General features: G+C 33.9%; 1 protein-coding gene and 1 non-coding gene across 2 annotated transcripts; one reads left to right on the top strand and one right to left on the bottom strand.

The window, feature by feature from the left end:
• Positions 1-15,867: 15,867 nt before the first annotated feature.
• On the bottom strand, positions 15,868-241,340 carry LOC149413560 (protein Fe65 homolog). The gene is made up of 12 exons (XM_089644770.1): positions 240,921-241,340; positions 92,926-93,109; positions 28,133-28,195; positions 26,547-26,785; positions 25,587-25,785; positions 24,689-24,881; positions 24,161-24,288; positions 22,614-22,813; positions 21,202-21,404; positions 20,629-20,805; positions 18,123-18,353; positions 15,868-16,423 (listed from the first exon to the last, which is right to left on the bottom strand). Exons 1-11 carry the CDS (start codon positions 241,063-241,065, stop codon positions 18,168-18,170), a joined length of 1,917 nt encoding a protein of 638 aa, XP_089500896.1. The 5' UTR covers positions 241,066-241,340; the 3' UTR covers positions 15,868-16,423; positions 18,123-18,167.
• On the top strand, positions 75,108-75,189 carry TRNAS-GCU (transfer RNA serine (anticodon GCU)). Its single transcript has one exon. It is a non-coding gene; the product is annotated as a tRNA-Ser (tRNA).
• Positions 241,341-245,239: the final 3,899 nt, after the last annotated feature.

Raw genomic sequence — 245,239 nt, 5'->3', positions numbered from 1 at the left:
TTACTAATTTAAAATTATACGTAGTATATTTGCGGCACGTTCCAGAGTGAAAGATACTCATCAAAAGACCACCAATCAGAATTGAAACTTTGCTTCAAATGGCTTTTCTGAATAACCAGGTACTTCCCCACCTTCCTCTTTCCACTCCCCTCAACCTCACAACACACCCCAATTGGAGATGATGATGTTTTACTGGCTCCAGAGGGTCGGGAGCAGTTGGGACTCTGCGGTTTCACATTAAAAAAAGCATTGTAATTTTACTATTTTTTAAATGCACTCATTTGAATGATGACCATAGACATATGAATATTAGTAGACCTGCCCTAAGTGATTAAAAGCGTATTATCCCCACTCCCCATACCGGTTCCATTGGAGCCGACTGGGCTCGCGTATGGCCTCAAGTGAAATTTGAAAACGTGACGTCATCATTCTTGTGCGAACTATGGTCGAGGCATCATCGGTTCATTTTACGAAATAACACGGCAAAATGTTGACTTGTGATATGAAAACTTGTAAAAATAGATGTGAAAAAGAGAATAAACCCAATTGTCGTATTACATTCCATAAGTAAGCATTATTTTACTTTATTTTAAGCTTATTCACACCGTATTATATGGATCAGTTTTAGAAACATATACTATCACATCACAATGTAGCGATTCTCAAGTGTGCTCATCGTTGTTTACTGGGGTAAGTAAATTATGAAACATTTGTAAAAGTGTCTTAACTAAATACTCTGAAACTAACTACGACTCTGCAAACAGAAGAAATTTACTTTGCCGAATTTGGACTTCGCAAATTAGTTCATAACGTGGCGAGTAATTTGCGCTCCTATGTAAAAATGTCTATTCATTCAAAAGCAGATTTTACTTTTAAGAACTAAATGGTGATATTATAATGCGAGATGCCTATTTACTGTCAGATTGATTTATTGACGAATCACAGTCAGCTTAACCCCCTTCGTTCTTCAACAGTTGATTTTACCCCTCGCCATTATCTTCTCGTCTATTAATTCCTATGTCTGTGATGATGACAATGAATTTACACACACAAATTTTGCATGAAATTATCTATCTAATCGTTTTTAAATGACGGTTTATAAATTCTTCACACATATAATTATCAATCAATCAATCAATATAAATAAAAAATGTAAATGTTCGTTTGTTCAAAATCTTAAATCTCTGAAAGTTCCTTTACCGATTGCTTTGAAATTTTGACACAACTTTGCATTTAAATATGGGTGTGTTTTTATATACCTATATTATATAGATGTCACCTGAGACGGGTAAAAACATGTTTTTTTTTAAACAGCGTAAAAGCAACACGCGATATTGTTTATCTATCTGCACAGACTGGCTGCGCTACAGCAACGCGTTTCAGTGTACAGCTAGTATTTAATAATAAAAATTTACAGCAGTTAATACAGAAAATAAATGTCGGTACTATCGAATTAGAATTGGGTGGAAGAGAGTGTTACTGTAATACTGTTTGAACTCGTTGTACGTTTCAAATGAAATTCGTAAACGAAACAACACAGATTTTGTGTTGTAATATGGACACAAAGCCCTAAAGAAACTAATACTTACGGCCACTTTTATATGCTGAATAAGGGCTGAATCAGTAAAAGAATTAAAAAAATAACACAAAATGATTATTAAAGAAAGCAATCACTTTGTAACTTGACATTTTTTTTATTTGGTTTTACGCCCAGCCGGGCTTAAAATTATACAAAAAAAAATTAAAGCTGATGAATAAAAAATAATATTAGTAAAACATGACTAGAACAATACTACATATCATTAAATAATTATACCACTACCATTAAATGAAAAGTTATTTTATTTTTTAACTTTGTTAGAATGAATACATTACACTAGTTTTGGTTACGCTTAACCTTTTTCAAAATAGCATTATTGAAAACTAACCTACTTTACATTAAATATAATGTAAGATTAACACAAAGAGAGAATGTTGCGTATACACACGCGAGCCGAAATGCCTAGCTGATCCACGACTTGTGGGAAAGGAACGAAGCAACCGCAAATAACGCGAAACGTCGCAAGGGATTGCTTCGTTCCTTTCCCGAAATTCGTAGCTCGGCTCGCGTTTCGGTTCGCAAATGAATAAGCAGCAATGATGACGACAGAACTTCAGAGAGCATATTGGTGAGGGGTAAGGGAGGGTGGAGGTTACATGGTAACAATATATAGTTATTTGTTTATGCTCGTTAAATAAGCTTTTACGTATAACATGTATGTAGTTTATGCAATATATTCATAAAAATAACAAGAGAGAAAGAAATAAGAAAAAAAATCAGTCATGTAACAGACTCCATATCAGACCGGCTCAAGTATCAGAGCTCTCTATAGAAGCCCGAGTAAATCTGGCTTTCAAGAAACTGGGCGTCTTGTATTGGGCTGGCAGATTCTTCAATAGTAACCAGTTGTTAATTGTTTCATCTAAGATTACAAATCTGAAGTACGCCCAACAATTACATTTGGGAGACACCTCTGAGCTGGAACCCACAATGTTTGATAAACCTACAGGGTTTTCCAATAAGAGGTGTTATTTTGATATTCAATCGTAAAAGATCAATGGTTTCGTTGCTTGTGTGGCACGTAGCGTCGTTTTGTTGAAAGTAAACGTTGTCCAGATCAATACCATCCAATTCCGGCCATAAAAAATCATTAATCATCTCTCGATAGCGCAATCCATTCACCGTAACTGTTGCTCCAGCCTCATTTTCGAAAAAGTAAGGTCCAATGACTCCGCCGGACCATAAACCGTACCAAACAGTCACACGTTGAAGATAGAGAGGCTTTTCAACAATAACTCTTGGGTTTTCCGAGCCCCAGATGTGAAAATTTTGCTTGTTGACGAAGCCACCGAGGTGGAAATGGGCCTCATCACTCAAGATGATTTGCATTTGATTCACTCAAGTGAATTTTAATAATTTCAATGCTTTGTTGAAGCGTGTATCGTTCCATTTTTATTAATGACGTAGTTTCTACTTGTCAAATGTCAAAAAATGACAGCTTCAAAAGTAACATCTACCGAAGTAGCGGGCTATTCAAAATAACACCTCTTATTGGAAAACCCTATACTTGATTTTGTTCAAAGGACGAAGGCCCGTCTGATTGACAATCCATTGTTAACATACCGATTGCCATCTCTAATACACGGACGCAATGTGGGCATTCTGAGTCTGTTCTACAGATATTTTAATGGAGCCTGTTCTAAGGAGCTAGCAGCATTGATCCCGGTGCACCGGTGCACGTGCGTGAAACTCATCGTGCACGAGCGGAATACCCGTTCACAGTTGGCGTTGACTTTATAAGAACGGGTCGCTTCTTCGACTAGTTTTTGTGTAAGACGGCTCTTCTGTGGAACGAGTTACCGGCATCTATTTTCCTCCTTCACATAACCCGGGCCTTTTCAAGACCCGCACTAAGAAATACCTTCCTACAGTCCCTATCGTAACCCGCCTCACAACGCTGCCCAACCTAGCTCCCCTGCCTTTACAATATACAGTCAGCTGCGATCTTGTGAGGTGTCAGATGAAAAAAACGCTCTTTGACACATCCCTAGTTAATATATCATTTCTTCAGAAAGAATACGATTTTAAATGATGATACTTTTTTATTTTTAATCTTGCGTTTTGTCCCTGCAATAATTATATTTTACACTGGACTTTCTTTAATGAAACACATTTTCTTTCCAACTGTTTTCTGAGTTGTTTTTCTCTTGGTGTTAAGTAATGGTGGTATAGAAATAATTGATTCATTTAAAATATCGGTTTCCACTAATGCTGTTTTTAAATCCGAACTAGGAGTTTGAATGACAGATACACAATAAAAAGTATCAAAATAATCAATTACGGAATTCACGCACATCGGTTTTTCAATTCTGGCAGAGGAGCTGGCTTGTAGATTACAGTAGAAGTTTCAGAAGGATCGAGAACCAGTCCTGTTCAAGGAGAAACAATGACGGTATCTCTCTTCGCAGGACCTATGGCCATGGTGGACAGCGACCGTCCGAAATCAGCCTGAAAACAACGACATTATCAATTAAAACCTGATCAATCCGTAATTAACTTGCTTAATTTTTCACAAAATAATTACCGGAAAAACAGGCAAACCTTTGCAGTCTAAACGTCGGAGGTCCCTTGCAGTTAGATATGTATGTTTGGAATGAAAATGATTCGAGCACACCCGGTTTCCTGCTGATAGTACTCAGTTATTGTCACATAATTGAATCCGGATTGCTTTCAACCATTTCTCATTTTTTTCGGTTTGTGGGGAAACTAATACATCAATAATTATCACGCGTTGGTTGCGTGATGTCCGTGTGCTCACCAAGTGATAATAATTAACATGAATCACCCTATTGGTGGATTCACTTGTGGGTGTGTCATTCATGTGACGTCAGAAACTTTACTGGAAATAAATTAATCTCGTTGAATTTTTCACATTTGTTAATACGCCGCTCTCAAGCTATCTGTAAGGTATATATATTTTTTTGTATTCAGACAGCTGATTACATTTTCAAAAATAAAGTCCGCGACAGATACTCTGTAAAATATTAAGAAATGGGTTATTTTTGTGATTTAAAAAAATTAACTTGCTAAGCTTAACTGGGAGACTAATTGGCTCTACTCTAGTCCAACAAAAGGCAAAACGCAATGGATAGTGCCCTCTTCGCATTACGACACAATGCGTGCGCTTTTTCACAAATGTGCACGTGAACCAAATCAAAATTGGTACTAACTCAACAACAAATTGGTATCAACTAACTCCTCGCCCCGACCCTAACTGTCCAATTACTGAGTTTTTATGTTTTAGTTGAAAAAAAAACATAAAAAAGTCACCGGAGACAAAAATTTCGTTAACATTGTATATATATATATATATATATATCCGGGAAGGTAATTTTTAATGTTCTCAATTCTAAGGTCCAAAGTAGGTAAATCATTTGTACTTCATTAATTTTTTCGAATAACTTTTATATTTCTTACAAATTGTTATTGGATAAAGGAATAGCTACGAACCCAACCAGATACACCAAATATGTACATTCGTAAATATGGTAGTTAGATATCTTGTAAAATAAATCCTGGTAGGTAGATATCTCCCAAATTAATTATGGCCCAGTTTTTCAGTATATTATGTACTCAGGATTGATGTTAGTCAGAATGGGTTGTCAGGATTACTACCAGAGAGCAACATGAATAATTTAAAAATTTCTAAAGCTGAGCTTAAAAGATAACTGAAATACCGGCCCTATGAAATTGGTACTGATTCCTCCAAAATATTCCTTGTCTGCTGAATTATTTTGGAATTTTTTGTTCATAAGAATAGTTGAAAAGTATCATTATGAATATTTCAAAAGGGACTGGTTCCATTGTTTATTCTGTTCTAACCACAGACATATGAATATATAGACGAGAAATTAAAGGTGAGGGGTAAAATCAACTGTTGAAGAACGAAGGGGATAAAGCTGACTGTGATTCGTCAATAAATCAATCTGACAGTATATAGGCATCTCGCATTATAATATCACCATTTAGTTCTTAAAAGTAAAATCTGCTTTTGAATGAATAGACATTTTTACATGGGAGCGCAAATTACTCGCCACGTTATGAACAAATTTGCGAAGTCCAAATTCGGCAAAAAAAAATTTCTTCTATTTTCAGAGTCGAATATTTTGTTTACGTATTTAGTTAAGACACTTTTATAAGTGTTCATAATTTAGTTCCCAGTAACCAACGAAGCGTACAGATATATCTCGATGTGATAGTATATGTTTCTACAAACTGATCCATATTATACAATGTAATTACGCTTAAAATAATGCTTACATATGGAATGTAATACGATAATTGGGTTTATTCTCTTTTTCACATCTATTTTTACAAATTTTCATAGCTAAGCCACCATTTTGCCGTGTTATTTCGTAAAATGCCTCGACCATAGCTCGACGCTAGTTCGAACAAGAATGATGACGTCACATTCTCAAGATTCACGGGAAGCCATACGTAAGCCCAGCCGGCTCCAATGGAACCGGTATGGGGAGTGGGGAATAATACGCTTTTTATCACTTAGGGCAGGTCTACTAATATTCATATATCTATGGTTCTAACACATATTTTTAGTGTCTATTTATTGGAAATAAGAGTGTTTCTTGCTTGCCACATTTAATGTTCATTTTGGGAGACCATAGCAAGTCTAGATGTATTGTAACATCATTGATGTAACCGAGACAGGAATACCGACCATCTCTGTAGTAAAATGTGCATTAAGGGTTCAGGAATAGGGGGTGGGGAATAAGTAAATTAAAGACATCATGAGAAAGAATGACTATGCATTTATTCACAATAGGCAAATAATGTAATCCAAATTACCTCATTTGACAGTGCAAGCAAACAGTTTTAGGTAATGCATTATTGATATGGTAAAACGTAACATAAAAACTAGAAATGCAGTTTTCTCCATAAATATAAATATCCGTTGGGACATTATAAAAGATTTATTTCCTTAAGAACAACAATCATCTAATTAAGACACGAGGCAATACGTTTGTCAAGCGGTAAGCGAGAATTTCCATTTTGAGGGTACGAACCCACACCCACATAAACATACACAAGAATCCACACTCGTATTTATAACATACAGTCCGCTTCAGAAATACATCAAATTGTTGACCACCCAAAGGCTATTCTACAATAACACATCTAACAAATTAATTACATGGTAAAACTTATTTTTTCCCACTGGCGAGCTAATGTTGGGTTCCCTTTTTATTTCATAGAATGACAGTTGTATTGATTCAACTTTACTTTTCTATTGTGTAGAAAACCTTAGATCAGGTGGGTGCACAGCTTTACACATTCGCAAATTTGCCACAAACACAATACTATTTGTTTTATTATTTTAATTAATCTCGTACAGCAGGCCCCCCTGGCCTGAGGTTTTCCTCAGAATATGTGCCTTCTTTGATGTGATGCTGTGTGGAGAATCGTTTCAAAGAAAGTAACAAATGAACCTGGATCTTCAAAAGAATGGGTCGTAAAACCGATCTCTTCTAATGCTGCACATATATCATATCAACCATCTGTTTAAATGTCATGTCTGTTTAAATTTCGGGAGTATTTTTCCAGATGGGTAGTATGCTAAATGTTGCCAGTGGAGAAAAATAACATAATCATTGCACTAGGTGGTAATGTTTGGTGTAGTTTTGTAGAATGCCCATCACAAGAATTCAATACTGTCTCAGTTCATTTCTTGAATGTGACAATACAGCGGGTAGTAATATTTATACATCATTGCAACGATGACAAAATACGAAACTCTTTTTTTCTTTCTTCGGCGGCAGTGACATAGATTATTTTATTTACATTGTCTATAAAATGTATTTCTTACAGTGTAATGTGAGAACTGCCCAAGCAATGCTCGCCATATAGAGTAAGCACACGGACAATACACCAAACTATCGAGGAATCCAATTACTCTAATTTCTTCCATACCAATGCATTGAGGAAACTTCAACACTATATATATATATATATATTACATCACCACCGACTTCGCCATTTTCTTTTTAAACGCCATCTTGATGATTATCTTCCTATTTACTCATTCATAAAAATATCTGTACACTCGCTCTCCGATTAATTTTACTAAAAATTTATTGTTCATATTTTCATGTTTCAACGCTAAATCATAACAATTCTCAGCCCAAATGTTAAATTTAAGAAGTAATCAACTATCCAAACTGTATTCAAACAATCAATCGTTTAAAAAGATCAATCAACCAATATTTTAAAGTAATAAAACAAAAAAATATATAAAGCAAGATCAATAATGTAATGTGATTAGTATGTTTAAATTTTTATAAACTGTGAATTTATTAACTTTAAAAAAACCACTCAAAACGAAATAATGCTTTTGGTTATAACTTAGCATTTGAGAATTTATAAATACATACTTACATCATTTTAAAGAAACATAATATAAATGATTAGAAGACTTAATTAATTCAAAATTTTAACACTGATAATTTTTTTTTCATTTCCCATAGTCATGATTGTGTCGTAATTATCTATGTTACATCCATTTTATATTAATGTAAATATATTATGTTTTGCAATAACCAAAGTTCTTAGCATTAAATATTACCCAAGTTTTGTCGTTATAATCTTCTAGCTAACATCATTAAACCTAAGTATGTTTTTTTAAAGTAAAATAATATTATTGAAATATGTAATGTTACTTGGAAAAAAAATCATTAAATGCAATTTTTCATATCGAAGAGATATCCTACAAAAACTAAATTTAAATATAAGTTTAAAATTTTTAAAATGTTTTCGATTAGATTTGTAGTGTGTCTTGAAAATTGGTATGTAGATAATAAATACATACTTACAGTATTAAGCATTTAATCAGATTAATATCTAATTTACAGAATGTTTTATTTCACTTGAGTTTTTTTTTGGTTATGCAGTATTAAATAATATCTTTGTTATTGACAGAAATAAATCCAGACTCATTTTAAACATAAAATTATATTTGAAGCCTTATTAAATATTATTTCAAAACCATTTACAGTTTTCTGTATAGAAGGTAAAAGAGGCAGTGTGTTTTGTAAACACAAAGCTATATTAAAAATATTGCACAATTCTTTAAAAAAAGTTACTGGTTTTAAATGTAGAGAGTATAGTTAAACTACAACAATGCATTATGAAAATAAAACTGCGGCAACATTCTCAACTGCCATGACAGCTAGATATAATATTTAAATTAGTTTATTAAGTAGCATTAAATCAGTTTAGCACGGATAGTTAAGATAGTAGAAGAAGTCGGGGACGCCCAATGAAGCCATTGCGTGATCAAATGAACCAAATGCTTGAGTCGGGCCATGTCAAGAGTCAGAATAACAGAAGGGCATATACGAGACGGTGTGTGAATATGAATGAAGCAAGGAATGTATGTCAAGACAGTTGTTTCCTATCTTCTCTGTGATGGCTAATTAGTTAGTTAGCATGGTTGCAAAGTCACTCATTATAGTAAGAATGTTTTAATTGGGTTATGAAACCTATAAGTGGGGTTAGGTTGTGTAGGAGTGAGGACAGATTCATTGGCGAATTAATCTCACAGTCTTCAGAATTGTCTTGAACACTATGCAAAGTAAGTCTATATGAATAGAAGGAAGTAACTAAGTTTTCAAACATTCCTGGGCTATGAATAACCAGACAACAATAAATGCTGTAAAAGTTGCTTGCGTAATGACAGGACTTAACTCGTGGAGAATAGATCCCAACACTTCAGAGCACTCGGCCACAAACTGTTCTGTGTTAGATTAGGTCTACCTGAAGAAACTCTCGGTGACTGGTGAAATGTGGGATCAGATTAGGTTAGGTTGAATCTTGTCAAGGTAGATTTAGTTTTGCTGTGTCGTGTTTAAATTGATTTAGTTAATTTGGGCAATGGCGGCAACTGAGAACAAGATCACTGATTGCCATATTATAAGGTACATCTAACAAATTAATGTTGGTGATTAACTATAGTACTTAACTCTATAACTAGTTTGTAGAACGGTGCACTGAAAAGTTCATGAGTTTTCAAAGCTTGAACAATGTTATATTATAATTACATTAAACACACACATAGTCGCTTTATCATGTCACGCACGCACTTACACCTAGTATATTTCACTATGTAGAATACACAAAAATATAAAGTTTATCTTGCAACAATTTTAATGACATCTTTACCGGATGTTGACCGCATACTCAATTATCACTTTAAATCATTTATACAAATGTTTTTTCTTTCTCATAATTTACCAAATAAGCTTTATTTTATGCCAAAACAATGCAGAAATTCTACTAAATAATCGGCCACTCCACATTCAACAAAAAACCCATTTATATACCGTATATTTAAACACCAAATTATCTTTTTTTTACAATGTAGCCATAAAAATTAAAAAAAAATTAAATGTATTTGTTGGAACACTAAAATTTGAAATAATAACTCTTCTTTTCCCTTTTTGTCTAAATCGATCCCTTAAAAGAACAAGGTTCCATCTGACACATCAGTCTTATGCGATAATAAATTGTAAAGTAACTTTCTATAGAGCCTTTTATCGCATGACATTTCCTGTGCCTGATAAAACCTTGTTATTCCAAGGGGTCGTAAATATAAATTAACTGTTGTTGGGTATGTTGGAAACTGGTAACATTATGCAAATTTGCCAGTTGAAAAAAAAAGACTAGTAAGACTATTTAGTAGAATTGTTGCCATTGTCAAAAAGCGACAAAATATATACTGGAGGTTAAATTCAATATTATTCTCTCATTAAAAATATGACACAAAAGTATCAAAATAAAATTTTGCAAACACTAAAAATGCAGTTTTATAATTTTATACATAAATATATACAAAAGATCCATTGACAATAACTTTTGGAAACGGTACGACAACGAAAAAGTTTGCACATTTTAATATCTATTTCTATGTTGTAAATACTTTACGGTGGACCACACTTGACCAGTGTTAAAAAAAATACTTACAAATAAATTTACATTACAATCCAATAGTACGGATTATCCGGGTCAAATTTTATAATATATACACGTTTCATCTCCGTCTCAACCTTAGCGAAACACCAAAACACACTTCCTTAAGTTAATTTTAATATATTTTTAGTGTTGCATATTTCATTTCACACAGTACAAATTAAATCTAAAACAAATATTATATTCTTACAATTACATAAACACACATTCAGATCATGAAAATTAAAAACGTTTTTTAAGAATGCAATATTAAAGAATGATTTAATAATCTCCTACATTGTCTTTCGTAAAGAATTCAGCAAATAACTTCTAAATAAAATATCATTTAGCCTTTGAATATTATGGACTAATGCTGGCTAACGACTTGTTATTATCTGAGTTATATATCTTTTTATATTATTGTGATTAATGTATTTATTAATGAGATATACATATATCGTTAAAACCACGGAATATAGACAGAAAACTAAGCAAAATTTCTCTCATATTCGTCATTTTCGTGTTGGTTATTTAATGTATTTATTATTGAGATATATTATTGTTTTTGTTAAAACCTCGGAATATAGATAGAAAGTTAGCGAAATTTCTCTCATATTCGTGTTGGTTATTTAATGTATTTATTAATGAGATATATATTACTGTATTTGTTAAAACCACCTAATACAGAAAGCAAACTAAGTAAAATTTCTCTAATATTTGTCATTTTCGTGTTGGTTATTTAATGTATTTATTAATGATATATATAATAGAATATCGAAAGGAAATTAAGTCAAATTCCTCTCATATCACGCTTCGGCCGGGAAAGGTAGTTCTACCTTTTAGGTAGATTGATGCTTAAGGCCGGGAAAGGTAGTTCTACCCTTTCGGTAGATTGATGGTTAAGGCCGGGAAAGGTAGTTCTACCCTTTCGGTAGATTGATGCTTAAGGCCGGGAAGGGTAGTTCTACCCTTTGCACCGGCCTCATTTCAACGGCAGAAAAGACGGAATTATTTAATGTTTTTATATTAATATTATATACCAATCTCTTTATAAAGGTCCCAAATATATGTTCATAATTATCGAATCGTAATGCAAGTTCTAATAATATTTATTTTCGTGCCTTTCGTTTACGTCGTTATTTCAACAAAAGGACAGCATATTATTTGTTATTGAAATAATTCAATTCTTGGAATGAGGGTTTTTATGACCGTGAAACCCGATTCGAATCTCTATCTCTGTTCCGCACACACTCAACTCCTCATGTGCAAGCGAGCGAGAGATGTCGGGTGTATTTAAAGACAGCCGGTATGAGCAAATACCGATAGGAAGACCGTCATAAACATTTTACAAGGTTAATTGAGTTGCATTTCAAATAATATTAAATTTTAGTCTAGTACTTTTATAGCTTCGGTATGCTAAGTTACTACGTAGAAATTTTTAATAAAATATTTTAATTATTTTCGAAGATATAGCGATTTAAAACAAATTAAAGAAATTCACACAGGACCTTTATTTTCACCCGAAGTCAGGGTAGCGCTAGTGCAAAAAATACCCAGCCGAAATGTGATATTTGTCTTTTTCGTGTTCAAGGATATTTTATCAAAAGGACACTATGTATGTATATTGAACCCTTATGTTGTCCCATTTTACTAGTTCTGAGACAGAGATTTGCTCCTTTGCGGATATTTTTTAATCTATGGTTTCAACTCATAATATAATTAGCTTATTAATTCATACAAGTATTTCACACATGTGAACCATGACTCATGAGATGTAAGACACGTCTTATAATTATTACGTATGTCATAAATTATATTTGTTATGAAAATCACAATTCAAAATATTATAACAAGTCGTTTGCACTCAAAGGCTTAAATTAGACACGAAATAGAAGTGCAAAGCGTTTAATATATAATTTTCTACAAAATGGGTCCCGCGTAATAATATATAATAGTGTCTATAAAGATAATTTTGTATTGAAATCAATCCTTACGGACACTTTTTAATCCCTGCAACCAGCAATTACTTAAAAGCTACGTAAACATATCTATTGGCAATGATCCATTTATTTTTTTTTTGCTAAAATAGAGTTAAAAACGACCAAGCATGAGAAATAAAAGATAGAAATATTACATATTTCTTGTTAATTTTTGGGTTTATCTTGATTTTTTATTTTAGGCTAGTTTCAGTTATTACATATGTTATCAACTTCCCTTACAACAGTACACTTAAATTTTAAGAATCCACATTAATTTCGTCTACATGACAAGAGAACTTAATGGACCGTCACATATAGGTATAGAAGTTATTTTGTTGTTACGTGAAATGTTATTTTACAAATCAGTGGGATTAGCATCTGTGAGTTTTGGATCCAAAATCAGGTGATTACTACTGCTCTTTTGGAACCATTGTCAGGGTTGACAACATAACAATAAATGAGTCATCGACTTGCAAAACCTGCTCTGGAAGTTTCTGCTGGTTCTGTTACATTCACAAAAAGTGCTTAACCACTTACGGACTATGCCCGAGTATACTCGGGCTGCTATAAGTGCGGAAATTCCCACACCCGAGATAACTCGGCCAAAATTTGCCTGCAGAAAAGAACACTCCCGAATATACTAGGGTGAAAATAAAAACGATTTTGATATTTAGCATAAACGGTATATTCTTTTAATATTCAAAGTGCTCCAAACAGTTTTTCGTGAGACCTAAAGATTTCTGAAAAATTGCAGACCAGGTTTTGCAAGTCGACGGCATTATTTTTTCTCAAATGCAGATTCGAACAGAAGATTATATTTAAAAAAAATAAAATTATCATCATATTTGAGTATTTTGTCTTAGTTTAAAAGCACTGTACTGATCAAATTCCGAAGGCAAAAACAAGATGAAAATCAAAAGGAATAAGTTTTAAAAAAAATCATTGGATTATAGATTGGAGTATTTGTTAGCTTTTGGAATTGCGAAAAATATCAAAATGGACTAATCTATCATGTTAGCATAAATTATTGTAACACATTTATTTTTAATCGCTAAGAATAATTCATAATTATTTATTAATTTAAGACTAATTTTAATCCTTATTTGTAAATAATTAAATATTAATACGTATGGTTATAGTACAAATACTAATATCTATAAAAGTTACATAATGCTGTTAAAACACACTGGCAAACTATTTGGTATTGAGTGACTAACAATTAAAGTATGCAATTCAATGTTGAATTAAATTAATTTTGTGTATGTTCTGAGTATTATTACGTATTTTAAGGTTACAGGATGGTACGTCCAAAGAAAATGCGCCCAAAAACATTTTCCAGTGTACAAATAATAATAAAGCAGTTGGTGAAAAGTATTCATTTTGTTTGTTATAGTTCTATCTTTCTTTTATAAAAGACATACCGTAATACGGTAGTTTTCAAACTATTTTTGTCTGAATTGTGTACATAACTGTGTATTTGGAAGAAAAGACGAAAGTTCTTTAGATAAACTACCTGTTTACCTTTATATGTTGCAGTTTATTTATAAGCTTTGGAATAACATTTAAACTTCATCAAATAATCATCATTCTTATAAATCAAAGCCCCGTCATCGTGATTTTTCATCAACGAAAACGTTGCCATATAAATTATTTATGAATATTATCATCCATGTGTATATTCCCAACATTTGAATTTCCTAAATTGAAAAATACATTCTTATTTACAAGTTTTAAAGACCCTTTTCCAATTCATAGCATCCCCATGATTTTCAAATACAATTCTTTATTAATTTCTAAATTAAATTAAGCAAATGACAATATGCTGTTGATTTTGGTAAGATTTAAAAATACTTGATAATAATATTAGTACTGCAGGATACAATTTTTAAACTGTTACAATTTAATTTAAGCAAGAAAACCAACTCAATCATTCAAAATTCAATGCAAGCATTACCCGCAAGAAATCCAATCTATAATGTTTATTTCTATATTCTAACATTAGCAAATGTTGTTACTACAGGGTGAACAAACAATATTGTAAGTAACTAAAGCAATTCTATAAAAATACAACTTTACTTGAAGATGGCTTGCGGATTGGATATATGTATTCATTTTTACATACAGATAGTGCATGTATCTCCAAAAAGATGACCTTTTAAATGACATATTCTGCTAAACGGCCAAATTCCAAGATCTTTCGTGTCAATATGATGAAATGCCAATGCAACTAAATCGCCGCACGTTTGAGCATAGTTCTGAGGTGGGTTAAGGAAGGGGTTTGTAAATGCGGGCCTTGAAGAGGCTAAATGATTTTTGGTTTCAATTCATCCAACTATCTAGTAGGAAGATTTTGATGGCGTTGTGCTCAAATGTGCTACGTGCAATACAATTATTATTGCATTAATTTGTAACACAGCTGAAATAGACATTCCTGCCGTCATAAGCAAAAAGGCAGTTGGAAATTTTCAATGGTCACATTCTGATATACGAGACTTTTCATGATTATTAACCAATTATAATAAAAAGAACATCAGAATGTGACCAGCTGCCTTTTTACCTATGATGGCAGAATACATAAACATACCTTATATATTACATATTTTCTGTTGCCTTAATCCTTAACCTGTTGAAGGCCAGAGCATTGGTTCTTAAAGTTTTACCAGCCCAAAAGATTAATTTTGTTTTTCATTCATTTTTCGAAGCGTTAAGGTCAAAATCGCATCGCAAATTATTCTAACAAGGATCATATTGGAAGGCTCGCATGTTCTCAATAGACCGATTGGCGTACCACTGGTTAAGACACGCTAAACAAAACAAATTGTTCTTATCATAGAGTGTGCAACATCAATGGGTAATTGAAAAAGTCTATGGTGATTTTAGTTGATTTAAAAATTCAACAGCAAGGATTTTACAGACCACGGACTATAGTTGATTGAAACTTTCAAAAGGGAAAGAGTAACGGACAAATTTAGTAGATTAACGTGTCCAAAAGTTTGAAGTAAGTTTTTATGTTGAATTTTGATTTGCACTTAAACCATTTGCGCACTCTACCACCAATTTAGTCAATGCTATCTGCAAACAATAATCAAATGTTGTACATTTATAGAATTATCAATACAAGATATACATTATTGAATAATATTTTATAGCCTATGGATGCACAGAAGCGCCGAGTGGATAGTGGTAGGTGGATTAGTGGGGAAATAGATACAGTTTGGCCCTGTTGTATGAAATCCCGTCACATTTGATACTGTCATCTAATCGGTCATGTTGAAATTTTGACACTCAGGACATAAAAAAACATTTTTAACGGACTGTTAACTACTGCCGATCAACCGTTGATAAAATGTTATGCATAACGGTTATAAAAATTTGATGATAGAGATTTTCGAGAAGATATGGCGACACATAGTATAAGAGCGCAAGCATTTGTTGTTCAAAAAAGAAAATCGTAGTTAACAAGATATCCTCTTTTACAATATTGCATGAATTATTGTAGGTTATTTTCTTGTTTAGAAAGACAAATACTATCCCAAATGTTTGGGTTGTTTGCTTGAACCTGTCGAGCATAACTATCTTCAAAATTATATCAAAAGCTGAATCAGCGATACACGGTCCGTTACAAGATTTGAAGACAGTGTCAAATGTGGCAGGGGTAAACAGTGGGACCTCAGGTTAGGTTAGGTTAGGGTTATTTATAAAGTAATATACAGGCTAGAGATGCGAGGGGGTGTGAGGGAGGACATTGCAGTTAGGTGAGGCTGCGAGGGTGGGGTGGATGGGGTGGCAGGGGGCGGCGGGTGTCGAGGGTGGGGCTGAGCAGGGAGCGCAGCTGGTCGCTGTGGTGATGCGTCAGCGGGGACTGAAGATGGCGGTGGGGAATCACCTGAAACAAACAAATCATTAATTAATTTGACATTAGATTCAAGTCCCACCTAACATCCTCTATACTGATTTAGATGCAAATCGGTGAAGACCTCAATAATTTCTAGATGGATGCTGATATTTAGCATTTTCATTTTAGATTCAAGACATTAATAGTTCTTTTTGAAAATAATAGATGGCAGTACCTCCGTTTTTAACTAGTACGTGGAGCGATTGTGTACGACAGATGTTTACATATTAATACTGGTAACCGGAAACATAACATGATGAAATAATGGGTTAGATTATGTAAGGTAAGGTTAGTACAGGTTAGGTTAATTAAAAATAATAATCACTTTTTCAAATACAAGAAACTTATTTTGTGGCACCATTTTTATTCAAAATAAATAATGACTTAGTTTTAACTATTTTTTTATTGTTCAGGAAACCAACATGGTTCATAAGCAATGCTTACTTCATCAAGTAAGAATTGCTTACGAAGCATGTTTGGTTATTTATTTTGAACAATAATCACTTAATATAATACCGATTTTATAATTATACTGCTTTTAAAGTGGTTAAAACTAAGTGATTATCATTTTTAATTAAAATTGTGCCACAAACTAAGTTTGCTGTGTTTGCAGTAGGTTAGGTAAGGTTTTTTTTTGTTGTTTGTTTTTGGGGTGTTATGCCGTGTTGCGCTAACTCCTTCTTTAGCCGACGTTTCGGACAGCGTTGCAGTGTCCATCATCAGGGCAGATCCGGTAGATCCGAAGATGTGTCTATCATCATCTATTTATAGATGATGATAGACACATCTTAGATGACATCGTAGATCCGAAGATGTGTCTATCATCATCTTCGGATCTACCGGATCTGCCCTGATGATGGACACTGCAACGCTGTCCGAAACGTCGGCTAAAGAAGGAGTTAGCGCAACACGGCATAACACCCCAAAAACAAACAACAAAAATGCTTTTGGCCGTGAGAATCTAAAAACTTAGGTAAGGTTAGTTAAGGTGAGTTTTTTTCCTTCATTGTTATGTTTTGTCAACGAAGTCCACTACCATCGTGGGGTCTTTAGGGAACCAAGGAGGAGTGGAGAGGAGAGACGAAGGCCTCTTCCCTCGTGGGACCTTCAAGGAACCAAGGAGGAGAGGAGAAGAGCAACGAGTCCCTCTTCCCTCGTAGGGCCTTCAGGGAACCGAGGGGGAATGGACTCTTCCGCATTGGGGCCTTGAGGGAACCAAGGAGGAGTGGAGAGGAGAGACAAAGTCCTCTTCCATCGTGGGGCCTTTAGGTAACCAAGAAGGGGTGGAGGGGATACAAAGGCTTCTTCTCTGGGGATAGGGGATACAAAGGAGTGGAGAAGAGAGATGAGGCCACCTTCGTGAACCAAGCACCTCTTGTGGGGCCTTTACGGAACCAAAGGGGATTGGAGAGGAGAGATGAGACCTGGGAAGACACATTGTGGAACCAGAAGACATAGCCACATATCCAATGACAACCCTGGTGAACTTTATAAAAGGGACGGGGTGACTGTTAAAGGAATGAGGTAAAATGGGAGATAGCACAATTCGCCTATGGCCTAAGTGCTCACGGGAACTACACGTAAACCGTTTACGCTCTATAAATAATTACTATTAATAATTAGTTAATACTGTGGATTTAATGGGCAAAATCAACATTAAAACGAAAAAAAAAAAGTGTGAAACACCAACCTCCCTCTCATTGATGATGAAGGGGGCCGTGAGCGCGGCCTCGTCTCAGGACGTCCTGCGCGAGGTGAGCGAGCCCACCAGGGACTTGAGCGTGGCGCCCAGGCCGCCGGTGCCACCGCCTTGCCCCCCAGAAGCGCACGTGGCGCTGGAGCCGCGACGGGGCGCCAGAGAGGGGGGCCCGGCGCGCGAGGCGCCCCCGGGGTGGGCGTCCAGACACTTTTGGTAGCGCAGCTGGAAAATACAAACATTCACAGTTAAAATATTAATTTATCATCATGGGTTATCTTCAATTATATCAGGTTTCAGCAGAGGTAGATCAACGATGCGTTGATCTGATTAAATATCACAGACTTCTGTAGCGTCAGCGTCCGCAGCTCTACATATATCTATCTCTCGCTGGACCGCGAGGAGTGAAGTATTAAATTGTAAAATGTACTCCTTTGTAAACTGTCCCTTACAACACAGGTGAACTTTTAGCTTGGACGACATTAAAAATTCTCTGGTAACATAAAAACATGAATAAATAAAATAAAATTAAAAAAATTTACAGAAAGAATTCCAATCCTTGATTAACATTAGTCACAGTCTTACTTATAAAGATTCCCTAGTACGCCGCTGCAGCGCTGGTATAGCTATACAGTGAGAAGGGCCATATTTAACCCAGGCGTACCGTGTTCAATTCCTCGGCTGGCTAAGTCCTCCATCACAACACAAGCAACATTTTCCGCTTTCTGTGGTGGTAGTAGGAGATTTTCAAATATTGTCAGGTTATTCGTAACCCGGGAATGTTTGTCTTTCTTTTTAAAAAAAAAAAAATAAATAAATATACTGTCATATACCACGGGTTAAAATATTTACTCATAATAATATTCATACTAGATATTTTTAGACTGGCACCACTTTGTTCCAATTCTCAAAAACACAGTCATTTTTGCATTTCGCGTTCAGTTGCTAACTTCATGTTTCTTCAGATGACATTTGCGATGTCATTGACCCGGTCTGCTTTGAATTGCTGCGAAATTTGGAAAATTTGATTATGCGTTCCGTATTTGCTTTGGTAAATCGATAATTTGATTTAAAATATTCCCCTGATAGTGCTGCCAATGGGTATTACTGCTTTTTTTACATTTTCATTGGGCGATCGATCGATATTTGTCAAATCAACAAGATTTTTAACAAAGTCCACATCTCCGTCTTAATACGGTAGTAATACGTCGCTAATCCTGGGAATCGGCAGTTTAAAAATCTGTCAATCACTAATACTGCGTTATTACGGCCGGTAAATGCAATACGATTATGTGTAACACTTTCTAATAACTTGTTCTTATCCCTCCGTATTATCTATTATGAGTAAGACGGCCAGTGTATAAAGTATAATTCAACTGGAATATGAGAGATAATATTGGCATATGATAACAATTGTGAATCAAATACTTGGGTTAATTTGTTAAAATCCATTCAATTATAAGATTTTATTTTATATAATCAACTAGCCAAGGACCCTGGCTTTGCGTTGCCCGGGCTTTAAGCATTAAAATCAATAAAATCAGATGTAGACAATAATTTTCCTATTATTTTGACCGGGTGTGCAAATTTTTATTAAGAAAATATCAAAACTCTGCTTTAAGGGGAGAAAAAAGTGGATAGGGGTAGTTTTGCGATATCTCATGCAGACAGTGACCTTCCTCTTGTTTTGATATAATGAATAATATAATACAGGGTTTTCCAATAAGAGGTGTTATTTTGAATAGCCCGCTATTTCGGTAGATGTTACTTTTGAAGCTGTCATTTTTTGACATTTGACAAGAAGTAACTACGCCATTAATAAAAATGGAACGATACACGCTTCAACAACGCATTGAAGTTATTAAAATTTATTATTATTAATTATTAGAATTCCATCGAAAAATCATCTTGAGTGAAGAGGCCCATTTCCACCTAGGTGGCTTCGTCAACAAGCAAAATTGTCGCATCTGGGGCTCGGAAAACCCAAGAGTTATTGTTGAAAAGCCTCTCTATCCTCAAAGTGTGACTGTTTGGTGCGGTTTATGGTCCGGCGGAGTCATTGGACCTTACTTTTTCGAAAATGAGGCTGGAGCAACAGTTACGGTGAATGGATTGCGCTATCGAGAGATGATTAATGATTTTTTTATGGCCGGAATTGGATGGTATTGATCTGGGCAACAGCCACACAAGCAACAAAACCATTGATCTTTTACGATTGTATATCAAAATAACACCTCTTATTGGAAAACCCTGTTTTATTTTACACAGCTGAAATTATTTATAAATAAACTGTTTTTTATAAATTAAATAATAATGTTATTGAATACATATATAAAAGAAAAACTTGAGTTACGTCAGGTCAAGAATCAGAATAATATAAAAGTACGTATAAGACGATATTATATGTATATGAATGAAGCAAGACGTGTTCCGAAAGTTGTGTGGCGGTCTCTCCCTCTGCCTACCCCTGCGATGAAATTATCGTTAGTTATAACGGTACCTTGCAAGCGGCCTCTATGGTCTTGCAAAGCGCCCCGCTGGACGGCTCACACTGGAACACGTGCGCCACGTAGAGGTCCTGCGCCGTGTGCATGACGAAGGCGCATCGCCGGACATCACGCCCGATGCCCAGGAAGGACAGGTATCTCACGCGGCATTCCGCCACCACGGTGTCATCCTGCAAATTAAATAATTAACGAATTGGGTGTTAGGTTAGGTTAGTCGGTAAATATAAAGACAGCAAAACTATATCCTTTAGTGTGCCAAGAAATCCACATTTTTACTCATCGTGTGTCGGCGAATCCACAACTTGTTTTAAACCGGATTTTCACTCTGGCTGGTGTGGAGTTTCTCATAACATTGAGTTGACAGTGAACACTTTAAAAAGTTAATTTCAATATGTTCGTAAACATAACCACACTGTTTACCCACTACTTTGCCTATTTCAAATTCTATTTTTCTCCAATAATTTAAATGATTTTTTTGGAAATTTTATAAATGGAACTCAGTCATAGTAAATTTATTCCAAGAAATTTTCCACTCTCATCTAAAAAAATTGAAAAAGAATACTCACGCTCTGCTGCAGAATAGAGATCATAGATGGCGCCACTTGCACGCTGACGGGGGCCCATGCCTCCCGCGGCACCGTGGCGGACATGAGGTCGATGGCGTCGTTGAGTATCTCCATGCCGGTGGCCTGCGAGACCTCCGTGCTGCCCAAGTAGGCCGCCCGCAGCACTTTCTTGGGCTCCTCCATGGGCGTGGGGAAGGATTGTGCTAGAAAGACGAAAATATATTGTTACCAATATACAGAGTTGAGTGATTAACCTTTCTGCACCAAAGGGGGTACTACACATCCCCCAAACGTGGATAAAAAAAATTATCTTGCTACTATTTTTTAAGATATTAAATAATATATATCAAGTACTGACGAAATTACTGTCCCCCCCCCCTGGATTCGCATTAATTTAAAAATAAAATTCTTGCCGCAAACAAGCTTTGCGTTATTTAATGATTGGCTGCTTGATTGATTGGGCGAAGGTGGGCAATGTCCAGTTAAAGCGGAAGGTATAAATAGTGACTAATATTTGAGATACTGGAGAGGCCAAAAAAAAAAATTAACTCTTAGTGTGCCAAGACATCCAACGCGGATTTGCGAGTAGCTCACTGCACTTGCTTCGATTTTACGGTATTTTGAACATCAAAATTGCTCCTAGCATACTAAAATATATTTTATTCGTTTGGCAAGGAAATAATATATCTGAAATAACACATTTGCCCTGATGATGGACACTGCAATGCTGTCCGAAACGTTGGCTGAAGAAGGAGTTAGTGCAACACGGCATAACACCCCAAAAACAAATAACAAAAATACTTTTGGCCGTGAAAATCGTAAATCATAATATATCTGAATATTATTCTAGCTTGTAATTATGACATTAGAAAATATGTTCACAAAATTCCGTGTCAAATGTGATCATTGTATTTCACAGTCACAGTAATGTATTTCATTTTAAAAATCCTAATATTACAACTTATTTTTAATGTGAAGAATGCGCTTTTAGCTGGAAAATATAATCAAACTCAAGAATATTTTCCTTTGTCTTCAATACAATATATGTTTTTTAGAGATAAATAAAACATTACTCTGAATATTTTTAAAATTTTACATATATGTAAACACATTAATTTGGTAAGACATTACAATTTAAAAATTCATCATTGTGCTAGAAACAATTAAGATATTACAAAGGTCAGCTGGTGTACGGCGGGCGATTGCGGCATTCCAAGGGTAAAGAGACATGATCGCTCTGCCATATATGGGGGACCTTAGTGACCCCCCTCCGGGTGTTATGTGATTTTTACCTTTAGGTACGTAAAGGTTAAAAAATAGCTTGCAGCAAGCGCTCCATCGTGATCTTTTTACAGATGTCCCGCAGCGTGTTGGCGACAAAGTCAGGTTAGGTTGCAAGAGTTACAACTCACCAGTCATGGGCTTGGCCCTGCGCTGCTCTGTGGGCAGGTTGGTGGGACGGGCAGGCGGGCCCTGCAGCGAGCGCTCGATCATGATCCTCTTGCAGATGTCCCGCAGCGTGTTGGCTATGGTGCGCGCCGGCATATCACAGCGGAACACGTGGCACATATGGCGGCGGGTCACGCGGTCGCGCGCCACGTACGCAAAATCCCTAAACAACAGAATTAAGCATTAGGCAATTAAAAAAGATACATCTTGAAAACATTTGTAGATCTTTTGTAGTGTAGGTTAGTTAATCTAAAATATTGGAAACTTTTCATTGTTTAAAATTGAAGCATATCTTTTTTAGGCTGTACGTTAAAACTTCAGAAAGAATGCATTACAGCTTGTCAAGGTTAACTTTGCAATTTTTGGCATTATCACAGTATATATGTATTTCTATCTTTTATTTTATTAATTTAATTAAAATCAAATTTAATAATAAAATTATTAAGTTCTGCAAGTATTTTTTGGTTTTTGTTATTGTTACAGCTGTTTCGGCTTTTAAGCACACTTTCAAACTGTGGTTTTAACCACGTTTAGACGACTTATTTATGATTCTATTTTACCCCCTCTCAATTTAAAATGATTTATAACCGGTTAAACTGATATATCAATAAAATAATTGTGACAATAGATTTCATATTCTGTGGGAGTATTTTGAAGTCTGTTTTCTCCACATTAATTTTCCCCGTCTTAATTATTTAATAATGATGTACTTGCTATTAATATATTTAAATGTGTTATATTTTTAGGTTTTGTATAATTTTCCTTACTTTATTAATTAACGTAATATTAGTGTCATTGGTTCTTTTATTGATTTCTAATTGTTCAAGTAAATAAAGCCCTTTCTTTCTATATGTTAATTCGTCCTTTGATGTCCTGCAATATTGAACATACCAAGCCTTAAATTTTGCAAAGTCACAAATCCACCACGGTCGAGCCGTTGTGTAAGTAATATGTTAATTAGTAATAATGCAAAGAGGTTGTTTGTCTCCCACAACAAAATTTCACGTTATTTACAAATATATTCTGAGGAGAGAACTTATTGAATTTTTGAAAAATGCCAAATAAATAAACTGTCAAAACATATATTTGTAGCCGGCCGAAAAGCATGTGACATCTCGGTACATGCGCGGAAGTACTGCAGCACTGCCATTCACAATTGAGACACAATTGTAAGCACATTACCAATGTTCACTTTGAAAGAAAGCTCATAATTTTGTCATTTTTAGAGACATTAGAAAACTAATTTTATCATCATAATTAACTCTTTAATTATAATATGCAGAAATCTTTGACCCTAAATCTATATTCCGACGGTTGATGGAACCTTATAAAAAGCATAAAAAATAAAATATGAAACAATTAAGAACGCATACCTCTCCCTGTTGGTCGAATCAAATAGCATGGTCCAAGATAGCATTGAGAAAAGTTTAAAACATTGTTAGTACAGGTAAGATTGATTAGTCATAATTTGAAGGTTATCTTTATAACGGATGATGGCCATACTACTGACCTTCCATTGTCTCGTCCCACGCCCCAAACGCGAATAGTGTGAATCGGCTGCGTATGAAGTGTGGTTAAGTTTTCTGGGTCCATAAGTTTCAGAGCTCCTTCATCCAAGTCCATGAATAGGTCCTTACCCTGAAATAAATATTTTTATTCATTTATATTACACAAAGAACAAAACGTCTATTGACATCGTTTTGGAGGAGATGTGATATGACAACATACATAAACGTCTTTTGATACAATGTGACACAACAGACTGGGAAGTCAAGTTTTGTAATGAAGTAGTATGTATCCGGTCTATTTATGTCACAATTTGACACCACTTGTAGTTGATAGTGTCACACCGAAAGATCACCTACCACACTCGAACCTAATTGGTGCAGAACTCAGAAGTTTTTTTTCTGCTTGGATTTTCGAGGTTAAGCCAACATGGCAACATTTTCACCTTGCGTAATGGTTTATTGCTTTGTTTTTTGCGGTTTCTGCAAAAGTTCAGGCACACAATGATTCAGGATTCAAATAAAGGACTCACGTCTCCCCATCGTCCCACGACATCCAGCAGGTCATTTCTGCCCAGGCTTAGGTCCACGATGCACTTGTTGACGGCACGGCTGCTGCGCTCGGGCGTTAAGTCCTCCTCCGCTATCTCCACCCAGCCGAGGGAACGGACAAAGAAACGCACCGCACGTACGTCTGGGTCGGGTCGCGCTGGATAGCTACGACGCCTGGAAGAATTCACAAGGTTACGTAAGGAAAGTGAAAGGAGAATAAGGTTATATCCAACAGCCAAATTTCATGTAATTTATAAAAATAAATTTATAATTTATAGTGCACACTGAGGGCAAAACTTTTAGAATTTATAGAAAATATCGAACAAACTAAACTGGCATGGCGGTAAGTGGTACTGGGTACTGCCATTGGAATTGTGAATTGTCCTGAATTGTGTCTCGTGATATTAATGAAATTTAAAAAAATTTTGAATAATAGAACAAAAGTGAGATAAAATCGAGTTCTTTTGTTTTGAACAAGAAGAAATAAAAGGTTTGTTTTCGGGGTGGTGTTGTTTTTTGGTATGGAAAACATTATTTTTCATTTCGTATTCGTCGTTTCGTGATTATCGCAAGCAAGCTATGGCTTTCTGAATTATTGGACGGCTTTCGTTGAAAATTTAAACTAGCGAATGCTATTTTTTAAATATAGAAAGATACATGCACTTTAAGGTCCTGCTAAGCCAAACATAATGACTTGTCAGCAGGTGCCTATATATGATTCTCGTGGTAAGTATGTAATTGGTTTGACTTTTCCACACAATCCTTGTTTATCTTTTTAGATTCACTTTCATCCGAATCCATCATAAATCATTATCTTTAATTAGTTTATCTGAAGCTGTATAGATACTATGTATGCAGTTTTGGGTGTAAGCCACATACTTGTATGCCAGTTCCTCCCGCCGTTTCCTATCGTCACATTCTGCATCCAGGGCCGAGCTGGTGGTGCTTCGCGTGACCGAGGACGTCATGGCCCCCGGGCCCCCTTGGCCCACGCCTGCCTCGCTGGACGCACCCATCTCCGGGGCCTCACGCTGGATGGTGCCGCTTTTGATGTGCCAGTAGTACGGGCCGTCGTTGTCTGGAGGAATAGAAACATTTTTTAATAAGAAAAATAATGATAACCAACACCACTGCCATAGGTCACCCCAAGTAGTTTGCTACTTTTGGTTACCTAGCAAATGAGCCCCAGTTCACGGGATGAGGTTTGTCTGGGTCTTGGCGGCGGAAGCGTCAGTCCATCTATTACGTGACGACCGAATCGGGAGAGGCCAGTTAAGGGAGACGCCTTGGCTTCTCCAGCTAGACTCTCTAGACACAACGCCTTGCACTGTAGTGGGAGGGAGGGATGGATTCTTACGTTCATCACTCCTGGACACATTGAACTCCAGATTTCTACCCACCCCTCATACCTTTTACATCCTAGAACCTCCTCTCCTTCATTTCCTTAAAATGAGGGAAACTATTTTGTTTGTAGTATTAGGCTGGAAATGGTCCCATGATAACTATATGATAACACAATGAGAATTCAACACAGCTTTAAAAGCGATATAAAGGCATTAAAAGAGATGAATCTAACTTATTTAACCTAGTCTTGTTTCATCACTTTTCATGACTGGTTAACTGACGACGTAGTGCTGACGAGCTGGACCGATGGTCCTCTTTTGAAGCGCGTTGTGAAGCGCGTTGTGAACCACGTGACATAACAGCTATTCATTCATTCACCAACATATTACCATATGCGACCGAAGTGCATGTGACACTATTTCCAGCCTACATGGTAATTTTTTTTTAATACTAGGTTGGTACCTCTACTGCTACTTGAGTAGGTGTCAGTCCTACCTTCGTGCTTCTCCCAGCCGGGCGGTAGTGGGGGTAGCGCGCCCTGCTGCGGGGCGGGGGGCACCTGCTGCCTTCGCCGGACGGGCACGGCGTACAACTCTCCACGGGGCCCGGCGGCACGGTGACGCACGGCTGCTGCAGCGCTGCCCCCCTTCTCGCTGTCAGCGAGGTCTGCGCTGGTCTTCTCGGGCGGGGGGGAGTCGTCTGCAGCGCTGGCGTTGTAGTCTTTGTCGGATATACTGAAAATTGAATTAGGGATGGATAAATAAATGCACGCAGAGGAGAGATCAATTGTGCCAATGAGGAATACGAATGATCTTAGTAGTAATATCGTAAAAGGGGACATCTGCCCCAAATATACTTTACAACTCCTGCGGTGATCTGTCTTTTTATTACTACTATCTGGCTGTTATTTACATTACCGGTTTTGTTTTATATTAAGTACTAAATTATAATATGATCTAAACTTGTCAATTTGACTGGCCTAAAACACAGGATCCATTCCTAGTTGGCTAGTCAAAGTTTCCGCATGTTTTATTGTATGATTTTTATGTGAAATAAATTTATTATTATTATTATTAAATTGATACAGATGGCCCCTTTTGCCATATTACTAGAGATCAATTAAATTAGAATTTAATATTATACGCTTTATTGAATTGAATTCAAAATTTTGATTGAAAAATGTACCAATTCTATTACTCTTAAATTGATAGAATTTTACCAAAATTAGTTGAATTTTAACATAATTGATCCCATTTACCAAAAATTCTAATTCTACCATAATTAATTAATTGGTCACATTTTACTGTAATTGGTCCCATTTTTTTTTATTTTTTTATTTATTCTTTAATATATTTGTTAAACAATGGTATAGTATATTGTCCTCCACGCTAGGAGTTCACCTGTGTTGTGGAGGACCATGAATGGTTCAAAATTATCATAATTAGTTGCATTAAAAAAAACACCAATATAGTCCTTTAATTATTAGTCGCATTTTACCATCATTGGTCGCATTTTACCATAATTGGGTCTATTTAACCACAATCGATCCCATTTTACTAGAATTGGTCCCATAATTGACCGTAATTGGTCAATTTTATCAAAAAATCTTATTCTCCAATATAATTTTTACAATGCTGTATTATAATACCTATAACCTTAGGGATTGTTGATCAGTGCCCCTATTATACAAATAATAACGCCTTCTTCAAAACAAAACACTGTGTCTTTATTCTGATTTAAAACTACTATAATCAGAAAGTAGTTTGTAGGACGGCCTGGGGCCAAGAGGGACCTGAAGGTAATCTATATTATGCTGTCAAAATCTCTCTGCTTCTCGAAACCTCACGTCTCCACGTACCTCGGTACCCCACCTGCATATACTACCGACATCTGTTGGATAAGTCTGTAACCTCTAAGATCCATCTACACTAGAGCCATCTATGTATTGGAGTTCGAACTATCATATCATACCTATATTGGGGTGTTCATGATTAGTGTTCCAAATAGTAATGAGTTACATAAGTATATAACATGACGATAATATTATAATTAAAGTTAAAGTGTGATATAATATTACTTACATTTGTGGGTCCGACTTAGCGGACCCCAGGGGGGAGTCTGGATTGCCATTTATACTTTCTCGTCTGAAACAAAGAAATAAACAAAGCATTAGTATTTTTATATTGACATATAAACAACATGTTATGCAGATATCATCGAAAAACAGATCAAAATTTTGATCGAACAAAGGCTGTATGTACTGTAATCAGAAGTTAAACCTCAACACACAAAGCCAATTCAGTACAAATGTTCGTATTTTTAAGTCAACATTCTGTACAATCAATATATTCATCGAAATAAAATGAATTCTGTACAGAGATCAGAATTTTTATCGAAACTAAGTCGATTCAAAGTTTAGAGAGATCAATATTTTAATCGAAATTAAGTTGATTCTGTACAGAGATCGATATTTTCATCGAAACAAATCCAATTCTGTGGATAGACTATATATATACAATATTTTTATCGGAACGAAGCCAATTCTGAACTTGTTGAGAGAGATATTTCCTTTAAGCAAAGTCAATTCTGTATACATGGTGTCCGGGGTGAAAGTGCAGTAACTTAGGGAGGTAACTTATGATGGTAGAAGTAAAAAAGATAAATAACTTTTTTTAAATTTCGATTTTTAGATGTACTTTTCAGCTACAAACGAAAAATTGCGCCGGCGTGTGCGTACTGCATTATTATTGCTTTTGGATCATTTGAAATCGACCGGCCGATACTAGAACTAACACCCGCTACCCCCCTTCCCGCGCTTTACAGCTGCTAACAGAACAGCTGTGATTTATTTACTTTAAAGAAATATTATAAACAAATACCTCACACTCAGAGATGTGCTTTATTTCAAATAAATCCATTTCAAATGGAAATGCAAAATGCAAAATGGGTATTTTCCATTTTGCATTTTCAAATGGAAAAGTTTTGACCCATTTCCATTTTGCATTTCAAATGGTTTTGGGTACCCATTTTGCACATCTCTGCTCACTATACATGTGGGTACATAACTAGATAATGGGTCAGAGGGAATGAAGGCCGCCCGTTACGTAACAAGAGATTAATTCATTAATTCTTCTGAAAGATGATTAATTACTTCAATGATCGTTTGATGCCGTGAAAAAGATAAGGATTTTTAATCCACATTTACGACAACATACCTCTCAACGACGGAGACTTAAACGAATACCTACAGTTGGAAGACACCAACACACTTTACAACAACGTACGAGTTGTAATAATATCACGTTTACATACTTGCATGCAAGCTGAAGGTGGACATTTTTTAAATCTGTTAAATTAGTAAAAAAGCGATGACATTAGTTGAGTGTTTAATAAGTTATTAATATTTTTTATCGTTAAAAATGTAAATTCTTATTATTATTTTAGTGCAGTTCTCTTTTTTCCTCCTTTTTTTTTTCTTCGAAACGTTTTTGAAGAGCATTTTTGTAACTTCGAACTCTCGGTTTACGCATCACTTGCAAATAATAAACAACGTCACTAGTCTCGCGCTCGACAAGCACACAGCGAATTTATCGGGTAAGTGTGTACCTCCACTAAGAATTTTTAGTAGGTATGTCTTTTTGCAGGGAAAAAAAGTTGGAATTTCGGAATAAGTTAATAAATAATATGTGGAATCACCTCCCGAAGTTACTGCACTTTGACCCCGGTCACCCTGTATAGATTAATATTTTCTGCGAAAACCAATATGCATGGAGATCAATAGTTTTATCGAAACAAAGCGGATTCTGTGCAAAGATCAATATTTCAAGTACTTATAAAAAACGCGCTAACAGATAGTCAACTTCCGATAAGAAACACCAAAGAATGGAAGACCTAACCTCATTCCGCTAAATTCCCATGTTCCCCCTCCTTTCACTTTTACTCTCCTATTTCCGTCTCTACTGTTGCCTCCCTTGTTCTTGCAGAATGTTAAAATATTTTAATTGCAGTTAATTCGTGTAAAATAAAATTGGAAGCGCTGCAATTACGCCTCCCGTTACGGCGGGGCTAATGAAAAAACAAATTTAAGGTTTAATCAGGCCTTATTGTTATTTTACGCGCGCTAACCAATGGTGGAATAACTACGGAGGATGTGTTAAATTGCATTAGTCCTAAAATAACAAACAAGGAGGAAAATTTTCATTATTTTTTGTTGATTATTTCTTAGGGTCAGCACTCAAAAAAAGTTTATTTATAAACTACATACGGGTTTTTAGGAAATGTTTAGTATTTCCGTTGAATAAAATTCTAAACCGTAATATTTTTGATTTTACAATAATGAACATATCAACACTATATGGTCGGGCATTTTACCGCCAAATTGGGGGCGAAGCGCGGGTGTTTTTTTTAAATTTTAGCGCCAAAATTAGACTTTCCGCAAAATATTAATATCTTATGATCTATTTGATATTTTTCGATGAAACTTTCAGTGTTTTACTTTAAAAAGATGTCTCTATTTATTTACATAGCAATGTATGTGTAATTCCTTTTTTTATGAACAAAAACCTTCTACTTTCTTGGGAATCATAGAAAAAACAGTATTTCACAATCGAAATAACATATAGAAATTTATTCATACAAAATTACAAGATTATTTAGAAATTTTCAATACATATAAAAAAAAACTATAACCTAATAGTAATTCAATGTGTGATAGCGTTCGAAACACTTTCCTTTATGCAGGAGCAAATTGCAAAACTTGCACATGTACCGCGTTTCACTGCGTAGTTTGTGAGCGGAACATAAGCGACAACGATTTTATTTCATTTTGTTGTGTTTCAAGCTCATATCGATAGATCGGGTACCGCCGACAATAGAAAACACATGACCCCGCACCCATTTAGAAACCCTTTTTTACAAGTTTCCCGCTCCTTACCGCTTTGCGCAACAAAACGAGTAAACTCGTCTCCCGCGTCTTACTGTAAAAAGGCGTATGACGAGTTTTCTTGTTTCCCGCAAATAATGTGTTAAGATATGTCCCTGTGTTATTTAAAAAAACGTTTTGTCTTTCTGAGAAGCACCTTAACACACATGCGTACAAAGTGCGACGTGGAAATTATCATCTAATTTATATAAATTTTGTCTTAGCAATCCTAAAGCGTTACCATATTTTTTAACTCCTCGGGCTAATTTGTTCGGTTTTGGGAGCAAACGGCTATTACCCGGAGAATCAATTTGTTCGCTTTTCGGAACAACTCATATGGTCTCATAGAAATCGTTGTCTCCCCTGCCGTTATAGTTAGAAATATGAACTAAACGGCTCAACTAAATCCAGAGTTATCAATAGAGACCGCAATTTGTGAAAAAATTAAGTAATTTTGTGAATTTTTTACTAATTATTTTTATATGAAATGATAAAAAAGTGAGGTGGCGGTAATATATTGTAATACATTTTTCTAATAAAATTTTGTATTTTTTTGTTATCAGTAATTTTAGACGAAAAAACGTAAGGTGATCAATTTTTATACTTTTTTATGTTTGTTTAAAAAATTATATGTTTATTTCTAATAACAAAATTTTAAATTGTATTTTATCACCTTTCAAAATCAGTTTTTATTTTTTGGAAAGGTTCAGAAATATTTCAATTGGTTTGGATTTGATTGAGAAGCGGAAATACACACAAATTCACCGACTCCAAGAGATATAACTATTATATGCCAATAATATAATAATAATGATTGGATTATTTGTATAGCGCCGTTTTTGTGAGAATTTACTTCAAAGGCGCTTAACAACTTAATTTATGCATTTAATTTATTCCTATCACTAACTTATTACTTTTTGCTTATAACTAAGTTTCATAGCTAGTGACTTATAACTAGTGGCTTATAACTAAGATTAATATCGAGTGATTTACAATGAAGACTTTTAACTAATGACTTAAAACTATACATATTTTTACGACCGAGTGGGTATTTACATGACTTTAATATGACTTACAACTTCGGCTTAAATTAGAGATTTACGACTAATATACATATTTACGTTTACAAATATAGATTGTTATGATTTCTGTCCGTGGTGTCAGTGTTAAGGTATAAAATATTACAAAAATAGTTTACGCATAATAACTGGTTATTACAGTCAAGGAAAAAAATCCCCTGGACTGAGCAATGAAAAAAAAAATCTACTGATAAAAATACGGTCATTATTCTGGATATGACAAGTTGAAAATGTTATTCATTAGTTTTGATCTGAACTCAGATGATCTGTCGATCTTTTGCAAATGTGAAGGGAGTTTGTTCCAAGCTTTTGGACCTGCTACTGCAAAAGCTCGGTCTCCAAAATTGGTATTGGGATTGCGCATAGGTACTGAGAGTCTACCCATGGCTGTTGAAGATGCTGATCGAAGGGTAATATTAACATCGTTTGGAATGCACAGTTCCGACAAGTAGGGTGGCGCCATGTCATGTACCGCTTTGAAAACCATCCAGCAGAGTTTGAATTGGATTCTCTCAGGGTACTTGCCAATGAAGGTTCCGCAAAAGTTGTGAGATGTGGGAATATTTGGAAACATCGGTTATCAGCCTTGCTGCAGCATTGAACACTGACTGAAGCATAAATAAACCAATCACAGAATGACTGAAGTCTGTCAGTGTATATGTATAATCTGTCAGAATAAAAAAAAACATCCAAAAATCATCTATGGAAAACTAATGGCGCAATCACAATATAGGTAGGGTTGCCAGATGTCCGGCTTAGAAAATTTTGAAAAACCGGACAATAGAATGTCCGGTTTTTTGAAAATACGCGACATATATATCTCACTTACGAGATAATTTACAGAGCAAAAGTCATGAGCGATTCTGGCGGGTGGTAGCAAGACTTGCTCAAATCTGTTGAAAATGGTACAATATGTGTGTAGTTTTCCCGTTTCCAATGCCTTCGTAGAAAGGGTTTATAGTGTAATGGGTAATGTACGGACTGACGAAAGAAATCTCCTAGGTGTGAATACCGTAAAAAGCGAATTATATGTTTTCTTCAATTTAAATGTCAGTTGCACTGGATTTAAATATACAATATCAGTCAATAAATTAAAATCAGTAGCATCTAGTGGCAAATATGTTAAATAGGTGATTTTATGCTTACCAATAGCAATACTAAATATAACTTTTAATAGTATTTCATTGTGTTCACTATCAGAAATTTTCGGTAATTTTCTCTGTTTGTTTTGATCAAAATCAAGGGGGTTTATGATTATCAAAGGACCCTTTGATTTTCGACAAATTGTACAAAAAAAATCTAAGGGGGGACCCTTTGATAAAAAAATGTTCGTTTTTTTATCTGGACCATCTGGCAACCCTAAATATATGGCATTTAAATTAGAGAAAGCAAAAGCCCGGCAGTTTTTTCTATGGCGGCTCACCTCAAATTAGCAGCGGTCGTTAGCGGCATTGAACAATCTAATAAAACCCGCCCTACGTACGAAATCGACGGAGGCGAGTTTTAACGTGTACAGGCCCTAAATAATTACACGAAAACCCATTTTCCGTTTTAAGATTGTGAGAAAGTTTTTGCACGATGCGAGGAGAAAATGAGTATTGCTGATTTATTAAAAATGTCTTCAAATTATTGGTAATACGGTTAAAAACGGGACTGCAGGGCACTTCTTGTTAAACTTGATAGTAAATTCTTAAAAGTACCGGAACACGTGTTCATGCACCGGCGTTTGTCTTAATAATACATAATGACGAAATGCGAAAATGTTTTTTATGAAAACCTCTTCCGACATCGTGATAATATATTGATATTTTACTTATATTTCTTATTATTTTTTAAAGTTTATTAGGAAACATTTATTCATTAAGGGTCTGCAATCCCGTTTTTAACCAGTAAAGAATAGTGTATAACATAATAAGCTGAGTACGAACGATATAAGCAGGTACAATACAAGTTATCATAGAGTTCTTCTTTTTTATGTGAACATCGCATAAAGCCTTATTGCCCGGAGCTAGTGAGGGCATACTCTGGCATACCTAATTTGGGGATCAGGGAGGGGAAATAGATGGGATAGGTGAAGGTTGGGAAATAGCTGGCGTTTGGCGAGCATATACAAATGCACCAAAACACACAATCGTAAATAATCCAATAAATCTGATTCCGAGTTTGAAAATAGTCGCAGTGAATTATAAGTAGTTGATACTCTGAGTATCGCCCTGGTGAACGTTTACCATTAAAAATCATAAATGTTGTTTGAAATGGTTTGAATTGGGGATGCCATAGATCCACTGGTTCCGGACATTCGGGAGCAATTGGGTCTCTTTTGCGGTTTAATATAATGTTGCATAATCGATAGAAATCAAATCAAATTGTAATAATGTTAAATTACAATTTCCCTACACAAAACAAGCGCACCATTAGGTTCTGCGTTGGCACTGTAATCAGCGGCAATAAACCCTAGAGGTACCTGTTTAATAATGATTGTGTGTTTGAAACTTTTCCCATTCCCTAATTTCCATAATGATCCCTAAACTGTACACAGTAGTTAGGGATTTTAATATCCCTACCGCTAAGGACTATGACGAAAGAATTAGGAGGGATATGTTACAATAGCAACAACCTGTATATAATTGGAGAACATTCTTGTCACTGGGAAGCAGCATCCGCAGTCACATGCATATTTTGTCTAATCGATTGTTGAATCTTATAGTCAAACATCGGCAAATTACATAATTGGTGTATAGCTAACAACTTATTCCTCAATATTGATAAATGTAAGACTTAAACATTTTGTGGAAAAAATACCCCACTATTATTCACATACACAATAGCAAGCGAGATCTTAAAAAAAGTCAACGAAATTCGGGACCTTAGAGTTAAGTTTGACACTCAATTAAATTTTGTAAATCACAAACAACAAATAACTAACAAAGGTATGAAGACACTGGGATTTATAATCAAAACCATCAAAGACTTCGACTCGTTGGAGGTTATAAAAATCGTGTATCTGTCGCTAGTACGCAGCTTGGAATACAATTCAATAGTGTGGTCCCCATACTACCAGATACATATAAAAAAAAATATTGAACGTGTGCAGCACAAATTTTAACGATTTATTAACTTCAAATTACACATACCTATTCAACACATAAACTATACATTCTTACTAAATACACTTAAAATACATTCCCTAGAAAACAGAAGAAAAATAAATGACCTAACTTTTTTATTTAAGATTATTCACTCCAAACTTGACTGTTGTGAACTCCTGCAACTCATAGATTTCAGAGTACCTACTCGAGCAACTAGGCAACATATATTATTCTGCAACAATAACTTTAGAACCAAATATCACATACATGCACCTATTTCTCGCTTTCACACACTTGGAAAAAAATTCACCTCAAATATCGACATATTTAATATAAGTTTGCCTGTTTTCAAGAGATGCCTGAATGACATTTTTATGTAGCATATTTAAAGAACGATTGCGTATATTTGTTGTTTTCCTATAGATATGTTGTGAACTTAAAAAAATGTTATTTTTGTGTTGATGTTTTAAATATAAAAACCTTCTGTTGTCACTGCACTCACAGTCAGTCAAAACCAATTTCCTTAGACAATAGCACTACTTACCAAAGAAAAATTATCTATTCTCCGCATCTTAGTATTTAAAAAAAACCGAAACAATAAAATTCCTTAAAATAATTCAAGGTAAATCCTTTAATTTACTCTTTTTAAATCATGTTCATAACTTGGTAAAAACAAATGGCTATTGCCTCAAATAGTACCTACTCACGTCATTATAAAACAATTAAGACAAACGTCACATCGTTAAAAGGAAAAAAACAAACATTTTAACGGTAAGTGCGTCACACAATAATTGATTTAAGTATGTATGTACGTAAGTAGATATTTTTCAGGTTTTTTTTATTTTTAACTTACTTTTTATGATGATAATACTTATAAATCTAAATAAAACAAAACACACATAAAATAAAAAAGATAACGGTCACAACTAGAAATCGAACCCAGGATCTTTTTTCCAGGAACCAGGATCAGTTTGTCCTATTTATTAAACGTCATAATTTTTATATCATATTTCAAATTCAGAATTAACAACATAAAGTATTTTTTCCATATTTTTAAATGATTACAATATTTCTAATGAAATTGGTTTGTAACCTAGTTAGTATCTCGGATAAACATATATCTAATTTTATATCAAATGTATTTACTCAAAATATTAAATAAATAAAAACTAAAAAATACAACCAGAAAAATTAATTGAAAACAAAAACAATTGAAAATACTTCCGGACTAAAGTCTTAAGAAGTCCTAGGGAAGAAGAAGAAACACTTAAAAGCAAAATCCCTTACATTAAATGTGAGTAAAACTAAATATCTAACATTCTCTAAAAACAAAAGAGGTCAACCAACGAATGAGCATACACTCAAATTACATGAATGTCTAAACAAATATCCGCAATGTTCTTGCCCGCATATAGTCCAAACTAAAACAAATAAATATCTTGGGATCGTAATTGACGGCAAACTTCATTGGGATGCACACATCGAAAGAACCTCAAAAAAGCTAACAACACTCATCTATTTCTTCAAAAAATTACGAAATATCTTGTCAACTACAGATCTAAAGAGAGTATATTATGCTCTATGCCACTCTCTATTGGAATATGGAATAATAGGATGGGGCGCAGCATCTTCAAACCATCTTAAACAACTAAAGAAAACTCTAAATTGGATCATAAAGACCATATTAAAGCTCCCCGTAAGGACGCCAACTACTGATATTTTTAATCTGTTTGATGTTCCAAGTTTACAAAAAATCTATGCTAAAAATATTCTAGTTCATCACCTAAAAAATAAACCAGAGGCCCTCTCACGATCATAAAACCAGAGCCAAGCAAACAGACATACTAAATATTCCTAAATGTAATTCTAGCTTTGGACAAAGAAGCTCTGAATTTTTAGCAATACAATTATATAATAAACTCCCTCTCAACATCAAACAAAGGAAAACGAAAAATAAATACATTAAGGACATCAAATCTTGGCTTAAGGAAATATCGGAAGAAGAACTAGCTAAGATATTAAAAACATCATCTTAGTCGCTGAAAACGTATACTAACATATATAGTCCCCCTCAGCACAGGATCTCCTAGTGAGGAGGACTTCAATGATCTGTTTTAATTTTATACATTTTTTTTCATGTGCCATACAAAAATGTACATAATTATTTAAAAAAGTAACTAAATAAAAAAAAAATAAAAAAACTTAAAGACCTTGAATAGAACTTTCATGGAACTTGAATAATAACTTATGAATTTTCAAATTTTGTGAAACAATCCGTACTACGACATTGGGATATTTGCAAATCCAAATATACGCGTTTTGGTAACCGTTCATTTCATCAACATGCGCTATTCTCTGCATGTGTATAATCTCCGTTCGGGGCCCGTCGCGTCGGTTGAGCGACGCTTAAACGCGTCGTTAATATTAACGCCAACATAACGGCCATAGCAGGAGCCGTCCTAACAACGCGGGCCGCGGCCCGTTGCTTAAAGCCCACTGGACAGTGATTGACGGGGCTTTATTATCAGCTGAAGGGACCCGCGGGGCTATTATTGTGTAAATGCCAAAAACTTGGGTAGAAATTATTCAAATTGGAAAAAAATGAATCTTTTGGACTAAGTGAATGTTTCAAATAATAATCAGTGTTATTATTGATGGTCGATAAGGACAGTGTTGAGTTAATTAATAAAGGTTTGATTTTTCCAAAGGAGCAAACACATTGTGGATATATATAAGTGGGTACAGGATGTTATTTGAGTACATAAAAAATATATTTACGTTACAAAATATATTTAGGTATGTTCACAATCTCACCAATGAAGAAACTTTTTTAAAATTTATTTATCTATTCATTTTCGGAAAATTGACAGTTTAAATAAATTAAATGAAAATACTCGGTTTTAGGTCACTTTATTGATAAATTTTATTGTCAGACCTACGGTTGAATTTGCTCTATCAAATCCCTAAAATAATGTTGGAATCATAACGAAATAAGTGATGAAGTTGTGTAAAAACAAAATTCGGCTCGCGGCCCGGTGTAATGGACGGACCTACCATCGAATTTTCCCTAACAAGCCCATAAAATTGATATTTCCGTAGGGTTTATTTGAATTATTTTTGATAAACGTTTTACCAAAATTTTATATGTATCTAGATTGATATCTCGGGAAGTTACTAATTCATCGTCAAGAAATATAAAATCTGGTGCTTACCGCTAATTTTATATGTATCTAGATTGATATCTCGGGAAGTTACTAATTCATCGTCAAGAAATATAAAATCTGGTGCTTACCGCTAATTTTATATGTATCTAGATTGATATCTCGGGAAGTTACTAATTCATCGTCAAGAAATATAAAATCTGGTGCTTACCGCTAATTTTATATGTATCTAGATTGATATCTCGGGAAGTTACTAATTCATCGTCAAGAAATATAAAATCTGGTGCTTACCGCTAATTTTATATGTATCTAGATTGATATCTCGGGAAGTTACTAATTCATCGTCAAGAAATATAAAATCTGGTGCTTACCGCTAATTTTATATGTATCTAGATTGATATCTCGGGAAGTTACTAATTCATCGTCAAGAAATATAAAATCTGGTGCTTACCGCTAATTTTATATGTATCTAGATTGATATCTCGGGAAGTTACTAATTCATCGTCAAGAAATATAAAATCTGGTGCTTACCGCTAATTTTATATGTATCTAGATTGATATCTCGGGAAGTTACTAATTCATCGTCAAGAAATATAAAATCTGGTGCTTACCGCTAATTTTATATGTATCTAGATTGATATCTCGGGAAGTTACTAATTCATCGTCAAGAAATATAAAATCTGGTGCTTACCGCTAATTTTATATGTATCTAGATTGATATCTCGGGAAGTTACTAATTCATCGTCAAGAAATATAAAATCTGGTGCTTACCGCTAATTTTATATGTATCTAGATTGATATCTCGGGAAGTTACTAATTCATCGTCAAGAAATATAAAATCTGGTGCTTACCGCTAATTTTATATGTTTCTAGATTGATATCTCGGGAAGTTACTAATTCATCGTCAAGAAATATAAAATCTGGTGCTTACCGCTAATTTTATATGTATCTAGATTGATATCTCGGGAAGTTACTAATTCATCGTCAAGAAATATAAAATCTGGTGCTTACCGCTAATTTTATATGTATCTAGATTGATATCTCGGGAAGTTACTAATTCATCGTCAAGAAATATAAAATCTGTTGCTTAAAGCTAATTTTATAGTTAAAAACGTTTTATAAAATTTTCAAACCGTTTTACGTTTTGTTTTGTTAAAGAATGGAAAGAAGGTATGAATAATAATAAATTTATCTTAGCAATATTCTTGCATTTTCAAAGGGCATTTGAAACTAAAGATCGAGAATTTGATAAGAAAGCTTAAAGAAATTGGTTTCTCAACTGTAGCCACTAAATTAATAAAAAAGTATTTGAAAGACCGAATACAGGTAACAAAAATTAATAGTCAATTTTCAAACCCAAAGGAAAATAAATTAGGAGTACCACAGGGATCAGTCCTTAGACCTCTATTGTTCATACTCTATATTAATAACTTAATTTTCCACATAATACAATAAAATCATAACCGAAAATGGGTTCGTAAGTAGGAGATTTTGAACTTTAAAGCAGTTTTCATAGGCCTTATACATTATTTTAATCTGGGCTTATAAAAAGACTTATCTAAAAAATACTCGATTATTTCAAAGGCCAAGATGTATTCTACTCGCAGTATTTAATTAAAGCATCTGAAAAATTTCTAGGCGACCAAATTTTCAAACCAAAAACACCTGATTTTGCATTACTACGTATGGCATCGCCTTAAGTTATTTATATATCTACGACTGCCTACAACCATATTATACATTAATGGAGGAACGTAAAACACCGCACTAAAAGTAGGTACGTCTAGAAGCCATAAATCATTTTAGAAGAAAAGCTCTGCGTTATTTATAGCAACAGAACCTTACTTTTCCCAAGAAGCCTACAAAATTTCCTGCGCTATATCTCCGCTTACTCATACGGCTACCCGAGCGATTAAAACCAGATCAATTTTTGATTTGTGGCCAGTTTTACAAAATATTTAACGCGATAAATTTTAGCAGGATGGTGGAGTCATTTACTGCGGAATATTTGGCGTGGTGCAATAATTTTCAGGACTAAAGATATCCTGGAAAGTCAAACATTCGTAGACACTAAAATTTAATTACATATTTATTTATTACGTAGTTTCGTAAATTGTTGAGGTTAAATGGCACTGTACAAAGTAGCAAAGAAATATTATTGTTTTTAACATTTTCTATCCGGTTTAAATCGAGATTTTATTCTTTTTATAATGTACCTGTTTCTCTTCCTATCGGAGATTGTTTAGCATTAGTGTAATCTTCAGCCTGCAGTACCTACGAGTCACGTAGATTTTATAGCTATGTGAAGAGGCTTCTTCTGTCACAAAGTTTTTTTTCCTAATTGAACAATAAGGGAGGGTTTTTTTCACAGAATTTGAACAATTCATCAAGTTAATTTTCAAGTTCTGTGAAAACTCTATTCGAGTTCTAATATTATTATTTTTTGGGATGGTTGTTAATAATAAAAGAACTTGAAAATTAACAACAAAATTCATTTACCGTTGTATGGATATAATCAGGGCTACATAGCTTTGGTAGAAATTCCAAACAAAAAATAAGATCGCATTGTCTACATTTTTCTTCAGCGTTCAAAATAATAAATAGGGTGGTGTGTCTCTGTGTAACTCGGATTCAAAGAACTCTTTAACTTGTTGGTGTTTTTTTCATTCATGCTTTGGTGTTTTTTAAAATTTGTATTGATTGCAGAAAAGGTTAAAAAAATCGATTAATTAGGCATCCAAATCAATATAACTAGCATTGATGTGGATCAGCCTGTCTGTGCATATAGAGAAACAATAAAGCGTGTTGCTTTTACGTCCAACAGATGGCGCTGTTTTACCCAAAAAGCATGTTTGTCAAACGTATTTACTCTAACAGGTGACATCTATATTCGAATGTGTCAAAATTTCAAAGCAATCGTTGAAGAACTTTGGTAGATTTAAGATTTTGAACAAACGAACTTTAACATTTTATTTATATGGAAGATAGATTAATTAATAATGCCATATTTGAAATGTGCATTTTTTGTTTAAATTTAGAAAAATCTCGTAATTTTTCAAATTTACTACCGGTGTTCATATGAAAGGTAAATTTCTGGTCGTCTTTTGAAAGGCAATGATCCTGAGGCAAAAAGTTCTGTTATAAATATTTTTACTTTCATAAATCCTAAAATTATATATCCTTCAATTTTTCATAGGTTTGCGCTAGTATTTGGATAAAATACGTATGTTATTCACGACATTAAAGAGAAAGGTAGCAAAAGTTATTCGAAAAACTCTAGTCAAATGCGTAAATCTTTTTAAAATTTAGGGTCAAGTCTCTGGATGTTTACATCGGTACTAAGTCAATTCGAATTTCGCAACTTTCAAGTAAAGTTTACGACACCCGTCTCACTGGTGTAACTTAAGTACACGCGACTAGGCGAAATAATAAATAAAATAAGGCTTTTGATGTATTCTGACGTGCGTAGTTACGCAATACGTAACACGGCGTCTAGGACGTCTAGGGCGTCTAGGCGGCTACGGTCAAGGACGCATATACCTCTGGGCGTCTCGTACTAATTATTTATCTCCTTACAATTCTGTGCTCGAATTTCAAACGCAATTCTTTTGCAAAAGGAGTTTAGAAGATATAGGATAAGACGAGAGAGGAAATTTTCTTCTTTAAACATATTTAATAATAAATAACTATAAAAATTTTGAATGAAATGGAATCTCGGAAGTGGAAATTAACACACTTTCCGACATCCGATTGAGCTGAAACTCGGCAGAGAAACTCTTTGTCGTTGACAATGCATTCTATCAACATTTTATGGCAATGTACGTAATACATGTTGGTCCTACCCGATCGGCATTTGGCGAGGTTAGAAGAGTTGTCGACTGCAGTCCCTGGGAAGGAAGATACAGCCCTCAGTCAAGCTAATCTTTTGAAGTTTTAAAAGACATTTTAAAATAGATGTAAGTAAAAAAAAATTGGTTTTTAAGGGGTGATTTTTCCTGGATAATTCGTAATATTTATTTATTTAACATGCAAATACTAATTATAAGTACTCAAAAATTATTTTAATAACACTTCGTTTCAGCTAAATTGGTACAAGAAACAACTGTTTACGCCTGGGGAGATGGGAAATGATAGTTTAATGTTCTTAGTTTGTGTTATTTATATCACTTGTGCGTATTTAGATTGTTGTGGAACCTTCAGTGGCACTTACGCATACACACGCCCACATATATGCATTTCTCAAAAATTAGATGACATTTTAAAAAATTACAGCAGTTAATTTACGAAATAAATGTCAGTACCATCCAATTAGGATTTGGCTTAAGTGATAGCGCGGTTCACTAATTTTAGACAGTCCTTGGGGAAGAAGGTTCGATCCTCCGTCAAATTATTATATTTTTAATGTTTTAAAATATATTTCCCAATTCCAAAAATTCCCCAATTCCTCGTATATGTGCACAATATAATACAAAATTTTACAGCATTGACATTTTTGGTAATAACCTATATGAAATATCGATATGAAGTAATGCGTACGATCGATTATTAATATGAGAGTATGGAATATATCGGGAGCATCTCCTATCCTCTTCCTATTTTCCTCTTCCTCTCCCCTACCTTTAACACCAAATTAATTTTAAGATATTAAAACTTCATTTCCAATGAAACTTCTGTGGCTTGACTTAATAATAATAACATGGCATTTATATAGCGCAGTTTAGTGTCATTTCACTTCAAGTGCGCTTAAAAGTTGTATATCTATATCTATCTCAGTTGTATATTTATATCTATCATTGTATATTATACAAAAGCTGTTTGTTTCTTACAAAATAAATAAATAAATATTTTAAAAATTCATAGCAGTTAAGAGCCAGCCCCTGGGGAGGAAGGTGCATTCCTCAGTCAAATTTTTATATATTTTTTAATAAAAATAGATGTATTATACAGAAAATATTCCATATTCTCGTAACGATGTTATTCGTTGATAATAAATTAATTTCATCTACTACAATTATTATAAGCGGGAAATGTGCTCATTCAATGATGAAGGACACTAAACTTTTTATTACAATTCTACGTTTGTTTATTGTGAGTATCACTTATATGACCTTAGGCAAGATTTCTCAAAACAGTTGTATAGCGCTCTTCGTGGCAGCAGGACGCGTCCTAACGCGTCCTCCAAACCCTTTGTGTTTTTTTTTAGTATTTTCAAGGGAAATGAGGCAACATCCCTTTGAAATTATGTTTAAAATCAGTCAATCAACATTTTAACTTAAATAAAAATTAACTTAATAACCAGTTATTGGAACTTTATAATATGTGATTTGAGTGCAGTGTTTTAAAAGTGAATATTCGGAAATTGTGCTCAAAAATATTGGACATTCGAAACGAACGTCGATCGGTAAATGCACCCCTGATGTTTTCAACGGAATTCTCGGCAAGTTTTTTGCTAAGCCCAGGATAATTTATTATCCCGACCGTCACTTTTTATTGGGGGCAGAATGCACCACTTCAACAATCACCAGGAACAGGATTACATGGAGATGAATGACGGATTTGCCGAACGTCACAGCAGTGCTGCCGGGGTCTCTTATCTAAGTGAGGTGTCAGCGCTTTATTAGCAGCAGACACATACCTAGACGATGTTGGTGGACGCGGTGGATTCTCTCGCTGCAGCAGGTGGTCCAGTTTCTTCACCACCTAGGATTCTTGCTGCAGAGTCTCCATCTTCTATCTTCGTGTCACCTGTTCCTATACTTCAGTTTACTTAACTTAACTTTATTTTTGTAATATTTATATTTTTTGTAATACCTGCATCAACTGTAAAGCGCCCGTGAGGTGATATCTCACAAAAGCGGCGCTATAAAAATTATCCAATAAATAATAATAATAATAGCATTCAAGTTACAACAAGAGCCAACACCCTGTATCTTCATAGTTCGTTTGCTACTCTTCAAGAAGCACCGTTTCATTGTTATGTCCGAGATAAAATATGTAACAATGGCTTCCACCCCTGCTGTAATCTGCATCATTGAGTAGGGACAACTTGTGGAAATGTAGCCCAAGGAAGGGCCTAAATTCCATTCAAGTACCCGTTGTTCTTCGTACGAATAACAAAACATAACAAGTTTTTAGCGTTTATATAAACAGGGACGGTCCTGTGCAGGCTCAATTGGAGCTGTCCGAGGAAGCTAAGGCGCTGATAATACCTACACGGAGAAAACTTACTGAAATATTGTTAATTTAAGCGCTGCTTTCGGTATAATAAATGTGCGAGAACACGTGTACCAATATTATTATGAATTGTTATTGGAGAATTTAACGCGAATTTTTCACATGTTTGAGCTTTACAGGTCAACTTTGGAGAAATTTTCTACAGGCCATTAAAGAATTGAAGTAAAACGTGAAACAAGAACCTATCCAAAATAATATTTAGAAAAATGAAATATCTGATTTTTTAACCGGAATACTAATAGGTATGATTTGAGATTCCATCGTCTCTATTCATATATTTTTATGAATTTCAATTGCCTCCGTAATCAGCCGTGCTCTATATGTCAGGAGCTAAGCTCAGTAGTTCATGGTATCCGGTAATTGACGGCTACACCAGAACTAAACGCAAAAAACCACTTTTTTGTTGATGTCAGCTCTTAGTGGGTTGGAGCAGGCAACACGGTATAGCATATTCATACATAAAGACACATTTTACCACAACCTTAGATTAGACATGCTATCCGAAACGTTGGCTAAAAAAGGAATACGAATAATTTGAAGAGATTCTTTAGAAATTAGGAATACTCATTTTTCTTCGAAATTATGAGAAATTTTCAAATTTCTATGAAACAGCAAAATCTAAAACAGAGAGGCTGGTTTGGAGAGAGAGAATTAAAGGTAAAGAAACGTTTATAGACTTATTTATACCATTAAAATTAGCCATAGGAAAAAAGCAGGTGAAACATTAGTCAAATTCTCCTTCACGTGATAAAACTACGAGACCGTGTGTCAGTGACAGTGTGTATATTGTTGTCCGTGGTGGATTATTACTGAGAAACGCATTGTAAGAATGATGATAGAGGTTTCTTCTGATAATAGACATTTGAGAAACATTTCTTTAAAAAAAAACGTATTTTTTACTTGTCCGCTGTAAAGGTAATGTTAACAAAGTCCTATTACAAATCTCATTTTATTTTATTTTTAATTTAAATAAGTGCAATGCGTACGGTTGAAGTCTACCGATATGCTACTCTTTAAAGCAGTTAAACATCTGGTCAAATTATTGGTTTTGTGTTACGAAACGGACTGGACGTCTTTAACGAACGATTTGACAAATTTCATAACAAACTATCTGGTGTGTAAAAGGTGTTATGTTATGTTGTTTTAGGAGTGTAAACAATGTTTGCCGAAGGACCTTGAATGTTAGTGTAATGACCACTGCAAATGAGACAATAATATGTTGTATGGAAGGAAGGACTCACCATTAGGAATAAGGGCACTCGTTTTCTTCCAGTTTATTCTCCTCACAGCAATGGCACTGAACACATAACGGTTTTGCACGATATCGGCGCGGATGAAAATGTAAAAGGGTAAGCGAGATGAGATCTCGCGCGGATGCGGTTTTTATAGTGAGCTATGCGGGTTATTGTAACAGACTGATTGCAAAGTACACAGAAAGGTGCAGGAATAGATAGGAAGGTAGGACAAAAAGGACAACAATATTATCTCAGTACAGTGGTCGCATGTTTGTACATATGAGTATAATGCGTAATGGCGCAACCACAATCAGTAAAGCACAAATATGTTATGAGGAAGACAGAACACGTGTTAAGAGAAACATAATAATACTTTTATATCTCGTCCATTACAGCTATTCGTACAAGACCACCTGCGTGACCACGTGTTCAGATATATTGGGAATGACTAATATTCTATTAGGAAATGATCACGCACTCACATTTTTAACAGTATCTTGATGATAAAAACCGTACTCATTTTTCTCCGTGACCTTTCACTCTACGATACGATTAAACACGATGAAAATAAGCTAGCGATAAAACACGAACAAAACAAAATACACGGTTTTAAATTTCAACAAGTTGCAAAACAAAACATCAAAGCATTTTACAACTTTCAAACACCCTCTAGCAAGAGAGGAAATGAAGTCTACTTTGTAATCCGAGAATTCGGGAGCCAATATCATCATAATTTTATAAACCGTTGCTATATGGGCCCATATAGCGGGTGTTGGGAGTTGGGAGTATGCAAAGCCGGGGAGAAACGCACGGGTCGTCTCGTTTTTCCACTTGCAAGAGAGCCACTGAATATAAATGGTTTATGTTTACGAATGAGACGCGAAGAAAAATCAAAACGGAAATGTCAAATCGGTACTTATGTTTAGTAAACAGTGAATTTTATTCACGAGTTTACATTATTTAACAACATATGTGAAGTTATATCAGATACATACATAGACATTCCAATTAATGGACGAGCCAAACAGAGAAAGGGGAACAAACCAAGTTGCGAGGAGCGCGGGAAGCGGCGTGACCGTCCCACTTTCGGCGATTTGTCAATAAATGAATCTGACTGCATACAGGCAACTCGCTTTGTATTATCACCATTCGGTCCTCAAAAATAAAATCTGCTCAAGAATTACTAATCATTTTTACAATGGCGCGCAAATTGCTGGCTGCGTAAAAAACTTAACTACATATCCCAAATCAGAAAACAAAATTTCGGGCTTGTTTCCAAACAAGGGAATATGTCAACTATGATTATCTACTATGTCAACTCAATTTATTAAAATTATATGAAAGTAATAATAATGAACTAAAATGTTTATATAAAATCATAAATTCAATAATTGACAGCCCTTAACTATTACACTTGATTTCTTTACAATTATATACCCCCGTTCGTCGTATACAAAATTTGGGTAGTGACTATAAAGATATTGTTGATATATTCAACACAACATTCAACAAATATAAACAAGTCATTACCCAATTTATTTCAGAAAGAAGAATACCAAATTTAACTATAGAAACTACGTAGCTCTATTTATTTTACCAATGTTTTGTAATTTTCCTAGTATTATATTTTTCCATCTCGCTTGATGGAGTGTCTAGTTTCCACTTTATTTCGTTTTTGACATTGTTTTTGTTTTAGTGGTTGTGTTTTATTTTGTCTTCTATTTTGTTTTTGATTTTTTTTTGATTTTGTTGTGTTTATTTAGATGTTCTTTGTGAAAAAAAAAAAAAAAATAACACGTAAAAGCCCAGCCGGGCGTGAAATTATAAATAAACGTGACGTACGTTAATTTATTTATTTTATTAACTTACAATTTTTGCAAGTTATGCTTTAAAAGATTAAAACGAATTATTTGTTTGCGCCCGTACATACGCAATATGATTATGAATAAATAGTTTTTTTCCGTATACAAACTCAATTCTTTCAAAAAAGGCATGCAGATACAATATTTTATCAGTGATTCAAGCAATATTATATTTGATTTTACTCAGAAGCACTAATTATTCTGCAAATTTATTAGTCGGAACAGTCGTGCACTTGGTAGGCTTTTCTGTGTCACATAAATACGCAGAATTTTGGACAGGAAAATTAGAGACTGACAGGAGGATGTATTACAGCGGGTAACTCGAACCTTTTAGCGCCTATGGGAGTCACCTTCAATATTGTTTAGACGCGGAGCTGACTTTCCAATTAGAAGGCTTTAATATACATAATGTTTGTAGTAGCTAAGCACATGATGAAAAACATTTACCCTGTTCGAAGAAATCATTATCATTAAGGCGCACAGTGTGCGATATAGTGTGTCTTTTCAATATTGCGAATAGCATATTGGACGCAATGGCTGTAACGTATAACTCCCGGGATAATTTTTTCGGTTTTGACAACAGACAACTATTACCCGTTCTCTTTTTGGAACAGCTCATATGATCTCATAGAAATCGTTGTCTCCCTCATCATTCAATCGTAAAAGATCAATGGTTTCAGATCAATACTATCCAATTCCGGCCATAAAAAATCATTAATCATCTCTCGATAGCGATCCATTCACCGTAACTGTTGCTCCAGCCTCATTTTAGAAAAAGTAAGGTCCAATGACTCCGCCGGACCATAAACCGCACCAAACAGCCACACGTTGAGGATAAAGAGGCTTTTCAACAATAACTCTTTAGTTTTCCGAGCCCCAGATGCGACAATTTTGCTTGTTGAAGAAGCCACCGAGGTGGAAATGGGCCTCATCACTCAAGATGATTTGCATTTGATTCACTCAAGTGAATTTTAATAATTTGAATGTGTTGTTGAAGCGTGTATCGTTCCATTTTTATTAATGGCGTAGTTTCTACTTGTCAAATGTCAAAAAATGACAGCTTCAAAAGTAATATCTACCGAAATAGCGGGCTATTCAAAATAACACCTCTTATTGGAAAACCCTGTAGAATACATAAATAAAACAATTAAGGGCGTATCGTTAAAAAAAGTTGTCCTATAAAGGGAAATCTAGTTAGCTTAGATTATTTTATCGCAAATACTTCTGATTTACCCGACATTTTCGCGTATCAGGTGTAATATATCACAAAAGCCGGAGGTGAAATTATCGTCTATCTTTGGCGGGCTTAATATTATGACGATAATATCTGGCCAGTGCGTGTTCGTATGAAAAGCTATTTCATTCCTATATCTTCCGACGATGCCTAATCAAATAGGATTCTTTTAACGTCTCCCCGGGGCTGTATAATATCGAGTTGGGGTGGAGGGCAGGTTAGAGGGTAGGTATGTGAGGGTGTGAACTCACCTTTGTGCGTGCACACGTGATATAGTTAGGGTTGTCATAAATTCTCAGAGACATGTCCGGGCAATTGCTTACATTAAGGGTAATCGTAATGTACGTTAGATGGCTTTTATTGTAATTATTTTATAAAAATACACTTTTTGTAAATCATTTAAAATATAAAGACGAATTATTTGTTTTATGAATATGAATAATTGGTTTTGTCCATAAAACTCAATTCTTTCCTGAAAGGCATACAAATACAAAGTTGTAAATTATCAGTTGTATAGCCCTTATATATTAATGTCTATTCACTTTCATCTGCCTTATATAAAGGTTCCCTTGTATGTATTATTGTAATAATTATACTACGGTTTCAGGCTACAACTCTGTTTAGATTAAACACCATTGATAACTCTTATGCTACGTTAGCTGATGTTTTTAATATGCGTCTATCGAAATGTTTTTATCGAAATTTTAACGAGGTCATTCATTGTACAAGAAGTTTTTTCTATTGTATTTTTATTTCTTCTTCATTTCTTTCATTAACTTTGTACTAATATATTCTTTTGTCTTGTTTACTTAATATAATCTTATAATTTATTAACTCTTCTTTCTGTATTGTACTTTGACTGTCAATCACTATCCTGTGTGTAAATGGCACTTGTGCCGGTAATCTAATCTAATACGTATTATAAAAAGAAACCCGTGTTTCTTTATCCGCCTAATTTTCTTCACAACCAGCAATGCAACCCACCGGAGGTTATGGTGGTAGATAGCCCTTGGTGTCACATCGAAAGTAAGAAAGTTTGGTGGTGGTGGCTGAGTGGGAGTGTGTGACCAAAATGCGCTTTTTTATGGGAAAGCGGACTGTGTTGGTGAGTTTAGAAGATTCCAGAAAGTTCATAAAGGTTGTGGAATGTTCTAGAAGGTTCTGGAAGGAGAAAGTTCAAGAAGGTTCTATTAGGTTCCAAACTGAGTGGCGGAGTGTGTTTTGGTGAGTGAAGGTTTCAGAAAGTTCAAGAATGCTCTTGAAAAATTTGGAAGGAGCCACAGCAACGTGGCGGGGTACAGCTAGTTTTAAATAAATAACTACTGAGACATGGAGTTTTGAATTTCCAACGAATTCACTAGAATTGATCCAAAGGACACAAGTTCAGCCATACGTGACATCTAGATGGATCTTCACAGCTGGCCGCCTGCACGTGATGTAAAGACATGGACCACGAGGGAAAACTCGGTTCAAACTCAATGGATGGGTGAGAAAATAATATGATTCGCTAGCGTACATTGCAGGAACGAAAATAATTCAGAAAATAAGGATATAAGAAAATAGTTTCGAAAATTATTTATTTTAAATGGGAGGATGTCATTTCTAAGATGCTGAGTCAAAGATATTTGTAGTAAGGGCAATGAAGATCTATCTAGACTTTAATCTGTCCCAAAGAAAATTTACACGGATTTTGTCTTATCGATCAGGTGTCTACCATCTACTAGACGGTTACGAACGAAGACTTACACATTTCAAATTAGAGAGTCTAGTTAAAAGACAAAACATAGATGACCTCTTAATGCTTTACAAAATTGTGAAATATCAAGTAGATAGTAACTTAGTCCATCAAATCAAGTTAAACGCCAGACCCAAATGTACTAGAAACCTTAACATATATTGAACCGAAATTTTTGCCAATAACACTGGATATTCGAATCCTATGTCTCTAATGTCTCGATCATATACCGATCTAGCTAAAAAATCAACCCGTCAACACAAATCATCTATTTTTAAATGTCTTTTAAAACTAAAAAAAAATGGGTTGGCTGAGCAATGAACCTTCCTTCCCAGGGAGTCAACCTCCCTACCGGCCTTGCCAGATGCCGAGAGGGCAGGATCGACATTTATTACGTTTATTAACCGCTGTCTTGTCGTCAAGATTTCTGAGAAGTGCGTATATGTCGTGATAGATGATACACCGATTTTCAATTTCATATTTTCGTTGAGAGTCACTAATATTTTTATTTATTTTATTAATACATGATTTAGAGGGTACATGTGGTTTTTGTGATATTTCACCTTCCATGCTAGGGATGACCCTGTGTTATGGCGGGTGAATTTTACAGTTTGCAGACATAGAATCTATACCTTGCTATAATATGAAAAAAAAATGATGTAAAGCTAGTTTGGGTTGCAAGAAGAGAATGGAGAAGTTAGAGAATTATAAGAAGATGAAAAATTTGAGAAATATTAGTAAATAGATCACACTAATTAATTATGTACATACTATACCGCTAAGTTAGGGAATAAGGATATACTATGTTTTGTCTGGAAGGTGATTAAATTGATAGAGTGTAGAATGAATGGGTATTGTAGTTATAATGTATTCCGTGTGTAAGGATCCATTTCGTAATTTGTTTTTTAAAGGAATGGGGTTGACTCACGGTTCTTAGGTTTTCAGGGATAAGGTTAAAGATAATAGGAGCTAGGAAGAAAAATTGTCTTTGAGCTGACGTTGTATGTAGTGAAGGTACTTTGTAGTGACCGTTGGTTATTATTCTGGTGGTGTAGTTGTGTTGTAAGAGAGTTTTGTTTTTATATTTGAACAGGAAATGTATTAGCGAAAATTTTAGGTGGATTGTCTTCAATGATTAAATCTTAGTTCATTTCGTTTATTGTTGAAAATTGAGCAAAGTCGGACTGAAAAGTAACTACGAGTATGTTCAGGGTTGAATTATCAGTGAAAATTTTAATATTAAGTTACCTTATTCAGTCGGCTAAGACTTTCACTGGTATTTAGCGAAATTAGAAAATGGAAAGCGACATTAAAAAAGTATTAATTTATGTTAAGAATCTGCGAATTCAATTTATGACGTAAAAAAATGTGGACATTATTATGCAGAGACCAATAGTTTATCCAGCTTTTTAGAGCTGACGTTCCGGTTTACAAAATCAACTAGAATAAGCAGTGGATTAATTCCGGTTAGTTCATCGGTAGCGCCGCGACTCGACGACGGGAGATCGATAGGCGCCGAGACGGCTACCCCGCACCCTCCCTACCCTAGCCCTTCCCACCCCCGTAGCGTCGGCGTCGCGGGCGTCGGAAGCCGGCATACAATAACACATGTGGTGTGCTCAGTGCTGGCATGTTGTACTATAAAGAATATATACCTACCCGCAGAGGTCATGAATTCTGTACATTTCTACTTTGTGTGTGAGGGATTATGTGACATATATTTTTTTATGTTAATTGTGTAGACTGACAGGAGCCGGTGAAAACCATTTTTCATTTATCTTTATTTAAACACTAGCTGAAGTCTCCGGCGTCCGGGGCTTTACACAGGGTTTTTCTAAATAAAGGGTGGGAAAAGGAGATGGGATGGTTTTGGTGACATTAACCTTTCTCTTATTTTTAAGATCAAGTGTTCAAATTTCATCGATTTCTAAATAAAACTGTCGAATTGTATAAAAATCAAATCCTCGCCGTCACTACGCCATTGGGTCCTTTGGATCTAGTGTTCCAGGGGTAAGGCTAGCGAATAGCAAGCCCAAGGTCGCGGGTTCAAATCCGGCGTTTACATTAAATTTTATTTGAGTAATTTGTTCTATTCTATAATTTACTTATTTAAAATAATGTATATAGTATACTTGCGGCACGTTCCAGAGTGGAAGATAGTCTCAGTATCGCCCTGGTTTAAGATCACCATTCAGAATTGAAACGTTGCTTGAAATGGCTTTGGCCGCGTTTGGTGACCAGATCTGAATAGCCAGGTAAAAATAACCAAATTGGGGATGCCATATTTTACTGGCTCCGCACGGTGTGGAGCAGTTGGGAATCTTGTGCGGTTTCAAATTTAAGAAATTTTGGACACATTCAATTGTGAGCTGAATAAACATCAAAGGTCAATAAAATAGTGTTTATCTGACATATCATCAGTCATAAAATAGTGTTTATCTGACATGTCATGAGTCACAAAATAGTGTTTATCTGACATGTCATCAGTCATAAAATAGTGTTTATCCGACATGTCATGAAACATAAAATAGTGTTTATCTGACATGTCATGAGTCATAAAATAGTGTTCATCTGACATGTAATCAGTCATTAACTAATGTTTATCCGACATGTCATGAGTCACAAAATAGTGTTTATCTGACATGTCATCAGTCATAAAATAGTGTTTATCCGACATGTCATGAAACATAAAATAGTGTTTATCTGACATGTCATGAATCATAAAATAGTGTTTATCTGACATGTCATGAATCATAAAATAGTGTTTATCCGACATGCCATGAGTTATAAAATAGTGTTTATCTGACATGTCATGAATCATAAAATAGTGTTTTCTGACATATCATGAGTAACTTTTAGGTTTTTAATTAAATTAGTTTTACGCCATGTCTTATCGTATCTTAACATATAAAAATTCAGCTGGCGTATATTTGTGCTCACAAAACTCGAAAAGTAGTAAATTGATATCGTTTAAAATGTCAAAATTGTTCTTATTAGTGCCAGGAGTGCTTAGAGAGTGGTTAAAATTGTAAAGGAAGTGGGGACGCCCGAGGAATACTTAACGCAATAACCCTGCACCGGAATGAGATACGGAGTCGAGTTAAAGTCGATGTAATGTAGTTTTTAACAGTTAAATTGTGGTATGCAGTAGTGAATGGTGGAAGAAGTAGGAGGCGCCCGAGAAAGACATCAGGAATAGCGAATATTATAATAGTATCGTTTTTGTTGTATGCGATTCTAATTTTTCTAACCACTAGGCCATTGGTAAATTTTAAAAAAATTAGGTCCCAATGACCGATTGGTTAGAGACGTTGTCCCGGTAAGAGATCCTGAGTTCGATTCCCAGTTGACACCGTCACCGTTTCATTTTTCTATGTCTTGCTAACTTTGGATCGATTTATTAGTATTATCGTCTTCTTCAATGTAATATTCAAAAATCTGTTAATGAAAATATAAGAAAATACACAGATTTAGGAAATGAGATTGAAATAATTTGGCATTCTCAGACTATAAAAATATTACCGTTCGTTATTTCGGCTACTGGCATTATACTTAGCTCTCTCATTAAAAATTTAGGCGTATTAGATCTATCAAAAAATTTATATTTAAAGATGCAAAAGTCGGTCATTTTGAATTCATGCAGGATAACGAAAGATTTTTTTAATATTTATGTTGAGGGATAAGTAGGATTTATAGGCCCTGTTAGGAGTTCTACCGAGCCGAACCCTCTTGTAACGGACGTACTGCTCCGGGCTCGGCCACGGTCGCCAATCTGTCTAATCCTAAATTGTATAAAATGGAAGAAATGTATAAAATGTATGTCTGAACCCCTATGTAAAAATGAATATGTAAACAATAAATGAAACGTCGGAGCTTGGCTAGGAGACACGGGCAGAGAAGTATACCGAGAGAGCTGGTGGATTAATAGCATTTAATTAGCATAGCATTTAATTCGGGCACGGTTATGAGAATCGTGCTTATACGAGAGGGAACGTTCGGCCGCGACCCGAAGCAAAGGGCCGTGCGCCGTCATAGCGTGCGAGGTGGTTTGCCGCCCGAACGTTCCACAAGCGCGATTCTGAGGACCGTGCCTGAACAAAGAGAGGCCGTGGTCACGTTCGGCCACGGGCCCAAAATTACCGGCCGAGAGGCGGTAACCAGACCGGCGGCGGGGCCGCGAGCGCGTCACAAACACGGGCTTCGATTCCCAGAATCAAAGAGAAAGTTGGCCCGTGTGAGCGTCGCTCGGCCAGCGCCTGCCGCCGGTGGCCTATAAAACGGGCAACAGTCCCTTGAAAAGATAGATAACCAGAAACCACCACCAGCTCAACACCTCTCTCTCTGCTCTGCCTTCTACCTCGCTCCGACTTCTGCTTCTACTCGCCTTCTTTCACTCTGACCCCCGCTTCACCCTGGACCACGGACTTGCCTACCCCTTCGGACCAGACCCGGAATCAGCATCAAGGACGCGAAAACAGCATTCGGACCAGCTACAACGGCATCAGAGACGGCCCCGTTCTACCCCTCCACGCCACTGAAGGAAGACATCTTACGCCTCCACAGATTGGGATCACCGGCCCTATCTACAGTCTTGTGTGTCACACGATTACGTCTGATACACCTCTGATATGAAAATATCTGGAGTCGGTGATTTTTTTTTCCCATTTGTACTCTGGTGATTTGACGTGTTGTTGTTTTTGTATTGTTTTGTATTTATTTTACTTATATAATGCACTTGCATAATGTTGATTGACTAGATAATCATTTGTGGAAAAGTGTGTGGAAGGGTTTAGTTTTTCCTATGGGGAAAATTTTACCCGGACAACAAAATCGGAAGCATAAAAAAATAACCTTCAAAAGTTTTTAAAATATGTTATTACAATATAATTAATTCTTCGACTTTCTGACAACTTTTTAAAGAAAATTTAAATATGCCAGAGGTCTCAAGGGTTAAGAATTTGCAGCTACAGAAATTACAGCAGTAACAAAAGTTAATTTATTTATTTATTCAAAAAACAGTTTTTAACATAAAAAAACATACTCTGCACATCTCACTAGGGCATTCCTGTATCAAGATGTGCAGCTTTACAATTACATCATTTAAAAAAATACATATATGTAAACTTAATATAATAATAACATTAAATTTAAACCCAAAGAAGAAAAGTTAATGACACGGTTGTTTCGAGACCGGTAGACAAAAATAGGCAAAATTTTAGTAACAAATTACGAAAAATAAAACAAAAATGTCAACAAAAGAAGAATTGAGCAGTAAGTTTATAGTAAGTTGGCAACAATAATATTCTTCTGTTAACTAAAGTACAATGTACCTGTGCTGGCTTAACAGACACAAGCATAGGGTAACCATAGGTACTAACAATTACAACATGGATAGTATGAATAATAAATTATAAGAAAAAATAAAATAGGTAAATAATAACCGATAGGTAAGTAGATAATATTATTAATAATAATAAAAAATAAGTAAGTAAATAAATTTGCTAGAAAAAATTACATTAATGTAATTATATTTATAATTAGTCAACAGAATGAGGAATTTATCTAGTCGTAGTTGACATAAATTCGCGAATAAGGAGAATTGATACGTTTTCGGGAATGAGGATTTGGGTTGCATAATTTTCCAATTTCTAGGAAGCAACTGGTGAGTAAATAAAAAAAAACGAGGGCAGCAAATGGAACCTTATTTTCTGCGTTAATTTCATAAATATTCAACGAAATTAGTATACAAATTGTACGCGAAATGTGGCGACTGGAGTAATAATAAAAGTTGACTAATTTTTATAACGCAATTTTAGTGAAATATTACCTCAAGGGCGCTTTGCAAAGATATACAATAACTTCTTATAACAATGGTTAATTGATCATAAATTGTCTAAAGGTATTACAGTAACTTTATAAAATTTACGAAATTTTTAACATCAAGTGTACTAATTTCGGTTGTCTGTGATGATGTCAAATAATATTCATGCGTAAAATTATTCACGTTCAATGAACTTTTAATTTTCAAAAATGCAAATGATTGGGAGAACCAAGCGATAAATTAGGTTTCAAATTTTATTAATTTCTATATTTGAAATGTGAGTTTCTTTTGTTTAAACTTTTGACAGACCTAAATCAGAATCACTGATGATTTTTAATGTTTTTTTATGATTAATAACGATGTACGATTATTTTTTTATTTGTAATGATCGCGATGCAATTTTTTTATAAATACTGTAATTATAACATCCCGTGATTTTTCATGAGTCTGTGCTATTAAATAATAGCATATACTAACAACCTTACAATACCTTTGCATTAAAGTCTAACTTTTTTTTTTAAATAACTCAATGAGTAAAACCTCAAATTGTTATTTTAATTATTGAAGACAATTACAAACAGAATGAAAATTTACAACAGAAAAAGATACGGTCACATCTAGGACTCAAACCCATGACCCTTGCCTTGCCGGGGCACCGCTCTAGCAACTGAGCTAATGGGACCCTATCTCATTCGGTCATAAAAGATAGCTGCCAATAAAATTTGCGATGAGAAAATGAAGACAATGTTGGTAGTTCTTATTCGAAGTATGATACAGTTAAATATAATGTGAATGAGGCAAGAAGTGTGTGCCAAGACTGAGTTGTTTGGCGGTCCGTCCTCTCTGCCTACCCCTTCGGGGTTAGTTAGTTAGTTTATGTTAGTATAATATAACGGTACAAAATGTATTGAAACAGTATCAAAATAAGAGTTTTTACTAAATATGTAACCATTAGGCCTACGTTTCTCAACGGGAATGCAGAGAGGATGGACCGCCACACAACTCTGTCTCGGCACACACTCCTTGCTTCATCCACGTTCATATATCTTCTTCAGATAATCTGACTCTTGACATGACCCATTCAGTATATTCTTCAGATAATCTGACTCTTGACATGACCCATTCAAGTATATTCTTCAGATAATCTGACTCTTGACATGACCCATTCAGTATATTCTTCAGATAATCTGACTCTTGACATGACCCATTCAAGTATATTCTTCAGATAATCTGACTCTTGACATGACCCATTCAAGTATATTCTTCAGATAATCTGACTCTTGACATTACCCATTCAGTATATTCTTCAGATAATCTGACTCTTGACATGACCCATTCAAGTATATTCTTCAGATAATCTGACTCTTGACATGACCCATTCAAGTATATTCTTCAGATAATCTGACTCTTGACATGACCCATTCAAGTATATTCTTCAGATAATCTGACTCTTGACATGACCCATTCAAGTATATTCTTCAGATAATCTGACTCTTGACATGACCCATTCAAGTATATTCTTCAGATAATCTGACTCTTGACATGACCCATTCAGTATATTCTTCAGATAATCTGACTCTTGACATGACCCATTCAAGTATATTCTTCAGATAATCTGACTCTTGACATGACCCATTCAAGTATATTCTTCAGATAATCTGACTCTTGACATTACCCATTCAAGAATATTATTTAGATAATCTGACTCTTGAGATGTTCCATTCAAGTATATTCTTCAGATAATCTGACTCTTGACATGACCCATTCAAGTATATTAACTAGATCATGCTATTTCTTCCTCTATGGTTATTTTAGGAAGCCATTAACCCTTCAGGCTAATTTGATAGATAACTAAATCGTTGTTCCTCCCTTACTGTCTTTAAAAAACTACGCTTTATATTCAAATCTAGAAATTAACCACAGAATACGTAAAATGTGCACCTTTATGAAACCAAAGGTTCCGAACGCGATTTAAAAACAATTAAACTTCGCGTTAATATGAGCCATTTAATTATTTTTTATGTTCGCAATAAATATTTTAATTTTTTATTTATACTAATAAAATTTGAAAGCGTAGTTTTTCACTTTCCAAAAGCAGTTTTTGGTTTTGGCATACGTTCAGAATTATTCCATTTATTTGGATTTAATTGCAAAGCGGCAATACTTCGACCTTGTGTCTGAGGAGTTAACTACTAGATCATATATTCTGCTTATACTCTTTTCTTAGTTCAATTGGTCAAATTTGTTATTATTAATGCTGTAAGAATTCTCATTTCTGTAAATAAAAGCAGATACTGTTGATTTCCCTCTAACATATGTTACTGCACTCCCTCACGCAACCTGTTACCCAATTACCTTTCCCTGTCTGACAGTGTGTAGTACGTACATCATTACAATAGGAACACTTTATTCATACCTAATCTGTTGAGAAAACTTGTACAGTGTACACGTGTACAGGTGTTCTCTCAGTGTGTTTAATTTTAAATCTATTACGGAAGCTTGTTCTGTGATGACCAAGCTGTGTTCCTCAAATTAATAATATCGATTTAAAATACCAAGGGTGAATAAGAATCCTCTCCACTTCTAACTGTTAACCAGAGATGTGCTTTATTTCAAATAAATCCATTTCAAATGGAAATGCAATATGCAACATGGGTATTTTCCATTTTGCATTTTAAATGCTTTTCTAAAAACCATTTTGCATTTTAAATGCTTTTCTCAATGCATTTTCCATTTTAAATGCCTTTTTGCAACATTCTTCCTACTATCTCCACTCGTCTGTTTTTCATAAGCCCCAAATATCAGTCGGTCCTCAACCTCGCTATGAGAGATAATTTACATTTGTCAAGTTGCTCCCTGGTAGGAGCCCTGGCAATTGAGTGATACCATTACAAAAAATACTGATTCAAATACTGAACATGGGGCCATGACGCTGTAATATTAAATGTTAGATGGCAGTTTCTATGTTTTTACGTTGGCAACATTAGTCCCGCGCAATTTTTATTTGGTTTCATAATCTGTAGTCGTGGTGTTTTTGGATTTACCATCATGTAATATGTTTGTTCTACATTGATGTCCATTATTAAATGACAAAATTGTTTAAAAATTATATAATTATTTTAATTGTTCGACTTGAGAAACCATTTTGCATTTTCAATGCATTTTGAAAATAGGTATTTTGCATTTCAAATGCTTTTCTAAAAACCATTTTGCATTTTGCATTTTCAAATGGAAAAGTTTTGACCCATTTCCATTTTGCATTTCAAATGGTTTTGGGTACCCATTTTGCACATCTCTGCTGTTAACCACAGATGACTCAAATAGTTGTGTCAAACATTGATTACAGTCAATATTGCGACTACATAAATATTTTCTCAACTACCACACTACGCTATATATATATATTTATATATATATGAAATTCAGATTGGAAACATTATCAACAGCTATAATATACAGGGTTTTCCAATAAGAAGTGTTATTTTGAATATCCGCTACTTCGGTAGGTGTTACTTTTGAAGCTGTCATTTTTTGACATTTGACAAGTAGAAACTACGCCATTAATAAAAATGGAACGATACACGCTTCAATAACGAATTGAAATTATTAAATTCACTTGAGTGAATCAAATGCAAATCACCTTGAGTGATGAGGCCCATTTCCACCTCGGTGGCTTCGTCAACAAGCAAAATTGTCGCATCTGGGGCTCGGAAAACCCAAGAGTTATTGTTGAAAAGCCTCTCTATCCTCAACGTGTGACTGTTTGGTGTGGTTTATGGTCCGGCAGAGTCATTGGACCTTACTTTTCGAAAATGAGGCTGGAGCAACAGTTACGGTGAATGGATCGCTATCGAGAGATGATTAATGATTTTTTATGGCCGGAATTGGATGGTATTGATCTGGACCACGTTTACTTTCAACAAGACGGCACTACGTGCCACACAAGCTACAAAACCATTGATCTTTTACGATTGAATATCAAAATAACACCTCTTATTGGAAAACCCTGTATATTTATAAAAAGGTAACCCTATAAAATACGCAACACGCCAAAATGTCCAAAGCTCGGAAAGTTTTAATAGAAAAACTCAAAAATGATAGAATACGGAAACTTTTGAAACTCCTGTCTAGTTTTTCAATATAAGTAGAAATGTTTTGTATGATTGAGTTGACAGCCGAAAACATGGCGATATTTATTTATTGGGGAAACTCAGTAAACGCCAAAGATGTTTTTATCATCCAAAAGAGGTGCCTACGAAAACTTACAAACTCTGATCACCGGGATTCATGTAGACCAATTTTTAAAAATCTTAAACTTCTGACAGTGACGGACATATATATAATGGAATTATGTCTGTTAGTACGATCATCTGCAGAAAAGTTCCCACAAAAAAACTCAACACATAAACACGCTACAAGGTTCACAGAAAACTTATTAATTTTTATTAACTTATTATTACCCAAAAGCAAACAAAACTATTTTTCAAAAAGGACCACACTACATGGCCATTAAAGTATATAACAACCTTCCACATAGCATCAAACAAATAACCGACATACTTAAATTTAAATCAACACTAAAAACATTTATTTTAAACAAATGTCACTACACCTTAAATGAATACCTTACATAAATCAAATACCTCTGTTTTTTTTTATTTTTTATTTACATGCATTTGTTAACATGTAATTGTTGGGTTATGTAATATAATGTGTATTTGTTGGGTTAGCTGGAAGAAATAGGATGTAACCTATAAGCTATACCCTTTGCACTCTTTTTGTGCAATAAATATTTTTTTGAATTTTGAATTAAATAATTCTATTTGAATTTGGATTTTGCTATCATGAATGAATGAATCTTGGAAGTGGAAATTAACACACTTCCCGACATCCGATCAAGCTTACAGACAGACGATGTATTATATCAACTTATGATAGCACTCATACACTCACATGCATTTCTCTAAAATTGACAGTCGGCCCAAGAGATCAGCCGAGAAGTAAAAAATATAATTAATATAATATTTAATTCAAATCTAAATGTCAAATGTTGTTATTTTGTTTGCACTAATGTTAACTTTTCTTCCATCAACAAGTAAATGTTTCTAATTGAAAAAACCTGAATTGCATGCATTTAAAAGTTTTATCAGCATCGAAATATATTAAGGCGATGCCATGCGTAGTAATGCAAAATCATGTGTTTTTGATTTGAAAATTTGGTCGCCTAGAAATGTTTTAGATGCTTAAATGAAATACTGCGAGTAGAATACATCTTAGCCTTTGAAATAATTGAGTATTTTTTAGATAAGTCTTTTTATAAGCCCAGAAAAAAATAATGTAAAGGCCTATGAAAACTGCTTTAAATAATAATAATAATAATTGGATTACTTGTATAGCGCCGTTTTTGTGCAAAATCACCTCAAGGGCGCTGTACAAACTTATAATGCATTTCTACAGTGATCTATGCTATTACTTAACTATTTATGGAGATAATATACAGTACAATACTTACCTGGTAGGTCACTTGAGATTAACACTTAATTAACATTATCTAATTGTTTATTAGCGAAATGTAAGTTCAAAATTTCCTACTTACGAACCCATTTTCGGTTATGATTTTATTGTATAAAGTGGCAAATTAAGTTATTTATAAAATGATCGAAAAAAAAATTAATATTTTTGCCTGAACATCCACAAAATAAAATAAAAGGCACTTTTTGGCCATGTTTTTTTCTTGCATAAATCAAAACAGACGGATGGTGTTAAGTGGGAATTTAAACCTTATCGCCATCTACGTTAGGGTTGTTATTGATAGCGGCTCAATTTAAAATATTACACGACGTAGTGCATCGCCTAAACTACATGTACACCGCCACGCATTGCTGTGGCCCAGTCTCTCTGTGCAGATAGAGAAACAATAGCGCGTGTTGCTTTTACATCCAACATATAGCACTGTTTTTCAAATAAAGCATGTTTGTCCGACAGATGGCGCTGTTTTTAAAAGCATGTAATACATATGTGTGCGCATAACATAAAAACACACGAGTATTCTAATGCAACGTTGTCAACATTTCAAAGCAACAACTTTTATTTAAGATTTTCAAGAAACGAACATTTACATTTTTTTATTTATAAAGTTACCGATAGTTTTTGATTCAATCCCGTCGGTAAAGGCGTTTCCCTAATCAAATAACCTTAAACTTAAGTAAGTATTCGCCTGTTAGACAAACAAAGCCATAAACTTTCAGTTCCTTTATTTGTTTTATGGGAAAATTGATCAAGTTTACTGTTTGGGTACTAACTCTCTGTCACGACAAACTTTTTTAAAAAGATGCCTCTAAAAAATCAACTAAAAGAATTTTGCTTTGGAAAATCACGAAAAACGTCAAAACATATAAATCTTAGGGTATATAACTATTTGTTTTAAATAATGGCATAAGCCCATATAAACTGGGCATAATGCCCAATTTATACGACCAAGCAAACTGCTGCGCACTTTGTAAAATGATAAATTGTATTATGACAACCCCACCGTTTCTCTGCACCATACTGCTACAAAATACGGTATATACAGGGTCTTAAGGCAAGTACTTAAGGCAAGGACTAACTTTAAGCAGTGATTCCTGAAATTATTTGGAGTGAAAAATGTGAATGAAATTTGACTTTTTTAATGTTTCAATTTATTTAATTTTTCACTGGTTACTCAACTGAGTAATGGAAAAATAAATAGAATAAGAAAAAAAAGAAAGAAAAAAAAGTTTCACAGGAACCGAAATTTAAATTACATTTTTTTCTCCAAATAATGTCAGGAATCACTGTTTTTTTATGTGAATACCACACAAGAGTCCCAACTGCTCCCAACCGTCTTCAGCTAGTGAGACTATGAAATCCCCAATTATGAATATGTTGTGAGGCTGTAGGTAGTGGGGATGAGAAGGGGAAGGGAAAGGCAAGGGAGTATTTGGATATTCAGATCTGGCCAAAAAACACGGCTAAAGCCATTTCAAGCAACGTTTCAATTCTGAATGGTGGTCTTACACCACTTCACTCTGGAATGCGCCACAAGTATATTAATATATTATTTTTAATTAATAAATTTTGAAATAACACAAATGAATCAAATAAAATTTACTTGCGCACGCCGGTATTTGAACCCATGATCTTCGGATTGGTAGTCGAGAGCCTTACCCCTCAACCACGCCAAATTTATAGTAAGTCAAGTACGTTCCTAAACTCCCTGCATCTAATATACCACTGTTCGAGAAATTGTTTAGAGGTTAGGAAAGAGTACTCATAATATGATGAAATATGACTGTATTAGAAACTTAATAAAATTATCTTTCTGGTGCATTTAAAACAAACATTACTATTTCTAAATAATAAAATTTTAATATCAATCCTAAAAATTATTGTCAAAAACGCTAACCACCAATCATAGAGAAAACAATATTTCGAAAACACGTTCGTTTTGTTTGGAGAATTTGTAAAAAAACTGTATCTTCACTTTTATCTCGTATATAATAAAAAAATACGAAATGATTTTTTAAAGTTAAACCGATTGTTACGGTAGCTGCGTCAGTATAAATTATTCATTTTGGCTATTTTTAGGATTTTATTAATGAATTCCAGTATAAATGTTTGTTGCCAACTGGAAAGAATTATAATTTCTCTTTCTAACGTTAAAAAGTACCTCCGCATGATAGAAAAAGAGATAAAAATACTTTTTTAAAATTTAATTATAAAATATGGACGCCCGGTCATATATGACCCTCAAACGCTAGAGGGGTTAATACTTTTATAAAATATGGACGCCCGGTCATATACGACCCTCAAACGCTAGAGGGGTTAATACTTTTATAAAATATGGATGCCCGGTCATATGTGACCCTCAAACGCTAGAGGGGTTAATGCTTTTATAAAACAAGCCGAAAATGTGTATATTCTTGGTATACCTAATATTGTAGGTAATAGGCATTACAATCACTTGACAAACGGAGTCTAGAAACGTTCGATTTCAAGCATAAAACTGGTTTTTATTTATTTTGTAAATAATTTTATAAGAAAGCAAAAAAGTTAATCAAGTGAAACTGTCACAGATAATCTTAACTATAATACTGTATTTTTTAAAGTTGTTCCGTCATGCGTTCATACATTTCTATTTTTTATTGAGTAATTTATTTTTTTATTTGTATTCTACTCAAGCGAAACGATAGGAAAACCTTCAATTTTTCTAGAGCATATTTTTTGGTATTCATAATGTACACCAATTCGTTATAAAGATTAATCAAAATAGTGATTTAGCACTAAGCTTCGCCTTAAGTTAAGGACATAAATTCTCTTCGTGCAAATACTGTTTGCAGTAACTTGCGGCAATTCAACTGCAGTGGACGAAATTCGAGCAAGTAGGGACAGTGTTTGAACACACTGAATATATTAGCATTTCAAAATGTGCAAGTTGTCACACTGATTATCAAATAAACCCGCAATACCTGAGCAACTATTGTAACATTATAAAAACTAACAATGTGTATACATTTCGACGTCCAGTCGTAAATTTAAACAGCGCAATTTAGGAACAGAGACATGCTACATTGAGTCTGAAAAATTTCCTTTCTTCCTTTCAATCCAGATACACTTTACTTTGCCGTTCTGACAGATAAATTATTTATTTGCTAGTTGGGAGCAGCTTACGTGCGTTGCGCGGTCCGTGTGAAAGCAGCTAATGACATAACTATGCAAACTGGGTTTCCTATTAAGAATAAGTAAAAAAATTAAGAGTTAATGATTAAAATGTTGTATTGTTATTGTATGTTAACTGTTGTGTTTTGTCTTGTTTCTTTCTCTCTTCTTTTCTATCCCCTGTATTTGTAATTGAGCATAATCTATTTTTATCATAATCTATTTTTAGTGGGTTAGTACCTTCTTCTGAATTCCTATATTGGCTTTATGCTTATGTGTAAATCCTTGCACGTTTCCTTTTTTGTTTCTTCTTGTTTATTCTACTTATCCATTTTCTATTTTTTTATTGTTTTGCATATGAAACTTATAATTTTGATTAATTTTCTATTCTGAATGTGAAACTAATAATTTTCATATAAAAACACCAATGTAAAATTGTACCTATTAACGCCCATCTATGTATTATAAGTTCCTCTCGTCCTACAATGAGTTTTGTAACTCTACGGAATTGCTCTAGCAATAAATAAAAAAATAAATAAATAAAAAAAATTATAAAAAAGACTTGATCTATGTTCCCATGTAATCTGCTAAATAATAAAGTAGATCAGGTATAATTTGAGATTTTCACGGCCAAAAGTATTATAGTGATTTGTTTTTGGGGTATTATGCCGTGACATCAGATGGTTAATACTGTCCGAAACGTTGGCTAAAGATGGAGGTAGCGCAACACGGCATAATACCCCAAAAACAAATCACTAAAATTAAAATAGATAGTCCTGAATTGCTATTCTTCGGATAATATGATTAAATGTTCCAACGAGGCGTACTAGGCACTGTGTGCTTCTTCCTGTAAAAATCAACAATACTAATTCGGCAAATAACAGACCAATTACTCGCGCGATCACAACATATACCTACCATGAAAAATTACTACATTTAATTATTCTTACAACATACAAAACATTTAGCGCGCTATAAATTAAATTAAAACTACTCCCAATTATTTTTTCATTAAACTTTTATTAATTGCCAATTATTCGTGAGTATATAATTCTTGATTTCAAAATTTCTCTTCATCTCTCTACACACTATCTCTCTTTTTATTCATATTACGTAAACCTACATCATTAATACCCAATTTCTACCGATTTATAACAAGTTTCTCGTTAACTATTTATGTATTTTCGAAGATAACATTGATTATTTTTATTTATTTACTGGACAATTTTTATAGCGCCGCTTTTGTGAGGCATCACCTCAGGGGCGCCTTACAATTGATGCAGGTATTACAAAAATAAAGTGAAATTAAGTTAATTAAAATGAAGTACAGGAACAGGTGACATGAAGATAGAAGATGGAGACTCTGCGGCAAGAATCTTAGGTGATGAAGAAACTGGACCAGCTGCTGCAGCGAAAGAGTCCATCAACAGTGCCAGCACGAGGTTCGTCATCTGTCCAGGTATGTGTCTGTTGCTGACAAAGCGCTGACACAATATCCTCTCACAGATACCAGACCTTGGCAGCACCGCTGCGACGTTCGACGAAGATGGAGAATCTATGTACATCAAAATTCACAGTGTATCTTTAAATGCAACTAAAGCATTGGTCGAGGGATTTTTGTTCTATTTCAAACGAGTCGTGTTATATTAAATATTTTCACCATTTTCGCTAAATTATTATCGTTTTTCAATATTAGCGCGCTTCCTCTAACATTCGTATTTACATATCTTCCTTTCAAATTATCTTTGAACGCTTACTACGGGGCCTTAATCTATTTGACAATTTCTGATTTTGAGGTTCAATAATATAATATTCAATACAAAAAGCTCTTTGTGTTTTCAAAACTTTGGGTTTAAAATAGTTATATTGACTAAATTCTTGATACAAAAAAGCCCTACAAATTTCAGAAAGTCAGAATCACCGTTCTTCACATTTTTCTGTTTAATAAAGACACACTTTCACACTTTTATATACATCGCAAAGAATTTTGATTTGAACGCAGCACTCACGCAGATGCATTGCTTGCATACAGCATGTACCAAACTTGTTCTTCGATTTCAGAAAAGTTAATTCGGTTCATTACACAACATAGAGTAATGATAAATAAACAAATATAAATAAAAGGGGTGGTTACACATAACCTAATTTGTACATAAATAAATTAAAATCAAAAATTTTCATCCATTTTATCTATGTTAGTTTATGTACAGAAATTTCCCAGGTTATATTTTAAATCTACAGAAATTTTTGCCTATTTTGTGTCTAAACGCTCGTTCATGGACAAATGCAAATTTTAAATTTTAAATTTCGTTCCACGAACCGCGACCTAGGGCCTTGCGTTCGGCCAGGGTATATAAGGCGGGGCGGCAGGCGGCGACGCTCAGTCGGTCGACGGTCGGCCGGGCCGGGAAAGCCGGATGACTGGCCGCCTTTCCTGGGAAACTATGTACTACAATTTTCCTCGAAACATCTGCATTACATAATCGATGTGTAATGCCCTTAGGAAGTTTGATGAATTCTGTAAAAAAATATTCGAAGCTTTTTTATGATAACGTAGATAAGCATATGTGTTTACTTTTTAATTAAAATTGGCAAGCTGAAATTTTTGCTTGTGAAATGATGGAATACCGAGCTTGCATGCCTAGAATCGTTTGCCTATAACTGTTTTAAACCTTATTAATACATAATTAACGTTGCGGCATAACAAATACCATACTATCTAATACTTGATCTTCATTGTTGTTATTATTTAATTTTACGAATCTGTATAATACGACTACTGTATAATAATGACTAGCCATTTAATAAATAAAGATTCGAAATTCATGTCATACGGCATATATTCTGGTCTAGTAATGGGTAATTTCTATCACCTAAGAAATTCTAAAACAAAGTACTATAGGATTCATATGTCTTATACTGATATTACATATTTGCGATTCTTTCGAGGATAAAGAAACCATCCTGTCACTTCGAATGCAATCAACAATGTTCCCAAAATTTGTTTTGACAGCATCGCCATTCCATTGTAAGAATATTATGTACTAAATACACAATTTGGCTGTCCTGAAACGGGAATCCTTCCCAGTTGGACAGACAATGGTTCATTTTGTTACGTATTGTTTGTAATTTATATCTATAAAATAAATAAATAAGTCTTAAAAAATAAAACCTTTTTTGGAACTTGCTATAAATCGGCATAAATAGGTATGGGTGGGCTTAATATCGCTGCACTGGATAATACAAACATCAGAACATACCGAAATGAACACTCAATAAGTAAAAAAAGATCTGCCCGCGGACATTTTTGTTTTGACCAAATTTCTCCCGTTTTACTACCTTAGTCCGCAAACAATTTTATAGCTAAGACATAAAATTCGGAGATAGTGCTTAAGTGTAAGACAAATTTGGAGATAGTTAAGAATACGAAGTTTGCGAGCCTATAAAGATGTTGGTCGACTTCCACGTGGTCATTTAGAGAGACAGTTTTATGGGGTTTTGGTCAATCCTTAGCTAACTTACCGTCAATAATAACAAAAATTGGAAAACTTCGTCATGAATATCATATTGACTGGGCGTCACAAAAATCGCACCGATTGCAAAAATCTTATGAGACAAAAAATAATCGTCTCTTTCGGATGTGCAGCGTCGTTGCTCTGATGAAACCGTTGGAAAATCCGTCGAACGGCAAAACTTCTTAAGAGGAAGCTACAAGACGAAAGTGTGTATATTCTTGGTAAGCTTTATACCGATACGAATATAGGTAATAGGCATTAAAATCGTTTGACAAACGGAGTCTAGAAACGCTCGATTTCAAGCACAAAAGTGGTTTTTATTTATTTTGTAAAACAATTTTATAAGAAAGCAAAAAAGTTAATCAAAGGAAACTGTCACAGATAATCTTAGCTATAATATATAATTTTTAAGTTGTTTATTTTATGCGTTCAAACATTTCTAAGGTAATTTTTTTTTTAGTAGTTTAAATTTTCATTTTTTATTGAATAACTAAATTTTTTATGTGTATTCTACTCAAGAAAACGATGGGAAAACCTTCAATTTGTCAATTTTTTTTGCTATTAATAATGTAAACCAATTCGTTATAAAGTGATTTAGCACTAAGCTTCATCTTAAGTTTAGTTTCCAAGCAACATAAATTTTGCCACTGTCAAAAATCCATTGCGATATACTTTTCCACAGAATACATCATCAACCTGCTGTTGATACTAACAAACTGACCATATAATATATACCTATCAACCTGCTATTGGTACTAAAAAACTGACCATATAATACATACATATAATATTCCTATCAACCTGCTGTTGTTGGACAGACCTACGGTTGAATTTTCTCTATCAAATCTCTAAAATGATGTTGGAATCATAACGACATAAGTGATAAAGTCGTGTAAAAACAAAATTCGGCGCGCGGCCTGGTGTAATGGACGGACCTACCGTAGAATTTTCCCTAGCAAGAGTAAAGAAAATTGATCTTTCCGTGGGGTTTATTTTAATTATTTCTGATGAACGTATTACTAAAATCTCAAATGTTTCTAGAGGGATCCCTAAATTTATTAATTCACCGTCTAGAAAAATAAAATCTAGTGCTTACCACCAATTTTATGGTTGAAAACGTTATATAAAATTTTCAAACCGTTTTACATACAATATATTAATTGTAAGGTACTGTTTTTATTAATCTTAAATATAAATAACTTACATCTGTATCCGTAATAATTAAAATGTGAGCTTCGTGCAAACCCCCGTTATTAGAGTCTTGTTATCAAAGTATTTGGATTAGTTACAGTGTACATGCAGAACAAAATATTTACATACGAAGGTCAACATTTTAAACAGTGTTACAAGAATTTGCCTAAAAATGATATAAATCCGTGTGTCTGATACTAATACTTTATATATTTATACAATATCAAAGCCAGACTCAATAAAATCAACATTATTACATAGCAAACTAACAGAAGGAATAACCTGTCGAAAATGAAGGTCGCGGGACTAATTTCATTTCCTCTAATCTAAATAACAATCTATGGACGCTGGATGTGTTATTTGTGGAAATGAGTTCCACGTGAATACGCCAGTGGTATTGATTAGCTTCTGTGGATACGATCAATTATTTATTGTTATTATTATTTTTTAACAGCGGAATAAAGGTTTTCCAAGGGCATCGCGGATATTATTCGTGTTTTGGTCAAACAGTTTTTAGCACAAAATGGGTTGAAAATATGAAATTTGACTAGTTTTTGTTATCACAATCCAAGAATGTCATGAACGCTGAAAATAACTGATAGTTTAAGAATAATAAAAAAATTCAGTCACACATGTCTAGCATAGACAAGAAGTCATACCAATCAGTGGCAGCTCGTGATTATTGAGTGTGACAGAGTTCTATGTTTGGAAAATTCGATTTTACTGATGTTGTTTAGTCCAAAAATATTTTTTATTTTTTTTCGAAAATTCGTATTTTTGTTAGAAGATTTTCAGGAAATTTCAGCTTGGTTCAGTATCCTGAAATTAAAAAAAATATACGTTTTCGGCTACAAAAACATCAATAATGCCAATTCTTGTAGTATTAGTTCTGTTAGCACTCTAGTACACCTAAAAGTCACGAGCCGCCACTGATACCAATTGCTTCCAACTGTTCGAGGCCAGCCGGAATATGCCATCACCAATTGGGGTGTGTTGTAGGGTTGAAGGTAGTATAAAAATAAATAAGATGGTGTAGAGGAAGGTGGAGAAGTACTTGGCTATTCAGATCTGACCTTCAAACGCGACTAAAGCCATTTTCAAAGCAACGTTTACATTGTGTATGGTGGTATTTCTCCAAGTAAAAGATAAGTCACGTAATTTAAAAGTTAACACACAACTCAAATAAGAAAACGTTGTATTCCGATGGTAATTAAAATACTATCAAAACAACAAAATCAAGCAAAATAATCTTCCTAAAAGAACCTCAAAGAAAATTTAAACAATACAACTGTTTTCTATGAGTTTTTTATTTCCCAGGTAATTAAGGAAACGTAATAACTCCAAATAACCAACCTAACCGTTTAATTCTCTCCATTAAATGACACTCTTTCCTTCAACACACTTTCGACAGGAAACTTTATTTTACAGTTAATCAAGAAAGGGTAATAACTTTAAATGACGGGTCGATGGCTGAGTTGGCGTCGTGAGTTCAATTATTTAATTTACCGCTTACCATGGTGGTAGTAGGAGGTTTTCAAATTATTGTCATGAAATTCGTAACACGGGAGTGTTTGATGTTCTTTAAAAAAAAACTAACCTAACCTCTTAATTATCTTTACTAAATGGCACTCTTCCCTTTAGCTACCAGGTCATCAGAACCGCACAATAGGTTGACAGGAAAACATAATATAAAACGAAATTACTCTAAATGACTCACTTAATCTTTTAATTCTCCCTGCTAAATGACACTGTCCTTCCTTTAGCTACCAGGGCATCAGAACCGTACAATAAGTTGAAGAAGTTCTTAAAAAGGTTTTGTTTTGTAATCCCTTGTATTATCTATGTTTATTATACCATTATTTGCGACAGGAAAAGAGGAGAGTTAATCAAGGAAACGTAATAACTCTAAATAACTAACCTAACCTCTTAATTCTCTCCGCCAAATGACACTCTTTCGTTCCAAGGATACCAGGCGAGCAGAACCACACGAAGGTTGGTTGCCGGGCATTCAGCGTACAGCGAGCGGCTGTAGGAACTTAATTCGGGGCGGCGATAAAACCCAGACTGTATACGACCAGATGTCGGGTGGCCGGCTTATTTACAGCGGAGGGTTCGTAAACCTTTGTTCTAGGGGATGTGGAGAGTAAGAGCCTCTCGTAAGAGGTCGTGAAATACGAGTGTTTGTTTAAGGAAATGTTTGTCCAGTAGAAACATTGTTCAAATTGACTAATTTGGCATATTTGCGAGTTTTAATGTAATTATTCGAAAAAAACAATGAATATTGTGAAAACAGTGTATAGTAATGTAGATTAGCGTAGAATAGAATCAAAAAATGGGCACGTGAATTAAAACTCACAAGAAATCAATTTAACAATAATTTATATGCAACATTGAACATTCTTAAGACCTATTCCATCGATAACTTTATATTTATGTACCAATATTTAGAAATTTTGTCGATGTTACTAAAGCATTGTGTGGGCTACATTATACATGGTTACGTGTCGTGAGAAAATCTGCAATAACATTATTTAATAGCTTTATATTTCTATATTAAATTCTATGGCCTCAGTGGTCGAGGGGTAAGGTTGCAGGTTCGAATACCGGCGTGCGCAAGTAAATTTTATTTGATTAATTTGTTATTTCACAAACTTTATTAATTTGTTATTTCACTCGTTTTTAGGTGTACTAGAGTGCTAATACTACAAAAAAAGGACATTATTGATGTTTTTGTAGCCAAAAACGCTTTTTTTAAATTTCAGGATACTGAACTAAACTGAAATTTCCTGAAAATCTTAAGGAAAAAAAAATTTTTTTTGGACTAAACATCATCAGTAATATCGAATTTTCCAAACTTAGAACTCTGTCACACTAAATATTCACGAGCTGCTACTGATTGGTATGACTTCTTGACTATGCTAGACTTGTGTGACTGAATTTTTTAAACATTCTTAAACTATCGTTTTTTTCCAGCGTTCATAACATTCTTGGATTGTGATAGCAAAAACTAGTTACATAGAAGTAACATAACTGGACCGAACAAAAAAAAACTGGACCGAAAAAAAAAAGACAGACACGCGAAAGTGTTCATTTTGAGACAAAACTGAAGACCTCTGAAGATGGACAGTGAGATCTTTCTGAAACGTAAGGAGTTAAAAAGTCCTTTTAAGGACTACTTTACGCGGGTAAACCGAGAAAATTATTCTACATCTAACACCCGTGTAAACCTTATAACCTTAACCTTATATATAGTGTAATCGCTAAAATCTTATATAGTGTAATTATTGATTTCACTAATAACTTATTCTGTGTTTTAATTTATACTAGCAGTGGACGGGTACCGGGGGTTTCCGGTCGTTCGACGATAAAGGTGGAGGTCAAATTGGTTTAATTGGAGGTAAAACATTGGAACTAATTTTTACATCTAAATACATCAATAAGGATGGTCTGAATTCTCGACACATCGGTTCCAATTAGAAACATGGAATTTAAAATAAACATTTGTTCAAAAATATTATACCATAAGTAGGTACTTTATCACTTGTATGAATTCTCCAAACAAACACTTCTAATTTTGAAAACGAAACTTAAATTCAATCCAAAAGTTATAGAGTTCATCGAACCAGAGTTATTAACAGAGTCATAACCGATACTAGCATTTTTAATAATAACGCATATTTTGTGATACACAAACATAAAAATTTGGTGGAACAGTAATGATTTAATAGTGAAGTAAAATTTTTCCTAAAAAATTATATAGAACTCATGCAGAAGCCATTGCTTAGTAATTTATTCTAAAACTCTATTATTATTATTATTATTGAGGTATGTTATTATAGCCTTCTTGTACCTATATTCCGTGCAGTCGGACACGTCTACAATTACTGCGAAAGTATTGCCAACTGCATGCAATCTAGGTACAAGCGAGTATCTAATGCCTCAGTCCTGATATTATTGTTGCAATTAAAGACAATTTTGGATCGAGTAGTTCAATTTGGTATGTTGAAGGTTTTTTTTACAGGTTTTTTTCGATGTCTGTCCCACTAGGATAAACCTGTGTCGAGAAAATCAGGGCTGTCTATAACTCATTTTTTTAAACTTTAAAAACTCCACACAGGAGGCCATGAGGAAAATAATTTCCTCAGGGCCTACGTCACATCTGAGGATGCTGCATGGAGGTTATTTTTGAGGAGAGGAAGGAGTGAAGTGAAGTATGTACACATATTGGGCGCAAAGGGAGCAATGACGCTAGTTCCTCGGATCATCTTCCATTGTAATACCGGTAGAACAAGGCGTACCTATCTGACGCCTATGCTCTAAATAATGCTACCCGCCTGTTAAGATAAAATTTTAAATATAAATTCAAGTCGAAAATTAGTCTAATATAATTTTGAAAATAAAGTTCAAGTCGGAAACAAGTCTTCTATAATAATATGTGAGTTTTAACACATTCTTTGCGGGAAACGAGAAAACTCCATACGCCTTTTTACAGTAAGACGCGGGAGACGAGTTTACTCGTTTTGTTGCGCAAAGCGGTAAGGAGCGGGAAACTTGTAAACAAGGGGGTTCTAAATGGGTGCGGGGTCATGTGTTTTCTATTGACGGCGGTACCCGATCTATCTACCTGTCAATACAATGAGTTTGAAACACAACAAAAAAATAAAATTGCTGTCGCGTATGTTCCGCTCACAAACTACGTAGTGAAACGCGGTACATGTGCAAGTTTTGCAATGTGCCCCTGCATAATGGAAAGTGTTTCGAACGCTATCACACATTGAAGCACTATTAGGTTATAGTTTTATCTTGTAATTTTGTATGAATAAATTTGGATGTGATATTTCGATTGTGAAATACTAATTTTACTATGATTCCCAAGAAAGTAGAAAGTTTTTGTTCATAAAAAAAGGAATTACACATATATTACTAAGTAAATAAATAGAGACATCTTTTTAAAGTAAAACACTGAAATTTTCATCGAAAAATATCAAATAGATCATAAGATATGAATATTTTGCGGAAAGTCTAATTTTGGCGCTAAAATTTAAAAAAACACCCGCGCTTCGCCCCCAATTTGGCGGTAAAATGCCCGACCATATAGTGTTAATATTTTAACCTGACCTAACCTCTACTATAATATCAATAAGTGACTGTTTCGCCTATCAGCAATGTTGTCCTTGTGTCCATATTACAAAAAACAATGTTTGTTATTTATTCTCTGTTCAATCAAACGCCAGTTGTTTTGATAAGAGTGACGATAATCAGTTTTGATTCAGACCATTCACTATAGCTCCGCTCGATGTGACGAGGTGGCCGAGTGGTTAAGGCGTTGGACTGCTAATCCAATGGGCTCTGCCCGCGTGAGTTCGAATCTCATCCTCGTCGGAAACTTTTTTAAAAAAATTTTTTATCTTTTTGATACTCTTTTTTTATATAATCTCCTTAGATTAATTCCCTATTATTTATAACCAAAATTGATTGAGCGTAGCGAAGTCCTGTATTATTATCTCACCATTTTAAATTTCAACTGTCTGTATACTTATTTGTTCCATTCTGGTTCCGATTTCAAAATGGTGGCCGTTTTAATGGTTCAGTATAGATTACTTTTTAAAATGAGAAATCGTTATGTTTATTAATTAAGTAGGTAGGTATTTAAGTACCCACTTACAAAATTTAAGATTTCAGAGGAAATTTTGGTTTTGATTTAAATAAAAGTAAATTAAGAAACATACATTTTGTATGTTGTATGTCTACTGTTCGCAGAACTACTTGTTTTAAGGACGATTTTTTTTTCAATGTTTTCTAACTTTGTTTTTAAACTAGCTTTTCTCATCCAGCTTCGCCTCTCTCTCATTATTATTTTTTTCAGTTACATGCATATTTGAAAGCTCTTTAGCACATGATTGAACTGACATAGTGATCTGAGTCGCATCTGTACAAATTACATGACTCCAGAGCATACGGTTAGAGAGTTATTGCAGTTATAAACGGATTTTTGTTTTTCAGTAAGTTTTTTTTTTTAATAAGAACGAATTTTAAATTATGATTTTTGATATTTCGAAACGCGTGCCAAAGGTATTCTAGCCCTGGACAGCAGAATTAAGGGCTTAGCAGCTTTGTCACTTTGCGGCGATGCAGAGATACCAGCTGGTTAATTATTTGATGGCGGTTCCTACCTTTTTCCAAAAAATAACAAAAACCGACATAATTATAACGAAAGGGAAATTAAAATCCTCCTCCGACCATTATTAACCCTCCGACAATTAGGGGGATTAAAAAGAAAATAATATCATCTCTTTTTCACCTGAAAATGTATTCAATGAAAAATAGGGTTTATTTTATTTTTTTCTTGTGTGTATGAGTTTTTGTTGCGTATATACCGGGGATGACAATAATTATTTTGTTTTAAAACAACAAGCCCCAACTTCCGAATCGAATCGAAGATCTAGGCAATCGTATCACCACAACTAGGATGACAGCTGCGTTTAGCTCGCTACTCGCTGATCAGTTCAAATATGGTTCAGATCCAGCAGAGCAGCAGGATCTAGGCAATCGTATAGATGCGTACCAACACAACTAGGATGACAGCTGCGTTTGGCTCGCTACTCGCTGATCAGTTCAGATATGTTTCAGATTGAGCAGAGCAGCAGGATCTAGGCAATCGTATAGATGCGTACCAACACAACTAGGATGACAGCTGCGTATGGCTCGCTACTTGCTGATCAGTTCAGATGTGGTTCAGATCTAGCAGAGCGGCACGGAACAAGTTATGGATACAAGGAGACCAGGACGATAATGGAGACAAAACGTATTTCGACCCGTAAAGAATTAATTACATTATTTAGTTTTCTTTCTTATTATTATTGGTTTATCACGTAGCATGTTAAATAATTACTTGTTTGTTATGTTTAAACTGGCGCCTTATAAATTCATTAATTATTCGACTAACTCAAACATAATTTGTGGTGACATTTTGTAAATTAACTCACAGAAATTACCTTCGAGTTTTTGACCACCTTTGAGATTTAAATTTAACCATTATAGAGTCCTTTTTGTAACTTTAAATTTAAATGATCATTTAAAGTTTTTCTTCCTTAATTATTAACCATTACAATTAATCATTTTACAATATTATTATATTTTACAGCGTGATGGATTGTAAGAGGACCACAATGAATTAATGACAGAGGATTGCAGTAATTTGTTCACCCTAAGTCCAAACAGTAAATTGCATAATACGTAACACAAAGATCCGGTAGAAGTGTCCAGACGAATGACCGATAAAATGGCTTTACGCGCAACAGACGGCGAGACTTTAGCTTCCTCTCTACCCTTACGAAGTGCAAGGGAGGGTGTTACCAGAGCAGAGGGTGGAAAGTGCAGACGCGGTTGTATAGCTTTATCTATATATACGTCTTAATGGGGATTTTATTAAAGTAGGGGGCTATTGACAGGGGTGTACTCCTGGCACGAATACAGCTGTATTCTGTGTTAGGCATTTCGGTCTTAGAGTTTCTGCATTTAATGAAGTTTTTTCGATTTCGAGGGTTCTTTTGAGATCTTATGTACACTTTCTTCATGTTAGACTTCAGTCTGTTTTTGTTATTTTAAGCAGTTAAGCACTTATTTGTATTGGAACAAGAGAAATACATGAATGCACACATCATCGTGAAAAATCATGATCCATTCAGTAATGTCTGCTTATTATGGATACGTTTATTCGATGATTAAATACGGAATACTTTATTGCGAAAAATTGACAAAGATATTTGTTATTATCTTTAAATTATTAAAGAAAAATCACAAATTCCGGTTATCTGGATACATGTAGACCACTTTTAAAAAACTGAAACATCTGTATATATATATAAAATGGAGTTATGTCCATTATTACTGCCATCTCCCGTACTTATTCTAATTACGCCGTTGCAGCGTTGGTGTAGCTATACGAGGAAGAGGGGCGGATACTGTTTGAATTAAAATTGTTAGTCATAAGAATATTCATACCAGAATTTTTTAGACTAGCATTACTTTAAAATTTCCTGTCCAAATCTCAAAAACATTGTTTTTATTGGCACCGAAATCCGGCCAATTTGATTATGCGTCACGCATTTGCTTTGGTAAATCGATATTTCGATTTAAAATATCCCTCCGATGGTGTTGCAAATGGGTATTACTGCTTTTTTACATTTTCATTGCGCAACAGATCGTTATTTGTGAACTTCGCAAACAAAACGTCAAGAAATTCGGGCATTCTTTATATTGCCGGCGCGCGCTATCCTGACGCTATACTAAGAGGACAGCCGATATACATCTGACAACTACTAATACGACCGGTATACGCATCCGCAGCGATTATGAGTAACGTTTTCCACTATACGCTCCTTATACGCTCGTATAATATTTATAACGCGATTATGAGTAAGGCCGATCATATTTTAAAACATTCATTGGCTATCATACTTTGTATTGAGTTTGAGAAATGTACGAAAATGATTTTTTTTAAAAAGCCTAAAAGAAGATGGTACATTAAAAAATCTTAACCAATAATTAATAAGATAAAACGTTAACAAAAGTACGCAGTTAAAAATGTATACAAAAAGGGGCCTGTATTTAATGAATCAGAATTTATTATAAAAATCACGGGTTAGTTAATTCCAATTTAGAAAAAAAGATCATTTAATTAATCTTCTCTTAAAATGTTATACTACAGATAAGTACTGAATTCGTCAATCAATTACAATTTTGAAAAAGATACTTAAATTCAAATCAAACCCGAGTTCATTGAACCAGAGTTACACAGACAGACAGACAGACTATGATGAATTTTAATTAAATTATAAGTCTTTTCCTAAGCTGAGGATAACAAAACTGAGCATTATCAGGAGGCATCTATATAACACTCAAGATATTGCATATTGCATCTATATAACACTCTAGATATTGCATGTCTTACGAATTCGGTCGATTAATTTTAATCATTTTTTAACCAAACTCCCCATTTAATTGATCAAACTGAAACATCAAACTCGGTCTCACTTGGCTCAGAGACCAACAAAAGATAAAAGATAAAAGTTAAATTTGACTGCGAAATAATGTACTTTCTTTTCGATACATATTTTCGTAACACAGTTTTTGGAACCAATAATTTTGGTTTCGGTGTCATTTTTAACTTCCACATGCCCTGTCTAGACTTTGTTCGTCGATGCCAGGAGGCCATGCCGTATAAAGAGTAAAATCTTAAAAAACAGATTAACATGAATTATTATTTGCCTTTGTCAGTTCATCTCTGCACTTGGTCCGCCGACGCATCACGTCTGCACCGGGGCGTAACACGATGGTGAACTATTTGTGCAAACTCCGCGCGAACTGCGAAAACTTTATTTAAATTTCTACTTCGTCGGCGGTACAGCTCTCGTTAAGCGAGATTAATTAGGAACAAATATGTGGGGGGTGGAATGGCGAGATGATGGGAGGCGGATACGTTATTTGAGTTTGTGAAATATGATTGAATTGAAGATATTTCCTCCGGGTAGGTACAGAAGATGAACCGCTCCTAAATTCCTTTTTGGCATTTTTAGAAATCATGTCCTTGGTTGTTGTGTTCGTTAGTATAAAAACAAAGTTTCATTGTGAATTTTGTCCTCTAACCAGGGCGATTCTGAGAGTATTTTCCACTCGCGTAATCCCACTGACTCTTCTAAAACTACATACAGGCAAATATAAATGTCTTAGGTGCACATTACATTGATTCTGAATATTGATCTCTCACCAGGGCAATACTAACGGCCGTTGTTCCCAACTTTTCGAATGATCAATCTCAGGCTCCGATCAGCCAAGTCATTTATTCAGTAACGTTCGATTCGCCTGTTTCTAAACATCTTTACCGTTTATTATCTTTTGTGGCCCCGGCCATTTCATAGACAATAAAATGACATCAAAGTAAAAACTTTCAATGTTAAAGTAATATGGACAAATTAATTATTTTATTTATTATTAATGCGGATATATTTTTTTTAAATACTATAATAAATAAACCGATATTTTATACATTTTTAATCAAACGTTTATTAAAAATAAAGTGTTAGCTTGACTTTAATGCCACCGTGTCTTGGAGTCCCCATGGATTTGGGGGGAGGGGGTAGCTACGGAATTCCCCGTTGAAAAGTTTCCCACATTTTTCCGATCACAAAAAATCATCATAAAAAGTACCAGTCACAAATATTCATCGATAATACATACTAAAAATACCCATCAGAAATATCCATAAAAAATACAGAAAATAATATATATAATCAAAAATACCCATTAAAAATACCCATCAAAAATACCTGGTAAAAGTACCTACGTATTAAAAATATTTAATCTCGGTATGAAATACTTGTGAGTATTTTGGAACAGGTATTTCGGAGATCTGTCACAAGTACAAAGTACCGCATGAACTTGATACGTTATTTATAAGCGACTTCAATATGTAATTTTTGTATCTGTATGAGTATTTTGATGAAGTCAACTAAGGTTGATAGACCTAAACCTAAATACAACAAAATGTCATATGCGCATACGATTTACGAAAAGGGGCAATTTTAAAAGAGGCAATTTAAATTTGTATTCTGTCCCCAAACTAATTCACGTATTATATTCGTGCCTCCACTTCGTGCAATTTCCATTTTCTTGGGACAACAGTTTGTTTTCTTAATAATTTTCAAACAACGCGAACAATCTCATAATTAGGATTGCATTTGCACCCGAGTCACGAACTGCTACGCAATTTTCCAAAATCCTCCATAAAGAAATTATTTTAGTATAAATCATTGAGGAAGAACATAATGATAAATAATAAAAAAACATGAAACAGTACAAGATACAGAAAAATAAAAAGGTAACGGTCGCAACTGGGTATCGAAACCAGAATCTCTGTCTTACCGGGATAACGTATCAACCAACTCGGCCAATGGGACCTAATTATTTCACGTCTTTTTGACGATCTTATATATTTCAAAATTCGGAATTAACAGTATTATCTTCAATTCATTTTTCACATATTTTTGGCTGCTATCTTTTTGAATAATTAGAAATTTGTAATCATTCAACTCTAATCGTCCAGCTACCTCACGGATCGGTTAACCACGTGCTTTAGAAGGCAGACAATTTTGTTCCTAATTGCGCTGCGTAGACTGGCACACGGGTTACCACTGTGTTATTATTACAAAATATTTCAAAATAATTCAAGCTTTCTTGTTAAATATTTACACTGAGATTTGTTGATGTAATTACGACCTTACTTTTAACCGACAAAACCGAGGTACGTATGACGTCACGCGTACCCCGTCAGATTTACTGGAATTCCTTATTATAAGTACAACGAAAAAAAATAATATTAAACAAATAATAGTAATACTCATGTAAACAAACTTACTAATTTCGGTCGTGGGTCTGTCTGTGTTTATAACCACGGTTCAGTGTCAGGTGGCACATTGTACATGGAGAAAAATGATTCCGTTAAAAAAGTGACAGCATGCCAACGTCATGATAAAATATTAGTCATCCTGAATATATAGAGAACACGTGTTCTTTTCCTAAAACATATCACGACGGAATGCGACAGTATCAGTATTTGTATGAATACGTGTTCTGCCGTCTTCATAAAACATTCGCTTTTGACTGATATTTCGTTAGGAACTCTTTCAATTCATTCTGTATAGGCCTGCAGTCCCGTTTTAACAGGAAAACGAATAATTTGACCAGATTTCTAATAAATGAACAGAACTTCACATTACATAATTAGGGCTAATAATGGCTTCTTTCTTTAACAACTCTGACCATCAACTTTTTCATAATAGGATGATGTTTAGGGGAAGCATGTAAGTTCATTAACCAAAATATTACTTTATCAAAAACATTATATTTTATCACCGCTGAGAATGCTTTCTAATCTTTTCCGATACATGCGTTATTTATGAGTAAGAGGGAGAAGGGTATTCCTTTATCGTTCATTCTGTTTGATTAATGTTGAGGGCAATCACAGCGGAAGGGTAGCGGATTGCACGCGTTGCATACAGCATGATAATACAAAGAAAGGAAAGAAACAAAGAAGAAAGGAGAGAAACAAACAAAGAATAGAAAGAACTCATCAGTTCGCAAGTTTCGCCACGATGACTTTGTCGTGATAGGATATTTTGCAGATTTTAATACTGTAGTGGATGCAGAACGGTTATGGAGTGTATCAAAAACGCTATCGTCCAAAGTTTCAAAATCGTGTTTTGTTAATAATATCAAAAAAAATAATATTAGGAAAATAATATCAAAAAAATAATAATAAAAAATAATAGCCAGAAAATAATAATAGAAAATAATTTAAAATAATAATAAAAAATTTTCCGGAAACTATAGAACATATTATATTGGGATGTTCTGTATCAGCACCGTCCGAGAATACATTTAGGCACACATTTGGTAATTAAACATAACTTGATTGACTGCCGTAATATAATACCATATTATGAATACGAACTTAATTCATTTGTAGAAAACGAATTTAAAAAAATATATTATGATAAAACTATACTAACAGACCGAACGATTAGTCATAATAGACCCGATATAGTTTTACATGACAAAATTAAAAAAATAACTTATATTATTGATGTCGCAACCCCATTCCAAATTCCTGTAATATTCAAAAATCTGTTAATGAAAAATAAGAAAATACACAAATTTAGGAAATGATATAAAAAGAATTTGGCATCCTCGGACTATAAACATATTTTTTATTTCGGCTACTGACATTATACCTAGCTCTCTCATTAAAACTTTAGGCGTATTAGATTTATCAAAAAAATTATATATTAAAATACAAAAATCAGTCATTTTAAATACCTACATGTAGGATTACGAAAGATTTTTTAAATATTTATGTTGAGGGATCAATAGGATTTATAGGCCCTGTTAGGAGTTCTAATTTTTGTAAATTTTCACGGGTCTGTGCTAAAACAACATAATATCCTTTGTGAGTATACTTACATGTGAGTCTGAACTTTTCAAAATTGGAACTGGTGAATTGTAAAATGAATATTTTCGAGACCTGAGAAAAAAATTGATAAATTATCTGCTTACCATTATTTTAATTATATATTTGAAATTGTATACGTATACATGATTTACTTTCAAAATAAAAATTCAAGTTATATCCCGTGATTTTTCAGAAGGAAAACTAGTAATACATAATCTTCTAGTAGTATTTTACCTTTGTGATATTCAGCCGGCGTTTCCTCTCTCACGGCACCCCTAAAAGTGCAATCTTCTGTTCCTCCATTCCGAGAGGGTTGCAGATTACCAGGGGGTGGTAGAGGGTGGGGGGTGTTTTCGCCGAAATTAATTCGCAGACGTGAGACATCAAGGTGGAGAAATTGCATGTTTTGGTTGTGGGGATTTGGCAAAACTACCTACCTGCCCAAATCGAGTGCAAAATAATAAAAAATAATATTTTTGACCCAAAGCCAAGTGACTATTTTTTATGTGTTTTTAATACATTCTTTATGTACACAGCCAGGTAAGTACTTCATCTTCCCATCTCCTTCCCTTCAGCGTCACGACATACCCTAATTGGGGATGCCATAGTCCCAATGAATCCGGACAATTTTCCGGTGTATTTTATTATTTTGTTGATAATTAAATTGATTTTATAAAGCCTCAAAATTATTGTTGAAAAAATTACGTCACGACCTGAAAACAGTTGCGTTGTGATAAACAAATAAAAGTATATTCAAAGCAAATTTCATGACACCAGAGCTCACCGTTTCCGCTTCATCTCTAAGACTTTGAAAGTTTAAAAAATGTTTGCATAAAAATAGAGAAAACCCTGTTAGAAAGAAAATAGAAAAAAAACCCACCCTATTGTTAAAAAAAACGAGCAACCCTCCACAGTCTAAGGGGTGGACATAGGGGGAGGTGTACTACAGAAATAGGACGGGACCTACGCTGCCGTCTGCCACATTGTAAAATACATAATATATTCAAATATTTTGTTTTACAAACTTATGCTAAATTTTAAAATTTATGAGATATTGTAATAAGTCTAAAAAAAATGATCCTTACTTTAAAAAAAAAATCCAGTGATCCACAGATAAAAGGTTGCATTTGAGGATTTGCCACTTTTAGTTAGGTTAGGTTCTAAAGCTATTTCAAGCAACATTTCAATTCTGAATTGTGGTCTTACACCAGGGCGATACTAAGAGTATCTTCAACTCCTGAATTAATTTGGAATTTTAAATGAATTAATTGTGAAATAACCGAAATTAATCAAATAAAATTTTGTTGCGCGCGCCGGGATTTGAACCACGACCTCCGGATTGAAAGTCGAGAGTCTTACCTATCCTCAATCACGGGGACCGTCTTGTCTTATTTAATATATTTTAAAACATTTCAAAGCCGTATTTTAGCAAAATATTTTATGCAAATTTCAAGACACCAAAAATTACCTATTTGGATTTTCTTCTTAACCACGAGTTTTCTTACGTTCCACAAGTAAGTGATTAATTTAAAAAATTGAATAGTATGATTATAATGGTAGGTAAAAGTGATTATAATACAGGGTTTTCCAATAAGAGGTGTTATTTTGAATAGCCCGCTATTTCGGTAGATGTTACTTTTGAAGCTGTCATTTTTTGACATTTGACAAGTAAAAACTACGCCATTAATAAAAATGGAATGATACACGCTTCAACAACGCATTGAAATTATTAAAATTCACTGGAGTGAATCCAATGCAAATCATCTTGAGTGATGAGGCCCATTTCCACCTCGGTGGCTTCGTCAACAAGCAAAATTGTCGCATCTGGGGCTCGGAAAACCCAAGATTTATTGTTGAAAAGCCTCTCTATCCTCCACGTGTGACTGTTTGGTGCGGTTTATGGTCCGACGGAGTCATTGGACCTTACTTTTTCGAAAATAAGGCTGGAACAACAGTTACGGTGAATGGATCGCTATCGAGAGATGATTAATGATTTTTTATTACCGGAATTGGATGGTATTGATCTGGACAACGTTTACTTTCAACAAGCCGGCGTTACGTGCCGCACAAACAACGAAACCATTGATTTTTTACGATTGAATATCAAAACACGTCTTATTGGAAAACCCTGTAGTAGTAGAATTTGATTATAACAGTAGATAAATATGATAGTAGGTAAATGTGACTATATTTTCTTATAAATCATAGGTAGTAGGTAAATGTGACTATATTTTCTTATAAATCATACCAATTAATCAAATCGCCATTTCGTGAAGTACACTGAAACTTTACGATTGCTCATCAACTTTATGATCATTTCGTTTCTGTTATTTGGGCCGTAAAAAACTTCAGGGCCGGATCTAGGATAGGGCCACTGAAGTATTAATGAAAGGTCGTAAAAATCGGACAACAAAAATATTGCTTAGTCGGTTTTCAAAACACATTTACTTTATGACACTTTCGTATGAAATATAAAAATAATTTAATCTAACCGCTTCAAAATGATTTACGAAGAATGCATGAAAACCCAAAAATAATATGTGGTTGTTCTTGTAAAACCCTTGTTAATTTGTATACTAGAACAAGGATTCTGACTTATTTTTTGATACACGCACTACTTTTAGCAGAAAAATGAAGACTGTTTTCCTACAAAGTTCAAAGTAAACAAATTAGACATTTAAATATATATTTTTTTTAAATTTCTGTTTAACATTGTTTAACTATTTATATATAAATTTTTTTGTTTTACCCTCTAAATTTTTTCAACAATAATTTGTAGATTCTTATAAGAATATTGTGCATTTCTTTCATATCTCTATTTGTAAAATAATATTCTTATGTATATATTTTTCTCCTATTTATATGTCAAAATATTTGTATATGTTTTTAACTGCTGTTTAAGTCAATTCGTGATAAATAGTTTGGATGCAGGTGAATTCTATAGTGAATGTTTTGTATATTCTTGTCAATTGATATCTGTATCTGTTTTTCTCCGAAAAAAAAATTAAAAAAAAACTATCGATCATGCGTCACGATTTATATCCGAAAATAGTTTGTTCCCTATTAAAGTAAGACAAAATAATATACCAAAAATAAATTTTATCCTTTGTCGTAATAATTCAATTCATTTTTTTGTAATACCGCAAAAGTTCTAACTGTTCTGAACCTGTGGAACTATGGCATAGCCATTTGGAAAATGCTGGAAGGAATAGATTGTTGAGAAGACCCTGCCTTTTATGATTTGGTCTGATTACACCAAATTCTTCAAAAATAATAAATATTAAAAGGACAGTGATTGGCAACTCATTAGTCAAGGAGCCAAACAGCAGTACAACGAAATTGATTTGTTTAGAGAGGCAATTTTTTTTTACAATTACCTGGTTTTAATAACTCATTTTTATTATTAAAAATCTAATTTTAAAATAATAATATAAAATTTTTTGACGTTTTTATTTACAAATTGCGGTACTTGTGAACACTTATATCGATAATTAACTATCCCGCAGCCAAGTGGGGGAGTAGGTAGTACCCAAAATTACTATCCTTATATTAGCTTAAATAATTGACATATTATTTTATTATCTTACACATTTCTGTGCAAATACATAAGTAATCATTAATAATTGACTGAATAACTGAGATTTGTACAGTTTAAACGCCCATAAGACAGAAAAATGCATGGGGTAGTCGAAAGACCCCCTTGGTTACAGACGTTTAGTTTGGCATCTTGTCCTTTCAAGAGTTAAACAAACGAATATGTAGAATGTCTGAAGTTCAAATATTAGAGAAATAAAATTAAATATCTGCAAATAAAAAAATCGAAAACCATGCACTACTCAAATCTCGACGGTAAGGTAAACGCAAATCACGTCGGTAAGGAAATTCCCAACGCCCACCCACTTTGTAACTGTACTGTAATTTTAATTGTTTTTTTTTTTTTATTTATGATAATTAGCAAGTATAATAAAACACGTCATTCGTCGAAGAGCCGATTGTGGGTGGCGAGCCGTTATTTGCGATCACTTTTCTAGAACATTTTATAATTTGGTTGAGAATCGGCAGCTTGACCAATCGTAATATGCTGCGACATAATACAGGGTTTTCAAATAAGAGGTGTTATTTTGATATTCAATCGTAAAAGATCAATGGTTTCGTTGCTTGTGTGGCACGTAGCGCCGTCTTGTTGAAAGTAAACGTTGTCCAGATCAATACCATCCAATTCCGGCTATAAAAAATCATTAATCATCTCTCGATAGCGATCCATTCACCGTAACTGTTGCTCCAGCCTCATTTTCGAAAAAGTAAGGTCCAATGACTCCGCCGGACTATAAAACGCACCAAACAGTCACACGTTGAGGATAGAGAGGCTTTTCAACAATAACTCTTGGGTTTTCCGAGCCCCAGATGCGACAATTTTGCTTGTTGTCTAAGCCACCGAGGTGGAAATGGGCCTCGTATCGTCAATAAGCGTGTATCGTTCTATTTTTATTAATGGCTTGTCAAATGTCAAAAAATGACAGCTTCAAAAGTAAAATCTACCGAAATAGCGGGCTATTCAAAATAACACCTCTTATTGGAAAACCCTGTATAACACTTATAATTAGGTATACAGACAAAAGCGTTTGTCAGTGTTAGTAAGGGTATCGACAACAACACGACACATGCTATATCTACCGTTAGGAATACATTGTCCGTTAAGTAATACTTAGACAGTAATTCATACCACAACGACCCGTAGTAAAGCCGATTAGGGATGGCTTAGTTTCACACCAGTTGGTTTAGGCTGGCGAATTCCGGCATTTCACAACAAGGGGCGTCAATGTGATATGCTAATACGAGTACCTACGCCAGGGATTAAAGCTTTGGATGCGTAAATCCGATACGTTTGATATTAAATAGATTATAACTCGTGAAAGAGCAGGTGAAAACCCCCAGGCCCTGGGCCACGTCGCTGGGTGATGATAAAAACCTCAAAAGCACTGTATTATTTATTTATTTAAACGCCATAAAATGGCCTTTACAATAGAATGATACATCGGATTATAAGCATACAGTGGTACATAGGAGAATATTAGTAATAAATTACATAACAAGTAATGTGTACACAAAAATACTATTGCAAGTGATACAGTTGTTAATAGAAGTGCAGTGAGACAATACATAATTAAAATAAATATCTACTAGTGTAATAATAGTTGAATGAATGCTAGGATTGTATAAGACCTGACATAAATCGAGGTATGAGGTGTTTGGTGACTGGATAAATCATCAAAATGATAATTCATCACATCTGTAAAAAGTTATATAAAGTCATGGAAAGTAATGAAACAAAAACTTTATTAACTGGGTTAAGTAGGTTAGGTTAGGTTTAATTTTTTTTTTCATCTTTTCTAATGACTTTATATCACTTTTTAACGTGTTGAATTATCATGGAACCGAGGTGTTTATTTAATTTATTTATTTATGTCTATTCTTGAATACACATTTTAGAAATGATTACAGTGGTTTATATTGTAGTACAGAGTAAAAAGTACAGAAAAAAATATAAAAAATAAAGAACATAGGTAAGACTGTGTGTGGGTGATATTGTATGTAACGTGAACACCTCACTAGGAGAACCTGTACTGAGGTGTTAACGTGTTTGTGATTAAGTGTGACAGGTTTTTATGTATAGTAGTAGAAAGTTAGTTTTTATTTTTTTTTTTTTCACAGACATAAATTGAAACATGAAAACACACATTTATATGTGAGTGTATGTATTTTTGGATAATTCTCGAAGAACGTGTATAATATTTAAATTTACTTATTATATTTTGGTTATGTTTGGTTTGGAATTATAATCTTTTGAATAAAGTGAATATCTTGATTTTTTATCCAGGTTACGATATTTTTTTTGAGAAAGTTTGTAGATGTATTTGTAGTCAGTAATTGTTTCAAAGTAATGGGCATACTGTTAAAAAGTTTGATTGCGTAGTATTGAAAGTGTCTTTGTCCGTGTGTGGTGTGTGTTATCAGATGTTTGTGTGTTTATGATAATATAAAATAAATTCTATTAAGGTATAGAATGTTATAATATTTTATAAAGAAAGTGACTTGATAACGTGTATAATCTAGCAAAATATTATAATAGAGTAATTAGTAGTGAGTTTCTTGTTACCTTCAAAATTAATTCTACTTGGAATAGCTAGGCAGGTATCGCAATTTGGTATTATGCTACGTATACATTCTGGAGCCGAACTGTCGAACTGAACCGCGAATTTTGGGAAAGAAACGAAGCAACCGCAAATGGCGCGAAACACCGCTTGCAGTGGATTCGTTCCTTTCCCGTAATTCGTGGTACGGTTCGCGTTTCGGTTCGCAAATGTATACGTACCCTTAGGTGTTAGGTATCATCAGTGTATTAAATACTTGGTTCTTTGGCGCCTTGGCAAGTCGACGCCCGGAGCGACCTGCTCTTATTGGTCCTGCTCAGGGCCGGTCCTGTTCACTGCACACAGGAAAATAATACCCTTCAGGGTCTCGAAGAGACCATGTTGTATGAGGGTGGATACATAGGCCGGCAAATCGTTCATTACAAAGCTGTTGAACTGAAAAACGAGTCGAGAAACTACTCGTTATCATAAGTTCTGGTTTTTTCATGCTAGTTCCTCGGAGCAACTTTTTTTCTTTCTCTATTTTAAATAAGTCATGATTCATTAAATATTTTTGCTCACGCCTATTAATTTTAGTTTAAAGTTATTTAATGAGACTTTGAACATTGTTTACACATCGCCTTTTACGCATTATTTTCTGTTTCGCGTATCTTTAAATGCAACTAAAGCATTTGTCGACAGATTTTTCCTCTATTTCAAACAAGTCGTGTTTTATTAAATATTTTCACCATTTTCGCTTAATTATTATCGTTTTTTTTAAATATTAGCGCGCTCCCTCTAACATTCGTATTTACATATCTCCCTTTAAAACCATCTTAAACGGGGCCTTAAACAATTTAGTTACTAAACAAATATGTTTAAATAATAAATTAATAATATTTCGAAATTAAACTCAAATGAATAAATTTCGGTTGTGGATTGACTCTGATTAAATGAACTTTTTATATTTTAAGTTTATTTTTCAAAATTGGAATATAATATTTTTAACAGCGGATTATTTTAATTGCCATTTTCAAAATTGGAATTGATTTGTCGAAAATTCAAACTTTCCCATAGAGGTATTATATTTAGATGAGACACGAAGCAAAATAATCGATTCTTTATTTTACCTCCAATTAGTCCAATTTGACCTCCAACGTTGAAACTCCGAATGATCGGAAACTACCGAATTCGGTCCCCACGTAATGGTACTTACATGATAACAGTAAAACACGTTTCGAAGAGATACCAGTACCTCTACGATTAACCCGTGATTTTTCACAGATATGCGCCAGTATTTAATTTCTATTTATAGTGACTTTCACTGCAGCTTTTGTCGTGTGAATAAATTAAACCATATTTAATAGCACGGAGAGACTTCGCATCATGCATCGACTAGCATTTACATTTATAAATAGGAGGTCTCGAGATAGGTCGAAGGTTGTATATTTATAAACTAAATTACGTGAACTGTGAACTATAAGTATAGTATATACTTGGATCGTGTGCGTCCTTCTCACGTGGTCTTTTGGTCGGACGGTGTAATGAATATTATATTCTGAAAACGGTTTATTTTAAACTACCAACCATAATATTGAACTTATATTTAATAAGCACATTGACTCAATCGTTAATAGGTCGTATAAAATGCTCGGTTTCGTGCTACGTGTAAGTAAAGTATTCAGTAATCCGAGTACAATCGTAATGTTATATTTCGCATTAGTCAGAAGTACACTGGAATATGCATCGCCTATTTGGAATCCACAATATGAAATTTACATAGATATTATAGAACGAATCCAAAACAAAGTTATAAAATATATTACCCCCAAATTCGACAATAACTTTGATTGTAGATACATTTGAAACTTTTCAGCAAAGACGAAAGACTTAATATTTATACGTAGAATTTGAAACAACGACATCGACTGTAGTTTGGTAGAACTTCTGGCCCTTATTAATTTTAACATACCTTTTAGACGTACACGACACACAGTGCTATTCCACACGCTAAATTATAAAACGAATGAAGAATCTAATTTGTCAATTGAACGAGCTCTTCATTCTCTAAATGTTATTTGTTTAAACTCAAACATTGAAATTTTTTCGGATTTACTGCCCAAATTCAAACTTGACATCATGTCAATAATGTAAACTGTTCAATGCGGATACATATACACGCACATTCACACACATATTACACACACACGTATATATATATAACACACGTTGACTGAAAATTAAGGAATAAACATACCACTTACCATGAAAATATCTAATTCCTGTATATTGTTTTATCACTGTAATTCGTGTACTGTTTGTTTCTGTAATATAAAATAAAATAAATTTACAAAATAATGGCTAGCCGTGTAGACATTCTAAGCCAACACCGTTGGAAAATAAGAGAAATAGTACATTTCGGGAGATTACAACAACATTTGTTCTATGGGAGAATAAGACTAAAAGACGATTTAAAAATACATATATTCTACTTTTAAAAGCTCCGCATTTTTTTGTGACCCCATGCGTACCTCCCTCTTGTGCGATTATTGGTTGAAAATCATAAAGTTACGGACACACATGCCACTAAGTAGCAATTGGTCAATAACAGCATGCTTTCGTCCTACTAATGAGCTTTAAGTTGATAGTATTGAGACTGGACAACACCCTCAAATAAAGACGGAATCTTAACGACGTAAGTGAGAAGCCATGCACACAAATATGCGACGCGCGGCCTAGGTGTATTGGACAGACCTACGGTTGAATTTGTCATAGCAAATCTATAAAATAAAGTGGGAATCTTAACGACGTAAGTGAAGAAGTCGTGTAAAAAAATATTCGGCGCGCAGCCCGTCGTAATGGACAGACATTGGGTTGAATTTGCCTTAGCAGGCCATGAATATTTATTTTTCCATGGCGTTTATTTTAATTGTTTCTGATCAACGTATTACTGAAATCTCAGATGTTTATAGACGAATACTTCGGGAAGTTACTAATTCATCATCTAGAAAAATAAAATCTAGTGCTTACAGCTAATTTTGTAGTTAAAAAACGTTTTATAAAAAATATTTTAATGGTAAGGTCCTGTTTTAATTAAGCCTCAAGCAAAACCCCGTTATTAGAGTCTTGTGTCGTTTTAAGTATGCTTTAAGAGGCGCGGGTGAAAGAGAGTGTCTTATAGGACATGTCTGAACAGGTTTGCTCATGAGCATGCTAGTATCGATTATTGTAGGGAACTGATACTGTTTTGATTAATTGCATTTTCTTGCAAAGCTTTCATTTTGGCCGAGAGCCTGCGTTTAACTAGCACGCGTGTTCCATTATTTGCTCCGCTTACTCAGGAGTATACTTAAATAATTATGCCTAACATAAGCAAAGTTGTACAGTAGAAGAGCATGCTCGCACGCATGCTTATTTACAAGCGTGTGTATCCGTACATTTATCGCTGGTAGCTTTTTCAAATGATTATTGAATGATCGTAATCGGACTAGTCAGGTAATAGATTGAATAATAAAAAATATATTTAATAGTTGTACGGTTATTAATTGATTTTTTTATCATACGTTTCCGATTATCGATTAAATCTTCTTAATATAAAACTGTTAAGACTGTGTAAAAACTGGGTTTTGATTCTCCAATCCAGGCCACTCGCAATCGCCGGCGAATGTACATACATTGGTCGAATTCTTATTCTCGAGTCTTGTAGAAGGTACACATTTGCATACGCCAAACGTCAAAATTCATTCCACTCGGGTCGAACCATTCGAGTGGAATGACTTCTTCGAGAATCGAAGCCCTGTTTTGTGAACACCTCAGTAGGAGAACCTGTGCTGTGGTGTTCGCATGTTCGCATTGACTCTACGATTTGAAGTAAGAATAATCATACTAGTACGATTATGGAAATCGTGATGGCAAGGTCTTTCCAGACTGTCAATAGGATAAATTCTAAAAATACAAAAATAGATTGAGTAAACTCACCTCCTATTGTCAGTGAAGTCATCATCGTCATATCCGTTCTTGCTGGGCAGGCCCGCGCCACCGTGTAGAGATAGAGAGAGCGCGCGCGCGGGCCCGAACACTGCGGAGTTGCGGTTTAGCGCGTCATCCAGTCGCGCCGGGTCCAGGTGGTAGTTGGGGTTCTCGTACGACAGCAGCCCGTTTTCTGCAAAGGGAACAATTAACACATGTAATCATCCGGTCTGGATCAAAACAAAGGGTACACATTTTTTACACCAAACCAAACATAATAAAAAACTAATAAAAAAATAATAAAAAATGAGATAAAAAGAAATTTGGCATTCTCAGACTATAAAAATATTACCATTCGTTATTTCGGCTACTGGCATTATACCTAGCTCTCTCATTAAAAATTTAGGCGTATTAGATCTATCAAAAAATTTATATATAAAGATGCAAAAGTCGGTCATTTTGAATACATGTAGGATAATGAAAGATTTTTAAATATTTATGTTGAGGGATCAGTAGGATTTATAGGCCCTGTTAGGAGTTCTACCGAGCCGAACCCTCTGATATGAAAATATCTGGAGTCGGTGAATTATTTTCCTATTTGATCTCTGGTGAGTTGACGTGCTGTTCTTGTATTGTTTTGTATTTATTTTGCTTATATAATGCACTTGCATAATGTTGATTGACTAGATGATCATTTGTGGAAAAGTGTGTGGAAGGGTTTAGTTTTTCCTATGGGCGAGATTTAACCCGGACATAAAATCGGAAATGAAAAAATTATAATGTAATTAATATTTATTAGTAAAAATATTAATAATAAATATTATATTATGCATTACCATTTAAATGCCTTATTTTTTTTCCTCTGCTGCTCATCTCATTACGAAATTCATGCGTCGAGATGAGCAGCTTTAAAATAAGTAAATCACATAACACATACACAGATAGATCACATAGAATATAGTTAGTAGGTATATTTTTTGTACTAATTCGAAGCAATACACATATGTACAACACTTGACATAAAATACGTAAAGCACCCCAGAACAGGTTCTCCTAGTGAGGTGTTGGCGAAATATTATAACATGTAAAAATAAACTGTTTACAATACGAATCTTTAGGTAAGAACCTTATATGGCACGTTTACACTTGCGAGCCGAACCTCGAATCTTGGTTCAGCTAGCAACTATTATTTATTACACTCAAAAATCTAAATAAAAATATTTTTTATTATCCCCGGATTTAACAATAAATTGAAAAAGAAATAAGTAACTTTTTTATTTTTTGGAATAACTTTATTGAGTAATACCTCAAATTGAAATATGTATTTGTTGAAGACAATATTAGCGATTTCTAACAGACTTTTAATGTGCGACATCTATTGACTTTTCTGCAAGTTTTGGATGAATGTTTATTTCTTGGAATAACTTTATTGAGTAATACTTCAAATTGTAATATTTATTTATTGAAGACAATATTAGCGATTTCTAAACGAAAATCAGAAAAGGATACGGTAACATCTAGTACTCGTGTCTCCTGGGTTCGTGTCCTAGATGTGACCGTATCCTTTTCTGATTTTTCTGTTTCAGATTTTCGTTTAGAAATCGCTAATATTTTCTTCAATAAATAAGTTACAATTAGCGACTATTTCTTCAAACAGCTTCATAATCACAAAACTATAAATGTTAACTAAGATTACAACTCTGGAGAGGAATTTTATAGTACCGTAAGGGAAAGGTTAACTGATTGACATAGTCTCTAATTTTCTACATTTCCTACAGTTCATAGTTTAGGTATTCCTCCGTTGAAATTTGGTATTTGTCGAGCTGAAACGCGGTAAATAAACTCGATGTCGATGACAATGCTTTTTATCAACTTTTGGTAGCACTCGTTCACAGAAATTGAATGACATTATAGTTAATAAATGCGAATTATTTTTAATACAGCAGTTAAAATACGAAATAAATGTCGGTTCTATCCAAGTAGAACTTGGCTTAGGTGTTAGCGTTGTTTACTCCAGTTCCTGGGGAGGAAGGTTCAATCCTCATTAAAACCAATAAATAAATAAAAATATTATTATATATATTAATAAAAATAGATGTATTATAGTAAAAATTATGGGTTGATTTTTCACTACTACGATCGTAAACGCCGCGTAAAATTTATACCGCCATTATAATGAGGGGTGAAAAAATAGAAATAATATCATTATAATTATAATTTTATATGTTAAAATAATGTTTATTTAACAAGGTTTTATGCATAGCACAAAGGATAACAAATTATTATAAGCAATAATTAGTCGCCTGAAATATTAATACATATTGAAAATATCTCCCGAGTAAAAATAAATGCCGCCGACGGGAATTGGGAGATATTTTCAATTTGTATAAATATTTCAGGCGACTAATTATTGCTTATAATATTTTTTTATCCTTTGTGCTATGCATAAAACCTTGTCTTATAAACATTAGCTTATCATTAGTCAAAATATTTCACCAACAAATGTAGATATAATATGTCTCGACGCCATCTAGTGGGAAATTTAGCACTAACAAAGCCTTTCCTACAAAAATAAATTTGGTTGTTAACAGGTGTAAAAAATATAATGAGCAGTAATTGTTGATTGAAGTATTGAATTATTTGGCGTGTTGGAAATAAGCCGACGTGGCTCGGTGGTCCAGGACATCTGACCGGACATCAGAAGGTTTATTTTTACTCGGGAGATATTTTCAATTTGTATTAATATTTCAGGCGACTAATAATTTATAAATAATATTATTTATACCTCTTCTTTGCCGAATGATATGCTTCAACATATTAAAACAAACTGACAATTCACTATCACGTATGGAAGACACCATGAGCGACGTCGTGTTAATCTATCAGAACTACTGTGGCTATTAGATATAATGTTATGTTTGTTCATTGCAGAATCCGCGATCATCACACCATCATACACCCACCGCTATACCAATTAGTTAGGCATATTCCCACACTGTTCAAGGTGCAGTATTTAGACAAATGATTAATCTAGGCTTACCTAGGCAACATCCGCAACATTGACTCTCGTTTGACCAGTGGCGGAGCTATCAATCGGTCTATCAGGTCTCCAACTCGTCTTGGAAGGAGTTTTATAAATAATAGGTTCTTTTTTTTTATAGTGAATACCTCACAAGAGTCCCAACTGCTCCCGTCTGGAGCCAGTGAGACTATGGCATCCCCAATTGGGGGATGTTGTGAGGCTGAAGGTAAGTGGGGAAGGGAAAGAGGAAGGTGGGGAAGTACCTGGCTATTCAGATCTAGTCACTAAACACGGCTAAAGCCATTTGGAGCAACGTTTCAATTCTGAATGGTGGTCTTACACCAGGGCGATACTGGTAGTATCTTCCACTCTGGAACGTGCCGCAAATATACTATATATACTATATATTATTTTAATTAATTAATTGTGAAATAACACAAATTAATCAAATAAAATTTATTTGCGCACGCCGGGTTCGAACCCGCGACCTTCGGAATGGCAGTCCAATGCGTTACCACTGGACTATGCCGGCCGTCAAAGATTAGATTAATCGAGGATTTATTATTACTCTGCGTAATATAATGGTGACTCGATAGCCGACCTAACTAGAAGCTTGCTAATTGGAATCTGGGTGTTTATTGTTGGAACCTTTATTAATGATGTTAATCTCCGACTTTACCGAATTACTAGCGATGTCTAACACCGACATATTACTGGCTAATTCTTCAAGTTCCCCAACTAGTATATTAGAAGCACTAGATCTCAAGGTCAAAAACATATCCAACAAGTAACTACGAACATAACAATTGGCAATAAAAGCTTCCTATACTAAACATACTACTAAACTCTACAACAAAATCCAATAAATATACTATATACAAAAATAAAATGACACCACCCAAGTGCGCTAAAAAACACTAGACAATATGTTTATAATTACTTCACGTTATTAAATTTCAATATGTAAATTAAATCCTCAGCACGGGAGATCCCAGTGAGGAAATATTTATCTTTGTTTGTTACAGAAACCACTCTGAAAATTGGGGCTCACACAATATAATTCCGCCACTGCTTCCGACAACACTGTACTGTATAAAAAACGATGTTTACTGACACGGCTGTATTTTAATATATTTGGTGAAAATCGAAAGCATGTAAGGTGTTAAAAATGTGCCGATGTTGAATAATCAAAGGTCGATGATGTAATTACAAACAAAATATCGATAATAATTAGCATTTAATCGTACCTATTAACAGCAGGAGGGAATCAATTTATTTTTCCACTTAAGGCCCCGTAGTAAGCGTTCAAAGATGGTTTGAAATAGAGATATGTCAATACGAATGTTAGAGGGAGGGTATTATTAAAAAAACGATAATAATTATGCGAAAATAGAGCAAAATCTCTCGTCAAATGCTTTAGTTGCATTTAAAGATACACTGTGATTTTTTTCATACCTCTAACATATTAAATAACAGAACTAAACGTGTTTTTAATAATTTTCGGAGCTTACTTTGCGTTTTTTTTCTATCGAGGGAATTTCAAATAATAAACGTTTCGACATAACAAATGTATAGATATTATCTTAAAAAAATATCATTATATTTGGAACTTATAAACTTAAAGAGTTATCGAGAAACAGAGTTATAAATTGATTGTGCGGGGGTTTAAAATATTCTAATACAGTGAACGTATAAACTTTGCTGTCACTTTTCCGCTAGTCACTTAAAATTGGGTATGCGGGGGAAGCAGTGACTTCGTTGGGAGTTTACAACTCCAGGAAAAAAACATATCAAACACGCAGTACCCCTTCACTACAAATTCATTATTTTTTATAGGAGTATGCTTAGGCTAGCAGTCCACAATGGTGTGTTGATTCCAACCCTGATGTATTGAAGTGAGGCATGAGATTGGCCGAGGAAGGATGAAATCAGACAGAATGCTGAAGAAATGAGATCCTTCAAGCGTAAGTGTGCTAAAACCATGTATGATCACTTCATAATAATAATAATAATTGGATAATTTGTAGAGCGCCGTTTTTGTGAAAAATCACCTCAAGGGCGCTTCATACCTTTGGAGTAGACTTCAAGGTGTCTTAGTTGAGGGAACAAAGTCCAGCTTCTTCTCTGTGCCCTCCGGTGTACCTCAAGGTTCTAATTTAGGCCCATTATTATTTAATGTGTATATATACGATATTCACAAATGATTTTTACATGCTAATTACCTAGCATATGCAGATGATAAAAAAATATACTAAGTTATTAAATCAATAAACGACTGCATTAAACTTCATGAGAACCTCAATCGTCTTTTTGTCTTTTGCGAATTAAACAAACTTGTTATTAACATCGCAAAATGCAATAAATTAACATTTACACGTAATAAAAATAAAATATCCTTTGTATACACACTAAACGGCACACAGATCAATGTAGTAAAATATATCTGGGACCTTGGGGTAACACTGGATGTTAAATTAAACTTTATCCAACACACTGATGACATCATTAACAAAGCCAATAAAATGCTGGGATTTATAATTCGCATAGCAAAACCCTTCCACAACATAAACACTCTATATTCCCTTTACACCTCATATAATCACCCGCACCTGCAACACTGTACACCGATCTGGACTCCTTTATACCAAGCCCATATCGAAAGAATAGAAAGAATTCAAAAAAAAAATTTAAACACATAAATTATATTTTATAATAATTTCATAATTTTAACTCCCTCCAAACACGACGTCTAATTTTTGATCAAATCTTATTGTTTAAAATCCTAAATAATGGTCTGGACTCACCAGTATCAATTTAATAAATCTTCATATTCCGTCTAGATCAACCCGAAAATCTGATTTATTTTATCTACCCTCGGGTAGAACAAACATTCGAAAAAATTCCCCAATTCCTCGTATATGTGCACAATATAATACAAAAATTTACAACATTGACATTTTTGGTAATAACCTAAAGAAATATCGATATGAAGTAATGCGTACGATCGATTATTAATATGAGAGTATGGAATGTATCGGGAGCATCTCCTATCCTCTTCCTATTTTCCCCTTCCTCTCCCCTTCCTTTAACACCAAATTAATTTTAAGTTATTAAAACTTCATTTCCAATTAATTTTAACATAAGAAACTTCTGTGGCTTGACTTCAGTTAACTTGTATATTTATATCGAACATTGTATTTTATATAAAAGCTGTTTTTTTCTTACAAAATAAATAAATGATTATGTTACGGAAATAATGCAAGGCTTCCAAACTATTTGGTCTATTTGTAACACAAATAATGATTTATTCGAGTATATGATTAAAAACTCGAGTATATGATTAAAAAGATTATTTGAATTAAAAAAATACCAGACAATCCAGTTATTATATCCAGAGTTATCCGGGATCCTGACTAACTTAAGTTCATACATTCACACGGTATAAGTACCGACAGTTAAAGAATAATGTTAACGCTAGTTAAATCACTTGACAGAAAGGAGTAATTATTGTGTATAGTTAAAATTTTTAGAAAAATATATTTTTATCGACGAGGTTCTGAAGTATTGCAGGCTAAGGCATATTAAAATATTCCTTTGATTATCGACTGTTATAAAGTAAAATGACAAGGTTCTGCAGTATATAACACGTGAATACTGTGTATTTTCTACCATTATTTCAATGCAAAGTGCTCCGAAGAATGAGCGTAACAGATCTCATCATCGAGGATCTGAAGTATTGGAGGATAACCATTCGAGCGATAGGGTATTTACAAAATAAATGCCTCGAGCGATGGAGATTTCCAGGCATTCAGTTTTTTAACCCAGCGGTTGCTTGAAAATAAGCTAATTAAACTTGACGGCTATTATTTAATTTCATTGTCAACATGATTATGAAGTCTGAGTGGTTAAAAGTATAAAATATATTAGATAGAAAGATATAAGAGAAATAAAAATTGCATATAACGTACAAAAAATAAAAAATAACGATATAGGTTCTCACCATCGGGGAAGATGCCAAAAGCTCTAGAACGGGTAGTTTTTACGACTGTGCTTAGCAACTACCCGCCGCCTATTGTGTTTCTTCCCACTTTCAACATGAGCACTAACTATACTTTTCTTTGAAATCATAAAAACAACAATTTAAGACAGAATGATTTTAAAACATCCCCAAATTAAAGATTATTTTTTATTTTCTTTCAGTTGAATAAAAAAAAACAAGTAACTAACAAAATGACATAAATTCACAAAATAAATGTTTGTTAACATCTAACAAATAAGAGTGAAGGTAGTTATTCCCAACTGCCCTCTCACAGACAATATTAACGTCACCTTTATCTTACAGTTTTACCACAAGGATAAAATAAAGAAACACAAAAAATATATTCCCAGAAGAACATCATGTTCAGTGCACGGCGCAAACACATCACGTTCTTACACCTGTTAACCACTTGAATTTAATAACGTGGAGGAAGGTGGAAGAAGTCCGACCTGCTTGAGGTAATTCTCCACAAGGTGACTCATTGCCTGTCTGCACCTCGGAGAGGAGAATTTCTGAAATGTCTTGGCTTTATTTATTTCTTTTACAAAACCAAGAGGGCAGACGTTGAGAAACAGATGGGATAATATAAATAATACCACATATGACTCTTTATAGATCAAGTCTTTGAATAAGATTTAGACAGGAGAGAGCTACAGAAGCTCGTGTTTATAGTAGGAGTAAGTATACACAAAAGATAATGCTTAAAAAGCGATGTTTCAGGGAGTTAATCTGCTTTTTAAATTATTCAAAGTTTCGGTTACATTAATTTTTTTTTTTTTGGAAAATAATATATTGTACACAGACATATGAATATATAGACTAGAAATTAAAGATGAGGGGTAAAATCAACTGTTGAAGAACGAAGGGGGTAAAGCTGACTGTGATTCGTCAATAAATCAATCTGACAGTATATAGGTATCTCGCATTATAATATCACCATTTACTTCTTAAAAGTAAAATCCGCTTTTGAATGAATAGACATTTTTACATGGGAGCGCAAATTACTCGCCACGTTATGAACAAATTTGCGAAGTCCAAATTCGGCAAAACAAATTTCTTCTATTTTCAGAGTCGAATATTTCGTTTACGTATTTAGTTAAGACACTTTTATAAATGTTCATAATTTACTTCCCAGCAACCAACCAGCTTTGTGTTTCGCGTCCAGACGTATCTCAATGTGATAGTATATGTTTCTACAACTGATCCATATTATACGATGTGAATATGCTTAAAATAAAGTAAAATAATGCTTATATATGGAATGTAATACGACAATTGGGTTTATTCTCTTTTTCACATCTATTTTTACAAGTTTTCATACCACAAGCCACCATTTTGCCGTGTTATTTCGTAAAATGAACCGATGATGCCTCGACCATAGTTCGCACAAGAATGATGACGTCACGTTTTCTAAATTCACTTGAGGCCATACGCGAGCACAGCCGGCTCCAATGGAACCGGTATGGGGAGTGGGGAATAATACGCTTTTAATCACTTAGGGCAGGTTTACTAATATTCATATGTCTATGATATTGTACCATTTCACACCTAAATACAATAGTGGTGCTGAGCCGTGGTCACTCTTAGCATTGAGATGGCTATTGGGTCCTTTGTTTTGAATCTATTGCTTATGCTATCTAAGGGGTAAATTTTATTGATGAAATATTCTTTATTAATTTGATATAAGGCGTTTATTTTATACAATTCTATGATAGTTGGTTCTTTAAATTACAGAAATATCTCTAATGTTAATGAGTCGTATGGTTTCCTAAGGACAAATTTAATAATTATTCTTTAAATCTCTAATAAGGCTTAAAAATGTTGGGATTTATAACTAAGCTTACCAGAAATTTAAAAAATATAAAGTGTATTAAATTGTTTTATTTTGCCTATGTAAGAAGTCAACTTGAGTACAATTCTCCTGTCTGGAACCCACATTATAATGTACATGTACAAGCTGTTGAAAAAATACAAAATAAATTAAAATAATTTTAAATTTATTTTTGTGTCCCGGAAAGACAAGGGTCCTGGGTTCGAGTCCTAGATGTGACCGTATCCTTTTCTGATTTTTCTGTTTCAGATTTTCGTTTAGAAATCGCTAATATTGTCTTCAATAATTAACAAAATAAATGCTTACGTTTTATACATTTTAAAATGGGTATTCCAGCAATTATGTTGTACTACAACACCCTGTTAAATTATATGAATATGCTCAAATTGTCAGACAGAAGAATTTTCACTGACTTAGTATTTCTATATAAAATTCTAAATGATTTAGTTGATAGTCCGGTATTGCTAGAATTAATAAGCTTTCGGATTCCACAACGTAATATTAGAAGTCAGGATTTATTTCAGTGCCGAAATTCTGGGACTAACTACCATATGTATTCCTCTTTGCCAGAATACTAATGGAGGGAAATAATTATACAAAGTCAGTGGACATCTGTCTTTGTGACAATTATCTTTAAACAAATATCAAATGTTGTTAATGAAGCAATTTAGTGATATATATAATAAATAATGTATATTTTTTAATAAAAAGTCAAATTAAGATTATACAATACTCTAAAATAAAATGGAGTAAGAGAAGAAGAGAATGCCTGTGTGTTTGACGGTAGTCAAATGCCTAGAAAATGGATTTTTCCGAGTGGTATATTTTAATTCATTCTGATATTACTAAAATTTCCAAAATAAAATCTAATGCTTAAATGAAGATTAAGAAAGTTAGACCATTAAGAAATGAAACTCTGGAGCATTGGAATGTTAATTTACTGTAAAAAAAATAAATGAAGTCCCCATTCGAATAAGAAAAAGATTGTTGAAACTCGGGCAAAACCGAAACCGGGTAGTAAATAATAGTTTTTAATAAAATTAATTTTATTATTTTTTAATGGTAAGCTAATGTTTTTAAGACAAGGTTTTTTTTATGCATAGCACAAAGGATAACAAATTATTTTAAGCATTAATTACTCGCCTGATATATCCATGGATATTATACATACACATTACAGATACATAGGTATGGATATTTCAGGCGAGTAATTAATGCTTTTAATAATTTGTTATCTTTTATGCTATGCATAAAAAAACCATGTCTTATAAACATGTGTATCATTAAAAAATAACTATATTTGACAAGTCCAAATATTTCACCAACAAATGTATATATAATATATCTCGACGCCACCTAGTGGGAAATTCAGCACTAACAAAGCCTTTCCTACAAAAATAAATTTGGTTGTTTACAGGTGGAAAAAAATATTGTAAGCATTAATTGTTGATTGAAGTACATGTTCATATAGAATTATTTGGCGGTTTGGGAATATGCCGACGTAGCTCAGTGGCCCAGAGCACCTCGCCGGACATCAGAAGGTGCGGGTTCAATTCCCGTCAGCGGCATTTATTTTTACTCGGGAGATACTTTCATTGCTTGTAATAAAATAAATTTTATACGTCTTCGGGGATACAAAGAGATATCGATTTGTTAAGATTTTGATTACTTCAATTCATAGTCGTGTAAGAGCTCACCCATAGATGGCACTAGATTAGTGTATTAGGTTACCCATGTATGGCGTTAGCTGTCGAGAATAATAGTATAATAAATAAAGTGAGAACCGCTGTCTAATTAAGATATCAAAGCTATTATTAATCTCTCGGAATAAACGTCAAAGAAGTGTTTTGTTAAAGCCGGAGTTTTATTGATTGAGGGAGTTTGTGAGAAACACCCGGAGATACAACAGAAACTAAAGGAGATATAGATAAAGAAGGTTGCTGAATCCGACTGTCACCGAGCTACGACCAAACTGCACGAACTATCTAAGCGGCGGAGCCAATGAAAGTTATGCTTTTGCTCTGTGCGTAGATTCAATTGTATGATTCAAACACTATTCAAATGATTTTTTTACATATTACAATTAATTCTATGTATTTTAATGATGCATTTTAAACACTTACATTGATTTATTTATTTATTTTATTTGGTACAATATTTTTTTACATTTCAAAGTTTTCCAGTAATGTTGGCCTCACTGGGTGGCTTGCCCGTGCTGAGGCCTTCATTTTATAATATGAAAATATAATCTAAATACAATCTACAATATAAGATAAAATAATACATTTAATATATAATCTTGTGAGTGAGTGAGTGATGTGTGTTTATATTGGTTTTGTGTGTTACGTGTAGGTTTTATTTTTATTTTATGCTATGACATTTTGGTAATATTGTCTTTTTTGTTGTTTAATCCATTTTGTAATTTTGTGTGTGAATTTATTTTTATTTTCCTCAATTTTAATTTCAATTTTTAGACTGTTGAAAGCTTTTATAGCATGGTATTGGTAGTGTCTTTGTCCAAAGCTTGAATTTACTGTTGGAGTTTTTATGTTTTCTTTGTACGCTTGTCTAACTGGTCTGTTAGTGTTATTTTGTGTATGTTGAAATTTATTTTTTTGTCAAAAATGTAGTTTAGTAGTGTTTTAACGTATAATTGGCGTATATCTAGTACGTCACAGCTGTTGAATATTTGGTCTGTATCAGTCAGTCTATGTTTTTTTAGTATTACCTTTAAGATCGTTTTCTGTGCGGTTTCTATGTAATTGATAGCCGAGTTTGTTGCTCCTCCCCAAGCAATAATTCCATATTCTATTATTGATTGGCAGAGTGCAAAATATATTGTTTTCAATTGTTTTATTTTATATATGTTTCTTGTGTTTAAGAAAATGTGTATTGTTTTGAGAAGTTTATTCGTGATTTGTTTGATGTGAGGTATCCATCTAAGGTTATGGTCAATTACGATTCCTAGATACTTTATTTGTTCTGATTATCATCAACTTCTATTTTGTTTTATTACTTTCGTCTTAGCTGTATCTTTAAGTACACTTCATGTAGTATCCCTTTCTTTTCACGAAACTATGTCTATGTAATATGTAACATTATGATCTTACAACTATTAACCTATTATTTATACATTATTCAGTGTACCTGCGCGTTCAACACGCTCTTCTGTCCTGTTCAGGGTGGATCAGTGCAAAATTAACTCTAAGCAGAATTCTTGCCTGAACAGACTATGCAATAATTACAATAGCGTATTATCCAAGGCAGATATTTTCAGTTGCGAACTTACCAATTACAAGAGGTCCATAAAAGAATATTTCTCTGATGGTTTGTGAATAATGTTATGTCTCTATTGTTTATATCTCTATTATGATTTGATTTATATCCGCAACCTCTCTCCATGTTTCAAATCTTTGTTTTGTATGAATTTTAATTTAATTTTTCTTTCTTAGAAATTTAAATTACTTATTCCATATTATGCTGTCTCAGTAGAGGTAAAGTCACAAGGAGGAAATCCATAATTGGTTTTATTTTGGCTATATAATACTTATGTACAAACTGAAATAAATGTAAGCTGTCGATTTACCGAAAATTAATAAATAAATAAATAATTACTGCCACCATGGATGAAACCACAGTATCCTCGTTGAGTTCTCCAAGGACGATGTGTTTTTAACTTAAGACGGCAAATTAACACTTTCTCAATACATGCGAACACTTAAGCAAAGGTTATTCTAGTGAGGTATTAACAAAACTTATGTAAACAGTGTGTAAAAAAAAAATATATATATATATATATATATATTTTATGTTAAAAAAGATTTCTTCAAAAAATATCTAACACAATAATGAAGAGTGCAGGAGAAGATACTATAATAGTAAGTTTAGCAATGACGGTGAATGCAACAGCAATAGATTGCCCCGGGGGAAATAATGGGAAGAGAACTTTCTATATCTATCTATATGTCTGCTCTTTCATCGACGCTTCTTCTCGTCTCTTTATTTCCTCTTTTATTCTTTCCCGATCGCATCGCATTAAAGCGATCGCCATTTTGTTTTTTTGCTACCGTTCATTTGACAATATGACAATATCTCTGATGGATTTTTTGATTGAAAGTAAAAGGATAAGTACCTAAGCCAAATAGTCAAAGATTTTTTTTATAAACTATCCAGTTTCTAATATGAGAACTTACCCAATCAAAATCTAAGAAATTAATGTCCTCCATCCACAATACTCCACATATTATTAGCTTAAAATTTGAATTTTTCAAGTATTGAACATATGTCGTCTCAAAATGTCAAAAATATAATAAATTAATGAATATAAATAAAAAATGTAAGCGTTCATTTGTTCAAAATCTTAAATCTCTGAAAGTTTTCCACCGATTTCTTTGAAATTTTGACACATACCTATATATATATATATATATATACCTATATTATATACGAGAGATGTCACACAAAAACAACCACGTGTTTTATAATTAAAATGTTTTTAATTTTGTTATCTCATTAAAATAAGTTTTTTTTTTCTTTTCAACATGAAAAGCACTCTTTGACAAACTACTGCAAAGTAGTTTATTGGGACTTTTCTCTGTGTTGTATTATTTCTATGTGTAATATTGTAACATGTCGTCGTGTTTATTTGGACTTTGTTCTTCGCATTTTTTCAATATTTTGCTACCCTGAAGAGTGAAGCAAGTTTTAATTGTCATTGAGATAGTGACGATTCTTTGGATAAATTGTATTTTCCTCATTTGTAAATAATTATGTAGGTATTCAAATACTAAATTCTGTGCATTGTACAATGCTTACGATTGAGGTAATTTCGTTTGTTTTATAAGAATAGAAAATTAGAAACATGCTTTTTTGGACGTGAGGTTTATTGTTCACATAACATCATATCGATCGAAGTGCAAAAAATGTAAAAAATAAATTTAATGCAAAAATATTCGCTGGTTTTACATCTATCAAGAAACTGCACTAATTTTAAAAGATAAATTTATATGCAATGTTTAGTATTGAAACACTTTTATGGTTATTCCAACAATCCGGCTCCTGCCTAAATTGCCCTCTCCTTTAGGAAAAGGATAGGATAACATTAAAAATAGAATGCCAAAAGCAAGTGTCTTTTGTTTGATTGATGTTATTTTCGTCGTTGCATATTTGTCTCACCCTCGTAATAATTATTGGAAAACAGTATAATTTATCAGCCTCAATCATTTTACATTAAATAAATATTGTTTATTATCGACAGTCATCAAAAAACGTTCATGTTGTGAAACAATAACTATTTGTGATATAAAAACCGTTCATGTTGTGAAAAAATAACTATTTGTGATACAAAAACCCTTCATGTTGTGAAACAATTGCTATTAGTGATACAAAAACCGTTCATGTTGTGAAACAATAACTATTTGTGATACAAAAACCGATCATGTGGTGAAACAATAACTATTTGTGATACAAAAACCGATCATGTGGTGAAACAATAACTATTTGTGATACAAAACCGTTCATGTGGTGAAACAATAACTATTTCTGATACAAAAACCGTTCATATACACATATAGACTACAGTGCCCACATCAAGACCAATATCAGAACATCCAATTGAAGCCACAACATTCACAAAGTAAAGTCCTCCTTTCCACTTCTATTTTTCGTTGTGATAAAGGCGATTGGTCATTCTTATTTTCTTGTTAAAAATTACATTCCATTCGTCGAGTACCAATCGATTCGGTACGCAACATACAATTTTAAGTATTTTTTCAATTTCAAAAACTTTAAAATGATATTCTACTTTTGGTTATTTTGATGATGGATTTATTAGAGTAAAGAATAATCAAAATTCTCGAAAATCTAACTTTGACAGCTTCTATAGAATAATACGAGTCATACATACTAAATGAAATTTTAAAGGTTTGCTACGAATTTACTAAGCGACATTGTTTGGTATTTCGAAGAATAGAAGTGAATGCAAACAAACACACACTTTAAAATTCATACATTTACGTAGAAGTCGAATCCAATCTACTTTTCCCACGAAAAAGCTAAACGCTAATAATGAAGTCAAGTTGCATTCTGTTTGTGCAACCGCTTTATAACTATGAGACTATTGACTTGTGAAGAACGCAGGAAAACGATGAAATATATAGATCTTAAATGCCCGATGTTTTAAAATAATTACTATCTGTTACCAACATCTCCACCGCAAACATTGAATTTGAATTCCATTTACATAAGAGACATACTTGTTCCAAAATCCTGTTTAAATGTATCAATACGAGGACTGGGCAATTAAAACACTCGCTTGTACCTAAATTACATGAAGTTAGTAATAGATACGCAGATGAAGGTAGATACAAGAAGGCTATAATACCAACATATCTATTCAATCAATATTATTTAAAACTATGTCTGCTAATACTATTTTATTATATTTTATGTACATTCTAGCACATATAGCTTTGTATTAGAGATCTACGAACCGGTGGATGCAATCTGTTGACTAATCTATAGTTAGTAATAACATAGATCATTGTAGAAATGTATTATATATTTTTACAGCGCCCTTGAGGTGATTTTGCACAAAAACGGCGCTATACAAATAATCAAAATATTATTATTTTATTATTTGTACGTACTCGTATCTCCCACGTTTATACCCTTCTAGAGCATGAAATTATTTTATACTTTTATTTTTTTATTGTATTTGATTATGCTTGCATAGTGTGACGTGTAATTATTGTTTATGGTATATTTATACGGTGGATACGAAATAAATATTAAGTAATAGTTAATACATTACTAGCGCAGACCCGTGAAAAATCACGTGATATTAATACAAGACATGTTATATTCATACTAATCAAGTCTTCTCTAGTTATTTCATCATTTGAAGTGACAGATGGCAGGCGCCTATCGAAGCGATATCCCAAACGTTTTCACACAAGGAGAAATAGGTCAACCAAGTACTGGCGCCGAACAAAACACATTTGTGTAAAAAAAGCTTCATTTTCTACAGCAAATAGAAAATTAATTTATTTTACCCAAATAATGAAATTTAAATAAAAATACATTTTCTAACCACGGCGATTGAGTGCTCACACAAATGCATTGATTGCATACAGCATGTTCAAAACTTCAGAAAAAAGAGTGTGGCGGGCTAGCGAACACCGGGCGGGCGTTGATTTGATTTTAACATAAATCTACAGATTTATTCCGCGATTGATGAAATTCTGCACACTTGACTTTCAAAATAAGAGTTGATGTTTACATCTGATTTCGGAAATATTCTAATTCGATCAACGAAAACACATGTTATTTTTTTCGCTGAAAACATGCAATAGTTAATTACGCTAGAATCAATAATTAAAAGGCATATTGATTATTGCTAAATCAGTGATGTTTAGCAATAATCAATATGCGCTAATACACACAATACTTAGTGTGTGTTGGTGACGCCAGTTTTTATTTTTAACCTAAACTATTGTTGTAAAAGATTTCCGTTTACTGTTTACGTCATCGCACTTAATTAAAAGTAACTAAAAGGAAAGTGTTCTGGTTTTTTTAATCTTTTATGGGCATTGGACAATCGGACATGTTTTGTGTCACCAATGCTTCGTAAGACATGTGTAATATTACGTAAAAGTTGTTAGTTGTTAATTTAAAACACGTAACAATCCGGAAAATAAAGGAAAATTATTATTACAGCATTGAAAAACTTGTTAACGAGTACCAGTTGTTTTAAAGAAAATTATTTTATTGGTAAGATTGTTATTGAAAAAAGTGTTGTCTATTTTCCAAGCCAAGTATTTTGATAAATCAAAAATATAAGGAGTGTACCTATAAGTACATTTATGCTGTTCAAATCTTAAAAGCAATTGATTAATGCGATTTCTGATCGTCTCAATATTTTGTCAACAAATAGAAAATTGACAATATTTTTGTTTTTGAAAGGTGATTAAAAAAATAGTTTCAGCTTTACAAATCTTACAATTAATTTATATTATCACAGATCTGCGCTGGTTTTTAAATTAAAATGTTATTATTAATTTGAATGAATAGCGATTTATGAAGACAGTCCTCATTTATTGCAGTAACAGCGTCATCTGTGAGTCTCAAACCGGGACCACCACCCTCATTCAAGTCTCTTCCAAGAGTCGTCCGTTCAATTTCCGATACTTCGCCCTTCGGTCGGCAAGACGGAAAGAGCGAAAGTTGGCTCGTAAACAGAACGGCACTGGGTTTTGCGGGGAAATTCCCCGACGTGAAAATTATAATTTACCGTCTCAAACGTGAAATGCGAGACGTGAGGCTATGAACGTGCGCCCGCTGCGGGGCTTCAATCAATATTATGTGTGGTTCCTGGTTCCTTAGCCAGCCATCTTCATTGGACTAGAGCAGTCGTTCTCAAAGTGGGCGCTGGAGACTTTCAGGGGGGCAGTAGAATGCTCAAAGAAAATTAGGGGGCGTTGAAGAAATCTAGAGGGGCGACGGCAGACAAATTCTATCTATAAAAATCCGACGGAATCTAGCTGAATTAAATAATAATATAGTGATTTGTTTTTGGGGTATTAGTAGTTTGTAATAATTTTGTAATAATAATAGTTTGACATTATGACAACATTTTTTTTATATCAAAACTGGGTATTCGGTTAACTAACCTAGCTAACTAACTAGTTTTTAAGTTAAGTAAAACACTAATGTTCCTCAAAGTTTGCATGGAAAACTGCATCGGACCACCCACCCTAAGTTCTTGCCGTGTTTGTGGCAATCAAGGTCTAACAAGTTTCGGTTAAACAACGCGATTTTAAAAACCCTGCATGAATTGACACACAAGAAGTTAGAACAATCTCTTACGGCCACGTTTAAATTCAGCTGCCCAAAATTTCACTGTGTTGAATGATGGTGCAGAGTCCCCATACACAGAGTCCAACTCATCTTTGATTTGCGTAGGCGTATTGCCTTTCAAAAACAAAAAATTAATAACAGCTCGATACTCAATTTTTTCCTTTTTCAATAAAACTCACACATCGACTCACTCAAACGACGAACGACAAAATGGCCGAAACTTTGGGGAGTAACTGTTAAAAGATGCACAACTACATTCACTAGATTTTATTGAAGAGTTACCGCCATCTTTGCGTTGAGGTCGGAAACTTTTCAGACCACCCTGGTAATTACCTTACGTGTTAAAACAAGTTAGAACTTGCTCAGTACAATTCGGTTATTCACATGAGGTAAACAAGTGATTGCAAGTATCTTGTTCCAGTCGGAGCGTGTTACATTTCCAATCTATACATAAAGGCAGTGATTGTTTATTTTGTTTTCATTAGCATTTTCGACGGCCGGCATAGTCCAGTGGTAACCCATTGGACTGCCATTCCGAAGGTCGCGGGTTCGAACCCGGCGTGCGCAAATAAATTTTATTTGATTAATTTGTGTTATTTCACAATTAATTAATTAAAATAATAAATAGTATATTTGCGGCACGTTCCAGAGTGGAAGATACTACCAGTATCGCCCTGGTGTAAGACCACCATTCAGAATTGAAACGTTGCTCCAAATGGCTTTAGCCGTGTTTAGTGACTAGATCTGAATAGCGAGGTACTTCCCCACCTTCCTCTTTCCCTTCCCCACTTACCTTCAGCCTCACAACATCCCCCAATTGGGGTTGCCATAGTCTCACTGGCTCCAGACGGGAGCAGTTGGGACTCTTGTGAGGTATTCACTATAAAAAAAAAATTTTAAAAAAAGCGGGTATCGCATATGGATATGGGCACACCTTGTCTATCGTATCCATATAATAATGCATGTTTAAAAATAATATTTGCAATAACTGTTTTTAAGAGACGTAACTGTTGGTAATGTAAAACGGTAAGATAAAAATTTTTGGGGGCTCTAAATTTTTTTTATCTGAACTTGGACGGTGGTCGAAATAAGTTTGAGAACCTGTAGACTAAAGACTAGAGTAGTTTTTCTTGAGAAAACATGTGTTATTTTAGGATTTTTTGTGCTTGAAATGCGTCATATTTTGTCTCGTATACGTCAGAGATTTTTATTAGGGTTTGTTGTGGGAACCAGATTATATTATTATTTCAATAACGGCGTATTTCTCTACTACGTTCGTTAATTTTCCCTTACTTAACTTTGACACCCTTATATTAATTTATTTATTTATTGGACAATTTATATAGCGCCGCTTTTGTGAGATATCACCTTAGGGGCGCTTTACAGTTGATGTAGGTATTACAAAAAATATAAATATTACAAAAAATAAATTAAAATTAAGTTAAATAAAATGAAGTACAGGAACAGGTGATGAAGTACAGAAACAGGTGACACGAAAATGGAGACTCTGCAGCAAGAATCCTAGGTGGTGAGGAAACTGGATCAGCTGATGCAACGAGAGAGTGCACCGCGTCCACCAACAGAGGTTCGTCGTCCGTCCAGGTATGTGTCTGCTGCTAATTAAGTGCTGACACAATATCCTCACATAGATGACAGACCTTGGTAGCACCGCTGTGACGTTCGGCAAGTCCATCATTCATCTCCATGTAATCTTGTTCCTGGTGATTGTGTTAGTGGTACAATGTGCCCGCAATAAAAGGCGACTGTCGGGATACTAAATTACCCTGGGCACTTGTTAGAGCCTTCAGAGTTTCCGTTGAAAACATCTGGCGTACCTACAGTTACCGATTCTCGTCCCAAGTAAAACTTCAGCGAATTTCGAATATTTTTAGCACAATTTTCGATCATTCATTTTTAACACACAGCACTCTAATCAAATTACTATAAAGTTCTGATTAATAATTGGTAAGTTAATTTAAAATGTTGATTGACTGATTTTAAAAATAATTTCAAAGCGATGTTGCGTCATTTCCCTTGAAAATACTAAAAAAACACAAAGCGGTTGGAGGACGGCATGACGCGTCCGGCTTGCCAAGAATGTGATTAAGATAATTAAAATATAATACAGAAGAGGGTGATATTAATTATTATTATTTACGAAACATCAAACAGTACAAAACACAGAAATTAAAATGCAAAGGTCGTAACTGCACGAAGAAAAATCTTAATATATAAAAATTTTGCCTGCGTGTGTTTGTGCTCGCAAAACTCGAAAAGTAGCCGACCGATATCGTTTGTTCTTATTAATTCCAGGAGTGTTTAGAGAGTGCTTAGAATGGTAGAAGAAGTTGAGGATGCCCGAGGAATACTTAACACAATATCTCTGCACCGGAATGAAATAAGGATGTGGCGTCAAGAAGAATCCAGATTAACTCATTAATAATAGGCAGCTCGATCTACTTAGGTACGTACTTGCAGGTACGTACTTGCAGCCGAAATCGTAAACATCACAAAGAAACCTACCTGCTTCAGGTATCTACTCGTTTACCGGCGACAATACGATCGCAAGTCGGTCTGGTACATTACGACAACTCGCCAGAAGGTTCGAGTCTACCGCCTATGCATAATTGCCGCGATTTTTGAAATATAGTCAATCTAAAGTAGTTTATTAAAAGTAAAATTGTGGTATACAGTAGTGAATGGTGGAAGCAGTCGCGCAAGTTGCCTGAGACAGATGTTACTCTAGAATCTTCACAAAAAGGTAACGGTCGTAACTGGGGGTCGAACCCAGGACCTGTCTTACCGAGACAACACTCTAACCACTGAACTATTGAGACCGGTTATTTGTCATCATTTTTATCGATCTCATATATCAATTTAAGAGTTATCAAAATTATCGATAGCTTAGTGGGTATGCCGGTAAGACATAGGTCCTGGGTTCGATCCCCAGTTGCAACTGTTACCGTCTTAATTTTTTGTGTCTTGTTCCATTTCGTGCTTCGTTTAGACTTATAAATATTACCTCAGTGGTTAGAGAATTGTCGCGATAAGGCAGAGGTCCTAGGTTCAATCTCCGGTCAGTCTTGTCCTGTTTCATGTATTGTTCAGATTTAATCGTATTATCTTCTTCTTCTTCGAAGATTAAGATTAATATTAAATGGATGTATATTGTACACCGTTCAAAAGTTATTCGAATAAATTTACTATAATATAGGTTTACCTTTAAAAGTTCTTCATCCAACGGTCAAAAACCGACAGATTTAACAATAATGATATTATTGCCATACCTGTATTACTAATAAGGGTTGAAGATATTCCGGGATACAACCCGCAGGATTCATTGTTCAACCTGAAGTTAGGTTTGTAGTCTTACAGAAAAACAAGTTGTTATTTCAGGAAATTTGCAAGTGAATGCGCAATTTTTCAATTTATTAAAAATACGCCAAATGTGTGTTGTTCCGTGAACTTTTAAATTGACAAAGATTTTAGTACCTCACAAGAGTCCCAACTGCTTCCAACCGTCGGAGCAAGTGAGACTAAGGCATCCCCATTGGAATATGCTGTGAGACTGAAGGTAGGGGGAAGGAAATGGAGAAGAGGAAGATGGGGAAGTATTGTAGGCTATTCAGATCTGGTCACTACACATGACTATGGCCCTTTCAAGAAAATTTTCGGTTCTTTCACCATGGCGTTACTGAACGTTTATAACACTCTGTAACGTGCTGCAAATATACTATACATTGTTTTAATATTTCTATTTTTGAGACCGATAATTCGTGGTGGAATTCCATTATAATATATTATAATAAAACAAATAAAAAACTGAATTTAAGTGGAATAAAGTTTTTTATTTGTTTTATTATAATACATTGTTTTAAATTAATAAATTGTGAATAACCAAAAGTAAATCAAATAAAAATTACTTGCGCACGCCGGGATTTTAACCCGCAAGAATATTTTCACTATGTATTTCTAACAATAACAAAATCAATAGATTAAAAATAACCTCTCAAGTTAAACGTCATGACCGTTTGCGCAACAAAAATACCAATAACCTTAGAATAGAACGGTATTCATCAATAAAATAGAACGGTATTCCTCAATAAAATAGAACGGTATTCATAAATAAAAAAATAATCAATCAATCGACTTCCCATCAGAATATTGGAGGGAATTTATTTTTTCTTTTTTCCATCCCTAATGAGAAAAAATATTATATTCTTGAATAACTTTCAAAGCGACTCAAACAGAGCGCTTTGAATAATAATATAACGTACGCGAGAAAGTGGCCTTTTACTGCGAGGAAATAGGATGATTTTATTGGAAGCATAATTTTTGATGTCGTGTGCGTAATGCGCCGCAAGTCTGTGTTATTTTATGTCTGGTATAGGATATCTGCAGCCTTAGTTTCAGGAAGGATGTCGCATTACTGCTAATGGCTTATAGGCTTCTCAACGATGTGTTATCAATAACAGACATTCTGGCTAAATAGGATTCTACGTCCCGTATAATTTCACAGTATGATAGTATTAGATAATACTTTACGGTTTTTTTTCCATCGGAGGAATTTCATGTAATTTTTTTTATTTTTTATTTTTTTTATTTGGTACATTATTTTTTTACAATTTATGTTTTCCAGTAATGTAGGCCTCACTGGGTGGCTTGCCCGTGCTGAGGCCTTCATTTTATAATATAAAAATATAATCTACATATTATTTAAAGAGAAAATAATACATTTAAAAAGAAAATAATACATTTAAAATTAAAAATACTAAATACATAATAATACATTTAAAATTAAAAAGTAGTACAATGAAAATAATCTTCTGTGTTTGTGAGTGATGTGTGTTTATATTGGTTTTGTATGTTACGTGTAGGTTTTATTTTTATTTTATGCTATGACATTATGGTCATATTGTCTTTTTTGTTCTTTAATCCATTTTGTAATTTTGTGTGTGAATTTATTTTTATTTTCCTCAATTTTAATTTCAAGTTTTACACTTTTGAAAGCTTTTATAGCATGGTATTGGTAGTGTCTTTGTCCAAAGCTTGAATTTACTGTCGGAGTTTTTATGTTTTCTTTGTACGCTTGTCTAACTGGTCTGTTAGTGTTATTTTGTGTATGTTGAAAATTATTTTTTTGTCAAAAATGTAGTTTAGTAGTATTTTAACGTATAATTGGCATATATCTTGTACGTCAAAGCTGTTGAATATTTGGTCTTTTATCAGTCAGTCTATGTTTTTTTAGTATTACCTTTAAGATCGTTTTCTATGCGGTTTCTATGTAATTGATAGCCGAGTTTGTTGCTCCTCCCCAAGCAATAATTCCATATTCTATTATTGATTGGCAAAGTGCAAAATATATTGTTTTCAATTGTTTTATTTTATATATGTTTCTTATGATTAGGAAAATGTGTATTGTTTTGAGTAAGTAATAGTTTTGAGTAAGTATAAGTTTATTTGTGATTTGTTTGATGTGAGGTATCCATCTAAGGTTATGGTCAATTACGATTCCTAGATACTTTATTTGTTTTGTTTTTTTCTAGAGGAGGGCAATCGCAGATGTTGGTGTTTAAACATTCGTGTATTTTTATGGTGTTTGTGTTGTTTTTTGGCTGTCCCGTGCTATTTATACTGTATGTTGTGAATTTTGTCTTTGATATGTTAAGTGTAAGTATGTTTGAGTCTAGCCATGTTTTCACTTGCGAGATTCCCAAATTCGCTATGTTATATATATTATTCCAATCCTTAGATTTGAAAAGTAAAACTGTGTCATCAGCATAGCTAACTATTTCACCGTCTATTTTCATGCTGCAAAGTTCATTTATGTAAATAGTAAAAAGAACGGGCCCTAGTATGCTTCCTTGTGGAACTCCATATGTAATCGGCAGTGGTTTACTAGTATGGGTGTTAATTAATTAATTAATTACTTTTTCAACTCTACTACATAATCAAATCTTTCATTTGTTAACCACATTACAGAAATCTCTAATAAGGGCATAAAAATGTTGGGATTTATAACTAGGCTTACCAGAAATTTTAACAATATAAAGTGTATAAAATGATTATATTTTGCCTATGTAAGAAGTCAACTTGAGTACAATTCTCCTGTCTGGAACCCACATTACAATATACATGTACAAGCTGTTGAAAGAATACAAAACAAATTCTTACGTTTTACAAATTTTAAAATGGGTATTCCAGCAATTATGTTGTACTACAACACTCTGTTAAATTATTTGAATATGCTCAAATTGTCAGACAGAAGAATTTTAAGTGACTTGGTATTTCTATATAAAATTCTAAATGATTTAGTTGATAGTCCGGTATTGCTAGAATTGATAAGTTTTCGGATTCCACAACGTAATACTAGAAGTCAGGATTTATTTGAGTGCAGAAATTCTGGGAATAACTACCATATGTATTCCTCTTTGCCCAGAATACTAATGGAGGGAAGCAATTATACCAAGTCAGTGTACATCTTCAATTTATGTTTAAACAAATATAAAATGTTATTAATGAAGCAATTCAGTTATGTACAATAAATAATGCATATTTCTTAATATTCTCATGTAAAAGCCCCGAAAAAGGGAGTTAATAAATAAATAAATAATGAACAGAGATTATCTTACGTCGTGTAATATTTTAAATTGAGACGCTATCAATAACAACCTTTACGTAGATGGTGATAAGGTTTAAATTCCCGCTTAACACCATCCGCCTGTTTTGATTTATGCAAGAAAAAAACATGGGCAAAAAGTGCATTTTATTTTATTTTGTGATGTTCAGGCATAAATATTTAAATTTTTTTCGATCATTTTATAAATAACTTAATTTGCCACATTATACAATAAAATCATAACCGAAAATGAGATAATAAGATTTTGAACTTTTAAGCAGTTTTTATAGGCCTTATACATTATATTTTTCTGGGCTTATAAATAGACTTATCTAAAAAATACTCGATTATTTCAAAGGCCAAGATGTATTCTACTCGCAGTATTTAATTAAAGCATCTGAAACATTTCTAGGCGACCAAATTTTCAACCCAAAAACACATGATTTTGTATTACTACGTATGGAATCGCCTTACATACATTTTTAAGAGCTTAAAAACTTAAAGGCTTCAAAAGAAATGTGTTGTATTTGACTGTCCTAAAGCGAGAATTTCCTAGTTAAACAGTTAAAGTTTATATATCAAAAAAGAAAGATATAAAGTCGGGAGAAAATTCAATCAAATACCATTTCGGTAGAAAAATCGGAATGCGGGGTCTTAAAGTACAAACATTATACAATGTAAATGTAACCAAGCTTTCGTTCGAGTTTATCGATTACCCAGTTGAACGTACATTCTCTACTTACATACAAAATACAACCTGAATCTATTTAGACCGGTAAAGCCTCCAAATGATGAAAAACTTCTTCGCTAGACTGGGTGCCTCGCCTCGCGGGCAAATCAACCGGCTTTTCCTTCTTCCATTGATTTATATTGGAAACACATGGAAAATACATGGCTTCCCTTTTAACCCTGCGAACGCCAGTAAACGATTAATCGCTGTCCTTGGGATCGTCACTGCTAACAACGATCGTTGTTTGATTTAATAAAACATTTTTTGAATTTGTTCCACTGTTTATTTTGTATATTTTAAATAAATTACTCAAAGTAGTGTTTTTACATATTTTTAGTGTTTTAACAAAGAGTTTATATTGTATTATAGTATTGGTATAAATATCACGATTTTATATACTGTAGACTTAAATAACGATCTTTGAGCAAAAAATATTTTTACAGCTCTTAGCCATGAGAAATTTAGATTTAGATTTGTGGAAAATTTAAACAAAAAAATACAAATAAAGAATTATTAATTGATAAAATAATTTTGGTAACCGCTTTACAGCTCTTCTGATATGATTTACACTCATCAGTTCCAATTTTGAAAATTGATAATTAATTTTACGCATCACGCATGAGTGCAATATTAAATCACGCTCGCACCCATGCACCGACAACCAAAATTAGTACGTCTAATGTTGTTATTTAAAAAATCTGCTAGTAATTTTTCCATATAACAAAAAAATATATTTTAAAAGAAAATCACAATATGTTATACTGGAATTCCTTATGGAACTCAGATTGTAACCAGTAACTATATTTCTTAGAACCTTTAGAAGTATATTACAAAAAAAATACCTGAAACAAACTTTTCAGAAATCAGAGTTCACGATATAATAGGTGCATTTATTTATAGATATCAAAAATAATAAAACAAGCCTTCTCTTCAAATGGCAAGAGAAAGAAACAATACATTTTTTCTCTTGCCATTTGAAGAAAACTAAAAAAAAGAAATAAATGTATTTAACAGATAAAAAGTTAATTAACAAAAAATCCCTATTCCTCATAGGCAATACCATTGAGTGGGTAACTTATTGAAATAATAAAAAAGTATTATACAAATACATTTTCAGTAAATTGTTTAATACGACCAGGCACTAGGCACATGCCCGTGAATCAATTACTCGTACATAAACCGTGACATATCTGGCACACGCCAGCCAAAAAAGTTCGCACCCAGGGGGTTAAATTCTTCCGTCTCTCCTACGAGACTTATGGCTCCTGCGGTTCGAATCCCCAACTCGATTAATGTGCGATAAATAAAATTGGAATATTTTTAACAGTCTTTTATAAATATGGTGGAAAAACGAATCGTGATATATTTGGCTTGCAAAATGGCAATGAAGTGGAGTTTGCCGAGGAAACAGATTAAGTTATGTGGCATGTGATGATTCTTACTTTCGCGTTTACGATCATAAAATCGAAAATCGAACGATTACGATTAGAAGTATATTTTAATAAAAATAAATTGTAATGACACTAAAATAGGGTTAAAAATGTTAACATTAATATTTTTCCTATTTATCGATTGCAACACAAATTATTGTACACAGTTAATTACGTACATACATAGGTACTGCCTTATTATTGTGGGAAAATATGGACTACAGGAACACATTGTGCTGATTAAAATTTTCAATTTGAGAGCAAATAAATAAAATAAAATAAATTAAATAATTTCGAATGAATACTAATTGGAAGTTTTTGGGCGGCAATGCTCCTTGGCTCTGAAGCAAGATCCACGGGTACAAAATTTCAAAACACGACGTGGGTAAATCATAAAATAAAAAGTGATTATATCTCGACTCGAAGATACTCTCAGTATCGACCAGCATTCAAAATGTAATTGTTGCTCGAAATGGCTTTAGACATGTTTGGAGACCGGATCTGAATATACAGGTACTTACCGACATTCCTCTTCCCCATCTTCTCCTCTGCCCAACCTTGCAATATTACTTAAAAATTACGCCATAGTTCTATTGGCTTCGGGCAATTAGAATTATGGTGTCATATAAAAATAAAGCAAACAAAATCGAATGCACTAAGCAAGCAAAGTTTCAGAGTTAAGAGGAAGCTACAAGCCAAAAATGTGCATATTCTTGGTATACCTTATATCATAGGTAATTGGCATTAAAAACGTTTGATTTCAAGCAAAGAACTGTTTTTTACTTATTTTGTAAATAATTTTGTAAGAAAGCAAAAAAGTTAATCAAGTGAAACTGTCACAGATAATCTTAGCTATAATACTGTATTTTTTTAAAGTTGTTTCCTATATGCGTTCATACATTTCTATTGAAAAAATATTTTTTGTAGTAGTTTGCATTTATATTTTTTATTGAGTAATTTATTTTTTATTTGTATTTTACTCAAGCGAAGCGATAAGAAAACCTTCAATCTATCTAAAGCATATTTTTTGGTTTTCATAATGTACACCAATTCGTTATAATCAGAAATCATGAATTAGCATAAATATTACAATTATATTTTTATACTGACGGCCGGCATAGTCCAGTGGTAACGCATTGGACTGCCATTCCGAAGGTCGCGGGTTCGAACCCGGCGTGCGCAAATAAATTTTATTTGATTAATTTGTGTTATTTCACAATTAATTAATTAAAATAATATATAGTATATTTGCGGCACGTTCCAGAGTGGAAGATACTACCAGTATCGCCCTGGTGTAAGACCACCATTCAGAATTGAAACGTTGCTCCAAATGGCTTTAGCCGTGTTTAGTGACTAGATCTGAATAGCCAGGTACTTCCCCCACCTTCCTCTTTCCCTTCAGTACTTACCTTCAGCCTCACAACATCCCCCAATTGGGGATGCCATAGTCTCACTGGCTCCAGACGGGAGCAGTTGGGACTCTTGTGAGGTCTTTACTATAAAAAAAAAAAAATACTGTTGTAGGTCAACCAAAAACATAATCTTAATTTCGTTTTGGCAACATAAAAATTCCATTTATAGAATTTCGGCATTAAATAACGGACTTCTATTACAGCACACTCATTTCGAAAAGTATGTCAACGTGTCAATCTATTTGGCTTCCTTAGACAAGCTGAAATAAAGGTTGTTTCCCTTGAACGTAAAAAACTGCTCTACTTGAGTTTGTACCTGGTACATTCAAATCTTCAATTACCCTGAAAGAAAGTATGCCGAATTCGAACATAAAAGTAACTCAAAAATATTATGGGTTTAAAAATATATTCATATACTTGTAGATCAACAAACTTTGATTCTGAATATATAAGATTTATTATACGTAGAATTTACAAATAGTCGCATTAAAACACACCGTTTGGTGGTACGACTGAATCTGCTGTTTCTGACACGTTCTGTAATCACAACCAGTCTACGCGAGTAATATTTTTATGGTCTACAGACATTATTTTTAATATCAATAGAAGATATCGTATAGTGACGGCCTCCGTGGTCAAAGGGTAAGGCTCTCGACTAGCAAGCTAGAGGTCACAGGTTCAAATTCAGGCGTGCGCAAGTAAATTTTATCTGATTAATTTCTATTAGTCCACAATTTACTATTTTAAAAAAGTGTATTTCAAAGCGTAAGATACTTTCAGTAATGCCCTGGTTAAGACCACTATTCAGAATTGAAACGTCGCTTGCAATGGCTTTGGCCGTGTTTGGAGACCAAATCGGAATAGCCAGGTACTCCCCAATATTCCTCTTTACCAACTCCTTCCCCTTCCTAAAACCTTCAGCCTCACAACATACCTCAATTGGAGATGGCATAGTCTCACTGGCTCCAGACGGTAGGGAGCAGTTGGGACTGTTGCGCGGTTTCACATAAAAAAATATGGATTAAAAATTATCAAAAACTGAATACGATATCTATTCTAACTTTAGAAATTTATTGAGGGTTATTATTTTGTTAGTGTCTAAAGTATTGGTAAGTAGTTACTTACGAACTTAATTATTGTAAGGTTTCTTTATGTTTACGCGAGTTTATAGAGCTAAGACGTGGTTGGTAACTACTGAAGTATAAAATTACGTTATATTTTAATCCCTTAAGTAGGTAGGAAATATTTATTTCCAGCAGATATAGAGAATATATTTGTATAGTTAAAGGTCTTACGAATATAAAGTACACATAAAAAAGACATTTTTAAGCCAGACATTCTGCAAAAACACGGACAAAAATGAGTATTGCTAATTCATTAAGAATCTCTTCAAATTATTGGTAATCCGGTCATTGGATTGCAGGCCCTTCCGAATGAATCATTAGGTTTTCTGATAAACTTTTAGTAAAATAAGAATATTTTATCACGATGTTGGAACACGTGTTCATAAATTTTTTCGCATTTTATCATTTATATTATTAAAGCATTTGCAGGAGCATGAACGCGTGTTCCGATTTATTAAAAATGTACTAAAAGTTTATCAGAAAATGGCCTGCAATCCCATTTTTAACAAATTAGCAAAAATATTTATCTCAGTGCATGCATGTTTTTATCCAATATTTCTATTACACGCAAAACTCAAAACTATCCATTATTTTTTTACTTTTTTTCGATCAATTCTGTCCATGAACTGTGTTTTTTTGGTCAAAAATACAACTGTTAAAACTATTTTGTAAATTGAAGAAAAAAAATTAAGTAAATATAAAACACAGTACCTGCCCCAATTATCAAATTCACATTTCTTGATAAAGATTGCTCTTTCCAACGTTTAAAAAACTATAGAAAACTAATTTAATTAAGGCAACGCTTAAGAGGAAGCTACAAGCCAAAAATGTGTATATTCTTGATATACTTGGCATTAAGCCTCGCCTTAACGCCAAATCACTATTTTGATTAATCTTTATAAAGAATTGGTGTACATTATAAATACCAAAAAATATGCTTCAGATAAATTGAAGGTTTTCCTATCGTTTCGCTTGAGTAGAATACAAATAAAAAATAAATTACTTAATAAAAAATATAAATGTACACACTAAATATTTTTTTTATTTTCAATAGAAATGTATGAACGCGTAAAGGAAACAACTTTAAATAAATACGGTATTATAGCTAAGATTATCTATGACAATTTCACTTGATCAACTTTTTTGCTTTCTTATAAAATTATTTACAAAATAAATAAAAAAACAGTTTTGTGCTTGAAATCGAACGTTTCTAGACTCCGTTTGTCAAGTTATTTTAATGCCTATTACCTACTATATAAAGTATACCAAGAATATACACATTTTTGGCTTGCAGCTTCCTCTTAATGTGGCAACATACAAAACAAGTCCTCATTAAAATTGTATTGAAAGCGTTGGTGTTCATTATTATAATTTTAATTTCTAAAGGAAGCTTATTTCAACGCCAACGGCTGGCAACACAGAATTTACGATAGCGTATAATTTCAACTTCTTTGTATTTTTAATTCAAATTTAAATTGACCTATATACGGAAAGAATAAAAAAAAATCATTTTAACAAACAGGGTCACATCTTAGGGTGGGATTTGGCCTCATTCATAATTATTTGTTTCCACTATTATTACTCTCCAGTCTTCCCATTCTACACCAACAACTGTCTTCTATGAGTCTACTGCATAAGATTCCCAACTGCCCACATCTATCTGCAGCCAGTGATATTGTGGCGTCTCCAATTCCGTGATAAATCAACATACCTAAATTGATATAAAGTCATTAAGCGATGAAAAAAAACTAACATAACCTATTTAATCACTTTTATAGGTGTGCTGAATTGTCATTGTTTTGAGTTATCTGGTTACCCCAGTTGGGGCATGTTGCGAGGCGGAAGGTATTGGGGAAGGGAAGGGGATAGAGAACAGGAAGACTGGGAAGTACCTGGCTGTTCAAACCCGGTAACCAAACATGGCAAAACCACCACAAGCATTTTTTATTTTTTTTATTTAATATAAGCGGGTACAGTTGTATTATATAAATTACATATGGGTACAAAATATATCTATAAGCACAATCTCACCAAAGATGAATCTGGTTCTTGTGCTTCGTGAGCGAGTTACACTAATTATAAGGAAAATAGAATAGGAACAATTGAAACTTGTACACTTGTACACTTGGTGTACATACTCGTATATAGGATTCTGTTACATACTGAATATTGAGCAACTAAGAGAGTAATTTGAAACATCTAAATAAAGTAGAGATGAATATAGACTGATAATAAATATAAAGAAAGGGAAAAACAGGCAATTATTCCTGACAAGTATAACTTAGATAAATTAATTAACAATTATTAATAACTTAATATTTGCCGTCGGTTTACACGTTCATTATAAGCTACGAATTTAGTGAAAATTAATTTGATTTACTTTTTAACTGTACACATCGATGAATTTCATGTACCATGTAATAACATTTCCAGAATTACACAAGGACGGAATTGCACGTGGATTAAATTACACACGGAGAACTAAATATAGAGTAATAAATGCTCTCAGTATCGCACTGGTTTAAGACCACCGTTCATTAATTAGCATTAGCCGTATTTGGTGACCAGATCTGAATAGCCAGGTACTTCCCCACCTTCATCTTTCCCATTTCCTTCATCTCCCCACTACCTTCAGCCTCACAACATACCCCAATTGGAGATGACATACTCTCACTCACTCCAAATGGCTGGGAGCAGTTGGAAATCTTTTATTACATTACACAAAATTCATATAAATTATTCACACAAAAAATAATAATACTCGTAATAGATCCAAGCGTAATAAGGTTCCTCGAGGCAGTAAAATAAACAGCAACAAAAATATCTTAAAATCTTGAAAAGGTTGCAGATCCCTGGAGCAATAGAATGTAATCAGATAGCAGAGCATCCAATATCTAAAATCTAGAATATTCTAGAACTTCCCGTTTAATATCTTGTTCGGGTATGAGATGGTAGAACGCTGTTTCTACTATACGAACTGGGATGCAGTTTCTTATTGCTAGTTCTAACCCTGTTCCTGCTGCTACCCGGTACCGTGTACCCTGTTACCTGCACTTATATTGAAATGTGTTCGTTTTACATGCCTTTTTCATTTTCATTTTTAATATTAGATATTGTGTTTCCTTGTGATATTGAAAAAGGGAAATCGAAATCATGAAAGTTATATTACTGAATACGTTTTGTGGCACCACCAATATTGAGATTATTTTGAGGTGAGGTACAAAAAGCAACGGGAATTTTGAGGTGAGGTACAGGTACAACGCGCGGTACCAATAAGTATATTGACTTTTCATTTAAAAATTCATTTGGGGTTGACAATTTTAATATTGATGGAGGTTTACATTATAGAATAAGTTCTTCTTTACAGCTTTCGTGAAAAACTAAATAAAGGATAAAGAAAGGTTTGGAGAAATGTTTAACAGGAAATGTTTTGATACTTCTTTAAATGTATCAGCCGGTGAATACCAAAACATCCTTTGGACGAAGGAGTTTATAATATTCTCGGAGAAAATATAACAAACTATAGGTTCGTTGAATCTATTCAAGAAAATGTGATTTTGGATTGCCCATGTCGTGGCTTCTGTCTTTAATCACCTTAGGAACGCCATATTCGATGTGATCCATCTGTCTACGTGTTATGTGATGTACTTATTTGATTGAAAATAATTGTAAAGCTGCGCATCTCGACACAGGAATTCCCTAGTGAGATGAGCAGCGGTGGAAAAAACAAAAAAAACGGCGCCGCCTTTTCAGTAGAAAACAGTTCACCTTCTAACTTAAATATCAGTATTTTTTTTTTGCAAATGTCGATTTCATAGTCAAAATAAGTTTGAATTTTTCAAAGCCCGTCAAAACGATCCGAATCTGACTTGTACCCTGTCAGATTTTGATTGTTTCGGCGGGGTTCAGATTATTTTGGCGGGATTCACGTCCGATTTTGATTGTTTTGGCGGGATTCACGTCCGATTTGGATTTTTTTGGCGGAGTACACATCAGATTTCGATCCGTATATTATATACGATATACGTGTATTCTGAATTTGTCGGATAACAGTAAGGTCAATCCTACTCGGGTCGATATGAAATCAATAATTCTCAATATAAATATTTAACAAGATTTCCAAAAAAACATGAAATAATTTGTATAGAAAAGTAGAAAAGTGAAAATTTATTAATTCTAATTAATAAAAATTGCAGAGTGTTATTCCTTACATTATTTGGAGTAAAAAAATGAAGATGAAATTTTGGTCTCCGGTGACTTTTTTGATGTATTCTTTTCAAAACTTTTTTTTTTAATTTTCCACGTGTCAACACTGGTCACTTAGCCACGAACAATAAAATGTATATAATCAGAATCAGCGTTCGTTGATCTTTATGAATATATGTTTTTTAAGCCGTATGTAATATTTATCACTCAGGTTCCTTATTGTCTCTGGTTTCTGTTAGTAATTAAATAACGTAATACGACTCGGTGCGGTGGTGGGAAGTCGGAGTTGGAAGGAGGAAGAAGAAAGGAGAAGAGAAAGGGGAAGGTGGTTCAGCACCGCCAGGTCCCGCCTGCTCGGGGGATGATCAGTGCATTTGAAATTCAAGGCACAAGACTGGCCAGAATCGGCGATAATTCCTAATTGGAAGGGCGACCTTATTCTCAATTCAGACTCGGTAACCTCAGGTGCTGTGGTCCTAAAACAACGACATTTTGACTCTGAATTTTAGTGTTGAATGGTTCTAATTTGCAATCGTTGAATTGCTAATGAGAAAAGATCACAAACAATTGAAGAACTTATGAAATAGAACTTGTTTATTATTTTACTACACGCGTTACCGTGTCTCAGTCTGCTGCGCAGACAGAAAAAACAATAGCGCGTGTTTCTTTTATGCCCAACATATATGGCGTTGATTAAAAAAATGTTTTTACCAGTCGCAGATGACTTATTCCAATGCAACGTTGTGTCAATATTTCAAAGCAATTGGTTAAGAACTTTCGGAGATTGACCGATTTTATTTTGTGGACATCAATAAACACGAGGACAAGGAAATCATGGTAACCATACAATAACCTACAGTCCGCTTCGGAACAGGAATACCTAGTTCGGAGGACTGTGAATTAACTAATTTACTTTGTGGAAATCAATATACACGATGACGAGGAAATCATGATACCCATACAATAACCTACAGTCCGCTTCGGAATGGGAATACCTCGTGAGGAGGACTGTGAATCAACTAATTTACTTTGTGGAAATCAATATACACGATGACGAGGAAATCATGATACCCATACAATAACCTACAGTCCGCTTCGGAACAGGAATACCTAGTTCGGAGGACTGTGAATTAACTAATTTACTTTGTGGAAATCAATATACACGATGACGAGGAAATCATGATACCCATACAATAACCTACAGTCCGCTTCGGAATGGGAATACCTCGTGAGGAGGACTGTGAAATACTTGTATTTTTTTAAATAGTCAATAAAAAATAAAAATAAAGTTTGGCGCTAACAAAAAATGTCCAAAGAAGCGAAGATAGCAGTCCGCAATGGAGTGCTGTTACCTACACTGATGTATGGCAGTGAGCCATGGAACTGGCAGAGGAAGCATGAAAGTAGACTGAATGCTGTAGAAATGAGATCCCTGAGCCGCATGTGTGGTAAAACCATGTGTGATCGTATGAGAAATGTGGCCGAAGAGCATGCAAGGCTGATGTAAGCGTAATGAGTAAGATTAAGAAAGGGACGCTTAGATGGTTTGGGCATGTAGAGCGAATGAACTAAGAAAGGACTGTAGGGAAGATATGATGAGGATACGCCCGGAGAAGACATGGTAGGATCAAGTGAACCAGTTACTTGAGTCAGGTCATGTCAAGAGTCAGAATAATAGAAGAGTATGTATGAATGTGAATGATGCAAAGAGTGTGAACCAAGACCGAGTAGTTTACTACGTTAGTTTTAGTTAGTTAGTTGTTATTATTGTTATTAATCCAAGTATTAATATGATTATTATCTAATACCGTTTGAAATTCAGAATACAGCTTCCCAGATAAGTGGTAATAATTCTAATGGGGAATTCCACCTTTCGATTCGCACTTGTAATTATTTCCTGGAGAACAGACGAGTCGGGAATATTAATCCGATTCCAGGTAATTTCCACCGGGAATCGGAGGTCTAATCCGCTAATTGAATTTCGCGCAGGAATTTATTGGCAGGTATATTTTTTAAATCCGGTAATCAAACGAAAAACAGGTCAAACAGATTTTTAAAAGCTTCAAGATTGGAAATTCCAACTACGCATTGTAAATTAAACGTGAAATTTTCAAAGAAATCATTATTTAAGAGAGTTTTTTTTCGAAAATACCGCACGGTATATCCAATTGGGCTTTTTCGTTGGGCTGAAGGGCATAATGGGGTTTTCTTTAGCTCTGGCGTCATGGAATTTGAATAACCGAATGTTTGACGGGGGTTCAATCCCGGCGTGCGCAAGTAAATTTTATTTGATTAATTTGTGTTATTTAACAAATTACTAATTAAAGAAATACATAGCATATTTGCGGCACGTTCTGGAGTGGAAGGTACTCTCAGTATCACCCTGTTGTAAGAGCACCATTCAGAATTGAAAGGTTGCTTCAAATGGCTTCAGCCGTGTTTAGTGAATTGATCTCAGTGGCCAGATATTTCCCCACATTTCTCTGTCCCATCTCCTTCCTCTCCCCTCTACATTCAACCTTACAGCATACCCCAATTGGGGATGCCATAGTCTCACTGGCTCCAGACGGTTGGGAGTAGTTGGGACTCTTGTGCGGATTCACATAAAAAAATCTATTTATAGGTCGTCACGTAGTTCCATTAATTAGGGTATATTGCGAGGATGAATGGTGTGGGGAGGGAAGGGAGATAGGGAAGAGAAAGGTTTGGTAAAACCTGGCTATTCAGATCTGGTTAAAGTACATGGCTAAAGCCATTTCAACCAACGTTTGGATTTTGAATGGTGGTCTTTCACCACGGCGATACTGAGAGTAAAACCATAAAAGAAAAGCATTTTCGTATATCAATCAATAACGTGACTCATACTATGAAATATTACTTAAATTTTAAATACATCTTTCACGGGAAAAACTTTAAAGAACAGTGAAAAATTAATAAAAATAAAATAAAATAAATAAATATTAATTCGGTTTTGGGTATGTTTGTCTATCTATGTAACTCTGTTTCAATGAATTCGGATTTGCTTTGAATTTAAGTGTATGATATAATATTTTAACAGACAATTATTTCAATCAATAACTGTAAATAATTAGACCCAATTGTTGCGCAGAAATTCACGTGTGACAAAATCAATCAGCGCCATTTTATTTTTTTGACATTTGAAAGGTCCTAGTTCAATGACTATTATAGGTACGTTTAGATTCTAACTAATTAACTAACAGGGGTAGGCAGAGAGGACGGACCGTCAAACAACTCGGTCTTAGCACACACTTCTTGCATCATTCTCATTCATATATAATCTTCTATAATTCATGGCCTGACTCAAGGTCTTCCTCGGGCGTCCCCGACTTCTGCTACCATTCACATTTGCGTCATATATTCTCCTTACACTCCTTTCTGCGTTCATTCGCTCTACATTTCCCAAACCATCTAAGCGTCACTTTCTTAATCTTACTCGTTACGCTTACATCAGCCTTGCATTATTTGCGGATGTCAACATTTCTAACACGATCAGACATGGTTTTACCGCACATACGCCTCAGGGATCTCATTTCTGCTGCATTCAGTAAACTTTTATCCTTCCTCTGCCAGTTCCATGCCTCACTGCCATACATCGGGGTAGGTACCAGCACTCCTTTGTGGACTGTTAGATTCGCTTCTTTGGACAATTTTTTAATCGCGCCAACTGCGTTCAGTTCTCCGTTATTTCAAATTGTAATAAGCTGACAAACTTAACAACATGATAGTTGTCCCCTTAACGGACTTAGAATCGACATTTAACGGGGACCTTTCAACTATCAAAAAAACAAAATGGCGCTGAATGGACATGGTATGTTTTTTTCTTCCTTTTCCAGGACATTATATTAGTATTGAGACAAAACCTTGATTTTTCACAGTTGTGCGCTAGTAGATAAATAAATTTTAATCAGTTTAACGGTAGCCTTGCCCCATATAGCGATGGAAAGCTTTCTTTGTAAACTCAACACGAACAGAGGAACAAAGAGAAAAGAACAAATGTATTGTTACAATTTTAGAGTTGCCATAAATGTAATGTATTGTTAAGACTGTAACAATAATTTCAGAAGAACTAACTAAGAAAAAGGGAAGATTAGAACATCATATTTATAAACAAACTACAAATTCAAACAACGTTATTGAAAAAAAAACATTCCAATACTATTTGATTATTGGTACATCTTTTTGCAAATAACGTTGTTGAATTTTAGCCCTTTATTCATTGGTATTTTTTGTTTTTGTTTACAACGTTGTTTGAATTTTGTAGATAACTTTATTTGATAGTAAGCCCCCGAATTGTTGTTTTTTTTCTACATAGCGTGGTTTGATTTTTTTGCATGTTTTTTTGTAGATAAGCTTGTTTGATTTTAAACCCTCAAATTTTTCGCATTATTTTTTGTAGGTAACGTTTTTTTACTGTTCTAAATGTGGTATATTTTTCAATATTTTCTCCGGTTCTCACAGGTTAACTTAATCAATTTGAATTTACAATTTAATATTACTCAACAATCAACAATCTCTATCAACCTACGAAGTAGTTGGTACTCTTGAATCAAACGTGGATTTAATTACGAAAACCATTCATTATGTACTTCTCTCTCTCGTTGGCGTCCCGCCGCTGAGAAAGAACTACATGTAGGTATATGCGAATAGAACATTATATGTCAGTTCTATAGTATAGTAGTATGAGTCTAATGTAACAGGGTTGCCACAGGAAGGTTTTTAAATTTCCTGGTATTTCCGGGTTTTTCGGAGCAGTTTTTAACAAATTTCCTGGTATTGTAAAATCGATCCAGTGCCGTTGTCAGCAAATCAAGTAGACAAAATATATGAGGGGTAAAGTTTTTAAGACTAGTATAATAATTCACCTCCTGCGAAAAAATAAAAAATTATTATTATTTATGGAAAAATCATCTCAAGTTCTACAAATTAGACAGTCTTTCAAAATTGCTGTCACACATTCTACCGGGACGTTAATATTGACGTTCAATTTGTAGCAGTAGGTAATGTAGGTACCTATGTAACTTAGTTTATAACTTCTCCACTAAACAAATGTGTTTTTAGGATAAAGTTTGGCAAAGACAAAAATGACATTCTGAGAAAAAATATTATGACGTTTTAATAAATTATAGAATATCTGAAGAGAAATCAACTTCATCTCTAAATAGATAGTACAAAGTCACTGTCTGTTTGTGCGCTGAGTTATCGCTAAACTATGCAACGGAGTTTGAAAGGGTTACTATCATTTAGAGAATTTCATCCGGAAGGTTTTTATATATTTAATACATGTATAGTATATATATATTGAAAGTAGAGAAAAGTCAAGCAACGCCGGGTATGTGTCAGCTAGTAATATTATAAAAAAACTTACCTAAATGGAAAAGGATTCACGAAATACAGCAACATAGGAATAAGAGAGATCAACTTCAGGTATTCAAATTGGATAAAACTGCCGTTGAATTATCTGTATATTATTTAATGATTTGATTAGTTTAAGAAAGATATGTGAAGAAAATTGTACAATACAACATTAGAATTCACCGATATCTACGATTAATATTAATCTCAATTAGATTCTGTAATAAACAATAAACATTGTTGACCAGGTAAGCGTGGTCCTGTATATTATCTGCCTGTACAGAATATAAATAAATTACAATATATGTACTTTTTTTAAAAACAGTTTCGTGATTTGGAGGAGGTTAGCAGTTCATATATTATATATTTTTTGTTACTTATTCATACCTTACATTACCTACATATATTTTTATGTTACTAATTCATACCTCACATTACCTACCTATATTTTTATGTTACTTATTCACACCTTACATTACCTACCTATACTTTTATGTTACTTACATACCTTATATTACCTATCTATATTTTTCTTACAGTTATATTCTACGTTACTCATTTTTTGTTGTTACTCTTGCATTGTATTTTCATAAAAATAAAAATTCATTGCATAAAAATATGTACTGCATTGAATGTAAAAGCCCTTTAGGCGATAAAAATAAAATAAATATGTACATTCTATCACAGCATCATGTTCATTGGTCAAATGCAATGTACATACAGTTTTGTATTACTGATCGACGAACCGGTGCAATCTGTTAGCCATAAATTGACAACAGTTTGTCTAGACTATTTTAATAAGATAAGAGCCTTTTAGACATGTATTATTAGATATTATTAAGATTGTGATAATTATATTTTCTATTCCTTCAACGGAAGCAATCTTCCGAACAGGCCTTCCATTGATATGCTTGGTGTAACTATAAGTGACCAGCTCAGGTACGGGGGCTCCATCGAAGCCAGAGTAAAGTTGGCCTCTCAGAAGCTGGGCGTACTGTACAGGGCCCGCAGATACTTTAATAGTACACAACTGCTGACCCTGTACAAATCGCAAGTGTGCCCTACTGTCGAATTTGGCAGCCATCTCTGGTCCGGAGCCCCTAAATACCTGAAAAAAACCTTGACTCTGTGCAAAAACGGGCGGTCCGTTTTATAGATTACCCAATCTTAACAAACGGACTGCAATCTTTAGAGCACAGGCGTCAGGTAGGTATGCTGTCCTTGTTCTATCGGTATTACAATGGAAGATGCTCTGAGGAACTAGCGTCATTGATCCCTTCGGCACCGGTGCGTAGTCGGGATACACGCCAAACGCGCGCCCAACATTTGTACACGGTTGACATTTGTCACATGAGAACGGGTCGCTTCTACGATTCGTTCTTAAGTTCAACAGCTCGGCTGTGGAACGAACTGCCGGCCTCTGTGTTTCCTCCCTCCTATAATATGGGACTCTTCAAGACCCATGTTCACTCCTTCCTCTCCACAACAAGACCCTCCACACAGCATCCCCAAAGATGACATAGGCCCTGAGGGAAATTATTTTCTTCAGGGCCTCCTGTGTGGAGTTAATATAAAAAAAAAACTGATATTCCAGGTTTTCTAGGTTTGTGATCATGTGGTAACCCTGCGTTATAATAAGCCTGTGATGAATCTCAAGCATCTCCAAAAGTGAATGAATAGTGACAATGATCTTTCCTGACATTGATATTTAATTAGCCGGTAATTATAATTTTACTGCCTGGGACTGGGATTCCGTAAACGGCTTGCTTAATAGTAATTATTTTAATAGGTAGGTTAAAATTTGTTTTCCTGTAGTCAAGGTTTTTTCCTACCAACGAAGAAAAAAACAACAGTTACATTTTTAATTTTAATAATGACAGCACATAATAATATGTAACATGGAAAATTATTCCTATTTTTCAATTATTCTGTGAGAAAACGGATAGAAATTATAGGAAAGCCGGATAGTAACTAGTAACTACTACTAAACAAACTCTAGGAAAGCCGGATAGTAACTAGTAACTACTACTAAAGATATGTAACTCTAGGAAAGCCGGGTAGTAACTAGTAACTACTACTAAAGATATATGTAACTCTAGGAAAGCTGGGTAGTAACTAGTAACTACTACTAAAGAAACTCTAGGAATGCCGGTAGTAACTAGTAACTACTACTAAAAGAACTCTAGGAAAGCCGGGTAGTAACTAGTAACTACTACTGAAGAAACTCTAGGAAAGCCGGATAGTAACTAGTAACTACTACTAAAGATATGTAACTCTAGGAAAGCCGGGAAGTAACTAGTAACTACTACTAAAAGAACTCTAGGAAAGCCGGGTAGTAACTAGTAACTACTACTAAAGAAACTCTAGGAAAGCCGGATAGTAACTAATAACTACCATTAAAGAATAATATATGCTTATTTATAATGAAGAATCTATATAAATGCAAAAAATAATTGTTCGTTTGTTCAAAATCTTAAAATATCCGAGAGGTCTTCGCCGATTGCTTTGAAAGTTTTACACAAAGTTGCATTACGTGTATGTTTTTGATATATCTATATTATATAGATGTCACCTGTGACAGGTAAAAACGTTTTTTTTTAAACAGCGCCATCTGTTGGATGTAAAAGCAACAAGCTCTATTATTTCTCTATCTGCTCAGACTGAGCCACAGCAACGCGCTGCGGGGTATAGCTAATAAAAATAAAACATATTGATATTTTAAAAAATCAACCCGTAAAAAACAAGTATTTTTACTGTGATTTTATTTTTATTTGATTTTTCATTTTTATTTATTAATAGATGTATTTAAAATGTACTTGCTTGTTTGAGGTTAGAACCTTCTAGGCACTGGAGTGAACCTGGCAACTGAGCCAAGCCCCGATTGGGTAGGACCGACATTTACATCGTATATTAACTGCTGTAACGTCATCCAATTTCAGAGAAATGCGCACTTGTCCGCGTGTATGTGCGTGATTGCCACCAAAAGTTAATAGAATACATTGTCATGGACAACGACCCTATCTGCCGAGTTTCAGTTGGATCAGAGGTTGGGAATTGAGTGAAATGAATAATATTTGTCAAAATAAGTAAGAGCAATCATTTATACCCTAAAGATGCTTGAGTAAAGCGAAACCGGTCGGTTCTAAAAATTATTAAAAACTCATTGTTTTAAAACAAAAAGTATTTTATTTTATTAAATATGTCAAACCACAAAGTGATTGCTTTCTACAATAATACTTGTATTTGTAATGTAACTAAAAAACTACACGTATAGTACAGAGATAATTAATGGTAACCAAAATAATATTTAAGTTAGTTGGATATAATATAAAGTCGTATCAGGAGTAAGTAATAGAAAGGTTAGTTGGATAAAATATAAATACAATACCAGGAGTTAGTTAATATTAAAGTATGGTTGGATATAATATAAAGTCATAACCAGGAGTTGGTTAATATTTAAGTTTGGTTGGATATAATATAAAGTCATAACCAGGAGATGGTTAATAGTTAGGTTAGTTGTATATAATATAATAAAGCCATAATTAGGAGTTAGTTAATGGTTAGGTTAGTTGTATGTAATATTACCAGGAGTTCATTAATGGTTAGGTTAGTTGGATGTAATATAAAGCTATTACCAGGAGTTAGTTAATAGTTAGGTTAGTTGGATATAATATTATAATGCCATAACCAGGAGTTAATTAATGGTTAGGTTAGTTGGATGTAATATAAAGCTATTACCAGGAGTTAGTTAATAGTTAGGTTAGTTGGATAATATAAAGCCACTACGAGGAGTTAGTTAACTTGGATATAATATTATAAAGTTTGACTGGGAGTTAGTTATTGGTTAGGTTAGTTAGATGTAATTACCAGGAAATTAGCTAATAGTTGAATATATTATAGAAAGCCATAACCAGGAGGGCAGAAAAGGTAGAAGACAACCGTAACCAAAGTATCCAATTGATGTTACTCACTGACGCCTTGGTGGAGCACCATGTCTGCGATCAGGAGCACAGGTGCGGCGAGGAGGGGAGCGGTTCACAAGATCAACATCACCACCACGAGGCACACAACGCCTTGCAATCCACGCTCCATGCGCCACTAACCGATTCCACTTTCTGTCACCCTGCTATTTATATTTATGTCCAATAATCTCCTTCAAAACAATGTTCCTTCGTTTCTTGTCACCAATTTCACTTTCTGATTTCCTGGTACTTTAATTTAAATCCTTCAGAGATTTCTTGTCAAATAAACCGGAGTTTTGCGGAGTAACTAAAATAAATAATATTTCTTTGTTCTTTGTCACCGATTTAACTTTCTGGTTCCCTGGTACTTTTTAAAATTAATTAACCTATAATGTCAAAACTTTTTAAAAGATAATGTTTTTTTCAGTATATTTATTAATTTAATACTTTGATCTAGCATTTGAGATGAAACATGAAACACAGTTGTCAAAAAACCGACACTTTAGAATTTCATTAAAAATAATTGATGATTCAAAATATCACAATTTCGTTACCTCCGCCCAATTTCAAAAACACTTTGAAGTAATATTTGTCTCAAAACACGTTCTTTCGCCTCTTGAAAATAATCCACTCGTCTGTGTTAGAATTTTCGTCACTTTGAACTCTGAACTTTCACAATGTTTATTTTTCAAAGTCTTAGGGCTGATTTTGCTTCAGGGAATTCTTTATTCGCGTCGCTTGTAAAAAACTAAGAAAATTTCGCTGTTAGGAAAAATAGAACAATGAGTTAAGAATTCAATTCAAATATATGTGATTGCGATGTATGCGAACTGAATTTGTAGTCTTTACTATTATGTGTAATTCGGAAAATGTTTGTTAGTAAATTCAACCGTTTTTGGTTCCCAAATAGCAATGAGTCGTTTATGAACGAGCCGCACAAATGAGTTAGTTCTTTATGATGATCCGTTTTGGTACGACTCCCGGTAAAACGTACTTAGACAATGTGCATGGTTTCACTAAACTAGGTCTAGTGAACATATTTTAGCGAAGACTTAATTAAAGAAGACTTAACACATTATCCCTGCACTGGAATGAGATAAGGAGTCGAATTGAAGTTCATATAATGTAGGATTTTAACTGTAACAATGTGGATTTCATGACACTACATGAATTGAATGGTAGAAAAATTCTGGGACTCCCGAGGAAGACATGTCACGATTAAATTAATCGATAACTTATGTGTGGTGTGCTTTTCACCTTAAAAATACACCCAGTTGTCAGGTACGGAACTGTACTATAATAGCTAGTGGTTGATTAATTTCAATTAGTTCAATTAGGGAAGCGTGTTCTAATAATTAATGTAAAAGTAAGAAGTAAGTTCAAATTGAGCTTACTTCGGACACACGAACACGCCCAAAAAAACATCTATCGCATTACCTCTCCAGGGATTTTCGCAATCAAAGGGACACTTTGTGCAAATTCAATACTAAATTTTAAACTAATTTACTTTCGGCAAGATTCAATCAATTTTGTTTCTGATTTCAAAACATACTTCAATAAACATTATTTAATCACGAAATATCAAATTTAATCTCCCAAGTATTAAATAAAACCAATCAAAGGGTAATCATTAATCCACGCAACGGGGTTGGTTAGCATTCAATTAAAGCTTCTTTAGTGCGAATTTCCGTCCCCCGAGTATGACGTCATCTGACCCTCCTTTACATCCCTTACCTCCTTGGTTGTATTGGGATTTGGCAAATCCATTTCCTGATTAAACTGTAATTAATCGGGAATTAGGATGCTATATTTGCGTTACCTTAACGGGGATTAATTTCTGAAGCTAATTTGGAGAAGTATAGGTCAATCAAAGGCGATTAATCTATGTTTATTAGAACTTTTATAAAATCTATCTTGTCTAGTCATGCTTTGAACAGTTTTCCCGATTAAAAAGTTTACAGTTCTACTTAGTTAGTCACTAAAACATTGGTGTTCGGACGTATAGCATTTTTACGATTTTAATTTAATCCATTCCTACCTCAAACACCCGTCCGATCCGCTTTGTCATCAGGAGTAACTTTTCTACCACGCAACCAACAAGTGACAAGTTCAAATCCGCATTGCGTTTAAAGTAAAGAAATTCGCGGTGGCATTTATTGTGCTTAAGATTGAATTAAGAGGATATCATCAACTTATCAATATTCTGGTGGCATCCTATCCTCACTGCAGTACAATTTCCTTTCCTTTTTTCCATTAATTAAGTTTTCAAACAACTTGCTCCTGTAGATGCCATTTCCAAGAGCTATCGAAATAATTCACTTTACAGCGGACATTTGACGCATGAGTGTTTTATTTTGGCAGTATCTAATAGTATTATTTGCACCATCTCTTTTATGAATGTGATGTAAATAATACTAGTGTTGGTAAGTAAAGGTACCAAAAAACTTTCTAATAAATTTTCCATCCCCACCTCCTTTCTTGCCCCCCACCACTGGGGTCGAACCCCCCTTATAATGAATGCTATAGCTACGCTATTATTTCCAGCTATTAGAAAACGAAAATTTCACTTTTTATTCGTATGTAGTTCGTATTAATTTTTTTTTATTTATTTTATTTTATAAATATATAAATTACAAACAATACAAAACAAAATGAACATATGTCTGTCCAACTGGGAAGGATTCCCGTTTCAGGACAGCTAAATTGTGTATTTAGTACATAATATTCTTACAATGGAATGGCGATGCTGTCAAAACAAATTTTGAGAACATTGTTGATTGCATTCGAAGTGACAGGATGGTTTCTTTATCCTTGAAAGAATCGCAAAGATGTAATTTATTACCAGGGTCAATTTGGATAACATTAGTAATTGCATTCAGAACAGATGAATGGTTTCTTTCGGGACATCACAAGTCTGAGATTCTTTCCAGGGCATTTTGGAGAACATTTACAATTGTATAGTTAGAATTTCCACATTTATAAATCAGTATAAGACATATGAATCCTATAGTACTTTTTGTTAGAATTTCTTAGGTGATAACAAAATTAACACTGATTTTTTTTTAAATCTCTATGTTAAGTAAGTTAATTTTTATACAAATTCTAATTAATACCGAGACGCAAAATATCTTATAAGAAATTGATTTTAGTATCAAAAATACTGATTTCGGTTGACTGTGCGTCCTGCGTAACTCTGGTTCAATGATCTCAAATTTGCTTTGAATTTATGTGACGTTTTCAAAATTGTAATCGATTGTGTGTAGACTTCAGACAAGCGATAAAGTACTTACCTATAATGTAATATTTAACAGAAAATTATTATAACGGTGTACTTTTGAAAATTGGAACTGTTTCGTCAAGAATAGTCTTGTGATAGTTCTCGTAAAGCGAGCTTCATACCAAATAACTTAATATGATATTATAATAGTGAGAAGATAATGTAAACCAATAAATGTTTATATATTGAAAGAGTTTTTATAAACATGTTACCATAAATACATATTACCATAAATACACGTTCCCATAAATACATGTTATTATCAGTACATGTTACCTTCAACTCATGTTACCATAAATACATGTTGTAACCATAAATAAATATTACCAATATACGTTCATACCTATGTTGAAGGTTCGCCTGTTTTGCTACGTATACATACACGAGCCAATTATCAACTTATAGAAAAAGAACAAATCAACCGCAAATGGCGCGGAACGCCGCTTGCAGTTTCTTCGTTCCTTGCCCGTAATTCGTGGCTCGGTTCGCAAATGTATACGTACCTTTACGATTTACGTGAGACTTGGATAAATATTTATTTATTCAATGAAACGAAGTATTTATAATGATGTGAGCATCAATATGATCTAAGATTAGATTTGAGTAAGTTGGGTTAGTTTTAAAGGTTGTTATGTAATTGGTCTAAGCTCCTAGATTATATAATATCACCTTGAATATTTAAATAGACATGTATCTATGTGGGTCTTTTGAAACACAATAAACATTTAGAAAGTTCGATCTGGGATTCCCAGTGACTCAGTGGGAGTTTAAATCACCCCTGGCACAGTTCGCCGGGTGGGGGGGGGGGAGTTTTATGGGGTGGTTGTGGTGGTTGGGGTGGATTGGGTGGTTGGGGTGGTTTGTATCGGGTTCGGTACTGAAACACCCGCGGGTGATATTGGATTCTGCCAACACGGCGCATACTTGCAGATTTAAACGGGTTATCCATTGGTAATCAAATTAGAAAATCTGATACTCTTAAATATTGAAAAAATATAATACGGAAACACGGGGTCTTATTATTGGGGTAAAGATACGTACTCAATACACATATTTATAATCCCACAAAAATTCATAATAAACGGTACATTTGTACAAAATTCTTTAAGATGCTTTCCTTGCTTTGAGAGATATCTACTCCTAAAGACGTAAAGTTTATTAAAATAAAGTGAAAAATCACGGAATAGTCTAATTTGTTCCAATTTGAAAACGCACAATAGTCCCAACTGCTCCCAACCGTCTGGAGCCAGTTAGACTATGGCATCCACAATTATGGGGTATGTTGTGAGACTGAAGTACCTAGCTATTCAGATATAGATACCAAACACGGCCAACGCCATTTCAAGCAAAGTTTCAATTCTGAATGGTGGTCTTACACCAGGGCGATACTAAGAGTATCTTCCAATCTGTAATGAGCCGCAAGTATACTATATATTGTTTAAAATAAGTAATTTGAGAAGAAACACAATTTTTTCAAATAAAATTTATTTACATACGCCGGGATTTTATTCCGCGATTTTCGGATAGTCGAGAGCCTAAACCCTCGATCACAAAAATGAGAGATCAGTTCAATTTTTCAAAATTGGATCTAATTTTGTGAACAATTCAGACAAGCTATAAAACACCTTCCTACAAGATAATATTTTATCAGAAAATTATTTTAATTGTCATTTTTTAAATTGGAACTGATGTGTGAAAGATTCAAACTATCCCTTGAATTTTTGCGGGTCTGTCTTAGTACAAGACAGAGCATTTCAAACGCTCACTTGTACCTAGATTACATGAAGTTAGTAATAGATTTGTTTAACTGCACGGAAGCTAGGTACAAAAAGGCTTTAATATCATATCTTCTAAATCATCATTAATACAATGTAAGTCTACTCATACTTGTTGATAATATTTTGTACTTGTATCTCCTTCTAGTATTATGTTTATACTTTCTTTCGTCATTTTATGATCAAATGCCGCAGTTAATTGCTATTCTGTGATATGAATTATGATGTATGGTATATTTATACCGTTGATATTCAATAAATAAATAAGTACCCAATATAGAAAATACCCAATATAGGTATCTTGAAGAATTGTTCAAATTCTCTGAAACAACCCATCTTAAGTTTTTTTACGAAAAATTACATAAAACTTGCAATAAAAATACATATAAGCGAGATACATATTAGATTAAAAGGTTAAATTCCGTCTAGGAGTAAATGCTAAAACTTGAAAAATATATCTATTTATGTGTCTTTGCGTAATTTTATTTTATAAGGTTATCGGAACAGTATATTAAATGATTTAAAAAAAACTATACTCGCAGCGTTAAAAAGTGGCACGATGGTTGAACGAACCGTGGTAATCTAGGAAGCTGCAGAAACGTAGAAAAGCGTAAAACGTTGGATAAACAAGGAACGAAGTAATATTATTATTTAGGTCAGGAAACGGGGAATTGAACCGTAGCCAAGATGAAGCTAGATCGAAGATTGGTTTTGTTTCACTGCACCAACGGTTAGAGGTCAAACCGGGTTAATTGTTTTATGGAAAAGAGTTCACGATTGCTCATCTTGAAACATAATTATTGTAGTAACAATTATAGAGTTACGAAATAAAACGTTTCTTATATCAATAAATATATTCACTATCAATAAATATATTAATTTTCCATTAATATATTAATTATCAATAAATATATTAAATATCAATAAATATATTAATTATCAATAAATATATTAATTATCAATAAATATATTAATTATCAATAAATATATTCATTACCAATAAATATATTCATTATTAATAAATATATTCACTATGAATAAATATATTCACTATCAAACCAAATTGAAATCCCTAATAAATTATGAAAATAAGAACTTTTCAAACACATTTATAATTTGTATAAAGATATATCTTTACAACACGCAGTGACGGTTCGTGAACTATTTCATTTGGGAGTTAAACCCCCGCACACCCAATTTCTACTGATTTATAACAAGTTTCTCGTTAACTCTTTAAATTTTTAAGTTCCAAAAACAAAAGTTGTTTTTGAAGATAATATCTATACTTTTGTTATACTGAAATGTTAATTATATGAAATTCCCTCGATTGAAAAAAATCGCAAAATAAGCTCCGAAAATTAATAAAAACACGCTTTGTTCTGTTATTTAATATGTTATAGGCATGAACAAATTCACAGTGTATCTTTAAATGCAACTAAGGCATATTTCGAGAGATTTTTGCTAATAAACTATCTTTGAACGCTCACTACCGGGTCTTAAATCGAGTAAAAAAGTAGAGGAAAAAAATTATAAAATGCTTATTTATAAAAATCTCATCAATTTATTCGTATTCGTAATGAATTGGTACGATTCCTGATAAACTTGAATGTATTATAGCGAAGTCGGAACACGTGTTCATAAAAATCCTATTATTTTCACAATTCGTCACTAAGGCAGGTACATGAACACGTTTTCCGATATAATAGGAATTTACTAAAAGTTTATCAGGAAACGGCCTGCAATCCCGTTTTCAACCGAATTACTAATAATTTTAAGACATTATTAATAAAGTTACAGTACTCATTTTTCTCCGTGCACATGGTTGAGTGGTTACGATTCTCGGAGGTCGCGGGTTCAAATACGGCTTGCGCAATAAATTTAAATAGAGATATTTGTGTTATTCCACAATCGTAGTATATTTGCGGCACGTTCCGGAGACAAAAATCTGGTGAAAAACCACCGTTCGGGATCGAAAAGTCACTTGAAATGCTTTTAGCTGTGTTTAGTGACCAGATTTGATTAGCTAGGTACTTTCGCATCTCCTTCCACTCCCCACAACATACCCCAATTGGGGATGCCATAGTCTCACTGGCTCCAGGGAGCGGTTGGGACTCCGCACTGGGTGGTTTGAAACCTGCGTAAAGGGTGCAGTTCCGTTGCCCGATGATAACAAACCTCCATTAAGGCGATGCCATACGTAGTAATGCAAAATCTTTGGTTTGAAAATTTGGTCGCCTAGAAATGTTTCAGATGCTTTAATTAAATACTGCGAGTAGAATACATCTTGGCCTTTGAAATAATCGAGTATTTTTTATATAAGTCTTTTTATAAGCCCAGAAAAAATAATGTATAAGTCCTATGAAAAATGCTTTAAACTTAAAAATCTCCTACTTACGAAACCATTTTCTGTTATGATTTTATTGTATAGTGTGGCAAATTAAGTTATTTATAAAATGATCGAAAAACATTTAAATATTTGTGCCTGAACATCCACAAAATAAAATAAAAGGCACTTTTTGGCCATGTTTTTTTCTTGCATAAATCAAAACAGGCGGATGGTGTTAAGCGGAAATTTAAACCTTATCGCCATCTACGTAAGGGTTGTTATTGATAGCGGCTCAATTAAAAATATTACACGAAGTAGTTCATCGCCTTAAGAGAGGGCACCAGAAGAAGAAGAAGAATAAACAAAACGAAAAAATAGATAGGTAATCTGTATTATTAGATGGAGGTCATAATAATTATCGCATTGAAAGCTGTGGGTCGATGTAATGGTACGTATACATTTGCGAACCGAATCGCGAACCGTACCACGAATTACGGGACAGGAAAGAATCAACTGCAAACGGCGTTGCTTCATTCCTTTCCCATAAGTTGAGGTTCAGTTCGGCAGTTCGGCTCGCGTATGTATACGTAGCATTAGATGAAGCACTAAGAACGGTTCTCTAATTAATGATGAAACGCTAAACGGTAGCTAATTACAAGCAGTCAAGGCGCTATTATACAGTGGGGCGTCTTCGCCAGAATTCTCGTATGCCATAGATGAGATGTCAAAATATTAAGATGACATAAATAAGAAAAAGGTGCGAAAATACAATCGACGATGACATGTCTAGTTAAGTCTCAAACCTTTTTTTTCGGTTTTAGTAAAGATATTAATTTTTCTGATTATATTCATATATTCATAACAGCAGCGTGTACAAATGTTAACTAAACCAGGCAATTTGGCTGTCCTAAAACGGGAAAATTTCCTAGTTGGACAGCCAAAGCTTCCTTAATATGTATGTAATTATTTGTATCTAATAAATAAATAAATAAATAAATAGTGTTATCTTTATTACGCCCAAAATGGTGGATTCACCTAAAAGAAGCCGGTGCACTTCTCCACACAGGTAACAAGTTTCAAAAACATACTCTTCTAAAGCAAACTTCAAATTAATTGTTTCAGTGTTTGATTAAACAATTAAGATAGTTTTTATTTCAAAAACCTTTTAAATGTGATAATAAACTCAACATTTGATGTAACTTCCACGAGTCCTTATTGAAGATATTTCCTGAAAAAAATAGTCAAATCCTTACAACATTTGGCAATAGTAGGCTAATTTCAAGGGTGTAGCAATATTTTTTAATGTTTGTGGAGAGATTTACTACGGCGATGTCAGCGAGGTGAACATTCACAATTGTGTTTATTTATAATGGGGGACGCCCTGGTAAGACAATTTGATATGACAATTTAAATCAAAAATTTGAGTTTTAATAGTCTAAATAATTGGAAAACTATTTAAGAGTAGGAATACAGGTGAACCAAAAGATTTATGTAGATACCATAATAGAGTTGAATGGCATTCTTTTATTGTGAGAAGTTATGTCTTGATGATAACATGATTACATGATAGCATTAATGTTTTAAATAATTACCACCTTACTTATAAACGCAGTGTAAATATTACGTGGCGCGCAAGTTTAGATTAGCGAAAAACTTGACTTGACCATGGCGTATGTTTGGTTAACAATACAGCTTTAGAAAGAGTCACGGAAATGAGAGATCTCGGAATTATTTTGGATGAAAAACTAAGTTTCGCCAATCATATCCACCAAATTGTAAACAAAGGCATGAAAACACTAGGCTTCGTATTAAGAACAACTAAAAACTTTAACTCCATACAAGCCATTAAACTGTTATACATATCTCTAGTTAGAAGCATAATTGAATATAACTCAGTAGTTTGGTCTCCCTCTTAAAAAATTCACATTAATAACATTGAGCGAATACAAAAAAAATTTCTGCGTTTTATAAATTTTAAATTAAATATCCCACTAGAAGACTTACAATATCATTTCTTATTAAACACTCTAAAAATACACACATTGGAAGACAGGCGTAAAATAAACGACTTAACTTTTTTATTCAAGATTCTAAACTCTAAATTCGACTGTTGCGAACTTCTGCAACTCATAAACTTACGAATACCTACAATAACAACACGACAAAATACACTATTCCACTGCAACACACATAAGCGCAATTACATTGCGAACTCCCCAATACAACGGTTTCACACTATGGGAAACCTATACTTAGGTGATGTCGATATATTCAATATTAACTTTGCGAATTTTGTGGATTATGTAAAAGACCTATTTCAATACTATTCCTAAATGGAAGTTATATTTTTGTAAGCCAGTCAAATCGCTGTATTTTTTAATTTATGTTCTTGTTATTTTTAATTTTGTTTCTAGCATATACTTATGTAATTTTATTTTTATTATTTCTTTCTTATGTTTCAAAACTGTCATTAAATTTGTACCACCCACATGTAAAAGCCCTCTGGGCGTTAAATAAATAAATAAATAAAAATAAATAAATAATAAAATAAAAATAAAACGGAATTAAACCAGGCTCAAGGGCAGCTTTACAACACCAACGTTGAGCCAGTGTGTAAGAATCTAATTAGAGAGACGGAGAGTGGAAGATACCTATTGTCAGTATCACCCTGCAAAAAGACCAAAAAATGAGATACTTCATCCGTGTATTCTCTTGCGTTATTTCTACATACATTCCACTCTACACGACAAAGACAAAACATGTTATCAAAAATTCAGACACATCCGTGTATTGCGTTATTTCTACATACATTCCACTCTACACGACAAAGACAAAACATGTTAACAAAAATTCAGACACTTCATCCGTGTATTGCATTATTTCTACATACATTCCACTCTACACGACAAAGACAAAACATGTTAACATTATTTTTTTTTAAATAAAGACCATCATTCTCGAGTTCGTAACTCAATAAGCTGACAATGATTGAATTTCTCTTACTACCGTCACTATAAGCGATAAATATTGCTTGGGCAATGATCGAGGACTTACCTAGCAGAAAATAGAATCAGTAATGCCTGGGTTGGAACCAGACTTTTTAAAATCGTCTACTAATTGGTCGTATGTCTTATCCGTCGAGTTCAGGTAATCCATTCATTTTACATCCGTCTTAATATCCGTGCTCAAAGACGCGTAACAGAAAAAAACTGTTATTACATAAAGGCAATTTGCAATGTTGCACAGAGATTTACTTGCAATCTAACGGAGATGCTAATTTACAGACAGACTATGAAAAACAGCAGTAATTAAATATTGCATTCATTGCATTTATTGCATTCAATGTCTTAATAAAGAATATTCAGAGGTTTATAATGAACAAGTCTTCTCCTGAATAAAAAAGATAAATGCATTGATAAAATTTTACGAAACAATTTTTAGGGTATTTAAATTTCTGCTTCGTTGACGTGTCTGAATGCCTGAAGTAAGATACATTTTGCCTTACTTAAAATTGATAATGCGTTTTCAAATATTGAAATTCTTTCATCAACATATTATTAACGATATTGGCCTCTCTGGGGCCTAGGAGTGGAATGATCTTGTTTAAATTAAAGACTGTTTAAATTTTTTTTCAAATCCTCGGGTACGTACCTATAATAAACTTACTTAACTACGTAATTATGCAGGTTCTCTAGGGGTAAAGTGCGCTAACTTCGGGGGGTTATTTTGCATTACAGTACAAGTAAAAAAAAAATTATTTTTTTTCGAAATTCCAACGTATTTAGGTAACAAAGTTGAATTGTTTGTATGGAAAAATAAATATGCTTCTATGGAAAAAAATTGTGTAGGATAATAAACATTGAAATTTCGAAAAAAGTAATTTATCTTTTTTCTTCTACTATCATGTATAATCACCTCCCGAAGTTAGCGCATTTTACCCCAGGACACCTTGTATTACTTTAACACACTTATCAAACTCCATTTTGTATAACTTTTAGTATTTCATTATATCTTTTATACTTGCACCTTTTATAGCTGTAATAATTCAGCTATTCAAATTAGGACGTGGTTATGGGTACCGCCATTTTTGGATAACCAACTACCCTGCCATAGGTCACCTGGAGTGGTTCGTTTCGTTTGGTGACTTAGCGGGGGTTCACGGGTTCATGGGGTGAGGTTTGTATAGATCTTGGAGGTGGATGGAGACTGGTTGAGGGAGACCCTTTGACCTCTACAGCCGGACTCTCGACCCTTCGCCTTGCACCGCATTGGGAAGGATGGATTGACACGTTGACCCTCAGATACCCACTCCTCACACCGTTTTTTTCCTTTCCAGAACTTCCTCTACTTCCTTTCCATAAAAAGATCCTCCACACAGTATCCCCAAAGATGACATAGAGCCTGCAGGATTTTTTTTCCTCAAGGCCTCATGTAAAACACACAATTTGGCGTAAAAACGGTTTGCTGAATACAAACATGCTTTACAACAAACTATTCATGTTTATTTTTTTATAAATATCAACAAAGTTACTACATAAAAAATCATTAATCATCTCTCGATAGCGCAATCCATTCACCGTAACTGTTGCTCCAGCCTCATTTTCGAAAAAGTAAGGTCCAATGACTCCGCCGGACCATAAACCGCACTAAACAGTCACACGTTGAGGATAGAGAGGCTTTTCAACAATAACTCTTGGGTTTTCCGAGCCCCAGATGCGACAATTTTGCTTGTTGACGAAGCCACCGAGGTGGAAATGGGCCTCATCACTTAAGATGATTTGCATTTGATTCACTCAAGTGAATTTTAATAATTTCAGTGCGTTGTTGAAGCGTGTATCGTTCCATTTTTATTAATGGCGTAGTTTTTACTTGTCAAATGTCAAAAAATGACAGCTTCAAAAGTAACATCTACCGAAATAGCGGGCTATTTAAAATAACACCTCTTATTGGAAAACCCTGTACATGTAAAAGCCTTCAAGGCGTGCACAAATAAATCAATAAATACATCACACTTCTACGTGTTTTTATTCAATAGCCACCCTTAATTTGAAATACGTTGGTAGCTATGTTGGAGATGGGGAAATTTAGATTGATCTATTTAAATCGGTAAGTTACTAAACATTGCTATAACAATTTAGCTGTGCCAGTAAATATAGTCAAATTTCAAGTGTCAAGTGGCGCCAAGGGAAAATGCTTATGCTGACGCCACATACTTGTATACAAGGCCGACTACAGTAGAGACTAGGGCGACAGATTCTGAAGTGTCACGTAATCAAGTCAGCGCCATCAAGCAACAAGAGTTTGCAAATGGCGGCGATTGTTGATGATCTCGTTGTCACTTCTGATGTGTATGTTGTTTTACCGTTATTAAATAAATTAATAGCTAGTTTTTTTCTAAAAGTGAAGATTACTTAGCGACAGCACTGACTTTCTTAATTTGGCGGTTAAAACTAAATCAAATCAAAACTCGGCGTTCTGAGACTATTCAAATGTCCAATTATCAACAAATATGATGGAATTCACCTAGTTCACCTCTACTTGAAGATATTTAAGTTTTTAGAAATTTTGCAAAAGTTAACATTTGTAAGTTTCAAGGTTTTTTTTTTCAATATTAATCTCCGTAGGTATCACATTATCGATAGTGATATGTCATACCTTCGAAAACCTTGACATTTTCACTCAATTAAATCACTTGTCATGCGTCAATCACTTCTGGATGTAATTAATTCAGTGTAATAATAATACCAAACGTCTAGATTAGTCAGTGAAGTGAAGCAGAGTTGGAAAGTTCAGGCGTACGTTTTTGTAAATATTTACTTACGGGGATTCTTGCCCGGCGTTGCTGTCTGAATGTTATATAGCCCAGCTACACTACTCGCGAAGTTGACCGAATACGATAGTGTGGGCACGAACTTCGCTTCGCTTCGGGCATCTTCGCTTCGCTTCGCAAGACTTCCGATTGTTGTCGGTAATTGCGCCCGAGTCAAAGGACTCGAAGCGTCACGGCATAAATAAACCAATCACTGACTGGTTGGACTGAGTTACTCGCGAAGTACACGAGTGTGTGGGCACGCACTTCGAACTTCGTCGAGGACTTCGTCGAAGCGTCGAAGCGAGTAGTGTAGCGGCCGCTAATGACTGTAGTTGTGCTATTCTCAAAATAGCCTCTTCTTGTCTAAATAGCGCAAGGAATGCTAACAAAAATTCTTTCGAGTTAAACAAAATTAATTCATTTATACCATATCGCAGCTAATGTTGAACACAGTTCTACGTACGGCATTTTTGAAACGTAATGTTAAACATCGGAATTCCTATTGATTACATTAATTATGTCAGTTTGATGAATCAATTGTATCTAATAACACTGTCTGACAGGAGAATTATTTCAGACCTGGTTGTGTTACACAGAGTCATTAACAACTTAATTGATAGTCCTGCCATCCTTGCCACTATTAAACTACATGTGCCGACTAGGAATACAAGACAAAATATAACATTCTTCTGCAATACATACATGACCAACTATCAGACACACTCACTGACCAATAGAATGCATGATCTGGGCAACAAGTATGGGGGTGCTATTGATTTATTTATTGACTTCATATATAGAATTAAGCATAATCTACACCAACACTTTGTTGAATCCTACAAATTAGAGTAGCGTTAGTAAATTAGTTTTAATGATTTGTCTTATATGTAGTGTTGTTGTAATTTATTTTTTACTTTATGTTACTCTTACGTTTTACTAATATTGCTTCATATTTTTTAATATTTTCTCATTATACTTGTAATCACAATTTTACAAGTGTGTATTTTGTACCTTCTTTAAAATGGATTACATCTATTTACTGTCAATATCTCCTGTATAATACATATTCTCCTATGTACACTGCATCATGTATCACTTCTATGTAAAAGCCTTTTTAGGCGTATATATAAATAAATAAATAGTTTTGTGTGGGTATTTCAGGTGAATAATTATCTCTAAATATTATAAAATAAAGTCGCTATCCGTGTTTGTCTGTTTGTGCGCTTATTTTTTTTTAACTACGCAACGGATTTTGATAGGGTTTTCACTTTTGTTGGGAAGTAAGAGCTTCATAGATGCACGCACAGATGGCAGTGCATAGAGCTTGCGTGGAAGTCCGCAAGATGGAGCCAGTGGCCAGTAGTCGCCAGGGCCAGCGGTAAGCCTCAAAGAGAAACTTACTGTTTCAGATTCCAATTAGCCAGCTTCTAGTTAGGTCGACTATCGAGTCACCTTTATAATACGCGGAGTAATAATAAATCCCTGATTAATCTAAAAGAACCAATTATTTAAAAACTACTCCCAAGACGAGTTGGAGACCTGTTTGTACGAACACAACAACTAACATTTAGAGAATTTCTTCCGGAAGGTATATAAAATCAAGTCGTAAAAAAAATATTTTCGGACGCTTACATTGCTAATGCAGGCTAAACCCTATGAGATACTTTAAACTACGGAATTGTAAATCTTAAAAAAGGTTTATAGAAACGTCCATTGTGGTATATGTTTATCCCCTAAGGATAACCCCGAGCAAATCCGGGTAAACGTCAGCAAGTTGCTTATAATAAAATAAGATATTTTCTTTTATAAGGTTGAAAATTTGACTATTTTATCAATTTAGTTCTAAAAATATTTTGTTATTGTTTTATATAATTCTAAGTTGAAACTTATTAATGTTAGGTATATCCGGTTTTTATTTTTATATTATGATATCTTGTCTTAAAAAGGGTTCTATGATAACTCAACACAACGGCATTTCAACATAACTAACCTATTTAAGGCGATGCCATACGTAGTAATGTAAAATTATGTGTTTTTGGTTTAAATTTGGTCGCCTAGAAATGTTTCAGATGCTTTAATTAAATACTGCGAGTAGAATACATCTTGGCCTTTGAAATAATCGTGTATTTTATATATATAATAATAATTATAAGTCTTTTTATTAGCCAAGAAAAAAATAATGTATAGGCCTATGAAAACTGCTTTAAAGTTCAAAATCTTCTATTTACGAACCCATTTTCGGTTATTATTTTATTGTATAATGTGGAAAATTAAGTCATTTATAAAATGATCGAAAAACATTTAAATATTTGTGCCTGAACATCCACAAAATAAAATAAAAGGCACTTTTTGGCCATGTTTTTTTCTTGCATAAATCAAAACCGGCGGTTGGTGTTAAGCGGGAATTTAAACCTTATCGCCATCTACGTAAGGGTTGTTATTGATAGCGGCTCAATTTAAAATATTACACGACGTAGTGCATCGCCTTAAAGTAGTTTTTGTTTCATCGCTTTTCATTACTTTATATCACTTTTTAAAAGTGTGTTGAATTGGCATTGTGTTGAGTTGTACTGTTACCCTTAATAAGATATCTTCGATTACCATTAGAATAAGTCAATGGTTTAGGTATCTAGAGCGAATGAACGAAGAAGTAAGTGTAAGGATAATATACGACGCGAATGTGAATGGTAGAAGAAGAATCGGGTACGCCCGAAGAAGACATGGCACGATCAAGTGAATCAAATACTTGAGTCGGGCCGTATCAAGAATAACAGAAGAGTATAATATATGAGACGATGTAATAATGTGAATGAGGCAAGGAGTATGTGCCAAGACCGTGTTGTTTGGCGGTCCGTCCTCTCTACCTACCTCTGCGGGAAACGGCGTGATGGTTAGATAGTTATAAATAAGCTCCATAAAGTAAATCTTTTTCTTACTCGTACTACACAAGTACAAACTGTAGATTTCCCGAAAATTAATTAATTATATTTATATTCCTTACTTATAAACACGGTATAAATATTACACGGCACGTAAGATCAGAACGTGAAAAACTTGGACTTATTACCATCGTGTTTGTTTGATTAAAACGGTCTTAAACCAGGTTCAAAGCCGGCTTTACACTAACGTCTTAATAATCAGATTCTTGGGTTTGATTCTTCACCTGCGTGGCAAAGCCGGCCTCGACTGTTTTAACTAAACAAACGCCATTGTAATAAGTCAAGTTTTTAACTGGTGTGAACTTACGCGCCGCGTATTATTTAAACCACGTTTTTTTAGTAAGGCTGCCCAATACTCGGCACGCGCATACTAAGTCACCAAATAATAAATATTATTAAATGAAATCATGACTCATTAGTCATTAGTTATTTGTGCATTCGTGACCTATTGAGCCGGCTATGAAAAGATGTCACGTTGTATAGAAATACCACCTACATACATTCCTAAAATGATCAATGCATTCCAATGTAGTTCCATTCATAAAATGTGCAGCAGAGAATGTGGATAATATTTTATAAAACGTATCGGTGCCGGAATGACGAAGCGAGACATATCGGATCAAATTCATCTACGTTTTATATTACGATGATGCCAGTGTGAACGGGTTCTAAATATAGAAATTATATAGAATTGCGTAGTGCGTTTATGTACAAATAGGTATCACAGTCGGAGTTGAAATGAACACATTACTTATTGAATTGCGTAGTGCGTTTAGGCACAAATAGGTATCACAGTCGGAGTTGAAATTAACACATTGCTTATTGCATTGCGTAGTGCGTTTAGGCACAAATAGGTATCACAGACAGAGTTGAAATTAACACATTACTTATTGCATTGCATAGTGCGTTTAGGCACAAACAGGTATCACAGTCGGAGTTGAAATTAACACATTATTTGTTGCATTGCGTAGTGCGTTTTGGCACAAATAGGTATCACAGTCAGAGTTGAAATGAACACATTACCTACTTGACTCTAGTGACCGTTCAAAAACTTTTGCTAAGGGTCATCTTCAAATGTTCCCCCTCTCATCCATCAGAGCCACTCTTCAAGAAACTCACAGCCCTTGATATTCGCCAACTGTATATCAAGATAGCTCTTATCCATATCTGGAAAAATGGATTGATAAACTCTACACAAACGGACATACATACACGCTACTCAAAGCACGGAAAATGCATAATTCCTGTAACAAAAACCACTTTTTCACAAAGGCAATACTCATACATCGCACCTAAAATATTCAACACGTTAAAAAACGACATCAAAACATCAAAAACACTTACTCACTTTGCAACCGGTGTGCATAAATGGATATCTGAAAAGGGGCGAAATTTCTTTAAGGAACATATGAACCTATATCACCAGTAAATAATTTAAATAAGTTGTATATTACTAAACAATATATTTCTTTTTCATATTCATCATTAAAAAAAAATATTTACCACCACTGATATGTTTCTTATACTCTAGTATTTATTACGAAAAATATTGTGACAATAATTCCACATTTGTGTACATATCCTTAGCCGTAGCTCAAACGTGGATTTACACAAAAATTGCCGATATATATCTATACACCTATGTTACCATAACACGCACATGCAAATCGCTCATCAAGATATAACTTATCCCTACTTTCTTACCAAATAGTACTTTCTTTGATTTTATATTGTATTTGTATTCTTTTTTTTAGAAATACACTTGTACTTAATGTACTTGTATTTTTACTACACTTTTAATTCTATTTTAATTACACAAATGTACTTGTATTTTTTCTTATTTTTGATACATGCTCCTTGTATTATTTTTAATTCAATAATACGTATTTTCTTTGATATACTTTTTATATTATTTTTAATTTTTCTGTTTTCCACACCTATTTTTTATATTCATATATCTTAAACTTATGTAGATATTTTGCATTATTTTTAATTCCTTTATACTTCATACTTGTTTTAGATGGATAAATTATTTTATTTTATTTTTATATTATTTTGTTTTCATTCAACTTATTTTTAATTTGTATTATTATACTTAACATAAAATTGACCACTACAACACGGGCATGTGCCTAGTGTGGTGGCCAAAAATTTACCCGTTTACTGTAATGTATAAACTTTACTGAATAAAGAACAATAAAAAAATTAAAAAAAAACTTATTGAATTGCATAGTGCGTTTAGGCACAAATAGGAATCACAGTCGGAGTTGAAATTAACACATAACTTATTGCATTCAGCGCCCTTGAGGTGATTTCTCACGAAAACGGCGCTATATAAATTAGCCAAATATTATTAAATATTATTTCATAGTGCGTTTAGGCACAAATAGGTATCACAGTCGGAGTTGAAATTAACACATTACTTTTTACATTGCGTAGTGCGTTTAGGCACAAATAGGTATCACAGACAGAGTTGAAATTAACACATGGCTATCACAGATGCATTGCTAGATTACAGCATGTTTCCAATTTGTTATTGAAAGAAAGTTTCAATGATATTTTTTTATAATAAAAATAACGGTTACAGGATAACTCATCAAAATTACAATTCAACACACCTATAAAAAGTGTTATAAAGTCATTAAAAGTAATGAAACAAAAATTAGGCTAATTAGTTACAAATGTAACTTATTTAACCTATTTTTGTTTCATCACTTTATAACACTTTTTATAGGTGTGTTGAATTGTCATTTTTTGATGCAGTCATACATCCCCAATCGGGGTACGTTGTGAGGCTGTAGTGGGGAAGGGAATGCGTTTGGGAAGAGAAAGATGGGAAAGTACCTAGCTTTTCAAATCGAATACGTGTTCGAACACGTGTTTCCACATCGTGATTATGTATCCGAAATGTTCAGAAAGTTTATCAGAAAACCTGTTAATTTATTAGTTAAAGGCCTGCAATCCCGTTTTTAACCAGATTACCAATAATTTGAACAAATTTTTAATAAATTAGCAATATCATTTTTCTCAACCTTTTTGTTCTCTTTCTCGTTTACTTTCCCCATTTTCTTAAGCCTTATAGCATTCCAAAATTAATAGTACCTTAGTTCCCCTGGCTCCAGGCAGTTAGAAGTCTTGTATACTCCACACTAATATCACAGAAATAATGGTATAAAAGCAAAAAAAAACTTCTTTTTTTAGTAAAAAATCTCGCAAATAAATTATTCATACGAAAAACTCTTAAGAGATTTTCTTCAAATTTAAAATAATTACATCATAAAATATAGCATTTTCCAGCGTAAATCAAATTATTACCGCGTTAGCAGCCTCGTTTGTTAATAACAATTAGGGGAAGTTCCTCCCAGCCGGGGCAGGCAGCTAATTAATTAAGTAAAATATTCACATGCAGGGGGTGGTGCTCCCACAACCCCTAGGGCCCGGGGGTGAGTTGTGAAATTGTAGTATATTACAGGAATACGCAGCTCATAAGGATGTATGCGTCTATATTTTGCGGGAGGATTTTAAGGGTTGTTTCGGTTGTTTTGCTGCTTGCAAACTTTATTTATCAGCAATTTGTGTTGGGGTGTATAGACTGCATAATTATACGAGAATAAATTCAGAATTACCCTTTACATCAAACATAATTGGTTTATGTTTTTTGTTTTTATGTTTTTATGTTTTTATTTACCCTGATGAAGGTTCGGGCTGAACTGAAACCGGTTGGTTATAAATATATACAATAAAGTGGTATTTAAACAAAGTTATTTTATTTTAATTATTATAATTGGTTGGGTCTGAGAAATTATCATTTACATCGATTTACGTTTAAGAAAGGTCTAAAAAATTGTCATTTACATCGATTTACGTTTAAAAAAGGTCTGAGAAATTGTCATTTACATCGATTTACGTTTAAAAAGGGTCTGAGAAATTGTCATTTACATCGATTTACGTTTAAGAAAGGTCTGAGAAATTGTCATTTGCATCGATTTACGTTTAAGAAAGGTCTGAGAAATTGTCATTTACATCGATTTACGTTTAAGAAAGATCTGAGAAATTGTTATTTACATCGATTTACGTTTAAGAAAGATCTCAGAAATTGTCATTTAGATCGATTTACGTTTAAGAAAGATCTGAGAAATCGTCATTTACATCGATTTACGTTTAATAAAGGTCTGGGAAATTGTCATTTACATCGATTTACGTTTAAGAAAGATCTAAGAAATTGTCATCTACATCGATTTACGTTTAGGAAAGGTCTGAGAAGTTGTCATTTACATCGATTTACGTTTAAGAAAGATCTGAGAAATTGTCATTTACATCAATTTACGTTTAATAAAGGTCTGGGAAATTGTCATCTACATCGATTTACGTTTAAGAAAGATCTGAGAAATTGTCATTTACATCGATTTACGTTTAAGAAAGATCTAAGAAATTGTCATCTACATCGATTTACGTTTAGGAAAGGTCTGAGAAGTTGTCATTTACATCGATTTACGTTTAAGAAAGATCTGAGAAATTGTCATTTACATCAATTTACGTTTAATAAAGGTCTGGGAAATTGTCATCTACATCGATTTACGTTTAAGAAAGATCTGAGAAATTGTCATTTACATCGATTTACGTTTAAGAAAGATCTAAGAAATTGTCATCTACATCGATTTACGTTTAGGAAAGGTCTGAGAAGTTGTCATTTACATCGATTTACGTTTAAGAAAGATCTGAGAAATTGTCATTTACATCAATTTACGTTTAATAAAGGTCTGGGAAATTGTCATCTACATCGATTTACGTTTAAGAAAGATCTGAGAAATTGTCATTTACATCGATTTACTTTTAAGAAAGGTCTGAGAAATTGTCATTTACATCGATTTACGTTTAAAGTATTATCTAATACTGGTTGACACCGCAATGCTTCGCTATTGCAAATGTCTTATCGGTACGTCTCCGACTTATTCCATCATTCACTACTGTATACCACAAGGTTTCTATTAAAAAACTACATTACATCAACTTTAAATCGACTCCATATCTCATTCCGGTGCAGAGATATTGCGTTAAGAACTCATAAGGCGTCCCCGACTCCTTATAAAATTCAAACACTCTCTAAACACAGCTGGCATTAATAAGAACAAACTTTGAAATTTTCAGCGATATCGGTCGACTACTTTTCGAGTTTTGCGAACAAAAACATACGCAGGCGGATTTTTTATACATAAAGAATATAATTTACAACCCGGTTTCGTTACTAATAATTTGTCACGAATTTCTTTAAAAAATGGAAAAATAAGGATAAAACATAACTTTTTGACAAATGAAAAATTTAAAAAAAATCAAAGTTCCCTAGCGCATGATGGAAAAGATGTTGACTGAAAATATATAGTTAGGCTGACATTAAAAAATCACCGTTCGAGAGATTTATACTGCCTTTATACGTCGAACCCAAAAAAGGTAATTTTTAAATATTCTGTGATCAAATCATCAAAAATACTAATTTCGGTTGTGGATCTCTATGTCTGCGTAACTCTGGTTCAATAAACTCGAATTTGTTTTGAATTTAATTTTCACTTTCAAAAAGAATCAAGAATTCAGATTATCGCGTGATTTTTCAAGCGTCTAGTATTAAATAATATTAGAAAACAGTTCCTTCTGGGCAAGTAACTTTAGTTCTCCATCATTGCACAAGTAACATCTTAAGGGAATGGTAATAGTAAAAATAATAATTTAACAAAATGAAAACGACTGATACATACAACTGATAATGTACGACATAACCGTGTTTGTTCCGTGACGCATTTGAAAGTAAGTTCTTTGGTATTGAGGGTATGGATTTCGCTAAATAAATAAAAGCCGGTATACACTTTTTTTTCATTAAAATTTGAATCAGCACGGAATGCAAAGCAATTTTTTCAGTCTTTAAAAAAATGCGCTGTTTCTTTTTCAAAAGTCCAAGAAGCATTTTCGATAAAATATTCAAGTCGCAGAACAAACACGTTCGTATATAACGCGGAAAAGCGGGAAAAGCAACGGTCAAATAACTGACGACGATGTGTTACATTGGTCTCAAGGGGTTGAGGCTGGATTTTTGTAAATTTGCGGTAGATGGGTACTTTCAAAATTTCTTTGGTGAAAGACCTCTCGATTTAAGCTGGTGAGGAACAGAATAGAATGGCAGAAGAGTCCCAACTGTCTAAAGTCAGTGTGACTGTGGCACCCCTAATTGAGGTTTTATGTGAGGTTTAAGGGATTAAGGTTAGGAACATGTGTTAATGTCAGCAACGTTTGATATGATTGAGGATTGAGACTTCCTTCTCAGAGACTGGAGTAAACCGCGCTAACAACTGCGCCACATTCCAATTAGGTAGGACCGAAATTTAGTTCGCATATTGAAACGAGAATATAATCGTCCATTGTAACATTTACACGACTTGACCACGAGGGTCCGCCATTGCAACAATCTGGAATTTGCTAAGATTGTAAGAATAAAAGAGAAAGATATCCAATATTACATTTATTCCAACAACTTATAGAACAAGAGAACTCTATTTAAACATTATTAGTTATATCTCAGGGGTGAGCGACCAGTACGAAGTACTGAGCGCACAGACTGAATTTAAATTACAAAGAAGTGTGACATTGGTGTGATGACATAAAATTATCTGACCTGACTTAACGTGTGAAGGGCGCCAAACTACGCATAAAGCGTTGTTAAATTTAGTATACGGTGCGATCCGATGTCCAGAGTAATAATCCTACTAGCTGATGGCGACATCGCTGCCCGTAAGATTGTCGACTGGAGTGCTCGCTCGTATCTCCCCTGTAGTCACAACGTCCTCAGCTGGCTGCCCGAATAGTACTGAAGTTGGTGCTCTCGCAATTCTGTCTCGAGCTCTCTCTAAAAGTTGCCATACAGCATGCGTCACATAAACAACTGATAGGTCTTGACAGTTGTTAGGAACTTTGTAGCGGGGCAAAATTGAACTACCACAATATTAACTGCTGTATGTGCGATTGTCACCAAAACTTGAGAGAATGCATTGTCATAAACAACGAGTCTGTCTGCCGAGTTTCAGCTTGATTGGATGTCGAGAAATGGGTTAATTTCCATGACCAAGATGGCATTCATTCATGAAAACAAAATCGAAATTCAATTTGATCAACGTAAAAAATATATATTCATGTGCTCGATATCCAAGTGGAAGCCATTTAGAACCAGTCGAAGCCAGTCAAGAACTAAATATCCTCCTCAATAATGGAGTTGTCAGCTAGCTTCTTTCCCTATTCAGCTGTGGAAGTACTTTAAAAACATCGTACGCGAAATACACCTCTATGGACCCCTAGTGACTCTAGCCAGTTTAAACTTATATAAAGCGCATCAGATGTTGGCCTGCCTCCCCCTCCCCCTCTTGAGCGTTCTATGTTGTTTTGCCACATAGAACGCTGCGCTACCAGTCCCAATACTTCAATTCTCATTGTTGCCGTCAACAGAAAAATTAACGTAATTAATTAGTGTAATATTGAATACTTGGACATAACATGCGGACATCTAGAAAAAAATGCCTCGAAAGCAGCATTAAAGGGGAACCTCTGCAAAATTTAAAAAATTGCTTCTTATTCGGTGTACATCCTTAGACATGAAAAATAGCGCCACTTTTAACTCAAGAGAGGAGAATCTGAACGAAAATCTTGATTCGAAAATGGAAAACGTAAAAAGGTCAGGAACTTGAACAGGAAATGAAACGGAATTGAAAAGGGAATGGTTCCTCTTTTCTCATTCGAGCTGCAGAAATCCATGACGCATTCAAAACGAATCCTACGAACTTCCGCTAGGAGATGCACTGCAAGGAAAGGTTATACGACAAATCTGAACCTTTTCACATACTGTGAAATCTGTAAATATCAACCTATATTTACATATTTCGCTTAAAAAGTTTCAGTAGGATTTCCTTCAAATTTAAAAATATAGTAAATGAAAACGACATCTTTGAATAAATGGGTTGCGGAAGCCCACGATAACCTAACTAATATTTGTTCTGATTAGCTTAGAATACGATAATTCAGATATTGATAAAGATATTTTCAGGATTGAGAGGCAGGTCGAGGGAGACCAACCGGACTCAGCGTCTTGCAACGGATGGATTCACACGTTTGTCACTCCTGGACACACCGAGCCCAAGATTCCTTACCACCCCTCATACAATTAAGACATAGGCCCTGAAGGGAAATTATATTCCTCCGGCTGATATTTCACAAATTTGACGCAATATGTTAGTAGTAGTATACGGACGACTGTAAACAAGCACGAAGCAACATTTTTCTGAATACAACTTCTTGCTTACTGATCCAAGCTAAATTAAGGCACATAATATACAGGGTTTTCCAATAAGAGGTGTTATTTTGATATTCAAAGAAACTTTTCCCGTAAAAGATCAATGGTTTCGTTGCTTGTGTGGCCCATAGCCGCGTCTTTTTGAAAGTAAACGTTGTCCAGATCAATACCATCCGATTCCGGCCATAAAAAATCATTAATCATCTCTCGATAGCGCAATCCATTCACCGTAAATGTTGCTCCGGCCTCACTTTCGAAAAAGTAAGGTCCAATAACTCCGCCTGACCATAAACCGCACCAAACAGTCACACGTTGAGGATAGAGAGGCTTTTCAACAATAACTCTTGGCTTTTCAGAGCCCCAGATACGACAATTTTGCTTGTTAACGAAGCCACTGAGGTGGAAATGGGCCTCATCACTCAAGATGATTTGCATTTGATTCACTCAAGTGAATTTTAATAATTTCAATGCGTTGTTGAAGCGTGTATCGTACCATTTTTATTAATGGCGTAGTATCTACTTGTCAAATGTCAAAAAATGACAGCTTCAAAAGTAACATCTACCAAAATAGCGGGCTATTCAAAATAACACCTCTTATTGGAAAACCCTGTATTTAGATTTATTTACTGTTCGACTTTTACAAACTGTAAAAAAATCGTGACATTATGGCAAAATTTACGTCAACAGACATCTGAAATTCTGCTGCAACACATTTAAATAATCCGTGTAACAACCGAGGGCACCCGTAGAGAAGATAATTTCTTAGGGAGGGGGCAAAGAAATAAAAAACGTAGTCATAAGAAATGAAACAAATAATAATAACGGAGGAGACAAAGAAGAGGGTAATAGCACGCACTGCGCCACTGTAAACAATATGAGAAATGAATAAGATGGAATAACATACATACTTGACTACTGTTTGTCTCTACATAATATTATTTGTTTAACCGCAGTCACACGAACGTAAATCTCGCCATTTGCAATTTTGGATGAATGTTTTGATGTGATTCTGTAAATCTTATTTCGTATGGGTATGCCATGGGAGAGAATGCATGGGATAAGGTTTTAGAGGAAGGTCAAAATGAAAAAGAAACCGGTAAAAAACAACGTTTTTTTACTATGCTTCATCTGTTTTACATTTTCAACGTAGTTGCGCCTTCTCTTGGGTTAGTTAGTAGCCAATTACAAAGAAAAAAATAGGTTTGACTGTGGATTGAACCTTCCTCCACAGGGACTGGCTTCTAACACATCTGTGAACTTTATTTTATTTTATTTTTATTTTATTGATTTATTGTGAAAAACAGTATATTCCATCTACATTTCACAAATAACAGTTTATAAATTACAGTTTATAAGAAGTCAGTACATACATTTATTTGCATGGGTAAATACATCAATACTATCTGATTAACCAGATTTGTTAAATAGTATGCTTATTATGAGTTTATTTATTACACTGTTATACGTGGTGGAATTATATAGTATTAAAATAAAAAATAAAACATTTTTTAACTTATTTCCACTTGTTTATTTTACCAGTACCGGTTTCGTCCTATTATGGACATCTTCAGGCTGGCAATTGAAATTCTTTTGTTACAGAATTTATACAAAATTAGGTACACAATGTCAAGGTAGGTACATATGTTTGGGTTATTAAATTACAATGGTTCTTTAAGGTTAATATGTCATAAATAAGAAATAATAATATAACAATGGTCACTATAGCAGAATAATCGATAATTTAGTAAATAAAATAATGAATTTTCCTGCATACCACGCAGGACAATCCGGAAGAGAGGAATCAAACTGTATAAAAAAACTGTATGCTTATTGCCGTCTTAAATTCTCTTTGGTTCAAATTGAAAATGTTAATGAACTTATAATATTAACTGCTGTAATTTTTATTTATTTGATATTATAGAAACAAACAGTACATATTTCATGTTGGGTACCTATGATATGTTTCCTTGCAATCTCTGGTAAGTGGTATGTATCTTCCTGAATTACCAGGTGACGTGGGTAGTATATAGGTGTGTGTGTATTATATAAGGGGGTGTTTGTGTGTGGGTGTGTGTGTGTCTGTATGTATGCGCATTGAACAGTTTAAATTATTGACACGATCCACGTTTGAATTTGGGCAGTGAATCTGAAAAAATGTCAATGTTAGGGTTTAGACAAATATTATTTAGAGTATGAAGAGCTCGGTTAATTGGTGTGTAATGTATGTGTGAGTGTGTGTGTGTATGTATGCGCATTGAACAGTTTATATTATTGACATGATGCCAACTTTGAATTACGACAGTGACCCGAAAAAAATTCAATGTTTGAGTTTAGATAAATATTATTTAGGTTATGAAGAGCTCGGTTAATTGGCGAATTAGATTGGATTAGAATGTTATTCGATTTCAGATAAGTACGTATATGCGTCTGCGTGTGTGTACGTAATTGACACGAAAAGTTGATAGAATGCACTGTCATTGACAACGAGTCTATTTGCCGAGTTTCAGCTCGATCGGATGTCGGGAAGTGGGTTAATTTCCGCTTTCAAGATTTACATTAATTCATTACCAAAAAAAATTAAATTCAAACAGATGTACCTATTAAAAAAGGGAACTTTTTTTACAAAACACCACAATTTTATTTGCTATTTACAGTGAAAAATTATACTATTACCATAAAACTTGAGATTCATGCATTTTGTACTTAATTTTGGCATTATGCTGTCTTTAAACATCTGCCAAAACAACTAGACATACCTAAAGTTGTCGTTACTTCTGTCGTGAGTCCATTTCACGCAATATACCAAAACTAAATAAGGTTAAAATAATGTTATTCGATGTATACAACAATTAAAGATTTTTCACGATATTAAAGTTTCATTAAAATAATTAACAAAAAATATTTTTTATAAGAGAGATCGAAACCGATGGGTTTATTGGAATATATCGTCAATCAAAGATATTAGAAGAACGAGATATGCTATGTTGGCAGCCGGACCGTAGCCGGAGTACTACCTAATTAGGGTACTTTGAACGGTATCGGGACGTGTACGCACAGAAATCTGTTCTATGTATTAGTGCGGATACCTTAGCGCAAGCGAAGGTGTGCAGTAGTATTGGTGAACAAAACCGGCGACACTCGGCAAAACAATTCCACTCAGTACGAACTGCGCATAGCACATCTCGTTCTTCTAATATCTTTGTCGTCAATCATTGAACAGTATAAAAAATATTACATTGAAACACAGGCTGCTGAATGATTAAGGTCTATTGTAAGTAAAATGAGATGATAGTTTTAAATAGTTACAAATATTCATGAATATTAAATAATGAATAACTCCATTAATGAAGGACTGAACGCAGTTGGCGCTAACAAAAAATTGTCCAAAGAAGCGAAGTTAGCAGTCCACAATGGAGTGCTGGTACCTACCCTGATGTATGGAAGTGAGGCATGGAACTGGCAAAGAAAGGATGAAAGTAGATTGAATGCTGTTGAAATGAGATCCCTGAGGCGTATGTGTGGTAAAACTATGTATGATCGTGTGAGGAATGTGGAGATCCGCAAAGAATGCAAGGCTGATGTAAGCGTAGTGAGTAAGATCAAGAAAGGGACGCTTAGATGGTTTGGGCATGTAGAGCGAATGAACGAAGAAAGGAGTGTAAGGAGAATATACGATGTGAATGGTAGCAGAAGTCGGGGACGCCCGAGGAAGACATGGCACGACCAAGTAAATCAGATACTTGAGTCGGGCCATGTCAAGAGTCAGAACAATAGAAGAGTATGTATGAGACGATGTGCGAATGTGAATGAGGCAAGAAGTGTGTGCCAAGACCGAGTTGTTTGGCGGTCCGTCCTCTCTGCCTACCCCTGCGGAGAAACGGCGTGCTGGTTAGTTAGTTAGTTAGTTAATAAATAATGAACGTTGAATTTCTACAATCCGTCAAAAAGGAGCATTATTGATATCAATGTTTGAAAATTGAAATTAATATGTTAATAATTAGTAATTAGAACAAAGTAACAAAGGCGGGTTAGATTTTAGCATTCAAACAAAGAACAAACAACAAAAACAAAGAACAATGAATAAAATCAGTTTTTACTATGTACCTACATAACACGCGATTTATGTTTACAGATCTTCATCGAAAAAATCAGTTCAGAAAAATAATATGGTCCTCACAAATCCCGTCATAAGTTAAAACATCTTTCTCATAAACGATACATTGACAGAAAGAGATAATACAAAGGCAGGAAATTATCCTTTCTGCTTACCCTTGTGGAGAAAAGCGGTTATGATGGTATCATCAAAGTGACCCAGAAGTATTCCGGCTATTACCAAGTTAGTTACATCACCAAAAATTGGAGTATTTCAGTAAGACATAACGCAAAAGCCGGCGTACCGCAGGGTTCCCTACTAGGACTCATCAGAATTCAAGTCACTTGCTTCTTGCTTCCCACCCCCCAATAATCTTCCGCGGAAAGTTTCGTAGCGAGAACTCACCCCAACCAGCCCACTAACACCCCAAAACAACCCACTACCACCCCTAATGTTCTACCTTTTCATACTGAAGCGCCTCGCATTACGGCATGGAAATGAGAAAATTCCAAGCGGAATCGATACCGGTCGATCGTTCGGAGATAGAAAGAATGGAAATAGCGAGGTGCTTCATATTATCTTTATAACATGGAAGAATGCACCTAATTTGAAGATAATATCTTTGATCTCTGAATTTGAGTTAATCATAAAGGATTTGTGTTAAAAAATTGTTACAGCGGTTTAATTCTCTAAAGAAATTAACGTCGTTATATTGAGCTGAATTTCGGAACGCTTTTCACAATAATGGAATAAGTTATTTGTACATTTTTTCTTGTACAATTACCAGCATTACTACTCGGTTTCGCTAGGACTTTCTGTTTTTTATGATAATATATCATTAAATCAAATAAATATTTTGACGCCACATATTTCAAAATGGAAATTTCGTTGTGAGATTTGTTTCGTTAGTTTTTAAAAGTTTCGTGGCTAAAATTGATTTGTTTTATAGTTACTTTGTTTTGCTTATGTTCAAAAGCAATTAATAAAATTGGAGCAAACATTGTGATATTCCAAACTAAAATAATACGAAAATATTAGTACGGTGTCAATTTTTGCGGAGCAAAGTCATTTTACCTTGTTTAATAATTTCCACGGCTCCAAACATTGCAAATCGCAAACAATAATTGAAACCATTACCTCGGCGAATATCCTGTTTGTGTTGATACAATAATACGAGTGAAATAGCTTTGCAGAAGCACTGAAATGCGCTGAAATATATTCTGAAATATCATGTTTCTGCAAGCACAGAATAGTAGATCATTGTCCCCCGGGACTGATAGCAATAAAGGAGAAACACTGCGGTTTGTTGACTTCATTCACTGCAAAACATGCAAGGACATTATATGTGCTTTGTGCTTTGTCATGTGGAAATTAAGGACGGGTTGTTAAAAATCTACTTTGAAATTTGATGAATTGTTCAAACTCTGTTAAACAACCCGTCCTAAGTAAATTATTGAACAAGAGGAAAGGTTAGGTGACAATACTGGCAATGGAAGCGGTTAGTAGCTGGGTGGTCGAAAGCTTCGGTTCCCACCAGGGGTCACAAGTTCAATCCTCTGCTAGTCCTCAATCAATTGCACAACCAATATCGCTTATCAATAAATGGTGATAAGAGGAACTCAAATTTGAGAGGAATAAGATTCTAGGAAATTCTAGGTAAGAGGAATTTTACCATTTCTTAATTTTAACACTCTAATGATTTTTATTATTTTTTAATCTGGATACTACCGCGTGCACAGAGAAGAATGAGTATTTCTGATTTATTAAAACCCAATTAAAAACGGGATTGCAGGCCGTTTCCTAATAAACTTTTAGTACATTCATGTTAATAATATGACATTTATAACAATTCACATTATATCAGAACACGTGTTCATACACCTGCATTTTTCCTGATAATATACAACGACGAAATGCGAAAATATTAGAATTTTTATGAACACGTTTTCCGATGTTGCGATAACACATTCGTGTTTTACTGAAAGTTTATTAGGAAACCTGCTAATTCATTCATAAAAGGCTTGCAATCCCGCTTTTAACGGTATTAGTAATAATTTGAAGAGATTCTCAATAAATTTGCAATATAGTCAGTAAGTTTTCTTCGTGTGGCTTTGTTTTTTGTACAAATCCATTTAAAGTTTAATTACAAGATTGATGAAATTTTGCACACTTGACCTTCAAAATAAGGAAAAGATCTTCGTGAGATTTCCAAAAACCACCGTATGCCATTTTCCCATCCCCTGAAGCATAATTTTAAAAATTGAAAGTTAAAAGTTAAAAATAAGAGGAAAATAACTGTCTATGTCTGATTTCGTAAACTATTCGTAACGACCGGGCAACGCCGGGACTTCAGCAAGTTGTATAATGCGTCAGCGGGGATTCGCTCGAGGCTCGAAGAAAGCAATAACAAGGTCGCACAACAAAACAAAACGACACAAACAAATGTCCACTAATTACCGAGAAAATGATAACTGTAAAATCTTGACATAATTACTTCAAATTATAGGCAGCCTCGCAGGTATATTCAATGAGCGCATTTAATATCACTTTAAAGATGAGATGGCCCCTTCTGATTCGCTAATGCCTCCTAATGTACTCACAGAACACGCTCCACTGGGCATGCAGTGTTGCAGAGGTGGAAACAGCACGGTTCGCGTACCAGTTTTATGAAAAAAACACTGAAGAAAAGTGAAGAAAAAGAACAAACAAACAACTAACCTTACTGACTTACCTGAACTCTAACCTAACCCAGCCAATTCTTTCACCATGTTCTCTTTTATCATTGTTCTGCTTTATCCAACTCAATTTAAAAAGGAGGGAAAGATGAATTTGCAAATAGAGATACAAATATCTTTATTTGTGCTTTGAAAAAAGCCTACGGCGCATTTATCGGTGCTGCAGCATCTTTCTGTCGTTTGTAAGATCATATCAACATTGATTCATTTTGAACATTGATTAAAATAACAATTTCGCGGCGCGTCTTGTTTTTTGGCCGATAAAAACTTATATAAAATCTCCATAGATTGTGATGGTTGAAATGACTTTGGAAACTTTTTGCGTTAACCTAAAAAAATAATCATTTATGAAGTTTGCTGACACCTGCAGAACTGAAAATGAAGAATTTTTGGTTAAAATATCTGCCGGTCTGGAGACTGCCGTCACGGTGTGCAGCCACTTGTTGGCCCAGTTCTGGGATTTTGTAAACAATTTTGGATTTAAATATTGAAATCAAAAAATAATTTCCATCAAATCCTACGGAGAAATCAGCAATTTTCTCTGAACTACATTTAGTTACTTATGTGTGATTGAAATATATGATTTGAATATTACACAGCATATAATAAAATATCAAACAGTACTAAAATATGGACAGTACCTACACAAAATACGTCCAAAATAAAAACGCAATGTGATATAAAGATGCATTCTAGATGCTACTAATTCAAGATTCTAGAAACTGTACTAAGAAAGTACTATAAATAAATTTGCAAACGAATATTGATCAGAAGATGGACAATCAATGTAAACCGATACATTGATCAGAAAATAGACAATCAGTGTAAACCGATACATTGATCAGAATATGGACAATCAGAGTAAACCGATACATTGAACAGAAGATGGACAATCAATGTACACCGATACATTGATCAGAAGGACAATCAATGTAAACCGATACACTGGGCAGAAGATGGACAGTCAATGATCGACAAAAAATGTAATCATTCAGTGGTACAGAACTGAATCTAAGAAAGTTAAAAATATCCCTGAAAACTGTTGGATCGATCAAATCAAACACGCGTCAACTCAAAGCAATAAACCGAGATGATTGAATCAAAAGTTAAATAAATACACATAAGTTCAAATTATTCAATAGATTTAAGGTTTGATTCACAAAAGAAATTATATTGTGGAAGCTCCGAAAAAAGACGTGCAGTGTTTTTGGAAACCATTCTTTACTGCGTTTCTTTACTCATGGATGAACGTAAGGTATGCTAGGATTGCAGCAAGAAGAATAGAAATAAATCGAGACAACTTTAATTCGACATAGGGAGAAACACGCAAAGAACATGCTGCGAGCATACAAAGGCAAACGTGCAAAGTCTTTAATTGTTTCGTAACTTCTGCGCTCAGAAACCGTAAAATTGATAGACTGTCACAAGTCACGGTAATTAAGTCATCAGATACGCAAAGGTGAACTGTTTTATCACGAACTTAGGGAGATATATGTATGAGAATGAATGGGACCACATGGGAATTCTTTATTAGAATAAATAACGTTTGTGATGTTCGTGGTAGATTTAAAGCCATTTTTGATAAGATATAGTCAAATATAGAAACCCTTGGTTGGTAGAAAGAAGAAGGAATTTTATGAAATAATATTGAAAGGATTCGGTGAACAAATATGAAAGCACCGGTGGAGTTTGTAGTATTATTAACATGACACTGCCACTTTGGGAGATACATCTAGGTGTTGGGAGTCAGAAGCATACACAGCTAAAGAACACGTGAAGAGGATGAAGAAACACCTATCGCCCTAATGGGAAGAAGGCTCTATCTAGAGAGCAATGTTGTAGAACCAGGAGACATCGCCCAACACCCAATGATAGTCCTGGTGAAGTCTATTAAAGGGACTAGGCTACGGTCAAAATGCAAAATGTGGTATATAACACAATGGGCCAATAGCCTTGGTTCTTACGGGACTTATGCATTATCTGAATCAACAATAACGGTGTTGCTAAAGTTATTACTTTATTAAATTTTTGTACTGATAAAAATGTATTTGAGACAGTCTCAATCTTCTATCTTCATCCAACGTTACGGCGGTGCTGCCAAGGTCTGTTATCTATGTGAGGATGTTGTGTCAGCGCTTTATTAGCAGCAGACACATAACTGGACGGATGACGAGCCTCGTGCTGGCACTGTTGGTGGACGCGGTGGACTCTCTCGCTGCAGCAGCTGGTCCAGTTTCTTCACCACCTAGAATTCTTGCTGCAGAGTCTCCATCTTCTATCTTCGTGTCACCTGTTCCTTGACTTCATTTTAAATTAATAAATTTAGCCAAAACGACAAGTTCATTTATATTCGTGAATACTGCGGCGTTGACGTCACGCCGGGCTACGTTGGTGACAACTGTCTTCCGGACATTGACATTTTCTGTGACGTTGTAGACAGAAGGTACCGTTTCGTAATGTCCGTTTTTAAAACTAATAATTATGAATGAAAATATAAAAAATAGACATTTTTAGTGCAATTATCAGAACCAGAAAAATAAACTTTAAATCTTCCGCGCACGTTTAACAGCATTCATAGCAGTTTGTGAAAAAACCCATTGAACACCATGCCATTTCGAATCGGATTGCAGGTTATTGATACCAAAAGCAGGTGTAAGAGAAGAATAGAATTGAACCAAACGGAATGGAAACGTTGCAATCAACAACTGTTTGTTGTTGATTGCAACATTGCAATGAACAACTCAAATTTTGAACTGATTTCCTTTGCCAATGTAAACAAAACAAATATAACAGGATGCAATAAACAGCTGAACATGTGGTTTGGTTTTGTGGAACTAATATTTGGTTGAATATTTCTATATAATGAGAATGCAACACCACAGGACAAAGAATCGACTAGAATGAAAATTTTAAAGAACTCAGTCTATGTTCTAAAGATTAAAGATAGGCAAATCTTTCAAAAATATTTCCCATTTTTGCACAGAATCAACACTAGATATTGCTACCAAACTGAACAGTGGTCAGTAGGTAGAGGTATTGGAAAAGAATTTTGAATCGAGGGTAAAGTAACCCATGAAAAATTAAAATACTATCATAAATTATGGAGAATAACTTCATAACTGTCTGCGTTTTGCAGGCGAGGCCATCAGATATCAGGTGGCACACTTGGTGGCAAGATAGCCGACGGATGTTTGGTAACTTCTTTCGCACTGCCGATTATTAAATGATTTCATTACTTATAATACTTTCTTAAACACAACACGTTGAAGTTAGTTTAGCTGAAATAAGGCACGGAAAGAAAAATAGACGATTTTTTTCATGATTTTTGTTTAGTCATCGCAACCATCACTCTGAAGAATTAGGCTCCTCCACGTCTTAGGGTACGTATACATTTGCTAACCGAAACGCGAATCGTACCACGAATTACGGGAAAGGAACGAATCAAGTTGTAGTTCAGCTCGGCAGTTCGGCTTGTGGAATGTATACGTAGCATTTAGGCACGATTTCGAGGTCGGCGGCAGACTCTTAACCGAAGCGGCAGACCGCAGACTTAATACTACGTGTTATAATAATTATCACTAGCTGACGTGAAGCCGGCGTTGCTCCACGTTTCTCTACTTTCAATAAATATAATATCCATTTATATATATATAAACATTCTTGAAGAAATTCTCTAAATTATAGTGAAAACCCTATCAAAATCCATTGCGTTGTTTAGAAGAACTGAGCGCACAAACAGACGGACGGGGATAGTGACTATTTAGAGATTTATATTATCATGTCTTGGATTAAGTCTGCGGTCTGCCGCTGCGGTTCGCAGTCTGCAGCCGACCTCAAAATCGTGCCTTTAAAAGGTCCAGCGCTGCATGGAGAACCGCGAACACCGATGTCTTCTTCTAGAACAATTGATCAGTCCATTCTCCTGCATTTCACCTTGTTTTAATACTTGCTCATTTAATACGAAGAATGGCAAATATGTGAGTAGGTACCGCACAAGAGTTCCAACTGCTCCCAACAGTCTGAAGCCAATGAGACTATGGTATCCCCAATTAGGGTATATTTGGAGGCTGAAGGTAGTGAAAAGGGAAAGGGGATGGGAAGAGGAAGGTGAGGAATTACTTGACTATTAATACAGGGTTTTCCAATAAAAGGTGTTATTTTGAATAGCCCGCTATTTCAGTAGATGTTACTTTTGAAGCTGTATTTTTGACATTTGACAAGTAAAAACTACGCCATTAATAAAAATGGAACGATACACCTTCAAAAACGCATTAAAATTATTAAAATTCACTTGAGTGAATCAAATGCAAAACATCTTAAGTGATGAGGCCCATTTCCACCTCGGTGGCTTCGTCAATAAGCAAAATCGTCGCATCTGGGGCTCGGAAAACACAAGAGTTATTGTTGAAAAGCCTCTCTATCCTCAACGTGTGACTGTTTGGTGCGGTTTATGGTCCGGCGGAGTCATTGGACCTTACTTTTTCGAAAATGAGGCTGGAGCAACAGTTACGGTGAATGGATTGCGCTATCGAGAGATGATTAATGATTTTTTATGGCCGGAATTGGATGGTATTAATCTGGACAACGTTTACTTTCAACAAGACGGCGCTACGTGCCACACAAGTAACGAAACCATTGATCTTTTACGATTGAATATCAAAATAACACCTCTTATTGGAAAACCCTGTATGTGGTCACTAAAGTTCGGCTAAAGCCATTACAAGCAACGTTTCGATTCTGAAAGGTTTTCTTTCACCAGGGCGTTATTAAAAGTAGCTGCTACTCTGGAACATGTCGAAAATATAATATTATTTTAAATAAATTAATTTTTAAATGACACAAATCAATCAAATAAAATTTACTTACGCACGCCGAGATTTGTAACCAAGGATCGTAAACACTCAACCACGGAGATATAAAAAATACTAAGAAAAAAATATCCACAAATATCCTTAAACTTAGTCCTTAGTGAGTTTTTCGAAATCAAATGGAGATTAATAATTAACGACGTAATTAATAACGTCAAGTATGCAAAATCTCTTCAAGAAGTATTAAAATGTTGCAAAGGAAAAAAGGATATTAGAAAGCTCGTGTGGGCAGTGAACTTCCTCTTGTTTTGAAAGTCATGTGTGCAAAATTTTATCAATCTCGTAATAAAACTGTAGATTTGTATAAAAATCAAATCAATCGCCGCCTGCCCGCCACAAACACTCATCTTTATAAATGTATAGATGTCCCCAAACATCACAAATATCCAATTTAAAACTAACTAACTAACCATCACGCCGTTTCCCCGCAGGGGTAGGCAGAGAGGACGGACTGCCAAACAACTCGGTCTTGGCACACACTTCTTGCCTCATTCACATTCATACATCGTCTCATACATACTCTTCTATTATTCTGACTCTTGACATGGCCCGACTCGAGTATCTGATTCACTTGATCGTGCCATGTCTTCCTCGGGCGTCCCCGACTTCTGCTACCATTCGCGTTTGCATCATATATCCTCCTTACACTCCTATCTTCGCTCATTCGCTCTACATGCCCAAACCATCTAAGCGTCCCTTTCTTAATCTTACTCATTACGCTTACATCAGCCTTGCACTCTTTGCGGATATCCACATTCCTCACACGATCAAACATGGTTTTACCACACATACGCCTCAGGGATCTCATTTCAACTGCATTTAATCTATTTTCATCCTTTCTTTGCCAGTTCCATGCCTTACTTCCATACATCAAGGTAGGTACCAGCACTCCATTGTGGACTGCTATCTTCGCTTCTTTGGACAATTTTTTGTTAGCGCCAACGGCGTTCAGTCCAATGCCAAATATCCAATTTAATTATTCAAATTGTTCTATTTTTTTAATAGGAACATTGTCAGATATTTAAACGTCTCAGTTGATCCCTTATTAAAAAATTGTTCATTCTAAAGGTTTAACAAAGTTGGTAAGGTTTTATCGCGTACGTAAACCTATCGAAGTTGAAATCGTATACCAAAGTGTCGAGTCTTACCATAAATATCACAGTCTTACTATAAATATCAGTCTTACTAAAGCTGGCCATACACACTACGGTCCACCGGAGAGGTCTACCTGTGCAGGTATGCCTGGGCAGGCAGACCGGAGCGTGTGTGGGAATAGACCTGTGCAGTTTTTTTAACCTGCGCAGGCGACCGGTGCAAAATCGAAAATCAATTCTTTCGGGCGACACCGTAAGGTGTGTGTGCATGTACTCCGGTCGCCTGCGCAGGTCGCGTCAAATCTTAAAGTAACTGATAATATATTATTTTTCATGACTGTATCTTTTTTGATCATTGGTGTAACCATTGCAAGTAATTTTAGGTATGTGTTCTCGTGCATTCTGAGATAGTTTTTAAAATCTTCAGGTTCAAATTTTAATTCATTCAATACGTTTTCCTTTTCAATAACCAATGCTTACACCACTTTGTTCGCTTCTTTTTCACTGTTTTATATGTTTTCATCAAAATTAACGCAAGGCCTATCAACGCCAACCCGTCATCGTCTGAAATCGATGCCGTCGCAAAGAGAATGAACTGAAGACCGCTCCGGTACACCGGAACGTCCCCATACACGCTACAGACGTACGGTTGTCCTGCGCAGGCAGACCTTCAAAGGCAACCTCTCCGGTAGACCGTAGCGTGTATGGCTTGCTTAAGCTTACGTGGAAAGCGTTCGGTTAGAAATTAATGGTATTATTGTCATAATATAATGTTTGGGAACAGTCGTCGGTGGTACTTTATTTGGTTTCGGATTAGTCTGTTCGACGTTTTATGAGGCATAAGGGCAAGATTGCGTGGGTAGAACGATTCCAGCTGATAAATTAATAAGCAACTCCATTTCATTTATCAATGTCTTCATTTGAGTATTGCGTATAGAATGTATACGTAGAGAGTATCTCCTATCCTTATCCTTTATTCCTCTTCTCTTTACCTTCTTATCAGTTTAAAGGCAAAATAAAACACCTATCGCTAACCAATTAGCATAAGAAACTTATTTTACTTTACCTAGTTCAACCTCGTATATATGTATCTTTGTATTATATAAAAACACACATTTTACTTCACGGAAAACTCACCAACAGCTTAATTTTCATGACATTCCAAATACTCGTCATTTTAAGAAACTGGCATTTTTTAAACTGGATACAGCACAACTTCAAGCAAAGATTTTTTTTTTTTTTTTTTTTTTTTTTTTTATTTATTGAAACATATAAACAAGGTTACAATTTTTTTAACAATATAAACAAAAATATATCAATCACTCTCCTAATAAAGCAGCTTTGTACGATGATGAATCGAAGCAGATCGAGCAAGACGTTGAAGAACATTGGAGTAGAATGTGAAATCTTAAGGACTGGAAACTATTGGCTATGGACTGAAATTCGTGCAGAAAAATTAATAGAGATATACAAAGAACAGCAACAAATAAATTATTAGATCAAATTAATTAATAATAATAATAATAAATTCTTTATTCCAGGATGTGGGGAGGTTAGTGCCATCCCACACATCCCATAGAGGATTAATTATTAATAGAGGATTAATATTACAAGTTTGTGTGGTGATCTTTCACCAAAGAAAACTTGAAAGAATCATTGATCGTACGTCGAAATATTTATCATAGCTACGATGCTTTATGTGAAAGCCAAGTGAAGATAGTCTTCAGCAAGTCACTTTACCAGTATTAAGATAACAATGTGTAGGATTATAGGATCTTTCCCAATCCCACATTGCGTGTACTCGCAACTGCGTAACAATGTCGTATGGGACCAATACCGTCGGTGTTGTGTTTTATTTCTCTGTTATTATAACAATCAAATCATAAATTGTGACCTCCCAGGCTACTCAGAAGTTGAGAATAAGGTCTGGACATATGTATGTTATTATAGCCTTCTTATAACTACATTCCGTGCAGTTGAACACATCTACTACTTCTTAGAAAACATTCAGAAAACTTGAAAATTGTCTTTTAATTCTGATGAATTTTTAAGTTCTGTAAAATAACCCATCCTGGTTTACCCCGTAATAAAGTAAATTTAAACATATTACCTTTAATCAAATGAAATTTTACTAACGAAAATAACGAAATTTTGAACCGATGAATCTAGTTTCTAGAGACCATTTTAGTTTTGAATTGTAGCAAAATTTAGTCTATTTAAAAATATGTATTAAGCTATCATTGACAAACTTAATATAGGTCGAAAATTTCGAAGTCTGAAGTCTGCCAAGGTCTAAAACTTTTAGCAAAATATCAGAATTGAGCCATTTAATCCAAGGTGACTCCCATTTTAAATGATAAATTTACTGATTACCGCTATCTTGCAATTGCAAATGAATAAGTTGTTAAATTAAGGCACTGTTTGGTATGTCAATCACTTTTATTATCCACTTCCCTTCCTGTAATAATAAAACAGAAGGACGTTTCGGTCACAAGCTGTTGTTCGTTGAGTTCGAAAATTTTAAGAGAAAAAATATATCATAAAACAAAGGAATAATAGTTACTGCGGTAAAAAAGGAATCTTCTATGCCGCTCTATTGACAAATAAAATAAACTGTTAACTATGGTAAAACAGGAATCTACCTATGTGACTCTATTGACAAATATAAGAAGCTGGTTACTATGGAGCAAACCTTGATATCATTATTATTGTTTTTTTCAGAACCTCTAAAATTAAACACAAGTTATTCAAACAAAATAGCTTCTAGATTTGGTATCGGGGAATTTAATCTCCACTTTTTTTACTGACCATCTACTAATAAATTAATATATTATGTAACTAGCTTTACTGCATGACTAGTTCCAACAATAATTTTCTTATGGAAAAATTGAATTATTTTTTAAAAGTTAAATTGATGAGATTTCACGATCAAAAATATTGAAGTGATTTATTGTTGAGGTATTATGTCTTGTTGCGCTACTTCTTTTGGTCCGCGTTTTGGACAGCATTAAGTATCCATTGTCAGGGCAGATGAGTAATCGAAGATTGTTGTGAAGTTTGTAGATGCGATACCATGTTCAGCTCCAATACTCTATGAGCTGGTATTACAGTATAATAAAATGGTTTTGTGCGTTTAGTTTTGGTGTAGCCGTCAATTACCGGATACCAAAAACTATTTTCTCAGCCCCGTCGTCCTTATTAATATTAATATGATTTTTTAAAATTTCGATTGCCTCTGTAATTAGGCGTGCTCTATGCGTTTTGGATCTTCCAAGGACTCCAGGAATAAGTCCAAAGTAATTGACGGTTTAAATTAAATGGACATTTTAATGCTGTCCAAAACGTTGGCTAAAGAAGGAGGTAGCGCAACACGGCATAATACCCCAAAAATAAATCACTGTAATTAAATTGATATTATTGTAAAGCTAGATGACCTAAAAATTAAATAAAAAATGCTAATTTCATAACCTCAGAACTCACAGTTTGAGAGTTTCGGCAACACTGAATTCATGCCTTACAGTAAGATTCATGCAAAAAAAAACGAAATGTAAAAAATTATTGTCAAAAGCTCGCTTAAGCTTTAGTATGTTCCCGTCCCAAGCGTCCAGCTTTCTCTGTATAGGCAATTCACTTAAGTTTCTACATTTAAGCTCCGGTCTCAAGTAAAGCTTAGAATACACAAAGAAGTATGCTTAGCTGGGAAGTCGGTACCTTGGGGTAAATGAAAAGCACTCCGGAGGTCAGGAAAGCGGTGGACCCTTTGATAAACTTTCACATTATCCCCAAATCCGTTTCCGATTTGGGCACTCGAGACAGGCCGAGACGAGAGTGGCCGAGAAAAGTCGAGAATAATCGAGAACGATAGACAGAATCAAGGAGTGTTATGAATTTCTTTATTTTTAGTTATTTCAGACGTGTCATTGTGGATGAGAATTTTTATAATATCTTCTAATTCGTCAAAGCTTTTTTTACTGAGGTTAGTTTTCACTGCCTTTAATTGAGTGTACAGAACGAAGTAACTAACTAACCATCACATGCATTCGTCTCAGGAATAGGCAGAGAGGATGTAACGCATGTTATTGACGTCTCATTTTTATCATCACATGTATAGTAGCAAAGTTTACCTTTTTATAAAATTCATGATTAAATTCATAGTATGTACTTTTACTGAGTTGGAACGTAAGTCATATAGTCATTTTGAAAACCATAACTTTCGTATCAACCGGAATCGTTTTGATAACTTTAGATTATTATCTGAAATACTATTAAAACATTATAGTTAGGTTAGGTTAGGTTTAATGATGATTCTTACATCCGAAATCACCTTGGAAACCTAACCTAACCTAACCTAACCTAACCTAACCTAACCTAACCTAACCTAACCTAACCTAACCTAACCTAACCTAACCTAACTTAACCTAACCTAACCTAACCTAACCTAACCTAACCTAACCTAACCTAACCTAACCTAACCTAACCTAACCTAACCTAACCTAACCTAACCTAACCTAACCTAACCTAACCTAACCTAACCTAACTTTACCTAACCTAACTTTACCTTACCTTTCCTTACCTAACCTTACGAAGTTAATTTTTACATCCAATCTCATTCTTAAGAAGTTAATTTTTAAATCCAATTAATTTTGGTGTAATTCTCAGTGTTATTAAAAAAATTAATTAGACCTTTGTTCTCTCCACCAGTTAGCATTGAACGAAACAAGTGGAAAATAGGCATTTATGGGTCCGTTTGTCAGATAATTGGTCTGAATAACTAAATATAATCATTTTTACGAATAACAACACTGCTGTTCGTCACGCATGACAGAAAATTGTGTTGACTTAAAACGAAGAGAATTATATCGTAGACGCAAGTGGATCAGTTATAAAGGACGATTATTTTGTAAGAATGGATTTTATTAATCAATGGCAATCAAATGAAATGCGTGCTTAGTGAACAGAAAACGTATTACATGTTGAAAGAAAATAATATATATTTTTTATATAATCCTTTTTAATGAAGCTAGAAAAAAGTGTATAGAAGTGCGTTGAATTGACATATTTATGGTAGATACTCTCAGTATCGACATGGTGTGAGTACACCATTCTGAATTGAAACTTAGATTGAAATGGCTTTAGCCATGTTTAATGGCCAGATCTGAATAGCTTCGTGCTTCCCCATATTCCTCTTCTCCATCTTCTTCCCTCCACTACTACCTATGTCCTAGTTTCAAAAGATACAGATGGTTGGGAGCAGTTGGGATTTTTGTACGGTATTAACATACAGTAAAAAAGCCGTATTTGAAGGCTAGATCTGAATAGGCAGGCGCTTCCCAACCTTCCTCTGCTCATCTCATTCTCTTACTCACTTATCTTACTTACCTTATCCCAATAATTGGGGATGCTATGTCCTACTGACTACGAACAGTTGGGAAACTTGTGCGGTACAAGTTTCCTACAAGAAACCAAAACCGTATATTCTTGTAAAACGTTCTGGTTTCTTCTACCTGTATAAATCCCTCTGGGATAGAATGGCATCTGCAAGCAGAGCGCAAAATCCACACATTTAGAAGCTGTGGAGAAATGCATTCAATCCAAGATCTCAGATTCAGTCGAAAGCATTTCACCCTAGTAAATGGACGATAAAGTGTTGATGTCATTATTGACAGGTGAAAACTGCATTTAGGGGTTGAAATACCAAACGTGTTAGAGCAAACAAACTTGAGAATACGAGCAAGTATTACAATCTGAGCGTAGCGAGGTCCTGTTTTAACTCAACAATTTTCATTGTAAATTTGTTTGGTACATTCCGATTCCGGTTCAAAATGGTGGCCGTGTTGGATACTACATTTTTATTCCGCCGGAGTTTGCAAGATCGTGGTTCCTACTACGAGAAATAGTACTTAACTACTAGCCTGAAGAAAGTTCGAAGAAAGAATTGTCATTGAAATGGTGATGTTTCTTTGGACAAATTGTATAATTCCTCATTTGATTTTTTTTTTAAATATTTATGGTTTATAAATACGTAGATAGGCATTTAATTTTATGATTTCGGTAAACAGGTAACTCAGGACAGTGGCAATTCTACACACTCTTGAAAAGTGATATAAAGTCATGAAAAGTGTTGAAACAAAATGTTATGTTAGGTTGGGTTTGTAGGGTTCCATGGAAAAGTGGCCTATAAACCTAACCTATTTAACCTAGTTTTTTCATCACTTTTCTTGACTTTATATCGGTTTTCAAGGGTGTGTTCACAGACATAGGAATTAATAGATGAGAAGATAATGGCGAGGGGTAAAATCAACTGTTGAAGAACGAAGGGAGTGAAGCTGACTGTTATTCGTCAATAAATCAATCTGACAGTAAATAGGCATCTCGCATTATAATATCACCATTTACTTCTTAAAAGTAAAATCTGCTTTTGAATGAATAGACATTTTTACATGGGAGCGCAAATTACTCGCCACGTTATGAACAAATTTGCGAAGTCCAAATTCGGCAAAAAAATTCGGTTCTATTTTCAGAGTCCAACCAACCAGCTTTGTGTTTCGCGTCCAGACGTTTCTCGATGTGATAGTAACAACTGATTCATATTATACGATGTGAATATGCTTAAAATAAAGTAAAATAATGCTTATATATGGAATGTAATACGACAATTGGGTTTATTCTCTTTTTCACATCTATTTTTACAAGTTTTCATAGTACAAGTCAACATTTTGCCGTGTTATTTCGTAAAATGAACCGATGATGCCTCGACCATAGTTCGCACAAGAATGATGACGTCACGTTTTCAAATTTCACTTGAGGCCATACGCGAGCACAGCCGGCTCCAATGGAACCGGTATGGGGAGTGGGGATAATACGCTTTTAATCACTTAGGGCAGGTCTACTAATATTCATATGTCTATGGGTGTGTTGAAGTTTGTAAAGCTACCATCGCACCACAGAGGTCGTCATAATAAAACTGAAATCTTACAAAATTGCTACTCAAATCCAGGACACGAAAAATCTTTAAACCTTCAGAAATATAAAACAAAAGGACTAAGATTAAATTGCTTCAATTATTTTCCATTGGGCCGAAAACGAAATCGTTATCGGCCCACAAATGGTGCCGAAAGTGCTGTGAGAATATTACCAGAGTCGGACTGGGCTACTTCTAAATTAAATTATTTTTTTAAAAGAAAGACAAACATTCCCGGGTTACGAATAACCTAACAATATTTTTAAATCTCCTACTACCACCACAGTAAGCTTAAAATGTTGCTTGTGTTGTGATGGAGTACTTAGCCAGCCGAGGAATTGAACACACTACGCCTGAGTGGGACCCAAACGCGATGTCAACTCGGCCACCGACCGATGTAATACTAGATTAAGTCACAAATATAGACAGACAGTAATATATTTTTCTTATTTTGTGTGCTAAATTTCATCATGAAGCATTGAAATTCTGTTTTAATGGATTGGAATGGGGAAAGTTTTTCGAAATCCCATGTAGATAGTGAAAAAAACTGACTGACTGATAAAAAAAACAAACCCACCTACACACATTAAAATATATTAACCCTATACATATACGTGGGTAGAATTTTTTACTCACATTTATAAAAAAAACTAATTGGTCTTTGGGATTATGTGCGGAGGACTTAGAACTTAGCACTTAGGACTTAGCCACTCGAGCGACTGGTTTTGTGAACGTATATACATTTACCGTATTATTTAATTGATATCATTCTTAAAAATATTAATATGGAAACATATGATCTGTTTAAATATACTTAGGTTTCGCCGTTGTTTTTATATTCCATAAATTTTGCACATTATAACAAGCAATCGCTCGAACGTTTTTGCAAACATGCCATAGTATGCCTAAAATTGCTCTTGTGTGTATGACTTAGGACTTAGGCCCTAGCACTTAATACTTAGCACTTTAGACTTAGGACTTGGCACTCATGACATGGCATTTAGGGCTCGGCACTTAGGACTTTGACACTTAGGTCTTATGAACTATTTTTTATATAACCAGCAATCGCTTATAAAGTTTTTGCAAACTTGCCGTAATATGCCAACAATCGCTTGTGTGTATAACTTAGGACTTAGGCCTTATCAGTTAGAACTTTGGCACTTAGAACTTTGGCACTTAGAACTTTGGCACTTAGAATTTTTGGCACTTAGTACTTATATTTTATCGAATAAATAATATTTAAAATCGGTCTGTTCGGCCCTGTTAGTACTGTGGGAAAGCGAAAGTATTTGAGACACAGAAGGAGTAATAGTGCGAGTACCATCGGTGAAATTAGAAGGAGAACGAAACCATTAGCATACAATCGGCCGTTACTATCCGACCCATTGTGCCACGGAATAGGCGAGAAATCCATATTATCAGATATGGCCGGATACTAACACAGCGTTTGATTCTTCACTCGATAAAACAGAATCATTTTCTAAAATACTTCCCAGCAGTTACTACCCGGTTTCAAATGATTATTCGTGGTATCGACTAACGAGTGATATCTTAATAATTGGAGAAGTAGTATTCAAATAATAAATTTATTTAATACCAACTGTACCCCGCCACGCTTTGCTGTGGCTCAGTCTCTCTGTGCAGATAAAAAAACAATAGCGCGTGTTGTTTTTAGGTCCAACAGATGGCGCTCTTAAAAAAACATGTTTGTCCAACAGACGGCGCTGTTTTGTTTTGAAAAAGCATGTTTTTACCCGTCACAGGTAACGTTCTGTAAAAATTTCAAAGCAATCGGTGAAGAAATTTCGGAGAAATAGATTTTGAGCAAACGAATATTAACATTTTTATTTATATAGATGGATAATGGATAGATTATAGAAACAAACAGTACATTGGTTACAGTGATAAAACAATTTACAGATATTAAATATTTTAAGGTGGGTTCCTATGATATGTTTCCTTGTAATGTATTTTACGCGTTATTAGCGGGTGACGTGTGTAGTGTATAGATGTGTATTCGCATTGAACGGTTTATTATATCATTGACGTGATGCTACTTTTAAATTTGAGCAGTGAATCTGAAAATGTGTCGATGATAGAGTTTTAGGGTTGTATTATTGAATGTATGAATTTGGGAATTAGATGCTGCATTTGTTTTGTAATTAAACGTGTGGAATAGAGCTGTATATGTAAATGTCAATGTTTTTATATTACAGTCAAATAATTCAGAACAAAACGACAAGTTCTGTAATATTTCATAAAAATTCTGACCATCTTTTTTATAAAAATAAATCGGCCCCTTAGGGTCAAAAAAACGTATCTCATTTTTCTCTACTTTACAGGAGAGCAAGAAAACATAGTTCTCAATTAATCAGTGTTGTATAGTTTTAAACAAACGAAGCATATTAATAATGTCTGCTCATTTAGTTAAAGGATGGTATTTTGTGCTAGTGAACATCTTTTAAATATAAAATAGTAATTCATTTTACCATCCGTAACTCAGAATCGATAAAAAATTGAGTTACGTTTTTTTGACTCTAAGGGGCCGAAATACGAGGTGAAAAATGCGGTTTAATTAATTGAGTGTGAGAGTTTTTATTTTATTCCGTGAATTAATTAGAGTTATGTATTGTGTTGAAGTGAAATATCAAAACATTAAATTTCATGTGAACAAAATAATAATTCTATACCGGTTTGTGTCGGGTTCGAACCATGGCACCGCGGGTTCATTCGTCTGTTTTTGTCAAGTTATTAGAAACCCGGGGTTGCGTCTTTGGAAAAACACTATTTACGATGAGATAATCTTCTCTATACATATATGTGTTAATGTTTCTTTGTTTACAATAATAGTATATCCACTTTTAAAATGCACTCAGTTGACAGGTACACTAGATTTCATAACTTCAAACATTACCCGAAAACCATCCTTAAGTTCCCCAGCAAAGCTGGGTACACGTCAGCTAGTAATATATATTAATCTTATGTTCCCGAGCAAAGCTGGGTACACGTTAGCTAGTAATACATATTACTCTTATGTTCCGGGGCAAAGCTGGGTACACGTCAGCTAGTAATATATATTACTCATATGTTCCGGGGAAAGCTGGGTACACGTCAGCTAGTAATATATATTACTCTTATGTTCCGGGGCAAAGCTGGGTACACGTCAGCTAGTAATATATATTACTCATATGTTCCAGGGAAAGCTGGGTACACGTCAGCTAGCAATATATATTACTCATATGTTCCGGGGAAAGCTGGGTACACGTCAGCTAGTAATATATATTACTCTTATGTTCCGGGGCAAAGCTGGGTACACGTCAGCTAGTAATATATATTACTCTTATGTTCCGGGGAAAGCTGGGTACACGTCAGCTAGTAATATATATTACTCTTATGTTCCGGGGCAAAGCTGGGTACACGTCAGCTAGTAATATATATTACTCTTATGTTCCGGGGCAAAGCTGGGTACACGTAAGCTAGTAATATATATTATTCATATGTTCCGGGGCAAAGCTGGGTACACGTCAGCTAGTAATATATATTACTCTTATGTTCCCCAGCAAAGCTGGGTACACGTCAGCTAGTAATATATATTACTCTTATGTTCCGGGGCAAAGCTGGGTACACGTAAGCTAGTAATATATATTATTCATATGTTCCGGGGCAAAGCTGGGTACACGTCAGCTAGTAATATATATTACTCTTATGTTCCCCAGCAAAGCTGGGTACACGTCAGCTAGTAATATATATTACTCTTATGTTCCGGGGCAAAGCTGGGTACACGTAAGCTAGTAATATATATTATTCATATGTTCCGGGGCAAAGCTGGGTACACGTCAGCTAGTAATATATATTACTCTTATGTTCCGGGGCAAAGCTGGGTGCACGTCAGCTAGTAATATATATTAATCAGTTATCAGATTTTAACAGCATAAGGTACTTCCAAAACACTTTCTTTGTGACTAACAAAAATACGTTTTGATATATTATAGTCTACAGTTTTCCTTAATATTAACGAAACACATTTTTATTATCTGAGGCATGGGATCAACTACAGATTGCAGGACGATTTTTCTGATTTTACAGCTCGTTTTAAAACGTATCAAGCGTGAAACCACCAAATTATGATTGAAATGACTATTAAATTATTCAACGAATTTTTCGAAGCTGAAAAGAGTTTGTTTTATGGATTCCATTTATTTTTATCACCATAAAAAGAGTATCTCTCAAAAAAACCAGGTTCTCTGTCTTACCGGGACAATGTCTTTAACCAATCAGCCATTAGGACAAAATTATTTTTTACGTAATTTTTGTCGATATATTGATAAAAATCGGATATGTTTAGCCAAGACACTATCTAGGTTACAAACAAATTCTTTACAACTCGGAATACAATTCTGAATTTGAAATACGAGATCGACAAAAATTATGTTAAAAATAAGTAGGTACCAATTTAGAGTCGTTGTCCCGGTAAGACAAAATCTGCACGGAGAAAAATTAGTACTGCTGGTTTATTAAAAATCTCTTGAAATTATTCGTAATCCGGTTAAAAATGGGATTGCAGTCCGTTTCCTGTTAAACTTTTAGTATATTCCTAATATATCGGAACACGTGTTCACGTATCTGTAACACCCCATAATAATTAATATATAATAACGAGATGTGAAAATATTATGATTTTATGAACACGTGTTCCGACATCGAGATAATAATTCCTCGTTTACGATTTTTTTAAACAGGAAACCTATCAATTCGTTCGTTAAAGGCCTGAAATACCGGATTACGATTAATTTGAAAAGATTCTTAATAAATTAGCAATATTTAATATCAGTAAGTTTTGTCCGTGTGGGTTTGATTCCGAGTTGATAACGTTATTTTTTTCTGTATCTTGTTCTATTTCATGTTTAGTTTAAATTTATTAGTATTATCTTCTTAAAAACATATACTCCGCAAAAAAAACTTTCTCTAATAATTGTTTTAACAAATTTTGTAAAAGGAAAACTTTTTTTTAAAGTAATTAAAAATTTGACGTGTTATTTCATTCAGACCGGCAAAATAATTGCCACAAATGAAAACTTTCAAATAGTAATATATTCGCGAACTAATAACACGTACCAAGCGAGACAATGCTAAATTTCACACAAATTTTCTATCTTTGGCCTAAATGCTGCGTTTGCCTTGCGTTGTTTGCCGTGCGACAATAATTAAAATTTCGCTCACGATTCTCAGAGTTTAAATCACTATTGTCATCGAATGCATTTTGCAAAGCGCATCCGACGTATAAAAACTAAGTGCTATTTTGTATGTGTGGCTTAAGCTCAGTCGAATTATGGTGACAGACTTTCGACCTGACATTTTGTTGGTAGGGTTGTGCAAAATTAGTTTAATTTATTATTTTTTTTTATTTTTTTTTTAAACACAGCTACGTTATTATAGTAGCTGCCCTAAATACAACATTTCAATCTAAAATAACGTCCCCTTAATTTGCACAGAATTTCCCGCTTATTTAATTATTTATTTTACGCCTATTTAGGCTTTTACATACATTTATAACAATATTTAAGAAATTATACTCGTAAATAGTGCAGGAAATGACTGTTTAAAACACATATATAAAAAAAAATATTGTTGAATTTGATCCACACAGTATGTAGGTACAAAATATAAATTTTTAAAATCCAAAATAATTTTTTTCAATCAGCTGACAAAATACTGTTAACGTGCAAAATACTGTAATACTGTCAATTTAAATAGCTTTATCAAAATATTCCCCTACTTTGATAAATTATTAAAAAAACTTCAATATGGTATGCTTATATAATGAAATTGATGTACTAAATATAACAACAACATCGGAGTATTTGTTTCCTAGCTGTTGAATCCGTCGCACAGGAGTGTGATTTTGGGACGTTGATATAGAATTGCTACAATAATATGGTATGTACTGTCTTGTAACCGACCTGCTTGGAGTATGAAAAGAGATTACATATAATAAATCAGGGGTATCAAACATTGAATTAATTATTTTATACAAACAGGTTAAATCGGAAATGATTTACGATAAAAAAAATATTAAATTATTGTTAAAACGTTAAGAAAACCTAAGAAATATTGATTTTTATCATTCCCCCTCTTCTGGTGGCATTACAACAAGTACAATCATTTTCGCCCGCAGACTGCAGCTCGGAACAAATCAGCAAAACAGTTTTCAAAACGAAAAAAACTTTTTTTTTTAAATTGTGCTCTTCTGCTCTCGTAATTGAATAAGTCCTGTTTTAACTCGACCGTTTTGCATTTCATCTGTCTGTAAATTTGTTTGTACGTTCGGTTTCCCTTTCAAGATGGTGACCAATTTAATGGTAGAGTAAAAAAAAAATACAAATTTGAAATTGTTGTGTTTATTTCGACTCATTTTCGATTTCTTTTTAATATCATGACACTGAAGAATGTTTTTAAAAATGTGTGACGTTTCATTGGATAAATTGTATAGTTCCTTGTGTGTTTTTTTTTAATGTTACATAAAATATGTGCTTTATAGTTTATAAGGCAGGAATCCAATTACAAATCTTATGGTTTAAGATATAATTTTCAAATAATTTTTTTTATACAAGTCTAAATTAAAGACTTACTTTTGGACGCGCGGTCTGCTGTTAACAGAACTACAAGTATTCTACTAACATTCGTATTTGCATATCTCCCTTTCAAACCATCTTTGAACGCTTACTACGGGGCCTTCTTTACCAGCTTTATAAATATATTCGTAGATACTTGATTCACAGAAAAATTTAAAAAAAAACATTTATCAAACTTCAAAATCGATTATCGAGTGTTGTTGAAATCGCAAAAGCTACCCGAGTATTCGAATATTACTAAATTCGAAAGAATCATTTGAAACCTTCTGTCAACCCTGCATTGCATGGCGGGTCTCGAATTCCGAGCAACCGCAGCATAAACTCTAGAAACATACATATCAACAATAATACTTTTGTTTGCAAATATGTGTGTATGTTTGTAGTATGTATGTGTTAGCGTATAATTATTAATTCCGCGGGCATATAAGCTCTGTTGTCTCTCCTGTTCCATATACGCCCTCTGAATTCTATTTCTGTAATGATGTTATGCACTCGAATAAACCAGATGGCCATTTGAAGCGGTCAGAGCAAAACCGGCCTAACCCACAAAAATGCCAAAAATACTTTTTTTTAAGTGAAAAGTAATTAAAAAAATATATATATAAGTGAAATGGTCAAAAGTAGGAGATTTTGAATGATACTCACCGTCTAACTTAAATTAATTAGATGCCCATAATTTGAAATAGAGTTTACAACGGAGCTCTCCCGGTCTGTTTGTGCGCTTAGTTCTTCTAAACTAGGCAACCGATGTTAATGAGGTTTTCACTATCATTTAAAGAATTTCTTCCGGAAGGTTTATATATTTAAAACATTTTTTTTATTATTATTATTTTAATATAGATCATAGTTACATTAATACATACATATTTTGCAATATATCATATTTAGGTACATAGTTGGTCATGTATACCTTATCAGAAAAGAGGAGCTCTTGTGCCTGATAAGGGAGCCACGATTCTTACTTCAGTGATTCAATGTTATGTGTAAAATATAAATATAATATATATATTACATATTTTTTTTAATATAAGTTTTTTTGGAAAAAAAGTTTGATTTTATTTATTTATAAATAAAATAATAATTATAATAATTATTATAACATGCATATTATATTTATATAAAGTAGAGAGAAGTCGATGTTTTGTAGTCAAGACGTAAAAAGTATATCAAAGTAATGTACTACGGAATTGTATATCTTGAAAAGGCGTACAGAAAAGTCCTTGATGGTATACATTTTTATACAAATCTATAATTTTATTTCAAGATTGATGAAATTTTGCACACTTGTCTTTCAAAATAAGATGAAGGGCACTGTCTACATGAGATTTCAAAAAACAACCTCTATACCATTTTCCCACCCCTTAAAACCAAATGTTGATACTTCTTGATGAAATTTTGCACACTTGTGGTTAAAAATAAGATGAAAATTACTATCTACACCTGATTTAGAAAACTCTGCGTAAAGTCCGGGCAACGTGGAGAATTCACCTTATAAACCATACAGCGGAAATTTGATTCTACAAATCAGTAAAAGACTAGAACGATGAGCTCTACCTTCATGAAATTTGCACAATTTTTCTGTCTTGGGTTTTTACTTCGTCACTTCCATGATGAAATATGAAAATTTCTTTTATTTTTGTGCTGCGCAACTATCCGACGATAAGACAAACGCATTATACAATACGAAACCTATATAACACAATAAATTGTTATTCAAGAACTTCCTTTCTCAAGTCAATTAATAATGCTATTATTCTGCTTATAAGCGTGGGATTCTTTTCTTATCATAATTTATGACAATGGAATATTTTCACAAACCATGAATACCGTTAAAATGTGTGAAGATTTAAAAATTATTTTTCTAATTCTCAGTTTCAGTGCCGGCAACCCGAGCGTTTATTTAAGGTTGGTTCTGTACAGATGTTTTTTTTTTCATTACCCTCCTCACTAGACAAAGTCTGTTCTGAGGCTGGTAATTAACAATTTATATATAAACCAAATGTTTAGTAAAAAATAGTAAAATAAAAATAATAAGAAAAATAGTAGTAAAAAAATGAGTAATATAAAAATAGAAAAATAAGTGTGGTACTATATGTGTTGAAAAATTATGTATAAAAATATGAAATGAGTATTTCGTATTATAATTAATTGTAAATTTTTGTAATTTTGTTAGAATTTGTGTGCAGTATGGTTTGTAAAATGCATTAGATGTTTAGAATATTTCTAATTCTGATTGGATGCTTAGATGTTTAGAATTTAATGCATTAGATGCATTTAATGCATTAGATGTTTAGAATATTTCTAATTCTGATTCTGATAATTGTACTAAGAATGTGTGATTTTAATATCCACAATAATCCATCCGAAACGAAATAAAAATATCTTCAATGTGGTATTATTTTCGATAATAAAAAAGTAAAAATATCTTATGAATTAAATACAATTTTTAACAACAACAAACATCTGCATTTTCTATACAATAATAATGCTCTAGTCTTCACCGAGCTTGACTCCAGGTTTTCAAAATTAATGCAATATTTTGAATAAACAATTGATCCTGCAATTAAATGGCGCTTCAGTGACACTACGAGACAGAACAACCTTAAGAGGAAGCTACAAGCCAAAAATGTGTATATTCTTGGGATACCTTATATTGTAGGTAATAGGCATTAAAATCGCTTGACAAATTGAGTCTAGAAACGTTCGATTTCAAGCACAAAAGTGTTTTTTTATTTATTTTTTAAATAATTTTATAAGAAAGCAAAAAAGTTAATTAAGTGAAACTGTCACGGATAATCTTAGCTAAAATACTGTATTTTTTTAAAGTTATTCCTTTACGCGTTCATACATTTCTATTGAATTTTTATTTTTTTATTAGTTTACATTTATATTTTTTACTGAGTAATTTATTTTTTTATTTGTATTCTACTCAAACGAAACGATAGGAAAACCTTCAATTTATCTAAAACTAATTTTTTGGTATTCATAATGTACGCCAATTCGTTATAAAGATTAATCAAAGTAGTGATTTAGCACTAAGATTCGCCTTAAAAATTAAGCGTTAATTATTAATGAAGGTCCGTTTTCTCTAAATATCATAAAACAATGTCACTATGCGCGTCTGTTTGTGTCGCTTGGTTCTTCTAAACTACGCAACGGATTTTGATAGAGTTTTCACTATCATTTTAAGAATTTCTTCCGCAAGGTTTATATATATAACACATATATATTATATTTAAAGAAAGTAGAGAAAAGACGATGTTTTGTAATCAAGTCGTAAAAATATTTTTGGGCGCTTACATTGCTAACGCTGGCTAAACCTTATGAGATACATCAAAATGATCTACTACGGAATTGTATATCTTAAAATGACCTATAGAAAAGTCTGAAACGGTATATGTCTATCTCTTAAGGATAACCCCTAGCGACGCCGGGTTCACGTCCGCTAGCATAAATAAGATATAATGATGTATCGAAAGTTGTAAAGTGGAGTTTGATAAGTGTATCATAAGAAGGAACTTAATCACTTGTATCTTTATAAAAGTATACTACGAAATAGGATGGCGGAATAATAGTCAATAGTCTGTAAGCAACACGATTTATTATCTCATGTTATTATAGGTGATGATCAACTGTTCATACGTTTTCAGTAAACGTTAAACGCACGATCGTTATAGGTTACATATTACAAACTATCTGACGTGTTCCCGGGGTCGTTCGAAGACTTTTTTCTACTTTCTATAAATATAATATGCATGTATTATACAATATATTTAAACCTTCCAAAAGAAATTTTCTAAATGATAGTGAAAACCCCATTAAAATCCGTTGTAGATTAGAAGAACTAAGTGCACAAGCAAACCGAAGTGGATAGCGTTATACTACTCGTATTTAGAGACAAACATGGTTTACAAATTACCAGATTCCGACGGAATGCCTCAAAATAACGCGTCTGTGTTTATCTGTTATAAAAATAATGTAATACATGGTCAACTTTATATAGCACCATTTTTAGTGACTATCACCACAACATTTGGCCATAAAATACTGAACGAAACAAAAACGAGACAGGTGGAACCTGTTTTTCGATATCACGCATACGAGATTGTGCAACGTTTTGTTTACCTGTTGGGTATTCAATTTCAGAAGTTCCTGCCACAAAAAACACCTTTTATGTCAATATTACAACGTTACTGTAACGTAGAAATCTGTTTGAAGCGTCGAAACAAGTCTGTAGGCATTATACACAATGTTTATTACTTTTTGTGTGTGACACCTCAGAAGAGCTCACCTGCGTATGAACAGTGAAAATACAGCAGAACTATGTCACCACCAGGTTAAGGTAAGGTATGGGCTGTAGGTAGGGATTTATTAACGGGGGTCTTGAAGAGGTCCGGATCATGTGAAGGATGAAATACAGATGCCGGTATACCAATTGTAGCCATTTCATTCACCCGCATCTCATTACGGTGCAGAGATATTGAATGAAGTATTCCTCGGACATCACCAACTTCGTCTACAATTTAAACATCTCAACACTCATCAAAACACTCCTGGCACTAATAACAACAAACTTTTAAATTTTCACCGATGTCAGGCTGAATTTCATGTATTAAGATGTTCCCGAACGTTCCAGACTATTCCCGAACATTCCATAATGTTACGGGATGTTCTGGAAGGTTGCGGAATGCTCTCGAGCACTATCAAAAGTTCTGGACTGTCCTTATATCTTCAAAAGCACGACCTTCAGCCTTCAGGTAAAAACGGGAACCTTCTTCATGGATGGGGGATAGAGCGCTAACAGCTCATATAACTACCTTGATCGTACCGGGACTGGTTTCTGAGTTTATACTTGTATAGAAATAATGAACTGCTCTTCCTCAACCATCATTTGACAAATTATGGATATTATTCACCATTGTCCAGATGTGTAAACTGGTCAACTCAAGTCAAAACCTTAACTTTTTTGGGATAAGTCTGAATGATTTTTGCCAGTCGCTAAACAAGTGACGGAATATTATAAGTGTCCTGTGGTCCTGACCCACGGCGTATTCTTGACTTCATTCGACTTGTCACTTTATTTTCTTATATTATATCTGCCATATGTCTTTGCTATCATGTACCTTTGTCTACTCCTGTATTTTTCATTTTACTTTATTCGTGTTATTATTTTGTAATTTGGACGATGTCCGTTAATAAATAAATAATATATATTGATATTCCACGGTGTGCATAGACCATGTTAGGAGTGTAAGGAGAATATATGAAGCAAATGTGAATGGAAAAAAAGTCGGGGATGTCAGATGAAGACATGACACAATCAAGCGACTGAAATTTCACAATTTGAGAGTTTTTTTTCTGATTTATACAATACAATCACTATAATAGATTAGATATTCGAAAAATTGGAGTTTTTTATTGTTATCTAAGAATCTTTTTATCGTTTGACAGAGAAAGAATTTTCATAATAAAGTGTTGAAAGAAAGGTTGGTGATTTTTCGCAAGTAATGATGCGTAAAATGGGCTCAGTTTTTTTCCACAGCTATCTGCATCATAAATCTAGATTCTAGATCATTTACACAAGGGATGATAACCCGAAAATACACCATTCATACCAGTCTGAACGATTTAAGAACGGGCCATAAATCAATTTGGACAATATTATTTCATATAGACGCCAAAATGAGCGTTTTTAGAAGCAGTAGATAGTAGATATATTCGAATAAGATTGGCTTCAGTTTAGAAAAAAATATTATTATGTCTATAATGTTCCTGCCACTGAGAGCCACGTTCTCGTTGTAAATTATGAAAAATAGTGTGAAAGACATGGCACGATCAAGTGAATTAATCATTCGAATCAAGAATGTCAAGAGTCAGAATACTAGGCGAGTTTGTACGAGAATAACAGACAAGTATATATAAATGTGGATGAAGCAAGGAATGTGGCGGTCTATCCTCTCTTAATACCCCTGCGGTTAGTTAAAAAGAGCGAGAGGTTGCAGGGTCGAAAACATTTCTCACACAGATGCATTGCTTGCATAAAGCATGTTCCAAACGTAATTCGAATTCAGAAAAAAAAAATCTAGTGAAAATTAAAAAACGTTTAGTTTGCCGAATATTCAAATTCGATCAACGTATCGAGACAAAATGCTGTTTCTCAGTTACGTTTCGCAAGGACATCACTGTCGGAAGTGTATACATATTTTGACGGCTTCCGTGGTCGAGGGGTAAGGCTCTCGACTAGCAAGCCGAAGGTCGCGGGTTCGAATCCCGGCGTGCGCAAATAAAATTTGATTATTTGTGTTATTTCACAATTTTTTATCATTTAATATAATATATAGTATAATTGCGGCATGTTCCAGAGTTAAAGATACTCTCAGTATCGCCCTGGCGCAACACTAACATTGAAACGTCAGGAAATGGCTTTAGCCTAGTTTGGTGACAAGATACGAATAGCAACAACCTTCAGCGTCACAACATACCCCAATCGGTGTTACCATAGTCTCACTGGCTCCAGATGCTTGGGAACAGTTGGCACCTTTGTGTGATATTCACATAAAACATAAAATAAAAAAACATATGCACCAATACACACGATTCTGTGTTTGTGTTGTTTGGGTCAAATCTAAAATGAGCGACCTGTCTCTTCTTCCCGTGTTCAAATCCTCCAATTACGCTTATATTACAATATTATGTCATTTCCGATTTATTTATTCAAGCGGAATAAAGCAAACGGATGCAATTAAAATGAATACGCGGTGTTATTAGGGATTTCCGAGTTTGAACGAATCATTATTTTGAACGAATATTCGGAAAACGAGTTGAATCGAACTCATCTATTTAAGCTTACCGAATATTCGCAATCGAAAACGTTTCAAATTTTTTTATGTGAATACCTCGCAAGTACCTTGTGTTAAGGTACTAATATGTTGTGAGGGGTTCCATGATAACTCAAGACAGTGACAATTCAACACACTTTTAAAGAGTGATATAAAATCATTAGAAACCCACTTAATAAAGATTTTGTTTCATCACTTTCCATGACTTTATATAACTTTTTAAAGATGTGATGAATTATCATTGTGATGATTTATCCGGTCACCGTTGTGAGGCTGAAGGTAGAGTGGAGGGTGCGGAGATGGAAAGAGGAAGGTGGAGGAGCACCTGAATATTCAGATATGGTTACCAAAGCGTTTCAATTCTGAATGGTGGCCTTACACCACAACGATACAGCAAGTATTGAAATGTTGCTCAAAATAGCTTTGGCCGTATTCGATAACCAGATCTGAATATCCAGGTATTTCCCAACCTTCCTTTTTTCCCCTCCCCACTACCTTCAGCGTCACAATATACCCCAATAATTGTGGATGCCGTAGTTTCACTGGCCCCAGACGGTTGGGAGTAATTGGGACTCTTGTACGGTTTCCGTGCGAGAGAGATTTCATTTTTCAACGGAATATTGACGGGTAGGTAAATTGAACACATTAAAAAATGAATCGATTCATAGTGAACGAATACATATTTTTTATCATCAAATCATTTTGCAGTATTAAGTTTCATATCACTAAACACTCCATACAGAGCATTCTCAAATAGTCCATTTAAAATCCTGTAACCTTACGTAATAAACCAAAGTAGTTTAAAAGGACGGAAATACGGCCGTGGGGGCATTATTAGATTTGACAACATAATGGGAAAGACTTATGTTCGGTCGACCTTACCTGTGTAACGACGAAGTATCCATTCTTCTCTCTCCCAAAGGAATGTTAGGATATTGTAATCCTTTTAAATGGATACGACATTGTAATATTATAAAAATATATCTCTAAAAATACATACATTAGAAGATAGACGTAAAATAAACGATTTAACGTTCTTATTCAAAATACTTAACTCTAAATTCGACTGTTGTGAACTCCTGCAACTTATAAACATACATACACCCACAGTAACAACACGACAAAATACAATATTCTACAGCAGCACACATAAGCGTAACTACATTGCCCACTCTCCGATACAACGACTTCACACCATGGGAAATCATTACTTGGGTGATGTTGACATATTCAATACCAACTTGGTAAGTTTTGTGGATCATTTAAAACATTTATTTCAACAATACTCCTAAACACATCATGTAAACCAACAAATAGCTGTAATTTTCTGTTTTTGTTTCTTGTGTTTGTATGACTTGTTGCATAGCTTTTATCAAATGTAATTTTATTCTTATTTTTTATGTTTGAAAGTATTTGTCAAATTAAAATTATACTACCAACCATGTAAAAGCCCTCTGGGCGTTAAATAAATAAAAATAAAAATAAAAATTATGTTAATATTTAACTTGCAAGAGTCGCTGATGCGACAAATGCGACTACACTAATGCGAGGAACAGCCAGTTGTTCAATGATACTCCATATTCTTTGAGGAATTACGAGTGTCAGTGGCGTTGCTATAGCATTCACGTGGGGGGCAAGAAAGAAGGAGGTTTTTTTTGTAAAATTCATCCCAATAAATAATAGTTACAATGTTTGTAATTCATTCAAATGAATCAGTAGCGAAAAATTCATGAACAGTACTCGTTAGTAGATAAATCGAATCAAAATTCGATTACCAAAATGTTACGATTATGAAAATTGCTAGTTTATAATAAGATTTTGGTAGTTATCTAAGTACCTACCCATATATTATTGAATGATCGAATTTAAGGTGTGTTTAGGTAGATTATAGAAATATGTAATCGAACTTAATTGAAAAGAACGACTATTGTTTAGTAAGGTTAAATTTTCTTACTCCGCAGTAATTATAACACTTTCTTTCAACTTAATTACTACAAGAAACATGTATTTACGTCGGGAGAGATGCTTTAAAGTTCCATTTTAATTATCTATTTGAGGTTAACATTTGTTTTCAGGTATTGAATGCAAATCTTGGAAGCGGAAATAAACCAGCTTCCCGACATCCGCTCGAGCTGAAATTCGGTAAATAGACTCGTTGTCGAAGACAATGCATTCTATCAATATTATTTTAAAAATTTATCTGAATTTAGTCGAGATTACAGCAATTAATGTACTAAATAAATGTTGGTCCTACTCGATCGGCATTTGGCGAGGTTGTTAGCGCGGTTGACTTCAGTCCCTGGAAAGGAAGGTGCAATACTCAGCCAAACCTTTTTTTTTAATTTTAAAATATTTTTTAATTAAAAAAAAAACTTTGTTTTGATGGTTTATTTTTTTTTCAACCAAAGTTCAAACTTTCTCCTGTTAAAATATTCTGCAGCCATGTTAGATTTTGTTGGTAAGAAGTGACGTTTGCCGAAAGGTTCAGATTCAATCTACATACGCATAAATTAATTAAATAACCCAAAATTAGAAAATATTTTGTTCGTGTTTTTCTATTTCCTCGGCGTAAATAGTTGTTTCTTGTACTAATTAAGCTGAAACCAAGTGCTATTTCAATAATTTGGGCATATTTAGCAGAAAGCGGAGAAAGAAAAACTAGACGACATATGATGACTAACAACTTAATGATAGAAAAATTGTTCATTATTTATTATTTATTACTCTCCGTTTCAGTTGAATAATGAACTGGAGAAGCTAAGACAGTATTCTTAGCGAAGTTTCCATTCCATTTTCCATTCGCTTGATGTTTATATAACAAGTTGTCGAGTCACCCTGCACCCTTGTTGGAAAATCCTATGAATGGAAACCAACTTCGTGATGATAATCGATATTTGCTTCAAAAGCGATTCGTCTAGGTTTTTCCGCCACTATTCGGGTAGGTGCTTACTTTTCTTGTTAGAAACAGGCAACATTCTAAGCAGAAAGTCGTTCCATTTTTAAAATGACATCTTAAAATAGTGATGGAATAATAGATGTTTTTTTAGAGACTTTATTAATCGACGTAAAAGAAACGAATTAATGTGAACTTTGGCAATCATAAGCGATTTTTGGTGTTATTTAAGAAAGTCAACGGATATGGCAAGGCGCATTTGAAGAGGAAAATGCATATTTCAAGTGTGGATGACCGAAATGAGAATGGAAAAATAACTCAAGGCAGATCAATAATCGAAACGTCAAAAATGTGTGAAGCGGAGGGCAAAAAGTGTCGTAATATCCTATAAACTGCGTTCACCGAGAATGTGGAGGTACTATTAGGCGTCCTGCCATTGCGTAAAAGTGCTCAAAATACCTTAAAATTGCTTAATTTTCATTGTACAAACCTGAGCACACCATTGTCGTGAAAATCAGACTACTTCGGTTTCATAGAAGGTCGTAAAACTCCACTTTTTCAATTTATAACTCTATTGTTCCCGGTTCTGGAATGAATGCGACACAAAACAACCACACAAACGAGTAAGTACCTATAATATACACACGACTTAAAACGCCGGCAACACGGTTTATTATCAACTCCAAACCTTCTTTCACGATTTGTTATCACAATATATTGTTGAATTCACGATTTGGAAGCCGGTATTGATCCTTTACGAAACGATGCACACAACAACTGTCAAAGCTTCGAGCAAAACAATCGATTTTTTTCTGACGTGAATGCGCCAGTCTCGGCGGACGTTTTGAATAAACTGAAGTTGGAAGCGGCGAAGCGTGCAGCGAGGGGGGTTCTCCCGTCCTGCCGCTCAGCCCGCCTGGCGGACGAATACTTAACTAAAATATTGATGTACAGAGACATCTGGCGGCGTGTTATTTTGCCACGGGTGTGAGTCTCGACTAAATGGATTTTGCGAATGTTTTGAGCGGGATATAAAGCAACAATATTGTTGATAACGGTAAAAATAACTAACACGATCACTGACTATCATTGATTGCGCCACAAAATGCGGTATATTATAGTAAATAAATCATCACATACGAGGACATCATCACATACTTTAACTTCTCAAAGATTTGGTTTTTAGGTAGGTGTACACGGTACACCTTTCAATTTACAATCATTTTTCTTATTTCTATAATAATTATCTAGAATAATATATTTTATAACGTTCATAGTTCATAATTACATAATAGAGGTGAAGCGTATATACTAGAAAAGATATGTCAAAGTTTTTTTTTTTTATTCATAAAATATATTATTTTGGATACAGGTTTTTTATATGCTTTTCGACTACCACACTAGACACATGTCCGTATTTTGGTACTTAGTATTTGCTTACTCAATACTCAGATGCGCAATACTCGCTGTATTTTTGATAGGTATTGTTGATCGGTATTTTGTTTATGAATTTTTCGACAAGGAATCCCGTAGCTACCCCCCCCCCATAATTTGTGGGGAATTATGTTTTACAGTAGAGGTGAGGCGTATTTATCGTACCCAGTAAAAGTACCGGGTATTTCCATGCGATACTTTGTACTTGTGACAGATCTCTAAAATACCTGGTAGGTATTTTTGATAAGTATTTTTAATAGGTATTTTTGATGGGTATTTTGGATAGGTATTTTTGATGGGTATTTTTAGTAGGTATTTCTGATAGGTATTTTTGATGGGTATTTTTAGTAGCTATTTCTGATAGGTATTTTCGATGGGTATTTTTGTTGGGTATTTTTAGTACGTATTTATGATAGGTATTTTCTTGACGGGTAGTATTTGATACACCCCCCCACGGATTTCGAATAATAAAACGGGGAATCAAACACCCGTAGAATATTTGTGGGGAAAATGTGGGCAGAATTTATGCGAGTTCATTAGAATTACTCATTCTGAAACAATACTGAGTATTTTGTCACCGGTATTTTTTGTACCTGTACTCATATTGTACCCAGTAACGAAAAGTACTCATGGGACCCACCTCTAGTCAACACTGTTTTCATAATTTAGGTCATCAAAAAAAGCGTCAGCCTCTTCGCATCGCCCCGTTTGGACGCGGGACGACACGAGCGGATTGGAATCAGAAATTCATATCCTAAACTCATCATTCGCTTTCAATTGGTCAATTAAGACCCTATTGATGACAACCAGAAAATCACTTGCCGATGTTAATATTGGCAGGTGGGGACTCTTCGTATACGAAACGCGGGCGGAGCTAGCGTAATCTTGTGGCAGCGCGACATACTAAAATTAAAATTTTCGTCAAAACTTTATAGGTACCATAGTTTTAAAGATATTTTAGGTAAAATTATATTATTGTATTAATGCAATTAATTTATTTTGGAAACAATTTTAAATACTTCTATTTTTTATACATTGACGATTTTTTTTTAAATATTAAAAATACTTACGTTAATTTTTAGGAAATAATATTTGAGTTTTTTTTATTATTTTAGTATAAAACTATTTTTTTACACGATTTAAATCTACAATAAGTGAGACCAAATATTATCCCTCTGATATTATCATAACGCTATTATATATTTTTTTGTTTTAAAAAAAAAAAAACGCATTGATTTATTTACTATCTCTAAATAGTATAAAATAAAGTCGCTATTTGCGACTGTCTGCGTGTGCGCTTAGTTCTTCTAAACTAAGCAACGAATTTTTATTGGATTTTCACTATCATTTAGAAAAAAATTTCCGGATGGTTTATATTCTCTATGAGAAAACATAATTATTTCCCGAATAAGTCAATTGAAAATCAACTTTTATAATTTTTTATAAATTTTCCATAAAAACAATTGATGAAAAACTGAAAACTGTTTTAGAAACTTAATAAAATTATCTTTCCGGTGTATGAATTTAAATTTTCAAATAAAGATTACTATTTCTAAATAATTAAATTTTAATATCAACCATGAAAAATGTTGTCAAGAACGCCAACCACGTTTTTACTTAATTTTTTACTCCAATCGTGGAAAAATTGAGAAATTCGTTTTGTTTGGGGAATTTGTAAGAAAACTGTAACTTCACTTTTATCTCGTTCATTTAATAAATATCTTTTTAAAGTTAAATCGATTGTTAAGATAGTGGAGCGAAATACGCATTATTAAATAATTGAGGCAAATCAGAGAGAATTATTATTTTTCTTTCTAACGTCAAAAAAATTACGTAAATAGAAAAAAATATTAAAATATATTTTTTAAATCGGTCATATACGACCCTAAAATCGGTCATATACGACCCTAAAATCGGTCATAAACGACCCTAAAATCAGTCATATACGACCCTAAAATCGGTCATATACGACCCTAAAATCGGTCATATACGACCCTAAAATGCTGGAAGGGTTAATCCCAGCTAGTGCAGCTGACCGGCAATCAGAAGGTTGCGGGTTCAATTCCCGTCGGCGGCATTTATTTTTTTCAATTTATATGGGTATTTCAGGCGAATATTTATTGCTTATAATAATTTGTTATCCTTTGTGCTATTCATTAACACACTGTCTTATAAACTTTATGGTCTATGCTCGTAAAACAATAATAAAAATGACATTAAATGTAACGTTATTTACGGCCTAGACATTCTACACAATCTTGTTTACAATAGCAAAACAGTTCTACAATATTCTGCAGTTAATTAAAATGAAATTATTTTATTTTTATACCTTGCATTTTTCCACGTTTGAAATAGTCTGCAAAAATGAAAACCATTTTTTGATAGTAAATTTAACATGTTCTCGAGGTTCTTATTGGAAATTGCCGTCGCCAGAAAAAAATAACAATAACGATATCTCCTTGAACTTCGAAATCGAATCCCAAGTTGTATAGATTCCCGAATAAGTCAATTGAAATGTCAATTGAAATAAGTCAATTGAGATCCGATTATTGGATCAATAAAATTGACTCTGAGCGGAAAAATCCACGACGTCTCTGGAACTCGGTCAAAACTATCATCGCTGGTAATACTGTTCCAACTGCTACAGAAATCACACCGCAGGCCTTTTCTAAGTTTTTCTGTGAAAAAATAGAAACCATACGCGCCTCCACATCTTCTGCCCCTCCGCCAAGATTTACAGCAAATTCCACAAGGATACTGTCATCTTTTGAACCTACAACGCTGGAAGAAGTAGGAAAGTTGATCCTTAGTTCGCCAAACAAACAATGTACTCTTGACCCTATCCCAACGTGGCTTCTCAAGAAATGTTGCAACGTGTTATCCCCTTTCCTGGTTCACGTGTTTAATAAGTCCCTAAGCACAGGTGACTTCCCGGAGCCACTTAAGTCTGCTGTAGTTACCCCAATTATTAAAAAACCACAGCTTGATGCCGACAACCTGGGTAATTATCGACCTGTATCAAATCTGCCTTTCGTAGCTAAACTACTAGAAAAAATTGTGGCTTCTCAAATAATCTCCCACTTAAATCTTAATAAATTAATCACAAATCATCAATCTGCATATAGGAGGTTCCACTCAACAGAAACCGGATTACTTCGTGTCCTGTCAGATATAACCCTTGCCATAGAGTCAGGTAAGTTAGCACTTATTTCACTTTTGGATATGAGCGCTGCATTTGATACCATTGACCACGACTTTCTCATTAAGAGACTAGAAGTAACGTTTGGCTTACATTCTAACATCAAATATTGGCTAGAATCCTATCTATCCAATCGCTCGCAAGCAGTAAAGGTTGGAAATAAACAGTCCAACTTCTCAAAACTCTCTTCAGGGGTACCCCAGGGATCCGTTTTGGGTCCACTTCTCTTCATTCTTTTTACAAATGACGTCGCAAAAATTGTCGAGTCATTTGGCCTTTTATCTCACTGTTATGCTGACGATCAGCAAATATACTTTTACTGCTCACCAAATGAGATCGACGGCCTAAAAATTCGCACAGCTGAGTGTCTAGAAGCAATCAATCTCTGGATGTCCTCAAATAAACTTAAGCTAAATCCTTCAAAAACGGAGTTTCTCTGGGCAGCCACACATAGACGCCAACATTTAATAGAAAACTCACCAATCGCTATTTCCGGCAACGACGTAACTGCTAAAACAACCGTCAAACTTCTGGGAGTTTATCTGGATTCAGACCTTTCTTTAAAAAGTCAGGTAAATAAGACCGTTAGCACGGGGTTCTTCTACCTTAGACAACTTAAGTCAGTTCGTAGAAACCTTTCAACAGAGGCAACTAAATTACTTGTGAACTCATATATAGTATCACGTCTTGACTATTGCAACGGCATTTATGCAAATCTTCCTAAATGCGAAACTGATAAACTACAATCAGTGTTCAACGCCGCAGCAAGGCTTATCACCGGGGTACCCAAGTTTTCGCACATTTCGGAACACCTCCGAAATCTTCACTGGCTGAAGTGTCCTGAAAGGATCCAGTACAAGCTATGCTGGATGGTGTTTAAAGCTATCAACGAAATGGCGCCACCGTATATTACTGAGCTATGCATTCCGGAAAATACTGGTCTAACGGCCGTTGTGGCCAATCTAATCTGAGCCGAATACTCGACTCAACCCTGCTGAAATGCCCAAATCCGTTTTGCCCAAAGCACTTGATCGCCACACCACTCAAATTTAAGGAAGCTAACCTCGTGGATTAAAGACGCTTAAGGAAGACCTACTTATAAAAACTGACAACAGAGCGAAATACGCGAAAGCAATCGATCTGTCATCGCTGTCATCTGTCATCAGTTCACGCTCTTGTCGGTTTTTTAATTCAAAAATTCAACCTCGTAAGACATTTTACGTCGAGTACTGAATATTTAATATTTGCTCATCAAAACCTAACAAAACTGCATGTATTTTCATTGGTCGATAGTTTAGAGAGACATGACAGCAAAAATAGATTTAAAATCAGTAAATTAACTGCCAAATCCATCCACAAAGAGAATAAAGCTTTTTCTAGTAGCGTGGATTCATTTATTGCAATGTATGAGACATTTGTATAGCAAGAAGAGATTGTTTAATTTATAAATGTACCTAACCTTCCATTTCCCAACCCTTATGGGTCAGTGAATGACCAACAACCAACTGAAAACATGAACAAGTCATAAGTAATGTGCGCTTTCCAGCTATGAACTAAAATGACAATGCATTGACAAGCTTTTGGATTCCACTACGTAATGGTAGTACTAAAAGTGAGGGTTTATTTGAGTGCGCCAATTCTGGGTCTACTGCCATATACCGTTTAAAGTTTCAACTGCATAAAACGTCAAACTTGACGTAAACAAAAAAGTTAAGTCAATTAACACCTTATTTTTTACATATTAAATACGTTTGTTTTAAAAATATGAAATGTCGGTTTATGTATTACACTATTTAAAGTAAATTATCTGTATAAATAATAAATACAATTAATTAATGCTTCGGTATTAATTTAAAATGTAAAGTTTCTAATTTGACGTCATTTTTTTGTCTATGTAAATAAACAGTGCTACACACGAGGTGTTATGATCAAAATGTTGGCTTCAGGCGAAATGCAGCAAATCACTACGATCACTTAACTGAGCAGCGCCTGGCTCAGGCTCAGAATTCCTTTGATAATCCATCGAAATTGTTGGCCACAACGGCCGTTAGGCAGTCAACTCTTAGATCAGCGACATCATCTGCAATTGGAAGGTTGAAAGAGCCTAAGCGAAATCCGAACACTAAGTTTGGTGATCGTGCATTCGGAGTATCCGGCCCCAAGGCTTGGAATAAACTTCCTATGGAATTGAGATGTATAACCAGCCCAACAGAATTTAGATCCAAACTAAAAACTCACTTTTTCAGACACTCATTTCCATAAATCCGTCATTCTATCCAAATATTTCTTTTTTTTCATTTTTTTATACCGTAATTGTTACATTATCTAGCGATTCCGTTCATTCAATTTTGCTATTGACTTGCCTACCAGTGGACAATGGACAATATCAGCGGGAACATAACAAGTTAATCGGTTTAATTGTTGGCAGATGAATCATCTAAATGCGTTTAAGATTGGCGATTGATTGATTTTATTCATTAATTTAATTCATTTAACATATAATATATCCAGCTAACAATAAATCCACCCTAATATAATAGAACTTCCTTCTTCTTCTGGCGTTAGTAAGATTAAATTGTTAATTTTAATTTTAGTTTTAAGTTGCCAAATATGTAAATACTCGTGTATATGTCGTTAAGATAGTAGTTATAGGCCTTAGTCGTAAGTCACTAGATATAAGTCTTAGAGATAAGTCAGTAGTTCTAGTATTAAATATTTAAGAAATATATTTGTACAGCGCCCTTGAGGTGATTTCTCACGAAAACGGCGCTATATAAATTAGCCAAATATTATTATTATTATTATTATTCTTTAGAGACTACCAAAAATTGTCTACACCGACATACTCGTACTAAGGCTGGGTTTATCGGTTGATTTGAATCTCGGCTTGGTTGGAATGTGGAGCTTAGCGCGGTTTGGAACATTTTTATTCTTTTTATTTTATTATTTATTAACTTTCAAAAATACATTTTTTTACTATTAAGTCCCGTTAAACTGATTGATATCGGTTTGTCAACGGGTTCTTTTAACAGATACTTTTTAAATACATATACAATTTTAACAAGTACATAAAATATACAAATAATTACATTAGTACAAAAAAATTCTTTCACATAACCATTTTTTTAACATACATTTCCTTCTGTGAGTCAATTCACAGCTTTTTAATGAGTTTGGTAACATGTTGTAAATTATTTGAACGAGGTATTCTAGAGTTCTTTGACCGTATTTATTCAGGTATCTGGGAACTACAAGTCCATCGTTTGCAATTAGTCTTGTATTATGAACATGTGTCACTATTTTATTATGTTCAGATTGAGATGTATGCTGACTCGCAATTTTAAGCCACAATAAAGCACGAACAGATAATAAATTTACAGAATTGTATAGTAATGACTTTGGTACGTCATTTCTTTGTTCGTATTTAGTTTTTTTAAATAATAATTTTACCAAAGAATATTGTACATTTTGGACTGAAAGAAGATTTGTTTTTGTTGAATGTCCCCATGAAGTTATTCCATATCTTATTAGGGATTCCGCCAATGACAGGTATACTATTCTAAGGGTATTTGGTGGAACAAAAACTTCAATCTATAAAATTTGCTCACTATAGCTCTAAGCCGTGTGCAGACTTTTTGTATATGTATATCCCATTTAAAATTACAATCCAAAGCGTAAGCAATGGAAACATTGTACCAGCGGGTTTGCATCTTCGGCGTAAATTCTTTGATATCCGATATTTATTTTTTCTTTTTGTATTATAGGGTTCTTCGGATGTCCTTGTCCTTGTCTCTACAATGAAGTTTACCGTGTCGTTGTATTTATTTTTAACAACCTTTTTCACATTTATTAGTGATTTGATATCTGTAGTATGTGTAAAAACTTTAAGATATTCGTTTTGTTCAAATAGGTCATCAGTAAAATCTTCAGTGTTGTAGTCATTGAAGATGCCTTTGAATATAAGTCTAGGTTTTTTTTCATAAGTTCTTTTGCTTCTACATCCTTTAATTCTTTGGAGATTTCATTTTGCAGCATCAGTGCGTCCTCTTTTTTGAAGCATTTTATGATTAATCTATTTTGAGAAATTTTTTTAATGCTGTCAATATTAATCCTTAATTTTCCGTTTTTATTTTTTTCTTGGATTCGTTTTTGGAGTTTTTCAGTTGTTTCTTTATTATTTTGATTTGGGGTAATCATTAGGGAAAATTCGTTTTTTCGGTTTAAGTATCGTTTTCTATCTACTGATTGGTCATACGACTCAAGTTTGACATTGGTTTCAGTCATTTCAATGGCGACGTGACCCATCAGTGCCAATATTGTATTAACTTTTAAAGTAATTAAGTTTTGTTGATCCTTGGTAAATTTTTTTGTTGGATCTTGTACTGCCTCCAACAGGTCTTGAATTGCCGTCTTGCATGATTCCATAAATTGGTGGTTATTTGTGTGCGTCATGTTTACCCTAATTTACACTGTGTTTATTTCGTTTAGTTGTGTGTTATTGTCACAATCACTGGTTGAGCTCTAATGGACTCCAATAGAACACAGTTAAATTTACAAAATGCAGCGTGATAAAGCTCTTGAATGACAGTATATTTAGCCACCTTTTTAAGAAAAACTTTTTTTTTATCAGTAAGTTCACTCACTTGAATATAAATCTTCAGATTATTCACTGTTTTTAAGCGGTTTTAGTGAGAGAACATAATCCGTATATAGGTCGGAAGCCTAGATATCAGCAATATTACTTATATTGTCTATGATTTTACTAGAGGAAAGTGCTTGATTTTCTATGTTGCGTGAGTGGTATATCTATGCTCCTACGTCATAGCGAGATCGCGAGCTTTCAAACTGTCAATTGTTTTACGAGGGGCTAATTTACGAGTTGATTTTTTTTATAAAGTTTCCCACTTCAGGTTCAGCATGGATACGCGAGAATACTAATTTTAAATAGTATTTGTTTTGCTGTAGTCAAAGCACTATTCGTTAAATCATGGCAAACAAACTGCTGGAAACACTGTCCTGAAAAATCCTCGTATAATACCTTATATGACTATTTGTTTATTTTAGATTGATTATCAATTAATAACATCAACATTCACAATCGCTCGATGAATTTAACAGTCCATACTGATAAAAAAATCAATTTACGTATATTTCGGTGGGATTGGTGTACGTAAATACTTACGTAAACGCCATATTTGACATTTGTTACTGCCACCGCCTCGGTGTCTAAAGAGGGAACTATTCTGCGGCCTACCAAGGCTTATGTGGCCGATTTAGCACGCTTAACTTTGCGCGAGGAATGTCGCACATAGCGAGGATATGTACTGACTGATATACCGGGACTAAGACATCTAACAAGAATTTATGCTAAGAATTACTCTGAAGTCAATATATTTTACCAATTATGATGTCTGTACCAAGGGCGAATATCGTAGACAAAATCAAAAATTTTGTATTGACTCTTTTGTCTTTCAAATTCTGTGAATGACCTCTGCTGGTGACATTGCATCGGTAACTTGCAGTACTACTGGCTACATTACTTTCGACAAGTCGATATTTTCGGAATTTAACCGTCTAAACACTTGAATTTGACATATTTGTAATAAGCATTTACTTTGTGGCTCGTCATAATTTACAATAAAAGATTTAAATTTGTTTTAGACCACTTTAATTTTAATTGTACTCTACCGGTTTCGGAAGCACCTTTCCCTCGCCAGGAGAATATTAAAACTAACCTATGATACAAACTATTGACAGATATATACACAAAAAATATAATGTAGGTGTTTGAGTGGGAGGTTAACAAAGGGGGACGGGTAATTGCGGGAATTCCGGCAATAACAGAGCGGTTTACTGGAAATATATCTAGAATGGGACTAAACGATAAATTAATTTGGTTATTCAATATACTAGCGTTATTATTTAGGGATTTTTTGATTTCAAGAGCTTCTAAGTTATCCAATATTTTGCTTTTATTATTACGGTGTAGAATTTTAACCCCTGTGTCCTTATTAAAAGTATGATTGGTGGAAATAAGATGATTGGCAAACTCTGAAAAATTATTGTTATTTAAACATCTTAAATGTTCCGTGATTCTAATATTTTTTTTATATTTCTGGTTGTCTTACCTATGTAGAATGATGGACAATAATTGCAACATAGTTGGTAAATGCCTGAGTGGCTCAATTTATGATCTTTATAAAGATCAGATGTGAATTATCATTTTGATGATTTATCCGGTCACCGGATATTTTAGTCGACTAATTATAGCTTATAATTTATTTTATTTATTTATCTAACGCCCAGAGGGCTTTTAAATGGAGGTGGTACAATTTTGATGACAAGACAATTTTGAAACACGCGAAAGAAATAATAAAAATAAAATTACATTAAAAAAATATGCAAGAATAATGATTTGTTATGGTATTTCAAGTTCAAATAATAAAAGCATGTAAGCAAAAAATATTGTATGTGATGATAAAATAAAAATGAATTAGAAAAACTCAAGATTTATTTGTACAGAAAAATAAGGTTATTAATAAATATTAAATGTCGTCTTGCGTTTTTGGAGGGTCAATGTTCAGATGACCACGGGGGCAGGCCGCCACTGTTGAAGTTAGAACGGAGCTATCACAGGTACACCTTTGCGCTTATTTCTGAATATTCACCTTACCCACAATCGAGTAAAACCGGGGCCCAATACACTAGTATAAACACAAAGCAACCATAGCTTTACATCCGTACTAGTTCAGTGTAGAGTCAGTCCCACAGCCCATTTTGCCCACTCCGCGATAGCGTGACTCCCACAATAATTATTATTATCGAACAGACCAAACGGCGCCAGCGAGCACTTTATTATACTAAACGAAAAGCGAACACACTATACAATATATACTCCATACGTTATACGCTATACGCTCCTTAGTTCGTTCTGTACTGAAGCTTTCGTTTGCTTGTAAAAGCTTGGTTTGTATGGAGCTTTGATTAGAATATTTGAAATAATTTAATATTTTTTTTATATAACGTAATGAGTAAAACCTCAAATTATAATATTTTATCATTGAAGACATTATTAGTGAACCTCAAACGAAAATTTGAAACAAAAAATATTTAAAATATTCGGTTGCATCTGGGAATTGAACCTAGATGTCGCACATTAAAATTTAAAGAAAACTGGACATATTTATCAAAGACACTATCTTGATTGCATTTAGTTCGGAAAGAATATTGCAATCATACATAAAGATGGCTGCTAATATGAAACTTATGTTGGTAGGTCTTAGTCGAAGTATGATACCTTTAAATATGACCAAAGGGAATAGAGGAACGCACAAGGGAGAAGTCCTGGGTTCAATTCTTTACTTAATGCTGAAACTTTTATATTGACTTCAATGATCAAATAGAATATGTAACTATATTCGAGAAACAATTTGATAGCCAATGTTTTGCATTATTTTTAACGTTCCAGAGAGGTACTTAATATACTGTTATAATCTGTTACCTACAAAGAAAATAGTTTTTTTATGAGCTAGCTTTTACCCCTTTTGTTCAAATATGTTATTATATAAATTAGAAATGTACGAATTTAATCAAAATTCGTGTTAAAAATCAACTACATGGTTTTCCAATAAGAGGTGTTATTTTCAAAAACTCGCTATTTCGATAGATGTTACCATTGAAACTATCATTTTTTAACATTTGACAAGTAGAAACTACGTCATTAATAAAAATGGAACGATACATGCTTCAACAACGCATTGAAATTATTAAAATTCACTTGAGTGAATCAAATGCAAATCATCTTGAGTGATGAGGCCCATTTCCACCTCGGTGGTTTCGTCAACAAGCAAAATTGTCGCATCTGGGGCTCGAAAAACCCAAGAATTATTGTTGAAAAGCCCCTCTATCCTCAACGTGTGACTGTTTGGTGCGATTTATGGTCCAACGGAGTCATTGGACCTTACTTTTTCGAAAATGAGGCTGGAGCAACAGTTACGGTGAATGGAATTTTTAGGTTAGGGCAAAATTGTTTTACGCTCGCTACTCTCCACATGAGTTCTAATCATGAGCTTTAGGACTTATAAATATATGTGTATATATAAAGCAGTTATAAATAAGAAGGGACGTCTTGTTTTTTTATTAAACGTTAAAACTCGGACAGTAAATTGGTCGTTTGTGAGCGCACAGTTCGTCGGGTTGTTTGTTAGCTATTTGGCTGCTGTTGCAATTTCACTATCCACAATCTACATCAATAAGGCCAATGTAAAAGTATTACCATATGAAACGAGTCACTCCTAACAACTTACCATCATATATGCTACAGTGATGAATCTGATAGAAAATAGTCTAATTTGAAACATTTTTAAATCGTTAATCATATTGGAAAAATTGTTTAGTCTAAATGTTCCTTTATTCCATTCTTCTGCGCCATTCTTTCCCGTGTCGATTTTTGAATCAAAGTAAATAGAAATATCAACACTGAACTCCTGGCGCTTCCACGTGCACAGTTGGTAAAAAAACAGAACCAAATGGAACTGAGTTATGGCAACACTTTAGTTTGTGTCTCACTGTAAATTATTGCAGTTCTGAAATTCCATTTCAAAGTTCTGGAGAGCTGTGACTTCATTTAGTAATGCCGACTTTAGACTGAAAAATCGTTGAAAATAATAAGAATTAGAAATACAGGTAGCCGCTAAGTTAAGTAAGAGAGTGTAGTGTAGTCTGTGGCATTATTCATAACATGCCGATAACATAATGCTAATAAACGGCTTGTAGGTTAAATTTTATAAAACAATTTTGTAATAATGATGGCGCTTTTGGCATTATTACAAACACAAAGCTTTTAACCCTTTATGGCTCGGAAGGACATTACTAGCCACAAACATCATGTTGCATTATAGCCTCTGAAGGACAAATCTGACCGGGGCGTCCATACATTATTAAAGTATTTTTATCTTTTTTTTCTATAATTCGTAGATATGAGATATGTTCGTCATTGGAAAGATAAATACATTGTTACCTGGATAAATTTTTTAAAAATTGTCAATGTGCATGATTACGTATTTCGGCATTTTTTCATTGACAGTTGAAAGTTAAAAAAATATTTATATTTATTTATTGTATAAACGGTAAAAAACGCGAAGTGACAATTTTATTAGTTATTACTTATACTATGCAAAAGGAATATGTTTTATAAATATCGAATTCTTTCAAAATTATGGACGTTCTGAGTCAAAATGTCCTGATAAGTTTTATTGTTAACATTGAAAAATATATTTTTTGGAAATGAAAAAATTATTTATTTCAACTGCAAATATTTTAAAGATAATTTAATCTAGTTTCTAAAATAGTATTTTATTAACAACAACTTCAAAAATAAGTAATTTGTTGCACATTTTAGATACACAGGGAGCATTCCGAAATTACAAGAAAATAAATTCACCATGTCGATGTGACTTGTTGGTAAAATATTTAAAAATATCTGAAGGGTTAAGGTCATTTCATAAAAAAAATCCAATACTTATTTTCCAGTCTTTTAAAATAAATGTTAACTCTTAATTTACAATATTATACACGTTCTTCAAGAATTATCCAAAAATACATACACTCACATATAAATGTGTGTTTTCATGTTTCAATATAAGTCTGTGAAAAAAAAAACTTTCTACTACAACACTAGGAGAACCTGTGCTGAGGTGTCAGATTGTTTTATTGTTTATTTTATTTATTGATTTATCGTTTCTTTTGAGGTGTTCACGTAACATACAATATTACCCACACACAGTTTTACCTATATCAACCTCTTGATTATTTATTGATTATTTATTACTCTTTATTTTTTATACCTTTTTTCTCTGTACTACAATATAAACCATTGTAATCATTTGTAAAATGTGTATTCAAGAATAGACATAAATTTGTAACTAGTATAATAAATGTAATATCAATAGTAATTGAGGGCAACATAGCAAATGTAAAATCAATGTCCAGTGTTTTTACTATATTGTCCTCTGTGTGTTTCTTTGAAGTGACCTACCAGGTAGGTATGTTATCTGAATGTGTTTGTAAATAATAAAATTAGATAAAGCCTAGGAACTCATAATAAATTGTGCTTTTCAATTTGGGAGTCGGGTTTCGGTACCGCCGCCAAAGGAACCATTTATTACATAACCAACACCTCTGCCATAGATCACCCCAAAGTGGTTCGCTAATTTTGGTGATTTAGAAGGGGTGCCTGGGTTCATGGGGTGATGTGTGTTCAGGATGCGGCAGCCCACCAGTTTCGTGGCGTGCCAGATCGGGAGAGGCTGAATTTGACCTTTCCAACTGGTCTGTCGACCCATCGCCTTGCGCCGTAGCGGGAGGTAATCTCTAGATTCCTATCAACCCTTTACACCCTTTTTGTTCCCAGAACTTCTTCTCCGCCTTTTCCTTAACTTTTCCTTAACCTTTCACACAGCATCCCCAATAAATTTCCCTAAGGGAAATTATTTTCCTCTTGTGTTTGGTTAATCTAAAAAAAGCGCCCTTGAGGTAATTTTTCACAAAATTGCCCTATACAAATCATCCAACAAACTAATTGACCGGTCGGTGGCCGAGTTGACATCGCGCTTGGGTCCCACCCAGGCGTACCGTGTTCAATTCCTCGGCTGGCTAAGTCCTCCATCACAACACAAGCAACATTTTCCGCTTTCTGTGGTGGTAGTAGGAGATTTTCAAATATTGTCAGGTTATTCGTAACCCGGGAATGTTTGTCTTTCTTTTTTAAAAAAAAATTAAAAAAAAATAATTTAAAATTAAACCTTCACACAGCATCCTAGATTCCGAGTGTAGTTAATGTAAACAAAATCCGCGCTGAAACTAACAACGAAATTCACATTTTTATCTATGGCCTTGTGTTTCTTGTTACAGACTATGTACGTTTTTAAAAGTAATGAATGTGAATTGAACATTTCGTGGACAATTGTATATAATTGTATATGTATAATCCTGACCAGTGGAAAGTTTGTGCGGTGTAACGCAAAAAAACTTTCAAGGTGTTTCGTGCGAAAACCAAAAATGTCAACCTGTGACAAGCAACATGGATATTAAAACAGTATTCAATAACGTTTTTTATCGTAAAACTTTTGATAAAAAACGGAACACAACAAAATTCTGAATTCAATATGCGAGGGTTGTACAAAAAATGAGTCAAGGTCTCTCGAATTTTACGAGGAAATTTTTCAATATTTTCCCCGAATTTTATAAACTCGCCTTCTTTTCGAATTCGTGTTTTGAACGTCCTTCGAGCAGCCTTCACGTTTGGCACCCTTCGAGGAAATGGCGTGATATACGTAACGTAACATGTTATACCCACCGACATTAAGTTATTTACTAGCTACATCAAGCACGCTTATTTATTTATATTCATTGAAGAAAAATATTATAACAAATCTTAACGAAACATGAAACAAGATCTGTCGATTTCCCGAAAATGAATAAATAAATTAAATAAATAAGACAATGCAAATAAAAAGATAACGGTCTCAAATGGGACTGGGAATCGAACCCATGATCTCTGCCTTACCGGGACAACGTCTATATCTACTCAATATTATCTTGCAACTAATTTTTGCCATATTTTTGTATGTAGGTATATATATTTTCATAATTATCGAAAATTATAAAAAAAAAATCTAGTTGTGTTATTCAACGTGCTAAAGTTAAGAAAAAAATCTCAATGTTTCTTTAAATGCTACTAATAATAATAGACATAGACAATGGTGTCAATAGAGAAATAATAGACATAGACAATGGTGTCAAATAGAGAAATAATACACATAGAAAATAATTTTTAAATGACCCAATATTAAACCTATTCCCTTTGTAAATTGTTCCATATTGCCCCTATCCATTCTCATCTTTTCATTGTTGCCATTGTCTATGTCTATTATTTTTTAATGACACCATTGTCTATGTCTATTATTTATAATTAGTATTATTAAAACCCTGAAGAAGTGAGCGTTGCTCATTTAACATGTTGGTATTTATAAACAATAAAAGTGTTAAAAAATAAGTATTTTATTAATTTCAATTAAAATGGTGCCACAAAATAAGTTTGCTGTGTTAAAAGAAATAAATTTCTTCCTACCGCCCCTACCTTAACCCGCCTTACAACGCTGCCCAACCTATTGGCGAAACAGCTCCACTGCCTCTACACTGAACAGACAACTGCGTTATTACAAAGGGTCACATAAAAAAGAAATGAATTATTCAAATACGTAATTCTATCCTGATGTATGTAAGATTAGTATAAAAACTGCAAAATGATTCACTAACATACGTACATATAATAATAATAAGAAGAATTTATTCCAAAATGTATACAGGGGTAGTGCAATGCAATATATTCAATATTTGAAATTATATACACAATTAGAGTAAGAAAAATAATAATCCATAGGTGATTCCGACAGGCACAAAAAAGCGGAATTTAAATGAAAATGATAAAATATAAACACAAAAATCAGTGCAAACAGCCGTTTATAGAAGATATTTGCACATCTCCCGTCTCCAGAGGGACTCCATCCAGCCAACCATGGCAGTGATGATTTTGTTACTTGATTAGCGTAGTCTGCGCCATAAGCTTCCCATGTGTCAAATGGTTTAACCAATTACCTCTTAACTTAAGATTGGAAACGAATTATAAAAAATTCAAAAGCTCAATAAAAACACTATATCAATAACATATTAAAATCGTTTATACTTAAAAATACAATATAATCTCTCAATAATTATTATATTGAAATACTTTTCCCTTATTTCTTGTTCTTATCTCTTTCTTTCTTTTACATCCTTTTCTATTTCTATTTGAATTAATTTTGTTATATGTATATATTGAATGTAAAAAATAAAAATTAATATTTTCATGATCTTTACACTCTCTGAAAAAATATGTTAAATTATTATTTACACGTGTTTCTCCGCCTTTTTAACACGAGCATTTGCTCTAAAAAAGGTGTATCACGATGTACTGTAATGTATTAAACAAACTTAATGTAATGTAATAACATGTAATTGTAAATTTAATATTAAATAAATAAAAATATTTAAAAAAAAATGTGATGGCGGAGAAGCGCTCTGAAAGAGTGTACTCGTCCCTCCAGGAACATTTCCGTGGCGCTGCAGTATCTCGGTAGGCGAAATAGTTGGCGAAAAGCATTATTGTAAGCGACTTTTAGCTTATGCTATTGGGATGCAGTGTAATCCACCCACAGTTCTGACGTGTACAGCGAAGTGAATAATGATTGTTTACTTTTCCCAGAAATGATATAAAATGCAGATAAGCTTTCGTGTTAAGTTGGACGTAAATTGTAGTATTGTAGGTTACCGGAACTCCCGTTGATTGTAATCTTGTCAGGTGACGCCACTGGAGTCTATTCAAACATTTTATCGACTGTGGAAATGCAGACTTAAGCACGAAGATTTGTGGAAATTTTTTAAATTCACTTTAATTCGTGGAATTTTAACCAGACATCATTACACTTTAGACACGTTTTATGTAGCGTTATACAAGTGAACCTTTGCCCGGAATAACGTGGTATCCAACATTATTATGGTTTTGAGAAATAACCATAATAATGTTGGATACCACGTTATTCCGGGCAAAGGTTCACTTTGATTCGTGGAATTTTAACCAGACATCATAACACTTTAGACACGTTTTATGTAGCGTTATACAAGTGAACCTTTGCCCGGAATAACGTGGTATCCAACATTATTATGGTTTTGAGAAAAAACCATAATAATGTTGGATACCACGTTATTCCGGGCAAGGGTTCACTTTAATTCGTGGAATTTTAACCAGACATCATTACACTTTAGACACGTTGTATGTAGCGTTATACAAGTGAACCCTTGCCCGGAATAACGTGGTATCCAACATTATTATGGTTTTGAGAAAAAAAAACGCTACCAATAATGTTTCATCACATTTCACATTTAAAATACAAGAAACATACAATTTTTAAATGTAAAGAAATTCAAACACCATGCCACATACAAATTCCTATATATGTGAGCAATGCAACACAAAATTTCACTATGTGGACATTCTTAATAACCTTCAGAAATATCAAACATGATTAGCGCGTAAGATTATAAATTAATACTTGTAATATATCTGGAGGATCTCCTATCCTTATCCTATATTCCTCTTCATATCTCCCCTACCTAGAATAAGTTTTAAGGCACAATAAACTGCATCTTTAACCACTCGAACGATTTTGGCATACTATGGCAAACGTCTTCAGCGATCGCTTACCAATTTATAGAAAACCTAAAACAACGGGATATTCACCTGAAATCTAGGTGGATTCATTGGCTTTAGGCAACTTAAGAATAAGAAACTTAACTTCAATTAACTTAATATGTATGTATATTAATCTTCGTATTCTATTTGCAAGCTGTTTATTTCGTACAAATAAATAAATGAGAAGTCTAGTTTCACTAACAAAAGACTAGGCAAAAATTATTTTCACATCAATTCTCATCGTGAACTTTAAGCTTCTCTGTGCATCTTTGTTTGAGTTAACAGTTCCCTTAAATCCATACTTTTTTTCTTTTCCAGGAACTAATTTCTCTGACTAAGGATGAAGATCCCGAGAATTACATGTTCCCATGGGAAGGAGGGGGATAGTGTGTTTATTTTGGGCGTATCTCCAATTAGGTCATGCAACCAACTAAGTTCGGGTGAGCCAGGGGGAATCCCACTTAGTTCGCATCTGCGAGAAAATACATAGAACAAATAATAAGGCAGGTATCTTCTCTCGTGTGTCTTCACAGAGAGTTGAAATTAATGTCTTTTGCGACAGCGTTAAAGCAATTTTTTTAGATTTTCAACGCAATGAAGACAATAATATGTAATAATTATGAAAGGGCCTTCCTTACTAGCGATCTCAATCGTTGTATGAAGAATCATGAATTGTCAGATTCAAACGACAATCTAAGTTATTAATCGTCAAAATATCGATAATGTAGCCACGCTAGGCTATCATAAATACATTTTTCTGTCGAGATATATGTTTTTACTAACAATTTATTTTCGTTAAATACTATATAATGAACATCGAAGAATTCTCCTACTCATTCGGCTCTATGAGGTGGCCGTGAATGCACGCTTTCTACGGTCCGTCGTGTCAATATTTTTTCAAAGTTCGAAATTCCGCGTAATTATTACACTTCCATGAGACGTTTCAACAATATTCCACTCTATGCGTTGCGCGTAGGGACTATAATAGTGTGTCGCCTTTTTTTATGTTTCATCTGTGCGTTTCCGTCGAAGCTGTGTAGTGTCAAATAGTATTATTAAGAATCAATTTATTGTTAAAATTTTTTTGGGTTTCTAGGTAATAAACAATTTAATATTATTAAGAATTAATATATGGTTAACATTTTTTCGGGTTTCTAGGTAATAAACAATTTCATATTATTAAGAATTAATTTATTGTTAACTTTTTTTCGGGTTTCTAATAAATATAGTAATAAACAATTTGATGTTTTTAAAATATAAAAGTATATAAAATATTCCAGCACTTACAATAAAATAAAAGAAGCACATCGTATAAAAATGTTTCAGTCGAAAAGATCAAATGCCGAAATCACTTACTTCGAAATTATTGCAAAAAACTTAAATCACTGTTAGAAGTATCCCTTAGCATTGAGGAAGATTGTGTCAAGCCGTATTTTACGCCTGAGAACGGCTGTACGTTGTGCAATAACGTACCGGAAGACTTTGAATTAGGAAAAATAAAACAGTTTTATTTGGATATATTGAATGGTCCAAAACATGTATTTGGAGACCACTCACTATGCAAGGAACGGGCATACTTTTGCAAACGGGATACTGGCGAAACTAATTACGTACCCAATATGACTTCGAGCTTGATAATGTCAAGAAACGCTTTTACAATTTTTGCATGCTACCCGAATTAATTGATCCTCGACACAATCGCTGCATGCCTATTAGAAATCCTGAGTAATTCAAAGTGCATAATACCGAAAAGAAGTAAAGTAAAATTGGTTTCAGTTAAAACCAAAACATGTAAGAATTTTTAAGAAGATCAATAACATTTTCATTGAAGTGTCCTGAAAAGAAATTTCATTTATATTCCTTATGTATGTGGTCTACATTTTTAGAGCTAGGGAAGATGGGGGGTTGGAAAGTTCCAGGCTATTCAGATCTAGTCACTAAACATATCTACGCCGTTCTCAAGCAACTTTCAATCCTGAATTATGGTCTCTCACCAGGGTGATACTGAACGTATTTTCCACTTTTGAACGAGGTACAGATTCATTATATGTAACTATATAAAATTTATTTTAATTCTATAATATGACATACTTATATAAATTAAATTAAATTTGTTTTGTCCTCGCCGGCTTTTGAACCCGTGACCTCAAATTAAACTATACAATTTAGTATTAACAGTGCCCCGCCGCACTGCGAAACCAGGCTGGAACAAAGGGAAGCCTTTTGTAACTCTTTATAATTGTATTTATCAAAAAAAAAATCCAAATAAAAAGTTATATTAAATGTTGTTACTGAGAACCTCCTCCATGAATCAAGCTATTGTAATATTGCATTACATTCTAAAATATATTTTAACATAATTTTCATAATCACAATATCTTTAATTAATAATAATTTGTTTTGCTCTGTGCGTGTCTTGTATTGAATGGAACGCACCGGCCAGCTGCCAGGTGCAGCGAGTTAGATATTCGAATTCGCGCTAGAAACATTTAGTAGCGAGGGCCGTTGTTCACATTATTCGAGTCCAGCTGCTCGCAACCAATGATAATATGGCAATCCTCAATTGGGGTATGTTGTAGAGGTGGGTCCTATGAGTATTTTTCGTTACTGGGTACAATGAGTACAGGTACAAAAAATACCGGTGACAAAATACTCAAAAGTATTTAATATTGACCTGAGGATTGATTCAAAATAAGTCGTGAATTCTGCCCACATATTCCCCACAATTTTTCTACGTAAGTTTGATTCCCCCCCATTAATTATTCGAAATCCATGGGGGGGGGGGGGTAGCTAGTCTTAATTTTTTCCAGCTTATTTTAGATATTTAACAGCTCTATAGCTCATGTTGGAAGTGGCATTGTGGCATGATAAAACACGGAGAAAAAATAATATTGTTGATTATTGAAATCCGGTTAAAAACGGGATTGCAGATTGCAGGTCGTTTCCTGTTAAGCTTTTAGCACATTCCTAATATATCGAAACACGTGTTCAAGCACCTGCATTTAATGACGAAATGCGAAAATATAAAGATTTTTATGAACTCGTGTTCCGACATCGCAATAATATATTCCGTTTTTACTAAAAGTTTTACAGGAATCCTATAAATTCATTCCTTAACCGGATTACGAATAGATTGAGAAATTCTGAAAATTTTCCTGAGAGAATATTGATTGTATATAAAAATAAACGATTTTTTAAAAGTGTGTAATTCTTGAACGAAGTCGGATAGTAAACCCAGTTAAAAATATAGTAGTGATTATTGCTTGCTGAACATTGATTTGTTTACAGTATTTCACAAGCGATTAAACAACACAGTTACAAATCGACCGAGGTTTTTTCAATCACACGTGTTACAGGTGAAAAATGCTGTCGCAGCACGAATCTACTGACATTGCTTCTACAATGCAAAGTTCAAAGGTCTTCTACATCGTGGACAAAGTCAATATCATGGCTAATGAAAGCCAACATTTGTTAGAAAAATATTAACAAAACGGTTCCATGATAACACAACACAGTGACTATTCAACACACTTTTAAAAAGTGATATTAAGTCATTAAAAACGATAAAAAAAAATTTAAACCTAACCTAACCAAGCCTATCCTACTTAACCCAGTTAATAAAGTTTTTGTTTCATCACTTTCCATGACTTTATATAACCTTTTAAAGATGTGATGAATTATCATTTTAATGATTTATCCGGTCACCCAATATTTCACGTCAAAATAGAATTTCTAACTATTTCAATATAAACGCCCTATGGGCTGTGTAATATTAAATTAAAATAAATAAATTAACTGTTGGGTAAGATGAAGGATGACACGAACAAATGCAAAAGGGATGAACCTGGCTGTTCAAATCTGCTCAATAAAAAATAAACCATAAACCTTTTCTTATATCTTGTCTCAATATTAAAGCTTCAATAACACCAGAATAAGCTAAAATACACATTTTTCTTGCTTTTCATAATTTTCTCGTAAATTTTTTTTCCGAGCAATATTTTATTTTATATAATTTTCTTTAAAAAATGTTTTTTTATTGTCTTATTTATTGTGTTATTTTAAACCGATAAAATATAAACTGTAAATTTCCTGAAAAAAAATTCCAATTCATCAGTGCATTCTGACAAGATTCAATACGCGGCCATTTAAACAAAATTATTTGTAGGTATTAGTATTTAAGCGGTCTAAATGATGTTATCATTCACTGCGTGATGTTGCATGCTTCTTAAACCACTTTCATAAGATATTTGTTGGGTTAAGTTAGTTTCAAAATTTCTTAAGTCTCAACTCCGTCAATCTGACTAAAATCTAAAGCAGAATTTGACAGTTACAGATGTGAGGCCTTCGGCAGTTTATCCTATAGCCTAAGGCCTAGGAAAATTAAACTGAATTGAAAATTTCAGTAATTTCAGGAAATTTCAGTAAAATTTTGTGGTTGATTTGTGGAGCCGGGAAGATGAGTGTTCACCATCAAATTAAATTGCCGGAACAAGAGTTTAAGATCGAGTTAATTATAAAATATATTCTCCAGTTCAAATATGAAAATTTAATTGAAACGGTAGTGAGCTCTCTCTTAAATGGGCGAAACTGGGAAATGAAATCGAGTCGTATTTTAAAAATTAATTAAGAGAACAGTCAGACAGAATAAATGCTGGTTTTTGTATTCAAAACAGTGAGATGAGCTCCGTGGCAGAGTGGACAAAGCTTTGACTTCGGATCCAGAATCCACGAACTCCAAAGACGTCAAAGTAAAGATATATATTCTCTATTTTGCGCTAGTAAATTTTATTTAAATAATTTGTGTAATTTTACAAATTTATTCATGAAAAATAATACAGTTTATATTTGCGACACATTGCGTGGGTCCCTCCAATGATCTGAAACTGAAGGTAGTAGAGAGGGAAAGGAGATAGGAAAGAGGAAGTTTAGGAAGTAACTGATTAATGATTTTAAAAATATTTTTCTCTCATTTAGTAAATCAAAACCATTTTTTTCTTTGAAACGTTAAGATTTGTAAATTTTGTAAGTATGTACTTAATACCAACCTACTTAATTATATACCATATTATATTATATGTAACTTTTTTTTATTGCAAGTAAGGAATTATACAATTTGTCCAAAAAATGTCACTATTTCGATGACAATTCTTTTTAAAACATTCTTCGGGCAGGTAGGTACGGTAGTATTGAAAAAATACGATTAAGAACGTCCAAAAAACACGACAATTTCACATTTGAACAATAATCTTTACTGAACCATTGAAACGGCCACCATCTTGAAACGGAAACGGAACCTACAAAGAAATTCACGGACAAAATGCAAAACGGTCGAATTAAAAAGTTTGAACAGTAATAATATTCACTTCGTTTCATAGCAGAAGATGAAGTAACCAAGGATCTTCACCGCTCCACCGCTCGAATTCATTCAATACATTCGTCAAAATGTCAGAGGATCAATTCAAGGAACATTTACGAAACTTTTTTACGAAATTTACGATTTTTTAAAGATGTCCAAGTTTGTTAAATGATTACATGTACATATTACAAGTTTAACATCATTATTTGTTAAATGATTACATGTACATATTATCAAGTTTAACATCATTATTTACTCATCATTATTTAACATAATTACTTGTTAAATGATTACATGTACATATCAAGTTTAGAATCATTATTTGTTAAATGATTACATGTACATATCAAGTTTAGAATCATTATTTGTTAAATTATTACATGTACATATCAAGTTTGGAAACATTATTTGTTAAATGATTACATGTACATATCAAGTTTAGAATCATTACTTGTTAAATGATTACATGTACATATCAAGTTTAGAATCATTATTTGTTAAATGATTACAGGTACATATCAAGTTTAGAATCATTACTTGTTAAATGATTACATGTACATATCAAGTTTAGAATCATTACATGTTAAATGATTACATGTACATATCAAGTCTAGCACAATTATTTCAGGTATTTCTAAGATTTAACCCGTCTGTTTAATTTTTTCCCTTTTGGGAACAACTCATATTTTCTCACAGATGTCGTTTTGTCTCCTTTACAAATCATGGCAAGAAATATGATCTATAAATATTATGAAACGGTGTTAGAAAGAAAAAATACCACGCTTTATATTCAACCCGTAAAACCACCGTTCACCCTAACATATGCAACACTTCCTTCATACAGAGACGCTATTGCCTGTGAGAGATTCGTATTCCCTCCATACTTGGACAAGTACGTGTGTTTTTATATATTTTTCGTTAGCAGTAATTTTAGTTTCAAAAAACATAAAATAGGCAATTTTTATTTATTTTTATATTTGCATTCTGGATTTCAATTTTTGAAAAAAAAAGTTTTTTTCTAATGATAAAATTTGAAAGCGTATTTCATCACCTTTTAAAAACAGTTTTTAGTTTTCGGATACGTTCAGAAATATTCCATTAGCGGAAATGCTCTGACCGTCTGACAGAAAGTACCTGGGGCCTGAGGAGTTTACTAAACAATAAATATCTTGCCGAGATTTATTGAGCAGAATGTAAATAACGAACTTCGAAACTTCAAATAGAAAGTGGCTTAAATATTGTTGTTATAATCCGTTAACCCTTTTGTGAACAAACAACATAAAGGGTATAACATTATCATAAGGGTTCAAGAGACACTGTGCCTTACACCTAGCACTTACATTTCCTTCCTACGTTAACCCTCTGCTAACCAAAAGATTTTATTTAAAACTAGTGGACACCGCAATTTTTCGCTATTGCTAATTTCAGAATTCTTCCACCATTTACTACTGTATACCACAATGTAATGTTAAAAATTGCACATAAACGGCGCTATACAAGTCATCCAATTATTATTATTATTATTAACAATTATTTTATAAGCAATAATTTTTAGCCTGAAACACTCATCCACATTGAAAAATCTCCCGATAAAAGATACATGACGCCAACGGGACATGAACCCGTGTCCTTTTGATTTCCGGTCAACAGCTCTGACCACTGAGCTATGGCGGCTTATCTCTTATCCACGAAATAATTCAATATATATTATTGTTTTCATTCAACAATTACTGCTTGTTACATTTTTTCACCTGAAAACAACCAACTTTATTTTATATGAGAAAGGCATTGTAAGTGCTAACTCTCTCACTAGATGGCGTCGAGACAAATTGTCTACATTTTTTGGTGAAGATACTAGAACTTGTCAAACATTATTTTTTTTTTGGTAAACTAATGTTTAAGACAAGATTTTTTATGCATAGCACAAAGGGTAACAATTATTTTATAAGCAATAATAATTAGCCTGAAACACTCATCCACATTTAAAAATCTCCTGATAAAAGATACGGATGAGTGTTTCAGGCTAATAATTATTGTTTATAAAATAATTGTTACCCTTTGTGCTATGCATAAAAAATCTTGTCTTAAACATTAGGTTACCAAAAAAAAAATTATAATTATTATTACATCGATTTTAATTCTACTCCGTATCTCATTCCAGTGCAGAGATATTGAATTAAGTATAATTCAGACGTCCCTGACTTCTTATACCATTCAAACAACTATCTAAACACTCCCAGCACTAATAAGAATAAGAATCGAGGTTAGATCCTCAGTTTAACCAAAAAATACATTTTTTTTTCATTTTTACACAAATATTATAATGAAAAAAATATTTTTTCCAACAAATGGGGTTTCAAAAAAAAAACATGTTTTTTACCTTTAAGAGGAAGCTACAAGCCAAAAATGTGTATATCGTTGGTATACCTTATAATGTAGGTAATAGGCATTAAAATTTCTTGACAAACGGAGTCTAGAAACGTTCGATTTCAAGCACATAACTTGTATTTATTTATTTTGTAAATAATTTGATAAGAAAGCAAAAAAGTAAATCAAGTGAAACTCTCACAGATAATCTTAGCTATAAAACTGTATTTTTTAAAAGATGTTTCCTTTACGCGTTCATACATTTCTATTGAAAAAATATTTTTTTATATTTTTATTTGTATTCTACTCAAGCGAAATTATAGTAAAACCTTCATTTTATCTAAGGCATATTTTTTTTGGTATTCATAACGTACACCAATTCGTTATAAAGATTAATCAAAATAGTGATTTAGCATTAACCCATTACCTCCATGACGATGTCTATAGGCATCAAAAAAATAGATGAAAAGTATGATTTTTTTTCACTATGAATAAAGCTAAATCCCACCAAGTTGTTATGCAGCATTTACAGATTGGTATGTTAGCTTTCAAAAATTAACATAATTTAATAAATTTTATTAATTATTCTATTTTTAATATTTTTTTTACAAAAGCTCTGAAAATAGACCCATTTTGCGAAAAAAATTTAAAATTTAAAACGGAAAAAAATAAAACATGTGTGAATCACATATTGTTATCAAAAGATGAAATAGTCGACAACACTGTTTCAACATAGTAGTATTTGCATAAGATGACCGCTGGATGTCACTGAAATCAGGTGATGCCTGCGCGCAACGCTTGGAGGTTAGCTGTGACAGTGTTTTCATATGTTTTTGGTTGGCTTGCCTTCAAATAATACGGTTTTGTTGTGTTTTTATGGGTGATTTTTATTAAAAATTATAGTTATTCTGCAGTTTTCGGATATTTTTAAACAGAGAATGTTCATGAACAGACGGACGAAGAGCTGATTGGCGATGATTTGATGGCATATCACGACTTGACTGGAATCAGCCTTTGACATCCTCTGGTGCGAGTCGTAATACCTTGCGAATATCTATTTCAAATGCACCACCAGCCAAAAAATTAAAACTACAGTAAACTGTTGCGTTCCTGAACCGCTGAATGTGGTGCATAAAGATATGTACGAAAAGCTGAAGTCTTATAAAGCTTTTCAAGTGTTTTCATTATTCTTTGATGACGAAGTGATTCAGTTTATTCTTGAGAGGACGATCAAATACGCTCGATTTAAAACCAATACCGAATTCCAGTAAGATATATACGAATTGAAGCGTTTTCTTGGTTTCTGTGTTGACCGGCTACAATACATTGCCATCTACCACAGATTATTATTCGTCTGACCCGACCTTGTGTGTAAGCGTCATCAAAAAAGGAACCAACGTCCACATTTCGAGCTTATAAAGCGCTATATACATTTTTACGATAACAACAATCTAGATATAACCGCTGTCGGTTATACTTATACCTTAGCCATTCTGTAATGGCTAAGGTATGATAATGACTAACGTTCCATCTTTATTTGTATTTGATGTTTTTGCACACAAACTTTCCATCGACGAGCAAATGGTGCCATATTTCGGTCGACATTATTGCAAGATGTACACTAAGAATAAGCCAATCAAAGTTGGCTACGAGATTTGGTGTCTTGCTTCCTCCGAAGGCTACCTGTTTCCAAGCTATGCCATATTCCTGAGCATCTGATACATATGACCCCGTTTTAGGTAAAAGATTATCCTTCGTACTGTCTATGATGGAATATATAGAGTTCCCCGCACGCCATGAGTTATTTATGGACAATTTCTTCACATCTCACCATTTGATGTGTATCCTGAAGGATAAGAGAATGTGCGCTACTGGCATATGTAAGCCAGTTCGCTTCCCTAACCTTGAAGCTTCAGGCAAGTTGAAGACAGGAAAGTAATTGCCTAAAGGTAACATTTTCTTCTATATTTCCCTTGCGCATAGCGAACATTTACCTAGCAGGTGAATTTGATGCGGTGGTAGACGTAGAAAGCCAAATCCTCATATGCTGTTGGTTAGAACAACCGTGAAGTAACAGTGGCCACGAACAATGATCGAATGGAGCCAGTAAGTCAAGTGCAGAGTTGGCAGAAATTGAAGAAAGACAAAAAAGGCAAAGTTTTGAAGGAAACATGCAAAAATAATCGGGTGCCCAGCGTGCCAACACGAAATTATAATTTGGGAATGGGTGGGATAGACCTCCATGATAATGGTATACAAAATTATCGGGTCAACATTCGGTCAAATAAGTGGTACTGGCCTTTATTTGCATCTTGCCTGAGCAGCACTCTTTTAAATGGATGGAAGTTGCTATGCTTCTTTAGGAAGTACGAGCATGATATGGGGAACCAGATGACTAGGCGAAAGAGAAAACCTTCCCAGAAGGCATTCCGTGTGGAGGTTAACCGAACTCTTTTATTGTCTTTTGCAAATCAGGTCGATGCCTAATTCGGAGACTCTCGTGTGAAGGAAGATGGGAATCGTGTGCGTCGAATGCAAGAATTTCATTTGACATATCGTGGCGAATCTCGAATTCGTTGTGCTCTATGTAAAAAAAATCCAGCAGTCTATCGATGCCGGGCCTGCAACCGCGCCCTTCATTTTGACTGCTTCGAACGGTATCACTTAGAGAATAATTTGGTTAGTTTTCCTCATTCTAGAAGGTTTTTTCTAGTATTGAATTTTTTGTTATTTTGTGTATTTTCCATTAATAAATTGTATTTTCATTGAATTATAAACAATTGCAATTATTTATTTTAAATTATCAATATAAATCATACAGCTTACTGCATTTTACCCATACTTGGGGTAAATTTTGCTAAGGGGGGTTACCTCCAAGCGTTGCGTTTAGGCATCAATTTTCTAGACGCTCCGGTGAGAGGGTGGGCGGGCGGAAAATTCTAAAACTGATTTTGGGCTCTCCTTTAAGTCTATACTATCGGGTTATAATGATGATTCAAGTTTATAAAAATAAAAAATAAATCATGGAGGTAATGGGTTAAGCTTCGCCTTCACAGGTGACATCTATATAATGTAGGTATATAAAAACACACGCACACAAAACAATCGAATGCAAAGTTGTGTCAAAATTTTAAAGTAATCGGTGATGAACTATCAGAGAATTAAGATTTTGAACAAACGAACATTTACATTTTTTATAAAGGTAAACAACAAAATTGATTTTGGAATAAATTACAATATGTTTGCGTGGTACTCAGAGAGTTAAGTAACCCGGAAAGTGTGGGCAGACCCTCACCTGAGTTATCGGGTCGCCGCAAACTTTCCGGGCATAACTTCAAAGGGTACCCGGGTAACTTACGGCAGTGAGGGTTAACGGCGCCCGCATGTGAGAATGGATTTCTATCTTATCTTGAAGGTGATATTTTTGGGTGCTCAAGGGCTGAATGAGGAGATTTAAAAGCGTAAATATTCGTAAAACGCAACCAAAAATACGATGTAATATTTAAATTAAATTGTTTTAAGGCGATGCCATACGTAGTAATGCAAAATCATGTGTTTTTGGTTTGAAAATTTGGTCGCCTAGAAATGTTTCAGATGCTTTTTAAATACTGCGAGTAGAATACATCTTTAACTTTGAAATAATCGTGTATTTTTTATATAAGTCTTTTTATAAGCCCAGAAAAAAAAAATAATGTATAGACCTATGAAAACTGCTTTAATGTTCAAAATCTCCTACTTACGAACCCATTTTCGGCTATGATTTTATTGTATAATGTGGTAAATTAAGTTATTTATGAAATGATCGGAAAAAAATTAAATATTTATGCCTGAACATCCACAAAATAAAATAAAAGGCACTTTTTGGCCATGTTTTTTTCTTGCATAAATCAAAACAGGCGGATGGTGTTAAGCGGGAATTTAAACCTTATCGCCATCTACGTAAGAGTTGTTATTGATAGCGACTCAATTTAAAATATTACACGACGTAGTGCGTCGCCTTAAGATATATCGTTATTTGAAGGTAATTTAAATGCATTCTACTCCGTCATAGAGCGACAAGCTTCAGTACCTATCTACACGAAGTCCTGCGTACGATAATATTTTATTTTTTATTTAACCTCTCGCGTTCAAACAAAGTAATATAAAGTTATCAAAATATTCTCGCTTAGCAACAAATTTGCAGTACTTTATCGGGTGTTTGGCGGTTTTCCGTTTCATTGATTTTTTTTTTAAATTTACGGTAACGTCTACAGTAAGCTTTTCATTTTAAAAATACAGCTCGGTTTGCTCTCTTTTAAATCTGTTTATATTCATAGTTACAAAACTCAAGATATAACAGCTAACACGCATAAAAGAAAGGCTAGATCAAGTGGTTAAAAACATATCCAAAAAGCAACTACAAATACAATATTTGGGCAAAAAGCTTCAAAAATGATAATAAACTCCACAATAAAATCATACTCTCTTTCAACACTCACAACAATATTATAACATTTAAATCTCTGATAAAAAGCTGAATACAAAACATAAGGAGATCAGAAATAAAAAATATACTGACACCAAAATCACTCAACTGCACTCAAAAACACCATGTATATTTATGATTATTTCAGAAAAAAACACCACTTAAGACGGGTTTTTTCACAGAATGTGAATAATTCATCAAAGTTCTGATATTATTTCAATTTTGTTAAAAAACTGGCCAATTATGATATAATAACAGAACAAGAATATAAACTTCACAGAACTTGAAAGTCAACTTTGAAATTTGATGAATTGTTCACAATTTTTTTGAAACGTTCCATCCTTAATCTATTTATAATTACTTCATATTATCCATACTAATAAATTTTACTAAGTATTTTTACTAGGTAATACCTGTTAATTGATAAAATTACTATTTTGTTAAATACATTGGATTGGTACAATGAGGAAATCTATGATTGGTTTCTCAGTGAAGTAAAATGCACATATATAAACAAACCTCATTGTAAACTGTTGATTTCCAAAATTAAAATAAATAACTTTACCTGTTGAAAGAAAGGAAATATAGATTGCAAAAATATTTTTTTAGAATTTGAATCGAGCAAAAAAATTCGTAAAGATAATATTTATATTTTTACAGCGATCTCTACGAATTTAATGTATTTATATTTAAGATTAATAAAAACAGTACCTTACCATTAAAATGTTTTTTGTATAATGGTTTAAAAATTTTATAAAACCTTTTTCAACTATAAAATTAGTGGTAAGCACTAGAATTTATTTTTCTACACAATAAATTAGTAACTTTTCGATGGAACCCTCTAGAAACATCTGAGATTTTAGTAATACGTTCATCAGAAATAATTAAAATAAACCCCACGGAAAGATTCATATTCTAGGCTTGCTAGGGCAAATTCGACCGTTGGTCTGTCCATTACGCCGAGCCGCGAATATTTTTTGACAAGAATTTTTCATTTACGTAGTTAAGATTCGCACTTCATTTTAGAGTTTTTCTAGGGAAAATTCAATACACTAAAGCCACACGTCACATATTTACGTGCATGACTTCTTCACTTACGCCTTTAAGATGTTACTTTAGGGTATTGTCACTTATTTTGATGATGTGAGGCATTCTTTAAAATAGTTCCTTCCCATGTATGACCATGATGCGAAAGAAGATAGAACAAGTTTTGTGAGGACCTGTCAGATGGTTGAGGGTCAAGAGGTTGATAAAGCTGAATAAAACAATAATAAATTGGTACTCTCAGCATCTCTTTGGTGAAGGACCACCGTTCAGAGACAGAACGTAGCTTGAAATGAACTCAACCATGTTTAGATCCTAGAACTAAATAGCCACATTAGAGATGCCATGGTCTTACTGGCTCCGGGCAGTTGGGACGTTTCTGCGTTATTCGCAATGTTAATAAAGAAACTGATGAATATTGCCTCCCGCTGAATAACTCCCACTGTCAAATAGGCTTATTTAGTTTAAGTTTCGCATTTGATGTGGTTAAATATTTTATTAATTTCATCCCTTACCCTTTGTGGCCGGTTTGAAATTGGTTATTCATCCGAGGGTCATAGGGCGGATTTGGCTACAGCCTTAATACTTGATAAGGCTATTCGAGGGTCTAGCCTATGAATGAAAATGCCTTCATAGAGACCCCAAAACAACAGGTAAGCGGAGGGTTTAAGTTCATGGGATGGACCATACATATTTGAAACATTGAATATTGTAGGATTTTCCGACTCGGTTGGAGATTGATTGCTGGAAACCCAACTTTCCTCGTCCATCTTTTCTTTCATTCTTTTACTTTCTCTCAACTGACTTCTTTTCTTCTGTAACATTTCCCATATACATATTTTTTTATATTTGAAATACAAATATGGGATAAGTACATTACTTTTACACATATTCTACAAGATATAGGCATAAAGAAAAGATGTTCTCTTTACGCCTTATAAGGGAGTCGCGATTCTTATTTTGGTTGGTAAATAATATTTATTTACCTTTTATGTTTTGGAGTGTATTTAGTTGTAGTTTAAATACCGCCCACCAGATGTCAGTAGAGGGTGTAGATCTTTGTCATTATTTTTGAGTTTATGTAGTTTTAAGATATTTCCGTAGTTGGCGGTAGTTGCCCCACATGACAGAGACAACATGTCGGCTGTACCTGAATGAGTACAGCCGCTGCTAACCGATCCCTAGGTAGGCAGCTCTAAGAAGACAATTAACAATATATCAGTACGTTATATTTTTCATAAGTATATAGTATATCCATATTTGTAAAGTTTTTTTTTTAAGAAACGTTTAATATTATTTATTTGTTCCAACCATTATTGGTTATTAATGCAGCGCAATTCGGTGGAAGTTATTGTATTTCCAACCATTATTGGTTATTAATGCAGCGCAATTCGGTGGAAGTTATTGTATTTTTTATGGCGTGATAATATAAAAGTTTTGAATTGGTTTTGGTTTAATTTAATTTTTTCCTGATTTTCTTTGAATTTTTTTTTATACATTTCAAATATAGAAAATTATTTAAATATATTTTCGACATTCGTTATACGTTATGGACACTTTTCGCATAAATAAAGGTGTTTTAAATTTTACACAATTGATAAACAACCATCCATTGACTTTAGATTGTTTATCAGTTGCATAAAATTCAAAACACCTTTGTTTATTAGTAAGGTTAAAGCGTGGTAAATAATTTAAGTATCGCCCTGAGATAGAACACCATTCAGAATCAAAACGTTGCTTGAAATGGTTTTAGCTGTGTTTTGTGATTATTTGAATAGCCAGTTATTTCTTCACATCTTCTTCCCTATATCCTTCCTCTGCCATTACCTTCAGCCTCAAAACATAACCCTATAATTGGGGATGCTATAGTCTAATTGGTTTCTAATTGGGACTCTTGCGCGTTATTCACATAAAAAAACACACACTGCCGGTTGGGAACTTATAAAATAAAATACGATTAACAAAAGCAATACACGAAGATATAATCTACGTTCATGTGTGTATATTAGAAGTTCACATCATCATAGAATAACAACAAATGAAATTATATCTAGACCTCAGAACAGATGAGGTTTATATAACAAAAATAAATAATCTGTAACTGTCCCCGGGCAGTTGGGACTTTGTGCGGTATTCACATTTAAAAAATACATGAATAGATTTCGGTCACCACTTTGTGTTTATCCTATATTTTAAAACCACAAAACATTGTTTGTACGAGAGCATGAAAAAAACAATAATTTATTTAGGTTTTATATACTCTGCCTAAAAGCACCTGTTTTTTGTGAAAAAATCTTTTGTACAAATTATAATAAGGTACTTCTTACCATTGTATATTTCGGTATATTTTATAATAAATAGCGCTGTTTTTGCTCGGTTCTCTTGATTATTTAACTGTGGAATGCAGACAGACGATGAACGGATTAAAACCTACCTAAATGAAATCATTATTTTAAAATATTTTTTCTTCGAATTTTCATTTATTTTCTTGGATTAAGGCGATGCCATACGTAGTAATGCAAAATCATGTGTTTTTGGTTTGAAAATTTGGTCGCCCAGAAATGTTTCAGATGCTTTAATTAAATACTGCGAGTAGAATACCTACATCTTGACCTTTGAAATAATCGAGTATTTTTTAGATAAGTCTTTTTATAAGCCCAGAAAAAAATAATGTATAAAGCCTATGAAAACTGCTTTAAAGTTCAAAATCTTATCATTATCTCATTTTCGGTTATGATTTTATTGTATAATGTGGCAAATTAAGTTATTTATAAAATAATCGGAAAAAATTAATATTTATGCCTGAACATCCACAAAATAAAATGAAAGGCACTTTTTGGCCATGTTTTTTTCTTGCATAAGTCAAAACAGGCGGGTGGTGTTAAGCGGGAATTTAAACCTTATCGCCATCTACGTAAGGGTTGTTATTGATAGCTTCTCAATTTAAAATATTACACGACGTAGTACATCGCCTTAATGAATGAAATGGAATCTTTGAAGGAGAACTATCCTACTTTTTTTCTGAAATTGGATGACATTATCTCTATCTCTAAATAGTATAAAACAATGTCACAATCCTACAGTTCTTCCAAACTACGAAACGTATTTTGATAGGGTTTTCACTGGATCTTATTTGGCCACAATGTGGCCAATTTGCAAACGCCCGCGAGCTCACGCTGTCCAAAATGTGGGGAATTATTTTGTATAATCTTCGAGGTTTCACACACTAACAAAATATGTCTCGCATCTCTTCCGACTTATTTGTTATTGACATTCCATGAACCGAAATTATTAAAATATTTTATTCTTACAAATCTTCGATCATGTGTTTCATAGACATATGAATATTAGTAGACCTGCCCTAAGTGATTAAAAGCGTATTATCCCCACTCCCCATACCGGTTCCATTGGAGCCGGCTGTGCTCGCGTATGGCCTCAAGTGAAATTTGAAAACGTGACGTCATCATTCTTGTGCGAACTATGGTCGAGGCATCATCGGTTCATTTTACGAAATAACACGGCAAAATGTTGACTTGTACTATGAAAACTTGTAAAAATAGATGTGAAAAAGAGAATAAACCCAATTGTCGTATTACATTCCATATATAAGCATTATTTTACTTTATTTTAAGCATATTCACATCGTATAATATGAATCAGTTGTTACTATCACATCGAGAAACGTCTGGACGCGAAACACAAAGCTGGTTGGTTGCTGGGAAGTAAATTATGAACATTTATAAAAGTGTCTTAACTAAATACTTAAACGAAATATTCGACTCTGAAAATAGAACCGAATTTTTTTGCCGAATTTGGACTTCGAAAAATTTGTTCATAACGTGGCGAGTAATTTGCGCTCCCATGTAAAAATGTCTATTCATTCAAAAGCAGATTTTACTTTTAAGAAGTAAATGGTGATATTATAATGCGAGATGCCTATTTACTGTCAGATTGATTTATTGACGAATCACAGTCAGCTTCACTCCCTTCGTTCTTCAACAGTTGATTTTACCCCTCGCCATTATCTTCTCGTCTATTAATTCCTATGTCTGTGATGTGTTTACATATTAAAAAATGCACGCTATAATTTAACATTGTAGCAGTGCTTATGAAATAAGACACAGACAATACACATAAGTCATAATATTTAATATTGTAATAAGTAGGTACCATAAACAGTAATTTTAAAGTAAATAAACAGCCAAATTCACGCTTTATAAATTTAACGATATTTTTAAAAATGTTTTCATGAAACCTAAATATGTGCGATAAACGATCAAATATAGTTGCAATCAATGGTAATCTAGCACAATAAGCAATTTATATCTCTCCATATTAAAATTCAGAGATATATTTGAACGAAGGAGGGTGGGAATTTCCAAACCAAACACTAAAAAATTAATTGATTATATTATACGCTCCGGTGGTTAGAGAATTTATATTATATATGTACATATAATACAGGCATATTATATTTGTAGAAAGTGGAGAAAAGTATCTGAGCAACGCTGGATACACTTCATCTAGTATTTAATAAATAATAATGTACAGCAGTTAATATACAAAATAAATGTTGGTACCATCCAATTAAAATTTGGCTTAGGTGTTAGTTTTGTTGAATCCAAACCCAGAGAAGGAAGGTTTGAACCTCAGTCAAAGTAAAAAAATATGCATAGTTTTAAATGTTCAAAGTAGTTAAGAGAAGAAACCAAAAAATACTTCTATTAATAAAAAGTTATGTACTAAAGTAAAAAGAAATATTTTTTAAGGGTTGATTTTTTCAAATTCTTCCTGAGTCAATTTCCTTTGAAATTTCGAATAAAAACCACAGACAGACACATCCATACATCCAAAAAGAATTTCATCAAAGGGCCGTTTAATCTTCGTAAAATAATTAGGTCCCAATGACTGATTTGGTTCTGGTTAGAGGTGAGGTGTATTTATCGTACCCAGTAAAAGTACCGGGTATTTCCATGCGATACTTTGTACTTGTGACAGATCTCCAATATACCTGGTTCCAAAATACTCACTAGTATTTTATACCGAGACTAAGGACGGGTTGTTTCGGAGAATTTGAACAATTCATCAAATTTCAACGTTCATTTTCGGGTTCTGTGAAAGTCCTATTCAAGTTCTGTTATTATATCATTGTAGGCTAGTTGCTTGACAAAACTGAAATAAAAACAGAACTTGAAAAAATCTTTCACAAAACTTGAAAATGAACGTTGAAATTTGATGAATTGTTCAAATTCTCCGAAACAACCCGTCCTAAGTATTTTTAATAAGTACTTTTATCACGTATTTTTGATAGGTATTTTTGATGGGTATTTTTAATAGGTATTTTTGATGGGTATTTTTGATGGGTATTTTTGATGGTTATTTTTAGTAAGTATTTTTGATAGGTATTTTTGATCGGTATTTTTGGTGGGTATTTTTAGTGGGTATTTTGATAGGTATTTTCGAGGGGTATTCCGTAGCTAACCCCCCCCCATGGATTTCGAATAATAAATGGAAGAATCAAGCTCACGTAGAAAATTTGTGGGGAATATGTGGGCAGAATTTATGCGAGTGCATTAGAATTACGTATTCTGAATCAATCCTCAGTCCGTATTAAATACTTTTGAGTATTTTGTCACCGGTATTTTTTCCAGGTATTTCTATGTACATGTCTGTACTCATTGTACCTAGTAACGAAAAGTACTCATAGGACCCACCTCTAGTTCTGGTGTTGTCCCGGTAAGTCAGAGATCCTGAGTTCAATTCCCAGTTGAGACCGTAATCTTTTTTTTATTTTTCTGTGTCTTTCTGTTTCATGTTTCCTTTAGATTTATTTGTATTATATTCTTCTCTAATGACGTATTAGATATCTCCGATAAATTTCAGTTATTTTCCAAGTTAACCGTCTTACTTAACACGCATCCTACCATCTCACTAAAGATAACAGTATACACATCCTAAAACATATTAAATAGTTTTTGAGTTCTAGCGACAAACGTAATAATGTTTAGTTTTTTCATCCAACCCTGAAAAATTGTTTTTCCACCGCTTTCAAACCATTTTTAGTGATCTAGGTTGTATATATAATACAGGACTCAGTTAAAAACACTTTTACTTTGCGTTGCGCCTCTACAATAAAGAAAGAAAAGGTCTTAAGGTATGTTTCTTTGCTATAGCACTGGGCCTAAATAATTAATTCTTAATGTTCACTTACAGAATATTACGCATAGTATAATGCAGACAGTAGTGGAATTTTCGTTGAAATGCAAAAAATATTCGGATTTTCATGAAAACGTGTTCCGACATAATATATTCGTAATTTACTAAAAGTTTTTCTGAAAACTGTTTAATTCATTTGTAAGGCCTGCAATCCCGTTTTTAACTGAAATTACCAATAATTTGAAGAGATTCTTAATAAATTAGCAATAGTCATTTTTCTCCGTGTATATCACGAGTAGATATGGTTATCCAACCGCCGATAATAGGCATCAACATAATTTGTTGTTGTTGTGTGAATAATTAATTCCAGACAAAACGATCAAACATTTTTAATTACGTTCATTTCATATGCTTGTACAAATTTTGTTCCGTCAAGAAAACAATGCTTTGATGTTTATATTAATATTTCCAGCGAGAAAAATCATAGAAAATAGGGAGAATTTAATATGGCACATTGAAGAGGCAATATCGCCCCTTCGAATGGGGTTTTTGGTAGTACGTTTAGACTTGTATTGATGTAGCTATTATTCCCTTTATTGATACGGTTATTGCTGCTGTTAGCCATATTGGATTACTGGTCTCGAAAATATCAAAGAAAGGGTTGGATATTGCTATCTTTGAACGTTTCTATCTAATTTTGCATGTTTTACAAGCCTGGCGCTAGGATATTTTCAGAGGCCCCTAATTGAACTTGGCAAGTTGTTGGCAAAAGATAATTAAAATATTTCTAGTATTAATAAACATTCTTGACAATGCAAACCGAATCCACGCTTGTTGGGTCCAATTTCCCATTTCTAAAACGCATTTTGAATACCTAATCCGCAGAATGTAGAAATATGAGATAGTGTAACAAATTATTATAAGCATTAATTACTCGCCTGAAATATCCATACTAATTGAAAATATCTCCCGAGTAAAAATAAATGCAGCCAACGGGAATTGAACCCGCACCTTCTGACCTTCTTCCCAACCCGTCAAATAATTCAATATGTACAAGTACTTCAATCAACAATTTCTGATTATTATATTTTTTTCATCTGTAAACAACCAAATTTATTTCTGTAGGAAATGCTTTGTTAGTGCTGAATTTCCCACTAGATGGCGTGGAGATATATTATATCTACATTTGTTGGTGAAATATTTTGACTTGTCAAATATTATTATTTTTTAATGATAAACTGATGTTTAACTAACTCGTAACGAGTAATTAATGCTTCTAATAATTTTTTATCCTTTGTGCTAAGCACAAAAACCTTGTCTTATAAACATTTTATTTCTGATGTAATCTGAATTTGACCTCATGAATTATTTATTTATTTTATTTTAAACCCCTGGATGACTTTTACATACAATGTAGTACATCTTTTTTGTAAATTACAAAGAAAATTATAATACGAATGCACAAGAGTTGAGAAAAAATACAGGTAACAGAAAATATAAATAGGCGGAAGGCTTACAAAGGTTTGTTAATTACAAACGTGCTGTACAACGTTTTTTTTATAATTATGTTAACAAACTTACTTAAACTACTTTATTATATTACTATAATACACTTATCAAACTCCATTGTACAACTTTCGATATTTTATGTTACATTAAGAGGAAGCTAAAAGCCAAAAATGTGTATATTCTAGGTATACCTTATATTGTAGGTAATATGTAATCGCGTGACAAAGGTAGTCTAGAAACGTTCGATTTCAAACACAAAACTGGTTTTTATTTATTTTGTAAATAATTTTATAAGAAAGCAAAAAAGTTAATCAAGTGAAACTGTCACAGAAAATCTTAGCTATAATACTTTATATATTTAAAAAGTTGTTTCCTTTACGCGTTCATACATTTCTATTGAATAAATATATTTTTTATAAGTTTACATTTATATTTTTTATTGAGTAATTTATTTTTTTATTTGTATTCTACTCAAGCGAAACGATAGGAAAACCTTCAATTTATCTAAAGCATATTTTTTGGTATTTATAATGTACACCAATTCGTTATAAAGATTAATCAAAATAGTGATTTAGCATTAAGCTTTGCCTTAAGGTTATGGTTACAAAGTAAAAAATAATTACGAAATTAAAATCCATACAAATCGTTGTACTTGGAAAGAAGAAATTATTTTACGGAGGATAAATAGAGTACTGTAGGATAATTTGTGAGATTTTCAAGTGAAACTAGGGGAATCAGTTTTTATGTTAATGATTTCCGTAAAATATTTTTTGTAGAGTTCAATTTTTGTTTTTTATCATTAATGCATCTGATTTCTTCTGATAATTTATTAAAGAAATGTTTTCCTTGGTGGGTATAATGGTGCTGGGCAAAAGAAGCGTGTAGTTTAGGGCATGCTAATATATATTTAAGTCGGGTTCGATTTTCAGTTATGAATGAGTATTTATATTTTTATTTTATAATTTGAATACTTGAATTTTTCATAAATAATCTTCATATCTTTCATAAATATATCTTCATGTGCACCTTTTATCGCAGTATTAATTTAGCTTTGTTTTGTAAAACACTCAATTTGGCGTAATAAAGGTTTGCCAAATACAAACATAACAGACTGATTATTTATAAATCTCAAAAAAATTATTACATGTTTCTCTGCTAGTACTTTCTTTTTACCTGTAGTACTTATTTTAAACGATTACTGAACTCCTTTGTACAACAGAACTCTCTGTGATAACTTGTATTATACCTGCTTATATTGTCCGTACTCTTGTTTATTATGTAATGTACTATACACTTATTATTTTACTACTGAACAACTTACCTATATCAATGTATACATGTCAAGGCGTGAATAAATAAACAAAATATATAACACAGACATTTAAAATCCATCAATATTTTCCAAATCAACAATAATATCAATAAAAATGTACACAATTGTTGTTAAGAATGATGTATACGTAGAAATAGTCACATACGGCTTTTGAAGTTGAATTGAAGATCAAGTTATTGTCAAATAATATACTTTGAACACAATGCATTTATATCGTATTTATAAACATTTGTTACCACGCCTGTGTAAACGTTGTATTGGGGAATCCAAACTATAGTTGGAATGAGACACACATGTAAAATGTTTTAAGTATATTACTTATCTACTTTAACTACTTACACTTATATCAAATCTATCAAACATATAATGTAACTATATTTTACTTTCTCACTGTAATGTACTTACTACAACACGTAATACCTATCATATTATTAATTACTTATGTATAACTACAATAATGTACTATGCACTCCTATTCCAAGCACAAACTAACGTTTTTAATATGGTCGGGCATTTTACCGCCAAATTGGGGGCGAAGCGCGGGTGTTTTTTTTAATTTTAGCGCCAAAATTAGACTTTCCGCAAAATATTCTTATCTTATGATCTATTTGATATTTTTCGATGAAACTTTCAGTGCTTTACTTTAAAAAGATGTCGCTATTTATTTACTCAGCAATGTATGTGTAATTCATTTTTTTATGAAAAAAAACTCTCTACTTTCTTGGGAATTTTTCAATACTTATAAAAAACTATAACCTTATAGTGCTTCAATGTGTGATAGTGTTCGAAACACTTTTCTTTATGCACGGGCACATTGCAAAACTTGCACATGTACCGCGTTTCACTGCGTTTTTCACTGCTGAGCGGAACATACGCGACAGCGATTTATTTTTTTGTTGTGTTTCAAACTCATTGTATTGACAGGTAGATAGATCGGATACCGCCGACAATAGAAAACACATGACCCCGCGCCCATTTAGAACCCCTTGTTTACAAGTTTCCCGCTCCTTACCGCTTTGCGCAACAAAATGAGTAAACTCGTCTCCCTCGTCTTACTGTAAAAAGGCGTATGACGAGTTTTCTCGTTTCCCGCAAAGAATGTGTTAATATGTATTGAATGTAAGAGATCACAACAAGGTTAAGTCATTTATTTTTCGTTATATAACTGTATGTCTTAGCTTCATGTAGCTATTATACCCGGAATGAAATAACCCAGCTTAAGTACGCTAGTGCCGAAGTGCTAAAATGGTCATTAATTGTTTAAGTCCCTTACAAAAATACCTGAAGTGTTATCCATCATAGAGGAATACATATTTAGCCATTGTTCGGTCAAATCTTAAGAATTAAATGCTGAGTTGTAAAAACACTCTCCATTTTCCGCAGATGTTTTGTGAGCAATTAATTTAAAGCAAAGCTCTCTCGGCTTACAAAGTTTTATTAAAGATGTAGTTGAACTTGAAGGCATTTCAGCTGAGTAACTTATTCAAGAAACATCCTTACAGAAATACGCAGTAATAATTTAAACCATATTTTAATAGTTTATTCATTGATATAGCACGGGGATGCTAGAGGTATATTTTACGCAAAATGGAAAGTCTGATAAGGACATTGGAAGAAGAACGAACGCAATGAAGGACTGAAAGTTGTCAACAGAAGACAGGCTAGCAGACCACAATGAAGTGCTGATATCAACCCTGATTACTCTGTACGCAGAGGAAGGATGAAAGTAGACGTAATGTAGATGAAATGTTGAAGTCGGGGACATGTCTAATAAATACTAGACATATATCTTCGACCCTTTACTTCTCCATTCATCGACGTTTCTAGTCGTGGTGTTTGAAATATGCCATTATTCTTTTTACACACAAATTAGCTTCTGCTGCCCTCTGTAGCTGCAAGTTTTAGAGCGTGAGCACACAGAGAGCGGTCAGGAGTTCCGAGTTCCGAGTTCCGAGTTCCGAGTTCCGCGTTCGGCGTTCATTAGAATGTACTGATACTATAACAACAACGCACACAGCGGGCAGTCAGACCGCGGCGGTCAAAACGGAACGCCGCGTTCAGTCGCGTTCTAAGAGTTCTTTTGCCGCCGAGGCAGAGAACGCCAGAACGCCGCGATGTTTGAGGTTACAAACACAGAAAAGTTAATTGAATTGGTTAGGGAAAGGAGTTTGTTATACGATTTAAGTGATGTAAATTATAAAAAACGCGAAAAAAAGTCGAAGCTTGGTTTGAAATTGCTACTAGTAAATTTAAATTTTAAGTAAATTTTATTATTAGTAAATTCGCCTTGTTCTTCTCGCGTTGTGTTGATTGGGTGCACCCAATACTTTCTTTTCTTTTTAGAAGCTGTTAAGCTCCACAAGAGCAATATATTTTCACGGATGTTGAACTTTCTAGTGACATGTTGCATATGCAAAGACCCAAACGAAACTAGAACGCGAGAATTTGAACGCCGCTTGTGTGCGTTGGAACTCTTGAGCGGTCAACGGTCACTAGAACGCAGAACTCTGACCGCTCTCTGTGTGCTGACGCCCGTTTGAGAGCCTTACTAATAAACGTTTTTTAAAATTTGCACAACTGATAACCAACCATTAATAGTAAATGAATGCTTATCAGTTGTGTCAAAATTAAAACACATTTAATAGTAAGGGGTTGATGGTTTTGAACTTACTGACTAAATCAGGGTATTTTTATGGTTAGTGATAGGGTCGATAGATCTGCTCAGCTTACAGGTAAAATAATTTTTTGATATTATTTGAAAATATCAAGTCATTTTTTAATAAATATTATGTGCTTCCTAGAATCGTTTTACTTCCATTTCCAACTACAGAGCAATCCAGTTCCTTCAGAAAGATCAGTGTAATATGTGGAATCGTTGTGTATTAAGTGTAGATATTTAAAATCATCATTCCATTGTAAAATAATACTCAGTGAAGTCAACGGAATGTTCTTACTGATGATACCCTAAAACTTAACATACTCTTCAAAATCTTTCTTTCTTAAATCATTAAGAGACGGTGCAATTAATAATTATGACTTAGTGGATTGTACCATCCCAGCCAGGAGTAAGCAGGTGATCCTGTACAGGTGCGACCATTGGTACTACAGGTACACTCCATTTTTGGTCTTGTAATACTTACTCTGAGGATGAAAAGACGGATGAATTTTATTCAGCTTGTATACGTATTACACGATGATATAGACGTAATGAGATTAAAATATCCGCCTCTTTCTCTTCGTCATGTTTTGTTCGTCGTGTTTGTTCTATTTATCTTGTTTTTATGTCTTGTTCGACGTGTTTTTCTTGTCTGCTCTGTTCGTCTTGTTTGTCTTGTCTGTCCTGTTTGTCGTGTTTGTCTTGTTGGTCTTGTTTATCTCGTTTATCTTGTTGGTCTTGTTTGTCTTATTTGTCGTCTGATTTTTCTTGTTTGGCTTAGTTTTCTTGTGTGCCCTGTTCATCCTATTAGTCTTATTAGTCTAGTGGCTCCTGTTATTTATATTCGATATGTCTCATCTGAATCTTCTATCTCTCCTGTCTCGTCTTGTCTGTCATATCATTAATTTTCCTACTGTGTTTCTGGTTTTTCTCGTTCGCCTTGTTAGTCTGGTTCGCCCTGTTCGACTTTTATCTTATCATGTTAGGTTAGTTTTAGTATATATATGAAGGTTTGACTCACCAAGGAAGATGTCCTCTTCGTCGTGATGCTGCACAAGGGCTGCCATCGCCCTGCAGAGGGCCGGCGGCGACTGCAGGCCGGTGCCCGCGGGCCGCGTCGCGCGCAAGGACAGCGGAGACGCGGCCAGCACCGCTCCGCAAGGCATCACCACCAGCACCGGCACTCACCCGCACGCTACTGCAGCAGGCCCATCACCGCGACCAACGACCTACTCTTATCGCGCGACTCACGGCTCTCAGCACGCTCTTACTATTCTCTGATGTTGTTACTCCGTATTACAGGTTAATTATGTGCTTGAACGGCTAGCAGTTCTCTGGTACGTTGCTTTCTTAGTCTCGTGTTTTTTTTTCTCTCTCTCTCTTTCTGTATTCTGACTTAGTATTGATTGATTCTATTGAAAAATGTAGATCATCTCTTGGAGCACTTTTATTTTAATTGGAATTATTTTTACTTTTAGCAAATATTGCACTGAATTTAGTGTAAAATTAAGCTTTGCTGCAAAACAAATTTAATGCAATAAGCCTACAGGCGCAATAAATCGTCTATTCGTAAAATATTACTTATATTCATTTGAAAGTCCGATATGACAAACATATTTTTACCCAACTTTACCTCAACTTATCGTATGTTATATCTAAATGAAAAAAAGGTATCTTCTTGGCTGAAACCTTTTTGTATTTTAGCTGGGGCAAGACAAGTCGGAATCTAGTCATTAGTGGTTAGGTCACGCTTAGTAATTTTGAAAGACACTAATTAAATATTACTTTACTAAGACAACTCAAGTCATTCCGCTATCCATATTGGCAAGTAGAAATTGCCTGAAATGTTCTTTATGTAATGTGCATTACGAAGAGTAAATAATGGAGTAATAACCCGTCCAAAATTCAGGTATTTAGGTAAACTATTTTTAAAAAATTGACACATAAAAACAAGTTTATTAATAAAATACACGTCTTTCAAAACTTTGAAAAAAAGATTTGACTGAGATTTAATACGCAGGAACTGGAGTCAAGAACTCTAAAAGCCTCGCCAAATTTATTTTGCACATTATCTGCTGTAATATCATTCAATTTCAGAGAAATGCGTATATGTCCGCGTGCATGTGTGTGATTGCCACCAAAAGTCACCAAAATGCATTGTCATTTACAACGAGTTTGTTTGCCGAGTTTCAGCTTGATTGAATGCCGGGAAGTGGGTTAATTTCCGCTTCTAAGATTTGCATTCATTCATTCCTGAAAAAATGAGTAATATTCAAATTGATGTATTAAATAAAAAAAGCAATATTTTTTTACCATAAATTTGAAATTTTGGCAGAGCTTAATTGATAGAGATACCAGTCACGATAAGACTAGAGGATCTGGGTTCTAGTCCCAGTTGCAATGGTTACCTTTTTGTTTTATTTGTCTTTATCTCTTCCATATTTTCATTAAACATTGTCGATATTATCTTCTTCGTCAATTAAAAATTAATAAGGTTTATAAGTTTCTATAATTTAAATAAAAGCCTAATAACAGACACATTATATTACTGTTTACAAGAAATGTTTTGCTCAACAGAATTTATATTATCCCAACCTCTATTAATTAGCCTCAGGCTGAGCGACTCTGTGGTATTCACATAAAAAGTTTTGTTTTCTTTGTAAATGCAAAATTCACCCCCTGAAAGAATGCATCTACATACTCCGCAGTAAATAAAACCCATCAAGGGATTGAAGACGGGATGGGAAACCAGAAACTACTGTGCATTTCTTTATGGGCGGTTTTACTTTGAACTGTGCAGTGTGCCTTACATCCAATCCGATATTGGAGAGGAAAGAAGAAGAAAATAAAAACGAATGGGGGAATTCTCTGGGAATATTGAACTGGAGCAGAATGCATTTTTATTTATGTATTTGTAGTTTTTAAATTTATATTCTACAATAAATTTGAAAGTTTAAAATGATCACCTAATTTTGCGTTTCGAGATCAAACATCGATCTCACAAATTTGCGGAAAGAATACCATTAATTGCCGATGCCTAACTATTATTCATTTATTCATTTGCGGGAAATCGACAGTTTACATTTAATCAGTTTGTACATAAGTATTACATAGTAAAACCAAACCAATTATGGATTTCCTCCTTGTGACTTTACCTCTACCAAGACAGCATAATATGGAATAAGTTATTTAAATTTGTGAGAAAGGAATCTGAATTAAAAAAATTATACAAAACAAAAGATTATATAAAACGAAAAATTTACAAAACAATAAATTTATAGCCATGTAGAGAGGTTGTAGATATAAATCAAATCATAATTGAGATATAAACAATAGAGACATAAACATTATTCACAAACCATCAGAGAAATATTCTTTTATGGACCTCTTGTATTTGGTAAGTTCGCAATTGAAAATATCAACCTTGGATAAGACTCTATTGTAATTATTGCATAGTCTGTTCAGGCAAGAATTCTGCTTAGATCTCGTTTTGCTTTGATCAACCCTGAACAGGACACAAGAGTGTTTTGAACACGCAGGTACATTGAATGGGATCTTGTTTAGCAACTCTGGGCATTGGCATATAGACACAATTGATTTTATTTTGCGCTTTTAATTGCTTTATTATTTGCTTATCTAGAGGCAACTTTTGATAAAATCAGTTAATTTTTAAATATATCTATTTGAATTTCAATTATGTTTTCGATAATGAATTAAATAAGCGGAAATTAACCTAATTCTGGAAATCCAATCGAACTGAAACTCGGCAGATACTCTCGTTGTCGATGACAACGCATTCTGTTAACTTTTGGTGACAATTACGAGCACACACGCGTACATATACGCATTTCTCTGAAATCGGATGACATTACAACACTTAAGGCTCTGTAGTAAACGTTTTAAAAGAAGAAGAGGATGAAGGAGCGCGCTAATATTAATAAATGATAAACAATAAGAGAAATTTGTTAAAATATTTAATACACGACGGCTCAAAATAGAGAAAAAATAAAAAAAGTTGCATTTAAAGATACACTGTGATTTATTTCAAACCTGTAACATATCAAATAATAGAACAAAATTTGTTTTTAATAATTTTACGAGCATACTTTTCAATTTCTTTTCTTTATAAATGTACAGATATTTTCTTCAAAAACAATTTATATATTTTTTAGGAGCTTTAAAACTTAAAGTGTCCAAGAGAAATATTTTTTAAATCGATGGAAATTGGGAATGCAGGGGCTTAAATACAAAATAGAATAGATTAAAATACTATTAAAAATGTGACTTCGTGCCCTTTTTCCTATTAAAATATTAGTCATTCAATATATATGTGAACACGAGTTCACGCAGGTGGCATTGTCCTAATAAATATAGTGGACGAAATGCGAAAATATTATAATTTTTAAGAATGCATCTTCCGACATCCTCATTAAATATTTATGCTTTACTTATAGTGTGTTATGAAATCTTTAAATTCATTCATTAGAGGACTAGAGTCCCTTTTTAACAAGAAAACGAATAGTTTGACCAGATTTTTTATAAATTAAAAGATTTTTGCGTGTAGCTGAAGTCACCGCGCTTTACACATAGTTTTTGTAAATCAGACATGGACGGTGACCTTTTTCTTGTTTTGAAGGTCAAGTGTGCAAAATCTCAGAATAAAATAATAGATTTAAAAAAATCAAATACACGCCTCCCGCCACAGACACTCTTCTTTATATAAATAGAAAACGGATAGAAGACACGTAGAATTTAGAGACGGCAAAGAAAGCCTAGGGTATTACTTATTTCTCGGAAAACTCATCAAGGAGAGAACTTTCGGGAAAAAAGCTCACTCGCAGAAGAAGGGTTGTTATTTAAAAAAAAATTTACAGGGTGCGACAAAACAGACAGTGCAGTTTTAAAGAGCTATTAAAAAAACGGCAAAACTTACAGAAATGGGGTTTATTTTATTTTATTCGGTACATCATGCCGTTTTGTGCATCAAGTGCTGAAGATGACATCACCCCAATATGACGCCAGCAGCCATATATTGATGAAGGCGATTTCTGAAGTTTTCCTGCCGAAGTCGATCCTTGAGTTCTTCCAAGATGTGAGGCCGATGTTTAAAAACATTTACCTTCAAATAGTCTCACAGGAATACAGGAACAGGAAGGCCCGCTGGGTGGGAACGAAAGAAAGCTCATTTTCGGGCAAAGCCCCGGTGATGTCCGGACCAAACGATGGTAATGACTGAAAATGGTACGACCCTCCCGACACAATGAGACTCCTCCCACAACACGGGATATGCCGGCCCCTCTAAACTGCACTGTCTGTTTTGCTGCACCCTGTAAATTCAGC

This window comes from Hesperophylax consimilis, chromosome 21 (genome assembly GCF_061612785.1).
Source record: "Hesperophylax consimilis isolate HC1 chromosome 21, BYU_Hcon_1.0, whole genome shotgun sequence".
Taxonomy (NCBI): Eukaryota; Metazoa; Arthropoda; class Insecta; order Trichoptera; family Limnephilidae; genus Hesperophylax; species Hesperophylax consimilis.
This window is presented reverse-complemented; position numbering and strand designations above follow the sequence as displayed.

What these genes read in the sequence shown, in the direction of transcription:
- LOC149413560 (XM_089644770.1), bottom strand. Translation starts at nt 241,065, where the DNA reads ATGCCTTGCGGAGCGGTGCTGGCCGCGTCTCCGCTGTCCTTGCGCGCG. An exon ending in GCTAAGTCGGACCCACAAAT is followed by an intron (nt 26,786 to 28,132) that starts GTAAGTAATATT and finishes TTCAATTTTCAG; the next exon opens with TATATCCGACAAAGACTACA. An exon ending in CGGGAGGAACTGGCATACAA is followed by an intron (nt 24,882 to 25,586) that starts GTATGTGGCTTA and finishes GAATTCTTCCAG; the next exon opens with GCGTCGTAGCTATCCAGCGC.